Source organism: Dendropsophus ebraccatus, chromosome 9, assembly GCF_027789765.1.
Source record: "Dendropsophus ebraccatus isolate aDenEbr1 chromosome 9, aDenEbr1.pat, whole genome shotgun sequence".
NCBI classification, from domain to species: Eukaryota; Metazoa; Chordata; class Amphibia; order Anura; family Hylidae; genus Dendropsophus; species Dendropsophus ebraccatus.
The window spans coordinates 97,565,701-97,854,058 of NC_091462.1; the positions used below are offsets into that span (position 1 = coordinate 97,565,701).

At 44.8% G+C, this 288,358-nt stretch overlaps 2 protein-coding genes across 12 annotated transcripts; one reads left to right on the forward strand and one right to left on the reverse strand.

The window, feature by feature from the left end:
- Window positions 1-44,097: 44,097 nt before the first annotated feature.
- LOC138801300 (ankyrin repeat and fibronectin type-III domain-containing protein 1-like) lies at window positions 44,098-239,415 on the forward strand. Of its 11 annotated transcripts, none has more exons than XM_069983959.1 (23): window positions 44,098-44,931; window positions 59,760-59,932; window positions 62,940-63,154; window positions 113,277-113,317; window positions 174,843-174,971; window positions 196,170-196,371; window positions 199,930-200,137; window positions 201,063-201,257; window positions 201,473-201,586; window positions 202,302-202,399; window positions 205,184-205,274; window positions 206,114-206,221; window positions 206,463-206,562; window positions 206,963-207,095; window positions 207,486-207,605; window positions 209,001-209,216; window positions 211,535-211,701; window positions 227,470-227,620; window positions 227,806-227,974; window positions 231,376-231,542; window positions 233,873-234,086; window positions 235,141-235,871; window positions 238,052-238,132. In XM_069983959.1, exons 1-22 carry the CDS (start codon window positions 44,810-44,812, stop codon window positions 235,863-235,865), a joined length of 3,858 nt encoding a protein of 1,285 aa, XP_069840060.1. In that variant the 5' UTR covers window positions 44,098-44,809; the 3' UTR covers window positions 235,866-235,871; window positions 238,052-238,132. The 11 variants fall into 11 exon arrangements, with proteins under 11 accessions (XP_069840060.1, XP_069840056.1, XP_069840057.1 ...); XM_069983955.1 differs by having other exon boundaries at window positions 44,099-44,931; window positions 235,141-235,856; window positions 238,052-239,415; XM_069983956.1 differs by having other exon boundaries at window positions 44,099-44,931; window positions 235,216-235,856; window positions 238,052-239,415.
- LOC138800409 (serine/arginine repetitive matrix protein 1-like) lies at window positions 47,505-53,115 on the reverse strand. The gene is made up of 3 exons (XM_069982066.1): window positions 51,980-53,115; window positions 49,523-49,654; window positions 47,505-48,666 (listed from the first exon to the last, which is right to left on the reverse strand). Exons 1-3 carry the CDS (start codon window positions 53,109-53,111, stop codon window positions 48,071-48,073), a joined length of 1,860 nt encoding a protein of 619 aa, XP_069838167.1. The 5' UTR covers window positions 53,112-53,115; the 3' UTR covers window positions 47,505-48,070.
- Window positions 239,416-288,358: the final 48,943 nt, after the last annotated feature.

Below are 288,358 nucleotides of genomic sequence, written 5' to 3' on the forward strand. Positions count from 1 at the left end.
AAAGCTTATATCTTAGCACTGGAGCGATGGATTAAAATGAGAAGCCATATTATACAAGGCCTTTACTTTATACAGCAAAAGGCTGCTGACAGGTCCACTTTAAGAGGTTGACCAGAACTATAAGTACATGGCTGTTTTTTTTTCTAAAAACAGCACCACTACTGTCCACAGGTTGTGTGTGGTATTGTAGGACTTTAACCCCTTAAGGTCAAAGCCTATTTTCGTTTTTGCGCTTTTGCTTATTCCATTTTAAGTTTAAAAGTCCATAGCGCTTGCATTTTTAACCTAGAGACGTATATGAGCGCTTATTTTTTGCGAAACCAATTGTACTTTGCAATGACAGGCATTATTTTTCCATAACATATGCTGCAAAACCGGAAAAAAATCATTTGCGCTGTCAAATTGAAAAAAAAAACGAATTTGTTTTGATTTCGGGGAGTTTTGCATTTACGCCGTCCGTCCTATGGTAAAACTGACTTGTTATGCATGTTCCTCAAGTTGTTACGATTACTATGATATATAACATGTATAACTTATATTGTATCTGATGGCCTGTAAAAAAATTCAAATCATTGTTAACAAATATACGTTCCTTAAAATCGCTCCATTCCCAGGCTTATAGCGCTTTTATCCTTTGGTCTATGGGGCTGTGTGAGGTGCCAGTTTTTGCGCCATGATGTGTTCTTTCTATCGGTACCTTGATTGCGCATATACGACTTTTTGATCGTTTTTTATTACATTTTTTCTGGATTTGATGCGACCAAAAATGCGCAATTTTGCACTTTGGAATTTTTTTGCGCTGACGCCGTTTACCGTGCGAGATCAGGAATGTGATTAATTAATAGTTCGGGCGATTACGCGCGCGGCGATACTAAATATGTTTATTTATTTATTTATTAATTTATATTTATAAAATGGGAAAAGGGGGGTGATTTGGACTTTTATTAGGGGAGGGGATTTTTTATTAATAAAAACACTTTTTTACTTTTTTTTTTACATGGACTAGAAGCCCCCCTGGGGGGCTTGTATATACATAGCACTGATCTCTCATAGAGATCAATGCTGTGTATATACACAGCAAAGATCCATGAGATCGGTCATAGATTGCTATGGCCTGCTGCAGGCCATAGCAATCTACTGCCGAGCCGGGATCAGCGTCATTCTGATGCTGAGGCCCGGCACGGCCAGAAGAACGGATCTCCCCCCCGCGATGCGATCCGACCCACTAGACACCAGGGATGTTGTGCATAAAGCACTTCAATGCAGCTGTCAGGTTTGACAGCTGCATTGAAGTGCTTAATTAGCCGGCGCGGCAACGGGACCCGCGCCGGCTAACAGAGGCACTGCCCGGCTGCACGTGTCAGCCGGGATCAGCGCCGTTCAGAGCACCCCCCGTGGCGCCATGACGTATCAGATACGTCATGGGTCGCTAAGGGGTTAACAGAGCTGAGCTGCAATAACAAACACGAACAATGGACAGGTATGGTGCTGTTTCTGGAAGACAGCATCCAGGTCTTCCTAATTCTGGTCACTACGTTTAAAGAGTAACTTTGGTTATAACTTTCAAAATCTAAATCAACAGTAGATGTGATATAAAGCAAGTTTGCAATTTACATTCAGTATTTTATTCGTTGTTATCATGCTGTAAAACAAAGCTGAACTTACCAGAAATCCCGGTCCAGTCTCCTGAAGGCAGCTATATAACAGCTATACTTACCTGTATCCAGGCTCAGTCTCCTGAAGGCAGATTTTCTGACTTGTGCTGGTCGAAAAAAAGAGACTAAACACAGGAATTCCGGCCAGTACAGAGAGTCACGGCTCAATGTGTCCATCAGTCACATGACAGCCTTCTCTCTGTGAGCGCTCAGATGGCCTGGGAAGCACAGGATTTCCTGTTTTCTGACTGTTTCCTGTTTTTGGAGAAAAAAGCAGTCAGAAAACAGAAAGTGCCGTGTTTTCCATGATAACGACAAAAAAAATAATGAATGTAAATTGCAAGCTTGCTTTATATCACATCTACTGTTGATTTAGAGTTTGAAAGTTATAATGACAGGTGCACTTTTAAGAAATTTTCCTGAAATTTTTATTCATGGTCATTGATGGAATGAAGGGGCCACTTAGCATAGCATATATAGTTGATGTTGTATATGATTGCTGGTGCTATAATTGTTGACATACTAACAATACAATGCAGAGAATGATATATACACAGATAACTGCATCCTTATAATACAGCATTGGTATCATACTAGTAGCTGCTAGAAGAGAAGCTCATTGTCATGTCACCAAACATCTTGTAGTTATGCTTGTCCTCTCGTGGGGTGGTCTTGTCTTCTGGCCATGAAACGTTCATTCTGGTGGGACGATAGGAACTGGACATGTTGTGTAAACATCTGGTCCGGATACATGAGATCCCAAAAGATGTGCGGCGGACTTCTCTGTGTAACCTCTTAGCTGCATCCATGGAAGAACATGGACACTACAATACAATGTATGCTGTGTGCTTCCTTTAACCAAGTACAGATAATCTCTGTGGTGTAGCTATAAGATGGGGAACCGTCAACCTTCCAGATACTGCAAAACTACCATTCCCACCATGCCTGGACAGCCATAGTCAAAGATCTGACTATTCAGGCATGATGGGAATGGTACTTTTGCAAGAGCTTGCAGGTTGAAGGTTTCCCATCCCTGTTATAGGGGGGCAGAGGTAACAGCTGAGGGGGCGCCTCTCTTCTTCATAGGAATTAACTGTTCACAGCAAATAATCATATTATGCCTATGGCTGAGGTGGATGTACAGTAAACGGAAGATAGGCCCTATAGCAAAAGCAAAGGGTTCTCATCACTTACAGAACAAAAGCAAATGCTTTCCCCTTCCCTTCTTTGCTGAATATTTAAAGGGACAGAGCCTTCACTATTAGGCTCTCTTCTTTTTCATCGGCCTTCTTGTAACTGCCTTTGCTATGTATGTAAACCTTTGGTGTATGTATAGCATAACAGTCTTAAAGAGAGACTATCAGCAGGTTAGACCAATCTAACCTACTGATACATCCTTATAGCACAGGAGATGCCGAGGATGAAGATTTGTCTCTTACCTTCATCCTCGGCACCATTCCTGTGTAGTTAGTCATTTACTCCTCGGCTGTAAGACTGTTAGAAGCATAGTCTCAGACGACTAGCAACGACAAGCCCCTCGGCAAGCCTGCCCCTTCTAATGATAATCAATGGAGTGGATGGGCCGGATCGGTGCTATGGGGGCAGACTGGTGCTCCTAATGGTCCTAATTACTCCTAAAGGAGTAAAAGACTAACTGCACGGAAATGGTGCTGAGAATGAAGGTAAGAGACTTGCCTTCCTACTCAGCACCTATGCTATGAGCAAGTCAGATTTATCTAACCTGCTGATAGTTCCTCTTTAAAGTGTCCCTTTCACATGTCAAAAGTTTTGATTGGTCGGACCCCTACTGATATCTAAAACAAAGCAAGAGAAGCTTACGGCAATTTCCATCTCACTGCATGAGACAAGCTTTTTTGAGCTCGTCTTGTCCACGGAGGCAAAAAAAATCAGCATGTTGGGGAGTGAAGTGCATAACCAATGCTTCTCCTGTTTTGTTTTTTTTTATTGATATTGTGGTGTCCCACAACAGGTGTCCCTCGTCTGACACCTGTATCTAAAAGCCTTATACTCCAAAGTAAGGTGGTGACGAAGATGTTTGTAAGTTTTGCCACCAGATGTCAGTGTTTTATGTGTAAACTTGTATATATGTATTGCACAGCTGTTGTCACTGTAGGGTTACTGTTTCTTTGTATCTTGTGATTCTCTGGACCAGTGGAGATACTTCTTTCTTCTCTACCTATCCCTATACTTCTTTCTTTTGCACACTCTCTTCTCCACCACTCACAGGGACGCTTACATACCCTGTAGGAAGTGGTCACTTGGGGGAGAGGAAGTGTAGTTTCAGTTTCCCTCTGATTGTCTGAGGAGTAGGATACACACAGAACAGGCATCCCTGCTGAACTTAGCCAGGGCTTGGCTCTGCCAGGTTCCCTGTCCGGGACAGACCAGCTGTCTTAGTAGTCAGAGACACATGTGTTTGGAGAGTTCAGAGAGTTTCACTTCCAAGATTACCACTACAGACACTATGCAGTGTTAGACGCCAACTGGAAGTTAGAGATCACCCCAGCCCACGCAGTGAACCTCTCTGAAAAGTACAGGGCAGTGTCCTACTACAGAGGAACTGACCCAAATAGAACAAAGCTACCGCAATGAAGGTCTACGTACTCTATTTCGCAGCGCAGGTGACACCAGATTACTTCAGACACTTAGCCAATCTCAGGTAACCAAGACTGGGGATTGTGTCACCCTGATAGGACGGGTACCCCGACACTGCAGGGCAGAAGGTGGTTTAGTGAAACAGGGGCACAAGTATTCTTCTCTTAAGTATTCTTCTCACAAGTATCTCTCTCTCAAGTTCCGCCAGAGCACACTACTACCCTGGGTTGGGGCTCTCAAAACAAACTCCTCTCCTCTTCTCTTCACTGCTCAACACTAAGCTCTGCTACTCTACCTTAGCACTTAAAGTATCTCCCAGCACAGATCCAGTGAACACAAGTCAGTACCTAAGAAGTTATCTGTTACCCGCATATCCTGTATTGCAAGAGAGTATTAGTAAAGCTGTTCTATTTATTCTACTGGGATTCAGTGATCATTGCACCAGCACCTACACATACCGGCTACATACTCCTTGGGAAAATTTCCCCTTTCCGTGGGTGGCGGTACCGACAGTCCGGGTGAGTCATCTCCCCACTCTGGAGCACTGTGACAAGAGCCCAAGGGACCCATCACAATCCGGCAGGTCACCGACCATTGGGGAACAGTATAACCAGCCACAACTAAAAGCAGGTGTAACACCCAACCTGTGTGCTAAACCAGCACTGGCATCACGACAATACCATCACTGGCAAAGCTGTATTGTAACCACCAGCATAACATCATCCAGTGGCACACCACAATATGAACACTCGGACTCCAACAGATCAAAACCTTTAATCTTTTTGCAACAGCAGTCAAAAGTTTCATCTAAGGACAGGGATGCCTTAAAGGGGTATTCCCATCTGATAGAAGTGGGTCCTACCTCTGGCCTTGCAACTATGTGGAGATGAAAGGATCTTGGGCCCCCTCCCACCTAATTGCAGCTACTGGAAATGTCAGGAAGCTGAAAATAGCCGAGATGGATGTTTTACACAATTTGCGTAACTCCCACTGACATTAATGGGAGCTGCATAAAGGGCACAGCACTGCGAGCCATCATAACTCACAGGCGCCACGTTGTTTACTCAACTCCCCCGTAATCCCATGAGTGTTATGTAAACTACATAAAACAATCAGTTTGACTGTTTTTCAGCCTCCTGACCACATCTGACAGCCGCAAGAAGGTCGGAGGGGTGTGGATTATGACAGCTCTGATCCACACCTATCATACATTTATAAATGTCCAGAATACCCAGGAGCATACTTATATATCTTTTATATAGGTTAGCGGTATCAGGGAAGTAGAAGGATTAGGGTTTTGGAGTCTGGGTAGTGGTAGGAGTAGGGTACTGGTATTAGGGTAATGGTATGAGTAGGGTAGTGGTGTCTGGGTAGTGGTATCAGGGTAGTGTTATCAGGGACGTAGGAGGAGTAGGGTAGTGGTATCAGGGTAGTAGGAGGGGTAGGGTAGTGGTATCAGGGTAGTAGGAGGGGTAGGCTAGTGGTATCAGGGTAGTAGAAGGGGTAGGGTAGTGGTATCAGGGTAGTAGAAGGGGTAGTGGTATCAGGGTAGAAGGAGGAGTACGGTAGTGGTGTAAGGATAGTAGGAGGAGTAGGGTAGTGGTGTCTGGGTAGGGAAAGGAGTAGGGTAGTGGAATCTGGGTAGTAGTAAGTGTAGGGTAGTGGTATCTGGGTAGTGGTAAGAGTAGGGTAGTGGTAGGGTATTGGTATCAAGGTAGTGGTATCAGGGTAGGAATAAGAGTAGGGTAATGGTATCTGGGTAGGGGTAGGGTAGTGGTATCAGGGTAGTAGGAGGTGTAGGTGCGGTGTCCCTTCGCAAATGTCTGTACTTTTTGTGGTCTTATTATTGTGAAAGTAGTATTGACCACTAGTTGACCACTAGATGTTGCTGTATTATGTATTAGAGTATGGAAGCTGCTCAGCTGAAGGATCCCAAAGGGTTATTGTATTTATGTGTACCAGATTCTGTAGACCAGTAGGATTTCTGCTTTCTTCTTTCCTATCACCTCTCCTCTCTGTTCTTCTATTGCACTCTTTTCACCCAATCACAGAGCACCCTACACGCTGTAGAGGAAGTTAGACCCATGGGTGGGGGAGGAAGAAGAGCTTTCTGTTCAAGACAGTGTGGAGAAAGGACACAAGTTAGAGAGCTCTCCCCAGCGGTCCTGCCTTGGCCCTGGCCCTCTAACAGGTCTGCAAGTAGTCAGTTTTAGCCAGTACCCCGCATTGGTAGGACGCAAGACAGCACACTGTTACCAACATTCTTACAAGTACCCACACAAAGCACTATGCAGTGTTAAACCTTTCAGGAGAGGACTAGCCAAAAGATAACCTCAACCGATGCCGTGGACAAGGAGAAGTCACAGTGCAGGACAGTATCCACTATAGAGCCAAAGAGCTAGGAACTGATCAGAGTGGAGCAAAGTTGCAGTAAGCCTATGAACTCCATCTCGCAGCACGGGTCTCAGCAGGGAACCCTCAGCATTCCGCTCAACCCAAGTAACAAGGTCTGGGACCTGTGTCACCCATTAGTACCTTTGGCCAACGCTAGTGGGCATAAGGTGGTGTGAAGACTAAAGCAAATGTCAATACACAGGCACAGGTGTTCTTCTTCTTCTACAAGTACTCTATTATATCCTCCAACATCCCGGCAGAGCACACTGCTACATGGGCCGAGACTCTCACGGCATTCTCCTCTCTGCTACTCTACCTCAACACAACTTTATCGACACAACTATCTCCTACACTGCACTCATTCTACAGATCTGGTTGTCCTATGTTCAAGTCTTTTATTGGAACTTTATCAAGTGTATATCAAAGGTCTTCCGTATTACCTGCTGCACATTTACAAGTAGTAAACCAACTCAACGTTATATCTGTGGTCATTAATCACCACCTACACAGCATATACACCGCAATCTTGGGACAATTCCCCTTTCTGTGGGTGGTGGGTCCTACTATCAGAGAGGGTCATTACACTGCTTTGGCCATCCGTGACTACAACCTCTGTGACACTATACCAAGGGACCCGGTAGCAACGCGGCAGGACACTAACCACAGGGGAAAAGGGTACGGCCTTACACCTTAAAAGCAGGCGTGCCATCACACCTGTATGCCCACCAGGCACTGGCGTCACGTGACAATCCATTAAGGGCCGGCTGTATCTCGGCCAACCATCTCGGGGGTGGTGTCACACTACAACACCTAGCAAGTGACCAGCCTTCCCTCCAATATAACACCTTTGGGGGGCTCACAACATAAGGTAGTGGTATCGGTAGTGGTACTCCCAAGAAATACAAGCTGCGCTACATATCCCATGTCCTACCCCCTATATCCGAGGTGTCAACCCTGAGCAGTCCACCATCATCATAGTTCTTCCTCAGTGTTTGATCTCTTTCTGTGGCCTATACTGGTGCATATTTAGAATTCTATGCTTTGTAGACATTAGAATTTCTTCTTGCAGACGGTATATTATAATCTACTCTTTGTCAGTGGTGCAGTGGATCTGGACTTTCTAGAACAAGCCGTCTGTGTTGCATTCTAAGGATCAGCATTGTAAGGGAGGTATATTTCTCCTTTTATCTCTGCCTTCGAGCAGGAGGACTTCTCTCTCCGCTAAATATCCCCTCCAGCTCTTGCACATCATAGAGCAGATTTTATTTATGAGCGGAATCAATTAGTGCTCCGACTGTGCCGGAGGAAATGAAGAGGCTTTTGTCTAGATTCGGCTGTATACTCCGTCATATGTGGCGCTCAGGGGTTGTATAATCACTTATTATCATTAGCAGCCCAGTGATTTACTTAGTAGTCTAGATCTCTTCGGCATTCAGTACACTCACAATATTGCAAACCGTATTCAGTGCCCCATAACAATCCAGTGCACATATTATATTACCAGCCATATTTAATATCCCGATACTCACTATTCACGTTCAGTTCAGCCACAGTTAATACCCCATAACAATTTGCATTCAGTACACTTAAAATATTGTCTGCCATAGTCAATGCCGCCATAATAATGCCATTCACATTCAGTAAATTCCTAATACTCCTAGTCATGTTTGCCAGCCATAATCAGTACCAGTTTTTCAGTTGCCTGCCAATCGGGACTTTCATAGTTTCGCGATGGTAACCACAATGCACAGCTCTTTCTACCTTGGCTAGTAATGCCCTATCCACAGTATACAAAGGATAGGGCATAACTAAGAGATTGTGGGGGTCCGACTGCTAGAACCCCTGGCAATCTAGAGAACTGGGACCCGGAAATCCCTGTAGAATGGGGCTCCAGGCTGCGTTCCATTTCTTCTTTATACACTTTATCCATCTTGAGGAATGTAAAGGCCCTATTACACCAAACGATTATCGTCCGCATTCGGCCAATTATTGGTCATTGCGGCTCATTATTGTTGGTTTAATAGTTACTGTTAAAAGGCAACAATCAGCTGCCATGCACAATGTCAGCTGATCCTTGTCTTTCAACAAGATAAAAGTATTTTTCACGATAGCGACGGTCTGATGATGGTCACTCAGGAGCAATAGGAGCAATAGGAGCGATCACAGCAGACCACCACTATCTCCTATGGCCTCCCTCCCTTAGCTTCCCACAGCCCCGCCCAACTCTGTCGGTGCGTGTAATTGCGCCGGCAGCCAGCTGGCAACGAGGAGCAAGCCAGCACTGATCTGACAGGTCGGTGCTTGTTTGCTCCTCACCATTGGCCTGTGTAATAGGGCCTTGACTTTCCAGCTTTGTGTTTTAACAGAAATTTCCACTTTGTGCAGACTCTATTGAAAAAATGCTACAAGGTTCCACAGGGGTGATCTACTGGGTCAGCCATTGCCCAAAGGACTACAAGCTGCTCTGAGTACTCCACCTATCTTCATTTTGGTGACCACAGCAGAGCCAGGTAGAGAACCCCCATTGAGTGACAAACTCTGTTCTCACATTACCATCCAAAGAGATGGAAAAAAAAGAATGACTGCAGGATCAGACTACACTGTTTGTAGTCTGTAGCCATGGAGACACACAGAGAGCTGCTTAGGAGCAGTAGACACAAACTTGTATGTTCTTTTTTATTTTGTATTTTTTTTCTAACATTTTAAATGCGTCAGAAGAAAATATATTGAAAAAGTGGGCACGTTTTAGGTTGACTAGGTTAGATAAATGACATAAAGGAAACATAACCTAATGTGCACTGAGATAGAGAGAAGCCTAATGTAACCACTCATCAAAGCTTATTTACTCCAGCATTAACATTGCACTCAGTATTGTGCTGCTGGATTGTGGCCCCGAGTATTACGCTCCGCTATTTCAATGAATTCAGTTGGTAACTATATTAAGAGAACTGATAATACAATTTTCCCTGCAATGTTTAGGCTGAGAATATTACTGGAGCCGGAGCCTCATTGTACTGCAGAGACAAATTCCCCGGAGGACTCAGCTATGTAAGTAAAGTGACTCACAAGACAAGAGTTTCATGTATACTTCATGTATACTTATCTCTATGGCTTATCGTTCTAGTTTTCTCTTCCTTCCCTTCCCCCATATTTCTACCTCTCCACATCTCCCTTCCCTTTTCTCCTTCTTTCTCTCCACATCTCCCTTCCCTTTCCTCCTTCTTTCTCTCCACATCTCCCTTCCCTTTCCTTCTTCTTTCTCTCCACATCTCCCTTTTCTCCTTCTTTCTCTCCACATCTCCCTTTCCTCCTTCTTTCTCTCCACATCTCCCTTTTCTCCTTCTTTCTCTCCACATCTCCCTTTCCTCCTTCTTTCTCTCCACATCTCCCTTTTCTCCTTCTTTCTCTCCACATCTCCCTTCCCTTTCCTCCTTCTTTCTCTCCACATCTCCCTTTCCTCCTTCTTTCCTCTTTTTCTTTTCTTTTTTCATTATTTACTTCCTTCTCCTTACTTCTTTCCTTTCTTCCTCTCTTTCTCTTGCTCTCTCTCTCCTAATTACACCTCCCACAGCCCTTCCATCCTTTCTCTCTTTTGCATCTCTTCCTCCCTCCCTTCTTCTCTTCTCATACACTTCCATCTTTTCTTCCATCTTTCTCTCCACGTCTCTGCCCTTCCCCCCTTACTTTCTCTTCCTTTCTTGCTTCCTTCATTTCTCTATATCTACCTTATTCCTTCCTTCCCTCCTTCCTTCTCTCTCTCTTCACCCACTTCCTTTCCTACACACACACACACACACACACTTATCACCCGTAGGTTTTCAGTAAATACAATGATGAAAGTGTTTATTCCATCATATGATATACAGCGCGATGTTTCTACTGCCTCGTGCAGTCGTTTTCAAGTCTATATTTCCTTTGGCCCTTGATCAAGAACCCTCCTGTCTGCAATGTTTGTATTATTTCAATGGTGCTGCCCCTGTCTTTTCACATCTCTCTCTCTCTTTATCTATCTCCTATCTATCTATCTATCTATCTATCTATCTATCTATCTATCTATCTATCTATCTCCTATCTATCTATCTATCTATCTATCTATCTATCTATCTCTCTATCTATCTTTTATCTATCTATCTATCTATCTATCTATCTATCTATCTGTCTCTCTATCTATCTTCTATCTATCTATCTATCTATCTATCTATCTATCTATCTATCTACACTAAAAAAGAAGACGCTGCACTCAGAGTGTCGGGTGCCAGCAGTGTGCTGGGGATCTCCAGTACACAAATATCCAATAGAAAGTACTGCAGCACACCATTGCAAAAATGAAAAAAATAAAGTGATTTATTCAATCCATATAGCAGGTGATGCATCACCTGCTGTATGGATTAAATAAATCACTTTATTTTTTTCACTTTTACAATGGCGTGCTGCAGTACTTTCTATTGGATATCTATCTACCTATCTATCTTCTATCTATCTAACTATCTATCTGTTGTGTCCCACCACAGGTGTTGCTATTGGTTACACCCTTCGTAATGTAGTGTTAAAGTTTCGCCACAAGATGTCGCTATTATAAGTATGTGCATACCGTATTGCACGGCTGTAGTATTGAGGGGGTTATTGTTTATTTATTTGTCATGTGGATCTGTAGACCAATGAGAGTACTTTCTTCTTCTATCCTATCATTTCCCTCTTTACTTCTCAAATATGCACTTTATACCCATTCACAGCACACCTTACAAGGGCTGTAGATAGGAAGTCACATGGGTAGAGGAAGTGTAGAGGTTTTTTGTCGCTAAGCTCTGTAGAGGAAGGACACAAGTGAGAACGCTCTCTACAGTGGTCCAGTTGGGCCCTGGCCCTCTGCCAGGTCCCCAGTCTCAGTGTGCAGTCTAGATGCAGACCCAGGCACATGCAACCTACAGTTTCTTCTCAAGTAATTCCACTCAACACTATGCAGTGGTAAACCCTTCACTAGAGAGGACAAGTCAGAGATCATCTCAACCCACTCTGTGGACAAGGATAGACACAGGGCAGGACTGTATCCATAGAGAAAGTAAAGGAACTGATCCGGATAGAGCAAAGTTGCTAGAAGCCTATGATCTTGCAGTGTGGGTGTGGCTAGGGGACCCTAAGCATTACACTCATCCCAGGTAACAAGGTCTGGGGCTTGTGTCACCCACTAGGACGGGTCCCCCAACACTGGTATGGCAATAAGTGGTGCAAAGACCAAGGAGTCAAAACACAGGCACAAGTATTCTCTCTCTTCTCAAGTATTCTTCTATTTCTACCTCAGACATCCAGGCAGAGCACAGTACTACTTGGGGTGGGACTCTGACGACATCCTCCTCTCTACTCTTCTGACTCTTCTATATACCTCTCAGCACGCAACCCAGTCAGCACGACTGTACCACTCTCTATACTCTCACTGAAGATCTGGATCCTAAACTGACAAGTGTCTTATCAATTGAAACGTGTTATATCAATGCAAAGCTGTATGATCTGCTGCATACAAGTATTTTCAGAGTAAACCAGCTTTTATTTATAAGAGACTCTGTGATTCCTCATCCAGCACCAACACAGTACACACGCACTCCTTGGGTCATCTCCCCTTTCTGTGGGTGACAGTGACAATAGTCTGGGTGGGTCACTATTCCACTCCAGACCACCGTGACAACAGCCCAAGAAACTCCACAACAACCCGGCAGGTCACTGTTCACAGGGGAACAAGGTATACCGGTCCTTTAAAATAAAAGCAGGTGTGCCACCATACCTGTGTGCCCAACTGGCACTGTCACAACATAACATCACTGGACCCAGCTATGTCTCGATATTCACTCTCGGATTATCTGAGTGCAGCATCCTCTCTACTTTTATCTCTATCTATCTATCTATCTATCTATCTCATCTCTCTCCAACACACGTCAGGGCTCTGGTTGACTTTGTGAGATGTCATTTAGAGAGACTTACAAAATGTAACCCTATACACATATTGTCAATAAGATCTAATAGGTACTTTGCGATCATCCTATTAGAAATAGACCCTTGTGACCCCAAATAGCATCATCTTCAGCAGAACCTATGGGGGGCCATTATGGCATCGGAGACTGGAGCCCTGGGGGATGCTGTGGTAAGACCGACCTCTATACAGGAGGGATATCTATATTTTCATGGAGCGGTGCCATGTTAGTGTCCATACCCCCCTTCTGAGGAGAATCTGTATTCCTGTGAGGCCGTTCCACCTCTGGTAACATTTAATTAATGTTGAGGAACGTGTTCACACATCTCAGCCTTTTATGCTGGAAATGCTAATTAAAAATGTATAAAGCACAAATTACGGCCACCGGAGCATTGGCTTGTGGTGAGATTAGATGCAATCTGTAGCGGGCAACAACGCAGATTGTAACCAGTGGATGAGCCCCCACCCAATACTCCCAGTGAGGCTGTGCTGGGGGGGTCTACTGACTTACTGTATAACCCCTCGAGAACTGCGGGTAACATGACTTGCAGCATGGCTGCCTCCATTGATTTCCCTGCAGCAAACAACGCCATGACCAGTCTTACTTATTACAAGGGCACCTGCCCCCCCCCCCCCCCAGTCTGTGCACGTCACCCCTAAACTAATCTGGCTGTATGATGCTGGGAAGGAACATTGGTGTTCCAGTCTGTCGGCTTATAAAAGGGCTTTAGAGAGTAGAATTTAATCACATAATTTCTCTTACAGCAACGATAAGCGGACATAAGGGAGATGAAATATTCTTTCTCCTTATGATACTGGGGTCTTTTGTTCTGGGCCCCGCTGTGCAGTGACATTAGATATTAAATAAGAAGTGCTGTAAAGCTCGGCAGCGACGGCTTCTTACAATGGTAGCATTTTAGTCAATCGTCCGGGGGACCTGGCAACAAGAGCTTTAATATATATATTATTCACTAGTGGTATATAGGGCACTGGAGCTTCTATGCCGAGCCCCATAGAGGGAGGGGGTCCTAAGGAGGGAGAATCTAGTGCAGTGCTAGGGTCATTGTAAAGCAAAGCAAATAGGCAATCTACGGATTTTTCTCTCGGTAGGTTTCTGTACACTTGTTCTCTGCCTGCTTGCTGAGTGTGTAAAGTGTAGGTGGTGTAATGGTGCGAGAAATAATGGCGAGCGCCAGATACAAGATGGAAAATCATTAAACACTTTACTGCACACCAACAATACACACTTGCTGAATCCACAACTATCTACAGTCCGTTAATCCCAAGGAGTCCATCATAGCTACTATTAGGACTTAAAGGGGAAGTCTGGCATCAGGGGACCGGGAACCAGAGTGTGGGACAGCGCTGCTGGAGCCGGGGAGGAGGTGGCTGAACCTAACAACATGCAACTACCGCTCGGCTCCAGCAGCGCTGTCCCCCATTCCAGTTCCTTTAAAGGGAACCAATCACTGCCAAAATGGCGAGAAGCTATACGTACAGTGTAATAAAGCTTCCTGCACTGTTTCCACATATGTAACTGACACCTATGAGCTTTTCATATACCCCCCAAAAATGAAGTTTGTAAATGTCCTGCATTGTATACAAATAACCCTCAACTAGTCAGGAGGGCGTTCCCCAGCACTGACTAGTCACCCATGGTGTGGAGTTGGCTGTAATTCTTCCTCTCTTTGTGCCTGCTGAACGTTACAGAGGGACCATCCCTGAGCGCCGACACGAGAGGGGGGATTACAGCCAATTCGAGTAACCCATGGGTGACTAGTTCAGTGTTGAGGAATGCCCTCCTGACTAGTTGAAGGTTATTTGCATATGGCGCAGGACATTTACAAACGTTATTTGGGGGGGGGGGGGTATATGGAAAGATCATAGGTGTCGGTTACATATTTAGGGGGCTTCTTTACACCCTATGTATAGCTTGACAGGCATTTTAGCAGTGGTTGGTTCCCTTTAATTGCCTGCGGCTCAGGGTCTCTTGCAGCTCCTCCCACTACTCTCTTGAGGCATTATCCAGGGGTTATCCAGCGTTACAAAAACATGGCCACTTTTCTCCCTCTCCTGTCTTCAGTTCAGGTGTGGTTTGCAATTAAGCTCTATTTACTTCAATGGAACTGAGTTAAAAACCTGCACCCAATCTGGAGACAAGAGAGGGAGAAAAGTGGCCATATTTTTGTAGCGCTGGATAACCCCTTTATCCCTTGGGTACGGGGCTGTAAGTTTAAAAGTTGTTTTTTAAGACAGTAACTGCATCACCTGCAGAACGGACCCCAGGACAGATCTTGGATTAAAAGCAGCTATCTGAAGATCAATTGGGCGAATTATCGCTTTGTGTAAACGGACCATAAGTTTATGCTGCATTCGGTCAATGATCATGAATTACTTCCTATTCATACATGGCTACTTGAGATGCATAAGGTACTATATTAAGACGCAAATATTTACATGGCCTGCTGTATATTTTCCATGCACAAAGATGATTTGGCCCTGTGTAATATAAAGGGCACCACATACTAACATTAAACATGTGTAATGATATACAATATCCATAAGATGGCAGCATTGCTACATAGATTGTTGATGTTCCTGAGCTGATAACAATGAACGTCTCACTGATTTCATTCAAGATAAAAATGATTGGATATTTAGACGTCGTGTATTGGATTTTCTTTGGTGACAGTAACCTAAATCTCCTTCTTATTTTATAAAAATTAATCTATACCTAATGATATAAATGATGATATTACTCTGTCTGACAGGCAAGCATTGAGCATTGTGTAATTAGCTGTGAGTCTTTAATAGTAGAGGTGTAGCAAGGGGAATGGTAGCTGCCCCCGGGCACTGGGCTAGGGGGGCGCAGATACACAGCGCCTCTGTTACCTTAAACTGTGTGTGTGCCAGTGTAGCAGGCCAGATTAACCCCCGTCCAGATTATACCCAGGTATAAAATGGCCTAGGCCAGAGTATACCCTAGGCCAAACTATACCCCTCTAGGCCAGAATATACCTCTGGGTATAAAATGGCCTAGGCCAGAGTATACCCCGGGGTATAAAATAGCCTAGGCCAGAATATACCCCGGGGTATAAAATAACCTAGGCCAGAGTATACCCCGGGGTATAAAATAGCCTAGGCCAAACTCTTCCCGGTGTGTAAAATAACCTAGACCAAACTATACCCTGGGTGTAACATAGCCTAGACCAGAGTATACCCATCCAGGCCAGAATATATCCATCTAATGTCAAACCAGGCCACAGTATACCCCGGGGGATAAACTATATACCTGGGGGTGTAAAACAGCCTAGGCCATGCTATATCTCTCCGGGCCATAATGTTATTACTTCACTGGTTTTCTCACCCCTGGCCCAGGCAACAGTATACACCAGGGCATATATTTTCATACCCAGGGGTGTAATATAGCCTAGGCTATACTATAAACCTGTGGGCAGTCTAGCCCAGGCCACAATATACCCAGCCAGACTATATCCCTCCAAGTTATCATGTCACTGTTTTTCTCAGTTCTGACCCAGGCTACAGTATATCCCAGGGGATATATTCTATACCAGGGGGTATAAAATAGCCTAGGCCAGAATATATCCCTCCAGGTCATAACGTTATCACTTCACAGTTTTTTTCTAACTTCTCTAATTTGTTGAAAAGTGCGCATATTTTTTTTTTTTATCATACTCGGACACACTGCTGCTTCCTCTTGTTGAGAAATACAGTACAGTGCTTACATTGAGCTGACAGTAGGTGGCACTGTCCCATCACTGCATCATCTGCACTATTTAAAGTGACACTGTCACCCCCTTTTGCATTCTGACATCTCTACACAGGTGTAAAGGGTAAATTTAGCGTTTTTCATACCTTATATTATATCATACATCATGGTGCTTGTTCAAGTAAAAAGTGATCTTTTATCAACTGCAGATTGTGTTAAGTGGGCGGGGCCTCGCGGCATTAGTGCCATTTAGCCCCGCCCATAACAACACAGTTGGCCCCGCCCCCTCGCCGGCCATTGGAACTGGCTGGCCGAAAGGTCTAGACCCCACCCCCTTTACGGTGACCAATGGGCGGGGCTAAGTGGCGCTAATGCCGCGAGACCACGCCCACTTAATAAAAGGACACTTTTTACTGGAACAAGCACCATGACGTATGATATAAAATAAGGTATGAAAACCGCTAAATTTACCCTTTACACCTGTGTAGAGATGTCAGAATGCAAAAAGGGGGGGACAGTGTCACTTAAAGCAGGTGGAGATTTTTATGGGCTGTGCAAAATTTTACGCAAAATTGCAAAATTTATTGCACAATTTATGCGTTCTTTGCAGTCTGTTTTTTTCTATCCTTTTTGTAACAAAAAAAAAAAAATGGATTGAAAAACGGATCAAAACGCATCTTTTTTAGGGCCCTTTTCCACCGGACGATTATCGTTCGCATAATCGTTAAGGATTAACAATCTCAAACGACCGCTATTGTGAAAGACCTCAAAACGTTCACTCATTTCCATGAAACGATAATAGTTGCTTATGATCGTATTTGCGATCGTTTTTTCTCCGCTATTTCTTCGCTATTGCGTTCGTATCTACTACGAATGACCGAACGATGTCTTATTTAATGCGAACGATTTGCAAACGTTTTGCAAACGAGCAACGATAAAAATAGGTCCAGGTCTTATAAAGCGATCAACGATTTCTCGTTCGGTCGTTAATCGTTAACTGCATTTCAACCAAACGATTATTGTTTAGATTCGAACGATTTAACAATAATCTGAACGATAATCGTCCGGTGGAATAGGGCCCTTAGTGTACACAAAAATGTGGTCAATGGTATTTGCGTACGCTAAAAAGGATGCATTTTTATCCATTTTTTATTATGGAATGGAAAAACTGAATAATGGAAAAGCTGATCAAAATAGTGGCACACAAACGCTTCCTTTTTTCTCATCCATTTTGCAAAAAACTAATGGGAAAAAAATGGACTGCAATAAGAGTGTGAACCCAGTCTAAAACAGCTTGGCTACAAAGCTATGCTAGGGTAGGATTATGCGCAAAAAAAAATGAAAATTTGCACTTGACAAATCTAATGAAAACTAGTTAATAGAACAACCCCCCTCCCCCTTGCATACATTGAAAAAAAGTGCAGGCAATGAAAACTGATGTAAAATAGCGCAAAACCCTTAATAAGTCTTGGACAGGTATTTATGAAGTCCACAAAATCTCCTTATTAGCCTAAAAAAAACCCCATAATGATAAATGTCTCCTATGGCCCCGTTCACACTGAGCAAGAATGTCGGAATTCCGTGGTGTGGCGTTCCGCCGCGGAATCCTGCCGTGCTCAGTGTGCTGCTTAGAGGGAAGGAGAGGGCGCTCCGCTCAAAGAAATGACACGTCAGGACAATGACAGGAGGAAGCGGGCGCCTTCACTCCTTCACTCACAGTGAGACGTTGAGCACGGTGGGATTTGCTCAGTGTGAACGGGGCTTATGGGGGAGGCAACCAATCAGATTCCACCTTTCATTCCTCACAGACTCTTTGGAAAATGAAAGGTGAATTGGTTGCTAGGGGCAACTGAGCCAGTTTCACTTAACACCATGGGGGAGATTTATCAAACATGGTGTAAAGTGAAACTTGCTCAGTTGCCCCTAGCAACCAATCAGATTCCACCTTTCATTTTCCAAAGAGTCTGTGAGGAATGAAAGGTGGAATCTGATTGGTTGCTAGGGGCGACTGAGACAGTTTCACTTTACACCATGTTTGATAAATCTCCTCCTATGTGTTTAGATTTTTAAGATTTACATCAGTCAGCTTCTCACTTAACTCAGCAAAGTCGAATTCCCTCCAAAAATGTTGAAAAATTAAGTATTTCTTGTGCATATCACCCAATGCTACTGATTTCATGGGGGTATAAAATGGCCTGAAGGGGTATGAGTTGGCTTGGCCGAAATATACCCCGGGGTATAATCTAGCCTAGGCCATTTTAACCCTGGGTATAGTCTGGGCTGGGGGTATACTCGGGCCTGTTACACTGGGGAGCCTGCACCGCCACTCTCTGTTCCAAGCAGTGTCAGACTGGTCCACCCTCCCGTCTGCTCTCAGCGCTGTGCCCCTGGCTAAGAGCACTTTTCAAATATGTGTGCGCCTTAATTAAGACGTACACACAATTGAGTCAGTGCTGACAGGCCGCAACTTCCGGCACAGGCAGCATCTAACACACTGTCTGTGCCGGAAGGGAGAAGGGCAGCACCTGGAGAGCTGCAGCAACGGGGAAACATGTTGTAGGCAAGTTTGTTTTTTTCTGCACTGTACTATACTACTATACACTGTACTGTAGCGGTCAGTGAGGGGGAAGGGGGGTGCTCTACCATAAAGAACTGCACAGGGGGGAGGGTCTGTACAATAGAGCACTGCACAGAGGGGGCTCTAATATATGGGACTACACAAAGGGCAGCTTTAGTATAGAGGTCTACACAGATGGAGCCACCTACTATAGGGGACTGCACAGAGGGGGGCTTTACTATTGGGAGGACTACAAAAAGGGGGGGGGCTGTTATAGGGGGACTGCACAGAGAGGGGCTTTATATTAGGGGTCTGCACAGAGAGGAGGATCTAATATATGGGACAAAGGTAGGCTCTAGGGGTACACAAAGGAGGTTACCTACCATAGGGTACTGCACATGGGGGTGGGGCTCTACTATAGGGGACTGCACAGAGGGGGACCCTCTACTATAGGGAACTACACAGAGGGGGACGCTATACTATAGGGGACTGCACAGAGGGGGACCCTCTACTATAGGGGACTGCACAGTGGGAGACCCTCTACTATAGGGAACTGCATAGAGGGGGACTTTCTACCATAGGGGACTGCACATGGGGGGCTCTGCTATAGGGAACTACACAGAGGGGGACCCTCTACTATAGGGAACTGCACAGAGGGAGACCTCTAATATACGGGACTGCACAGAGGGGAAAACCTTCCTCAGGTTACTGCTCAGAGCAAAGGGGCTCTACTATAAGGTACAGCACAAAGGGGGCACCAAACTAAATCTCTGCACTGGATGCAGGAAAGGCTAGCTACTTCTCCAGGTAAAGGAATCATCAATGCTGCTTTCTTCCAAACCAAAAAACAAACAAACAAACAAACTAAAAAAAGGTCCCTGATCTGGATGTGATATTATAACTCAGCTCTATTCACTTCAGTGGAAATGAGCTGCAATACCACACACAAACTGAGGACAAGGGTGGCACTGTTTGTGGAACTTGTGTTTCTAAAGCTGGAGAACCAATTTATGCTGACCATACACATAAGATAGCTGTTGGCCGACAGCTGTCTTTCCTAATGCTTCCATAGTAGGTGTGCTAAATCGGGAGAGGTGGAGTATATGTCTAAGGAATGGACACAACTTATGCTGTGTTTACATGTAACGATTATCGTGTGTATTTGCACGATAACGGTCGAATTCGAACGATAATCTACGTGTAAACGCAGTGAACGATCAAACGACGAGCGAGAAATTGTTCATTTTGATCTTTGAACAAGTTCTCAAATCATTGTTGGTCGTTTGCTAAAATTTCGCTGATCGCTTCGTGTAAATGGTCGTTGCAAAAGCCCGCTCGCCTGCAGCCCGGCCCCCGCTCCTCCGCAGCCCGGCCACGCATCCTTCAGCCCCCTGCGCCAGCTTGATCGCCCCCCCCCCCCGCTGGTTTGATCACCAGCCTGATCACCACCCCCGCCGGCCCGATCGCCAGCCCGATCGCCACCCCCGCCGCCCCGGCCACGAGCATACCTTACCTGCTTGGCGTAGCGGGTGTTCGAAATTCCCGGCTCCCCTCTTCAGTGCATTGATTGGCTGCCGTACATTGATTGGCTGAAGAGGGGAGCCGGGAATTTCAAAAAGCTCCTCTTCAGCCAATCAGTGCTGAAGAGGAGCACTGATTGGCTGAAGAGGAGCTGTTAGAAATTCCTGGCTCCCCTCTTCAGCCAATCAATACACTGAAGAGGGGAGCCGGGAATTTCGAACACCCGCTACGCCGAGCAGGTAAGGTATGCTCGTGGCCGGGGCGGCGGGGGTGGCGGCAGGGGTGCTGATTGGTCGGCAGGGGGGGGGTTGATCAAGCCAGTGCAGGGGGCTGTAGGATGCGGGGCCGGGCTGCAAGCGGGGGGACTGGCTGCGGGCGGGCCGGGCTGCGGGCGGGCAGGGGGCAGGGCTGCGGGCGGTCTTTCGGACGGCTTAAGCGATCTTAAAACGATTGCAAAACGAATTTCCGTACGATATATCGTACCGTCTTAACGCTGATCGTTATGAAAAAAAAAAGGTTACTCCGACATCATTAATCGTACGATCGGGCGAATTATCGTTCCGTGTAAACGTAGCATTAGCCACCTTAGGGGAGATTTATCCAACATGGTGTAAAGTGAAACTGAATCAGTTGCCCCTAGCAACAATCAGATTCCACTTTTCATTTTCCAGAGAACCTGTGAGGAATGAAAAGTGGAATCTGATTGGATGCTAGTTTCACTGAGCTATTTTCTTCTTATTCAGGTCGATGGGAACTGACAGCAACATGCTGGACTATACGTCTGCATCCCTTTCTGACAGGTTGCCTACATATTTACAGGTTGCCCCATTCACTTAAATAAGGTGCAGCACTTGTTTGTGGAGAAAAGCAGCTCCATTCAGTAGAAGTGTTCTGAATGAGGAGCTGTGGGTGGGTAAACCGCTGCCAGACTCCTCTAGTGGGGACATATCTCTCTGAGAACAAAAGGATCAGGTAGTTGAAATCCAACATGTCCGATCCTTCTTACCCCCAATATCATCTGTTAGGGGAGAGTTAGGAGGCCCCTATACTTCTTAGGCTATGTTCACACTACGTAATAGTACGGCCGTTGGTGCTCCGGCCGGGATCCCGTACGGGGCCGCAAATAACTGACATGTCAGTTTTCTGCGGCCGTAATTCAATGAATTGCGGCCGTAGGAAACCCTGTCAGTTCACACAATGAAGCGAGTGGCTCCGGCCGCTTGCTTCATTGTGTGCTGTGTGAAGTTCTGATGCGGACTGCGCAGTGACCGGCGGCCGGGTCACGGAACAGCCGGTCTCTTTACGTTGTGTGAACACAGCCTTAGATGGTCAACCAGTCCTGTCAAATTATCACAAGTCTAATGTGTGCACTACTGCAGGATCAGATTATACACATAGATCTGCATAGGAGCTGTATACACAAAACGGCAAATGTTTTGTTTAAAAAGAACAATTTGCAATGTTGTTTCATTTTTGGATATCAAAATCTATAAACATGATATTGGTGCTCATACCCCCTTGATCAACTGGTGTCAGAAAGTTATACAGATTTGTAAATGACTTCTATTTAAAAAATCCAGTACTTATCAGCTGCTGGATGTCCTGCAGGAAGTGATGGATTCTTTCCAGTCTGACACAGCACTCTCTACTATCATCTTTGTCCATGCTAGGAGCTGTCCAGAGCAGGAGAGTATTTCTATGGGGATTTTGCTACTGTTCTATGTTTTAAAGAAGTTATCCAGCTTCAGAAACACATGGCCAATTTCTTCCATAAACAACACCGCTCCTGTCTTCAGTTTGGGTGCAGGTTTTGAAGTCCCATTGAAGTGCATGGAGCTTAACTGCAAACCACACCAGAACTGGAGACAAGAGTGGTGCTGTCTCTGGAAGAAAGTGGCCATGTTTTTCTAACACTGGATAACCCCTTTAAGCATTCTCTGCAGTTAACATGACAAGGGGGTGTGGTATAAAGGAAAAGAGGTGTGGCTTTAAATAGAGGGTGTGTGTACCAAGCATGCCAGAATTTCAGTATAGCCCTTTAAGCCAACATCAAGTTGCTATAAAAGTTACAAAAAGCCTGAAGATGTGACACGTTTATCAAACAGCATGAGCAGCCGTGATGGATCTGCAATGTCTATAGACTGTCTAGTTTATGCTTACACTGTCTAAGCATTGATAAATCTGGCCGGTTGTTCTGACACTTTTCCTTACAGATCATGAATCATGGTTCTCCTTCTTATACAATTCCGGAATCGTTTTTTGCCTTTCCCCATCACAAAAAAACCCCATAATTTCCCTTTTAATTCTCGCCCCTAAAATCACAGGATTATACAAGTTAAACCCACGGATTAAGGCGGTAACCACAGCCCCATAATACAAAAAATCCTGCGTGTTCTATTACAGGTGTGAACGCTGCCTTACTGCCCTAGAGCAGTGATAATATCTATGGTAATGTATGACATTGGTTATATAGCGTGTGAGCCCTGCTGGGGACAGGCACGGATGCATTGTGTATACAGCGGCCTATGATACATTTACTTACTGTATATTGCTTTCTAACCCCCATCAAAATGTATGAGCCAAAAATAGAAGGGAAAAAAATCCAGGTTACACACCAGCACAGAGGCAATAAGCGAATCCCTGCTCCAGACAGAGGGGGAAGGTATCCAGGCAATGCGTTTCTATAGGATTGGGCAGTAGATAAGCAGTTCAAGACCAGATAAGAAGGCGGTATATCAATACTGTCATCGGGATGGCACAATGTAATCACTGTCCTCAGGTTTAGTAATATGTCATACGCTTGCTTAGACTGGCTATACATAGCTATATTAGATAGCTCTGACAGCTATGTCATTTAATTGCCCCATACACATGAATGCTTGGCTCAGCCGAACGTGCATGTGTTTTCAATGAAGTGAAGGGAAAGAAGTTGCTAGCGGCAGAGGGGTATCTAGCTTTTCCTGCACCCGGGGCAAAGATTCAGTTCCATCTATGTCTCGTCTCTGCAGAGCTTGAAGCCTAGACATTTTACTGCTTCTGACTTTTGCAGCAGATCTTCATTCTAAACTAAGAAAAGTTCCTCTGAGCGTCACACAATGTACCATGTGACTATATTACAGCCACAAACTACAGCCCCTGAATATTATACTGCCACATACTGCATTAACTGAATATTATACTGCCACATACTGCACCCTCTGAATATTATACTGCCACATATTGCACCCTCTGAATAATATAATGCCCCATGCTGTACCATCTGAATATAATACTGCCACATTCTGTACCCTCTGAATATTATATTGCCACATACTGCACCTTCTAAATATTATATTGCCACATACTGCAGCCTCTAAATATTATAGTGCCACATATTGCACCCTCTGAATAATATAATGCCCCATGCTGTACCATCTGAATATAATACTGCCACATTCTGTACCCTCTGAATATTATATTGCCACATACTGCACCTTCTAAATATTATACTGCCACATACTGCACCCTCTAAATATAATACTGCTACATAATGTACCCTCTTTATAGATTACTTCAAAATGCTGCACCCTCTAAATATAATACTCCAACATACTGCCCCCTCTGATTATAATACTGCCACATACTGCACCCTCTGAATATAATACTGCCACATACTGCACCCTCTGAATATAATACTGCCACATACTGTACCCTCTGAATATAATACTGCAACATAATGCACCCTCTAAATATAATACTGCCACCTCCTCTACCCTTTGAATACTATACAGGGTTTAATAATGCAATATAGTTTGTCCTGTGAGAGGCGGGGCTAAATAGTCATCTACATATCAGCCTAGAGCTTCTTGGTTGCTGTGGACAATAAGAAGCTTTTCTGTGTATGTTGTGCTGGATGTAAATGATGTATCAAGCAGCCTTACTTTGTTGCCCATAGCAACATAGCGGGGTCTACAGCCCTGTACCCTGACCCAGGAATTCTCCCTCACCTTCCGAATCATAGCAGATCCACTTCAGGCTGGGGCTTGCCTTAGGAGACAGGAGTGTGGTAGTAATCTCTTCATATAATAATGTATAGTATAATGTATAGTATACGTGGAGTATAAAGTATAGTAAGTGCATAAACCTGAAAACACAGCAGCATTTTGCATATACAGGATGGAGCTGCAGGTCCCCACAATGCAGTAGCAACAGGCTAGAATAGAGAAGCAGGACTGCTGTCAGAGGTCTGTGTGGTCACATGACAGCAATGGGGAAGGGGTGTGTGTTCAGCATTGACCAATCAGGAAGTGAGAATCACAGTGACAGAAACCTCTCTATAGAGCAGTGAGAATGGCTGAGTGTAAGTGCTGGCACATTATAGCAGCAGTGTGTATAGCTGAGTGTGAGTGCAGGCACATTATAGCAGCAGTGTGTATAGCTGAGTGTGAGTGCAGGCACATTATAGCAACAGTGTGTATAGCTGAGAGTGAGTGCAGGCACATTATAGCAGTGTGTATAGATGAGTGTGAGTGCAGGCACATTATAGCTGTGTGTATAGATGAGTGTGAGTGCAGGCACATTATAACAGTGTGAATTACTGAGTGTGAAGGAATTAGCAGTGCATAGGGTGAGCACAGTATAGCAATACTCTTTGTCCAGGGAGAGAGGGGTTACAGCTATGAAGAGATTACCTCCACAGTCCTGTCCCCTGATGCAATCCCCAGCCTGAAGTGGATATGCCATGATTTGGAAGGTGAGGGAGACGTCCTGGGTCAGAGTACAGTGCTGTAGACCACCCAGTACAGGGAGCTCTTAAACCAAAGCAATGCTCTTAATCCAAGTTTCAATTTTGGAAAACTGTGAGCTCTTCTTGCAAAATGCTCCTAATCCAAGTTACTCTTAAACCAAGGTACCACTGTACACACATACATATATATATATATATATATATATATATATATATATATATATATATATATATTATCAGCCGGACCATTGCTTTTAGAGCAGAGTGGTGGTTGGTAACCTAGACAACAACCTGTCAACAATGGGGAGTAAAGAGCAGAATATCAGGAGGAGACACGTTTGGTAATAAATGTATTTGCAAAAATATTCAGCTTGAGTCCTACAAGTCTAACTATATTAGTTGGGAATACCCCCTTTAAGGGTGGTATTACACGAAGCGATTTTTCTTCAATTAACGATTAACGATAAACGATCTCCAACGATCGCAATAGCGCTTGCCTAATAATCGTTCGTTTTACTACACGGAAAGATTATCGGTTATATTGGAGCAACAAAATTCAAGAACACTCCCCTTTCAATTTGCGAATGAACAGGGAACGGCTAACGACATCTTATTCAAACGAACGATGTGCGAACGATGTGTAAAAGACAAACGATAAAAATAGATCCAAAACCTATTAAACGACCAACGACCAATCGTTCGTCGTTTAATTGTTGTCTACTATTACACTTAAAGATAATCGTTCAAATACGACCGATTGAACGATTATTCGAACGATAATCGCTTCGTGTAATACCACCCTAAGTCTCACAGCTGTGGCTCATACTACCTGCTATAGGACTCCTGATATAGCTTGATCATTCCAAGGGTTAAAATGCTCTACATAGAAGGGCAGCTCTTGAAGGCTTCCTCCTTTGCCTCGTCTCCTCTAAACGCTTCCCCTCCGCACAGCGAGGATGGAAGTGATTTGTGCTGGGCCTCTCCATTCATATTTCATGTTTTCCCTGCAGCTCTGCTGTTTACTGAGCTCAGCGGCAGCTTTGATGGAAATTGGCAGAGACAGCAACCAGCTAAGAGTAAATCAGAGGCTGCTTGGTATCTCCTCCTGCTTGCTGTATGTGTCAGTATGCAGTCTATATTGGCTAGTGGGAGCCAGCACAGTGTGTCTGTACATTGTCATGGACAATAAGCACGCCCACTGTGTATTGTGTGCAGGCATGCCCTGTATATATTGGCAGTAAGCAGGCAGTTAGTATATATTTTTTCACGGGGAACCTTAGGCAGTCGGTGATCTTTGACATAATCCTCATGGGTTGGATTGATAGGAGTTATAGCATGGGTTCCTGATGCAGATTCAGTAACAGCGACCCTAACCTGCCATACGCTTACTATAACACTGACTTCTTATAGGGCAGAGGGGCCTTTGGGCCCCCTCAGGCAATAGGACCTGGGTGCAACCTCTCCACCTGCAATCCCCATAGCTATGCCCTAAAATAAAATCTTCTTGGCTGGTGGCCTGCATTACTGTGACTATAGATAAACAAAATAGGTAGTAGCACAGCCTTAGTGGGTATGCTGAAACTTGTAGTTCCATGCCACCAGTGCAGGGGCAGAACGGCTGCTGTGATCAGTAGTTCCTTCTGGAAATAAACATGTTAAACCAGCCTTGTGATGATGCTATTGAACCCAGCGGCGGCTCGGTAGCAGCTGTACCTGTCGGCAGGATCTGGAATTCTTAAGTCCTGTCAATACTGAATAGTACAGCTGGGTCCTGTGCCGTCTCATGTGTGACTGGATCCACATACTGGTTGTGTGGCAGATTTTATTGCTGATTCATTACAGGTTTTACAATGCTGAATCAATGCTGAAGACCTGCAACATTTTATAATCTGCACTGCAGGTCCGGTCTCATGCAGGAAAAGTCTTTGTAAAATCTGGTCCTGTCATCTGCTGCAGACTGTACCTGTGCAAATGGATAGGGAAAAACCTGCAGAAATTTCTAGGTGTGAACTTGGGTATGTTCACACGTGAAGATTTTGTGCCATTCTCAATCAGGTACATTCGCTTTAAAGAGTCACTGTCGTTACTTTTTTTTTTTCAGAAATCAATAGTTCAGGCGATTTTAAGAAACTTTGTAATTGGGTTTATTAAACAAATATGCCATTATGTGCCTGTAAGAAGCCTTTTCCCAGGTCCCCCCCCCCTCCTCTCCTTTCTTTCATCCACTGCTCAGAATCAGGAAATGTCGACTGTTTTTTCATCAGTCGGATCTGTCTGTTCTATGAAGAGGGGAGGCGGAGGGGGAAGGAGCGAGATTAGCTGGCAGCTGAGAGCCGAGAACAAAGGATTGCTCAGCAGTGGAGCTATTCAGAGCAGTATTCAGAGGTCAGATAGCTCCATGGTGCCTGTCAGAAGAGAGAGCCCTTGATGTGAATGTAAATTAACTCTTCGTTGTCCTGTTTTGCTGTCTCTACTTTCTCTCTCCATAGGAAAACCATAAAGACAGGGGGGAGAGCTTCAAACTGCTTTTTCATGATAAAAAAATCATTTTTCGGCTAATAAAACCAATTACAAAGTTTCTTAAAATTGCCTGTACTTTTGATTTTTGCAATAAAATTTTTTACGACAGTGACACTTTAACCCTTTAAGGACATGGCCTATTTTCGTTTTTACGTTTTCGGTTTTTCCTCCTTGTGTTTAAAAGGTCATAGCACTTGCATTTTTCCACCTAGAAACCCACATGACCCCTTATTTCTTGCGTCACTAATTGTACTTTGCAATTACAGGCTGAATTTTTGCATAAAGTACACTGCGAAACCAGAAAAAAATTCAAAGTGTGGTGAAATTGAAAAAAAAAAACGCATTTCTTTTATTTGGGGGAAATGTGTTTTTACGCCATTCGCCCTGGGGTAAAACTGACTTGTTATGCATGTTCCTCAAGTCGTTACGATTAAAACGATATATAACATGTATAACTTATATTGTATCTGATGGCCTGTAAAAAATTCAAACCGTTGTTAACCAATATACATTCCTTAAAATCGCTCCATTCCCAGGCTTATAGCGCTTTTATCCTTTGGTCTATGGGGCTGTGCGAGGTGTCATTTTTTGCGCCATGATGTGATCTTTCTATCGGTACCTTGATTGCGCATATACGACTTTTTGATCGCTTTTTATTACATTTTTTCTGGATTTGATGCGACCAAAAATGCGCAATTTTGCACTTTGGGATTTTTTTGCGCTGACGCCGTTTACCGTACGAGATCAGGAATGTGATTAATTAATAGTTCGGGCGATTACGCACGCGGCGATACCAAACATGTTTATTTATTTATTTATTTGTTTACTTTTATTTAAAACCTGGGAAAAGGGGGGTGATTCAGACTTTTATTAGGGGAGGGGGCTTTTTACTATTAACAACACGTTTTTTTTTTTTTTTACACATATACTAGAAGCCCCCCTGGGGGACTTCTAGTATATACACTTTGATCTCTCATAGAGATCTCTGCAGCATAGATATGCTGCAGAGATCCATGAGATCGGCACTCGTTTGCTTTCGGCTGCTGCAGCCGGAAACAAACGAGTGCCGAGCCGAGGACGGCGCCATCTTGGACGCGTCCCCGGCCGGCATCAGTAACGGAGATCGCTCCTCCGGGACAAGGTCCCGGAGGAGCGATCTCCCCCACTAGACACCAGGGAAACGTTGCCTCCGGTAATCGGAGGCAGCTGTCAACTTTGACAGCTGCCTCCGATTAGCTAATTAGCGGGCACGGCGATCGGACCGTGCCCGCTAATAGCAGCGGTCCCGGGCTACTCGCGGCACCCGGGATCGCGGCACTTCAAAGCGGGGCCGCCGCGCGGCCCCGCTTTGAAGTGCTAATGAGGACATAGGACGTACCGGTACGTCCTATGTCCTTAAGAGGTTAAGTGTTGCACATGAACTGCGTCCCGGTTCTCGCACGCGGTGACGGTCTATTACCGAGCACCGGACAGGGGTGGAGCACTGAAGGCAGGCCAGCCCGCCCCCAATGTGACAAAACCCCCTCCCCTCCATGACGTGGCTCCATTAGAATCTATTCCCTCCCACTGGCAGCGGGCTGACCTGCCTTCAGTGCTCCAGCCCGTGCCAGTGCTCAGTAATAGACCAATGCTGGGCTTGGGAACTGGGCCACGGTTCAAAAAAAGGACCACGGCATCGGCTTCCCCACACTGGCGCCGTTCTATTCATGTCCAGCACTTGAAGTGAATGTATCTGATGGTACTTTCGCTTTAAAGAGGTTATCCAGCGCTACAAACACATGGCCACTTTATTCCAGAGACAACACGACTCTTGTCTCCAGTTCAGGTGCGGTTTGTAATTAAGCTCCATACACTTCAATTGATACTGAGCAGCAAAACCCCGCCCAAGCTGGATACAAGAGTGGGGCTGTCTCTGGAGCAAACTGGCCATGTTTTTGTAGCGCTGGATAACCCCTTTAAGTTCCTTTCACTTCAATGGAACTGAGTTACAAAACCTACATCCAAACTGGAGACAAGAGTGGTGTTGTCTCTGGAAGAAATTAGCCATGCATTTGTCTATTTGGCCATGTTTATGCCTGGTCAGTTAAAGCTTTGGCTGTACAGGCATGATGGGAATTGTAGTTTTCCACACCTGTCTTCTGTGGGTGGACGGGTAACTTGGCTCCATTTACTTTAATGTAGCTATCAGCAATAACACATACCAACTGAGGAAAAGGGTGGCGCTGTTACTTGAAGAAAGCAACTATGTATTCCTGGTATACCCCTTTAAAACATTGAAATTGTGCATCACCCAATCGTTGTTTCTTCCAGTTTCATGTGTTGCTACACCCCTATACATACTGTATAATGGGCTGGTCCTATTAAGATGCAGCTATAAGTTACTTTGCTCGTAGCGTATGGGCGTCTCAAGTCCTTCAGTTTATTGTCCTGTTGCATTTGAAATGGAGAGAAAAACAAACCTAGGAAATAGTTTTGTGCATACAGCCCCCATGCAAATCTATATGTAGGGCCAGCGTCAGCACCCGGCTTACCTGGGCAAGTGACGGGGCCCAGAGAGGGAGAGGGGCCCAGTGTTTTAATGTTCAGCCCCCTCACTGTAGTGCAGGGTGTGTGGCGTGAGCATCAGAAGACAGAGAAGGAGCAGGACCAGCATCCTGCAGAAAAAAAGAGAAAGACCTGATCACATGATCAGAAGGTCCTTAATACTACAGTGTGGAGATTGGCGGGGTAGAGAGGAAGAAGGAGAAGACTGAGCTGTAAGTCTGGTGTGTATATCAGTCAGTAATTTAGGTGTGTGTTTGTTAGTCAGTTAGTCAGTAATGTGTGTGTGTGTGCGTGGGTCAGTCAGTCAGTAATGTGTGTGTGTGTCAGTCAGTAATGTCTGTTTTAGCCAGTAATGTGTGTGTGTCAGGGCCAGTTCACATGGAGCAAAAGCGGCGGAATTCCGCTGCGGAATCCCGTTTGCCCCAGTTTCAAACAGGGTCTCTATGGGTGGGCTTGTGCGCCTTCGCTTCCGTCGCTCTTTGTCAATTCTTTGGGCGGAGAGTGAGTAATGTGTGTGTCAGTCAGTAATGTGTGCGTGTGTGTGTCAGTCATTAATGTGTGCGTGTGTGTGTGTGTGTGTGTACGCCAGTCAGTAATCCGTGTGTCCTCTTGGATTTAGCATTTTTACACTGAATAAGCTTCTAAGTGAGTGAATGGACAAGGTACGTAGATTCGCTTGGATTTAGACACAGCCCATAGGCTGTAGACCCTCTTTTCCTATGACTTCAGCATATTAAGAGAGAGACATAGAGTGCCCTCACACAGCACTTTTGTTTGTGTCAGTCAGTAATGTGTGTGTGTGTCTGTCAGTCAGAAATGTGTGTGTGTGCGTTTGTCTGTAATGTGTTTGCGTCAGTCAGTAATGAGGGGCCTGCTGAGGCTCTGTCGCCCAAGGGCCCGCAAAAACCTGGAGCTGGCCCTGACTATACGTCTCCATGGTTACAGACTACAACTAAACTGTGTAGTCTGATACTGCAGTTGTATTCCCTTGCATACATCTTTTTCATACAAATATACATACACAATTTGTAGGGTAAGAATATGTATGGTACAGATGGAGGAATGGAGAAGAGTACACACAGGACTCTTTTTTTATTTGTACCTTGTTACCATGGTGACAATAGATCTGTATAGGAGTTGTGGGCACAAAGCAATGGAAAAACTGCAACCAAAAACTAAGTTTATATTATATTTTCAATGCTTTAGAGTAGTGTTCTCCAACCTGTGACTCGCCAGCTGTTGCCAAACTACAAACTACATTTCTGAACACTTATCGTCTTTCTGTGCATGCTGGGAGTTGTAGTTTTGCAACAGTTTTGAAACCATAGCATTGGGGGAATTAAAAAATAGTAGCAAAGATGGATATACCCTTTAAGTCAGGGATGGGAAACCTTCAGCCGTCTAGCTGTTGCAAAAATACGATTCTGATAATACCTGAACAGGAAAAGCAAGGCTTTTGCTGTACAGGCATGATGGGAATTGCAGTTTTTCAACAGCTGGAGATTGTTAGGGTTGTGGTAATGTTAACCAGCACTAGAAGGCAATGATCCCTCATTTCTGAGCAGAATGCAGATGAGGCCATGTGTGACCCTCTGTTCTGGGGGGACGACATGGGTACCTGTCTCTCCCAGTGGTGAGGAGCTGGGCCACTGCCAGAGGTGTCATGCAGCAGCACCCCCCCTCCCTCACAATACGCGCACCCTCGGCCAAGCTGAGTGTGCATGTATTTGTGTGAATTGAGTCTTTAGCCGACAATTATCTAAAACGTATGGTTAGGGCTTAGACAAATGTTATACCGAAGTTTTCTTAGACAAACTATGGCAAGTCCTTTAGAGATATTGGGAGACATGTATGAAAAGGCGTAAATGACTTTTTTAAGCGCTGATGAGGCAAGTCGGCGTAAAAATATTCGCAAACAGTATTTTTGCCAATATTTTTTTCACATCTGCCCCATCTGCGCCACGTTATGGGGGGGGGGGGGGGGGCGGCAGCATGCAGAGGGGGCGTGGCCTCTGTGTGCGCCGCATTTATAATTTTTTCCATGAACAAATTATACTGAAACCTACGCCAGCTTAGGTTTCAAAATTTTCGCACGGACTTGCTCCGTGCGATCGGGATTTATGTAGAGGCGCCTCTACATAAATCCCCTGAGCTACGGAGCTGTGGGGACATTTGTAAGCCTGGCGTAAAAAATGCCGGACTTCATAAATGTCCCCCATTGAGTTGTGAGTCACCAGGGGAAATTTGTCACTGGCCCTTTAGTACACATTAAAAATGTGAAAATTATTATTTTTTTTTTATATTTTACGTCTACGCTGCCAAAGCCTGAGGCTGCACTACTGAGATACGGCGATGACAGCATTTCCTGTTTTCATTTTTTCTCCAGGACACTGTCGTCATGGAGACCTTGTGAGGATATAATCCCTGTCTACGGCGGTATCCACACATATCACCACGTTATTGGCACTGTTCCAGCCAGCTAGGTTGTGGATAGTGACTTTACATGCAGCACCACATCTCCGCTCTCCACTGAGGTCATATACATGTTATTTCTATCATGTGGCGTCTTCATGTCATCATCTTGGGGCCCGATACAAAAGCTTTACCTGAGCCGCCAAGTAAACAGATGTAGTCCATGATATATAAATATATATATATATATATATATATATATATATGTAATCCCATTTTTGGTATGTACCAGAATTATACTATGGTGTATGTGGGTCCTTGGTGAGCAGAGCTATAACTAGACCTTGACCAATGCATATATGCATATATACCCTTCTATTGGTATGGGCCAACTCGGGGCTCTCCTAATGTAAAACTACAACTCCCATCATGCCCTGACACTCTTTTACATGGGCTGACAGGCACCTAATATTGATCACCAATCTCCTTTACAAAGAATAGTCTATCTTCACATGTGGCGTTTCTTGGGTATTAACTGAGTGACCGGGCCGAACAAACTCTTGCTTGATCATTTTAAATTCATCATTATTGTCTGCACACCCCGTTTACCCAGAGCAGCACAAAAGATGCAATAAGCCGCCGAATGACCACTAATGCATTCGTCCTACGATCACTGGCCCTTTAAGGCTGCTTAGGACTGCAGGGGTACGCGTCAATTCAGTGAAAATGCAAACAGCAGTGTGTGTGAACACAGCCTTACTGTGGCCAATAACTGTAGGGAGACACAAATACACTAAAATGGAATCCTGAAGGCCCCAATTGAAGTCAATGGGATGACCTGGATCTGGATCCCTTATACTGCGTTTACACGGAACGAATATCGTTCGAATTTTCGCATAAACAATCGCATTTGAGCGATAATCGTACCGTATAAACACAGCAAACCATCAAACGACAAGCAAGAAATCGTTCATTTTGATCTTTCATGTTCTTAAATCGTCGTTCGCTGAAAATTCACAGATCGCTTCGTGTAAACAGTCTTTCACCGATTTACCCTATGTAAAAGATGGGCTTAAGCGATCTTAAAAATTATCGCAATAACGCTTTTTCTTACAAATTTTCAAACGATTTTTCTAATGACTTATTTGTCTAAACACTGATTGTTATAAAAACCAAATTGTTGCTTCAAAATCGTTAAATGATCGATTGGGCAAATTATCGCTCCGTGTAAACGTAGCATTAGTGTCCGTTCTCAAACGCAAGTGTGCACCTTGCCTAAGCTTTGAGCTGAGCAGGTTCATCCAAAAGGAGACTGTCAGCAGGACAAAACATCAACCACAAGGGGACTGTCAGCAGGACAAAACATCAACCACAAGGGTTGTATAGTCATGGATTGGATTAAGGAACATAACAGCTAGTTTCCTTGCTTCCCCCATCCTGTACAGTCTCCAGATCTTAGGGTATGTGCACACTATGGAATTTGGGGGTGGAAATTTCAAGTGGAGTCCGCGTAGTGGTCTCGCCTGTCCCATAGGCTGAATAATATTCTGAAGCTCAATCCTCTGTCCGCCAAAAAATTGACATAGAAATTCTTTAGGTGGACGGCACATTGAGCTTTAGGGTGCCTTCACACATACCGACTCGCAGCAAAAAACTCGCTGTGAGTTTCTGCTACGAGCCGAGGTCCTGGAAGGCCCCTATCACTACATACAAGCAGTGGTCTAAAAGACCGATGCGTGTATGTAATGCAGCCGCCCCCTTAACCCCTTCGGCTCCCGCACCGCTGTCTCCATACATTACCGGGCTCTGGCTGCACGGGGTCCCGGGGTCCTGCTCTGCCGCCCAGCCAATCAGTGGCTGCGGCTGGGCAACACACTGATTGGCTGGGCGGCAGAGCAGGACCCCGGGACCCCGTGCAGCCAGAGCCAGGTAATTTATGGAGAGGGCTCGTTCCCACTGAGGAAAGGTAGCGGAATTCCGCGACGGAATTGTCCGCCGCGGAATGCCGTTAGCCTCCCGCTCATAATGGGAGTCTATGGGAGGCGCGCGCTCCTGCCCTGTCCGCGCTGAAGAATGAACATGTTCAGGGCAGGAGCGCGCGCCTCCCATAGACTCCCATTATGAGCGGGAGGCTAACGGCATTCCGCGGCGGACAATTCCGTCGCGGAATTCTGCTACCTTTCCTCAGTGGGAACGAGCCCAGACAGTGGTGCGGGAGCCGAAGGGGTTAAGGGGGCGGCTGCATTACATACACGTATCGGTCTTTCAGACCACTGCTTGTATGTAGTGATAGGGGCCTTCCAGGACCTCGGCTCGTAGCAGAAACTCGCAGCGAGTTTTTTGCTGCGAGTCGGTATGTGTGAAGGCACCCTTAGGGTACAAACACACACACCGTATACGCAGCTTATTTACTGCTGCGATACACAGCAGATACGCAGCAGATTAGATCTAAATAGCTGAACAGAGCATCAAATCTGAACCACCAAGTCTGCTGCAGATCTGCTGCGTATATGCTGCGTATACGGTGTGTGTGTTTATACCCTTAGAATATCATTGAGTCTATGGGACAGGCAGAACTTCCGCCGCGTGGACTCCGCTTGAAGTTTTCTCTCAATTTCCTTTGTGTAAAAATACCCTTAAAGGGGTGCTCCAGCGTGGCGAGCGGGGAGGAGGTGGCTGAAATAAAAGACGTCCACTTACCTCCCTGATTCCAGCGGCAGGTCCCGCATCACGGCGCTCCGGTTCCCGGTCACTTCCGGGTGCCTGACGCCGCCCGAGACACTACGTCTCAGGTCCGCTCAGCCACTCAGTGAAAGAGGCGGGATCCGTTTGAAGTCCGCTCGGATCCCGCCTCCTTCACTGAGTGGCTGAGCGGCCCTGAGACGTAGCGTCTCGGGCGGCGTTAGGCACCCGGAAGCGGACGGGAACCAGGGACCGGAGCGCCGTGATGCGGGACCCACCGCTGGAACCGGGGAGGTAAGTGGACGTCTTTTATTTCAGCCACCTCCTCCCCGGTCCCCCCAAAAAAGTGCCCCCACGCTGGAGCACACCTTTAACTAATGATGAGCGAACCTGGGTTTGGTTTTGGCAACGTTCTCTGAACCTGAACACTCGAAGTCTGATTCCCTGTGGCTGCAGAAGTTGGATGCCACACAAAGGAGTCCCTAAAAAAAAACATGTCTCCCTGGCAGCCCTAGGTCTGCATCCAACCTCTGCAGCTTCAAATGGCGAGCGTGCGGAGAACGTTGCTGAATCTTAATCCTTTATCTACAATGGGAACATAGGAGGCTGCTCAGAACCTGGCAATATCTCTGTGTGCAACAAGTGCGAAATGCAGTCCTGTCCACAGGGGCCAATATTCCTGCCTTTTCATCTCCTATTGGGATCTGCGGTTCTGATGGCTAAAAGGTGGTCCATTGGGGTTTCTAATAAACTGCTTACTCACTCTACCTAATACACTTGTATAAGATTATAGAAGACAGTGACTTGCGGAGTCCATTCCTCCACTATTAGCATTAGCAGCTGGTGATGTGGTCCGGATAGATCTGTAATAAGACGTGTAAATTGTCTCATCTAATTTCTGAGGAGTGAAAAATCAATCCCCTAAACTCGGAAACCCTCAACGGCCACATCTGACGCTTCTCCTCACAGCAGGATACGGACTCTTCACTGAAGTCTCTTCACTACCCGACTATTTAATCCCCGGTCCTGCAAAGTGGCCAGAGTTGGCCGCCAGTGGCAAGCCCAAAATGCGGAGAAGCGTGCCGCTGGTATAATGATGGTGGAGGAGGGGGGGGATGATACATGCATCTCTTGATATAGGATGTTATTTGTCATTTTGCGGCGGTGAGAGAACTGTAGTGTTTGGGGGAAGGCGGGGGGATTAAGTGAAAGATGTGAAGAATCACTGAGGAAAAAGGGAAGGGGGGGCAGGAGAAAGGTTTTGAAAAGGGAAGGAGGGGCGAGGATGGAGAGGGAGAGACAAGCGAAAAGGCGAAGATTGTCTATAAAAGAAGGGGGAACCTTGCTGGCAGTGACTGACAGGGAGGTGATTCAGGAGCTCCTCTCTCATTAACCATTCCTGAGAGAATCAGTCTGAGCAACAGAGACGGAGGATACGGCTGCGGGGACCAGACTGCGGATACGATGCTGCTGCTGCGGCTGCTGCCTCCTCTATGGTATCCTTTATACACAGCATGAGGGCTGGAGGAGATACGGCACCCATTGTAGGTGATATAGGGGGGGGGGGGGGACACCCTGAGTTTAAGGTAAAGGTGATGTCAGGGAGTTGACAGCCACACTAGACAGGTTGCCTTGGAAGATGTGGCTCCCACTGGATTAGCAGTAAGTCATTACAGCTGCAGTCTCTTCTACTATGTTAACTCTTGCTCTGCCGAAATGGACGACCATAGTTTACGTCTAGATGGCAAAAAATTGGCATTGTGGCAAAAACTTTGGCTGCTTGAGAGGTTACCATCATACAGCCCACCTCTCTGCACCGTGCCCCCCCGGCTTTGCTGGAGTGGATTACTCATACGCTCCGCATCTGCTGGACACATCTGCAGATATCTGTGCACAACCAGTCGAGATGGGAACAAACACCACTGTCTGTTTGTCTAGAGGAGATATTATTTCCACCCTAACAGCCCCCTCCCCCCCAATATCCAGACTAACCTCCCCGCTAGAGCGCAGACGTTTCCAGGGGCAATGACATGCATTGTGCCATCAGTGTGATGAGAGTGGCATCGGTGTGATGATAGCGCCATCAATGTGATGATAGTGCCATCAGTGTGATGATAGTGCCCCTGGTGTGATGATAGTGCCATCAGTGTGATGAGAGTGGCATCGGTGTGATGATAGCGCCATCAATGTGATGATAGTGCCATCAGTGTGATGATAGTGCCCCTGGTGTGATGATATTGCCATCTGTGTGATGATAGTGACCCTGGTGTGATGATAGTGCCATCAGTATAATGGTAGTGCCCCTGGTGTGATGGTAGTGCCATCGGTGTGATGATAGTGCCATCAGTGTGATGATAGTGCCATCAGTGTGATGAGAGTGGCATCGGTGTGATGATAGTGCTCCTGGTGTGATGATAGTGCCATCAGTGTTATGATAGTGGCATCGGTGTGATGATAGTGCCATCAGTGTGATGGTAGTGCCCCAGGTGTGATGATATTGCCATCAGTGTGATGATAGTGCCCCTGGTGTGATGATAGTGCCATCAGTGTGATGATAGTGCCCCTGGTGTGATGATAGTGCCATCAGTGTGATGATAGTGGCATCGGTGTGATGATAGTGCCATCAGTGTGATGATAGTGCCCCTGGTGTGATGATAGTGCCATCAGTGTGATGATAGTGCCATCAATGTGATGATAATGCCATCAGTGTGATAAGAGTGGCATTGGTGTGATGATAGTGCCATCAGTGTGATGATAGTCCCCCTGGTGTGATGGTAGTGCCCCTGGTGTGATGATATTGCCATCAGTGTTATGATAGTGCCCCAGGTGTGACGATAGTGCTCCTGGTGTGATGATAGTGCCCCTGGTGTGATGATATTGCCATCGGTGTGATGGTAGTGCCATCAGTGTGATGGTAATGTCATCAGTGTTATGATAGTGCCCCAGGTGTGATGATAGTGCCCCAGGTGTGATGATAGTGCTCCTGGTGTGATGATAGCGCCATCAGTGTGATGGTAGTGCCATCAGTGTGATGGTAGTGCCCCTGGTGTGATCATATTGCCATCGGTGTGATGGTAGTGCCATCAGTGTGATGATAGTGCCCCTTGTGTGATGATAGTGGCATAGGTGTGATGGTAGTGCCATCGGTGTGATGATAGTGCCCCTTGTGTGATGATAGTGGCATAGGTGTGATGGTAGTGCCATCGGTGTGATGATAGTGCCCCTTGTGTGATGATAGTGGCATAGGTGTGATGGTAGTGCCATCGGTGTGATGATAGCGCCCCTGGTGTGATGATAGTGGCATCAGTGTGATCATTGGGGCATCAGTGTGATGATAGTGGCACTGGTGTAATGATAGTGTCCTTGTTGCGATAATTGTGTCCCTGGTGTGATGATAGTGCCATCAGTGTTAAAATAGTGCTATAGGTGTGATGATCCTGCCCCTGATGTGATGATAGTGACCCTGGTGTGATGATAGTGACCCTGGTGTGATGATAGTGACCCTGGTGTGATGATATTGCCACCAGTGTGATGATCCTGCCCCTGATGTGATGATCCTGCCCCTGGTGTGATGATAGTGACCCTGGTGTGATGATAGTGACCCTGGTGTGATGATAGTGACCCTGGTGTGATTATAGTTACCCTGGTGTGATGATAGTTACCCTGGTGTGATGATAGTGACCCTGGTGTGATGATAGTGACCCTGGTGTGATGATAGTGCCATCAGTCAGCGGCTGGAATGTCTGTATGACTTCATGTCTGCTGGATACGTCCCAGGAATATGTGCTGTCAGTGACTGGTGTCATGCATATGGATGTCAGAGGCGCTATGGTATCTGACCTGTCTAGGATTATAGGACATATTTGCCACAAAGTTTCAAATGGCGCTAAATATTGTTTATGTGACTAGATGTCTCTGTATGAGGTATAGTGTTCTAATATGTGACGGTATTTATCAATCACTGTCTGTGTATGCAGTTATGTTTGATTGTTTGTTTGTGTGTGTGTATGCAGTTATGTGTGTGTGTGTGTGTGTGTGTGTGTGTGTATGCAGTTATGTGTGTGTGCAGTTATGTGTGTGTGTGTGTGTATTAAGGTATTTGTGATCTAATCTCTAAATTGATAGTCCTGATGCTCCTGTATGAAGGACTGTGTATACCCTATGAAGGAATGTGTGTCCTCAAGCTTATGTATGAAGGAATTTGTATCCCTTACTAGTATAAGAAGAGATTAGTGTTCTGATGTCAGTATATTATATTGTTGTTATGTTTGTGTGTGAACATATTTATGACCTGATGTCTGTGTATAAAGGTATTAATAACCTTATATCTGTGTATGACTGCACTGTTTTCATCATGTCTGTGTATGAACATACCTGTTATGTCTGTGTCTGAACATACCTGTGATGTCTGTGTATGAACATACCTGTGATGTCTGTGTATGAAAATACCTGTGATGTCTGTGTATGAACATACCTGTGATGTCTGTGTATGAACATACCTGTGATGTCTGTGTATGAACATACCTGTGATGTCTGTGTATGAATATACCTGTGATGTTTGTGTATGACTGCATTGTTTTCCTCATGTCTGTGTATGAACGTACCTGTGATGTCTGTGTATGACTGTGTTGTTTTCATTATGTCTGTGTATGAACATACCTGTGATGTCTGTGTATGACTGCGTTGTTTTCATGATGTCTGTGTATGAACATACCTGTGATGTCTGTGTATGACTGCATTGTTTTCATGATGTCTGTGTATGAACATACCTGTGATGTGTGTGTATGACTGCATTGTTTTCATGATGTCTGTGTATGAACATACCTGTGATGTGTGTGTATGACTGCATTGTTTTCATGATGTCTGTGTATGAACATACCTGTGATGTCTGTGTATGACTGCATTGTTTTTATTATGATTGTGTATGAACATACCTGAGATGTCTGTGTATGACAGTATTGGTGTCATGACATCTGAGTAGGGACATATTTGTCTCCTGATGTTCCTGCATGAACATACTGGTATCATAATGTCTGTGTATGATCACATTCTTGTCTTGATACTTGTGTATGATCATATGTTTGTACTTATGTTTTGCATATGAATGTATTTTTGTCCTGATGTCTGTTTATGAACCTATTTTTGTCCTGAAGTCTATGTATTAACATAGTGGCGTTATGATGTCTGTGTATGATCACATTCTTACCCGGATCTCTGCGTGTATTAACACTGGTGTCAGTGTATGAACATATTTTTGTCCTGATTTCAGTGTATTAACGTATAAGTATCATGATGTCTGTTTTATCACACTTTTGACATGATGTCTGCATATGATTGGGATTTTGTCCTGATGTATGCGTATGAATGTATTTGTGACTTGATGTCTGTGTATGAACCTATTTTTGTCCTTAAGGGTGCCTTCACACACCGGATCCGCAGCGGATTTCACGCTGCAAATTCACAGCGAAATCCATTGCGGATTGAGTGCCCGTTAATCCTAATGTATGTAATGTATGTATGTATGTATGTATGTAATGTATGTAAGTTAACCCCCCGCCGGCCGGAGCATACATTACCTGCTCCGCGATCCGGCCTGCTTCGGGGGTTCCGGGCGTCTGTTCAGCCCGCTCAGCCAATCAGTGCACTTCCTCGCCAAAGACGCTATCCGCCAAAAGAATTGACGTGACAATTCCTTTGGCAGAATGCGGAATCAGCTGGCCCATAGAATGGTGTCTATGAAGCCGGCGGAAAGGCGCGCGGCCGCGAGCACGTAAAGGCCACGGAATTCCGCAGAATTTATCCGCGAGAATTCCATAGTCTGAACCCACCCGTATAGAGTAATTGGTTGTATCCTGATGGTTATGAATAGCCAGGGATTGGGCAGAGCAGACAAAAAGTGGGGCAGCTGCCCATGAAGGGGTATACCAGGGATAGGAAAACCATAGCTGCTTTCTTCCATCTTTCTTCCATAAACAGTGCCACTCTTGTCCTCAGTTTGTGTCTGGTATTGCAGCTTAGTTTTATTGAAGTGACAGAGTATTTGCCCCTGGACATGTCATGCGTCATTATCACTGAGGACGGCTTCCAAATGGAAGTAATTGGTAAAGAGTAATTGTAGTGAATATACGTGTATGTCCTGATGTCTGTTTGGCAGAGAATTGTGTGGAATCGTTGTATTAGGATGTGGGAACTGTTTTTATGTTTTTATGTTTCTATCATCTGTTTGTTTGTTCTTCCTGAGGCCTGAATGGATGATTATATCCTGCCGTGGGAGTTTGTGGCTTGATACTTGTTTATTATGAGGATTGAACTCCGATCTTCTTATAGGAGGAAACATTTTTTCATTGAATATTTAGATCATGTTTGTGTTAGACAGCAGTCTGGGTGTATGTAAGTGTGTATTAGGAGGAGGAGGAGGGGTCTGTGTATTAGGAGGAGGACGGGTCTGTGTCCTGATGTCTGTGTATTAGGAGGAGGAGGGGTCTGTGTCCGGATGTCTGTGTATTAGGAGGAGGAGGAGGGGTCTGTGTATTAGGAGGAGGACGGGTCTGTGTCCTGATGTCTGTGTATTAGGAGGAGGAGGGGTCTGTGTCCGGATGTCTGTGTATTAGGAGGAGGGGAGGTCTGTGTATTAGGAGGAGGATGGGTCTGTGTCCTGATGCTGTGTATTAGGAGGAGGGGAGGTCTGTGTATTAGGAGGAGGAGGGGTCTGTGTCCTGATGTCTGTGTATTAGGAGGAGGAGGGGTCTGTGTATTAGGAGGAGGAGGGGTCTGTGTCCTGATGTCTGTGTATTAGGAGGAGGAGGGGTCTGTGTATTAGGAGGAGGAGGGGTCTGTGTCCGGATGTCTGTGTATTAGGAGGAGGAGGGGTCTGTGTCCGGATGTCTGTTTATTAGGAGGAGAAGGGGTCTGTGTCCTCATGTCTGTGTATTAGGAGGAGGAGGGGTCTGTGTCCTGATGTCTGTGTATTAGGAGGAGGAGGGGTCTGTGTCCTGATGTCTGTGTATTAGGAGGAGGAGGGGTCTGTGTATTAGGAGGAGGAGGGGTCTGTGTCCGGATGTCTGTGTATTAGGAGGAGGAGGGGTCTGTGTCCTGATGTCTGTGTATTAGGAGGAGAAGGGGTCTGTGCCCTGATATCTGTGTATTAGGAGGAGGAGGGGTCTGTGTATTAGGAGGAGGAGGAGGGGTCTGTGTCCTTATGTCTGTGTATTAGGAGGAGGAGGGGTCTGTGTCCTGATGTCTGTGTATTAGGAGGAGGAGGGGTCTGTGTCCTGATGTCTGTGTATTAGGAGGAGGAGGGGTCTGTGTCCTGATGTCTGTGTATTAGGAGGAGGAGGAGGAGGGGTTGTGTCCTTATGTCTGTGTATTAGGAGGAGGAGGAGGGGTCTGTGTCCTGATGTCTGTGTATTAGGAGGAGGAGGAGGAGGGGTCTGTGTCCGGATGTCTGTGTATTAGGAGGAGGAGGGGTCTGTGTCCTGATGTCTGTGTATTAGGAGGAGGAGGGGTCTGTGCCCTGATATCTGTGTATTAGGAGGAGGAGGGGTCTGTGTATTAGGAGGAGGAGGGGTCTGTGTATTAGGAGGAGGAGGGGTCTGTGTCCTGATATCTGTGTATTAGGAGGAGGAGGGGTTTGTGTCCTGAAGTCTGTGTATTAGGAGGAGGGGTCTGTGTATTAGGAGGAGGAGGGGTCTGTGTATTAGAAGGAGGGGTCTGTGTATTAGAAGGAGGAGGAGGGGTCTGTGTATTAGGAGGAGGAGGGGTCTGTGTATTAGGAGGAGGAGGGGTCTGTGTCCTGATGTCTGTGTATTAGGAGGAGGATGGGTCTGTGTCCTGATGTCTGTGTATTAGAAGGAGGAGGAGGGGTCTGTGTATTAGAAGGAGGAGGGGTCTGTGTCCTGATGTCTGTGTATTAGGAGGAGGAGGGGTCCGTGTTCTGATGTCTGTGTATTAGGAGGAGGAGGAGGGGTCTGTGTCCTGATGTCTGTGTATAATGAGGAGGATGGGTCTGTGTCCTGATGTCTGTGTATTAGAAGGAGGAGGAGGGGTCTGTGTATTAGAAGGAGGAGGAGGGGTCCGTGTTCTGATGTCTGTGTATTAGGACGAGGAGGGGGGGGTCTGTGTCCTGAGGTCTGTGTATTAGGAGGAGGGGTCTGTGTCCTGATGTCTGTGTATTAGGAGGAGGAGGAGGGGTCTGTGTATTAGAAGGAGGAGGGGTCTGTGTATTAGAAGGAGGAGGGGTCTGTGTATTAGGAGGAGGAGGGGTCTGTGTATTAAAAGGAGGAGGGGTCTGTGTATAAGAAGGAGGAGGGGTCTGTGTATTAGAAGGAGGAGGGGTCTGTGTATTAGAAGGAGGAGGGGTCTGTGTATTAGGAGGAGGAGGAGGGGTCTGTGTATTAGAAGGAGGAGGAGGGGTCCGTGTTCTGATGTCTGTGTATTAGGAGGAGGAAGAGGAGGGGGGGGGTCTGTGTCCTGATGTCTGTGTATTAGGAGGAGGAGGGGTCTGTGTCCTGATGTCTGTGTATTAGAAGGAGGAGGGGTCTGTGTATTAGGAGGAGGAGGGGTGTGTGTATTAGAAGGAGGAGGAGGGGTCTGTGTAAATGTATCAGCTGTTGTATTTATTTGCTTAGTTGCCAGTATCTCAGTGGTCTTCCTTCCCATAGTTTCCCTTGTCCTTTCTTAGGCCTATAGTGTTTATCGCTCTATTATCAGAGCCATAGCATGCCAGGATGAGTCTCATCCATGACATTTAAGATGCTTTTCACACATCAGCTTTTGATTTTCTTCTGCCCCATATGTTACATCCTCCATATTTTCTCCTGAGATCTGTATATTTTTTGCTGTTGTTAAAAAGGCCTCAAAACCTGTGGTTGGGTGTTGACATGGCAACCGCCATTCCTCCCTGCACAACTTTCATGAGGTAGCATAGCGCTGTATGTTATTGTAGCCTCCCTAACACCCATTAGAATTCTATGAGAAATGTATAGAAAGCACAGTCAACAAACATACATCATGACAAATGTTGCTTTGTTTCCTGATTTGGCCTCCAATAGATTGTTACATTGCCACCATCTGTGAGGTCAGCCTATTTGCATAGTCTGGTCTAGTCTACAAGCATGCTGTCTGCTGCCCTATGGCTTCCTATACTGTAGCTCTGCTTGTTCAGGTTCGCTCCTGCGTATAATCACAAGCCCTGCACAAATCTTCCAGGAAGTGACTGCACATATAGACGACTTCCCTTACTTTCTGCTTGTGATGTCTATAAGAAATACACCTGTAACCTTGTTCACAATTGCGATTATCCTCTTTAACTTGAAGCCCATAGTATTGGCTGCGGCTCCGGTCCTGAGATGGTGGTCACCTGAGACACTGGGGTTACCGAAGAGCCACTCTCTGCTCCCTCAGGGGATGCTGCCAGGAATAACACTATACCTGCCCAGGTTTTGTGGGCACAGGGTCAGGCCCTCATCACATGAGACACTAACGTGGCAGTATGTCCTCATTTGGGAAGCTGACGGAGTATTTCAGCTTGAGGAAATCGAGAGAGGACATCCGGCCTGGACGCAGCACTGGAAGGAGGAGCGGGAGCTATTGTTGCACTATCACCCAGTCCAGGTAGACACCCTATCATGTACTGTCATTGACCTATAGACGTCAGAATGTTGAATGAATCTTTTCGCGAACGATGATGCTGTGTGAACATAGCCTTAAAGGGGTTTTCTGTAAAATTTTATTAAAAAAATGCAAAATGTTTGAAATGATCTATCCATGTGAGACCTATGTGAGTACAGTTTCCGCTTCTGGATGTATATGAGCTTGTTTCCATTCACAAGCAGAGATTTTTTAAAATGGAGAATCAAAAGGCACAAAGTTTATAACTTTTTCCTACTAAGGGTATAAACCCACACACCGTATAAGCAGCGTATTTACTGCTGCGATACGCAGCAAATACGCAGCAAACACGCAGCAAAAACGCAGCAGATTATATCTAAATAACTGAACACAGCATCAAATCTGTACCAACAAATCTGCTGCGTATTTGTTGCGTATCTGCTGTGTATACGGTGTGTGGGTTTGTACCCTCACGGAGTGTTTTGTCATTTGTATTGAATGGGGGGGTGGTCTCTCCCGTAGCGCCCCCTACTGTCAGCAGAGGGAATTGCTGCTTGCTTTATTAGGTACTAACGCTCTGCCATGTTTGCTTTAACCTATGAAGACCCAAGTGCACAATGAGCCCATTGTAATGGGTGCAAGCCAGTAAAGATTTATAGCTGTAAGAATCCATAGGTCGTGACCCTAGGGAAGCCAAGATGGTTACTAGGTAGTAAATGCGTTCCTTAGTAGAGATTGTTGTTGTTGCTCATTTGCAAAAACTAATTTATTCGGCATATTGTACTCCATCTAATCCCTTCCCCAGTGGAGCGTCCCTACCACAGGCAGCGATTACCATGAAGCCTACTCTCTTATATCGCTTACTGGGGGAACAAAAGCTTCTGAAAAAGCAATGGCTAACCTGTGTGCATGCATGTGGAGACATGACGGCTGCGGCTCTTTAGGTAATATAGATAGAATGTCCTATATGTAATGCTACGTTTACACGGAACGATAATTCGCCCGATCGTACGATTAACTATGTCGAAGTAACAATGTGTTTTTCATAACAATCAACGTTTAGACGGTACGATATATCGTACGGAAAATTCGTTTTGAGATCGCTTAAGCCGATCTCACACATAGGGTAAATTGGTGAACGACTGTTTACACGGAATGATCTGCAAATTTTTTGCGAACGATCAACGACGATTTGAGAACTTGTTGAAAGATCAAAATGAACGATTTATCGCTCGTCGCTTCATCGTTCGCAGCGTTTACACGTACGATTATCGTTCGAATCTGATCGTTATCATGCGAATTCGCCTGATAATCGTTCCGTGTAAACGCAGCATAAGGGTACAAACACACACAACGTATACGCAGTGTATATACGCAGAGCAGAAGCTTATATACTTTAATGAGATATATGCAATGGGTTATCTTGATAAAATACAATTATAACTCACAGCTCTGGATGAGGTTATCCTCTTGTTTCCTCATCCTATTTAGCCATTCCCTAACTTTAATGGTTCTTAAGGGAATCTGTCAGATGTAATTCATGGTCCTAACTGCTGACACTGTTAGGACAAGGAGACACATGGTACCTTTCATATATCCAGCTGTATCACCAGAATGTAGAGACATCATTTTATTCTCAAAGAGGCTTTTCCAAGCTCCTGAATAGCTGCAATGTCTCCCCTCTCTCCCCCTCTCTGCTTGATTGACACCTGGAAGCTAAGTCCCCAGGTATGGGAGGGGGAGAGAGGAGACATTCCAGCTTGCAGCATTTAGGAGCCTGGAAAAGCCTCTTTGGACTCTTCTTCATTATCATCATCATCATCATACTGTAGGCATTCTTCTAAGTTTTGAAAGCACAGACAGATATATGAGAGGTACCAAGTGTCTCTCTGATGTAACAGATATGGAACAGTAGCAGTTTGGAATAACAAATGATCGGTAACTTTCAGAAATGTTTGACAAGTCTGAAGTTTTGATGGGTGGGGGTCCCAGTGCTGAGACCCCACTGATTGCCAAAACAAGCAGCAGATGCGCCTCATTGACTGTGCAGTGTAAGTGGTGTACAGACCTATAGAGAGTAAAGGAGACTTTCTATAAATCCAGACTGCATTGACCTCCATGAACTCTTAAACAAGGCCCATACCCCTTACCGCCAGGAATAAAGACACACACAACTTCTTCCTTTTGCTGGGTGGAGATCGGCCACAGCTTTTATTAACTTTCCTCAAACTTTAAAACCTTAGTAACCCGGCACTCTCCAGTGCCAACCAACCGATGCAACAGCCGTGGTATGCCACCGGCGGACTCCCGCCGTACATGTCTGGCTGCTCCGAATCATCCTCCATATAAACTTCAGGCCAAGCTGTGACTTGCAATAAAACTTTAGAAAAACAATCATGGAAAAGAAATCTCCATTTTCTTCCTTTTTTTTTTTTTTTTTTTTTTATATATATATATATATATATATATATATATATATATATATATATATATATATATGTCTCTCTTTACTATATTTTTCTTTTTTTTTTTTTTTTTTAAAAGAAAATTTGACAAAAGGGAGGGAGGGAGGGAAACACGGCAAGTGGCGGAAAGGGTTGAGGTAAGGGAGCCCCATGTATATATACTGTGCCCGCCTCTTCACCACCCCCCGAGCATCTCCATAGGCCAAAAGACCCGCGGCAGCACAGGATTGGAGGAGGGGGCGAGCACAAGCATGGAGAGGGAGGGAATAGAGACACACACACAGGACAGGCAAACTTTAACTCATTCCTGGCGGCACCAGCATGCGGCAGCAGTATCTGACTATGGAGAGTGGCACATGCAGTCCGCCTGCACCCTCCTTAATTAGTCGGGCTCAATACAGACTGCATTGACCTCCATGAACTCTTAAACAAGGCCCATACCCCTTACCGCCAGGAATAAAGACACACACAACTTCTTCCTTTTGCTGGGTGGAGATCGGCCACAGCTTTTATTAACTTTCCTCAAACTTTAAAACCTTAGTAACCCGGCACTCTCCAGTGCCAACCAACCGATGCAACAGCCGTGGTATGCCACCGGCGGACTCCCGCCGTACATGTCTGGCTGCTCCGAATCATCCTCCATATAAACTTCAGGCCACGAAGGAGCCCTGTGACCCCTACACAGGGCTACGACCTCCACCCAAAAGGAAGAGGGCTTGCTCTATCCCGTCCTGCAAGCCAGACAGAAAAATATCATGCCCAATTTCGCTCAAATGCACACCATCAAAGGACATGAGGCCCCGATTGTCGCCCTCCAGTTGGCGGTGACGGACTACCACACCTGAACGAGAGCGTACAAAACGAGACATTCTCGCGTTAAGCGTTTGCCTAGAACGTTCGATCGCCAGGGGATCCCTGGCATACTGCCACACCACTCTAGGAACGACCTCTGACCACACCAAGACGAATTCCGAGAACAACGGACCGAACCTCAAAATATCGGCACGCATAAGTGCCATAAGCTCGTTAATCTTGGCGTGACAGAGGTCATTCCCACCCGCGTGCACCACCAAAATAACAGGGCCCGAGGTCACCCCGGCAATCGACATGACCTCAGAAAGAACCTGGGGCCAACGTAGCCCCCGAATGCCTCTCCAATACACTTCAATGTGGCGAAAGCCCAGACTCCTGCCGCCAGGCCGAACATCCGCGCGCTGGCCCGCACGAAAGATATAGGAATGACCCAGTATCCACACAGTCGGGGGAACCACATCTAAAAGGAAAAAACAATCAATAAACTCATAACAGCAAATCCGGCCTGACATAACGAGCGTAGCACGCCGAGCGCCAGCGACCTATGCGCATTACCGCCGACTCCGGCAAACCCGCCCTCGACGCCTCCGTCGCCGCGCCAATGCGAAAAGAGTGCGTGCCAAACTCCTTCGGGGGTAAGCCCAGCGCTACCAGCAACTTACGCAACATGGCTCTAAATTGAAAAACCGTGAGAGGCGTGGCATCCTGGTGCACCAAAAATAAATCGGAACGGACTCTCACTTTATCGTAATCCTTTATCAAGCGCACCGGGCATACTGCACCATCCACCGACCATAGCGGTAACCACGCACCCCGACCGTATTGGTCCATCTTCGACCGCCGAATCCTGAGCCGGACCGACCCGTCCCCCACTAACACATCGTCGCTGCGCAAACCCCCCGGTTTAAACTTAGACGGAGGTAATAGCTCTCCTATGCGAAACGCCCCAAAAAATGCGAGGCCAAAAGCCACGGCAAACAAAAAACTCTCGTAGGGGGAACTGCACGCCGCCGGGCACGACTGAACCATGCGAACCAATAACTGATAAGATACCGGGCGACGCTGGTCACATTGAACCCTCTCCTTCTTCCAACCCTTCAAGGCCTGCCTGATAAAGAAGGCCCTGGTGACATCACCCCAACCCAACAACTTAAAATAAAACGAAACCCCCGCAAGCTTACGCTGCGCTACGGAGCCAGACGCTCCAGCCGCCCTAATGCCCAACACAAATTCAACAGTGATTTCTAAACGTACAGACTCATCACCTGCAGCATCTCGACCCCTGACCAGCGAGCACCACTCATCCCACGCCTTACCATGCAATCTCCAAGTAGCAGGTGTCACTGATGACGCGATCATCTCCATCATCATAGGTCCACGAGATTCCATAGACGCGCCGGGCAGGGGTATCCCACTTCCTTGGCTCCAGGCAGGAGCGCCCTGAAATCCTGCCAACGAAAGCGCGACAAAGCATCAGCGATGGAGTTGTGAACCCCCGGTACATGACGAGAACGGAAGTAAATATTGTACTCCAAGCAACGCAAAACCAAGTGACGAAGGAGACCAATGACCGGAGGAGAGGAAGAAGAAAGGCTATTAATACAACGCACAACCCCCAAGTTGTCGGACCAAAAGCAAATATGCTTGTTGGCGAGACATGGGCCCCAAATCTCAACAGCCACTATAATGGGAAAGAGTTCAAGCAGCGTGAGATTCCTACATAGCCCCAACTCGGTCCACTCCACCGGCCAGGCCTCCGCACACCAATCATCACCTAGGATCGCCCCAAAACCGGTTGAACCAGCGGCATCTGTAAAAAGCGCCAACTCATCATTAGTCATCCTGGTACCCATTAAACAGGTGCGACCATTGTACGAAAGAAGGAATTCCTTCCACACTCTCAGGTCAGCTTTCAAAATGCCCGTGAGGCGTATGCGGTGTTCGGGAAGGCGAATGCCCCTGGTAGCCAGGGACAGCCTTCTACAAAACACACGCCCCATAGGCATAACCCTGCATGCAAAGACGAGCAGACCCAACAAAGACTGCACCTGTTTAAGGGTGACCTTGGCAACGGCCAAAAACCCGTCAATCAACTCCCCCAATTTGACCAGTTTATCCTGAGGAAGGCGGAAAACCATGGCCACGGTGTCTATTTCAATACCCAAAAAGGTAAGCACCGTGGCAGGGCCCTCCGTCTTGTCCCCCGATAAAGGGACCCCAAAACGCTGCATGAAAAACTGAAATGTGGACAAAAGAAACTGACAGGACGAATCCTGCGGGGAACCCACGAACAAAAAGTCGTCCAAATAATGTATAACAGAACCGGAACCAGTTTCATAACGCACCACCCACTCCAGAAAGGAGCTGAAAATCTCAAAGAAGTGGCATGAAATGGAACATCCCATAGGCAGACACATGTCGTAGTAGAAACTCCCACCCCACTGAAACCCAAGCAAGTGGTGACACTCCGGATGAACAGGGAGCAGCCGAAAAGCTGATTCAATGTCAGACTTTGCCAACAGCGCCCCTTTTCCCTCTTTCCTAACCAGCATCACAGCCTTGTCAAACGAAACATAAGAGACTGATGCATCATCTGCCGAAATGCCGTCATTAACGGACGAACCCTTGGGGTAAGACAGATGATGAATGAGTCTAAACTTTCCCGGTTCCTTCTTCGGAACTACCCCCAGAGGGGAGATCCGAAGATTAGAAAAGGGGGGGGCATTAAAAGGACCCGCTACCCTGCCAAGCTCGACTTCCTTGGCAATCTTCTGATCAGTGACCACCGAATGCTCACGAGCAGACTTCAAATTATCAGAAAACTGGGGTAGCCCCGAATAGTTAAACGGGATAAAGAAACCGAACTGAAAACCCTCTAACAGAACAGAGGCATCGAAACTATTGGGGTAACTGTCTAGCCAGGGGCGCATCGCGGCTACGCTCACTGGCGTCCTTGACCTCGGCAGGAGCCGCTTTGTTGAGTTGTCGCACCGAGGGCCTGGGACAACGCAAGGCTGTGTGGGCTCCGCCGCAGGCGGAACACTCATGTTTGTACTTACACAGGCCTGCGAAGCGACAACTGCCCTCATTAAAGAGCCAACAGGAACCTGGTCTGCGCACGGCCACCGAGCCCGAGGCTGAAGCTCCCCCGGAACCGGTGGCCGCGGGCTGAAAGGGCAGTGCTTTTGGTGCCATCATTAAACGAAGCCATACGTCCGTGGCCCTGACGCCCCAGCCGATCTCCGGCTGCAACGCCAGGCGCCGCCGGAAGTCCTCATCATAGCGCCACCAGGCGGATCCCCCATGTGACTTATATGCACTATAAATACTATCAAAATAGACAAACAACTCCGAACAACGCTCCGGGTGCTTCTGACCCATGACACAACCCAAAACAGAGAAGGCCTGAATCCAATTGTTCATGGACCGTGCCACCCGGGGCTTCCTAAATTCCCCGACTCTAACATTGTCAGTGAAAGCACGCCGTTCCTTATCCACCGTAAACTGATCCGCTGAAATAAGGGACCAAATGTCCACATACTGATTGGACCAAATCTTCTCCTTGGTTTCCGCGTCCAAATGAGCACCCAGCGGGCTGATACCACAGAAGAAAGCCTCCTTGTAGATACCAGCCTGGGGTGGGGGAGGCTTAGAAACCGCTGGAGCAGTTACGGCGGGTGAGGAAAGTTTACATAAAATAGATTGCAAAGCAGCTAAAACTTCGTTATTACCTGATTCACCCGAACCCCAGGCCCCCGTGAAGTCAAACTCACCACTCCTTGCAGAAGTCGATCCCGGCCCTTGAATAGGCGGAGGAACCACCGCACCCGGGTCAGGCGCGGGAATTGTCGCAGGAACGACAGCCGGCTGTGAGGACCTCCTAGATGAGAGGGAGAAATCCCGCCTTTGACGGTGACCCCTCGGGCTCCGACCAGAGACCTCCGAGGCGCTCGTTGAACCGCCAGAAGTCGACGGCGAACGCCAGCGGGAGGACCTGGAACGCCTGCGGCTGCCGGATACCTGGGATCGTCGTCTGGAATTACGATGATGGTGTCCAGACGCCCTGCGGCGAAGGTCATGCCGCGGGCTCTGAGAAGCTGACGAGGAGCGGGATCTGCGCCGACTAGAAAAACTCCCGCGGGACACTGCCCTAGTAGGTTGGCACTGCAGCTGGACCTGGCTAGGAGGTACTAGGCTGCAACTGGCAGGCTCAGGGGCAGCCACCATGTTCACAGCCGGGAGAACTACCGGTGGCAGCATACTAATATTAGGAAGGGGCTGCACCTGGGCAGAGGTAGCAAGCTCCCCTAGCACCATGGTGCCCGTAGGGGCAGCCTCAGTATGACTGGTGCAGGCCGGCTGCTCAGAGGGCAGAGGGGCATCATCAGAGGAAACGCTGGCAGCGCCTCCCATCCTCAACCAGGGGGAGGCAGAAGCCCGACTGGAGAAGAGGTCAGAGGCAGGGGAGAGCTGTGCAGCAGCCCGAGCAGTCCCACCGGGATAGGAGGGGTTAATGGGCAGCCGACACTCCGGGGGGATGGGGGAAGGCACAGGCCGGGATAGCAGAGGTCCCAGGGGAGCGCTGGCAGCAGTAGGGGCCGCGGACCGAGCAGGGGAAGGAGAATGCCGGCGGGGGGGGGAGCGGGAGCTGACCTGAGGGGGAGGCAAAGCAGCGGTGGAAACAGCAGCAGTGCAGGCTCGGCGGGACCTGCCACGCGCTCCACCGGAAACCGGAAATGACGGGCTGGGGCTAAGCCGGTCGGGAGCACGTGACCGCCGAGCGGAGCGCCTGCCAGCGCCAGAGAGCGGAGGAGGATGGGGAACCGGAGGGGGGCTGAGCCCAGACAGGAACCTGCTGAGCCAGCCCTCACCCTCCGTGGAGGCACGCGCCTGTAGCGCGGCCATCAGAAGCTCATCAGCCGCAGCCATGGGACGTACCACTTCAAACACGGCAAGTGGCGGAAAGGGTTGAGGTAAGGGAGCCCCATGTATATATACTGTGCCCGCCTCTTCACCACCCCCCGAGCATCTCCATAGGCCAAAAGACCCGCGGCAGCACAGGATTGGAGGAGGGGGCGAGCACAAGCATGGAGAGGGAGGGAATAGAGACACACACACAGGACAGGCAAACTTTAACTCATTCCTGGCGGCACCAGCATGCGGCAGCAGTATCTGACTATGGAGAGTGGCACATGCAGTCCGCCTGCACCCTCCTTAATTAGTCGGGCTCAATACATACATACTGTACATGCTTGGCTTTTGAGGAGTGCTAAGCCCAATCTTCCAGGCACAACTCACCTCAGCCCCTTTGGTTTAGTTCTCATTGCCCTGGACCCCTCAATGATCAAAACCTGCAAAGTATCACTATGACTTGTCCAAAGTTTCTGATACTATTAGATCCCCTATATATGATGACTTTCCATGGCAGCTCCCATAGGGGTTGTCACTCATCTGTACCAGGTTCTGGAATGGAAAAGCTTCCTAGGTATACAGTGATATGGTAGCAGAGATATACTGCAGCATAAAGGTATGTTCACACTGCAGTGTACATTTGGTGAAACTCCCAGCATATACACCATGTGTATCCATAGGCCTCCAATTACCTGACAGAAGCCAAAATAGTCTCTTTGTGGCCTCCTCAGGGCTAGTATATCTCTGTATACCTTTATTGTTTCTGTGGTATAGAAAAGCTCAGTCAGTAGTAGGCATGACAATTCTGTACCTACGCTGCATGGCATTTGGCAGTGTATGCCACTATATGCCCAGAGTGGCAGCTGAGGTATATCTTCCCATATACCACGGAGAAATTCTGCCAGAGCAGTGTGAATATGATGTAACTAAGCAGATTCAGGAGTCTAGAAAAGCTGGGTGCACCAGAACATTAGTTGGCGGTGTATATACCAGCTTGGTGTGCGGAGTTGATCATTACCCTGTCACTTTCTAATGACTGCAATGCGCTCTTCCTATACGGCTGGTGACTGGGATCTTGCCAGCATTGCTACAGAAAACATTCATCATTTACATTGAGAGGCTGCAAACTGGTATAGATCTAATACTGGTCACAGCTGAGGAGCTGCCACAGTGTATCCGCTCTGTACAGGTAGCCATACACAACACACCTTCAGCTGACTGCTATCTCTCCGGGTCTCCGCATACACCTGAGTGCTTGAAGTGAAGAGAAAGCCATTGCCGCTTCTCTCTTGTAGCGACTTACCTCCCTAATGGCAAAATCATTGTGCGGTCAAAATTGGGAGGCCGGGCATGATGGAAATTGTAGTTTTGCAACAGCTGGAGAGCCTGAGTTTGACACCCCTAGTATAGGCCATAAGTGACCTCCGCTGGTGATGAAAGCAAGGGATCTTGTGAATGGAGCAGCAGTCAAGCTTGAGTGTCTCTGCCCCGTTCACTCGCTATGGGAATGCTGCAGATGGCTGTCTCTTAGGAAGTTGAATAGAGCAGCAGCACACATGCTTGGCCACCACTCCACTTACACAGAGGGTCAAGTAACTCCTATTGTCATGACCAGTGGGCCGCGATGAGATACTATCCCATTACCAGGCCCAGAGCAGTCATTGATGCATGTGCAGGGTGTATGATGCATGTTACTGTTATACATCTCTGGATGGTGTTCTTTTGCTTTTAAAGAGTACTTGTTAAAGTGACTGTACCACCAAGCTGAAGCACTGAAGGCGGACCGACCCACCCCCAGTGAGAAGAAACCACAGCCCCTCCATGACGTGACACTAAGGGTACAAACACACACACCATATACGTAGCAGATATGCAGCAGATTTCATGGTGCAGATTTGATGCTGTGATCAGTTATTTAGATCTAAACTGCTGCGTATTTGTTGCGTATTTGCTGCGTATCGCCCAATCGGCATTCAGTCACTCCTGCCACTGGAAGTTTGGCTAACTATGGCTATGACCACGCTGGGCCGGTACACGTAACCTACCCAGCATGGTCGTTTCCAAAGTTATCAAAACTTCTGGTTGCAGGTGCAACTGCTTGCCGATTCGTATGGGGGAACATTATGATTGGTACCCTTAAAGAAGAAATCCGGTAGAAACTTTTATTAAAGTATTGTATTGCCCCCCCAAAGTCATACAAATGCCCAATATACACTTATTACGGGAAATGCTTATAAAATGCCTTTTCCCTGCACTTACTACTGCATCAAAGCTTCACTTCCTGGATAACATAGTGATGTCCCTTCCTGGATAACATGGTGATGTCACTTCCTGGATAACATGGTGATGTCCCTTCCTGGTTAACATGGTGATGTCACAACCCGACTCCCAGAGCTGTGGCTGCTGGAGAGGATGATGGCAGGAGGACACTGAGGGACACAAGCCAATCGAGGGACACTGAGCATCCCTCTGCCATCCTCCTCTCCAGCAGCCACAGCCCGCACAGCTCTGGGAGTCGGGTCGTGACATCACCATGTTATCCAGGAAGTGACATCACCAATTTAATCCAGGAAGTGAAGCCTTGATGCATTAGTAAGTGCAGAGAAAAAAAGCACTTTATAAGCATTTCCCGTAACTTTTGGGGAAAAAAAAATTTCCGTACTTCTCCTTTAAGCTACATGTGATTACTCCTTTAAGGTGCCCATACACATTAGATGAACATTGGCCAGACCTACCAAACTGTCTATTTAGCATGTATGGAAATTTCCAGACCTTTCCCTGATGACAAATGTCAAGAGACAAAAGGATTTGGTTAACTTGATTTTGGTTTCCACAGTGTATAAATGCTACCAGAAATGTCTGAAAGTGGCTAATTCTGAGTGTGCATGTGTCCTGGGGTCCGAGAGTAAAGCTGTTGGCTGAACAAGTTCTAGGTTATATAGACACAACAAGCTAAACAGATAACTACGCTATGCATGGTGCAGGACCTGAGGGGCGGAGCCAGAGGGGATTGAAAGATACAAAAGAGCAGTTGTTTCATGCCCCGCCCCCGCAGAACCTCCCTGGGATAACCCTGTCAATCTGTTTTGCCAAGAAGGTTGCTATAATTTGTACAAGCAGCGTTACACAGGGGAAAGAGTGTGTCAGCTGTTTTGGTGGCGGGGTGGCTTGTAAGTTATTACCTTCCCCTGTAAATAAATACTGAATGTGCTGGCGCTCTATAAATAAAGAGGAAGAAGCAGATAATCCAAGACAGAATAAAATATTGGCATCTTGCAGAACTGCTGGAAGCTTCAATTTAATTACTGCATTATCCGAGCCATTTGGAGGGTTACGTCTTGCCGCCGTCCATTGAGAGCCAACTAAATCTGAACTTCCAGCTTGTCGGCCAATTTTCAGTGTCTTCTAAATTCGCTTGCGTCTGTATGAAGGGCAAAGCTAGACAGAAGTTTTACTAGTATCTGCATGAATGGGCTCGGCTGTGATCCGTGAGCAGCCTCGCTCCGTGTTGTCTCATTGTGTTCCTGTCATTTCTGCCCTGATGGGAAATGAAATTTTTGGACGATACTATCTTAATTAATGCAAACCTAGGACAATCTATTACTCCTCATTATGGAGGATAACTGAGAATATTATGGGTATTAAACATCTTGGGGCCCTTACATGTGACTTGCAATTGCTTTATCTTCTGCAGTTTAAACTCTCTTAAAGGTGTTGTCCAGGATTAGGGAAAGGTCTGTTTTTTTTTTCCAAGACACAGCGCCACTCTTGTCCCTGGGTTGTGTCCAGTATTGCAGCTCAGCTTCATTCACTTGAATGGGGTTGAGTTGCAATATCAGACACAGTTCTTAGACAGTAGTGGTTCAGTCTTTATTCTATACACAGCACTGTGTATATAAGATGACACAGCGTCTGTCTTCTTATCAAGGTCCCAGGCATTCGAGATGCTGAACACTTGACATTCAGCTGCCCAACTGCTGAGAACCAGTATACACCAGCACAGAGAATTTACACTGGTGTGAGCTTAACAACCTGGACTACCCAGTGTAAATTTATAGTAGGTAGTCCTTAAAGGAGTTATCCAGCATTCGACAACTTTTAATATATAGCCGCTGTTATGTAGAAAACTATAAAGAGCTTATGCTTCCCTGTCTGTGCTCTTTGGTGTTTACCGCTGGCTGCGACACCTCCACTTCCGAGACAGACCTGTCTCTGGAGCAGCAGCCCACTCAGGCAATCAATAGGTAAGGTGGGACAGCACTGCAGCCTGTGATTGGATAAGCGGGCTGTCACTCCCAAGAGGAGTAAAGGCCCCATTACACAAAGCGATTATCGGCCGTTACGACCGATAATCGCCTTGTGTAATAGAAGGCAACGATCAGCCGACATGAATGATATTGGCTGATTTTTGCTGTCATTTGTCTCTCAACTAATATAACAGCGATCTGCTGTTATTGCTCCGTGGCAGCAGACCACTGCTTTGGGCTGCCCGGACGTTCAAGCGGGCAAACCCCCCGCAGCTCCCCACAGCGCTTGTTTGCTCCTCTAAAATTCTTTTGATATAAATGCCGCACTTTAAAGCAAAGGCTGTGCAGACATCGCTAAATATACAGCCCTTGCTGCATGATTATCGAGTTGTGTATTATGAGATAATAATCGGTGCTCACTTGTCCGGAATATCGGGCTGTGTAATATGAGATAATAATCGGTGCTCGCTTATCCAGAATATCGGGTTGTGTAATATGAGATGATAATCGTTGCTCGCTTATCCGGAATATCTGGTTGTGTAATATGAGATAATAATCGTTGCTCACTTATCCAGAATATCGGGCTGTGTAATATGAGATAATAATCGTTGCTCGCTTATCCAGAATATCTGGTTGTGTAATATGAGATAATAATCGGTGCTCACTTGTCCGGAATATCGGGCTGTGTAATATGAGATAATAATCGGTGCACGCTTATCCAGAATATCTGGTTGTGTAATATGAGATAATAATCGGTACACGCTTATCCGGAATATCTGGTTGTGTAATATGAGATAATAATCGTTGCTCGCTTATCCAGAATATCGGGCTGTGTAATATGAGATAATAATCGTTGCTCGCTTATCCGGAATATCGGGCTGTGTAATATGAGATAATAATCAGTGCTCGCTTGTCTGGACTATCATGCTGTGTAATATGAGATAATAATCGTTGCTCGCTTACCCAGAATATCTGGTTGTGTAATATGAGATAATAATCGGTGCATGCTTATCAGGAATATTGGGCTGTGTAATATGAGATAATAATCGGTGCTTGCTTGTCCGGAATATCATGCTGTGTAATATGAGATAATAATCGTTGCTCGCTTACCCAGAATATCTGGTTGTGTAATATGAGATAATAATCGGTGCATGCTTATCCGGAATATTGGGCTGTGTAATATGAGATAATAATCGTTGCTCGCTTATCCAGAATATCGGGCTGTGTAATATAATAATATAATAATATAATAATAATAATAATAATAATAATAATAATAATAATTTTTATTTATATAGTGCCAACAGATTCCGCAGCACTTTACAATTCTGGGGGTACATACATGCATGCACAGGTCTAAGTGCTTAAATGCTTGGTGTGTGTGTGCGCGTGTATGTATGTGTCTGTGTGTGTGTGTGTGTGGTGGAGGTGTCTGTGTGTGTGGAGGGGGGGTTGAGGGTTGAGTCAAAATTAGGGAACCTGGTAAGCCTGTTTGAACAGATGTGTTTTGAGGGCACGTTTGAAGCTTTGGGTATTGGTGGTGAGTCTGACAGTCTTGGGTAATGCATTCCATAGAACTGGTGCAGCTCGGGTGAAGTCCTGGAGACGGGAGTGAGAGGTGCGGATCAAGGTGGATGTTAATCGTAAGTCATTAGAAGAGCGTAGGGCACGGGTAGGGCGGTAGACAGAGATGAGGGAGGAGATGTATGGAGGTGCAGCACTGTGGAGAGCCTTGTGGGTGAGCAGGAGGACTTTATATTGTATCCTGTGTTTAACAGGGAGCCAGTGTAGTGACTGGCACAGGGGGGAAGCATCAGTATAGTAATATGAGATAATAATCGGTGCTCGCTTGTCTGGAATATCATGCTGTGTAATATGAGATAATGATCGTTGCTCGCTTATCCGGAATATCAGGTGTGTAATATGAGATAATAATCGTTGCACGCTTATCCGGAATATCGGGCTGTGTAATATGAGATAATAATCGGTGCTCGCTTATCTGGAATATCAGCTGTGTAATATGGCCCTAAGTGTCTAGGGCAGCACCAGCCGTAACTACAGCCCTGCAACTCCAGGAGACACAGGTGAGTATCTCGCAGATCGGGCTCACTTACCCCACATATCAGGCCATTTAATACAGCCTTTAAAGACCTGAATGAACCTGTATGTTCCATGAAAACTAGACTTTTGTATAATAGTATAAAGTTGTAAAAATAAAATAATATGTATATATATCTATAATATATATGTGTGTGTATGTATATATATATATATATATATATATATATATATATATATATATATACAGTCTTGTATGTGTAATTAATGTCAATTTATCAATTTCATTGGAGCAATGTAGAGATGTGATACAAATGCTGTGCTTTCTCTTCATCAGGTCCCTGGATAGAAAGTTGCAGAGACCTGTTCTTGGGAAGTCCCTGACTCTTCCCAGCATCCCCCAGTCTCCAGTACTGACCAGGGTCCCGCAGCTTCAGGAATCAGTCACTCGGCTTCCTTCAACATGTTCAGCAACTACAGATACCCTAACTTCATGCAAATTACCACCTGGTATGTTCTATGGCAGTGAACTATAAGGGACTCTCTGGGGAAAACGGCTACACTCCATATTGCCAGGCCTGGAGGGGCGGAGCATGACACATAATTCTCTGTGTGATGTTCTGAATCCCTGTATCATGCTCCGCCCCCTTAGGACCTGCTTTAGTCATAACATGATAGTGTTTCTTTATATATTGCCTCCTTATGCCCCGTTCACACTACGGAATCAGCGCTAAGATTCCAGATGAAACTCCTCCATGCAGACTCGGCGCCGAATCTTGCCTTCTATCAGTTACAATGGAAGGGCAGGCGCACCTCCGCTCTCCGCTCAAAGAATTGACTTGTCAATTCATTGAGCAAACCCTCCCACAGAGAAATAGTTTTGCACCTTTTGCACCGAGGCAGGCGGAGAGTTCCACAGCAGAATTCTGCAGATTTTATTCCGTGTGAAATGGCCCTTAGGCTGACAGCTTAAAGGGGTTATTCAGCATAAAAGAAAACATGGCTTCTTTCTTCCAGAGACAGCACCACTCTTGTCTCCAGTTTGGTTTGGGGGGGGGGGGGGGGGGGGTTGCATCTCCGTTCCATTAAAGTGAATGGAGCTTAATTGCAAACCACACCTGAACTGGAGACAAGAGTCGTGCTGTCTCTGGAAGAAAGCGGTCATGTTTTTTGCTTCATAACCCCTTTAAGGTGTCCCAGTTTTAGAGAGATTTTTCCTTAAATTCACTGTACAGTTCATCTGATTTAGAAAAGGAAAAACTTGTCACAAAAGCGAGATACAGAGGATGATGTCACTAAATGGATTAATAAAAAGTAGACATATGGATGGACCCTCGGGGGACAATGAACTCCAGTTCTGCTGGAGCAGATTCACTCAGAGCTGACCCTTGTTCTACAAGTAAGAGTCTCAGGCTGGCTGCGTTCCCCGTGCTCCTTGACATCACATCTGTGACTGGAGGAAGACGTGTGCTGAAAGCTGCCAGAGCTGCTTCTGTTCTCAGCTGAAACAGGCAAATGTTTTGTCAAGTAAGGCTTTGTCACAGACGCCGAGATCACTGTGCGCCGCCCTGTGATCCGCGCTCATCTGTTTGTATTACTTTTATTCTTTACACTGACTGACTGCATTGCTTGCTTTTCTACTGTCTTAAAGGGGTTGTCTTGTGAAGAAGACTCCTGTCCATGTTACAGAATATGGACATTATAATAGGGAATGCTTTGATTGGGACTCCTGTATGAGCCAGAACGTGCTCTAGAGTTCCAGCATTCTTATGATACACAGACTGCTATTCGTCTAAATGGGTGCCATATAGTTTTATTTGTGCTGCAATGGAAATTCCTGACTGGCATCGGTTTATTAAGCTGATAGTAGGGGGTTTGACTGCTGGGACCTCCACCGATCACGAGAACGGAGGAACGGAGGAAAAAATGGAATGTGTTGTTCTCTATCCATTCTCTATGGAGGTTTTAAAGTGTCACTGTCATATTTTTTTTCTTTCCAGAAATCAATAGTACAGGCGATTTTAAGAAACTTTGTAATTGGGTTTATTAGGCAAATATGCCATTATCTGCATTTAAAAAGACTTTCCCCAGGGTCCCCCCCTCCCTGCTCTCTCTCATCCACTGCTCATTATCAGGAAATCTTGACTCTTTTACATCAGTCGAGCCCTGTGTAACCTATGGAGGGGGGAGGAGGGAGATTAGTCGCCATCAGAGAGCAGAGAACAAAGGATTACACAGTGGGAGCTGTGTGAAAGCCGGTATTTAGAGGTCAGGGAGGTCAGTGCTGACTTCAGAGGACGTATCCCAGTGATGTTGCTGTAAATCAACTCTTTGTTGTCCTGTTTTGATGCCTCATCTCCCTCAACCCCTCCCCTCTCCTCTCCCCAAAACCATGAAGACAGGGGGGAGAGCTTTAAACTGCTTTTTCATGATAAAAATGCATTTTTCGGCCAATAAACCCAATTACAAAGTTTCTTAAAATCACCTGATTTCTGCAGAAAAAAATTAAACGACAGTGACACTTTAAAGTGACTCTGTGCCCACAATCTGACTCCCCCAAACCACTTGTACCTTCGGATAGCTGCTTTTACTCCAAGATCAGTCCTGGGGTCCGTTCGGCAGGTGATGCAGTTATTGTCCTAAAAAACTACTTTTAACCTTACAGCCCCGTGCCCAACGGGAGTATCTGTGCCCTAACTTTGCACCACCCCTCCGTCCCTCCTCCCCACCCTCTTCAGCATTAAAAAAGACTCTGGAATATTTTCTCCGTGCTGAACATTGCACAGCTGTTTAACGATCCAGCCCATGTGCCAGGCTGACACAGCTGAGGAATAGGAGACAATCTGCCTGGAGCATTCCTAATGATGATGAGGGTGGGGAGGAGGGACAGAGAGGTTGTGCAAGCTTAGTGCATCAGCAATGTAAGCCCCGACCGTTGGGCACGGGGCTGCCAGTTTAAAAGTATTTTTTTAGGACAATGACTGCATCACCTGCCGAGCGGACCCCAGGACAGATCTTGGATTAAAAGCAGCTATCCGAAGGTACAAGGGGTTTGGGGGGGTCAGATTGTGGGTACAGAGTCGCTTTTAGTATTGCCAAGCTCAGTGCTTGTGACCATGGCAAATGTTGGGAGAAGAGAATGGTCAGGCATATTGCATTGGATTTCAACATGCCTGATCCTGTTGTTTTCTTTGAGATACGCTACCAGTCTAGCAAGCAAAATATGAGGGTATCAGGAGAGAAAGCTGTCAAGTGAACTGACATTTGGCTGACAGCCATCTAAATGTATGGCTAGCTTTATACCATCAAGATCAGCTGTTGATTGGGTTGTGGGTGCAGTATCTGTAGCGATCAGCTGATCTTTCTAGCAATTGCATTATTCAGTAGCATTTTGCTGTGGCTTTGTATTGTACAGTCCTTTAAGGTCCTTGTAGTAGAGGTAAAACATTTTGTTACACTGAAGCTATTATTAGTATTGTATTGTTAGACTGTCATTATATATTTTATTTCTTTCCAGTGAATCCATGGCGGACTGGAGAAAATCTGATGAACGCCAGCAGCTTAGGCCCCAAGCTCCTCTCCTCCCCCGAGGAAAAGCGCCTAAATCTCCAGCGCTCCTTTCATATGCGGAAAAGCATCTCTGTAGACAACCACCTTAGCTCTTGTCACTACCCCCTGCACCCACCGGACCCCCAGGGACCAAAGGTGAAGAGCAAGCTGAGGAGGCAGTTTGTAAGTAACGCATCTCTTGTATTGTGGATTGTATGTAACATAAGCTCTTCATCTTTCTATTTTCTAATAGACTTGGTGTTTGAACTCGTCACTGTGTTTAAGATCTCTGCTTGCTTTCAGAGAAGCAATCCTGTATAGACCTTGTCATGCTTACTGCTAAGAATTCGATAAAGTTTTATATAACCCTTTATAAGCCACAGAGGCTAATAAAATGTATAGCTTTGGAGTCCACGCTGATACATTTTACATCTCAGCTTTGTCCAGTCATACCCACCTCTCAACTGCAAGGAGACTGTGTCTGTACCTGTATTCAGTACTTTTTAACAAACTTTGCATAAATGAGTAACACAGATGAAGATAAGTAAAATGCCACTTTCTATACCTATCAGGCTTCTTTCCTACTTTCCCCAGCTATCATTCTCTATGCAATCATGGATGAATGAGCTCACTAAGGGATCCGGTTACAGGTGGGAAAAGGAGTGAGCTGCTGGAGAGGGACAAACAAAAATACATGGAGGCTGCAGCAGCTTGCAGAGGGTGTTATATCTTTTACAGCTTATACTACTTAGTACTGCTTTATAGTGTCCTCCATGCTGCTGCTGCTTCTATGTGTGTGCACACTGTTTGGGAGACATCACAGCAGCTTGTCTGTCCCCCTAGCTCAGGAGCAACTAAACATTAGAGCTGAAGTCTGCAGAGAGGAAAAGTGATGAAAAAGTGATATACAGGTTATGTATTGGCCAGAAATAGCGCTACTCTTCATATACACACACTTAATGTGAAATGTGTTTCAAAACATTATATGAATATTCCTTTATAGTGGTTGGCTGCTGCAGTAATGATTTTTGCTTTAGTTATGATTCGTGATGAGCGTACTTTCCAAACGCTCTGGTTCGGCTGCAACCAACACTCAGCGTTTGATCCTGGGGAACGGAGAAGTTGGATGCAGCCCTTGGGAATCCAAAAAAACATGGATACAATCATAGGCTGTAGCCATGTTTTCCTGGCAGCCCTAGGGCTGCATCCACCTTCTCCAGCCACCTTTTCCATTAAATGTTGAGTGTTTGGGGTCGACCAAACCTGAATGTTCGGCAAGTTTGCTCATCACTAGTTATGGACACATATCATCTCTTCTGAGCCAGTGGGTTCAAACCAATGTAGAGCAAAACTATTGACCTCCAGTAGTTGAGCGTTCCTAAATGAGTAAGCAATAAAACATCAATTTAGAGGATAATAGTGCAAAGTTGCTTGTTTTTTTTTTTTAAGCATAGTTTTACAGCTAAAGCCCCTGTTATACAGGGCGATTAGGAGGTGCAAACAAACTCCGACCTGTCAGGTCAGCACTCGCTTGCTCCTCGTTCCCCGCTTGCTGCCGGCGCGATTACACGTGTCAGCAGCAAACGGGTAAGAGCAGGAGGGGTCGCGGGAGTTGCAGGGGGCTGCTCGGGTGATCACTAGATCGTCCAGGCAGCCCATAGAAGATAGAAGCGGTCTGCTGCCTCTGCTCCTATTACACAGATTGCATATCGCTGCTATCGGGATCGTTGTTGTTTCAACATGGTGCATGTCAGCTGATCGTTGTCTTCTATTACACTAAGCGATTATCTGCCGTAACGCTCGTAATGCGGCCGATAATTGCTTTATGTAATAGGGCCTTAAAGGGGTACTCTGGGCGAGGGTTATTTTTATTGTATGGCTGGGGAAGGGGTGGAAATAGAGGCCGCCGGTCACTTATCTCCCCAGTTCCAACGCCGGTTCCCGGATAGTGCTGCATCGTTCTCCCGTCCTGCTGCCGCTGCTGTGGGACTGGAGAATGGGGCGGCGCGATCCAGGACCCGACTCTGGAACCGGGGAGATAAGTGACCGGCAGCCTCTATTTCCACCCCTTCCCCAGCCATACAATAAAAATAACCCCAGCCCGAAGTACCTTTTTAACTTTGACCGTCTACATCCTTTGATAGATACCTTACACGCTATAAACCTTTGACGTTCCACAAGAGTGGCCCTCCATCTTTCGCCTCATAATCTTTCTACAATGCTATATGTCTCCTAATCTGGGTAAAGGACATGTTCCATGATAGGGTTGGTGACAGCTGATTTTTTTGACAGGGAGTTCTTTAAAGTTTAATGCCCGCACCTTGTGTCCCGTAGTTTAGCAGTAACCTAATCCGGTCATTGATAGGCCTTTATTACCCTCCTATCCTCGCTCATTACCAGCTCCGGGGCTGTAATGAGCTTCTCCCATTACATTTCTATGAAACCAAAAACCACTGTGCATCTACAAAGGATGTTCTGAAAGCCTCGTATCCTCCTCCAGCTTTGGAGAAACATCTCGCTTCAAGTTGGACCATCAAACACCTTCACCCAAATCCGCAGGATTTCGTCTAGAGATGACGTCCGTATGGGATGATCGCTAGGGCTCCTGAAGACTTCCGCCTTCTATTCTTCTAGGAGGCCGAGAAGAATCATTGTACAACCCTGTACTTATCCCTAAGTCAATCCACATAATCTACTTGACTGAAACACTCCTTTATGTTGTAAGGTGTGCGGAATATCATTTACTTCGGGTTTTATGAGGCAGCGCTGGAGAATTTAGAGGCAGAGAGAACACCCACAGCTTTGATCTTGTCCCATAATAATTGATGAACAATTCTCTTCTCTCCTGGGAAGCCATCATTTCCCTGACCTCGCCAAGTGGCTGCAAGGAGATGTCTTAGGACTCTTCAGACTAAAGTAATTGCTGCAGAGGAATGTTCAGAAGGGGAAAGCTGTGTTTTGGGGTAAGGACGGCGTGTACCTTCCCCCTTTATTGTGGACAAATATTCTATATGGAATGTGAAAGGAACTATTAAATCTATTGTATTCACATCTATCTATCTATCTATCTATCTATCTATCTATCTATCTATCTATCTATCTATCTCCTATCTATCTATCTGTATCTATGTATTGCAGTATTCAGCCATATGCAGTTGTGTGTATTTCTGTATACAAGGGATCTGTGAGCCGAGGCTGATGACATTTGTCCCTGTGCAGGAGCCGTGTATAGAAAATGCTCAATATTCTGAGCGTCTCTTATTTCGTCCTCACGCGGTGCGCTGTTTCCCATGGTAACATACTGCAATATTATGGGAATGGTTTCACAAATAGCTTCACCTGAAAGCCGTGCACCCAATGACTGTGCCGTGTGACGTCATCTAATGCTCCATTATACCTGCTGATCCACTTACCTAGCTGTCTGATATTCTTACTCGCTATGGTATATTTAATTAAGGGACATTTAAAGGAGCATTAACCTAAAGTCCACTAGAGATGATAGTACAAGGTGCTGATATAACTTACAGATAAGTACAGAGATGTTTCTTGAGGTTCATAGGGAGAAACATAAGACTGCGATGACACGGATGTCAATCCGGTCTGCTATTTGATAAATCTATAGTTTTCTTTTTTTTTTTTTTTATAGTTTTATATCTGTTATCATTGCATTTCTTCTACACCTACATCTGCAGCATGCATGCTCCATTGAACCCAAAATCGCTGTCCATTTAAGCCCCACCCCAGGATTAAGACCAATCCTATATGATGCTTTCCATCATTTGACCCACTTCCATCCCTTTACAGAGTATATAGCAGTAAGCAGGTTGTTAACAGAGCTGGCTGTCATTTATAACCATCATGTTATAATGACTGGAACATCCCATTGTAACAGCTTGGATGGGAGAGAAGAAAGTCCATGGCCTCAAAGAAATTTACAGGGGTTATGCAGGATCCGCGGAAAAGCACAGCTACTTTCTTGAAAAAATAGCAACACCCCTGTTCTCAGGTTGTGTGTGGTATTAGAATTTAGAATCATTCACTTCATCAGAACTGAGCTGCAATACCACATCCACACTGTGGACAAGAGTGGTGCTGTTTTTGGAAGAAAGTGGCCATGTTTTTTTTTTAAAGCCTGGACAACACCTTTTATCAGATGGAGGGGGCTTTCTCTCTTACCTCATTGGTACTATGTGATTGCAGGGTGCTGTTGAACTGTCAGGCACATTGCAGCGTATACAGAGAGAGCTGCCTTTGCTATTAGCCTGTAAGGATTACATCTCTCCTGCCTCCGCTAGGATTGCTGCTCTGCCATCAGTTATAAGATTGCTATTCTGCTGCCTCTGCTATCAGCCATAGGATTGTTGCTCTTCTGCCTCTGCTATCAGCCATACGATTGTTGCCCTCCTGCCTCTGCTATCAGCCATAGGATTGTTGCCCTCCTGCCTCTATTGTAGGCTATATTATATGATTTTCTGCTACCCAGCATTTATCTTGGTTTATTATTACACTTCTGTATACTGGATTGATGTTGATCACTGTGGCATTTCTTATGGTATAGTCGTCTTCACTCTAAAATCATCTCTAAGATACATATGGCTACAAAATGTAGAAGAAGGATACTGGGGTAAAGGATATGGTGGCTTGTCCATATAAAATAAAGTCTAGTTGTAGCCTATTCGTGTATGTTGTATGTGTATGGGGGACCTGACTCTCCTCAACAGATGACATCAGGAAGAGAGAAAGATTAGGCATGTAGAATTTCAACTGTGTGATCCTTTTTCTTGGGCAGATAAGCTGCCAGAGGAGTCTGAGAGTGGCTTACCATCCGAATATGTCAGTGCTTGGCCAAGCTGAACATTCATTTGTATGGGCAGCTCCTTGCCGACTGATTGACGTTAGGCTGATAGCTAATAAAGGTGTACATCCACCTCAGTGGTCACCTGGACATCCCCCTTAATGGTCACCTGTAAACCATTTCAGAGTTGGAAAAAAATCCCTTTATGGTGGGGGAAATTAAGGCGCCATCCAGTTTGGAAGAATTAGCAAGGACCGGAAAAGACAGGTGGTCATACGGGCACAAGCCCTGTTTGGTCTCCCTGCATCTCAGACTGGTCAAGATGAGGATGGGGCAGATGGGCCCAGTGAGTCTGTTGCCCAGGGGCCCAAATACATCTGGTTCTGGGATTTTATGGCCTTACTAGAAAAAGTATGAGGTAAAACATGTTGCCATAACCACCTACAGTTACTTCATACTAGTAATTCTGCCCGGAGAACATCTTTAGAATGGCTCACTGGATACCAAGAAGACTTCTCACCATGAGCCCAGTTCATACCAATGACCCACTGGTGGTGAGTGACTTATTTACTGGCAACAATGGTTACGAGTAGCTCCCTGATAGATGACGGATCCCGTGTTAGCACCCGTGCCCCTGGACTTGTTGCCAGGTTGCATATTTGTTGTCATGGCAACTGGTATTTGTCCTGCCTCCATTTACAGAGTAAAAGCTTACCTTAAATACGGAATCATTGCTTTCCACGTCTCTGATCCGGAACGTCCCTGGTTTTCAGCTTATAATTTAGGATAATTTATTCCTTATCTGCTAATTAATACGGTTAATTACACGAGTGATAATGGGAGAGATGGAAAGCGATTATATGATTGGTAGATACATTAAAAGCCATTCCCTTAGGACAACAAGCGATTGCGACGACACGCATTCTTACTGCAAATTGGCGCTGTTTGGGCCTAGTTTTTTTTCTCAAAAATTTTGGATTTTTTGAGTCATGACTGAACAACATTATGCATTATATCACCTTGAGGCGGTGGCTTATGATGAGATTGTTTACAAATGTTAAAACTTCATCCACTTGGCTGCAATTATTTCAGTGCAAATTTAACCTGCACAAAAGTCCACAGCAGTATTTTCATCCTGCGTGGACCTTCCCATGGTCACAGTCGTTTACTTGTCTCCATGTGATTCCTAACATATTTATAAATCACTTCATTTACCAAAAATGACTCCTCACCTTAGAAATACAGCTCTAGTCTTAGCCACTATGTGTTTTACTTGCAATAGGCATCAAGACACCAAATTTCCTGCAATCTGCTGTTCACTGTGTGTTGTCAGGGCAAATCTGTCTTTAGCAACAAAGCAATATAGGAAGTGGGAACAAGGATTAGCTTTCTGTGTGCAGGAAAGATGGACTGTAATACGTACTAGCAGTTTGCTGAAGATGATCCACACTGTTCCTCAAAGGTAAATCAAGGCTTTCTTCTCATCTTTCCCCACCATAAAGCTCTGTGCAGCTGTGTATATACTGCTGTATATCCACATTGCAGTGTAGTCCCCCCCTCTCTTTAGATTCTCAATCACCGCCGTTCAGTGCTTTGTATAACCCTTTCTATTATGTGTCTTTCTGCATATATCACATTGTAACATAGTGCATCAGTAATACCTTCTCCGCCCTACATTTTCTCTACTACAGTACTGTGTACATCATCAACTTGACCCAGTGTGAGCCTGTACAGTGCATTTTTTCCAGCATTACGTCATGGCTAGAGATGAGCAAACTGGGTTGGGGTTCGAGTCGATCCGAACCCGAACGTTCGGTATTTGATTAGCGGGGGCTGCTGAACTTGGATAAAGCTCTAAGGTTGTCTGGAAAACATGGATACAGCCAATGACTATATCCATGATTTCCGCATAGCCTTAGGGCTTTGTCCAACTTCAGCAGCCACCGCTAATCAAATGCCGAAAGTTCGGGTTCGGATGGACTCTAGCATGCTCCAGGTTCGCTCATCTCTAGTCATGGCATAGCAGAGAAGAGTATGTGTGTGAAATGCTTTCAGTTTGGACCATTGCACAGGGAAGTGGGCTGGGCCTTCAACTGTACCGCAGACATGGAAATGCTTTAGTGAAACCCTGAGGGGTCAGATGGAGAACGTTGTTCTTTGTCAGCAATTTGTTTTATTGGTGGAATGTTTTAAGGTAGTGCCCACTGTTACCTCCAGAGGGCAGTATAGCAAACCTTTAAAATAACGTTCCTTGAAGAGACAAGTTGGAGTTCAGTAGTCACTCAGTCATCTCTACATATGTTTGGGTTTTTTTCTACACTTGTCTATGGAGCTGCATTCTTAGCCAGTGGATGCTTCAAAAATACAGTGTCTAGTGCCCAGACAGCACCACTCAGTTTAGGTGTAGGTTTTGCAGCTTAGTTCTATTGAAGTGTATGGAGCTGAATTGTAATACCACCCACATCCTTAGGACAGGGGTGGTGCTGTCTCTGGACAGTAACTGTGGTTTTTCTAACAGTAGCTGTGCTTTTTCTAACCCTGGATAACCTCTTTTAATTCTTGGTGCTATTTCTTACACTGTCCAGTGTAGTGGCTGGAACTCACAAGAATGAATGAGGTAAGTATGCAGACAGGGATGTATTTGTGTAGGGTAGTTTTTTTTTTAATATATATTCTATCATAGGGGGCGCTGTATAAATCAGCAGAATGCTTTTCCTAGCAGTTGCATGAAGCCATCATAACAGTGTCATGATAGGCAGTGCAAGCAGTTTAGGGTCAGCCCTCTCCCACCATGGCCCCTATAGCAGTTTTATACCAGGGCACAGGCAGGAAGTGTTGTCATGTGGATTATAGTATCTGCAGACATTCAGTTTGAGAAAATTGATGTGATGGGTTCTGTTACATAGTTCAGGTGATGTCCTGAGTCCATAAATAGCATCCAGACTAGAACTAAATCTGCGTAACCCTAGACGTACGAGAGGCTGAGCCCTGAGGAAGGTCGCTTTTATCACATTATACATAGAAGCACTTTCATTTTTTTATTCTAGTCCATGCAGTAGGAGCATTTTGTCTCTCCATGTATTCATGAGATTGGAGCAGTCACCTTCAGTCTCGTCCTCCCGTACCCGTTTCCATGGCACAGACTTGTGACCCAGCATCCGAGGAGGCGAACGATCCGCAGCATCTTAAGAATCCACTTTAGGGTAAATGAAGGTTAATGGAACCTTCTAATATCATTTGTACATTGAGAAAAAAATAAAGTAACGCACCAAGAAAGCTTTGGAATCTACTGAAACTTTCTTCTATGTGTGACTGTAACAATAATAGATGTGATTACAATATAAGAAGTATTTAGAGGAACTGGACAATGGAGAAAGGAGGCACTAGTGCCATAGGAGGCCTCTAGCCTGGATAAAAGATGAGATACAGTTGGGCACCTCTAGCCTGGATAAAAGATGAGATACAGTTGGGCACATCTAGCCTGGATACAAGATGAGATACGGTTGGGCACCTCTAGCCTGGATACAAGATGAGATACGGTTGGGCACCTCTAGCCTGAATACAAGATGAGATACAGTTGGGCATAGAAGATACAGGTTCGGTATGGCGTCCTGCATCCTACAGATGTTACAGCTGGGCCTGTAGATCCTGCACACTAGTGGGTTGTGATGTCCCAGCTGGTTCTATAAATACTGGATCAGTGATAAATCTGGTGACCGGACAGACATGGAAGTGTTACAATCTGGAGGAAACATTGCTGGGACGTGTGTGTGTGGCGACCATTATCCTGCAGCTGGAAGCCAAGAGAGACACGTGGCTGCAGGATGTCCTCTACATATCACTGAGCTGTTAGTGTCCCTTATATCACTACTGGGGGTGACTGACTGTCATATGTGATAGCTTCCCACGTCATCACACCAGCAGGGGGCAGGGTGTCCCTCCCACATCATCACACTAGCAGGGGGCAGCATGTCCTTTTGTACATCATCCTACCAGCAGGGGGCAGCATGTCCTTCCCACATCATCACACCAACAGGGGGCAGCGTGTCCTTCCCACATCATCACACCAACAGGGGGCAGCATGTCCTTCCCACATCATCACACCAACAGGGGGCAGCATGTCCTTCCCACATCATCACACCAACAGGGGGCAGCGTGTCCTTCCCACATCATCACACCAACAGGGGGCAGTGTGTGACAGGACTCACAAGGAGGCCTCCATACTCTAATGTGACCGTCATCAGAACCCAGACCATGTTTATTCTTCCAACACCACCGCTAACAAATGCTGTCAATGGGTGATCTGTCTGGTCCATCCTGAGCCTGTTCATTATATGTGTGCCCCTTGAGTAACCACTGCTCCCAACACCTCCTAACAGCTCAGTCACAATAACCTAGATGGCAGGCAGTTCATAGTAACCACCACCCGGTTTTCTGTCTGATGATGGTCTCCCTCTCTGTCAAAATATCCAGCAGTCGCCAATCTCTCACCAAGAAGTACACTACCCAAAAGTGGCTCCTGATAGCCTTTTATAGGGCAGTGGGGGTGAGCATTTTTATACCATCTTGTGGTCATATTTTATTCTTTAGGACCACAAAAAAGCCCCTTTTAGTCATCACTTTATGATTGGTGGGGTCTACCCTCTGGTCCCCCACAGATCCTGAGAATGAAAGGATTGCAGCCAATATTCAGCACTGTGACCCCTGCAACCATAAAGTGATGGTCTATAGATAAATGTCATTTCTTTTTGATGTGGAAATATCTCTTTACTATTTCCAGCACTGCCTTTGCCAGTATTTCATAGTGCTGGTTCTAAATAAGTGCTTCTAGGTGTAATGTATAGCAGTCAGTTTGCTTCTCATCTATGTTATGTACCTTTGACTTAGGATCTTCCCATAGGTAATCCATCATCATTGTAATAATAGTCCAAAGCTGAATATAGAGAATAACCAGCCTTGTCTTCTCGTTGAAATACTGAGTGCGGTCCTCATGTGAAGATGCGGCTCTTGTGGACATTATTCTACATGGCTGAACAAGTGCTGATAGGCGGTGGAAATATATGCCAGAAATTAATTGAAGTATAGTAGGTTTCTCCATTGCCTCCTGCAATCAGAAGTGTGAAGTGCGCAGAAATGATAAGATTTTATGGTAATTTTTATTAAGTGTTTGTTCAGCTTAACTACTTTTAGCATGTATTTATCTACACACGTAAACTGCAGAAGGCGACTTTGAGACATGATATTAACCCGTTTCATTACTCCTCATTTGCAAGTCCTGCCAGAATGTCCATCTCATATACCTAATGAAAGTCTGGGCAGGACTTTCCTCTTCAGCACTGAGCAGACGAGGCACAGGCCACTGACGCGGTATCCTCGAGCTAAGAGCCCGGTCAGTGCTTCTGTGCCTCTTCTGCTTATAGTGGATTTCACAGCACTGAAGAGAAAAAGGCCTGCCTGGGGGCATCACTATAGAGGAGGAGGGTGGGATGGAAGACTTGAGAGGTGTTGCAGCCTTAGGGCACGGGCGCGCTAAGCCCCGCCTATTTGACGCTTCTCCTCTGGATTAAAGGGGAACTTCAGGTAGAGTGGGGAAAAAAATGAAACTTCTGCAGAAGCATATAGCATTACTTACCTATCTATCCCAGTATGGCTCGAGCCATACGCTTTAGCCCGCATGCTATGAAAGACCCTGAGGTCCACGTGAGTTAGCGTCTCTGAGCACTCTCAGGACGCCTTATTCTAAGTACCGCCGCAATATCTGTGTGTGGTCAGCGTTACAATATATACTTGTTCCCTACCCCATTAAGATGTTATACTCCCCTGATGATTATCTGTATGAAACACGGTGTCGGGAGCGTAGGTAGGGGTAGTGTAGGGATAGTGGTATAGATTAGTACGGGGCAGGGGCCGCCCTTTCTAGGGCGATGACTCCGATAGTCCCTGAGCGAGCAGGGTTAGTTGTGGTGCACCGAATAGGGACCCCTAGGGTCAGGTGCTCCCAAGTGTATACGGTTAATCAATTGTACTGTGATTATCGGCCCTGCATGGTGGTACATGTTTTATTGGACATTGTTTACATCTAGAGTGTGTACTTATTTATATATGGCATGCAATACTTTTTGGGGCTATTATATGCCAGTTTTTAGATGGTGGAGATTTTTTCTCACGAGGTTTGAGTTTTGTTATTTGTGCTTTTAGCATATTATGAAAAGTTAAATTTTAGAGTTATTAGGGACCTATCTGTGCTTTATGTGTTCATACATTGCAGTCCAATATAAACACAATTAGCTGCACTTGAGTGTCTCATACGAATGTGTATTACGAAGGGCTTGTGAACCTCCAGACAATCCAATATGAAAGTAGATACACACAACCGATATGTTTTAATTTTCTTTATCCCAAAAAGTTTAAGGATACAAATGCACAATGGTATATTCGCCCAACACACATGCTGAAAGTTCAGATGCTGTATGAGAGAACAAAGTCCTTTTTGAAGCTCAATCAGAGCGCTGCCATCTCCATGAAGGTGAACAGCGTTGCGGAAGCAGACGCCGAATTCGTGGATATACTCCTCTTTCTCCCGATCCACAAAACGTTGAAGAATTCAGCGTCTGCTTCCGCAGCGCCGTTCACCTTCATGGAGATGGCAGCGCTCTGATTGAGCTTCAAAAAGGACTTTGTCCTCTCAGTGGAGTGTCTCTCAGGGGAGAGACACTTAGAGGCTGCAGCAGCTTCTAGTAAGGGTATGTTCACATTGAGGACAATAGGTGGAATTCCACGGCGGAACTCTCCACTGCAGAATTCCGTCTATCTCAGTGTGTCATAGCATCTCTATGGGAGAGCGTGCTCTCCTCTGCTGCCATCATTTTCCGCTCAAAGAAGTGACATGTCACTTCTTTGAGTGGAGAGTGGCTGCAGCGGAGGAGCGCTCGCTCTCCCATAGATAATTCCGCCTATTTTACTCAGTGTGGATATACCCTTCGTGTTATATCTCACTGCTGGATTCACAGCTTGCACTACTTAGTACTGCTCTAAAAGGTTTTCCATACTGCTGTTGCTTCTGAGGGTGTGCTATAGAAATACAGGGGAGCCACAGTGTACAGGAGACATCATAGAGGCTAGTCTCCACCCACCAGCACAGGGACAACCAATAATAAGAGATGGAGCATACAGGGGGGAAATTGATGAAAAATGCCATATACAGGTTATATAATTGCCAGATTACCTGAAATAAACAGTACATTTATACAGTAATGACCCCAAATGCAGTAAGCCTCTAAGCTTACACACTTTTAGCATTCAGTGCTATATCTAGGAAAGGGATTTAGAGCTCTGTTTTAGAAAAATAAAGATATTCGTTGGCAGAATTAAATGAGAATATTTGTGTAGCCATGTACACAGATCTATGTGACAGCCTATGCAATATTGCATGGAGCTGTGCTACGCTCTACCATAGTTCTGCTCAATAGTAAATTCAGAATCAGATCCTAGTTCAGTATTATAGGCTTGTTTCCCCAGTGCTGCGGATTCAAGGTTATAGGGTACTATGCAGGGGGCTTATCTGCCTTCTCACCAGTCTGAACAGTATTGCAGCAGCTGCTGTTAATATCTCGACATCCATATAAATAGTCGTTCTACCAGTAAGTGAGGTGATTTTTAGACACATGAAGTTGCTTCTACGAACCAGCTCAAAATACCCTCCCAGTTGATTTTCTTTTACTGGAAAAAGGCTCTAGCTGATGACCGGGTAAATGCTGTGTCATGTTACTCACAGGAAAGGTGACTTTGTCTGGTGTTATTTAATATTCCTTATAGACTAAAATGGTCTCTTACCTTCCAATAAACTTTGCATCAATAGTACCAGCAATGAAACTTTGTAATATATCTTATCAGAGAAAAATGCCTCCTCCATCAGGCTCCTTCGCTTCTACTCAAAACTAAGTATTCGTGTTAAAAAGCTGCCAAAATCCATCTTGAGAAGAATCGGCTTGCTCTATGGAGAGGGGGTAGGGAGGATAGACCTTCAAAGTGGGGCAGATAGACACACAGAGAAGCTGCTGAAATATATAGTAAGTGTTATATCATACCCCAGTGCTAGACTAGTGTATACTAATCTATAATGTTCCCCATGCTACTGTTTTTGAGGGTATACTATAAAGATATAGGGGAGTAGGATGTATTCTTCTGTTTGTGTGCTCCATTTGAGAGACATTATGGCAGCTAGCATCCATCCACTAGCTCAAGGACAACTGAAAATAAGAGATGGAGTCTGCAGAAGTGAAAACAATTGTCAACAATAGGGCTACTCCTCATATACACATTACAGCTTATCCTGAAAAGTTACCTGAAAGCGACTCTGTACCCACAATCTGTCCCCCCCAAACCACTTGTACCTTCAGATAGCTGCTTTTAATCCAAGATCTGTCCTGGGGTCCGTTCGGCAGGGGATGAAGTTATTGTCATAAAAACAACTTTAAATCCGGCAGCACTGTGTCTAACGGCCGGGGCTTACATTTGTATATGCATTAGGCTGACACACCCTCTCTGTCCTTCCTTACCACCCTCCTCAACATTTACTGCTGTTTGAGCTTTGCACAGGTGTATTAACGATCCAGCCCATGTTCATTATACAAACAGGCGGGGAATAGGGAGCAATCTGCCTGGAGCATTCCTAATGATGAGGAGGGTGGGGAGAAAGGACAGAGAGGTTGTGCCAGCCTAATGCATATACAAATGTAAGCCCCGGCCATTAGACACAGCACTGCTGGATTAAAAGTTGTTTTTATGACAATATCTGCATCCCCTGCCGAATGGACCTCAGGACAGATCTTGGATTAAAAGCAGCTATCTGAAGGTACAAGTGGTTTGGGGGGGTCAGATTGTGGGTACAGAGTCTCTTGAAATAACAGGTATAATGACTCAGAATACAGTAAGCTGACATCATTTAAGTCTATGTCTAAGAAGTGAAAATGAAGAAGCAGAAAAAAGGCCCAGGCGCCTTGTGTGATACCTTAGGAAAAAAAAAATTACTATGAAAGATAAGATACTCCTCAACTACAAGCCCCTTTGTACTTTGTACAGCAGCTGAGGAGCAGCGACCCAGGGGGTAGATGTTGAGAGCACCACACAGGCACTTGTGGGACCAGCTAGGGCCACCCCTGGATACACTGAAGCGGCGCTGGCAAAACTACCAGGAGTTGTAGTTGCTGCAGTTGAATAGAATAGTGAGTGTTGAAGGTTGTGCAGGATTGAAGAACACTCCGGTTCTTAACCAGTTAAAACATTAACTGAAGAGCTAGGTAAAATAGTACAACTTATGTGGTTCTTGCACAGTAGTGTGAACAGTACAGTAGGCAGGTTGATCTGTAGGAGGTTTGAATAGGTAGTTAAGTTTTAGCAGAACACTGTTAATGGTATAGGTGAATAAGACTTTAGCTTGGTGTAGGGTGGTTACTCAAGGCAAGGGGCTTATCCAGACCTAAAGGTTCTCATCCTGACCACTTTGGGGGTGGCGATAGAAAAATACCTGCTTCACCTAGGATGAACATCAGCCTTGGCTATCTTGCTGGCATGAAGTGACACAAGATCAGGGATGCAGGCCCCAAACCCGAGTGAGCTAGTTATCTGGGCGACCCTCTAGGAAAACTAGCAACTTGCAGCAGAGTCTCTGCTTGAATAGTGCACTTAGCTAACTGCTGGCTTGACTCTATTTGACTGTAGACAAAACCTCTATCTTTACTCCTCTATTAGTCATTCTATGTGGATAAGTTGTCCCTATTGCTTTCACTCCCCTTAAGGTATTTTAGCCAACCATGGCTAGCTCTGGAACTCTTTTGTAATTACTAGATAACTCACTCTTCACTATTCTCACACTAATTCCTCTCCAACAATACTACCTGAAACTTCCTTCTTCACTTACATCCCCAGGGAGCTCTAGGATTGGGGGGTAAACCCACCTTTTGAGACAGGATCTAAGGCCTCTGATAGGCTGTGTGAGAGGGGAGCGTGTTGTGTGAGGTACCCTCAACATGGATTGAATTCGGGATAGCTTACACAGAACACTCTGTGATATAAATATAAAATACTGAATCAATCCAAAACCACTGACTCATTATGTAGCCTATAACTTCAGCTGGACCTGAGTAGTGTACTGAACAGCAGTGACACCAAGTGGCGGGAGTTTCGTACTATGGTTATCTATCAAAGTGCACAGACATATACAGACATATACAGGATACCGACCTTTACTTGTTAGAAAAAAGAACAGTGGATCACCCCTTATATTCTGGATGTCCCAATCCAAGGTGGGTCTGTGGCTCTGTGATGATGATAGAACATAGACAGAAGTGCCAGGCTAACGATACCAAAAAGGATCGGATTCTCCCAACAGGGGCCATATGGACAATATGCAAATAAAAAAGGAGAAAAAGTTATAGTACTCACAAGGTCAGTGCTGTCCCAGACATATGCCCAAGGACAATAATGGTAAAACAGAAAATAATGTATTCAGTACGGCACAGTAATGGCGGGTTTCGGGAGTGCAACTCTCTTCATCAGAAAAAACATGCATAACAGACAGAAGCTTGAGACAAGTTAAATAAGCTCAAAAAGACTGCCAAACACCCCCCCAGAATGGGGGGAAGGGGCTACTACTCTGTCCTGGCACTATAGCGAGAGCCAAGGGGCGGAGCTACACCTCCAATGTACTGTTTGTTTTTTTATTACTCTGTCCTGGCACTATGGTGCTCTTGCAAGCTGAATGTTGAATTGCTTTCTCATAATACACAGATCACTACTGTTAAGTGTTAATGGTGGACTCTTCATATTATATTGAACAGATTGCAACATTTGTAATTTTAGTAGTAACCCCTCCCCCCGTTCTTGGGGTGAATTTGGTGGTCTTTTTGTGATTATTTAACTCGTCTTTATGTTATGGATGTTTTTCTGATGAAGAGAGTTGCACTCCCGAAACGCGTCATCCCTGTGCTCTAGTGAATAAATGATTTTTTTATTTTCCCATTTTTGTCTTTGGGCATATGTCTGGGACAGTGCTGACCTTGTGCGTACCTTAGCTTTTTCTTTCTTTTTTATTTGCGTATGTCTGAGAATGGGATTTGGAGCTCTGTATCAAAAAAAGTACTGCTCTGTAATGTCCTCCATGCTGCTTCTTCTTCTGAGGGTCTGCTATTTAGCTATAGAGAGCAGAACCTCCTCTTCTGTGTGTATTAAGTATATGGTAGACAACATAGCAGCTAGTCTCCACTCACAACTCAAAATTAGATATTGAGAAAACTGGTGAAAAATTTAAATGCGAGTTAGGTAATGGCAAGATTTAGTACTACTCCTCAAGTGCACACACCTTCCCATTTAAATTATCATATGCTTCTTATTTAATACATGTTATTGTGGCCCCACCAGATGTTATATTACATCGAAATTCCAGGAGTATTTCTTCTGTATGAGAATATATTTATAGCACAGTCATGTATGGTGCCACTATATGAGGGTGCTCAGCATGCCTATAACCACTTTGCCCAAAAATGTTGTGGCTTTTACTTTTAAGTGTCACTTATGGGCAATGAAAGATGCATCAAATTTATAAAGAGGCTTAGGCTTCTTAATAGGTTTTGTACATCCTAATCCGGGACCCTTTTCCTCATTGTCAGCATATGAAGGCTTGATAAATTCCCCCCACAGTTCACATTTAGGCCAGGCTCACACGTGTTTTGACCCATATATGTAGCATAATATATTCTTGTAAATCTAGGCTGCTAACCATGTTTGACATCAATTCACGTCCGAAGAAATGAATGGGAGCCAGTATGCAGTACTATGTTCTTAGTGAATTAGCTGCTATTTTGTTACTTGCCACTAGATGGAACCCTTTAATTAAAAGTCTTCATAGTCAAAAATGTATTTTCGATGAAACGTTTTCTCTTCTGTCTCCCGTGATGTGTAAGATCGACAGAAACATTATCTGTAGAGATGAGTGAACCTCTGGTTTGTCTGAACGTCTGAACCCGAATGCTCTACGTTTGATTCTCAGCATCTTGAGAAGTTGGATGCAGCCCTAGGGAGCCCTGGAAAACATTGATATGGCCTATGGCTGTATCCATGTTTTCTAGGCAGCCTTAGGGTTACATCCAACTACTTCAGCCACCGGTTATCAAATGCTGAGTGTTCGGGCTCAAACTAATCTGATTGTGCTTGAGGCTTGCTCTAATAACCTGTCAGGTATATTTTATATAGGAGCATGTAGCCAGACTCCAATCTCTCGACGGGACACATAGTACACCGATCACTTGTTAAAGATTACCTGTCATGTAAAATAACTTTTGACATGTCAACACCCACTGTGATCAGGAGATATACCCTGAGAGAGAGCATGGCAGCAGCGCTGTCCACTGCCCATCCATATCTCTGTAATTGCCAATTCCGATGCTATAAGGCTACATTGTCAGACTTAGTGGCCAGCAGGGGAGTGGATGGTGCTTCTATAGCTCCTGATCAAAGTAGGTCTCTACAGGGAGTCCTGCTGTGAGCAATAACTTTTGACATGCCTGATGATATGTACAAGTGCCAGGACTGTATATATCATGACATTACCTCTATAAGAAGTGAGCTGTATAGACTACACCGTCCACCCACTACCACTTGCTGGGTTGAGTATACTTCGCCTGGCCCAGGAAGGAAGGGGTTAAGTGGGGATGCATAGCATCGCCACTTAACCACCTGCTTACTGCAGAAGAGCAGAACACCTTTGAAAATGATGGGTGTCCTGCTCCTCAGCAGGGAAGCACTTACCCCTCCTGGCTCCAGCCTGTGTTCTTACACTCCGTGGGTCAGGTGCAAAGTGCTTGGTCCACAGAACTGTTTAGAGGGTGCAATCACTTTTGCTTGCTGCATCCCAACACATTTAGTAGTGTCAACCCCTCAAACACAGGATTAAAAAGAAGAGATCAAAAGTGAGGAACGAGTTTGTTTGCCTGATCACACAGGGTGATACTGCCTTGTTCAACAGCACATCTTGGCCCTAAAGCCAGCCATACATACATTTGAACATTTTCTCCTAGCCATCATTGCCTTTTTTGTTTTTTTTTGTTAACAAATGAGCGTGATGGTGATCCGATGGCAGATATCTGTCGAAAAGGTTTGTTATTTTGACTTATGGCATTGTTGTTCTAGACGACAACCTTCGCAGGCCAACCATGAAGAAGTCATTCAGAAGGTGACCATCTGAAATCCCCATTGTGCGGCCAGCTTTACTGGCTGTCAGCATAACATCTTCCAGTGTATGTTGGATTTAATGGACTTTTCCTGGGATGACAGCTGTGGATAGGTGACAAGTGTCCGACTGGTGTGCAATGCTACCCCATTCATACTCTATGGGACTGCTGGAGATAGCCGAATACAGAGGTTAGATCAGAGAGGCGTGACTACTAATCTGGGACTGTGTTGGGCCATGGACTTCAGTGCCCATGTTAGTGACTCTCCTCAGTTGCTCATGTAGAATGTTTATCCAGAGGAAGCAATATGAGTCTCGGCTAAGGCCTAGCCTGGCGGCCAATAGTGAGCTACTGTGCTGCGCTAGGAAAGGTAACATCTGGACTTAAACAGCTTTCGACTTGCAATGGGAAGTCTGGTCCTCAGTAATGGAAAATAAGCACAGTAAAATTGTGATTGTTCCTTTAAGTTATTGTTCTAAGGCCTCTGAGAATTTGGTGGTGGGGGGACGGCTATAAAGCCCCCACTCTTCCCCTGCCAAGGCTGTCTGCATGTGCTAATTCCCCCTGTAGCTCTCTAAAGCTTCAGGTTTTAGAGATATATTTATATGAGGAGCAGCTGCTGGAGGTTTTATATTCAGGGTTTCTCTCATTCATGGAGTCTCTTTGATGCTTTGCTGTAGGAAAAAGGTTATTATCTCCAGTAATCATGGCCCTCCAGTCCTCCACACCCCCCTGTAAGGCCCTGTTCACATCATATATGTGACTGATGTGCGAGTAGCATGCATACTAAGAGAGTAAGTCAGTCCTTTGGGCACCATTCACCTGCTGGAGGCAGATTTAATAATCCTCTCTAGTTTTTGGTACACAGCTCCTATACAGATCTGTCTCCATGGTAACAGACTACAAACAAACCAAGATGTCCTACAGTGGCAGCGGTGAAGGAATGGAGTAACCCTGTAGAATAAGGCCATGTAACCATGGATACACATCCATTTGCATGTGACCTGTACTGAATATTTTTCTCCACAATTCAGAATGTATTCCTTCATATCTGTCCATTCAAAACCAGGCATTGTGTGTCCACCTTAATATCTAATAGGAGCACAGTTAGCTCTCCTGGTCCCTGGTCAGTCATTGCATTAGCATAGGCCCAAAGCTTTCCACCTTACAGTTACCACTCTATTATATCTCTCCTCTCTATTCTATAGTCCAATGATTCCCCCCACTTTAAAGTCTGTCATTGGGGAGAGAGGGACACAGTCAGACTGAGCCTGGCGCTGGCTTATTTCTCCTAGAACAAAGGGGTTGGGAGTAATGTTGAGGGGACTTGAGGAAACTGTCCAGGTTTGCTACCCAAGGGAGTCCTGGAAAATATAGATAGTCTATGCTCAACACTAGTTAGGAGACAAACATCCATTACACCCAGTCCCTATCACCACCAACATGAAGTTACTATATGGTTCAAAGACGACCATTGTATGTATAATATAATATATCCAAAATTCTATGGAAATCTCGAAATTGGTTCTGAAGTCCCCATAATATCACCCCAAAATAAGATAATATGAAGATTTAAAGTAATATAAGTGGATTTACTGGAGACTGTAAATTACTTTCTATGTAGAGGACTGGAGCATTTTCAGGGTCCTGTACATATCATACAGGGTCCCAGAAAAATTAAATGAAGCCGCCATCGCCTGGTGCCCAAAGGCACAATTCATCCTGGCCCAGGTAAAGAGCAGTACAGGACATGTAGTATCACACTGTACTGTAGAGAGGAGATACTAGACACACACACAGCAGTACATGACATGTAGTATATACACTATACTGTAGAGGGAAGATACTATACACTCAGCAGTACAGGACATGTAGTATCACACTGTACTGTAGAGAGGAGATATTAGACACACAGCAATACAGGACATGTAGTATCACACTGTACTATAGAAAGGAGATACTAGACACACACAGCAGTACAGGACATGTAGTATCACACTATACTGTAGAGAGGAGATACTAGACACACACACAGTAGTACAGGACATGTAGTATCACACTATACTGTAGAGAGGAGATACTAGACACACAGTAGTACTGGACATGTAGTATCACACTGTACTGTAGAGAGAAGATACTAAACACACACAGCAGTACAGGACATGTAGTATCACAATGTACTGTAGAGAGGAGATACTAGACACACAGCAGTACAGGACATGTAGTATCACACTATACTGTAGAGAGGAGGTACTAGACACAAAGCAGTACAGGACATGTAGTATCACACTGTACTGTAGAGAGGAGATACTAGACACACAGCAGTACATGACATGTAGTATCACACTGTACTGTAGAGAGGAGATACTAGACACACAGCAGTACAGGACATGTAGTATCACACTATACTGTAGAGAGGAGGTACTAGACACAAAGCAGTACAGGACATGTAGTATCACACTGTACTGTAGAGAGGAGATATTAGACACACAGCAATACAGGACATGTAGTATCACACTGTACTATAGAAAGGAGATACTAGACACACACAGCAGTACAGGACATGTAGTATCACACTATACTGTAGAGAGAAGATACTAGACACACACACAGTAGTACAGGACATGTAGTATCACACTATACTGTAGAGAGGAGATACTAGACACACAGTAGTACTGGACATGTAGTATCACACTGTACTGTAGAGAGAAGATACTAAACACACACAGCAGTACAGGACATGTAGTATCACAATGTACTGTAGAGAGGAGATACTAGACACACAGCAGTACAGGACATGTAGTATCACACTATACTGTAGAGAGGAGGTACTAGACACAAAGCAGTACAGGACATGTAATATCACACTGTACTGTTGAGAGGAGATATTAGACACAGCAGTACAGGACATGTAGTATCACACTGTACTGTAGAGAGGAGATACTAGACACACAGCAGTACAGGACATGTAGTATCACACTATACTGTAGAGAGGAGGTACTAGACACAAAGCAGTACAGGACATGTAGTATCACACTGTACTGTAGAGAGGAGATACTAGACACACAGCAGTACAGGACATGTAGTATCACACTGTACTGTAGAGAGGAGATACTAGACACACAGCAGTACAGGACATGTAGTATCACACTGTACTGTAGAGAGGAGATACTAGACACACAGCAGTACAGGACATGTAGTATCACACTATAATGTAGAGGAGATACTAGATACACACAGCAGTACATTACATGTAGTATATGCGCTATACTGTAGAGAGCCAATCACTGGATACACTTTGCTAATACTGGAGTTTTACCAGTAAAATTGCCACTCTTATTGGTCTATCAGAGAGCCTGCTCTCAGGTTACGATGATCCAGAAAGGAACACTGTATGTTGAAAATATTGTAACCTGAGGCCATTGTAAGTAGAGGGATCATTGTACTGTTGTCTGCCAGTGGAGATAGGTTCAGCTGATATTTTAGTATAAGCAGTATGAAACTAATGGATGGCTTTGAACCTAACTAATGCCCCTATTACACGGGTCGTTAGAGGAGCAATCGAGCGCTCTCAGCGCTCGTTTGCTCCTCGTTTCCCGCTCGCTGCCGCCGCTGTTCAGCGCGGCTGCAGCGGGTGGGGGCGGCAGGGAGGTGCGGGGGGGCTGCCCAGGTGATCGCTAGATCGTCCGGGCAGCCCATAGGATATAGCAGCGTCTGCTGCCGATGCTCCTATTCAACGGAGCAACGGCAGAAGATCGCTGCTATATCAGACGCTTGTTTTTCAACATGTTGAAAAACAAGCGACTGCAACGATCAGCCGACATGAACGATGTCGGCTGATCGTTACACTCTATTCCACGGGACGATTATCGTCCGTAGCAGCCGATATCAGCCGAATACGGACGATAATCGTTCCATGGAATAGGGCCTTAAGATAGAAGTAAGGAAATCCATTATTGCTGTGCATCGTTCCTCTTAGTATCATTGGGGTACAAAAATCTTGATCTTTCCTAGAGTTTGGGCGCCACATAGAGCAGATTAGAGGAATCCCAAGATATGGAAGGGTGCTGAGCAAAGCGGGTATAGAGGCACATGTCATATTTGGGATGGAAGGAAGTAAAAGTAAGAGGGGTGCTTCCATAATACTTCCCAAATAACTACCTTGTCCTGCCTAGAAAATGGTGACACATAGTGCTAAAACACAGTGCTCACATAGTAGTGCCTATATAATATCATACAAAGCCTAAATACCCCAACCATCAGATTCGTGTAGACCTGTCAGCGAAAGAACAGCAGAAGTTGGAATGGGATGGTGGAATCCATGTTTCTTTATGTTGCCCGCACAAATGGGTTCTATATAAACAGGAGAGCTTTATACAGAACTGTGTATCGGTAGTATTATAGAGCATTATGGTGTGAGACTAGAACGGTTGTCTGCTGCAGTCAATGAATGGCCTATAATGTTGTGTAGTGTCCACTCGGACTGGGCAGGGATGGGCGCGGCGTGTTTGCACAGCGATGGGGGGGGGGGGGGGGGGGGGGGTGATCAGCAGTGGGCAGCGGGTGATGTCATTCTGATTTCCCAGGCTAGGGGGAGGGTAGTTATAATCACCATGACGATATCCCATAGTTTCCTCGTCACAACAGGGCATTCCAGAGGCATCGTTTCACCCATTCCCGGGCAACAGATGTTTCACACGTGCTAAGAATCCAAGTCAACAAAGAAGCCAGAAATAGAGTTGTGTGAGCTCATGGGGCGGGAGCCAGCGCAGCTCTTGGGGCCCCCCTTGTAAGAGGCTCTTGCACAAATCCATTGGCCACATGGATCAGATAGCCGTAGGGGTGACATCATCCTGTCTCTGGCCAACACAGGATTTTCGCTCTCACTGTGAATACCAGGGTACGGGGTGTCCATTTCCGAAAGCAACCCTCAGCCATTTCACTCTTCTCTGGATGATATGTTAATGACTAGTACTTGGAGAGGAGCTCTACAGAACACAAAATGTTGTAAATCTGTGGCCCCTGGATGTCACATTAGACATATTGCATCCTTATATATAATGAAATACAACCTTAGTAGGATACGGTGCTCCTTTAAGGAAAGTGCTACGGGCTCTGTGGTAATAAGCAGTATGGTAGGGCATGCTTGTAGCAGGTGGCAGATGCACTTGCAGTCATAAGATGAGATTTTTTTTTTTTTTTTTTAAGAACAGCACCACTCATGTCTATGTTTGGTATTGCAGCTCAGATAAATTAAACTGACTACTGCAATACCTGACACATCCCATAGACCAGGGATGGGGAACCTTCGGCCCTCTAGCTGTTGCAAAACTACAACTCCCATCATGCCTGGACAGCCGAAGCTTTAGCTTCGGCTGTCCAGGCATGATGGGAATTGTAGTTTTGCAACAGCTGGAGAGCCGAAGGTTCCCCATCCCTGCCATAGACAGATGTGGTGCTGTTCCTGGAGCATAGCAAACAATAATGCATCCGTATTAATGCTATAGTGAGGTCATCATTAGAATTGTGCTCCATTGGGTGCATATATTGGAGAAGATTTTTATAGGAATATGTAAGTATAGTCCTCATGCACATCTATGGGTGTCCTATTACAGATTGGAACCGTATGTGTCCTTGATACAGTAAAGTGTGTGAGACTATACGCTGTAAAGTACAGCTAAGCATTCAGCCTACATATATTGGTTTGGATTTAAATAGATACTACAGAATTGTACACAGCCGTGGGTTAAAGGGGCTATCCCAAGAAAGTAACTGATTGGAGGCGGTCTAGCCACTCGGACCCCCATCGATCACAAGAACAGGGGTCCTTTGTCCCCCAGAGGAAATAGAGCAGCAGTGTGCATGTTGGTCACTGTTCTGTTCACTCTCTATGGGACTTCAGGTAACAGGTGAGCCCCGCACTCCCCGTACATGGAGCTATGGCTGAGCTGGCACACTGTCACTCTATTTACTCTGGCAACAAGGGGCCCTGGTCTCCTTCACTGGCCCCCTCTTGCCACTGTTCTCCTGGGGCTGATCCTGTTGCACAGCGCCTCTAGTGTTCGGGGGTGGTATTACCTGCTCAGTCAGTCAAGGTCTTTTTTTATGTTTTCCGCAAGGCTGAGGAAATTAAATAAAAACCTACTGGATACCCATTTAATTCTAACAGATAAAGGCTTGCCTCAGTGTGTCTAACCATGCCAGCAGCAGAATTTAATTGTAGCAAACACTTGTGTGAAACCCATTATGCCTGCCATTTACTGACAGCAAGCTGAGATCTTACAGACAGTGGGAAATTGAAATGCAAATTCTATTTGAAACCTTATGTTATATTATATATATAATAAAATTATATTTAGTAAATAACATCTGTTTGAAAAAAAAAAAAAAAAAAAAAGACTCTTAAGGCTCTGATCACATTGCCATTGGAGCCACTGTCTGCTGTCTAGGGAAGAATAGCACTGCATACATCACAGAAGTCAATGGCTGTCCATCAGGGGCCAGTGCTACCATTGTACGAAACAGAAGTCGTTGGTGTAAACAGGGCCTAATAATATATGTATGCGCTGTTTTTATTTTATTATAGTATTTTATATTTTATAATGATATTCCATCTGTGGCCGCCCCATACAACTACTTTTTTATCGCATTCAATACAAGAATGACTGCAAAGAGTGTCTCTCCCTCCAGAGGACCCAGCTTGTCCATTCATTCTAGGGAGAGTCTATTGATTCCAATATACACTGTGTAATCCTTTATTTCCCCTGGGGCCGTGCTGGCGAGGTATCGTACACCTGCCGCCAGGTTCCTTCATAGGTTACACTTGACAGGAACCTTATAACAAACAAGGGATTGAAAAAGATAAAAAAGATGAGATTTTTTTTTCCTCCATGACACAATAGACCCATAAACTGAGCTTTCACAGATTCACTTATCTTACTGAGTATTCACTTACTTGTAGTGTTTGGATGTAGTACCCATAATCCAACACAAGGTGGCCCTGAAGCTCCTTCTATGATTCACGTGGCTGTGTAAAATACACAACTAGAGTTATATGGTTGTCTTACACATAGGTAAAGGAATAATGAGACCAGGGGCGTAACTACCACTATAGCAGCCATAGCGGCTGCTATTGGGGCCCGCCGCATCAGGGGGCCCCATGGCCTGCTCCTGCAATACACTGGGCTCCCTGAGCCGTCATCATTTGCAGCACCGGGTGGCCCTGCTGGTCTCCTGGGTTTTGCAAATGTCCCTTTAACTGCAAGCACTCCTGACCAGAGCTAGCAGTTATGTAGTTATGACTTCACTTGACCGTTTAGTGGTCAGTCGGGGGGGGGCAATCAAAAGTTTGCTATGGGGCCCAGCCATTTCTAGTTACGCCCCTGAATGAGACTTTTCTTTAAGAATGACTAGGAACGTTCTAATTCTAATATGTTGTTGTGGTAATGATGCAGTACCTTAGTTTTATACCTAGAGGTCATGTGACCCAAAAATGATCGCCCTCATTGGTTTCCTTGTCCACAGGTTATAGCTCTCAATCTCCTTTCCTCATTTGGACTGTGAACCTGTCCTTGAATAGATGGGATATAAGGATGTAGGTATAGTCAGGGCCGGCTCCAGGTTTTTGTGGGCCCTTGGGCGACAGAGCCTCAGCAGGCTCCTCATCTACCTACTATGCACCCATTATCCGCACACTGTGCACAATCACTTGAGACACCACTAACATACATAGACACTTACTGACACTGACTGACTGACACTGACTGACACAGACTCTGACAGACTGACACTGATAAACTCCAACACTGACACACAGCACTTAAAGCTCGGTCTTCTCCCCCTTCCTCTCTGTCCGGCTGCTCTTCACACTGTAAGGTTGAGGACCTTCCGGTCATGTGATTGGTCCTTCACCCTTTTTTTCTCTCTGTGCAGGTCCTGCTTCTGTGTGTTCTGATGTTCACCACTCACTACAGTAAGCAGACTGAACATTAGAACACTGGGCCCCTCTCCCTCTCTGGGCCCCTAGAGGCGCTGTGGGCCCTGGCACGTGCCCAGGTAAGCCCTGTGCTGATACCAGCCCTGGGTATAGTTGGTGCAGAGATAGCCGTTCCATCAAGGCTTTGTTGACAGAGGCCGCAAGATCCCCTATACCTTATATAAAAACACCAATATTATAAATGCTACATGCTAGCTGGAGTCCAGGATATCTGCCGGGATATTAGATGGATGGGAACGATGGCGGCTGGTTGTAGTATGGCTGTTACAGAAGGCTGACGGCAGACAATGGATCACATCGAGTCATCGGCAGCACATTCAGCAGCTGCTTTAGCTTTTCTTCCAGGTTTGTAGGCACAACCAAAAGGGGTTAATCCCACTCTTAACCCCCCCCCCCTCTCCGTCTTCCCTCCAAACTATTTTCCCACGCCCTACTCTTTTTCCCTTCCTGATACTTCCTTTCATTAGAATGGAAGGGCCGAGATAGCTTCCATATCCCGTCACTTTAAGACCCGTCTAGTGCGTGATCCACCAGTGTGAATTTTTTTTTTTTCGGGGACTGGTGGTATATTTTTTTTTTTCTTTTTCGATGTTGGCGTCCCCAGGAGAGTCAGGGGAAAAACAAGATTTAGCAGCGAGCAGACAAGTGCGCACGACCCCTCCCCTCTCCCATTGAGATGAGACACTATTTGAATATGATCTGTGTGTTGTGGATCGGGCTTAGCTGTTGTGTTGTGAGTAACATGGCAACAGGCCGGGTCATCCAGCGCATAAATCAGCTGCTCATGTTTGCAGCCCTCTTGCTCTCTTCAAGTAACCAACGTACAAAATTAACAACGGCAGGGCATGGCCGGTGCAGATCTCTGATAGAGCAACATGTGACCTTGCTTCAACTTATGTCTTCAGGAAAGGCTTAGATGGTGCACCTGCTAAGGGCTGCGAGAAGCCCAGATCACGTCTATGATGCAGATAGCACCGAGCCAGGAGCTGATCTTCACTGCATTTGGTCATAAATAATTGAACCTAATATCGAGGGCACCATATATGTCCACCTGTGCTCTTATAAAGGGGTTGTCTGGTTAATAAAGCCCACTTTTAATAGTGGGGGGTCTCCTATGTAGGACCCTTAGTTAAAGTTAGTTTAATCATTTTCTTTAAAATCAGCTGGTTTTGCACGTTATATAGATTTTTAATTTTACTTCTATTTAAAAATCTTCAGTCTTCCAATACTTAACAGCTGCTGTATGTTCTGCAGGAAGTGGTGTATTCTTTCCAGACTGACATGGTGGTCTCTGTTGCCACCTCTGTCCATTTCAGGGACTGTCCAGAGCAGAAGAGGTTTTCTGGTTCAATGTTTTTATTAGGTTTTTTAAGAACAAATTACAAAAGAGAAAATCTATAAGCACTGAATTTAGTGCCAACTGCTGCTCTGGACAGTTCCTGTCTCGGACAGAGGTGGCAGCAGAGAGCACTGTGTGAGACTGAGAAGAATACACCACTTCCTGCCGGACATACAGCAGCTGAGAAGTATGGAAAGATTTGAGAATTTTAAATAGAAGTAAATCACAAATCTATATAACTCTCCGAAAACAGTTCATTTGAAAGAAAAAAGATTTCCGCTGGATAACCCCTTTAAAGCAAAGAGTGTCTCTCACTGGAGGACCTGAAATGTCTATACAATACATTCAGAGCCCATTGATTTTAATGAAAACTGTTGAATGCTTCATTTCCCCCTTGGTGGCGCTGTAGGAAACTTAGTACCTGCTCGAGAACATCCTGGGATCTAAATAAAAAAAGGGATTCTTCTTACAATAAGGGATTCTTTAAAATTGGGGGTTATCTAGGACTAAAAACACAGCTACTTTATTGCAAAAACAGCACCACTCCTTTTCTCAGGTTGTGTGTGGTATTACAATTCAGCTCCATTCACATCAATGGAACTAGGCCTCAATACCGCACCCATACTGAGGACAAGAGTGGTGCTGTTTCTGGAAAAAAAGCGTCCATGTTTTCCTAAGTCTGAATAACCCCCCCTAACTATGTTAGGTACGTTTGGGAATACCCCTTTTACGTGTTAAACAACACATTGTCCATACTACTCTGTTTCCCTAAAAATAATACCTAGTAGAGGTCTTGCTGAATTGCTAACTATAAGACCTCCCTCAAAAGTAAGACCTAGCAAAGTTTTTAGTTTGGAAGCATGCCTGTCAAACAGAACACCAGGGCATGCAGCTGTGATTCTTTTTAGCCCGCCGCTGTTGTCCCTTACCTTCACTGTTCGTTGCAGAGCAGCTGAAATCGGGCACATGAAGACAGTCACCTGCCGCCAACCCTGATGTTCCCTTCTGTTGCCGTCACTTGTAAATGTGTAGGCAAGGCATCAAGAGGCCTATCGCCTGCTGCCATGAACCTTGTCCTTTACTGTCAGATGATGTAGAGCTACACACAGTCTGCAGTTATCCTGTCTCCTCCTGTCATACTATACACTGTCCCTGCTGTGCTGTACAAGTGTGCTGTGGCGAGTTCCCCCTGGTGTCCGGAAGCCGCCATACTGTATGCTGTCCCTGCTGTGCTGTACAAGTGTGCCGTGGTGAGTTCCCCCTGGTGGCTGATGCCGCCATACCGTATGCAGTCCCTGCTGTGCTGTATAAGTGTGCTCTGGTGAGTTCCCCCTGGTGGCCGGAAGCCACCATACTGTATGCTGTCCCTGCTGTGCTGTACAAGTGTTCTGTGATCAGAAGCCGCCGACATGTGAATAATTCTTCATGGAAAAATAAGACATGCCCTGAAAACGCAGTATAAATCAGTGCTGTCTAATTTACATAACTAATTTTTATACTCCAGTTGGAAATTCAGGGTCTTCATCTTTTGACCAGGGTGGAGATGACTGATTACTGATTTCAAATGGACATTGCAATGCTTCATTTCACCTGTGGTGGCACTGCAGGGAAACTAAACTCCGCATTCCTACAAATCACTACTGATTGGTGAAGGACAATAAGGGTCATACATTTGACATTTGGTGATTTTTCTGTAGCCAGACCCTACTCTAAGGGTCCTATTACACGGAGCGATTCAGATCTAAATCAACGTTCAACGACATACAAACGATTTTTTGAACGTTGCCTGCAATTCCACAGAACGATTATCGTTTAAATTCGAACGATATTACGATTTTTTGCGCGATAATCGTCCTGTGTAATAGGGCCCTAAGACGCTGTATTGATACCTGTGAGTGTTCGCCCAATTTGTGGCGCCCAAGCTGTTGCAGAACCACAACCCCCAGCATGCCTTGACCGCTTTCGGCTTTACAATAGCTGGTGTGCAACAGGTTGAAAAACCCCATCCTACTCTTGGAAAACTAAAACATGGCAATGTCGCTGGTCCTTCACCGAGGGGGTTAAGAAAAAACTTTTTAATTTAAATTATTTTTTTTGAATTGCTGAAATTGAGCCCCACAAAAACGTGCAGTGAATTCCTGCAGGGTGGGATCATGGGAGGGAATTAGAGAGCTGTGAGATCAGGCTGGTAGAGGATGTATCCCTTCGGCATGGCTCTTTGCCCCCCTTACTCCCTTTCCCCCCCCGACCCCCACCCCTCCGAAGTTATTCAACAGTTGTCTTTTCCATGCATTCCTGGGTTAAAGAGACGATCAGGTTTCCTCAGTGATAAAGTAGAGTCATGGTATGGAGAAAGTAAGCAATATATTTCCCTTCTCACACCATGTGTTAGCGTATATCTATATAAAGCCGGATAAAATGCACTTACATGAATGAAAAACTAGAAGCTGAATTACGATCACGGTTAAATGACCGGAACCTATAAAATTCTTCTTTTATAGATTTCAGCGGTGATCAATGACTACTCTGGCGGGATCCAAAGAATAGCTTTTTTTAGTTCCCTTCAGAAGGATTCAGACATATATGCACTACTGAATGTATATCCCTGAGAACATACTTGAAGTAATCTCCCTCACTATTCTCTACGCAGTCTAGTATTATTTTCAGAATACTGTAAAAATAGGGATTGGTAAATGTATAGCGGTCGGAGTTCTATTTTTCGGATGGAGAGCTCCGGATCCTGCATAGACAGATGTTTAAAGGGGTTATCTAGCATCAGCATAGGCCATCAATATAAGGGGGCCAAATCCCAGCACCCCCTTCCCTCAATTGCTGCAGTCTCTGCAATGCTTACATTGAAAAGACTGCTGTTGGAGTACATTTTATAGGTGTACATTTTTCTGGAACTTTCAAATTGGAAAAGTTTAAAAAATTTTAAGTGTAACTGTCGTTACAGAAATCAATAGTCCAGGCGATTTTAAGAAAATTTGTAATTGAGTTTATTAGCTGAAAAATGCATTTTTATCATGAAAAAGCAGTTTGAAGCTCTCCCCCCTGTCTTCATGGTTCTCTTATGGAGAGGGGAGGGGTGGAAGAAGATGAGGCACCAAAACAGGACAACAAAGAGTTAATTTACAGCTACATCACCGAGCTATCTCTTCTGAAGTCAGCACTGAGCTCTCTGACCTCTGAATATCGGCTTTCACACAGGTCTCACTGTGTAATCCTTTGTTCTCTGCTCTCTGCTGCCGACTAATCTCTCTGTTCCCTACTCCCCCTCCCCTCTCCATAGAACCGACAGGGCCTGACTGATGTAAAAGAGTCGTGATTTCCTGATAATGAGCAGTGGATGAGAGAGATGAGGGAGGGGGGACCTGGGGAAAGGCTTTTTGAATGCAGATAATGGCATATTTGCCTAAAAAACCCAATTACAAAGTTTCCTAAAATTGCCTGTACTATTGATTTTGACAGTGACACTTAAAGCAAAAAAAAAATTTGCCATGTACTGACACAGCTGCGTGGCTAAATCTTTGCGGTACTGTATTGATAGAGACTGATTCGGAGCTCCTGGCATCATAATTTTACATAGTCTTCGTGCACACGTTGTACTCATGGAACATGTAAATGCGGCTTTACTGTGGGGTCTGTCTTGTGCAACAACAGGCAAGATAGGGAGAGAAGCACTTAGCCACACTCTTCTCCCACCTCATTTTGACAATCAGTGGTGGTCTGAACATCCGTACCAAGACCAATCAATTCATATGTCTAAAGTTGTTTTTTTTAATGCAAACGCTATAATGCTCTCCTAAATTTATGTAGGGGATCGGGTGGATTTTTACTTTAAAGCAGTCATCCATACATCACTTAATAACATATAACCTAAGAGCATATGCATGTATGTGTGTGTATGTGTGTGTGTATGTATATATATATATATATATATATATATATATATATATATATATATATATATATTCACCCTCCTGATTCACCCTCAGTTGAGCTGAGTGTCTACAGAGAAGAAAGGATGGGTACGGTAATGGCAGACTTGTATGGAGACCGCCCATCTCCCCAAAAACAAGAGGATCGGGCAGTTGATAAACAACATGCCTGATCCTTTTCTACTCTGACATGATCTGTTTGGGTAGAATCTGGAAAACCCCATACACATTAGTTGGTTGGCCAACACACGTCTAAAGTGTATGGGAGCCTTTACTTGTACATACACCTCTGTATTCTCTTATGTTTTACCAATCCTGTGGATCCTTCTTTAAAGTCCCACCTCTGTGTCTTCTACAATACTACATTAAGACAGGAGCGACCGCCTGATGGTCCACATATACCTGGAGATAACAATCCAAGCAGCTATAAACCAAGGTATGAGATGGGCCGAGAGTTTGTCTTTGCCTACAGTGCACAGGTGATTAAAATGGAGCCATTTGGGTTTGCTAGGCGTGCCCTCTATCAGTGCCCCTGTGTCCCGCATACCTCCCACTGTGATTTATGTGCCTCCTGGCATTTACACTATGACCGCTTCAGGCCGTATAGACCACAAATGTTTAAACAGAGGCTGCAAATGTTTGAATAGTTGATAGCTGCTGAAGCGTGAGATGCAGAAGGGCGTCCATATTGAAGGAATAAGATTAGCTGGTATCATTTCCACATATGAAGCTAAAATTGGTGTTGAAATTCTAAATTCAAGGTACATCACTACAATGCACTAGTTAATGTATAGAATAAGGGGCTTATAGGGGAAACAAAAATTAAAATTTGATTGGTGGGGTTTGGGTGTTTAGACCATCACTAAAGAGAGACAGGAGAAGCATGTAGCTTAGCGCTTCTCTCTATACCTCCATCTCGGAGACGGTCTCCATAAACTACACCCAGACAGAGATCATAGCAAGCTGGGCAAAGAAATGCTCAGCCTTGTGCTGATATATAGGAGTCCAGTGGGCAGGCATAGAAGTAGGGCCACCTACTGGACTCCTTAACACGGAATAAGCATCAAGATTGAGTTTTTGGGCCCTGTTACACGGAGCAAGAATAGGCCCTATTTGGCAGATTATCACTTCGTGTAATAGAGACAACGATCAGCTAATGAAGTTATCATTGGCTGGTCCTTTCTTTAGGTCCAGACCTAAAATCATCGGGTGCCGACCGCACATTGCTACGTGTAAAAGCGATGCGCGGCCGGCGGCTGACGATTCAAGTTTCTTTACCTCTCCACGTTCCCGGTCTCCTCCTGTGCTCTGCTTCCTCCCCGGTCCCACGTGCTGCAGCTTCAGAGTGCCCTTTTTCGCCTGACAGGCCTTTCAGCCAATCACTGGCCGTGGTGGTCCTAGCCAGTGATTGGCTGAGCGGCCTGTCAGTTCTGATGGGCCGTTCTGAAGCTGCAGTGCGAGGGACCAGGCAAGAGGCAAAGTGCAGAAGACCGGGAACATGGAAAGGTAATGTAAAAACTGTTTAGGCAAAGGCTGCACTGACATCTCTAAGGATGTCCGTGCAGCCCTTGCTAAATGATTACCAGGCCGTATAATAGGCGCAGTAAACGAGCAGCAATCTAGCAGATCGGCGCATATTTACAGTATTGATTGGGCTGCCATCGGCCCGTGTAATAGGACCCTTAGACGAAGTGATCTTGTGAAACTATAGCAAAATCAGACATTTTGCTATAGACATGACAGCGGTGCACAGTTCAGAAGGGTCTTACACAATAACACAAGTGTAACCGGTGACGAGAAGTTATGCAAGGGCCTCATAGCTCTTGACTAGTCCAACCCCTACCCCTGGGCTACTCTAGCAGACCCAACCCCTAGGGGCCTTTTACACAGGCCGATTATCGGCCGTGTAAAAGTGACAGCAACCAGCTGAAGACTGGGCAAATGCATGATTATCGTGTGACCATCTGTTTAGAACCTGCTTTAAAGTTTATCTTTATCCATCGCAGATCTTCCTGTGTAAACAGGGGTTTGTACGGTCAATAACGATAAAGGGAAACTGACAGCACGGATATGCCAATATCCATGCTGTCCATTTCCAGATCACAAGCAGTGCATACTTACCAGCCATGCTGCTTGTGATTTAGCATCTGGTTCTCCGGCCGCTGCAACTTCAGGCCCCGCCTCAACCGGAATGATTGACTGCAAAGAGGTGCTCGCTTACTTCCAGAAACAGCACCTCTCCAGGTAACAGGTTGGGTGTGCTTTTGCAATTAAGCTCTATACTGTATACCTCCCTTCCCCCTGTGTAGTTTTCCCCCCATACTGTATACACCCCCCCTGTAGTTAGCCCACTTACCATCTGTCCCCCCATATTCAGTGTCCCCTACTGTGCATCTTCATCCCCTCTTGCCTCCCCTGCAGCTTGTGCTGAGCAAGTGGGGGGCGAAGCATTACAAGTCTGGCTCTGATTGGCTGATGCTTAGCACGCAGAGTCAGAGTCAGGGTGATGACACTTCCTGGATAACATGGTGATGTCACTTCCTGGATAACATAGTAATGTCACTTCCTGGATAAAATGGTGATGTCACGACTCGACTCCCAGAGCTGTGCGGGCTGTGGCTGCTGGAGAGGATGATGGCAGAGGGATGCTCAGTGTCCCTCCAGTGCCCTGTGTCCCTCAGTGTCCCCCTGCCATCATCCTCTCCAGCAGCCACAGCCGACACAGCTCTGGGAGTCGGGTCGTGACATCACCATTTTATCCAGGAAGTGACCTCACCATGTTATCCAGGAAATGACATCACCATTTTATCCAGGAAGTGAAGCCTTGATGCAGTAGTAAGTGCAGGAAAAAAAGCACTTTATAAGCATTTTCCGTAATAAGTGTATATTGGTGATTTGTATAACTTTTGGGGGGTAGTGCAATACTTTTAATACTAATAAAAATTTTCGCCAGACTTCTCCTTTAAGGGGTAGGGCTTATATTTCAAGCTTACTGCAAAATGACGCTAGGTTTTATTTTAAAGGAAAAATAATCAGGAAACCTAAATACAGGGAAATGTATGAATAAATCAGTACACACAAAACTATATACAGGTATACACATATACACAGTATATCACTGTTTTCACTATGACACGTCCCCCCTGATTGCAACTTTACGGTTTGCAGGGTCCTGAAAATCTGCTCTGTACAACTCATGGGAAATGTTGACGGTTTACAGGGAAAGTTATGCTGAAAATGTTGGGATTTCACATGGGTAACAATGGTAATACTGTGAGATATAGGGACAGCCAGTTTGCCTAAGTCAACGACACATTCCCAGGAGATGACATTATGGATTGATGTCATATATGGAGAGTACAGCAGCTGTATACAGTCAGGCTTGAGTGGGACAGGTGGACGGAGGCATATGTGTAGCTGGGGGAACACTACCGAGGGATATACGTCAAAGGCTTAGAGAGTCAATGGAAGATGCCGCTTCTTGTAGAGATGTGCCAAAATGTTATACTTTATTATATTATATTGAAGCTGGTGTCTGGCAGATGTTAGATGTTAGTTTTTTGTATGTAAGCTCTCTACCTGTAGTGAACAAAGGGTTACACTACATCTGTAGTGAGCACAAATGGTTACTGCTCTTACTATATTATGTATTTTATTGTCCAATAGAGATACTCTTTCTATTTAACCTATCACTTTCCTTCTCTTCTTGCTTGCATTCTTCTCCACCACTCACAGGGCTCCATACACACCCCTGTAGGAAGTAGTCACTTGGTGGGAGGAAGTGTGGAGCAGTCTTACACAGATTCTTGTGAGAGGAAGACACACAGAGTAGGCATCCCTGCTGTAGTTAAGCCAGGGCCTGGCTATGCCCCTATCCCTATCGTGCAGCGCAGGGGAAACTGGAAAACATCGGACACTTAGCTTCACCCAGGTAACCACGACTGGGGCTTGTGTCACCCTAATAGGACAGGTACCTCGGCAGAAGGTGGTCAGACATAGTCTAAACACAGGCACAAGTATTTCTCTCTCTAAAGTATCTCTTAAGTATTCTTCTCTCTAAAGTTCCTGCAAAGCACAGTAGGTTGGGACCCTCTCGACAAACTCCTCTTCTCTTCACTGCTCAACTCTCCAGTACTATACCAGTACCGCTACATCTATCTCTTACATCTCCATCTACCTCAGCATTTACAAGTATCTCTCAGCACAGATCCAGTGAAACGCTAAAGCCTGTATCCAGATAAGTTTTCCACTGCCAAAGTGTTCTGTAATTCCAAGAGACTGTTCACTAAAGCTGTTATATTTATACTACTAGGACTTCGTCATCTTTTCCACAGCACCAGCACCTACACACATCTGCTACACACCTTGGGTCATATTTCCCCTTTCTATGGGTGGCGGTACCGATAGTCCGGGTGGGTCGTTTTTCACTCAGGACTACAGTGACAGGAGCCCAAGAATCTCAGCCCGGCAGGTCACCGATCATTTTAGGGAGTACAGCCAGTCACAACTAAAATCAGGTATACCATCACACCTGTGTGCTGGACTAGCACTGGCGTCACAACATTACCATCACTGGCTGAGCTTTACCACTACACCGACCAACCACCACAGAAGTGGCATCACTAGTAACAACTTAGCACGTCACCGGTCGAGCAGTGGTGTACCACACTACTTCATTCACAAAGGGCACTTGGAGACCTGTTAGTCAGGGATCACTAATTTATCATATTATAATTCGTACCTGTTTAATAGATGAAGTTGTAATACGGTGCCCAAGTAGTTAAAAACAATATACTTTATATTGCAAAAACGAAAAACTATGTCCGACGTGTTTCGAACAGAGATGTGTTCTTATTCATGGCAGTAGCAGATATCAGGGGATAGCCTGCAGAAACCGCTGGAATCTCGCATCTATGGTCAGAAGGTTAAGAAGATTTATTCTAAGTACCCCATTTCCCATAGTTGCTATAGCTAGGCAGCCGGATTAGTCTGCGCTATTCCCCGAACCCCCTAAGTTTTATTTCGGCTTTAGCAGAAAGACCCATAAATTCACAGATCCAGTTTAAATTATGTACTATTTATGCTGTCAGGTCTGGAGGACACATAATAGGGAGTATTTTTAGGAATCATTTGAAACCCTAAGCCTTATGCGTAAATTCCCCTGCCTGCTGCGTAATCCTGATGTGTGTACGGATCTGGTTCCTAGGCTGAATGTGATCTTGGCTGCTGCACAGAGTATTTAGTAGCTGATACAGTCCTCCTGTGCCTCCTCTCATTCCTGAGCCCAAGTTCTGGACAGTGAACAGCAGCCTCATTGCAGAACGGGAAAGGAACAACCGCGCTGGGTGGTGGGGGGATTATTTAAATGATGTTTAGGCAAAGCTATTACTTTTCCAGCTTTTTGATATAGCAGCCGCTGCAAAACTGACAATAATAGGAATGGTAGTGGGCAATCGCTATTGAAGGAAATGGTGATAAAATGAGCGATGCTGATATGGTAAGGTCAGATGTTAGAGCAGGGGTAGGGAACCTTGGCTCTCCAGCTGTTGTAAGACTACAACTCCCATCATGCATGGACAGCCAAAGCTTTAGCTTTGGCTGTCCAGGCATGATGGGAGTTGTAGTCTTACAACAGCTGGATAGCCAAGGTTCCCTACCCCTTTGTTAGAGCATATGAATCCTTTTAAGTATATGCACTGTCCTGTATGGGAACAGCCAAGCCTCTAGGGGAGCCAGCTTCATATGTACTCAGTGCAAGCTGTATAAATTTGTATGCAGTGTGCTCCCCCTAGTGGCTGCAACTAATAGCTGCTATGGTGGTGCTGAATAGGAGGAAGTGTTTCAGTGCTTGTGTCCCATCTCTTTGATAGGTGGAGCACGGATTTTAATATCATAGATGGATGGTAGCATGCCCTCTCAGTGGGAATCGGATAAAGGGGTACTCTGGTGAACAAAATAAAGATTTTAAATCCACTGGTGTCAGAGCGTTATACACAATATCAGCTGCTGAATGTGCTGCAGGAAGTGGTGTATTCTTTCCAGCCTGACACAGTGCTCTTTGCTGCCACCTCTGTCCATGTCAGCAACTGTCCAGAGCAGGGGAGGTTTCCTATGGGGATTTGCTACTGCCCTGAACAGTTCCTTATATGGACAGAGGTGGCAGCAGAGAGCACTGTGTCAGACTGGGAAGAATACATCATTTCCTGCAGGATATACAGCAGCTGATAAATACTGGAAGATTGGCTTTTTTAATAGAAGTAATTAACAAATCTGTATAACTTTATGCCACCAGTGGATTTGAAAAAAAAACATCTCCAAAGTACCCCTTTAAAACAACATTTTAAGGGTGCTCTCACACATGCTTTATTGATGCTGTTTTTAAGCCAAAGCAAGGTGTGAATAGTTGAGGAAGGGGGAAATATATAGGAAAGATTTTTTTTGCTTTTTCTTATCTCTAATAAGATGGGCCATACACACATGATAGTTGTCAGCCAAAAACTCTTTCAGCTGATAGTTACCTTCCAATTCCTGTTTAGGGGGCATACACACGTCTGCAAATTTGCGGATGTTACAGACGGGAAGGGAAAGTATGCACTCGTTCCCCGCCCAGCATTATGTCACAATATAAGAGGGGAAACTCTTTGAATTGCTGCAGCTTTCCTGGTGGTAGATCATCAGCATATTTTAAGTGTCACTGTTGTTTAAAAATTATTTTCAATAGTCCAGGCAATTTTAAGAAACTTTGTAATTGGGTTTATTAGCCGAAAAATGCATTTTTATCATGAAAAAGCAGTTTGAAGCCCCCCCCCCCCTGTCTTCATGGTTCTCTTAAGGAGAGGGGAAGGGTTTAGGGAGATGGGGAACCAAAATGGGACAACAAAGAGTTAATTTACAGCTACATCTAGGGGCCATCTCCTCTGAAGTCAGCACTGACATCTCTGACCTCTGAATACCATCTTTCACACAAGTCCTACTATGTAATCATTTGTTCTCTGCTGGTGACTAATCTCCCTCCTCCCCCTCCCCTCTCCATAGGTCACACAGGACTCGACTGATGTAAAATAGTCGAGATTTCCTGATAATGAGCAGTGAGTGAGAGACAGGAGGGAGTGGGGGGACCTGGGAAAAGTCTTTTTGAATGCAGATAATGGCATATTTGCCTAATAAACCCAATTACAAAGTTTCTTAAAATCGCCTGGGCTATTGATTTCTGCAAAAAAAAGGACAGTGACACTTTAAAATCTAAGCCACAGTAATATAGGAATACATTGCATTCGATAATTGGGCGCACATGTGTGATTTGGATATTGGTCACGTTTGCACTGTATATTGGGGATCAGGTCAGATGATAGGAATTCACTGTATTCTCTGATATTAAAGTTGGCTCTAGATCTAGTTTTCCCAGAACTTCCCATTCTGGAGCCGTTCACCTGTACGGCCTTACATCTCTGCTCCTGTGGGGACAGTGGCGCCACCTAGCCCAGCAGGTAAGGAGGTCACACAATATAATCGATGCAAGCGGAATTAGATTGTGTGGGAGTCTTCAGGATTCTGAGAATAGCAGGCAGTGTGGGCTGATAGAAAGCTGACTCATTGCTGATGTAAACCATGCCGCCGATTTAACCTCCCAGCCTCCGTCAGGGACCATTACTATTGGACTAGCGGAGAGTTGTGTCATATATGTACGCTGTGACTATATAAATAGTCTGTGCTGGAGAGAGCACAGTGTGACGTCTGTTGCTACAGAGTGGCCTCTCGCACCCCAGAACACTTGTCTCCATTACCTTTGCCAGATATGACGGACGTTTAAAGGGATTTTCCTATTCTATGTTTGATGATGTGAGCATGGCTTTGAAGAAACACTCCAAATAAAACCTAATTACCTCTGTGTGTCCATTTCCAGGATTACAAAAACATTGCTGTCATTTGTGGTATTACTTGTCTCCATTTATTTCAGCGAAATGGAGATGCAATACCACACACAACCTCAGGATGGAAGTGGCGCTGCTTCTGAAAAATAGCTATGCTTTTTTAATCCCAGATAACCCCTTTAAGAGAAACACCACATGTGTAATAGTCATAATAATACAGGCCAGGGTTTACTGTCACTACTTCTCACTGCAGACCATTGCTCCAGGAGTTCCTCATTAATATGATATGCAAAACCTGAAGTTATTGCATCTGCTGATAACTGCAAAGTTTTTCTATAGATATTTCTATTTTAACCGCGCGCATAGAACTTTGCTCGGGGTATTACTATTATTAGTGGCATTGATAAGATGTTGCTTCAGGTGCTCTGTGACGGCTGGAGATCATTGGTCCAGGTACTTTGCTATTCTCCTTAGGCAGCTCTATCACTAGTGAACAGTATAATTACTGAACATTTCTACAAGTTACTGTTCGTATTTGGGGACAAAAAAGTTTTCATTGTTTTGAGGGGGAAGGTGTATGTGTTGGGGGTGGGGGGTTTGAACTTTTTTTCCCCCCTCCAGAAACAGCACTACCATTGTTAGTAGGTTGTGTCTGGTACTGCGGCTCAACCTCATTGAAATCAAATAGTGGCAATACCAGCTATGACCTATGAACAAGAGTGGTGCTGTTTCTGAAAAAATACATCACTGTCATGTCAAATCACTTCCCTCCATGTGATAACCTGTGATTTAACCTTGTAACCTATGTGTAAATTGGTTCATTTACCAAAAATATACAGTCTTAGCCACTAGGTGTCTTAAGTCTTCTTTCCATTGCATGCTGTTAAGGAGTTCAGATACAGTAAGACCAAGATACAACACAGGAAGTGGGGGCAGGGCCTGTCTGCCTCCTTCTGAGGAGCCACACTGTGCCTAAAAGGTAAATCAAGGCTTCCTTCTTATCTCTGATAAGCCATAAAGTTCTGGGCAACTGTCTCTTGTGGAATCACTAGTGTCCTTACTGCTTACACAGTGCTGCACCCTGAATGCAATCTCCCTTTCCTTATTATCTTTAGCTAGTTATTGTCACTATCAGCAGCAGTTCACTGCTTAGACCATACCTACTTTTGTGGGGTAACCCCTTCCTTGCTTTAATACTCCTTTCTACTATCATCATCATCATGAGCAGCAGGAGCAGTAGTTCACTGCTTAGACCATACCTACTTTTGTGGGGTAACCCCTTCCTTGCTGTGATACTCCTTTCTACTATCATCATCATGAGCAGCAGGAGCAGTAGTTGACTGCTTAGACCATGGCTGCTTTTGTGCCAACTTCTTCCTGCTTCTTATCCCCTTTAGTCATCATCATTATCAGCAGCAGTCTAGCACAGGGCTGGTTTCCTTTCTGCTCTCTAGTGTATCAATAAGCCCTCCCCCTCTGACAATGCAGCTATAGTACTATGCTATAAATCATCCCCTAATAGAGTGCCAACCTGCACAGTGCACTTTCTCCATCAGTATGTCATATCATGTCATGTCATAGGAGTGAGGAGTATCCTGTAATTGGTCAGAGAAGCAAGGAAAAGCAGGTCCAAGGGTGAGTACTGCTGGCAAACAGCCCAGCTTGGATCCTATCCCCTGAAATTAAGAGAAAAAGAAGCATCTAAAAGACGTAAATTTTCCTACCTGCAGCTACCACTAGGGGCAGTCATGTTACCACGTATGCAGGCATTAAAAACCCTTTCGGGCTATATCCATGCAGGGGATTTGGAGCTTTGTTTCAGAAAAGCAAAGCTCCAACCACAACACAGATATGTTCTAAGTAAGTCATCACGGATTGTTGGACCTAAAAACTACACAGCGTTAAAGGGCGGGCATTCCCTTTAAGGATTACATTTCACGGCAGACTGGGAAAAGAGCGGCGGTAGATGCAGCATGCCGGCCACATGTCATCTTTAATATGTCACTATATACACAGCTTATGTAACACACTGCATCCCCTTCACATAGGCTTTTACTGTCAGAGATAATGGAGGACTACTAAACACAAATTGAGCCAAATTGTCAGTCTGACAGAGGCCAGAAAGGAAGAAAGAAATCTCCAGAAATTGTAGGTTTTCATCTTACAGTCATTAAGAAATTTGTACAATTATAACCGGAGTTTTATAAGAAGAAAGGACTTTTTATAGAATAATGTTAGGAGATGATCTCCGAGTTATAATGCCTGCAATAAAGCACCAGGCCTAGGGCAGTCTAAGGCCTTGTTCACACTCTAGTGGTTATTACATGTGGATTCAATGGGTTTGAGGCTTTTTACTTATTACTCTTCTGTTATAAGTGTCCCAAGATTGTCAAGGGGGTGTGGTCTATGTTATTGCCTGCACCAAGTGGGTGTTTTTGAGAAGCAATCCTGAGCTGATTGGGGTGGAGCAAACAACGTCCTGCAAATAGAAAATAATAAAATATAATGATATAATAAATAATAAACTATGACTAAAAGGTATGATTCACATGGATGGTACAAAAGACCAGCAACCAGCCAACAGGGCCACAAGCATGTGGCGCCATTAACTCTGTAGTCGCGGGACCTAGTTACTGCAGCTCAGCTCCCATTCAATTGAAATTCAACTGAGCTGCAGTTACATGGCACCACCACCAATCAATTAACATCGTATTTCACTTTGAAGAACCCTGCACGTCCGTCCGTGATTGATTTAAAAAAAAAAAAAACACAATGCAATTCTTAATTCCTCCTGCAGAGGCGCTATGGGGAAGCTCAACACTTGCTGATCTCTCGCTGATTACACAAGGATGTTGAATAGAACGGAGTGCTTCCAGCCCTTTTCATTGTGTAACGCGGGTGCCACACCCCATGTTCAGCGATTTATGGCCTATTCTAATGCTACGTTTAGACGGAACGATTATCGTGCGAATTCGCGCAATAACTATCGAATTCGAACGATGATCGTACGTGTAAACGTTGCAAACGATGAAACGATGAGCGAGAAATCGTTCGTTTTGATCTTTCAACAACTTCTCAAATCGTCGTTAATCGTTGGCAAAAAATTCGCAGATCGTTCAGTGTGAACAGTCGTTCGCCGATTTAACCAATGTGTGAGAAAGGCTTAAGCTAACGCAATGCGATCGCAAAACGAATTTTCCGTACGATATAGCGTACCGTCTAAATGCTGATGGTTATGGAAAAAAAAAAACTGTTACTCCGACATCGTTAATCGTACGATCGGGCGAATTATCGTTTCGTGTAAACGTAGCATAAAGATAGACAATCAAACGAATAATCCTAGAAAGCCCCTTTCTCTGTGTTGCTCCTGGTGTTGTTTAAAAATACTGATCAAAGTAATATATGTGAACTCATCTACAGAATGCTTACATGGTGTCTCCAACATCCTTGTGTAATCTGTGGGAGAATCTTGCAGCAAGTGTTCAGTTTCCCTACAGCGCCTCCGCAGGAGGAATTAATAATTACATTGTGCTTTTTTTAAATGGGAACTATCAGCAGGTTAGGCGAATCTATCCTGCTGATAGCCCTCTATTGTGCACGCGGCGCCAAGGAGGAAGGTATGCCTCCTATATTCCTCCTCTGCGCTGTTCTAGTGCAGTTAGTAGTTTAATCCATGGCCCGGAGCACCGTTAGGAGCACTGCCTTACCACCATTGTGCCGATCTGACCCGCAGTTCCACTCGACGCTTTGGGGTTGGTGCTCTGGGTGCTCTGGGCCGTGGATTCAACTACTAACTGCATGGGAACGGTGCCAAGGATGAAGGTAAGAGACATACCTTTCTCCTCAGCATCCCATGCAATTTAGATTAGTCTAATTAGCTGATTAAGTTCTATATACCTGGGTAAGGTAACTCACTCAGGTTTACACAAAAGGAATTAAGAAGATTTTATTGTGTGTTTTTCTCCACTAGGTGTCACTGTACTGTTTGTCACATGTTATGTTTCCTCCTGTCACTGGTGCAGGCTTGTTTCCCTCGCTTTTCCTCCTATCCTGCCTCTTTTTTCTTCTTTCTTCACGCTCAGCCATTGCCCATGCCAGGGATACCTTCTGCAACACACAGGGCAGTCCTCTGGAGTTAGGTACTGACCCCAGTCGGACAAGTAGCGCCAAAGCTGACGTATCCTACCGAAACACATGGCTCTTCTGGCAAGTCTTGAAAAGTCTGCACAACCCAGCGCAGGGATCTGGGACCTTGTACTACCCTAGCAGGACGGGTAACTCAAAACTATATGGCAAAATGCAGTCAGATTAACAAATCTATAGGGCTACATTGGACTGGGCCCTCAAGGCATTCTTCTACTCTACCCTGCTGTCACAACCTTCTTATTACCACCTCCTGCTTGCACCTGCAGTTACCCAAGTGTACTTGACTTTTATTTCATTGAAGTTCCTACCAGTAAACCAAGTTATCCTGGTTAAGTCATTGGACTCTGCTCAGTCCTCTCTTGCGCCGGCACCTACACACCAGGTTACACTTTGGCTATCCAAACCTTGAGCGCAGTGCCTGTTTGTCCTGTGGTTGGGTACTAACACCACTCCTGGCCACCGTGACAAGTGCCCAAGTGACCCTACACCTACGCAACAGCCACAATACCGCATAGATACCCCGGCATACGGCATTCAGGTTCAGAGAACGTTGCCAAATCTGAACATTTTGACCCTGAACCAAATCCAAACAGGTCTGCTCAACGCTATAAGGGATGTTTCCATTCACTGACAGCAAGAAGAACATTTTTCAACAATTGTTGTTCGGCTCGGACGTTTACATGTCTACAGGGACCAGCCTAGCACTATGCCGAATAAAGGGTTGCAAAACTACAACTCCCATCATGCCCTGACAGCTGAAGGCATGATGGGAGTTGTAGAGTTGTAAGAGCAGAGTATCCACAGGATGGTGAACCCTGACAGGTGAGTACATTGACGTTCACACACAGACAATCTATGGATCCTGTAGGCTTTGGTGTCATCCCTGCTCACATCACATGACTCCAGGATGCCTTAGGCCATGGATAGTGATATCTGTGTGAACGCAGATCATTACAGGTTAACACAAAAGGTAATATAAAGCAGCGCCATCTTCTCCGGGCCAGCTCCTTCATGGTAATGCTCTGCTGAGTACCCCTGTAGATACAGGACAGGAAGCGTGATGGGTCTGGGCAGGGGGAGGAGGAGAAAGTAAACTTTTCTTTGCATTGATTAGCATTCGGCCCTGCGCTTTTCTCTGTTGTCGAGTTTGCCTTTAGCCCATTGCCAAGCAACCAGATTGTAAAAGTACAACAGGCAGCGAGAGGGAAGCATGCACCCAGCTCTCCCCAATCCTCACTGGTTACTCCACAGGAGCTGGCTGCAGGATCCCACATTCCTCTATGCTGCCCTCCTTGGCACAGGAGATCAGGGGGATGTGGTGGTCAACACCAATGGGGCACAGAGGGCACTGGCCAAGTTTTGGGTGCTAAACCGAAGGCGGAAGGAAGGAAAGTTCAAAAGAGGAAGAGGAGGAGTGCCCCCCTGCATTCACCCTGACCCTTCATTCAAGGTTTGCATTATGTTCCCTTTCCCTCAATAGACGCACCGTGCCTTTAAGAACTTTCCGTCCCTACTTGTACCCACATCCCCGTACTGCTTTCTCCATCCCATTCATTCAATGCTATAAGGAGAGCCTGTCGAATTTCTTCAGTAACATATTGCAACCAGTTCACGGCTTCAAATCTATGTAAATCACTCTAGAGTGAAGAGTTGTGCAGCAATCTAGTTTTTGTACAATTTTCAAGATCTCTGCTTGCTGTCAGTAACTGGCTTAAAGGGAGTTACACAGGATTACATAGCGGTCACAGGTCATGGAAAAAATCGTGGAAAAAAAGGCAATGCCATTTAATGTCCATAGCGGTACTCCAGCGAAATGTTTTTTTCTTTCAAATCAGCTGGTGTCAGAAAGTGCGAGAGATTTGTCATTTACTTCTGTTAAAAAATCTCCAGTCTTCTAGTACTTATCAGCTGCTGTATGTCATACACATAGACATAAATATGTAGGACATACAGCAGCTGATAAGTACTGGAATACTGGAGATTTTTTAATAGAAGCAATTGTGGTTTACTATGTGGTACTGGGTCAGGGATTTATGATATGATAAATGGCGCGTTTCAGATTTTGGTTCCCATTTAGGGGCAGTGTTTTCTCATGGTGATGGCTTTGGTTTTTGTTGATTTATATCATGTTGATGATAAACTCCACTACATGAGATGTTAATAAAGTGTCATTTGGAAAAACTTTTGACATGTCACAGTTTTCTGACCTCTATTGATCGGGAGTTAGAAAAAAAAAGAGTCGTGCTCCACAGAGCTCCATTAGAAGTCAGAGCGGGGAGCGGATGCGTCTTTTCCCGGTTCGTCCTCCCGATCGCTACGAGTCTGAACACTCACACCCAGACCGATCAAAACTTCTGACATGTCAAACGTTTTTTTCCAAACGACAAGTACACTTTAAGGGTCTGTTCAGATGTTGCAGACATGTCCTTGGTTTTTACGGCGATAATACAACAAAACTGTGACAAGTGTAATATAGGTCCCGGGCCGACCACAGGTCTAATGACAGCTCTGAAGGCATCAAAAATCAATGGGATCAGGATAGGTCACCAGTCGCACATGACTTTGCCAGCATTGTCCTGTTTGCAACTTATCTTCCATTTTTTATTTTTTACTATGAAATCGCAACAGTATTAAGGTGATGCAACAGCAAGTCACATAAAAATTTTGGTTGTGCAGCTTAGATGTGATTTGCTGTTGCACAATTCATCGCTGTGTAGCTCTAGCCTTAAAGTGGTTCTCCTGGATTGAAAAAAACATTGGCACTTTCTTCTGGAAACAGCACCACCCTTGTGCCCAGTTTGTGTATGCTAATGTAGTTAAGTTCTGTTGAAGTGAATAGAACAAGAGCTAAAATAGCACAAACTGAGGACAGGAGATGCACTGTTTTTGGCAGAAAGCAGACATAACCCCTTGAAAGTGTACCTGTTATTTTAAAAAAAAACTTTCGACATGTCATAGAGACATGTGAAAAGTTTTGATTGGTCCAGGTCTGAGTGTTCACACCCCTACCGATTGGGAGAACGAGCCGGGAGAAGACTGCAGCTGCAGCGTTTCCTCTGCCCACTCTGTGTTTGAAAAAAAGAGTCCGGCTTATATTGGAGCTCTATGAAGCCCGACTCCTTTCTCTTATACAGAGCGTTGCAGTGCGTCCTCTCCCGACTCATTTTCCTGATCAGTACAGGACTGAACACTCAGACCCGGAATGATGAAAAATTTTGATGTGTCTCTATGACATGTGAAAAGTTTTTTGAAAAGACAGGTACACTTTAAGGTGTCTTTACACCTTCCGTAACTCTCAGCTGAATGATAGTTATCTCTTCCATCTACCCCAAACACATGAACATTCGGCCAAATGTTCCTGATGATCTCTATAAAGAGTGTGAAACTGCTCCTATATTTTTCTGCTGGCAGTTTATCCCTCTGACAACAAAGGGGTCAGATAGTGAAAATCCATCACACCCAACCCTTCTATCCACCAACGTCAATTGTAAGTGGAGAGTTGGGAGGTCCCCGATACACCTTAGGGAATGGTCCTACTACGGTATATGCGCGGACATTCCCAGTTCCGCCTGTCCCATTGAACCAATGATATTCTCAAGCTCAATCTGCCGTCTGCTTAAAGAATTGACTTCTCATCCTTCTACTGAAGTGTATGGGGGGCCTTTAGGGTCCATTTACACAGAAAGTTTATCTGGCAGATTATCTGCCAAAGATTTGAAGCCAAAGCCAGGAATGGATTTGAAAAGATGACGAATCTCAGGCTTCTTTTATGACCTGATCTCTGTTTATAGTCTGTTTATAGTCTGGCTTTGGCTTCAAATCTCTGTCAGACAATCTTTCTGTGTAAATGGACCCTTAGGGTCCTATTCCACGGGCTGATGGGGGCCCGATCAATAATGTAAACGAGCGCCCATCTGTTAGATTGGCGCTCGTTTACTGGGCCTATTCCACGGTCCGATAATCATTTAGCGAGGGCTGCAGGGCTTCTCCTGCGCTCCTCTTCCTCCCGATCCCGTGCAGCAGCTGCTGCTGCGCGCGGGACCGGGAGGAAGAGGAGCGCAGGAGAAGCCCTGCAGCATGGTTAGGTAAAGCATGCTGTTTGTGGAATCGTTGGTCACACGCCGCTATTCCACGTAGCGATGCGCAGTCGGTGCCTGATGATTTTAGGTTTGCAAATAAACGATCAGCCGATAACACGATCATCGGCTGATCGTTGTCTCTATTCCACAGAGCGAAAATCGGCCGAATCGGGCTCCGTGGAATAGGCCCCTTAGTCTGGCTACACCCATTAGATTATTATTGGCTGACGCTGCTGATTCCAACTGAATTGGTCAATCGTGTAATGGAGGTGTATTGTTCTCCGGGGATATATGGTGTCTGGCAGCCGCTTTGGGGGTGTTGAGAGAGAGAGAGAGATGTCAGACATCTATGTAATACGTATGTCCAGCCTTAGATAACATGTATATAATATGTTTTAATACTTTAGCTTTATAACCAGTTATTATGCTGACTTTTCTCGTCTTGTTATAATCCACATAGTTTCACATAGATTACCATATGCTGGATTGTCAGCTCTGGCGTACTATAGTAATTGTACTGTATAAGCTAGAGTTGTGTCTCTGTAGCGTTCCAGTGATTTGTATCTCGGTGCTAGGCTTCCTATAATGAGTCAATCACTGAGGAAGTCATGGAAAGTCAGGCAGGAACCCCCCTCAGCCTCCTGCAGAGTCAGAGGTTAACTCCTCATCCACACCATGAATCCTGTGCTGCTGCGGACGGAGCTCAGCAATCTCCTCTCTGGCCTCTTTGTGCCCATAGCTGGAGGTGAGAAGAAGTAGTTGGTAATGAAGTGGTAACTAATGCCCAATTAGCTTCCCTTTGTCTGACAATGACTGGTAATCTGCTGAATTTCCTGGATCTCTGCAGGTGGATAATAGGGGCCTGCAGGGCTGGAATACCTCAGGGGCGGCATACCTTCCCCAGGGAGACTAATAACACCTTGTCAGACAGACTCTTGTTCTCGCTGACCTTTGACATTACAGACAGGAGTCAAGTCTCCGCATTAGAAGCCTATAGACTGTGAATCATGAAATTGACTCCCCAGCATGTTTACTCAAACTATACTGAGATATATATATATATATATATATATATATATATATATATATATATATATATATACTGTGTATATATATATATATATATATATATATATATATATATATATATATAAGAGATTTATCAAACATGGTATAAAGTGAAACTGTCTCAGTTGCCCCTAGCAACCAATCAGATGCCACCTTTCATTTTCCAAAGAATTAGTGAGGAATTAAAAGTGGAATCTGATTGGTTGTTAGGGGCAACTGAGCCAGTTCTACTTTACACCAGTTTGATAAATCTCCCCCCATAATGTATATCTGTCATATTCCTCCTCCTAAAGTATTGACAGAAATGGTCAGGCCATGTTTACGCATTCATAATACAGACACAAATCCCGGCCTGACCAGGGGTCTAGAGACCTGAATGGAAGGTATCATTGTTATACATGATGCTTTCAGTTTGGGTCACTAGACTTGTGGTTGTGCCAGGATTTGCATCTGTAACATAAACACTTGTCCGTATTATACGTGGGCTCTGTATGTCATTCTGTCAGTCTAGACGGGGAGGGAGGAGGCATGCATTCTGTGGCTCAGTAATGCCTCCTGGACACTTGTGCTCTGAGCATGATATAGAGCTGACAGTTTCCCCTTTAAAATTAATAAGGGGGATTTACCTCCTTTATTCCCTGCTTCTTTTCAAATGGTTCTTGGTCCCTGCTGATCTGCAACTCCCGATTGCATATTGATGCAAGTAATTGGCAGTTCAGCCAATGGGCAGCAGGGGTGGGCCACCACTGTGGGCAGTGATTGGCTGAGCCTTCATTTTCTGTGTGTCAAGATTGGGATCAAGAAGTGCTGATCAGGGGATGGGGCAATGTCAGAACAGCAGCAGCAGAGGACCAGGCACTGTCAGAACAGCAGCAGCAGGGGACCGAGCACTGTCAGAACAGCAGCAACAGGGGACCGGGCACTGTCAGAACAGCAGCAGCAGGGGACTGGGCACTGTCTGAACAGCAGCAGGGGACTAGGCACTGTCAGAACAGCAGCAGCAGGGAACTGGGCACTGTCAGAAGAGCAGCAGCAGGGGACCGGGCACTGTCAGAACAGCAGCAGCAGGGGACTAGGCACTGTCAGAACAGCAGCAGCAGGGAACTGGGCACTGTCAGAAGAGCAGCAGCAGGGGACCAGGCACTGTCAGAACAGCAGCAGCAGGGGACCAGGCACTGTCAGAACAGCAGCAGCAGGGGACCAGGCACTGTCAGAACAGCAGCAGCAGGGGACCAGGCACTGTCAGAACAGCAGCAGCAGGGGACAAGGCACTGTCAGAACAGCAGCAGGGGACCTCTTGACTCTATGACTGTAGAATAGAGAACTATATAAGGAAGATGTATCAAAAGTAATGTAAAAGAAAGTTGAAGGAGATGCACAGGACAGCCTATCAAATTTCACGTCTCATTTTACAGGGGACTTTTCTGAAGGAAAGCAGTGACCTGGTTGGCAGCCATGAATAACTACGTAGTCCACTCCCCCCATGTATTAGCACCAGATTTCTTCTCATAGATGTTGATGTTTTATGCTTGTGTTATGTGTCATTGTACACTGTCTAGCACTATGCTGAGTATTGGGGGGTGTTGTTGTTAATCCGTAGGAGTGGTAGGATACTTCTATTACCACTGTTCTGTGCCACCTCTGGTTATCAGGGGGCCCCAAGTAATGGCTAATACACGTCATGTTAGGGTGAGCAGGAGGAGGGGGGGGTAATGGGGTATAGTTTCGCTCTAATAATGTTGGGAACCATTAAGTTAATCCTTTCTCAAGTTAGGAATGTATGTGGAATTTCCTCCTCATCCTCCATGCAAACCATATCTAAAAGGATCTTTCTTGTCTTACAGAGTCTGGGGTCAGCGGACCGGAAAGAATTTCAAACACCAAGGTAAGAAGCCCCTTCCTCATCACTTGTTTATCTATTACTCCAGCCTATTGAATCCTGAATGGGAATTAATACTGCAGGAGAGCGTAAGTGCCTTGTACTAACAGCAGGGAGTCACTGCTCGTCTATACAGAAGAATACGCTGTATAAGGGTATGTGCACACTGAGTAATTATGACGAAAGTCTGTCACGAAATTCTCCGCAGTCTGCGAGCGCCCGTCTCTGCCCGTGTCATAGGCTCCATTCTATGCATGGGCGGATTCTTCCATCCGTCCAAAGAATGATCAAGTTCATTTTTTGGACGGAGGGCGGAATCCGCCCGTGTATAGAATGGAGCCTATGACACGGGCGGAGACGGGCGCTGAGAATTCTGCAACGGAGTTTCCGCCATAATTACTCAGTGTGCACATACCCTAATACGGTAATATACTATATAGACTATATTGGTATATGGTGGTCACAACAACGGCATCACCCAGTAACCAAATAATAAAACCATATTTTATTTATTTACTTATACCATATGTCTAATAATAATGTCATACAGTGCAGTAATAATACCGCCATACAGCCATAAATAATACTATGCCAAAGTAACAATGCCAGGTCCTAGGATAACAAGCTGCCCAGGTGATCGCTGATTGTCCTATTCCACGGAGCGACGGCAGCAGATCGTTGCTATATCAGTCGTTTGTCTTTCAACATGTTGAAAGACAAACGACTTCAACAATCAGCCGACATGAACGATGTCGGCTGATCATTGCCTCCTATTCAACGGGACGAATAATAAGCACATACCTATCCGATGGTAAACCTCAGACTGAAGTGGTGACAACCAGTAATCACTGCACAAGGGCCTGGATGGGCTGGCAAAGGGTTAAGTAGACATAACTGGTCTCTGATGCTGAGCCCTGATGTGCTTGCGCTCTCTATGTACATAATATTTAGCATACGTGGCAGAAAAGATCTATGTTGAACATAGCCCTAAGCCCCTTATTGCCCCAAAATAACCCCCTTTGTCCTCTATCAGGGTGGTATGTGCTGCAATACCTCTTCTTTTACTATATAGGTAAGCACCTCCATCTGTGGTGGTTCATCTGATGACATAGGCCTCTATATAAACCATATGCTTGTGTGCACAGTATATGCTCCTCAGTCTGTGGCTTTAGCCATGCAGGTCTTTGGTACCAGATTGTAGAAAGTTAGATGACTTATTTCAGTGCTATTTATGCGGATTTTTCTGGCTTCTAAATAGAATCCTATAAATTCAGTGAAGACTGACAGAATATCAGGAAAACAAGGACGGGGATTTACTTTACGACATTGATGGAATGTGGAGATCAGTCTACATCCCATATGAGCACTGCAGTGGTGACTATGTAGGGCTGTGTTCACACCATTATCAGAAGCTCTTGAGATGTGATAGAAAAGCACATCATGCAGTACTATTATCACCAATAGGTGGTAGCAGAGAGCTTCTAGAGATAAGCTACTTTGCATTCCCCCCCCCCCCCCCCCCCCCCCCGTGGAACATTGCATGGCCTATAAGACTCCATACTGTACCTAACAAACACCATTATAAGTCAGTGGGATCCATTGGACACCATTGTTATCCATCATTTGATGGTCTCTATTATAATGTGAACAGAGCCTTACTCAGCAGGTGACACCCATCGAAAAATCTAAAGCGGTCTTCAGCTTTTAGCACACCTGTACATGGAAATGACCGGAAATAATTGCGGTGACTTTCTGGATGGTATACGTGCACCCGTACCTATACCTGCTCCTAGATACTTGTTTCCTCATTCTTCCTTTGCTCTCATATTTCCCACCATCACAATACACTACAAAATGAATAATCCCTGTATCCTAGCAGCAGGAACACCAGTGTAACGTGTGCGATTATTGGTTTTACCAGCAATAATAAAGGACGGAGTGCTAGGATTTCACATGAGATCGTGATCATGCTGGCATCCCGCAGAATGAGTGACGTTTGGCTGCGGTAGTATTCTTGGTGCAGTACAGGTTGTTTTGTTGCGCGCGGTGCTTCAAGCACTACACACTATTGTAACCAGGGAAACCTGTGTATGAGCGTTCTCCAGAGCCGAACGTTAGATAACCTCACACATTTATGTATTTATAGCCGTGCAATGCCTGTTGTATAAGGCTGCGGTCTCGCTAAACAAAGGTGATGACTTGGACAACCCCAGGTCATGGGACTTGGGGGGGGGGGGGGGGGTCCTCAACTCACACACCCTAGAGGTGAATAGGGAAAAAGCTGTAATGCTGGTTTTAATCACTGTTAAAGGGGTTTTCCAGGAAAAAAGTAGGAGATCCTGGGAGATCCGACCTCCATACCCACCAGCTATCTCTGTATCGGGCTCCTGGCTTCTCTATTATAAATAAAGCTGCAGGTATGGCACATAACCCGCGTCTCTATTCATTCCTATGGAGTAACTGAAAGACCCAAGTACGCTGGAAGAGCTCTGCACTCGGCTCTTTCTATCGGCTCTATAGGAATGAATAGTGCCACAGGTCACATGCCATACCCGCGGCTCTATTCATAACAGGGAAGCCAGGGGTCAGATACGAAGACTGGCTAGGGGACAGAGGTCGGACCCTCCGCGATCTCCTACTTTTCCCCTATCCACAGGATAGAGGAAAAGTTGTTTTTTCCTTAAATTCCTCTTTAAGTTATGATGGAATGATGCAATACCATATGCAGCCACTGGATGAGAGTGGCGCTGTTTTTTTTGGGGAAAAAAAGCAGATGGCTTTAAGTAGACAGAAGTAAACTGTCGGCATGATGGGACTTGTAATTTTGCAACTTTATTAAGGGGGCTTATAGCTTCCTTAAGAACAATTTGAGCTTTTGAAAGGTAATTAAGAAATGAATTGTCAAATAGTCTGGGACTGTATGAGGTACAAACACAGACCAGCATGGCATGCTGGGAGATTGCAGCTTTGAGGATGGCGGAGATCCATTAGTGATTGTTGCTGATTGCAGTGTAATGGTGACTACATAACGTAGTATACAGCCACTCTTTATTTATATTCCAGATTGCACAGTTAAAGTAAGCTTGGCATTATCGACTCCTTTCTGGCTCCCTTATGAGCTATGAAAAGACTCTCATGAGTCACCCCACGCTCTTCGCTGCTATACAGACTGCTAATAGTTTGTGTTTAGTAATGACGCTTTCTTTATTGTATCCATGGCACATTCCTATGGATCATTTCCTGCTCACTGAATACATTGTTTGCTGACACAGTGTGTAGTATTGTAATCCCTCCTGTCCAAGCTCTCCGCAGGTGACTGAGCACCGCAATGGGGGGTGGGCGAGCCGAGGGAGCCGGGGACAGCTGTCTATCTACCTATGTATTATCTATCTTCTATCTATCTATCTATCTATCTATCTATCTATCTATCTATCTTCTATCTATCTATCTATCTATCTATCTATCTATCTATCTATCTATCTATCTATCTCCTATTATCTATCTATCTATCTATCTCCTATTATCTATCTATCTATCTATCTAGCAAAGGATATTGAGTGGCACAACAGAAGATACGTTCGGGTGCCAGTAGACGTAGTTCAGACCACGAACCTTCTGTGTAGATAGTAGTGATGATCCACGGCACTCCAATAAAGTGAAAAAAATGTTGGTTTATTCAATAAAATATTGCATAGTGCAACACAGCACTATGCAATCTTTTTTTGAATAAACCAACAGTTTTTTCACTTTATTGGAGTGCCGTGGATCATCACTACTATCTATCTATCTATCTATCTATCTATCTATCTATCTATCTATCTATCTATCTGTCTATCTCCTTTCTATCTATCTATCTATCTATCTATCTATCTATCTATCTATCTATCTATCTATCTTATATCTCTTCTATCCTCTTTCCTCAATCCAGTAATCTAAGCAATGTATCCAACATGCAATGTGACCTAACCGCAGCTCCCACTATCACTGAGATGGAAAATTCCCTATATTGTGGCTTCTTTCGCACATTAGGTCTCGCTGATGATCAGAGCGGCGCTTGCAGGGGGCAGGAGTGTTTTCTCCCACACAGCGAGCGCAGGGTCTGAAGTGTCTGTACTGAGCGCACAATGCTGCTATATCCCAGCCCTATTTCTTTTCCTTGATCTAACCACAGGAATGGAGCTTCATTCTGCTACAGTGACTCCCGTAGACCTCCCGCCTTCCCCCCAGCTTCAGTCTGTTCCCTTGCCCACCCTGTTGCTACCCTACAAAAACTGTCCCAACAACTGCAGGACTTGGAATGGCTCAGATTTCCTATTAACCCTGAAATGTTATAATATTTCAGTCACTGACAACATTCGGCATGTCTTTTTTTTTTTATGTTGTTGCCACAGCCGCGACCCATTGCTTGCCCAGCTACCAGTGGTATAGGTGGCAACATCACATGCCATGACTGGCGGATATGATCATGTGATGTGACTTTTCAGTCATTTTAAAAATCTCCACATTTGTCATAGCAAAGACGTTTTTGACAACTCGCCTCTGTGACTTCTGACATATTTGTATATCACTTCATTTACCAAAAGTGGCTCCTTACTAGATGTCTCACTTCTCTGCAATCTACTGTCCACTAGACGTTACCAGGGGAAATCTGTCTCTAGTAACAGTAAGATCAGGACAAATGACTGCCGGGATGGGGTTTAGTATGTTCTATGTGTCTAAGAAAGTCTGGTCTCTTAAATGCAGATAATCCATACCTTTCCTGAAAGGTAAATAATGGCTTCCTTTACAATTCTCACCACCCATATACCTCAAGGCAGCTGTCCCATGTGTAAATACCAGTATTCCTACTGTTTTATGTCCACAATTTTGCAGTATAATTTTCCTCCTTTCCCTTAGCTTCCTGGCAGCGGCATAAGTTCAAAGTTTCAGGTTTTTTTTTATTTCTGCTCACCCAGCACTTTGCAAAGCCAGTGCATCAGTAACCCATCCACCCATACACTATAGTAGTGTTCTGTGTAAATCATACCCAGCAAAATGCCACCTGTTCAGTGCACTTTCCCCAGCACTGTGTCATGGCATAGCAAGAGAAGTATGTGCTGTGCTATGATTGGCCAAGGATGTAAGGGAAAGGAAGTCCATATGTAGTGTCCCACTTTGTGTTTCTTTGTTCTTTACACACCCAGGTAAAAGTTTTTCTGTCAGGTGTCACAGTACAGTTAACTGCTGTGCCTTACTCCAACCACTAGGTTTCACACTCCCCTAGCCCACAGCTGCAGTTCAGAAGGAAGGTTTAGCCTGTAACACACACACACTCAGCACTTCCTACCTGAGCAGTCATTTTGTTGGTTGGTTGTGAGTTAGCTGAGGAAGAGAGACTTAGTCCCTGTGTGACCGGCAACAGCAGTTATGCACTACTAGACCCGACTTCAAGGTAACTTGATAAAGGAGCACCCCCCCTTGCCTGCGCCATGTATCCATTTGTCAGGACAGTCAAACCCCTAAAGAAGGAGAGGAAAGAAAGGATGATCTGCATTAGAACTTAGTGCAAGATAGCCGCTCTCTACTGAACTTTGCTTAAAGGGGTTGTCCAGCGGAAAAGAAACTTCTTTCAAATCAACTGGTGTCAGAAAGTTATATAGATTTGTAATTTACTTCTATTTAAAAATCTCAAGTCTTTCCATACTTATTAGCTACTATATGTCCTGCAGAAAATGTTGTTTTATTTACATTCAGAAACAGTGCTCTCTGCTGACATCTCTGGCTGAGACAGGAACTGTCCTGAGCAGGAGAGGTTTTCTATTGGGATTCAAATAGAAAGCCTCTCCTATTCTGGACAGTTCCTGTCTCGACCAGAGATGTCAGCAGAGAACACTGTGTCTGAATGTAAATAAAACAAAACTTCCTGCAGTACATACAGCAGCTAATAAGTATGGCATTGGTAAATTACCAATCTATATAACTTTCTGACACCAGTTCATTTGAAAGAAAAAGATTTTCGCTGGACAGCCCCTTTAACAAAGTTAAAAGGATACTACTAGTTAGCTACCCCCAGAGGCATGGGACTCGTACTACCAATCAGGACAGTAAATGACGAGAGGCAGAAGGCGGTCTGATAAGATAACTAGGACTTATCTATAAGTGAGTACAAGGAGTTCTTCAAGATATTACACACACTTCACATACATGCTGGCTGAATACTTACCAAATTAGGCAAGGCCCCTCCTATCTGGACCCTTTCTCCTGTTACAACTTCTTTTTCTCACTTATCTCTACTTCAAGCTACTACTGTTTTTTCAGATTTTGCAATAAGTACCTAAGGACTCTTATTATTTGTATTGCACTGAAGATAAGTTCCAGTAAAGTTGAGTATTGTTTAAAGTGGGACTCTGTCATCTCTACCGTCACACCTGCACCTGCACTCTGCACCTCACATTTGTTCTATTTTAAGGTCCGGTTTCCCATGTGCCCGGGTGTGGGTCTTACCACCCCTGGCCACTATGTCAAGAAGCCCCCAAAACACCAGAGCCCACCGGCTGGTTCAATAACAGTACCCACTGACCCCGGCCATGGCACCACTCCACCTGGCGTCACGAACAGGATTTTACCGTTTTAGAGAAACTGTCTCAAGTGTTTTTCTGTGGCACATATATATGTGTTAGGTATTGTGTGTCAGCGCAATTAATTTCAGTGGCGTTGCCGTGCAGGATTAGGCACAACCATGGACAGATATGGCACTAAGAGCAGCATTGCTTTTCTAAGGCTGTGGGGGAACTCTCATGGAATTCATATAGAAGTAATATAACAATAGATGGAATGCATATAGACATACATGGGACTTTTACATGGTGCTAGTAGCATATACCCCAGGCATGTCTCTGAAATAAATCTTTCCTCACATGTACCATGGCCATTTTCAGCCGCATAAACACTCTAGAAAAAGTTCTCTTAGCACATTAAACTTTTATTCCGTTGTCGTACAAAACCTATTTTTAATAATCCTCTCGATACTTAGACCTCTCTCTCTCTGGCCATTCATTTGCATGGCATTACCCAGAGTCCTTAGCTGCAGGGGAAACACGCTGTTGTGGAATTATGTGGTAAGTCAGTCTCTTGGAGCAGTGTGTGAATGTGCTCATAAGTGTTCTTTATCATTAATGTACAAGAGAATAGAGCCCTCTATTCATACACATACCGGCAAAGAAAGAGGGCACTTCTACTACTATTTACAGCCACCTTGTATAGAACAGACATTATACCATGCTGAGGGACGCGGGAGGTACACCAGCCCCCCAGGGCTGGATTCAGAGCCTGGGCTGATGGAAAAATAATATGTTAATTACTCGGGAAAGTGGCATTAAAAAAAAAAACCTGTCTTGGCATGGGCTGGTGATAAATGTCAGGATTCAGATGCCGGGGCAGGAAAATATTTCTCAGCAGTTTTCAGCTGGCCTTACACCGAGGGACTCTACTGAATAGGATTTAACCCTATTTATATACTCAGCCTTCACCATGAGGTCCGTGTGAACCCCTAAATCCCAGTCATCATCTTCCGAGCTTGTATACTGCAGATACTGAACGACCCACAAATATATCCTGCAACTTGTTTGAGAAGTAGTGAGTATGGTGTGCAGACCCAGACACTACAGCAGAGAGCAGAGCTTATGGCTTTCAGGGCTTATTATATATGGAATAGGATACTGAGAATACTGTAGCATGGAGTACTTAGCCATTTGGGCTGTCAGGGTATCTGCACCCTAACAAAGACACAGTTACAGGCATAGACTCCAAGAACAGCTGCTGGACCCCCAATAGTAGCAAGAACCGCAAACCCTTAGTAACACTGACAGCCTCAGGACCCCCAGTAACAGCTATAGACCCTTATAACCACCATAACCAGACCCCCCCCCCCCCCCCCCCGTAATGCTGACAGCCCAAGGACCCCCAGTAACAGTTATAGACCCTTATAACCACCATAACCAGACCCCCAGTAATGCTGACAGCCCAAGGACCCCAGTAACAGTTATAGACCCCAATAACTTCTATAACCACGACCCCTAATAGCAATGAAAGCCCAAGGACCCCAGTAACAGTTATAGACTCCAATAACTACCCTAATCACACACCCAATAGCAATGACAGTCACAGGACACTGCAAAACAGTTATAGACCCCAATAACTGCAGCAAGTGGCAGCAGGTATGCGCCAGCCCAAACCCTGCATGTGCCATGTGCTCTCCACCTCTGCCATGGAGGAAAATTTGGATGCCACATTATTTTGCCATAGCTTCAGTATGGTGAATGGTTACAAAGAGTGTCTCCTGCTCTGGAGGACCTGTCCTGCCTAACATTACACAGACACCATATTGATATAAATGGACACTATGTAATGCTTCATTTCTCCTGAAGTGGCGCCGCAGGGTAATCAAATGCTTACTGCCAGATTACAGCTGACTCTTGGGGGTTCCAGCAGGAGGACACTTTATGATCTGGGATCCTTTTAGCACAGGGATGGGGAACCTATAGCCCCCCAGCACAACTACAATTCCAATAATGCCTGGACAGCCAGGCATTTTAGCTGACCAGGTATGATGGGAATTGTAGTTTTGCAATAGCTGGAGGGCCCAAGGTTCCTCGTCCCTGATTAAACAAGTTAGGATTGTTCAAATCAGAATTAGGATAGGCTGTCAATATCAGATCTGTGATGGTCCAATTTCCGAGAGCCTTGCCAGTCAGCTGATTGAAGGGGTCCTGGCTTCCTCAATCCGTATCAAGCACAGCTCCGTACGTTCCATAGTGGTCGTACCTGGTGTTGCAATTTTTCCTATTCAAGTAAACTGGACAAGCTGCAGTACTAGATACAGCCAGTATTGGATGTACAGAGCTGTGTCCGGTCAGTCAAGACAGTTGGGGTGGGGAGAAGCCACAGTGGACTGCCCCAATGGTTCAGGCAGCATTAAAGTAATGACAAGTTACCTTTAAGACCTCTGCTAAGAAACATTAACAGAATGAATGCTTTATGACCCAGAGTATATTAGAAATGCCCCCCCCCCCCCATAAAACTGGAAGCCCCCTTTAAGAAATGTCAGTCCAATGACCTGGACAAATGTATAATGCCATGCAGACCAGTCCCAATTCCCATTCACCTGACAGAACAGACGTCTCTGGCAGCAGGATGGTGTGTATATATATGGGTCGGTGACATTAGCCGCAGGCAGGCGCCAGAGGCGAAAGAGATATCCAAGTCACCAGTGGTCTTTCCTCTCTCTTCTCCACTTTACACCAAGCCGAGTTGTCATTTTGGCTTCGTGCCGCAACGGTTTCCATGACGACGGTGTAATTCTTATTCTCTCTCCTCTCTTAATTGCTCTGACTGCAGTGTCATTAAAACTTTCTGTCTAAGTATCCAGATCTTACCTGTCATGCTGCTCGCTCCGCAGTGTGCAGATACATTGGCTGGTGAACCGACTCTGGATGTAATAGGTACAGTCATCTGAATCTAGAGCTCGCTGTGTGCCCCTACTTTAGGTGACATGACAGTCATGGCCGTGTCCCCAGTGTAAGGACATGGGTCCCCCCGCACTATGCTGCAGCTGGTTTAAGAATATATCTGATGTCAGCACATGACTCCATAGTCTGATTCCCGACCTGTGGCTATCAGGGTATGCTGGGAGTTGTAGTTATGCAATGGCTGGAGAGTGACAGGTTGGAAATCTTTACTCTGTGAGCAAACACTTAGATGAGGCTGAGCTGCAATACCAGATACAGCCTATCAAAAGGAGTGGCGCTGTTTTGGAAAGAGAGTAGACCCTATTTTCTAATGTTATTAAGCCCTTGTAATGCATATAGATATGGTTTACTTAGAACTGTATGTCCTTTGGTTGCTATTCTTTATGCATATATGTGTACATGTTCTGTTGCACATTTCCATTGATTGTACATGATTTGAATGTAGGGATCATAATATCCAAATGTAAATTGTCAATTACAAGTACATCTCTATCCATGTAATGTAAGGCTTTCAAGTCCTTATGCAATGTCCCAGAACAGGTGTGCCATTGCTGGTCTGTTCTTATATGTAGGTCAGTACTAACGAGTATGTATTCTGGGCTGGAGGTGTAGTATTGCACTCCCACCACTAGATGTCTCACAATGTGTTTTACTATTGCCAAGCACAGCTGAAGGAAAAGTGTGAAAAGTTAAATGTTTATGTTACTAAAGTCATGTACTGTATTTTGTTTTGCCACCAGTTGAGTGTCAGCAAAAATCCAGCTCCTATGGCGAGTACCTCACAGTAATACCTTCTCTATTTCAGCAAACCTATCATACTTCAGATTCAACGTTTCCCCGTGTCCTCTCCTTTATATATAGTGGGGGAAGCAGGCACTCTGCTCAGATGTGACTTAGTTGGAGATCAGTGTAGTAAAAGTTCCAGTGAATCAGTTACTGGCTGAGGATTTTCTTTTCACAAAGTGTTCCTGCCCTAGCTAAGCTGGGCTAGTAAACTTGCAGTGAGGCTACTATAGACGGGGACCAAGGCCTATCCACGCTGGGGGATTACCTTTTCTTCTATACAACAGGCCTGCACAATTCTACAGGAGATTCACAAGTCAGCAGTTAGGAAAGAGCAACTAAAGCCGAGTCACTCTGCTGCAAACCTGCTGGACTCTGTTCCTCTTCACTACACCTGCATCTGCACTGTTTATCATTGGCAGTGTGTTGGGATAAAACTCCAAGCTCCATGACAAGTGCCGCAGTGTTACCGCAACACCTGCTTTTGCAAACTATAGCAAGCACCCCCTTGGTTACCACGCTCATCTGCAGTAACAATGTTTTGGGAGTGGTAATTATACTTCCTGTCAGCCATGTTAGCTGCCACTTGGCTCAGTTGTCTGTCACTCTAGTCTCTCGAGTCAGTCACAGTGAGATCCTCGCTTACTCTTATGTACACAGACACGTCATGTTGACTCTTCAGATTTTGGCAGAGGTAGTTGTAAGAATTCTATTTCCTGTCAGCCATATTAGCTGTCACAGGGCTCGGCCATCTGTCACTCTCCTCCCTTCATTACACGGACAATCCTGGTTTATTCTATATTCTGTTTTTTTCTGGTATCTATGACTAGTTATTTTTCAGGTACATATTAGATAGAGCAATGCCTTTATCCTAATGCAAGAGCAAGGAATTCTGGGAAGTATAGTCAAACGATCCATGTGGAAGCAAGTAGCGAGCTTCTCCTCCTATTTTGGGTTCAATTCCTGTCATGTATCTGTGTAAGAGAAAGGTATACTAAACCTGTACAGAGGGCCAGGAACCCACCTACAGACTCCGACCATAATGTCTAGAACCTGTTACCTAGATAATTTGGTGTGGATGCCGGCTTTGCTGTAACATAGGGAAAAGTCAAGAATCGGATATACCTTGTAAATATATTTACGAAGAGAGAATGTAAGCCTTATCGTCTACGGGAAGGTGACATTATATATCGATGGATGGGGAAGAGCAAGCAATGCTGTCCACACTACGGAATTTTCGCCTGACAGCTTTCTTTGTCCGCCCAAAGAATGAACCGGTTCCTTCTTCGGGCGGATGGAGCAATCCACCTGTGCATAGAATGGAGTCTTTGGCACAGATGGAAATGCGCACGGCCTTAAGCAGGGGGGAGCTGCGGAATCGGCGGAGAGTTCCCAGTGAGAATTCCGTAGTGTGGACATACCCTGAGTGGGTAAATGACTCCTGCCTTTTATAGATCATCTTATTACAGACTGATATATTTATTTTAGGGTCCTATTCCTCGGGCCGATGGGGGCCTGCTAGATCGGTGCTCATTTACTGGGCCTATTCCACGGCCCGATAATCGTTTAGCGAGGGCTGCAGGGATATCGTTAACGATGTCCTTGCAGCCCTTGTTTAAACACCATACTTTAGCTAAACATGTTGCAGGGCTTCTCCTGCGCTCCTTCTTTCCCCTGGTCCCTCACGCAGCAGCAGCTTCGGTGCGGCCTGTCTGAGCTGACAGACCGCTCAGCCAATCACTGGCCGTGACGGTCTTGGGCAGTGTATGGCTGAGCGGTCTGTCAGCTAAGACAGGCCGCACCAAAGCTGCTGCTGCACGCGGGTCGGGAGGAAGAAGGAGCGCAGGAGAAGACCTGCAACATGCTTAGGTAAAGCATGGTGCTTGTGAAATCGACGGTCGCCTGCTGCGCATTGCTATTCCACGCAGTGATGTGCGGTCAGTGCCCGATGATTTTAGGTTTAAACCTATATAAACAATCAGCTAATGACACGATCATCGGCTGGTTGTTGTCTCTATTCTACAGAGCGATAATCGGTTGAATCGGGCCAGTTATCGCTCCGTAGAATAGGACCTCAGGAGCAGATCAGCTTACCTTCCCATATCCCACCACCTTTGTCAGTACCATGGACAGTAGTAATAAATGACATAATCTGGGTTTCCTCCAAAACTTGGCGGCAGGAGCAGCTTCATGTTGGCTATTCCCCATATAGTACATCCTCCTCCATATTGTCTATGTCGGGTTTAAGAAACCCAGTGCAGAAAGAGCTAGTTATTTTTGTATTCTTAGCATCCTGAACATGAGGGTATAAAGGGGTCTTCCTGACATTCCATAGTGCCGTGTTGCCCCAATACTCATTCCATCCCTGTTTGTGCCTAATAATATAGCAGAGACCTCTTTATTGATGTGCCCACTACTACAATTAGCACATCGCTTCTTGTGCGGTTTCTTCTTGACATTTCCAATCCATGATCCATCTATCTATTCTGTATGTGATGCTGTGTTCTCTATCCTGTGACTCTCCAGCTGTTGCAAAACTACAACTCCCAGCATGTCCTGACAGCTGTCATCATGGTACATAGCAGGGTTCTCCGACCTGTGGCTCTGCAGATTTCACATGATTACACCTCCCAGCATGGTCTTGACAGCTTTCTTTGTAGTTTTGCAACAGGTTATACATTATATCACACAGAGTAATAAAAAATACAATTGCTCCAATTATGGCAACTTTCCGCTTCTAGTTCCTGATGTGAGTTGATGAGTCACAGATAATACACTCTATTAGCCCAGCGGCTGGCACTGGATTACTCACCATACCATTATTTTCTATGTATAACATACAGGCGGCATCTCCTTACCGCGGACATCAATATCGGCTAGGTTCAGGATGAATATCTCTGTGTCATACTGACTGAGAATCCTATAAACCGTTTTCTTATTATGGCGTTCAGCACACAGGAATGCTATCAGTAATTCCCTTGACAGCCTCTCCAATTCTTTACCAGTACTCCTCCTAATCCCTAGACTTAAAGGGGTTACCCCACAAATAACAGATATCCATAGGATAGGCGATAATTAGCCGATCAGTGGGGGTCCAACCACTGGGACCCCTTCTGATCATGAGAACTAAGGTGCAATGTCCCCAGGAATGAAGCAGCACATTGCTCATCCACAGCTAGTGCTCCATTCCACATTATGGCCCGTTCACAATTCAATTCGTAGAGCGGAAAGGCACGGAGAGTGGAGGCACGCAAGGCCTCCCTTAGAAAGAGACAGCATAGTGTGAATTGGTCCTTAATATGAGGGCTGCCATCTTGCCTGAGAACGTTTTCTAGGCATGCTCTGTAACCTGTGCAGAGGTCATAGAGCAGGAAGGGGTGATGGAGAGGTGTAACAATCACCTATTGTGAATGGCCTGATCCTGTCTTACCTATCTATGATTGTCACTCTTTCTGTGATAAGGAGGGCACCACTGGACCATTTTTGCTGCAGAATAGGAAATGTTAGCTTATTCTTAGGCTCAGTGGCCAGAAAACAAAGGGTTAAGTATTATTTTTTAACATGGAAAGAAAAATGAAAATTAAGGGGGGGGGAGGGGAATCCCCAAAAATTCTATAAGAAATATGTTTTACACAGAAACTTGATTGCAGCAATGGGTGCTTTACTGATGAGCCATTGCCTTTAATATATCAATGGCCTGCCTATTTGTCCTCTCTGATGCAGGTATACATAGCGGTGACTGCGGGGGAGGCAGAACAGCCCCGGTCCTGTGCGCTCTTCGCCCCAAGCTAGGACCGTTCTGTATAAAATTAGCTCTCCAGAAAAAGAAGTCTAAATTAAAAGCATAAATATTTGTGAGCAGCGTCCTCGCTAAAGCCCCAGCATCCCCCAGCCAAACATTGGAGGTGTCACATGTGATTACAGTAGGACAGAGAGAGGCCTTTTCAGCCGCAGACACTGCTCCTTTAATGCCAGAAGACGCGGCAGGCGGCTCAGACCCACAGCCGATCGCGCTCTCATCAATCAGCTCTCGCTATGGCTCTGAAAGGGCCAGTTTGTTAAACAAACACACTTAGTGTAAAAAGTTTATTCCAGGTAATTAGGGCTTCACTGCAATGGAAACAAATTATTCTGGCTACCGGTGCCAAGCCAAACAGCGGCGGGGGGGAGCGGCTGGGGAGAGGGGAGAGCCACATACAGAGCAGGCCAGAATTATTATCAGGAAAAGTGACAAGTACAGATCACGGCAACGGCTGACGTCTTAGGAGAACGGCCCAGGAACTTTCTAGGTAATAATCTTTCCTAATTCAGATCATAAAGTCAAGTACGTAAAAGAACAAGTAGCATCCACACTCAACGGTTAGCGTCTCTTAGGTTTCGGGACTTGGCTAAAGTGAACAGCAATGTTACTGTCAACCAAGAACCCCCAGAAGGTCACATCTTTTCGTAAATGTTTGGCATGACCCAATGGCGTCCATAGAGAACAGGGACCTCCTGCTAGGAAATCTCATTTCGCACTCCCTGGATGGAAAGGCCGGGTGTTTACTTGCCCTTGCTTTCCATGACCCTTGGACTAATAAAAAAATCCTGATCCGTTGGCTGTGTGTGTCCCCGTGTAACATGCGACTGATGATGATGAAGGTAAAGAGCCTCATGGACAATCCAGAGATCAATCGCTCAGCCCTGTCTACAGGATATTCAAGATAGGTAATAGGCTTGTTAAACAATCACCGATCTACTAGATTGGTGCTTACATAGCGCTCTGATCTGCCCTGGTAGTACTACCCTTACATGGAGCGAAAGGGGGACAGCCAGGACTTGCTCTCCTCTCTTTAGAGGCCAAATAGTCGTCATATGGTCTGCCATATGGTCATATCAAATTCTTCCATAATGTAAAGAAAAAAAGAGGATATGAATATGAGAGCTGTGGTCAGTGACTGGCTGAGCAGCAGTGTCTTGTGCCAACCTCAGTGCCAGTCGGTGGGGCGAAGCAGACACCAGGCATCGGGATGATGGAGGCACATTTTTACTGGATGACCCCTTTAAGGCCCCTCAAACGACCATTTTTACCCATCTAATACACATAGGGGTCCCCCGACTGAACAAATGATGGTAGAGAGAAGGATCAGGCATGTCGAATTTCAACTGCCTAACTCTTTTGTTCTAGGAGAAATAGGCTGCTGCCTAAGGAGTGTTCATATGTATGGAGGATTGGGAGTAGTCCTTTAAGGCATCCTTCTGAACACTTGGATGGGATCTCTCTTGACGGTATCATTTTCTATGTACGATATGTAAAAAAGGAAACACCACCCAAAATACAGCAATCTCCGATTACTGACATCTATGAGAGATTCTGACCGCTTCTACTTTATCATCTATTAGTCATTTCCACCGCCCTTCATTAATAAAAGTGAGTGGGAAATCACAACAGCCCTGCCCGACATTGGCACATTGGCCTCATTGAATAGAAACAGGATATGGTTCAAGGTCCTATGAGTAACATTATTTCTGCTTTTTTCCTAACCGAGGACCTGGCTTCTGTTTCCTCCTCATAGTCAGATTTCATGCTCAGAACTTCCTCCGCTTCAGCCTCCTTGTTTCCATTTGGATTATTCATTCTGGCCATTAACAGTGATAGTACCATGCAGGTGCACAACGTGATGTCACAGTGTTAATTACCTCTGTTCTGTGACATCATGGTAATCGTTCCTGTACTATGATGTCATTGTGTTAATTACCTCTGTACTGTGACATCACTGTTTCTTGTCCCTGTATTATGATGTCATTGTGTAATTACCCCCATACTTTGACTTTACTGTCTGTTATACATTATATTGTACTGTGTTTACTGTCGCAGTAAGATGACATTGCTGTATTTATTACCTGTGAACTATGACATCCCCAGGTTTATTACCTCTGAATTGTATCCAGGCTCTGTGACATCACTGTACCAATTAATCCTGCACAGTGACATCACAATGTTGAGGAATGCAAGCATACCCTAGAGATGTTGCAGTCATATCTGGGAAGTAGTGGCCCAGTGCATCATCTGAGTAGTCCATGAGTAGAGATGAGCGAACTTCAGGGCCATTTTAGTACACTTGTGGGCCCAGTGCAAAGACCTCAAGAGTGGGCCCCCCTACCCACACACACAGACTACCCCACCTTTGTAGCAATAGGGCTGGGAGTAGCAGTAGTGATAGGTGTAGTAGCAGCTGTAGGGCTGGGAGTAATAGTTTCAGTTACAGGCAGGCATGGTGGGGGAGAGACGGGTTGCCATGTTGGGTCCATACCTGCTTTTAGGTGGCTCTCTGTATTTCTCCTGCTCCTCCTGCCGATCTTAGTCCTCCGGGCTGGCTACTATTGCACCTGGGCCTGATCACAACCGTGAATGTTGTAGCTATGCCTGAAACAATTGGGCCCAATGTAAATGCACCATTTGTCCTCTGGTTAAAGCGGCCCTGGTGAACTTACCCAACATTTGCGTACGTCCGAACCTGAACACTTGACGTTTAACTCCTGGGGCCAGGAGAAGTCGGATACAGCCCTTGGGAGTCCTGAAAAAACATGGATGGACGAACCTGAACATTCCAAAAGTTTGCTTATCACTATCCCCGAGTTCTTTATCGTTAGATTAGAACCTTTCGGGTATAAACGGTGGCTCCTCATAATCAAAATCTAAGGAAATCTCTAACTTGGCCCTTATCCTTCTGGTTCGTACAATTATGGCTCACGATAGCGAAAGTAAATCTGCATGAAATATCACATTCCAGACGTTAGATTGCGGTAAATGTGTGACTGTGATGAATAGGCTCCATCCAGTCTTCAGCGGCAGACGTGGATTCTGGGTAAGGACACACAAATAATCAGCTGGCACTCACTTTTTGTTACTTTGACATATCAGAACTGTTACGTGGGTTTGTTTCCTTAGGCTTCAGCGCGTTTCATAGTCAATCTTTAAGACAGATGTTTATCCCCGTCAAGTTTATTTAGTTTTTTTCGGACCCTACCCCTGAGTTTTTTGGCTCTTGGGTCGACGTAGGCCACAAGAATGTAGCTGAGAGATATTACGGCCTTTCCGCTGAAGGAGAAAACTGGTAATTATTTTTTTTTAAGAGCCGGCTGTAGATCGGAGCTCAAGTCTGAGGAAGAAAATTGAAATTTGGAAGCATGGAGAAGCGTTCTATAGGTGGCTGTGTTTATCCAAACCTTTGCCGGCTCATTCCTTCAGGGTGCCTGAGGTCAGAGCCTCTAGATCTCGTTTCCAGGCTGGATATCGGGTATTCCCCTCGGTGTTTTGCTGTGAGGTGGGCTGTGTGTTTGTGTTTTGTGGTGAGGAGGGCTGCGTGTGTTTTGTGGCCAGGTTGCATGTGTGCAGTTATAAGGGTTGGGAAGGTGTAAATAGGATGGAATGCACACACATTCCGAGGGAACACATACTAGACCTTCCAGGGAACCGGCCTTTATTGTTGTGGCCTTCTGTTCTTATACAGGGAGCACGTAGGACTATGTAAATACAAGGGATGGAAATTTCTCCGTCGTAGTTTTGCAACAGCAGGGCGGCCACAGATTGGAGAATAGTAATACAAACGTAGGAATATAGGGGGAGATTTATCAAACATGGTGTAAAGTGAAACTGGCTCAGTTGCCCCTAGCAACCAATCAGATTCCACCTTTCATTTTCCAAAGAGTCTGTGAGGAATGAAAGGTGGAATCTGATTTGTTGCTAGGGGCAACTGAGCCAGTTTTACTTTACACCATGTTTGATAAATATCCCTAATAGTGATATAACCAATGCATACCCAAGGCGGCATCTCTACCAGGGGACTGCATCTACTATGTACCATTTATAACAGGCGTATCATCTTATATGGTGCATTTGGGTGCTCTTAGGTCTGTCTGTTTCTATCATTTTAACAAAAGAAAAAAATTATAAAAACTGTGGAATATATCCACATTCTAAACTTGGAACCCAACACAGAGATGAGCAGCGCTGCCCAGGCACCGCTCATCTCTTCTTGTATAAGCTGCCTGTTACAGGTAACTTTTGCTACATGTTCTTTTGTGCCAACCATTGACTGACATGTAGTGCCCACTTTCTAAATAAAAAATGAGGTTCTGCAGCAGCTTCAGCGTGTCTTATATAATACTGTAATACACACTTTAACTAAAGCGGAGCATAATACTTCAGATTCTGCAGATAATACCCTACACCAGCTTCTGCAGACCATCATAATACACACTTCAGATACCGCAGAGCATCATAATATACATTTTAGGTGCTGTAGAACAACATAATACACCTCAGCTGCTGCAGAACATCACAATACACACCCCAGCTGCTGCAGAAAATCCTAATATACATCCGATGCTGCAGAACTTTATAATACACACCTCAACTGCTGCAGAACCTTATAATACACCTCAGCTGCTTGCAGAACACCATAATACACACCTCAGGTTCTGCAGAACATTACAATACATACCCCAGCTGCTGCAGAACACCACAGTACACATCAGATGTTGCACACAGTCTTCATAAAAAAGGATGAAGTTGTTTCATATCAAGTAATTCATGTTCTGCAGCAGTTGTGGTGTGTATTATAGAGAATAACACCCCTTTCTATATATTATAAGTAGATTAGAAGTCGCACCTTGATGATTTGTTATATATATATATATTTATATTACAGTAGACATTCTACCATATCTTGTGAATAGCTGTGTGACTTCTGCCTCGGTAAACATGTTATTTGTGCTATAAGAGATGTGTTATTATCACTAGCAGCGTTTAGTGAGACCAAGTGGAATGTTTGCTTGTTGTTTGTGCGGCTTTTCAGTAGCGCTCTGTGCGCGGCCCCAGACAAGAGATGGTATGTCAGGAGATCTGCCCACTGGAGCCTCTGCATTAAGTGAGACTGCTGACTCCACCGGTAACAAGGACTCACTTTGATTTCTCTCTTTTTGCTACTCAGCACCAAATGTTTTGATTCCTAATTTAGATTATCCATCCTGACAAGTTCCAAAACGTGCTGTCTCCTGAAACCAGTGCTGATGGGGCTGCAGGCTCCGCTGAAACCGTACCCCCACCGCTGGAGGCCAGTGAAACAAGCAGAGGGCTGCTCCGGCAGCACGGTATATTAAGCTCTTATTAAGAGCATATTGTGTCGTTAAAAAGGCTATCTGACGCATTTCGGGTAAGATTTCAGCAGAACACATGGGGAGATTCCTATCCACATGCATATAACCTGAGTGAGTTATGCTTGGGTTACATTCCTGATATATTAAGTGATAACAATCTACATATAATACTGTCAACAACTGGACGTCATGACCCTAAAAAAGTTCTCTTAAAAGGATCTGTGTGCCTAAGTAAATACTAAGCGCAGCATTGGATTTGATGAAAGGCAGGGCCTCGTCCTGTTGGTATCACTGTGTACCGCAATGGACGCAAATTCTCACTCTCATACCGCATGTCACATGAATTGGGGCTTACTTGGTTATACTATTCCTAGCAGGGGGTGTTTGGGCCACTCAGGTGGTAAAGTCCAGGATACAGTAATTGACTTTACTGGTAGAGTTACTGAAGAGTTACAATCGGCAGTGTTCATAGACGCACAGTCTTATAAATGGTTACTACAACAAACCGGTCTAGTGACTGATGGTTTCCACATCTAGACTTTACTCCTGACTTGCTGGCTTGGGTTGAATAACCAACTAGTGTTGCTGGTCTCATATGTAGCATGACACCAAAATATGACAGTGTCTTATACTAATTTTTGTTACCAAAGCTGCGCTAGGTCCTATTTTCAGGGAATGTCTGAAGAATTCACATGTCACATGTGCAGTAAGGATAAATACTACGGGATGATGGCTTCCAGCCACCAGGAAGCTCACCACAGCACAATGGCACAGCACAGCAGGGACAGCGTACAGTATGGCGGCTTCTGGCCACCAGGGGAAGCTCACCACAGCACTCTTCTACAGCACAGCAGGGACAGTGTACAGTATGGCAGCAGGCGTCAGGATAACGGCAGACTGTGTGCAGCTCTAGGTCTTGCCTTAGGGGACAACATGGCTGGCAGCAGGCAACGGCCTCATCATGCCTTGTCTGTACGTTTACAAATGATGGCCGAGGAAGAGAACATCAGGGTGCATGTAGCTGCTCTGCAACGGACTGTGGCGGTAGGGGACAACGGCGGCCGGCTGAAAAGAATCACAGCTGCATACCCTGGTGTTCTGTTGGGCGGGCATGCTTACAAACACAAACTTTGCTAGGTCTTACTTTTGGTGGAGGCCTTATATTTAGCAATTCAGCCAAACCACTACAAGGTTTTATTTTCAGGGGATGTCTTATTTTCTGGGAAACAGGGTATCTGTTTCCCTTTTATGGGTGGGATCAATATCTGTAGGCAGACAGCAATTCTGATCCACATAGAGAAGAGATGAATGCAACTTGACAATGCTCAAGTCAGAACGCTCGGCATTTGAATACCGGTGGCTGAGAAAGTTGGATGTGGCCCTTGGGAGTCCAGCCTAGGCTGTATCCATGTTTTCTTAGGGCTGCATCCAACCTCTTGAGCCACTGATAATCAAATACCGAGTGGTCTGACTTAGGCATGCTCAATGTAGAGCTGTCCTTCCACTTTCACAGCTTTCTATTCTCTAGGTAGCCAGCAGCAGTGAGTCTTCATCCTCTGCCCCTCGGTTATGAGTAGTGGTGGTGCACCCACTGGACAGGCTGTCCCGACAGTCTGATTCACTCTACACTCCAGTCCTGTATATAGCCTAAGCTACACTCGTATCTGTAGTAAGCCCCAACCCTCTATAGACATTGTACCCTACTACATGTGCTTCTGTCTACAAAACCGTATATTGGGAGGCCACCCCCCACCATTATCAGTTGTAGTCTTCTGGTCACACTCCTCTTTTTGCAGGACTATTTCCCATGAAATAGCATTGCCGAGGCTTCTGTCTTTAGAACTCTGTGCTTGGCATTTCTGTGTTATTCCTCCTGGGAATCTATGACGAAATTCACAACTAGGTGTTACCATTCCGCTACCAAGGGGGGTATGTCCCTACAATCTCTGACACTGTCCATTCCTTATTGACAATGTCTGTGTATAGGGTCACACCCTATTGAGAAGGGGAGAGGTAATACCAAGTCGTCATTCTATTCTATTTCCAAGAGGAATAATAGCAATGGCGAGTGCAGAGTACTAGGAAAAGATTAATGGGGAGACGTACCAGGAAACGATTGCAAACGAGATTTTGTTTATCGTTAACCTGAAATCGTTCACCATATCACACGATATTCGTTAGTTACGATTGTTTACTCCACCTGATCCCAGCAAATGAAGGAAAGATGTGGAATTACACAGAAAATTATCATTTAAATTTGAACTATATAACGATTTTCCACACGATAATAGTCCCGTGCAGTATGGCCCCTAAGACAGTCTATTAGATGCGTTCTGATGCATCTGGTTAAAGGGAACCCGTCACCATGAAGATGCTACCTAAGCTACCAGCAGCATGTTATACAGCAGGAGGAGCTGAGCAGATTGATATATATCTTTTATGGGAACAGATTCTGTATAATTTGAAATGTATTGATTGAAATGTTGATGTTTCCAGGTTAAAGAGTCCAGCTCAGTGAGTGACCCCGCCCACTGGACTCCTTACCACAGAATGATCAAGGATTTCACTCAACATGTTATAATTTGTACTGTTTCTTTTCCCACAAAGATATAAATCAACCTGCTCAGTTCTTCCTACTCTATAACATGATGGTGATAGAATGAATAGTATTGTCTAGAGGACAGGTTCCCTTTAAAGGATTTACTCTGCAAGCTATATATGAACGTGTCTTCTCTGTTTTTGAGTCTATGAGAGGCACCACATGTTTACAGTCACAATATTTCACAGTCACAAAGCAACTAAAAAAAGTTGCGGCATTGATCACATGGCACCTCTAAGAAGTATTGGCCTATTCTCTTCTAGTGCACTCCCGGAATGGGAATTTGGGGCAATGTGACAAGTGTCAGCCTCCCTCTCCACCACTTCTATGTAGGTCAGGGATCCCACTTTGTCAGCCCAGACTCTATGGGGACTTGTGTAACTATAGGGCTGCCGCTGTGATGGACAGAGATCCACTCTCATTCTTGTTATGTTCAGTGTCTTTACAAAGACCCGAGACTCGGGACACAAAGGTCTGCTTGATACCAGAGACATAAGACTAAAGCATTAAGGGTAACCATGGAAGTAGCCAACAGATTGGAAGTATGCAAAGTATGCTTCCTATAAAAGATTAAGAAGCCTCCATATTGGACGTCGGTAAACTCGTTATTGTATAGGACGTCTCTCTGTGCTATTCACAAGACTGAATGTGTGGATTATAAAGGAAGATTAGAGGCGTAAAAAATGCCAAGGTTTACATATAGCCAGATCTCCTGTTTATACAAGCCACCAGAGGCCTGGTTTACATATTAGTCACCTGATCACCTGACTGCCAGGGGTCACCTGACTGCAAGGGGTCACCTGGTTACCTGACTGCGAGGGGTCACCTGACTGCGAGGGGGTCATCTGGTTACCTGACTGCGAGGGGGTCATCTGGCAGCAGATCCTGTGAGTTGTGCGGCCTCCATGGATCGGACTTGTTGCTCCTGCACATCCCATAGATCAGGAATGGGGAGTCTTTGGCTCTTCAGCAGTTGCAAAACTACAGTTCCCCTCATGCCTGAACAGCTAAAGCTTTGGCTGTCCAGGCATGATGGGAATTGTACTTTTGTAACAGGTGGAGGGCTGAATGTTCTCCGTCCCTGATATAGATTATCGATTGAGATCTGGAAAATCTGAAGGCCGAGTCACCACCTTGACTCTTTGTCATGTTCCTCTTTCCTAAACAATATTTGTAAGGCCGGAACATGATCCAGCACCTGACATGCTATTGTCCCTATATAATGCGTATTATTTGCTTCACTGGTTGGTGGTTTTATTGTTATGGGTTGATTGATGTATATACAGTGTAACATATGTGGCTGTATATTTGCCACATCCGTGGTTGTCTTTGTACTTTATGATCACATTGACTTTACATTCCTTGAGAAGCCATACATTGTCGCCACCAGCAGCAGAAGGTGTCACAGGAGGTGTCGTACCTGCTATCTGCTTTGTATTAGTTGTATTAGAAAGCAGACTCCACAGCCTTTTAATGCCAGAATAGATGGGGGTTATGTTAAGAATATCTGACTGATCCCTGGCGATCAACTCTGGGGAACGCTGGTAGTAAGTGATTAATTTCCCTGCAGTGCCTCTACAGGAGACATGAAGCATTACATTGTACCGTATGTAAATCCATGTGGATGGTCTTCAGAGAGTGAGACATACTTTGTAGCCACAGTTTTGCTCTGTCAGGTGATTGGGGGGGCTCCTTCATTACAGGGGTATTCCATTCAAACATAACTTTTCTTATGTTGCTGCCCATGGGAGACTAATAAGTCATCCCATACTTGTTGTCTTTTCAGTCTCCTTCTCCCAACTTGACCTCAGATTAACCCTCCCAGCATTACAAAGAAGCTACAATGTTGCAGATAAAGCCTTCCAGGGACTTGTTTACATTCGCTGTCTCAGAAGGGAGGGGGGAGGAGGGGGACAGAGAGAGAGGCTCACACACAGATTTTTGTGCCTTCAGCAGAAAGTAGCAGCTCAGAACTGGGGGAAGGAGACTGAATAGATAATAACAAGTATGGAAGCAATTGTTTGTCTCACCATGGGCAGCAACATATCAAAAGTTATGTTTGAGTGGAATACCCCTGTAATGAAGGAGCCCCCTCTATTAAGAAAGTCAAAATAGGGTATCTGGAGAGGAGTTTTTATTCGCAGTATAATGGAAGGTTCTGCAATATTCTAATATGCTAACAAGCAGCTCACTAAGGAAGTAGTGTGTTGTGAGCCGGCTTGGTGGGCTTATAGACTGTCTGCACACAAGAGGTGATCATCAGCTATGAAGGTGTGGGAACTGGGACCGACGCGCTACAGCATCTAGGACCACAGATCAGCTAACATTTGGGGCTGTGAAGTAGACTGGTGGTCACTGCACCTCTGCTAACGGAGTTGCTTCGGCTTAAATTCTGACAACATTATCAGAATAGGATTTCCGCTGGTTGGTAAAGTTTTGTCTTCTCTGATGACTCACATGCTTCATAGTATGGATAGACATTGGCATGGCAGGCAGCAAATATTAGAGAACAAACACCCTGCAGCCATTGCTGGAAGAACACAAGCTGGTGCTGAAGCACTATGGTCTAGGGGATGTTCTCATGGTGTTCTCTGGGCCACTCACCCAGGTGGATATGAATCCATCCTTGCAGATCACGTTCACCCATACCTGCTGACTGTCTCCCTGGGGAGGATGGGATCTTGCAGAAAGATGATGCAACATGTGACACGGCTAAAAATGTCTATCACTGGTTGGAAGAGCATGACCAAGACACGTAAAGGGGTAGTACAGTCGATTTTAAGAAACTTTGTAATTGGGTTTATTAGCTGAAAATTGCATTTTTATCATGAAAAAGCAGTTTGAAGCTCTGCCCCCTGTGTAATCCTTTGTTCTCTGCTGGGGACTAATCTCCCTCCTCCCCTCTCCATAGGTTACACAGGGCTCGACTGATGTAAAAGAGTCGAGATTTTTTGATAATGAGCAGTGAACGAGAGAGAGGAGGGGGGAAAGGGCGCGGGACCTGGGGAAAGTCTTTTTGAATGCAGATAATGGCATATTTGCCTAATAAACCCAATTACAAAGTTTCTTAAAATCACCTGTACTATTGGTTTCTGCAAAAAAACAAAACAAATGACAGTGACACTTTAAGATCAACTGGTGCCAGAAAGTGCCAGAGATTTGTCATTTACTTCTATAAAAAAAAAATCTCTAGTCTTCCAGTGCTTACCAGCTGCTGTATGTTCTGCAGGAAGTGCTGTTATCTCTGACACAGTGCTCCCTGCTGCCACCTCTGTCCATGTCAGTAACTGTCCAGATCAGTAGCAAATACCCATAGAAAACCTCTCCTGCTCTCCACACTGGAAAGAATACAACACTTTCTGCAGGACATACAGGAGCTGATAAGTACTGGAAGACTTGAGATTTATATATATATATATATATATATATATATATATATATATATATATATATATATATACATTTATTTTATTTTATTTATTTTATTTTTTTGCTGAACTACCCCTTTAAGTACTATCTTACCCTCTACTTCCCCAGTCTTGATGGATTTGTTTTATCTATGGATCCTCCAGCATTCAGCATGGCGGTGACGCTTACCAAGACCTTATTGAATTCGCCCCCAGCCTGTCTAGCTTCTGGCCATGCTAGCACTAGAAATTAGCTGGTGGTCATAATAATATGACTCAAATGTGTACTATATCAGATTTCTTCTACACCCTTTTCAATACCTCTGTTTGCTGTCAATGAATGGAGTCTGTGTTATTCTCCTCTAGTCTAGACAGGAGCCCAGGAGTGTTTGCACGTGTAGTGGCCCCGGGCTGTAGTAATGCAGCGAGTCTCTCCTACCAGGTCCCACTTCACAGCCGCGCTCACCTCTCCCTCTCTCTCTCTGCCCTGTGCTCCTTTCATGCTGTGTGGTCGGTATCAAGGGAGGTTTACGTTGCTCCATAAAAAATAAAATTCATCAAGGCAGTAGTTGCCAAGCCTGTGTAACCGCATCTCGGCATGGCTTCCCCCGTCATCACTGTCTGGGCTCCTTCAGAAAATCAGCTTTCCAAGCCTGAGAAAAAGCTTGCTTTCAATCCTGGCACCACTTAAATTGTTAATATATATAAGGTTGTATTATGTTTGGGTGGCGTATTAAAAATCAGCTAAGCGTTGCCTTGAGATTAGCATTCAGCAATGTGCATGGGGTTTTGGTGAAGTTATTAGGTTATTTGATGCTCGGCTGACACCCTCGCTGTTTGCCACTTGAAAAGTGTTGTTTTAGTTAAGGGGGCACTAAACTTGAAATGCGAGTCGGTCCAATAAAAAAATAGCATCTGTTCCAATAATACGTGGAGTTCATGGGGCATCCCTCATAGCCTGACAACAGGCACGCCATTGTCCTGCACTGCCATGGGAGTTTTATAAAGACAACCTCTGTCTATATGTAGATTTACAAACCCACTGGGGACCCCCTGCTATGAGCCAGGGCAGACAGCCGCTAAGAAAGTGTGGCTCCTACCCTGGAGGACTCCGCCATGTATTACATTTGAATGGACAGTGTTGTAATGCTACCTTTCTCCAGCAGAGGCCACTGCAGAAGAACTGTTTGGCCCATTGCATCTTCCCTAAGCCGATCACTGAGATGCCTTCTCCAAAAGGCTTGTCATACTTCACCCTTAGATTAAAAGATTCCCAGTAAAGTCAAATTACTACATATTATATTTAGCTATTTATAAGTTATATTGGTTTATAGGCAAGCTGGGAAACCATCAGCATGGCTGCCAGTACAGGTTTCCGATGGTTGTTGTTGTTAGTCAGGCCAAGCTTAGGGTTGGTGGAGACCCCTGGGCAAAGAATATGGTTGGGGTCAGTGTCTACTCTTATCTACGCATTCAAGACCTCCAATTCAAGATGATAGGTGTCTACCATTTTGTCTGGCAATAAATTTGGAAAGAGCTAGATTGGACTGGGGTGTGAATGTGTCTACATGTTTGAAGCCCAAGGCCAGTCCTATAATCTATATAATATAATGCGTAAACAAATAGAAACTATTGGGTAGCAGTAAAATGTCCTAGACTCATGTGGTGCCAGGATCACTGTATTCTCAACCCAGATCTGGCTTAAGTGATGGTAGCAATGTGAACAGGATGTTGAGCGTGTTAAAGGAGAAGTCTGGCAAAAGTTTTTATTAAAGTATTGTATTCCCCCCCCCCCCCCCCCCAAAAGTTATACCAATCACCAATATAGACTTATTACAGGAAATGCACATAAAGTGCTTTTTTCCCTGCACTTACTACTGCATCAAGGCTTCACTTCCTGGATAACATAGTGATGTCACTTCCTGGATAACATGGTGATGTCACTTCCTGGATAACATGGTGATGTCACTTCCTGGATAACGTGGTGATGTCACGACCCGACTCCGAGAGCTGTGCGGGCTGTGGCTGCTGGAGAGGATGATGGCAGAGAGATGCTCAGTGTCCCTCCAGTGCCCTGTGTCCCTCAGTGTCCCCCTGCCATTATCCTTTTCAGCAGCCACAGCCCGCACAGCTCGGGGAGTTGGGTTGTGACATCACCATGTTATCCAGGAAGTGACATCACCATGTTATCCAGGAAGTGAAGCCTTGAAGCAGTAGTAAGTGCAGGGAAAAAAGCACTTTATAACCATTTCCCGTAATAAGTGTATATTGGGGGTTTGTATACCTTTTAGGGGGCAATATAATACTTTAATAAAACATTTTGATGGACTTCTCCTTTAACTTGCAAGTTTTTTTTTTTATTACGTGCTTATATTAGGTGTTACTAGGAATTGTGAACTAAGCGTAAGGCAGTGTGTAGGACCCAGTAAAGAGCAGACAGGCCATGTCCGCACACCAGCTTAAGTTAGCCCACTCTGACTGGAAGGTCTCAGTCGTCTTTGGAGAGTGGGTTGAATTAGGTTGGCAGTGATTTTGGTTATGATCAGGAAAGGGGTTAAGCTTGGGAGACTCCTACCTCAGAGCACACTTCAAATTTAAGAGAGAAGGTCATGTGACCAAGTTCTTTACATCCTTACAGAGACTACCTGTGAAAGAAGAGCTGAATAGAATGATGTACCACTTACAGCTGATTCATAGAGATCCTCCTAAATAACACAGACATAGTCCTCTCCATTATGCCTGTCCACTCACTAGTCCTGGATATTCATAAGCACCAGCACACCCTAACCACCGAATGCTGATATGCTGTGTATAGGCAGTCAACTGTCAATCAGCAGATGGAGGGCGGGGGGAGGAGTGTGGCATGAAGCCTATTCTCCTGCATATTAGGGGAACTGCTGAACGGAATGATAGAAGTAATACATTGTTCTGTTGAACATTTTTCTCACTAGTTTATGCTGCCCTCATTTAAGGCGTTTAGTTTCCTGCAGCACCCCCAGAGGTAAAATGAAGCATTACACAGTGGTCATTTACATCAGTAGGTTGTCTGGGTAATGCAGGGCAGGACTAGGTCTTGGTCTTGTCCTCTTTGTAACTGCTCTCCATTCTAGGCAAGAGATGAGACTTCCCTCCGTTAAAGGGGTACTCCCATCTCAGCTAACATATTTAAACCTGTAGGAATCATCAAGTTTATATAATTTTGTGAATACATTCACTTACCAAACTTGTCTCCTTCTCCTGATATGCTGCTCTTACCTTCCAATTAGCGTGTAGGTGACCGACCACCACTCTGCTCTAAAAGCAGGAGATAGACTCTTATTTTCCTGGATTTATGCGACCCATATAGACATCAGCGTAGGTATTTTTACACTTCTTTCCACGTCACCTCTGTAACTCAGTGGTCTGGTGGGGGTAAGACGTGTTGAAAGGTTTCCTATGAGAGGCATCCTCTGCGGCTGCTCTTTTCCATGAAGCCTAGACTTTGATGCAGGAGGACTTTTTATTGAAAACAAGCTTTGTGTTACTGAGATGTAAGAGAGAATAGTAAGAAAGCATCTGCTGTAAAGCTGATCTGTCAGGACTGATTAAGAACAGGATCTATAAGGGAACATCAAACATTTCCTGCATATCTTATCAGTTATAATTCAAAAGTATATGTGTGTATGTATTTCCTGGAGGAATTGTATGAGATTAGAAAAACATGGCTGCTAGCTTCCAGTAACAGCGCCACTCGTGTCTAGAGGCTGTATCTGGTATTGCAGCTCAGCCCCACTGTAGTAACAAACACAACCCCTGGACAAGAGAGGCGCTATTTCTGCAGGGGAGCAGCCATGTTTTTCTAATCTCACACAGGTTCTTTAATTTTTTCTTGTACATAAGGCTGAGGAATAAACTGTAACGTGTGTCACACAACAGCAGATGTGCAGTCAAAATGACACTTGTCTGTGACTTCATAACAGGTGCGATTTTGGTGGTAATTGCAGAAAAGCCGCATGCAAGTTCCATTGAGGTCAGTGGTGGCAAAGTAGATGGATTTTTTCATGACTGTTTTATAGAAACATAAAAGGTTGTTGGCAGAAAAAGACCACTGGGTCCATCTAGTCGGCCCTTTCAGTATTTCCTTTCTTATTATCTTAGGATAGATATAGGTTTATCCCAGGGAGGTTTACATTCTATTATTGTAGATTTACCAACCACATCTGCTGGAAGTTTGTTCCAAGCATCTACTACTCTTTCAGTAAAGTAATATTTGTGTCGCCCTGGCCTAAGACAGCCTATACAACAGTATGATTCAAAGTTCTCGCTATATTAAAGTTTAATCATCTAACATCTAAGTCCACAGGGTGCTGAAGATGAAAGCAAGTTTCTTACCTTCATCCTCTGCGCCTATTCCTTCCTTTTAGGAGTTTAATCTTTATGCTAATTAGGCTTTTAATGTACTGGGACAATCCCGCCCCCAGTGCACCAATCTGGCCCGCCCACGGTTGGTTGGCTCTGCTGATATTCATTAAATTGGTACACTTGGGGCGATAGCCCTGCCCCCAGTGCACCAAAAAGTCTAAATAGCATAAATATTAAACTTCTTAAATGACAGAAACAGCACAGAGGATGAAGGTTAAGAAACGCACTTTCATCCTCAGCACCCCATGTGCTATAGGGACATTTCAGCAGGTTAGATTCTTCTGCAGATAGTTTACCTTTTAAGGGTAAGTGCATTCCGGATTCCGCCGCTCGTCCCCGCTTGACTTTCCACCCTTTTCATAGACTACATTCTATACTTATGTGGATTTTGCCATACGCCCAGGTATCTGGTGCATGTGGCCAGGTTGTGTATGCACTTGGTGCCATTGACTGGTTTTCACGTTGCCCAGACCTTAATCCATTTGGGTATCTGTTTAGTGTATCCGACACCGCCAGTCGGTAGCTGTTCAGTGTATCCGACACCGTCAAGTAGTGTAACAGACTCGCTGATGCCCGGAACCTGGTCTAGGGCAAGACCTCCAGAGCACCTTGGCTCAATCTTATCAGGAACATGCCTATACAGTATGTTGCCAGGAATGCATACAGCACATGGGGGGCATGCACGCTTCTGACTCTCTTAAAGCGTTTCTGCTATAAAAATTTACGTAGAGTCGATCTTTCTGCGAATAGTTTTCAGTGACCGTCGAAACCTTATTTTCCGTCAGTTAATTACATAATTTACATCTGATAAGTTTAACTTTTGTTTTGTCTGACTTTATAAAGCCAGACACACTCCCCAGGATAGGATGGTTCCTAATGAGAGTTAGCAGCTGCAGTTCTGCTTACAACTTAAAATCCCAGACACAGACAGCTAATGTACGTATCAGTAACATAAGTTGGGCAAGTGCCCCCTTTATTGATTTGTGTTAACTTTTATAGACAAAATATGGGGCGGTACTACTCATGCGCAGTGTTTTCAAGTATTGTAAACTTAAAGGAGTAGTCTGGCGAAAATTCTTATTAAAGTATTGTATTGCCCCCCAAAAGTTATACAAATCCCCAATATATACTTATTACTTATAAAGTACTTTTTCCCCTGCACTTACTACTGCATCAGAGCTTCACTTCCTGGATAAAATGGTGATGTCACATCCTGGATAAAATGGTGATGTCACAACCCAACTCCCAGAGCTGTGTGGGCTGTGGCTGCTGGAGAGGATGATGGCAGGGGGACACTGGGGGACACAGGGCACTGGAGGGACACTAAGCATCCCTCTGCCATCATCCTCTCCAGCAGCCACAGCCCGCACAGCTCTGGGAGTGGGGTTGTGACATCACCATGTTATCCAGGAAGTGACATCACCATGTTATCCAGGAAGTGAAGCCTTGATGCAGTAGTAAGTGCAGGGAAAAAAACACTTTGCATTTCCCATAATAAGTGTATATTGGTGATTTGTATAACATTGGGGGGGGGGGGGGCAATACAATACTTTAATAAAGATTTTCGCTGGAGTTCTCCTTTAACATATGCGTCAGAGTTCCTGGAAAGTATCATTGTGAGCGATAGTTCACAATCCTTTCTTCCTTCCAGACCGTCTTTCTGTCACACTCTGATCACGTTCTGATCATCTGCTAATCCAGAGAGCTGGCTATTCAAATCCGGCCTGTGGTATGAGCATTCCCTTCATTTTTTGCGCAGTGTGTGATGTGAAGCCGCTCTCCCTCTTCTGCAGCCGCACTGTGACAGCTCGCTATCCGTGTTACATGTTCCTGTTTATTACACGTTCTGCTAATTGGCACAACCGTAGGAAAGTGACAACTTCCTTGTTTTCCCCGAACGCTGCGATTGCTCCGGGCAGAGTTGAAGCTTCTTCCTCTGCCGCTCCTCGTGTTTGCCCCGAAACAACGGAATCATCCAAGTGTTTTTACAACAGACCGTGTTATTGTTCTACAATCCACTGCCTGAGGCCTAAACCTCCTGAGAAGTGCCGTCCCTCACAACTCGGCACCACACACAGCTCCACACAACCACCTCATCCCCAGAGTTCCCTCTGTTCACTGGTAATGAAATGATGAATTGGTGGGAGTTTTGAGGTTTGTGAGGTGGTTTTATATAGAACAGGGCTGTTGGGGTTGTACAAGATTAGAAAAACAGCGCCACACCTGTACACAGGTGGCATTACAGCTTAGCACCATTCTCTTTAAAGGAGCTGAGCAGCAGTACCTGACGGAGCATGAACATTGGTAGTGGCCCTGTTTCTGGAAGAAAGCAGCCATGTTTTTCTAGTGTGATACAATTCTTTTCATGACTGTTTTCTTCCAGGAACAGCCCCACCCTTAAAGGGGAACTTTGGCAATTTTTTTGCAGAGCAGGAAAGGTTTTCTATGGGGATTTGCTACTACTCTGGGCAGTTCCTGACATGGACAGAGGTGGCAGCAGAGAGCACTGTGTCAGACTGGAAAGAATACACCACTTCCTACAGAACATACAGCAGCTAAGTACTGTATAACTTTCTGATACCAGTCGATCTAAAAAAAAAAAAAAATACTTAGCTGGAGTTCTCCTTTTAAAGGAGAAGTCCGGCCAAAATTAATTTTTGATATGTTGTTACTTATGAAAAGTTATACAAATTTCTAATGTACATCAATTATGGGAAATGCACATATAGGGCTATTTCCCTTAATTTAGTAGATCAGGAAGTGTTAGAATTCTCTCAGATCCAGTGACGTCACAACGAAAGGTGTAATTCCTATGGAGTGTCCAGTAGGGGACTTTAATTGTTTCTATGGATTTCTATGTAATGTAATGTGGTGTAGTGTACAGTGCTTTATTGAATGAATACATCTATGGAATACTTTGGGGAGCAAGTGTTCCTGCTCCCAAAGTATTGCATAAATGTATTCATTCAATACATTAGGATATCACAGTAAGCCCGCCGATCCGCCGCATTCCCTTCGCACTCCCGCCGATCCGCCGCATTCCATCCGAACCATATACACTGAACTACAGCTCCCATCATCTGCTTATAGTATGAACAGGTGATGGGAGCTGTAGCTGGGTAATGGATATCACTTGCCTGCGATGCCACTGCTTAGGGTAGGTTCACACTGCGTTTTCAGCATCCGTTTAACGGATCCGTTTTTTTAGCGGTCAAAAAAGTAGTGTCAACAGTATTTTATTGTGCGTCAAAAAAAATGCATCCGTTTTAATCCGTTTTTTATAATGGAAGTCAATGGAAAAACGGATCAAAAACGGATGCACACAAATGCATCCGTTTTTTGCAAAAAACTGATCCGTTAAACGGATGCTAAAAACGCAGTGTGAACCTAGCCTTATGCCGCCGGGCGCAGGGGGGAGCCGCTCAGTACACAGGAGCGCTCCCCCCTCCTCCTCCTTCCTAGATACCTTCCCCCCTATAGCACTGCTGACTCCCTGCCTGGCCGCCGCTCTCATATACCGGCTCCCGATGCTTCCTGGTGTCCGCGCTGATGCATCGGGAGCCGGTATATGAGAGTGGAGAGCGGCGGCCAGGCGGGGAGTCAGCAGTGGTATAGGGGGGAAGGTATCCCGGAGGGGGGAGCGCTCCTGTGTACTGAGCGGCTCCCCCCTGCGCCCGGCGGCATAAGCAGTGGCATCGCAGGCAAGTAATATCCATTACCAAGCTACCATCACCTGTTCATACTGTAAGCAGATGATGGGAGCTGTAGTTCAGTGTATATGGTCCGGATCGGTGGGAATGCGGCGGATCGGCGTGCGGCGGATCGGCGGGCTTACTGTGATATCCTAATGTATTGAATGAATACATTTATGCAATACTTTGGGGAGCAGGAACACTTGCTCCCCAAAGTATTCCATAGATGTATTCATTCAATAAAACACTGTACACTACACTACATTACATTACATAGAAATCCATAGAAACAATTAAAGTCCCATAGACTTCTATATAGAGAGCGCCCCCTGCTGGACACTCCATAGGAATTACACCTTTCGTCGTGACGTCACTTGATCTGAGAGAATACTAACACTTCCTGATCTACTAAATTAAGGGAAATAACCCTATATGTGCATTTCCCATAATTAATGTACATTAGAAATTTGTATAACTTTTTCATAAGTAACAACATATCAAAAATTAATTTTGGCCGGACTTCTCCTTTAAGTGTGTGTCTGGTATCGCAGCTCATTTCCATTTAAGTAAATGGAGAGGAGTTGTAATACTGCACAAAACTTGAAGACAGGTGTGGTGCTTTATTTTGTAAGAAAGCAGCCATACTTATCTCATCCTGAATAACCCCTTGAAATGAGAGTCCAGCACTGAGATTAACTGATAATTTTCCCTGCAGTGGCCACTGCAGGTGAAATGTAGTATTACATGCAGGGGCGGATTAACTTTACCATAGGCCCGAGGCTGTTCACCAAGCCTGGGCCCCCCTACCCCACTGTAACTATATGTTTAGTATTGCTCCTCCATAGTGCAGACTGTACAGGACCTGTGGTGACATCATAGTCACATGATAAGGTCCTTCAGTATGTTCTGAAATGTTACTGCATTGTCTTCTGGCTGCAGTTTTGAGCTGATTTATGAAAAACTGAGGTAAAAAAGCACAATTTTTTTTGCAAATCATGGCAGAACTGTAGCCAGGAGACAATACACCACTGAAAGTATAAGTCTGTTTGGGCGGCCATGGGCCCCGGGCTACCGCTCAAAACGGACCTATTATAATCCTCTACTGATTACATGTACCCATGAAATTCATGGAATTGGCCCCATCTATGAAATATTGGCCCCCAGCAGCACAGAGATCTGGGTCATAAAGGGCACCAACAACCAAGAGTAGTTTTACAGCAAACCAGAAAGCAATTTCTACACCCCTGCTTGTGAGGAATGACAGCCCTGTGTATACCACAGGGTGGTGGCTAATGGAGGTCGGCACTCTTCTGTCTACCTCTAACTCTTATCTGTTGGAGGTAAAAACCTGGCAAATAAAATATTCAAAGTAATTTTGTCAAGGTCCCTAGTACCGAATGTCTGAAATACTAGAAGTGTTGTCATGGGACTGAGGCAATACAACGGCTTTTATGAAAATCTGTAATATTAACCACTGATATAAGAATGACATACTATTTAGTTTTATTAAAGCTCCTAATGCTGTATTCTGTACCGGGATCCTGATTGCCCTGTTTGCTTATCAAACCTCTGAGCCGTCAGAGCACAATGGCAGGAAGTGTTGTCATGGGGACAATGGCATAGATTCATGTTTTCATTAGAGATCTGTAGTTTCAACCTCTGATACTTCATCATCACATAAAGCAATATCATCTTCCACCACCGCCACGATTTCTGCTCACCTCCCTGATATATAATTACATTTTTAAAGGATGAGACAGTCAGTGACTAACATTTCCCCTAGATGTTATTACAGCCCATGGGAGGCAGCTAGCCAGCTCCACACTCTCTATGGGCTGAAAGGGATCCTCCAGGTTTTCTCCTGTTTGTATTTACTTTACATTATGGACCACCATGGCGGAGGAGTGTGACACATTAGCTGGCACCATCAGTGACACTGCCCCCATATCACTGAGCACCACTTACCTCCTATACCACTGCTCTTCTCTTCTCTACTTCTTATAAGTTGCTGTCTCAGCATTGCTACTCGAGATACTCGCTCTCTCACAGTCACCATGCTATTAAAGGGGTGGTTTAGAAAACCCATTTTCGAGTACCCTAGAAAAGAGCGTCTCTCACTTTGGAGGACCCAGCACGACCATGCTTATGCAGACAGTCCATTGATTTTAATAAGAATCTGTGTAATGCTTCTTTTCTCCTGTGGTGGTGCTGCTGGGACTTTGGAAACTCACTGCTGAGTGAGGATTCTGTGAGCAAAACACTATGGGGTGGAGTTATCAAAGGTGTGTCAGGCCAAATCAGGGATGGTGGCGATGCAAAGAGAGCTCACATGCATCAGCACCTCTACATTAAAGGGGTAGTTATTTCAAATTTCTGGTGCCAGAGATTTGTAGTTTACTTCTATTAAAAAATATCTAGTCTTCCAGTACTGATCAGCTGCTGTATGTCCTGCAGGAAGTGGTGTATTCTTTCCAGTCTGGAGAGCAGAAGAGGTTTTATATGCTCTGGACAGTTCCTGACATGGACAGAGGTGGCAGCAGAGAGCACTGTGTCAGACTGGAGAGAATACACCACTTCCTTGAGGACATACAGCAGCTGATAAGCTTTTTTAATAGACATAAATAACAAATCTCTGCCACTTTCTGGCACCAGTTGATTTCAACTAATTATTATTATTTATTTTTTTTGCTGAACTCCGCCTTTAAGCCAGCATGCCTGTGAACTGGAAGGGAAATAGGACAGCATGTGAGATGGTGATCAATAAATCCCCTCCATGCAGTCAGCTTAGTGTTGGGAGAACATCTAACCAAAAGGCATATCCAAAAAGGGGAACTTTTTTTTTTATAAGGTTTTTTTTAAGGCTGGGGAGACACTGGGGTAATACAGATGCATATTACATCTGCAGGCTCCTACCCAACCAGAACAAACAGCAGGGTTGTCAGACCTGACCTGACCTGGATTGTCAGACCTTACCAATATAATAGAGATGCAAAAATGGTAGTGTGAATGCAGCCTTAGGCCTTGTCCATGGGTTGCTTTGGTTTTACGGTCTGCAATTCATGGGCTGCCCATGCTGTGTCCTCATAGGGCTGGCCGCAGTCATGGACCCCGAGGCCAATAGAAGTCTATGGAGCCTTGACCATGGTACGGATGCAACAATGCATTGACCCATAGACTATAATGGGTCAGAAACTGTAGAAATTGCATGTCTACAGAGGAGCCGGCGCACCCCTGTATAGTCAGTTCCCGATTACTCCTGTATATAAGGGGGTTCTCTATGTGCAGTTGTTTGCAGCATCCCAATATATTACTGCACCTTCCCCAGTATACAATATTCTATAATGTAATATACTGGATGGCCTTCCTGGCTGCGGATATTTGTTCTATAACTCTTCACGTAAAACAGCATGGAGCTGTGTGTGATGTAGGCGACAGGGGTTAAGTGGTGACGCTTACACCGTGAACGCTGACAAATGGCATTATACTTCATACAGTGAAATGGACCCCTAAGGCGTGCTCTGGGGAGCGGGGAAAATGTTGCCTGGATTTCTTGTCAGCAGATTTACAGTACAAGAAGCAGCATACATGTGTGATGGGGAAAGTGGATCACAAGCCATAATATACAGCAAGACCGATCTCTATGTAGATTGTCCCTGACATGTGAGGGGTAGCTGGAGGCTCCTGGGTCCTAGTGCAAGGGCTCCTGAAATGTCACTCCTCTAGCTGCAGAGTCATAGATGGAGTCTAGTATTTATATGGCAGTATTGTATATAGTATAGTATGATACATCTTATCTCATGAAAAGTTTTTATATTTTGTGTTCGTTCATTTGTTTCAGTCGCGCCGCTTTCTATCTGTGAATGCAGACATTCTGGTTTAGGCTGGGGCTCTATGGTAACACAGCGATGCCCACTATCCATGTTAAAATTGCAGAATTACACAAGGAAAAAAATGGAAACCCCTTGTTACTGCAGTGGTCAGGGTATGCTGGGAGTTGTAGGTGCACATGTTGAAGAACAGCCTTGCACAGCACAATTAATAGAATTCAGTGTAATTTTCTCGGTATTGCGGTGTCTGGGTCCTATTCTCTTCCATGGGTGGCGAGCAGCCGCTCTGATTATAGAGGTGAGGATAGGACTTGTATGTAACATGGAAGAAACTGGATATATTATATATTACATGAGTGCCAGATATGTATCATCATCATCATCATCATCATCATGGAGAGCCATGTTGAAGCAGTTGCTGGCATCACACATACAACCCCCCTTCCGTGAACTGAATGAGGATGTATATGTTTTACTATGCGGAGAGCTGGTGCTGTATACTGCAGCTGTCTGTCACTATCTCATCTTACTGTCCCTGACCGAGCAGTGCTGAAGAGTAGGATGAGCCTTCAGTCACTGCAGCAGTGATTATTATATACCGTATTATACCATGTATTTGTAAGATCACGTATATGTATAATGGCGCACCTGGTTATGTATGTGTATAATGGAGCCCCTGGTTATGCATGTGTATAATGGGGCACCTGCTTATGTATATGTATAATGGAGCACCTGGTTATGTATGTGTATAATGGAGCCCCGGATCATGTGTGTGTGTGTATATATATATATATATATATATATATATATATATATATATATATATATATATATATATATATATAATGGAGCCCCTTATTGTGTATATATATAATGGGGCAGCTGGTCATGTATGTGTATAATGGAGCCCCTGGTCATGTATGTGTATAATGGAGCCCCGGATCATGTATGTGTATAATGGAGCCCCTGATCATGTATGTGTATAATGGGGCACCTGGTCATGTATGTGTATAATGGAGCCCCTGGTCATGTATGTGTATAATGGAGCCCCTGATCATGTACAGTGGTACCTTGGTTTAAGAGTAACTTGGTTTAAGAGCGTTTTGGTTTAAGAGCTCACAGTTTTTCAAAATTGTGACTTGGTTTAAGAGCATTGCTTTGGTTTAAGAGCTCTCTGTACTGGGTGGGAGGAGGAGTGGAGGAAGGGCATGGTCTGCATAGTGTGGTCTACAGCCCTGTACTCTGACCCAGGAAGTCTCCCTCACCTTCCAAATCATAGCAGATCCACTTCAGGCTGGGGCTTGCATCAGAGGACAGGACTGTGGAGGTAATCTCTCCATAGCTGTAACCCCTCTCTCCCCGGACAGAGAGTGCTGCATGTATGTGCCCACATCTGCCCTGCTCATTCCTTCATGCTCCCTGCAGTCTCTGTCAGCCCTTGTGTTTCCCATCCTCGCCATTACTGTACAAAAACTTATAATCTATATCATAAAAATCAAAGTCTGTCTGTCTGTCTGTCCTCTATAGACTTCCAAACGCCTGAACCATTTGACCCCAAATTTGGCCCACAGATACATTGGGTGCCCGGGAAGGTTATTGCGAAGGTCCCGTCCCCGCCAGATGTACAGGAGGGGAGGGGGAGGGGAAAGAGATGCGCCCCATAGAGATCAATGGGAAAATCTCCTCACTGCAAACACAGGTGATATAATTAGCTGCAGCAGACACGGCAGTTGGAGCCTTAGCAACCAATAGGATTACTGCTTTCATTTTCACAGGGAGCAATGGTTGCTAGGGAAGCTGCCTCACAACATCCACAGTAATAACTGGTAGACCCCCTACTCCATCTATACAGTACATGTATATACAGGACCCCCTACTCCATCTATACAGTACATGTATATACAGGACCCCCTACTCCATCTATACAGTACATGTATATACAGGACCCCCTACTCCATCTATACAGTACATGTATACAGGACCCCCTACTCCATCTATACAGTACATGTATATACAGGACCCCCTACTCCATCTATACAGTACATGTATATACAGGACCCCCTACTCCATCTATACAGTACATGTATACAGGACCCCCTACTCCATCTATACAGTACATGTATATACAGGACCCCCTACTCCAACTATACAGTACATGTATATACAGGACCCCCTACTCCATCCATACAGTACATGTATATACAGGACCCCCTACTCCAACTATACAGTACATGTATATACAGGACCCCCTACTCCATCTATACAGTACATATATAATCAGGACCCCCTACTACATCTATACAGGACATGTATACAGGGCCCCCTACTCCATCTATACAGTACATGTATATACAGGACCCCCTACTCCATCTATACAGTACATGTATATACAGGACCCTACTCCATCTATACAGTACATGTATATACAGGACCCCCTACTCCATCTATACAGGACATGTATATACAGGGCCCCCTACTCCATCTATACAGTACATGTATATACAGGGCCCCCTACTCCATCTATACAGAACATGTATATACAGGACCCCCTACTCCATCTATACAGTACATGTATATACAGGACCCCCTACTCCATCCATACAGTACATGTATATACAGGGCACAACAGATATACCAAACTGTGACTGGGTAACACTGCTACACCAGACCTGACCAATACCGCCATACTGTGCTGGATAACACTGCCATACCAGACCTGACCAATACCGCCATACTGTGACTGGATAACACTGCCAGACCTGACCAATACCGCCATACTGTGACTGGATAACACCGCCACACCAGACCTGACCAATACCGCCATACTGTGACTGGATAACACTGCCACACCAGACCTGACCAATACCGCCATACTGTGACTGGATAACACTGCCATACCAGACCTGACCAATACCGCCATACTGTGCTGGATAACACTGTCATACCAGACCTGACCAATACCGCCATACTGTGACTGGATAACACTGCCATACCAGACCTGACCAATACCGGCAAACTGTGACTGGGTAACACCGCCACACCAGTCCTGACCAATACCACCATACTGTGACTGGATAACACCATCATATCAGACCTGACCGATACTGCCATACTGTGACTGGATAACACTGCTATACCGGACCTGACCAATACCACCATACCGTGACTGGATAACACCGCCACACCAGACCTGACCAATACCGCCATACTGTGACTGGATAACACCCCCATACCAGACATGACCAATACCGACACTCTGTGACTGAATAACACTGCCATACGGGTAAATACAACCCTGCAGGTATACAGGACACTACAGGTATACAGGACCCCAAAACTATACACTACAAGTCAGGGCCGATTCAAGGGTTTCTGCCGCCTGAGGCAAACCTCAGGCGGCCGCCCCGAGTGATAGCCGGCATCCCCCCGGACCACCCCGTCCCCCCCGTCGCAGCAGCAGCCATCTACTCACCTGTCCCACACCGTAGCCGGCCCGCGATCTCTGCTGTCTCCACATCCCGTCAGGTCCCGCGATGTCACCCTGCAGCTGTCACGGACCTCCAGGCTGTGGTGAGTGAGTGGGGTGATCGGGTCGCGCGGGGCGGTCCCGCACGACCCGATCACCCCAGCGCGTCCCCCACCGACCCCGGGCACTCACCACAGCCTGGAGGTCCGTGACAGCTGCAGGGTGACATCGCGGGACCTGACGGGATGTGGAGAGCGCGGGCGACGGGACAGGTGAGCGGCCGCTGTCATTTTTGTTAAGTGATACTTAACAAAAATGACAGCAGGGGGGACATAATGCCGCCCCCTGCCGGACCGCAAATTCTGCCGCCTGAGGCGGAAGGCTCATTCCGCCTCATGGCAGAAGCGGGCCTGCTACAAGTGCACGGGACCTCCACAAAACTATATACTACAGGTATACAGGACCCCAAACTTTACACTACAGGTATACAGGACCCCAAAACTATATACTACAGGTATACAGGACCTCCACCAACTATATACTTCAGGTATACAGGACCTCCACCAACTATATACTACAGGTATACGGGACCCCAAACTATACACTACAGGTATACAGGACCCCAAAACTATACACTACAGGTATACAGGAACTCCACCAACTATATACTACACGTATATAGGACCCCAAACTATACACTACAGGTATACAGGACCTCAAAACCATACACTACAGGTATACAGGACCTACACCAACTCTATAATACAGGTATACAGCACCTTCACCAACTCTATACTACAAGTATACAGGACCCCAAATATACTATAGGTATACAGGAACTCCACCAGCTATATACTACAGGTATATCGGACCCCAAACTATACACTACAGGTATACAGGACCTCCACCAACTCTATACTATAGTTATACAGGACCCTCAAACTATTTACTACAGGTATACAGGACCCCCGAACTATATACTACAGGTATACAAGACCTCCACCAATTATACACTACAGGTATCCAGGACCCTCAAACTATAAACTACAGGTATACAAGACCTCCACCAACTATACATTACAGGTATACAGCACCAACTATATACTACAGGTATACAGCACCCCCGAACTATACAGTATAGGTATACAGGACCTTCACCAACTGTACACTGCAGGTATACAGGACCTCCCTCAACTATACACTATAGGTATATAGCCCCCCCAACTATGCACTACAGATATGCGAGACCCCTAAAAACTATACATTGTGGGTATACAGAACCCCTCCAACTATGCACTACAGGTATACACTAATTCCACTGATTAACTCAGATGAAACAATACCTTTAGCTTGGCCTCCTGGGCACCTTAGAACAAATCTAATTAACACACTGACACTTTATACCCGGGCAGCGCCGGGTACATTTTCTAGTCTATATCATAAAAATCAAAGTCTGTCTGTCTGTCCTTCTGTCTGTCTGTCTGTCTGTCCTCTATAGACTTCCAAACGCCTGAACCGTTTGACCCCAAATTTGGCACACAGATACATTGGGTGTCCGGGAAGGTTATTGCGAAGGTCCCGTCCCTGCCAGATGTACAGGAGGGGAGGGGGAGGGGAAAGAGATGCGCCCCATAGAGATCAATGGGAAAATCTCCTCACTGCACACACAGGTGATATAATTAGCTGCAGCAGACACGGCAGTTGGAGCCTTAGCAACCAATAGGATTACTGCTTTCATTTTCACAGGCAGTTTTGGTTGCTAGGGAAGCTGCCTCACAACATCCACAGTAATAACTGGTAGACCCCCTACTCCATCTATACAGTACATGTATATACAGGACCCCCTACTCCATCTATACAGTACATGTATACACAGGACCCCCTACTCCATCTATACAGTACATATATATATACAGGGCCCCCTACTCCATCTATACAGTACATGTATATACAGGACCCCCTACTCCATCTATACAGGACATGTACATACAGGGCACTACAGGTATACCAAACTGTGACTGGATAACACTGCCACACCAGACCTGAGCAATACCGCCATACTGTGACTGGATAACACCGCTACACCAGACCTGACCAATACCGCCATACTGTGACTGGATAACACTGCCATACCAGACCTGACCAATACCGCCATACTGTGACTGGATAACACTGCCATACCAGACCTGACCAATACCGCCATACTGTGACTGGATAACACCTCAATACCAGACCTGACCAATACCGCCATACTGTGACTGGATAACACTGCCACACCAGACCTGACCAATACCGCCATACTGTGACTGGATAACACTGTCATAACAGACCTGACCAATACCACCATACTGTGACTGGATAACACTGCCATACCAGACCTGACCAATACCGGCAAACTGTGACTGGGTAATACCGCCACACCAGACCTGACCAATACCGCCATACTGTGACTGGATAACACCATCATATCAGACCTGACCAATACCGCCATACTGTGACTGGATAACACCGCTATACCAGACCTGACCAATACCACCATACCGTGACTGGATAACACCGCCACACCAGACCTGACCAATACCGCCATACTGTGACTGGATAACACCGCCATACCAGACATGACCAATACCAACACACTGTGACTGAATAACACTGCCATACGGGTAAATACAACCCTGCAGGTATACAGGACACTACAGGTATACAGGACCCCAAAACTATACACTACAGGTGCACAGGACCTCCACAAAACTATATACTACAGGTATACAGGACCCCAAAACTATATACTACAGGTATACAGGACCTCCACCAACTATATACTTCAGGTATACAGGACCTCCACCAACTATATACTACAGGTACACAGGACCCCAAACTATACACTACAGGTATACAGGACCCCAAAACTATACACTACAGGTATACAGGAACTCCACCAACTATATACTACAGGTATATAGGACCCCAAACTATACAATACAGGTATACAGGACCTCCACCAACTCTGTACTATAGTTATACAGGACCCTCAAACTATTTACTACAGGTATACAGGACCCCCGAACTATATACTACAGGTATACAAGACCTCCACCAATTATACACTACAGGTATCCAGGACCCTCAAACTATAAACTACAGGTATACAAGACCTCCACCAACTATACATTACAGGTATACAGCACCAACTATTTACTACAGGTATACAGGACCCCCGAACTATACAGTACAGGTATACAGGACCTTCACCAACTGTACGCTGCATGTATACAGGACCTCCCTCAAATATACACTACAGGTATACAGCCCCCCCAAATACACACTACAGGTATACAGGACCCCCCCCAACTATACACTATAGGTATACAGCCCCCCCAACTATGCACTACAGATATGCGAGACCCCTAAAAACTATACATTGTGGGTATACAGAACCCCTCCAACTATGCACTACAGGTATACACTAATTCCACTGATAAAACTCAGATGAAACAATACCTTTAGCTTGGCCTCCTGGGCACCTTAGAACAAATCTAATTAACACACTGACACTTTATACCCGGGCAGCGCCGGGTACATTTTCTAGTATCACATATTCTGCTGTTTCTGAATGTTTGTTTCATCTGTTTTACATGTTATTCAGAATAATCATTATTTTCGGGGTGTGGAACCAATTGTCTGCATTTCTATGATTTCTTATGGGAAAATTTGCTTTGGTTTAAGAGTGGATTTGAATTACAAGCGCGGTCCCGGAACGAATTATGCTCGTAATCCAAGGCACCACTGTATGTGTATAATGGAGCCCCTGGTTATGTATGTGTATAATGGAGCCCCTGGTTATGTATATAATGAAGAACCTGGTCATGTATGTGTATAATGGAGCACCTGGTCATGTATATATAATGGAGCCCTTGATCATGTATGTGTATAATGGAGAACCTGGTCATGTATGTGTATAATGGAGCACCTGGTTATGTATGTGTATAATGGAGCCCCTGATCGTGTATATGTATAATGAAGTTCCTGATCATGTGTATATATATAATGGAGCCCCTTATTGTGTATATATATAAAGGGGCACCTGGTCATGTATGTGTATAATGGAGCACCTGGTCATGTATGTGTATAATGGAGCCCCTGGGTATTGTGTGTATAATGGAGCCCCTGGGTATTGTGTGTATAATGGAGCCCCTGGGTATTGTGTGTATATATATAATGGAGCCCCTGATCATTTATGTGTATAATGGAGCCCCTGGTTATGTATGTGTATAATGGAGCACCTGGTTATGTATCTGTATAATGGGGAACCTGGTCATGTATGTGTATAATGGAGCACCTGGTTATGTATGTGTATAATGGGGAACCTGGTCATGTATGTGTATAATGGAGCACCTGGTTATGTATGTGTATAATGGAGCCCCTGGTTATGTATATGTATAATGGAGCACCTGGTTATGTATGTGTATAATGGAGCCCCTGGTTATGTATGTGTATAATGGAGCCCCTGGTTATGTATGTGTATAATGGAGCCCTTGATCATGTATGTGTATAATGGAGCCCCTGGTTATGTATGTGTATAATGGAGCCCTTGATCATGTATGTGTATAATGGAGCCCCTGGTCATGTATGTGTATAATGGAGCACCTGATAATGTATGTGTATAATGGAGCACCTGGTTATGTACATATAATGGAGCCCCTGGTCATGTATGTGTATAATGGAGCCCCGGATCATGTATGTGTATAATGGAGCCCAGGATCATGTATGTGTATAATAGAGCACCTGGTCATGCATGTGTATAATGGAGCACCTGGTCATGTATATATATAATGGGGCACCTGGTCAAGAAAAGGCCGGACGCAACGGAGTTAAGGGAGGCCAGCATGACAGGGGAGCTGGCACGGGAAGGGTTAACTTGTGATCTGGCTGGGAAGAGCGGGAGTTGCTAAGGGGAGGGGTATGGGAGTCAGGGGAGGGTATATAGGTTACTGCCTCTTCCTGGATCTGGTCAGCACATGCGGAGCAGCAGTGAAGAGTGCAGTGCTGTGTGCTGGCCAGACCGCGTGTGAGGAGAGCTGTTCCGACGAGCTGACCTGATGGCTCTCCCCCTGAATGAGATCCTGCGGCAACTGCAGGAAGCGGTGGCCGGAGCGGACGACAGGGCCTGGCTGGACAGTCAGCTACAGGCCATTATGGCGACCCCTCCTGCGGCTCCCTGGGCGGTGAGTTCCCCTACGCTTGCCGCCCCCGGTCCCCCCTCGGGGGCCTCCGCTGTTGCGGGACCTTCCTCCAGCCCCTGGGATGCTTCCCCGCTATGCCTGACCGGTCCGGCCGAATCTCCGCCCCCTCCGCGGCAACGGAGCTCCCGGCGGACTCGGCCTCCCGCCCGCCTCAGCCCCGATTCTCCCCCCAGGACCCGGCGCCGACGCAGGAGCCCCTCCGGGGACCCTCCAGGTCGGGGGACTCACCTCACCTCCCGGGGTCGGGCCTCCCGGCCTGCGAGGAATCCGAGAGCGCGGCCGGGCCTTGCGGAGCAGGAGAGGTCTCCACCCCCTCCTCTGGGTGCTCTCTCCTCCTCCTGTCTGCAGCTGTCTCCCGGGGATGCGGCGGGCTCTTCTGGTGAGGTGCGGGCCAGGGAGCCTGCCAGAAATGCCACCAGCGGGGGAACTTCCGGTAGCGGAGCGCGCCGGTCGCAGTCGGCGGCCGGGCGCGGTGAGTGTGACGTCATTGCCGGCGGCCGCCCCCAGGCTCCTTTGCGGTCCTTGGTGGTCCTGCCTCCCAGCGGCCTCCCTGCGGGTGGGGGGCCACCTGCCCCTGCCTCAGTCTCCTCCTCGGTGGCCTTCCCTTTCGGTGCGGGAGAGGACTCCTTGCTGCCCAGTCTGGACCGGCGTGATCCTCAGCGGCAGTTGGATCCGGATATCCCGGCTGGCGGGCCCACAGCACCCGGGCAGCCTGGTGAGTGTTCAGTACTGATGTCTGTTGGGGGGGGAGGGTCTGGGGTGGCTGGCAGGCTGGGAGTGGGGCAGGGGGTGGGGGGTACTGTGGTGAATTTGGGGGCAGAGTTCCAGGAGTTGCTGGCGGGCCTGCGGCGGCTGGTCTCCGGGGGCGGTGGGGGGTCAGGGGTTGCGCATGAATTAAGTGTCAGCAGCTGCGCGCAAGCGCCGGCGGGGGGGGCGGTCCCGGTTGCAGCGTGGGTGGGTGCGCCTCAGGCCCCTGCGGTTGCGCCGGCGTGTGTGGGGGGAGTGATGGCTGGCGCTGCGGGTGTGGCTGTATCTGTGCAGACGGACAAGGAGAAGGAGGTGGATTGGGTGCGGTTGGATGACAGAGCGCGTGGGGAGGTCTATGTGTGTTTTGAGGGGCCTCTGGGAGCTCACTTGAAGTTAGAGGTTAGGGAAAAAATCTGGCGGGACGAATACGTGGAGATTTTCTCCCTTCTCCCGTTGGACAAATTTAATTTAGACAAGACGAAGCGGTTTGAATTGAAGAAAGAGGAGGAGGAAAAACGCCGGTGGCGTCTGATCCCTCAGACGTTCTCCAATTGGCTCCAGGCATTTGCCATTCTGGCAAGTGTGATTGGAGAGAAGGCGCCCGATAATTGTTCGGGTCTTTTCTGCTACCTGGATTCAATTGGAGAAGCGTATCGGGTGTACGGGGGGCAGGCCTGGCTCCGTTATGACGAGCAGTTTCGTCAGCGGAAAGCGGTGCGGCCAAGTATACGATGGGACCAGAAGGATATTGGTCTGTGGTTGCGGGTCATGGGGCCGGCCCGTCAGGGGCCGCCCTTTCCTGGGGGGGGCGGCTTTGCCGCCCAATCTTCGCAGTTTGGGGGGACCGGGGGTTCGCAGGGGCAGTCGTCCCAGTCCGTGGGAGGGAAGGCCGGTTTGTGCTGGCAGTTTAATGACGGCCAGTGCAAATACGGGTCGGCCTGTAAGTTTAGGCATGTCTGTGGTGCGTGTGGCGGATCTTCCCATGGCTCCGCCCGGTGTTACAGAAAAGGTAAAGGGCGGGGTGCTGGCCATGGGGGTGACTCCGGTGAGGGTGGACGTGATGCGCCCCTTCCTCGACAGATTTCCGGACAGGGCCAAGGCGGCTCTGCTCACTGATGGTTTTACTGACGGCTTTGTCATTCCTTCCCCTTCTCACGCGGTCCCCGCTTCACGGCGAAACTTGAAGTCGGCCTATCAATACGCCTCCGTGGTGTCCCAGAAATTGGCTAAGGAAGTGTCCTTGGGGAGGATGGGTGGCCCCTTTGAGTCTCCCCCGTGGGAGGATTTGGTAGTGTCTCCCTTGGGTGTAGTCCCCAAGAAGGAGCCGAACAAGTTTCGGCTAATTCACCATCTCTCTCACCCGCGCGGGCGGTCGGTGAACGCTGGGATTGATCCCGAACTGTGTTCGGTGGTCTACACCTCGTTCGACTCGGCGGTGGCGTGGGTGAGGGAGTATGGTCCAGGGGCTTTGATGGCGAAGACCGACATCGAGTCGGCTTTTCGTCTTCTCCCCGTGCATCCGGTAAGCATGCGACTGCTGGGCTGCTTTTGGGAGGGCGCCTTCTTCGTGGATAGGTGTCTTCCCATGGGTTGCTCCCTTTCGTGCGCTTATTTTGAGGCGTTCAGTTCCTTCCTCGAGTGGGTGATTCGGGATATGGCTGGTGTGCGGTCGGTCATTCATTATTTGGATGACTTCCTGTTCATAGGTCCCCCCGGGTCTCTCACTTGTGGGAACTTGCTGGGCACCATGGAGTGGGTGGCGGGCCGTTTTGGGGTGCCGCTTGCACGGGACAAGACGGAGGGCCCGTCGTCAGTGCTTAAATTCTTGGGAATCACCATTGATTCCGTGCGGATGGAATGCCGGTTGCCCGCCGACAAGCTGGAGGCTCTGAAGGAAGACATACAACGAGCTCTGGCTTGGCGGAAGGTAACCTTGCGGGACTTGCAGTCCCTGCTTGGCAAGTTGAACTTTGCCTGCCGGATAATGCCCATGGGGAGGGTTTTTTGTCGACGGCTGGCGGGGGCGACGGCGGGGGTGCGGTCTCCTCATCATTTCATCAGGGTGACTAGGGAGCTGCGGGATGACTTGGGGGTTTGGGCGACGTTCTTGGACAAGTATAACGGTCGGTCGCTGTTCATAGCTCCGGTGGTGGACAGTTTTGATTGGGAACTGTTTACGGACGCTGCAGGGGGCGTCGGCTTTGGGGCATACTGTCAGGGCCAGTGGTGTGCGGAGAGGTGGCCCAGCGCATGGAGCGACGGGGGGTTGGTGCGGAACCTTGCCCTCCTGGAACTTTTCCCCATAGTGGTTGCGGTGGAGATTTGGGGAGAGAAGTTCCGGGACAGGAAGGTCCGTTTCCACTGCGACAATATGGCGGTTGTCTCGGCGGTTAACTCGGGGTCGGCGTCTTCGCCCCCGGTGGTGCGCTTGCTGCGTCATCTGGTCCTTTGTTGTTTGTCTCTTAATGCGTGGGTGGTGGCAGTGCACGTACCGGGTGTCGAGAATTCAGTGGCTGACTCTTTGTCTCGTCAGGAGTGGGAGCGGTTCCGGGAGTTGGTGCCGGAGGCGGCAGAAGATGGCATCCCATGCCCCTTGCATCTGTGGCTGCTTGTCTGAGGACGGCGGGGGAACTCGTGAGGAGTTCGCTGGCTGGTAGCACTTGGAGGGCGTATTCGGTGGCATGGGAGGAATGGGTGGCATGGGAGCATGAATGGGGTGGTGTGCAGTCTGATGAGGATCGGGTGTTGGCTGTGCTTGGGTGGCTGGGTACTGTGGCAGCGGCGGGCTGGTCTGTGGCTAAGGTCAATCGTTTTGTGGCGGCTCTGGCCTTTGGCCTTAAGGTGAGGGGGCTCAGGGACGTCACAAAGAATTTCCTAGTGGGCCAGGCCCTGAGGGGTTTTCGGAGGGGGAGGTCACAGCCTGATGGGCGGAGGCCGGTGTCTTTTGCTCTGTTGGAACGGCTGGGTGAGTGTTTGGGTTCGGTGTGTAGTTCGGAGTCGGAAGTGGTTCTGTTTCGTTTGGCTTTCTCTTGGGCATTTTTTGGGGCATTAAGGGTGGGGGAGCTTGTGTCCCCGTCAGTTAGGAAAGCTGGTGGTTTGATGAGGGAGGATGTTTGGCTGGAACAGGACAGGGTGGTTTTTCGGATACGGCGGTCAAAAACCGATCAGCGGGGTAAGGGGCGCGACGTGGTGTTGCAGGCGGTGGGGGGGTCGAGGATGTGCCCGGTGCAGTGTGTTAAGGAGTTGTTTGCATTGGGGGGTGGGGGGAGCGGGCCGGTGTTGCGGCATGGGGATGGGTCGTTCTTATCCCGTTACCAATTTACGGCCGTTTTTAGGAGGTGCTTGGAAGAGTTGGGGTTGGAGGGGAGGTTGTTTGCCCCTCATTCCTTCCGAATAGGGGCGGCTACGGAGGCCGCGAGTTGGGGTTTGAGTGCTGAGGTGGTGCGGCGTATAGGGAGATGGGAGTCCGGTCGGTTTAGATCTTATGTTCGGCCCCAGCTGGTGCAAGTTTAGTGGCGGGGGTGGGTGTTGATCTGTGGTAGGGGTCGTTTTTTCTTTGGTGTTTTTTGTTTGTTCCGAGCTTTGGGCCTGTTTATTTCTCTCTGCTTTGTTTGTGTGTTGCAGGTGGCGGCCCGGCTCTGGTCTGGATCATGGGGCATTCGTACGTCGCGAGGGGTGCACAGCGGGCGGACATTCGCCCGGAGGGGCGGCAGCTCGGTCTGTCCAGGGCGGCGGCGATTGTGCGGTGGCTGGGAGTTGGGGGTATGGTGTGGAACAAAGTACTGCCGGAGTTTCACCGTTTTGCACGGCTGGACAGGCCCCCGGATATCTTGGTGTTGCATATTGGAGGTAATGACCTGGGGGTCCGCCCATTCCGTGAATTGATTAGGGATGTCCGGTACGATCTCCTGCGCCTCTGGAGGATTTTTCCGGGGGTTCGGGTGGTCTGGTCGGACATTGTGCCCAGGAGGACTTGGAAGGTCGCCAGGTCGGTAGTGAAGCTCAATAAGGCTCGGGTGAAAGTCAACAGAGCAGTAGGCGCGTTTGTTGCGCGTAATGGAGGGGTGTTGGTTCGGCACAGGGATTTGGAGGATTGTTCTTGCAACTATTGGCTGGGGGACGGGGTTCATCTGAACGCGGTGGGAACAGATCTGTGGGCGCTTGGCATTCAGGAAGGTGTGGAAAGAGCCCTGTGTTTGTGGGGGAGCTCGCACGTGTGAGGTTTTCCCAAGTGCTCGCGTGGCGGGTTAGGGGGTCCTTGGGGTTGGAAAAATGGAGTATAAGGGGGGGTACACGAGGTGAGGTGCACCCCCATTCCCCCTCATTTTATTAAGGATTATCGGGGGGGCCTTGGAGGAGGCTGGGCTCCTGACTGGGTGGTGTCCCGGGGAGTAATGGTTTGTGGACAATCGGCCAGTGCCTTTGGACTTGTGATAGGGCTCCTGAGCCTGGGGGAACCGGCTGGGGGTCGGATATGAGGGGTAATAGCCTGATATTTTGTGGCACAGTTATGGGTGGCCGGTTGTAGTTTTAGCCTCAAGGACCTCCTTCCCGTTCTAGGTCATTGTTGCATAATGTTTTTATGTTTTGTACGTTTATTAATAAAATTTGGCTGCTGTGGCCAAAACTTTCCAAAGAACCAGGTCTCTGTCTTCTTTGTGGGAGGGATGGAAGGGGGGTGGTATGTGGGAAGAGGGGAGGGGGTAAGGGTAATGGAGGGATCAGCTTCCCCATGTCAAGAAAAGGCCGGACGCAACGGAGTTAAGGGAGGCCAGCATGACAGGGGAGCTGGCACGGGAAGGGTTAACTTGTGATCTGGCTGGGAAGAGCGGGAGTTGCTAAGGGGAGGGGTATGGGAGTCAGGGGAGGGTATATAGGTTACTGCCTCTTCCTGGATCTGGTCAGCACATGCGGAGCAGCAGTGAAGAGTCCCGCCCTCCCTCCCTTAGTTGGGGATAGCTGGATTGTTCGGGTCGTCGTTGGGTAGTTCGGGGTGGGGGTTGGGTTGTCATTTTGTCATAGCAGCGGCTGGCGGGTTAGGGGGTCCTTGGGGTTGGAAAAATGGAGTATAAGGGGGGGTACACGAGGTGAGGTGCACCCCCATTCCCCCTCATTTTATTAAGGATTATCGGGGGGGCCTTGGAGGAGGCTGGGCTCCTGACTGGGTGGTGTCCCGGGGAGTAATGGTTTGTGGACAATCGGCCAGTGCCTTTGGACTTGTGGTAGGGCTCCTGAGCCTGGGGGAACCGGCTGGGGGTCGGATATGAGGGGTAATAGCCTGATATTTTGTGGCACAGTTATGGGTGGCCGGTTGTAGTTTTAGCCTCAAGGACCTCCTTCCCGTTCTAGGTCATTGTTGCATAATGTTTTTATGTTTTGTACGTTTATTAATAAAATTTGGCTGCTGTGGCCAAAACTTTCCAAAGAACCAGGTCTCTGTCTTCTTTGTGGGAGGGATGGAAGGGGGGTGGTATGTGGGAAGAGGGGAGGGGGTAAGGGTAATGGAGGGATCAGCTTCCCCATGTCATGTATGTGTATAATGGAGCACATGGTTATGTATATGTATAATGGAGCCCCTGGTTATGTATGTGTATAAGTGTATAATGGAGCACCTGGTCATGTATGTGAATAATGGGGCACCTGGTCATGTGTGTGTATATATATAATGGAGCCCCTGCCCATATATATATATAATGAAGAGCCTGATATTGTATGTGTATAATGGAGCACCTGATCATGTGTATATATATAATGGAGCCCCTGCCCATATATATATATATATATATAATGGAGAGCCTGATACTGTATATGTATAATGGAGCACCTGGTCATGTGTATATAATGGGGCACCTGGTCATGTATGTGTATAATGGAGCACCTGGTTATGTATATATATAATGGAGCACCTGGTCATGTATGTGTATAATGGGGCACCTGGCCATGTATATATATAATGGAGCACCTGGTCATGTATGTGTATAATGGAGCACCTGGTCATGTATATATATAATGGAGCACCTGGCCATGTATGTGTATAATGGAGCCCTTGATCATGTATGTGTATAATGGAGCCCCGGATCATGTATGTGTATAATGGAGCACCTGGTCATGTATGTGTATAATGGAGCACCTGGTTATGTATATGTATAATGGAGCACCTGGTTATGTATGTGTATAATGGAGCCCCTTATTGTGTGTATATTTATAATGGAGCCCCTGATAATGTATGTGTATAATGGAGCCCCTGGTTATGTATATGTATAATGGAGCCCCTGGTTATGTATGTGTATAAGTGTATAATGGAGCACCTGGTCATGTATGTGTATAATGGGGCACCTGGTCATGTGTGTATATATATAATGGAGCCCCTGCCCATATATATATAATGAAGAGCCTGATATTGTATGTGTATAATGGAGCACCTGATCATGTGTGTATATATATATAATGGAGCCCCTGCCCATATACATTATATATATATGTGTATAATGGAGCACCTGATCATGTGTATATATATATAATGGAGCCCCTGCCCATATATATATAAAATGGAGAGCCTGATACTGTATGTGTATAATGGAGCACCTGGTCATGTGTATATAATGGGGCACCTGGTCATGTATGTGTATAATGGAGCACCTGGTTATGTATATATATAATGGGGCACCTGGTCATGTATGTGTATAATGGAGCACCTGGTTATGTATATATATAATGGAGCACCTGGTCATGTATGTGTATAATGGGGCACCTGGCCATGTATATATATAATGGAGCACCTGGTCATGTATGTGTATAATGGAGCACCTGGTCATGTGTATATATATAATGGGGCACCTGGTCATGTATGTGTATAATGGAGCCCTTGATCATGTATGTGTATAATGGAGCCCCGGATCATGTATGTGTATAATGGAGCACCTGGTCATGTATGTGTATAATGGAGCACCTGGTTATGTATGTGTATAATGGAGCACCTGGTTATGTATATGTATAATGGAGCACCTGGTTATGTATATGTATAATGGAGCACCTGGTCATGTATATATATAATGGGGCACCTGGTCATGTGTGTATATATATAATGGAGCACCTGGTTATGTATATGTATAATGGAGCACCTGGTCATGTATATATATAATGGGGCACCTGGTCATGTGTGTATATATATAATGGGGCACCTGGTCATGTGTGTATATATATAATGGAGCCCCTGGTCATGTATGTGTATAATGGAGCCCCTGGTCATGTATGTATATAATGGAGCACCTGGTCATGTGTATATATATATATATATATATATATATATATATATATATATATATAATGGGGCACTTGGTCATGTGTATATATATAATGGAGAACCTGGTCATGTATGTGTATAATAGAGCCCCATATCATGTATGTGTATAATGGAGCACCTGGTTATGTATTACACTGTATATCTGTATGTATTATTCATACTGTATGACACTGTGACACGTTCAGGCATCAGCTACAACTTCCAGCACCCGGGATGACAGGCTGTTGCTCTGCGGATACATGTAGGTATCTGCGGGAAGTTTCGGCTCCCAGACCTCTTCTGGTGGCCCCATCTCATTGTCCCAGAAGGCGAGCCGTCTTCCCATCAGCCCGCTCACACTTCTTGGGTACCAGTAACAATGGCTTGTTGTTATGTAAAGAAGCCTGTATCCAGAAAAAAAATGCGAAGAGATTCTTCAGTGTTGGAATCTTAGTCACATGGGGCCGTTACAGTCCACCCCCCCTCCCCCAGCTAATCTAGTTTCTATAGAAACAAGATTGGGAAAAAAGACAGACGGAGAGGGGCAGAAAAGAGTGAGAACCAGAGAAAGCGGGATAGAGAGGTGAGCAGCCATAGGTACGAGGGGAGCCCGCGGGGCGTCAATGGCCACTGAGCCATATGCTGATGGACAGGACCATGGCTGACGCATCAACTCCCTCTACATGACTGATGTGCAGGGATGCTGGTGACGGATCCTACATTCTTCCCGAGGTGGACGATGAGTGAGGCTAGAGTCCCAGCAGGTAAGTGTTAATGCAAATCAGCGGGGATGGAGAAGACTATGGGTGCCCATCGTATGCATGGCATGTTAGAATAGGATAGAGTTGCAGAAAAGAGATTCATTGCTTCTATTAAACCCAGTGCAAAGTTCTTACAAGATGGAGCGGCAGAAATAGATACGGTGGAGGCTGAAAAATCAAGACATTGCTTCATAGATTAACCCCCAACAGGTGGCGGGCAGATCCTGCTCGGAACAGGAACACAGGACACCCGGGTCAAGAGACTCCTATCCCTTCTCCATCTGTTGTTCTCATTTGCTACAAACACCCGCCTGTCATTTTCATGTGGCTTTTTTTCCCTATTATTTGATTCGGGTCCAGAAGACGTCCACGGGATGGAGTTACAGCCCGGCTTATGTTATCCTGCAATAACTCTTCTCCGCTCTTCGGGGAAGGTAACTCTCATTCCCTTTCTTGGCCCTTGCGCTTATCTCTCTATTAATAAGAACTTGTGACGTGTACAGGGCGCTGGATGTGAGGGTAGCCCAGCCAGGCTGGCATGGCGGCCGTCAGTCTTATGTTATATCCTATGGCCAGCTTCAGGAGTGATTACAGTGGGTTGCTTTCCAACAAGTTAATAAAATTACTTTTAAGTAGATAATATGAAATAATACATTGTAGCCGCCAGGCCAATGTCTATACTAGCTATTATCGATACCCTGTATACCGGCCACAGGGGGGATTTGTAGCATCACTTCCCATGTACCAACAACTTATAAAGATACGGACTCCAAGTTTTATGGCTCTCCTCTCTTGTAGTCATTAGCAGAGCAGATCTCACTGCCGGGACCCTTATCTACTGGCAGAATAGACCCCTATTTACTGAAACAATACGGCTATCATCCTACCATCCATACATGAGATGTCTCCCTCCCTCTACATCGAAAGGACCTACAGATGACATTTGAATCACTATATTCGGACATTTAAGCCCCACCCCAGGAACACCCCCAAAATACATGAACGCCACCCCTTTCTAGTTTGAGGAATTGTCCTGTCAAAATGTGGACAAGGACAATCCAGTGTAATCAATGCAACAGGTCAATGGCAGGGAAGAGGTTACAGAGATGGGACCCCCCAGCTATCAGGCATTTATGACATATCTGCTACAGATCCCTTCAATGTCTAAAATGGGGCTACCCCCTTTAAGACTGTTCTGCTATAAAAGTTTTGCATTTCAAGTTTGCTTTGGCATAATCTGTTATATACCATCTACTATCTGTCTATCTATCTCGTATCTATCTATCTCCTATCTATCTATCTGTCTGTCTGTCTGTCTGTCTGTCTGTCTGTCTATCTATCTATCTATCTATCTTTCTGTGTGTCTCTCTATCTAGCTATGTGTCTCTTTCATATCTATCTATGTGTAGAGAAGTCACTTGCCTGTGGTAGGGGGAGGACTGGAGAATACATGACATTTATAGGGTTAATGGGTAGATATCAGGCTGGCTGCCTATGATCGGAGGGGGTCTTGGCTGGGCTTTGTTTTTTACATTTAAAATATTTTATTCAGAAATGTAATCCCACAACCTAATACGGGTGAGTGATCCGTGGTGATGAAGTGGCTGCGTGCTGCCCCTCGTACACCTGTTCTGCAGCCGATGACAGGTGCAATAATTGCGTCTGCTCGCCTGCGCTATTCTTAAACCTCATTAACATATTTTTACTCCCATTCCTTATAGCAGATGGAAATAGGGGGGCAATAGGAGAGATGGTCTTACAGCTAGAGCCTGTGCCACTAAGCGGAGTACCAGACCCTGTGGTCTGCACAAGGGTCACATGGAGGGAAGATGAGCTGAAGAGGTCACTATCAGTAGCTGGAGCCCTCCACCTGCCTCTTACCTCCATTATCAGTAGCTGGAGCCCTGTACCTGCCTCTTACCTCCATTATCAGTAGCTGGAGCCCTCCACCTGCCTCTTACCTCCATTGTCAGTAGCTGGAGCCCTGTACCTGCCTCTTACCTCCATTGTCAGTAGCTGGAGCCCTCCACCTGCCTCTTACCTCCATTGTCAGTAGCTGGAGCCCTCCACCTGCCTCTTACCTCCATTATCAGTAGCTGGAACCCTCCACCTGCCTCTTACCTCCATTATCAGTAGCTGGAGCCCTGTACCTGCCTCTTACCTCCATTATCAGTAGCTGGAACCCTCCACCTGCACCCTACCTCCATTATCAGTAGCTGGAACCCTCCACCTGCACCCTACCTCCATTATCAGTAGCTGGAACCCTCCACCTGCACCCTACCTCCATTATCAGTAGCTGGAACCCTCCACCTGCCTCTTACTCCATTATCAGTAGCTGGAGCCCTGTACCTGCCTCTTACTCCATTATCAGTAGCTGGAGCCCTGTACCTGCCTCTTACCTCCATTGTCAGTAGCTGGAACCCTCCATCTTCCTCTTACCTCCATTATCAGTAGCTTTTCTTTAGATATTTTGCATAATGACATCTTGTGACTATTATGTGTTGCTCATAGTGATAGCTGGGGTGTCCCCCTTTTTCTTTTGCTTTAAAGGGGCTCTCCACTTTTTTGAAGGTTCCAATAACAATAGGCTGGTCACAAATTCATCCCTAGATGTGGGAAAACCAGACTGTAAGTGTTCAGTTTCCCTGCAGCGCCACCACAGGGAGAATTAAGTATTACAAGTCATATGATCACATAGTCTGCATAATTCAGGAAAGGACGGGTCCTAAAGAGCAAGAGACACTCTTTATAACCATACTCCACCCAGGCTAACAGATGAGAATCCTGAACAGCACCCCCTGATGTTAACTTAGAATTCTCTAATAGGGTAAAAGGAAATAGTTTTTTGTAAAAAAAGAACAACGTATTCAATGTTCTCCAGAAGTTTATTGAACAAGCATTGTGTGCTTATATCTTATATAACGTAGGCCCCACTGCTATGTCGAGTCCCTGGGGTGTAGGATCTTATAGACTGGGGCTCCTCATATACAGTGGAGCTTATTGAGCCTTAGAATAATGATCAGGCGCTGTGTTACATGACCGTTGAACATGTATTACAGGGTTAATAGCAGCTTCAGTAATAATAGACAGCTGTAGCGTCTTACATTGTATTATATAATATACGGTTAGGCAGAGGATAGTATCGGTTTTATGAGTACAACCCCGGACCCCTTCACTTCTAGTGAACCAGCTTCAGGCATATCAGGATATCACTTTATCTGCCCTGTGCCACGTTAGTTAGGCCTAGTTCACACTATGCAGATTAGTAGTAGTTCATTTTAGGCTGGGTTCACACTGCGCTTGTGCAGTCTATTTAACTTATAGGTTTTATGGGGGAAAATGAATGCAAAAATAGAAGCAATTGGGTGCATCCGTTTGGATCCGTTTTTCAATTGAATGGAAGTGGATCAGGTTCTTTCTCTTTTAAGCATACACAAAAACGTGGTTGACCACATTTTTCTGTACGTTTGTGGTTAAATGTTAAAATTTATGACTAGTTATGACTATTTCTAGTTATTCCCCTACCACTGTAAATGTTAGAAGTAAGGGTGGAGGATACCTATCCCTATGTGTCCTTACTGCTATGCTCACCTGTAGCCACCTCTTCCTGTGTCCGCTTCTCCGGCTGTAACTACGCTCTGGAGAACCCTCTCTCTATCAAAGTGGACTGGTCAGCTCCCCTGACACGTTTTAGTTAACTTAGTCACCATAACACAACAATTCCAGTGTCTTCTCTTAGATATCTTCAATGTGCTACTCCTCTGTTCTTCCTCCTGGAAATGTATAAATACATTAACAATAGGGCGTTACCATTCCCCATGTCAATAGGGTGTATCTCCGAATAGTCTGACAGTGCATATGAACATGCCCCATGCCAAATGGAATGGTACCACCCAACTGGCAATGTATTCATGTACAGTTAAGAGGGGAGTGATGGCACAACTCAGAGTTCTAAGTAAAGATGTTCTAGATTTTCCTTTGTTCGGATAAATGGAAGACTTTATTAAAAAGGACACGTTAGAAGGGCTGACTGGGTATGGAACTAGTTTTTTTGTTTTTTTTTAAACCAGACGCCCATAAATTGCATGGAATGGAAGAACCAGGAGACTATAACTTCTCAACTTCCAGCAATCGTAGCTGTATTCATATGGGGGCAGACTATGCGCTCATGAATTCTAATGCTACGTTCCCATGAATATTGCTTCAGCCCAGATAATGTCTCGGTCCTCAGTGAATAAGTGGAAAATATGTTAATACTTCCAGAATCAGCTTTTCCAAACAGGCGACATATAATTATGGATTTTTAGCCTTTCAACGCAGCGCTGTAAAGCAAGACTGCAGTCCTGGAGGAGGAGATGATCATCTACATTAACCCATCTGACATTCTTTTCTCCATTAAACATGGCAAGGGTTGAAAATATTGGGGGAGATTTATCAAACATGGTGTACAGTGAAACTGGCTCAGTTGCCCCTAGCAACCAATCAGATTCCATCTTTCATTCCTTACAGACTCTTTGGAAAATGAAAGGTGGAATCTGATTGGTTGCTAGGGGCAACTGAGCCAGGTTCACTTTACACCATGTTTGATAAATCTCCCCCATTGTCCCTGATGGGGTAATGCTAACCAATGTAATAGAAGCCCAGCCTGTACTCCTGTCTTCATGGACCCCAGTCTGTAATATTCTAAACTAGTCTGTATGTACTAGATTCCTCTGCACCCATCATTGACTCCTGGTGGTGCCCCAGTTTTTCGGCTTCGCCTCCCCCTCAGCTGATGAGGGAAATGCTATAATAGTCTATATAGAGCAACCTTCAGCTCAGTGATACATGGCCGCCCCAGTCAGGGTGCGTGTGCCGCACAGCCCCATTTATATTGTGACAACCAGCTGACATCACAGATCCTACATCATCATTAAGGCCGACGACTCCACATGAAATGTGAACTTTACCAATAAAATAACCACATAGGAGCGAGTTCACACATGTCAGACGGGGCAAAAACTACGCTATAACATAATCATCAGACACCCCGTGTTTCCCCCACAGCAAGGGGGTTGTGGGTAAAAACCATTAGATTCTTTCCTTTTCTGCTAATGAATGCATTCCCGGTCTAATCCCCGCTCCAAGCTCCATTACTCATTGATTTCATGTCAGTAAGATGTTAGTAAGGCGACTGGTGACAGCCAGCGAGAACGGCCGGGGATGGGAAGAAGGACAAATCCCACAGGGAACAAATAGATCCCTGTGTGACAAATAAGACGTAGACTGATACAAAGACCGTATGAGACTCAGGGCACCAGCCTTTATCTGCAGAGCAAAATAATGGCCATGTCTGTGTGAGAAAGATCAGCTGATCCTATGGAGTCCATTGACACATTTAGTTCTAATCTTTTGCCCAAATCGTAGGGACCACATTATATCTGACCCAGGTGACTGATCTATCTATCTATCTATCTATCTATCTATCTATCTATCTATCTATGGGTCCATTTACACAAAAAGATTATCTGACAGATTATCTGCCAAACATTTGAAGCCAAAGCCAGGAACACAGATTAGGTCACAAAGGAAAGCCTGAGATTTCTCCTCTTTTCAAATCCATTCTTGGCTTTGGCTTCAAATCGGCAGATAATATGTCAGATAATCTTTCTGTGTAAATAGACCCTATCTATCTATCTATCTATCTATCTATCTATCTATCTATCTATCTATCTAGCTATCATTCCCAAAGACCACCTTCTAATTCACACTATTATGCCGCCAACCCTTCAGCCCATTTCTTCCGCTATATTTCTCCCATAAAGCCGACTCCTTTTTCTCTCTCTCTTACGGAGCTGATATCGACTGAGTCAAAGAGGTTATAATTATGGGTTAAGTATCTGCGGATTGACAGGCGGATCAAATGAGGGCGCGAGTCAGTTCTCGGGAAAGCGGCAGGAAAAGAACCCAGGGCATCAGTGAACATAAACCATTCATTGCGCTTGTAGACATAATGGGGCTTCCCAGCGAGAGTCGCTCCTCATCAGATGGCGGTGCATTTACACATGAAGCGGGGTTATTGAATTCCTCCATTTGGTTGTGTAGCGCTCGCAGCTGTAGCTATATGCGGCTCCGCACTTCTACAGCAGAGAAACACAAGCACTAAGTTCATGCCCAAAGGATGCTACCATCTTATTGAGATAACATAATGTGATTTCTCCAGGGTTACTTCAGGCAACAATTGTTTTCAATCAAGGCTTTGATCATCCTGAAAGCCTGGACCTTCCCCGGGGGGCGCGCTGAGGTTGCAGCCCATCGGAGCGCTGGTTGTTTGTGTGTGTCGGTAGGGGTTGTCCATGTATCTGTCAGTGGTATTTGTTACATATGCCTGCACAGACACTGCATATCTGCCATGATTCATCTCTGCTGCAGTACAGTTTGTGCACAGTCTCTATAAATAGCCTCTGATACAATGCGGTACAGTATCATCCTCCAACCTTTCTATTATTTAAGGATAACCATCATGGCTTAGGATATCATCACTAGGAGAAAGTATGTGGGTTGTTTTTTTTTTTATTTTTTTTTTTAACTTTCCGAGAAGACCCACAGAAGCTCTGTCCTTGGTCCTGAGAGCAGTGAAGAATGAGACTTGTCCGGGAGGCTCCAGTAACAACTACTCTTTTTATCCAACCCGCAGGTCCATTGGAGGACTCTCAAAGCTAACCCATAGGTTGTCACTGAAGGAGAGGTCAGAGAAGAAGAATGATGCTGAGCCTGCGCCGCTGGAGGAGCCTGCTTTCCGGCCAAGATCTCTGAGCATTGAATGGTGAGAATAGTGATAAGGTCTCGTCATGGTGGACGTGGAGTAGACCGTTCTGCTCTGGTGCCATGTGGGAGGGTCTTAGGAGAATTTACAGGGTTTGTCTGGGGTTGAAGTATTGCGTAAGGCTGAGACATAGATTCGGCTATGCTCAGAGTGACTGCTTAGTTGTGACAATTCTAGGACAGGGTGATGGGATGAAGAGTGGTCCTCCCAACGTAGGATGTTTTCTGTATGGAATAAGTAGAGGGATGGGAACCCATTGCCCCACTTGGAATAGGGCACCTACTCTACCATGTCCTGTGTGTTGACGACATGTTAGGTCTTCACTCCCCCTAGTTTTTTCTGTAGGAAGATGTACCCTGGGACCCCCATAGTGACTGGCATGCCTCCTACCCTGGTGGTTCCAGCCTGGTACCGAGAGCAGGGATGGGCAGCCCTCCAAATGTTCCAAAACTACAATTCCCATTATGCCTGGACTGGAAAGGCTTTGGCTTTGATGGGATTTGTAGTTGTGCAACAGCTGGGAGGGGGGGGGGGGGGTCCCCATCCCTGTGGGCGATGTTCTTCTCACCTTTGCTGCAGGTCATGGTGTTGCTTGAAACTGGTCAACTCCATAAAACATACTGTATAGTAAACCAGGCAGTTCAAACTAGGGGGGCCTGGAGCTTTTAACTCTTTTTCTGTCTCCAAAATCTACTGGTCTATATGTAGAGATGTTTTGGGAACCTGTCACCATGTAATACCATCCAATCTGCAGGCAGCGTGTTATAGACCAGGAGGAGCTGAGAAGAATGATGTATATATTTGTGGGAAAATATTTAATAAAACTAGTAATTTGAAACTCTAATCATTCTGGACTTGGAGTCCAGTGGGCGGTCCTAACTGTCACTAATAAGGACCGCCCACGAGAACATAGAGGTTTAAATAAATAATTACTAGTTATACATTTTATTTTCTCCCACACACATGTATATCAAAGTGTTTAGCCCCTCTTGGTCTATAAAATGACTCCCACAGATTAAACTGCATTTACAATATGAAAGATCCTTAAAGAAAAAGTCCAGCGAAAATTTGTATTAAAGTATTGTATTGCCCCCCAAAACTTATACAAATCACCAATTTACACTTATTACAGGAAATGCTTATAAAGTGCTTTTCTTTCTGCACTTACTACTGCATCAAGGCTTCACTTCCTGCATAACATGGCAATGTCACTTCCTGGATAACATGGTGATGTCACTTCCTGGATAAAATGGTGACGTTACGACCCAACTCCCAGAGCTGTGCGGGCTGTGGCTGCTGGAGAGTATGATGGCAGGGGGACACTGAGGGACACAGGGCACTGGAGGGACACTGAGCACCCCCCTGCCATCATCCTCTCCAGCAGCCACAGCCCGCACAGCTCTGGGAGTTGGGTTGTGACATCACCATTTTATCCAGGAAGTGACATCACCATTTTATCCAGGAAGTGACATCACCATGTTATCCAGGAAGTGAAGCCTTGATGCAGTAGTAAGTGCAGGGAAAAAAAAAAACTTTACAAGCATTTCCTGTAATAAGTGTATATTGGTGATTTGATTAACTTTTGGGGGGCGATATAATACTTTAATAAAAATATTCGCCGGACTTCTCCTTTAAGGCAAACCTCCCCTTTAAATCGGTGACTACATATGTAATCAAAGGTGGTGTGTATCTATGGAAATGAATAGTAATCCTGATCCTTCAAGTCCTGATGTAACTTACAGGAGAGACCGGTTCTCTGTCTCCTCTGCTATGAGTTGTGTGATTTCACAACTTGGCTTGTGTCGGCAATATACAATGTGCATGACGAGAGACAGTGTGTGCTTTGTAATTATGGCCCGGCCTGACATTCTCTCTATAACTAACATCATTGTCATATCTGCCAAATGTTTCTGAACCAGGTAATGTGCCCCGAGGAAGCAAAAAACTGGCATTCTGGTCCCATCCATGGAAAATCCTGTCATTCATGCTATGTTGGCAGCAGTCACAGAGACATGTACAATGTACAACTGGTGACGGCTGTCATTAGGTGTGTATACATCTGTTGTATACAGGGGTGATGGGCTTCATTCATTTCCGGGTCAAAATAATATGTTTAGTAAATAATTTTCCCAGTTTTCAAGATCTCTGCTTGCTGTCAGGAAATGAAAACTCCCAATGATTGCCTCATATACCTGCAAGGTTTATTACAATAGGGAGAGCTGTGATTCACTGTAACAGGTTTTGCAATGGACAATGAATGAAAACTACAATTCCCATCATACCTGGACAGCCAAAGTAAAGGGTTCCCCATCCCTGCCATAGTACAATTACCAGTCCTGAACTGTAGCTGTATTGCAGCTGCAGTTACACTTCTGGTGGTTGCTGGAAACAGTCAACATGTTTGTTCACTGACACACTACTATAATACAGTATATTAATATAATATGGGAATAACACAGTAAGGAACTTTATTTTCACTACAGCAAAGTGCTTGATATAAAGACAGAACGTCCCTGAAGACAAGACAAGAGACTGCAAAGAATGCTGAGAGATTTCTGCTCTGAAGGCTGCAGAATTGAGAATGCAGCTCTGCAGCATAATTAAAGGATGTAGGGCAAGATCGGTATAGGTTAAATATTTTATGTACACAGTGACTCTGCCAGCAGAATAGTGAGTGCAGCTCTGGAGTAGACTGCCGGCATCCCATTGCACCTTGGCTATCTTGCCTCTGAAATGGAGTAATCCCAACTTATGCTACTTAATTACACACTGACAACTGTTTGTTCTTTATAAATGCGTGGGGGTAGGCCACAGCTTTTTTAATTTTCTTAAAACTATTTTAAACTTTAAAACATATATTTGTGTAATGGACCGCCTTCTAGGTGCTTGCTACACCCCTGTACCCATCAGTCACAGTCACTGGCTGCTTAGCCAGCACCAGTGACCCATAATACAGGATGTAACTCGGGATCAGTACAGGACAAGTAACATATGTACATGGTAACCCCACCAGCAGAATAGTGAGTGTTGCTCTGGGGTATAATACAGGATGTAACTCAGGATCAGTACAGAATAAGTAATGTAATGTATGTACACAGTGACCCTACCAGCAGAATAGTGAGTACAGCTCTGGAGTATAATACAAGATGTAACTCAGGATCAGTACAGAATAAGTAATGTAATGTATGTACACAGTGACCCTACCAGCAGAATAGTGAGTGCAGCTCTGGAGTTGACGGTACCGCTGGATAGATATCAATAAAAACATTCAGTATATATCTTTGTTGCCTGTATTTGGCTATTTGGCCCTTATTCAGGCAGTGAAAAGTGTCAAGGAGGCGGGCCTATCATTGCCTCTGCCCTAGTACTGCTATGTATGCACAGTGCTCAGCCGTAATTATGCTAAACGCAGGCATACAGAAGTGAGGCATAGCAGTACTAGGGTCCAGAGAACTATAGGCTCCGCCTCCTTTACTCTATACACAGCCTGAATAAAATCCTTTTGTTATGAAACTACAAACACAGAGACAGACAACAAAGTTATATTCTGATATTCTGAATGCTTTTAATAATATGTATTCTGCAGTGTCACCAGCTTGGTAGGTGGTCAGGGGGTGACAGTCACTTTAAAGAGGACCTGTCACCCCCCGTGCCGGGGTGACAGGCTCCCGACCCCCTGTTAGATCCCCCTATACTCACGTGATCCCGCTGGGTCCCGCTTCCTGAGCCGGTCGGGTCACGGAGATTTCAGCGCCCGAAGCCTTGGGCGCGCGCTTAGAGATGAGTCCGATGCCCATAGAGAATGACGGAGCATCGGACTCCCCATTCCTTCTCTATGGGGATCTGACTCTGCTGTCAGCGTGCGCGCCGGGCTTCGGGCGCTGGAATCTCCGTGACCCGACCGGCTCAGGAAGCGGGACCCGGTGGATTCACGTGAGATTAGGGGGATCTAACAGGGGGTCCGCAGCCTGTCACCCCGGCACGGGGGTGACAGGTGTCCTTTAAGTAAAAGAATTTTGACCATATATAATATGGGGTGGGGGCACAGATAATGAAGAATATAAAAATACAAGAAAATGAATGTTTTGCGTTCAGTTTGGTGTGATGTCGGAACATTTTATATAACATTGTAGCCGGATAATGCTTCATGTTGTGGACATAATATATTGCAGATATAGGGGGAGATTTATCAAACATGGTGTAAAGTGAAACTGGCTCAGTCGCCCCTAGCAACCAATCAGATTCCACCTTTCATTCCTCACAGACTCTTTGGAAAATGAAAGGTGGAATCTGATTGGTTGCTAGGGGCAACAGAGCCAGTTTCACTTTACACCATGTTTGATAAATCTCCCCCTATGATAGTGCCTTTGCTTATGTAGTGTATTCGGACAGTGGCCATGTGATCCCATTCTCCATGTGATAAGATGCCAGTGTGTGCCAGGCTGGCTTCCCTCGCCCTCCACTCTCCAATCTCTTACTAATAACCCTGGAGTCTCTCTGCTTGCACAAGTAATGCTATCTGGGAGTTGTTGTACAAGCGGCTCGGGTTCTTGGACGGAGCCCATGTTCTTGTGGACTGCGGTGTGTGTGTGAAAGTACTTCGTGGTGGGCTCACAAGCCAAGAGGCGAACGCAGAGACTTGGCTGGGATCACACAGAGGGTGGATGGAATCAGATAAACAGTAGGGCTTTTCCCACCCATTCTGGGAAACCTATGTGGGCCTGTGGTGGGGGGAAATAAATGAAGTCTGTCAAGTCGGTGGTTTCTGTTCCTGGTGCCTTGTTAATATCTTATTGAGATTCTGTCTCACAAAATAGAAATCATGTTTATTAGAGTTATTAGATGTGCTCTTAGAGGCAGGATACCAACGTGAACTCCTTACTCTGGGTTTCCTGTGTTAGGTTTCATGGCGTGCTGCGGAGCTGAGTATACCGCCATGTTAGGATGTTGTTGTTATCCACACGCTGAGTGTATTCTCAGATTTCTATCAATACAGAAGAACTGGCCTTGTTCCCTATAGCAGCCAATCAGAGATCAGCTTTCATTCACTTAAATGCTTTAAAGGGGTACTCGAGCTAAATTATCTTTCTTTCACATAAACTGGTTTCAGAAAGATATATAGATTTGTAATTTACTACTATTTAAAAATCAAAAGTTTTCCTATACTCATCAGTTGCTGTATGTCCTGCAGGAATTTTTTTTTTTCTTTCCAGTCTGACACAGTGCTCTCTGCTGACATCTCTGGCCGAGACAGGAACTGTCCAGAGAAGCAGCAAATCTCCATAGAAAACCTCTCCTGCTCTGGACAGTTCCTGTCTCGGACAGAGGTGGCAGCAGAGAGCATTGTGTCAAAATGAAAAGAAAACATTTCCTGCACAACATACAGCAGCTGATAAGTAAGGGAAGACTTTAGATTTTTAAATAGAAGTAAATTACAAATCTATATACCTTTCTGAAACCAGCTGATTTGAAAGAAAAAGATTTTCACTGGATTTTATTCTTAAAAATTACTCTGGTAGCAGCCATATTGTCTGAGCTTATGTTCTGTTAACAGCATTTAAAGATCTGCTTTTTGGCAGTTGCAAGGACAGAGCTACAATCTCACTAAGGCAGATTCCTTAACTTCTAGGAAAACTTCTAGGCATGCTCTGTGACCAATGCAGAGGTCAGTATGTGGGAGGGGGGAAGGAGAACTGTGGCCATCACTTATTGTGAATGGCCTGATTCTATCTTATCTATATACTGGTGTTACCTTTTATTGTAACCCTGTCTGTAATGATAAGGAGGAGACTGCTGACACGTTTTCTCTACAGTAAAGAAGGTGTCTGTCTAATATTAAAGGCAGTGGACCTGTCACTCACCGATGGATGCTTGAAGGGGTTCCTTAGCTGAGGAAGAGTTTTGTCAAAGCCAAAATGCGTTCTGTGTTGTTTTGCAATTTCCTGTTAATGCGATTCTACAAATAAACCCTCCAAGCATCTATCAGTGAGTGCCGGGTCTATTGCCTTTCATATATGTGGGGTCTCTCCACCACGAGCAGCACTGGGTATACCGAGTGCCGTCCATCCTCATACCTCTGCCTACTATTAGGCCTATTGGTGAGAATGAAAAGTGAAGGGGGTTAGGGTGATATTATAATATAGATGCCCATAAACATGTAGCTCAAAAACAACTCAAAAACCTGATAAAAAGTGAGAAGAGAGCTGAAGTTTTTTCCGGCAGGCTTCCAGTAGCAGAGCATTCATCTAGCATCGACCCATTCTAAAACAGTCCATATGGTCCATTGTGCTCATAGCCTAAGAACGTTCCTCCACCCATGTTAGGGTTGTAGTTCCCATCATCAGGGCATTGGCTTTTTCTGAATGAACGCTGAACTTCATGTAGATTTTTTCATAGATCCCAACACTGGTTAAACCAGCTGTTCCCACAACATGCCCTAAGCACAAAGCGAAGGCTTCACACACAAGAGTTCTTCATAGCTGCCGAGGCCCATGGCCGTACGTGTCTTCACAAGTCTACTGTGTACGTTTGGTGGTTTTATGGTGGAGCGCATGTATTCAGCAGGTCTTCACCGAGGAAGATGCAGAGCTGGATGTGCTGCGGCTGGGGGAAAACCAGGTAGTGTGGCCATTGGGATGTTCCACAAGGGTATCATGTATAGTTGGTTTATGGACCTAGAGGTATGTAGATGATATACGGCAATACGGCCCCAGGTAATGGCTGCTTCTCCTGTCAGATACAGCACTATGCACCACTATGTATAACCTAGCAATCGATAACTACTGAGTATTACATTGTGCAAGGATTCTCCGCTTTCTATGGGGCGGACTAAATGGGCACCATATCTTTGCATGCCGACCAGGCTGAATACGAAAGGTAAGAAATAGATCTCCTAAAGCCTTGGTACTCCAATTCCCTAATCTGTTGTTCCGAATTGTCTAATGTCTTCATTTTGCCAAATGCATCTATAATAGAGATGAGCGAACCTCAAGCATGCTAAAGTCCATCCGAACCCGATCGTTCGGCATTTGATTAGCGGTGGCTGCTGAAGTTGGATAAAGCTCTAAGGTTTTCTGGAAAACATGGATAGAGCCAATGACTATATCCATGTTTCCCACATAGCCTTAGGGCTTTATCCAACTTCAGCAGCCACCGCTAATCAAATGCCGAACGTTCGGGTTCAGATGGACTCCAGCATGCTCGGGATTCGCTCATCTCTAATCTATAACTTTTGAAAAGTAGCTGTTCCATGTATAGAGATCAGCGCAACTCGAGCATACTGAAGTCTGATATGGCTTTGGCTGCCCAGGTATGATGGGAATTGTAGTTTTGCAACAGCTGGAGTGTCAAGGTTAGCCATCACTGCCTTAGGGCCTTATTACACCGTATGATTGTCGTTCGAAAAATCGTTAGAGCGTTCGGATTTATCGTTTAGTGTAATAGCAGACAACGAGAAATCGTTAGTCGTTTGATAGAGTTTGGACCTATTTTTTTTTTTTTTTTTTAAAACATTCTCAATTTAAGGATTTATATTTTGTAAAAATGAAAAAGACAACAAGTATTTTCTAGTAATAAACAATTGAAGTATCATAGGGATACCTGTAAACAAAGTAGACTGGAGAAACAAAGATCCGTAACAACAGTATATGAACTAGTGGTATAGCCTAACATTTGGTAAGGAAAAATTAGGGGGGGGGGTTGAAAAAGTTCCAAGCTATGTATGTTCCAGTTCCATAGAGTAAAGGACCGAAAAATGTAATGGTCTGGGAGGCCAGTCTGGTTCACGTCTGTAATTGGTCGGCTTATGTGAATTGCGACCAAGGTGACCAAGTCTTTACGAACTCAGTGTGCGTCCTCATTGTCCAGCTTACCAACTCCTCCATAGTACATATGTGTTCCACTTTGGCGTACCATTCAGTTTTGGGTGGCGGCACATTTTGTTTCCAATATGTTGGTATGAGTAGTTTGGTGGCGGGGAGGAGATGAACAAGAAGGTTCTGTTTGGACAGCTGAGTGCGTGTGGAAGGTAACCATAACGATACCAATTGTGGGGTATGTCAATAGACTGACACACATCTCTTGGATGTCTTTGGTTACCCGTTCCCAGAAAGAAGCAAGAGAGGGGCATGTCCAAAAGATGTGTTAATGTTCCCCCAAATTTGGACCTATTTTTATCTTTGATCGTTGGAATAAGATGCCGTTCGCAGTAGCGACGAACGCAATAGCGACCGCAAGAACGATCATAAGTTCCATGTGATCATCGTTCCGTGTAATTTGGTGAATGATTTCAGGTCGTTCGCCATAGCAGTCGTTTGAGATTGTTTATCGTTAAAAAATCGCTTTGTGTAATAGTATCCTTAGGGTTGCATCCAAGTTTTATTCAAATGCTGAACAATCAGATTTGCGCACGCTCTAGTTGCGCTTATCTCTAGTATCGAACGTTCCCATCCATCACAATGGAGAAAGACGGTGTTAACTTGTCCTGCCCCGAAGAGAGGCCAAAAGGTGGGCTACTATGCCAGTTCAGACTCTAAATGGGAACACCCCCTTTGCTTATAAAACCTTGGAGAGCCCCTTTAAATGTTACAATGGTACATACTGTAGTATAGAGGCTGTTGCTGAGCTTTCCATCCTCATGCCCTGCCCCTCCATACAGACCTGCAATACTTATAGAACCTGAAAAGAGAATCACAAACAAATGGTGAATAAGTCGACCAAATATCTATATCGTATTTCTAGTGGATGTGCAACCTTTCATTAAATCTAGGTTATGTGCACATTAGCGCTGTCTGTTCCCTGTGCTGTCATCCGTACCTCAGTGTATCCGGCCGCTGTCATCTCATTATACATCTCCCGGCTCTTTGTAGCTCGGTAAATAAACATAATCATCCAGAATCCCATTCTGCCAAGTGTATGAAAAAGAATGAGAGGCGCTCTCTCTATTAGAGTAACATGGACCATATATAGCAAGCAATGGACTCTCTCTATTAAAGTAACATGGACCATATATAGCAAGCAATAGGCTCTCTCTATTAGAGTAACATGGACCATATATAGCAAGCAATAGGCTCTCTCTATTAGAGTAACATGGACCATATATAGCAAGCAATGGGCTCTCTCTATAAGAGTAACATGGACCATATATAGCAAGCAATGGGCTCTCTCTATTAGAGTAACATGGACCATATATAGCAAGCAATGGACTCTCTCTATTAAAGTAACATGCACCATATATAGCAAGCAATGGGCTCTCTCTATTAGAGTAACATGGACCATATATAGCAAGCAATGGACTCTCTCTATTAGAGTAACATGGACCATATATAGCAAGCAATGGACTCTCTCTATTAAAGTAACATGGACCATATATAGCAAGCAATGGGCTCTCTATTAGAGTAACATGCACCATATATAGCAAGCAATGGGCTCTCTCTATTAGAGTAACATGGACCATATATAGCAAGCAATGGGCTCTCTATTAGAGTAACATGGACCATATATAGCAAGCAATAGGCTCTCTCTATTAGAGTAACATGGACCATATATAGCAAGCAATGGGCTCTCTCTATTAGAGTAACATGGACCATATATAGCAAGCAATGGACTCTCTCTATTAAAGTAACATGCACCATATATAGCAAGCAATGGGCTCTCTCTATTAGAGTAACATGGACCATATATAGCAAGCAATGGACTCTCTCTATTAGAGTAACATGGACCATATATAGCAAGCAATGGACTCTCTCTATTAAAGTAACATGGACCATATATAGCAAGCAATGGGCTCTCTATTAGAGTAACATGCACCATATATAGCAAGCAATGGGCTCTCTCTATTAGAGTAACATGGACCATATATAGCAAGCAATGGGCTCTCTATTAGAGTAACATGGACCATATATAGCAAGCAATAGGCTCTCTCTATTAGAGTAACATGGACCATATATAGCAAGCAATGGGCTCTCTATTAGAGTAACATGCACCATATATAGCAAGCAATGGACTCTCTCTATTAGAGTAACATGGACCATATATAGCAAGCAATGGGCTCTCTATTAGAGTAACATGGACCATATATAGCAAGCAATGGACTCTCTCTATAAGAGTAACATGGACCATATATAGCAAGCAATGGGCTCTCTCTATTAGAGTAACATGGACCATATATAGCAAGCAATGGGCTCTCTCTATTAGAGTAACATGGACCATATATAGCAAGCAATGGGCTCTCTCTATTAGAGTAACATGGACCATATATAGCAAGCAATGGACTCTCTCTATTAGAGTAACATGGACCATATATAGCAAGCAATAGGCTCTCTCTATTAGAGTAACATGGACCATATATAGCAAGCAATGGGCTTTCTCTATTAGAGTAACATGGACCATATATAGCAAGCAATGGGCTCTCTCTATTAGAGTAACATGGACCATATATAGCAAGCAATGGACTCTCTCTATTAAAGTAACATGCACCATATACAGCAAGCAATGGGCTCTCTCTATTAGAGTAGCATGGACCATATATAGCAAGCAATGGACTCTCTCTTCCCGGAGATACCTGATCATTGTCATAGGTCCATATCATACACTCATGTGCTATTGTATAGTGTCTATGGGAGCAGGACAGCTATAACCTTTGGGCAAATGGTGCAGCTGCAATGGGCCACCTGCAGAACATCACATGACCCAACGTTTGGGGCAGTTAAAGGGGGTTTCTAGGAGGTAGAGATTGACAAGCTGTCCTCAGGATAGGCAGCTGATATGCAGGGATGCCAGGTGCCTGATACTTGCATGCCTGTCAGTCAGCTGTGCGCCCACATGTGTACATAGTACATAGCCAGCTCTGTTCACTGTGTATATCCAGACACAGCTGATCAGCAGGGGTGCCGAGTGTCAGGCCCCACCAATCAGATGTTGAGGAGGATGAGCATGGCCACTACACAATGAACATGGCCAAGGCTTCCAGCTCTGTTCACTGTGTACGCCTGGATGCAGAGACGCTACTAAGCAGCTGATGGGAGGCGTCACATATTGACTGTCTGTACTGAGGATAGAAAGTCCCCGAAGAAAAGCCCTTTAATGTGACCACTTCTTGCCCCTTGTCATGAGCTATCAGCCCAGAACCACTGGGGTATACTGAGCTGAAGGTGGTCAGGGCATCATTGAAATTGTAGTTTTGCAACAGGTGGAAAACTCCAGATTGGGTAACACTGGTCTAGTGTATTCCTGCCTATATAACACCCCCCAATGAATGCCCCTAGCACTGCCAGTACGATCAGTAGGGATTCTCATCTGCCCCCTAGGGATGAGGAGGTAAGCTGCCATTGGTTGTCAGATCACAGGTGTCAAACTCAGGCCCTCCGGCTGTTGCAAAACTACAATTCCCATCATGCCTGGACAGCCAAAGCTGGAAATTGTAGTTTTGCCACAGTTTGATGCCCCTGGTATAAATTATTTAGTGTAATAATCATGCATGGAGCAATCCATGGTCTACGTGTTGAGCAATCTGCATTGCTCATATGAAATGTTCAGGAAGGTGACATTTTGCACTAGGTTCACTTATGTGTTAAAACAGCCGTGTCTGTGATCATTGCTTCTGTAAAATAGAGATGATGTAACGCCTTTATAACACAGATGTCCAACCTGTTGCAAAACTACAATTTCCATCATGCCCGGACTGCCTTTGGCTGCTTTTCTATATAAAATCAGAGACACTTAGGGCCCTATTACATGGGACAATTATCGTGTGAAAAATCATTATATTATTCTAATTTTAACCATAATCGTTCAGTGTAATTGCACGTTGATTGTTGATTTAGATCTGACCCTAAAATCATTGTTAATCGTTCGCTGTAATTCCACATTTGTTCCCTCAAGTTCCGCGTTTTTTCACTAATCGTTCAGTGTAATAGCACATTGTCCATTGTTTTGCTGGGATCAGAAGGAATAAACTATTATAGCAACGATCGTAATAACGATTGTAGTAATGATCGTAACTAATGACTATGGTTCTGTGTAATATGGTGAACGATTTCAGGCTAATGCTAAACAATCTCATTTGCCATTGTTTATCGTTAAAAGTTAAAAATCTCTCAGTGTAATCGGACGCTTACATAGAGCAGACCCCGGTGATCACACTACACCCGTACACACGAGTACCACACATTACATGACATTTCTCACCTTCTGTAGAAGCAATGAGAGACGTTCTACAACACGGCTGTCAAACTTCAGCCCTCCAGCTGTTGCAGAATTACAATTCCCATCATGCCTGGACAGCCAAAGCTTTGCCCTCAGCTGTCCCAGCCTGACAGAAATTGTAGTTTTGCAACAACTAGAGGGCCACAAGTTTGACCCCCCTGACCTACAAGAACTGCCCCAATGCTTTGTTTCCATTGACATATAGGACATACACACTGAAAGACGCAAATTACAATGGCAAGGTCTATTATATATACTCAGTAGCATCATCCCTTCACTAAATATAACTGCAGAGCAGTAGGGGGCGCTCACAGCCTGTCTTCTTGGCTGCATGTCATAAACCATGTAATTTTTCATGCTAATACATTGCCTAGAACGTCGGGTTTTCTCCGTTCTGTGGAAAACAGCCCAGAGGCCCGTTCCCTGGTCATACGTAAACTTACTCTCCATAGTACCACCCTCGCCATTGCACAACGACAAGTGACCACACACTCCGCAGTGATGAATGGGAGAGCCTGTAAACAACTGTGTATAAAGACGAATAATAGAGGAATGGCTCCAGCATATACAACATAGCCTAAAGCTGCTCTGGTTGTGGGACTACAACTCCCAGCATGTCCCGCTCTGAAGCATTGCCTCTTCTGCTTGTGTCGCCCTGTGTTTTCTCGTATAACCCCCCTTCTCTTTTCGTCTATATACCCTTTGTATGACATTCCGCTAAATACAGACAGGATAAAGCCGATTGTATATTATATCCAGACTGGCTCCAGCCATAGACAAGGTAAACATTTGCCTGCTGTAGGTAGGGACCTAGCGGAGAATGGCATTCTGGGAATGTAGCAAGATAATCTATGGTATGATTGGCTGATGTCTAGTTAATATTAGGAGCTTTTAGGGGGCACATATTTGGGCTGTGAGGGGTTTAATATTGCGGCTGATTATCCTTCATCTACAGGAATAGTGTATATAGTTATTTTTACCGCATTGCTAATGACTGCAGAATGGAAAAGCGGCTTTGTATAGAAAGACCTTAGAGCATAGGACACACTGGAGGAATGCTCTATCCAAGGCTCTGATGGTCCGGGGGGGACATACTTTTTTATTTTATTTTTTCTAAAGGGGAACACTAGAAGCATTAGTATCTATCCCGCTGCGAGTTTGTCTGCCTATAGAATGTACTGGGCAGGGATCCGCAGCGAGAAAACGTGTGAATGCACCCTTACCGTAAGTTCAGGTTCGTAAGCTCCTGAACTATCTGCATTTGACTCCTGCTGTCTGGAGAAGATGGATGCAGCCATAGGCTGTATATTATAGCCCTATTTCACGGAACGATTATCGTTCATAGACTTGCTCCAACGACCACTCGTTAACGAGCACTTAACGATTTTTTTAAGCGAACGATAACACATAATACGTGTGGGAACGTGAACGATATCTGTAGTGTAACGATTTATTTGCGGTTGTTAAATCGTTACATGGTCGTTTAAAACGTGGGGAAATGTAGGTAGACATTTCAAGAACGACTGAAAGATTTTTTATTCAACGAAAAGATTAGCGAATTATTGTTGAAAGACCAACAACTTTTTTTTCGACATGTTGAAAAAAAATAGTGAACGACTCAACGACGATTTCGCTGTTGTCGTTCGCTTGTTTACAGCTATTCCACAGAACGAATATCGTTAACGAGCGGTCGTTTGAACGATTTTATGAAAGATAATCGTTCGAAAAAGTTCAGTGGAATAGGGCCTGTAGGGTTTTCCAGGCAGTCTTCAGGCTGTATCCATCTTCTCCAGGCAGCAGGTGTCAAATGCCAATTGTTTGCTCATCTTTAGCCACAAGCAAAAGCATAGTAGAACATATCTATACTGACAGGTAAGAAAAACAGCGACTCGCCAATAAATAGCAGGAGTTGAAGGGAGTGATGATGGCATAAATGAAAAATGATGGCGATAGATAGGAATGAACCATGACAAAACAAATACAGGAATGGGCCCTATCCGATGATTTCTAACCTTTCTCTGGATCTTTCCCTAAACTAACACCAGACAACTAAACCTGACTGTCCCTTCACTATCCCTGTGATCCTCCAAGGAAACAAAGCAGACCAGAGCACACTTTTCCTACAAAAGAACTAGAAACAAGGACAAGAACATGGAACTTGAGAGATACTAGAAACCTTTGGAAAACCTAGGCCTTATATATGCTATAATTCACAGCACAGCTGCACAGGATCTGGATCTTTTACAGACTAATGAATCAGTCCAGATTGCCTGGTCTATTGCTCTGGAATCAGGCTTCCAGTCGTATAGAAACTGCCTCAAACAGACAGGAGAGGAGGGAATAGCTGGGAGACCATTGCCATTTGGAACAGTGAATCCCCTAACGTTGTTTTTATGTTAGTCTTGGCATCACAGAATATATTTCAACTTTCGAAACCAGGGATAGGGATCCTTTGGCCCTCCACCTGTTGCAAAGCTACAATTCCCATCGTGCCTTGACTGCCAAAGCTAAAGCTTTGGCTGTCCTGGCATGATGGGAGTTGTAGTTTTGCAACAGCTGGAGGGCCAAAGGTTCCCCATCCCTGTTCTAAACCCACCATATGAAGAAACAATATCACTATTTTGTGGCTTTCCATTTCGAGCACACTTGGACACCATTGCACATTTAGGCTTTGTTCACACAACGTAAAGAGACCGGCCATTCCGTGACCCAGCCGGGTCACGGAACGGCCAGTCTCTGCCCAGATCATCCCAGCCAGATAATCTTTCCGGCCGCAGTGTTCTGATGCGGGCGCATCAGCGCGCGCCTGCATCAGAACTTCACATAGCACACAATGAAGCGAGCGGCTCCGGCCGCTCGCTTCATTGTGTGAACTGGCAGGTTTTTCTGCGGCCGCAATTCATTAAATTGCGGCCGCAGAAAACTGACATGTCAGTTATTTGCAGGTCTGCATGGGATCCCGTCCGGAGCGTGTACGATGTGTATACGCTCCGGCCGGGATCCCATAGAACAAGGGGCAATGTTCACAGGAGCATAAAGTACGGCCGTTGTTTTACGTAGTGTGAACATAGCCTTATAGTGGACACGGTTTGCATAGTAGTTACAGTTCTATCAGATATGCAGCATGGACATGCCCTCAATCCCAGACCTGACTCTGCATCAGACGATTCTGTGTCCTTTATAACATGCAAAAACTAGTAGGATGTTTGTTTTGTAATGATACATGGAGTATATCAGCTGTATACCCCCTTCTAAGTGATTTGTCTTTTTTTTATGTCCCTACTTTATTGCAGCTCTTTGTATTACTATAGTGGTGTTTACAGTTAGTGCTGTTTGGGGCCCAGTTCTGACTGTAGGGGCCCCCCAAGAATTCTAGTTGTGCTCCTCCATTGTTGTGTCCAGTGTCAATATTTGTCTTACTTGTCGGTGATAAATCTTGTCTTCATACATAAATTTCAGCAGGCTGTCCATCCTACGTCTTGGAATAGCAGCAAAGATTATCAGTAGAAATGTGTTGCCTGAGTGGTCGGCAGCGAAGGAACAGATTGTGTCGCTGCGGTACAAGCTGCCTCATAGTCTGACCTGACTGATGATTAGGGACATGTGGGACAGACCGGGGAAGCATCTGACACAGCTACAATACTTACAAAAATATAAACATTACCCTTATGTATCGCCTCCGTCAAGTCTTCCGTGAAAATTATTTAAAGGGGTTATCCAGGATTTAAAAAATAGCAGAAAAAACATCCAACAGCAGCGCCACCCCTGTCTTCAGGTTGAATGTGGTATTACAACTGGCTTTATTTACACCAGTGGAACTGAGTTGCAAAACTGACACCCAAACTGAGCCTAAGAGTGGTGCTGTTTCTGGAACAAAGCTGTTATGTTTTCTCTAGTCCTGGAAAACCCCTTTAAGATTTAGAGCACCAGCATGTGCTAACTGTGGTGATCACAAAGTGAAAATTCGCCAGCAAATATCATTGAGTCTATGGAACAGGTGGAACTTCAAGCGGAGCCCGCCTGGCGGAATCCACTTGAAGTCTCTGCGGAAATTCCGTAGTGTGCACGTACCCTTACTGTATATTTAGTGAAAATTATTTTAAAGATGGAATTTAGAAATCCAGTCCAATCTGCAGGCATCATGTTATAGAGAAGGAGAGACAAGCAGATGAATATAAAGTATTATTATATAATATATATATATATATATATATATATAGTTTAGTGGGTAAAGTTTTAGGATGACTGCTCATTCTGGGCTAAGTAGTCAAGTGGGCGGTCCTAATCATTGATTGGCAACTATCTATGTATTAAATAGAGTTGTCAACCACATGACTAATTAGCCAAAATAAATGGAGATTTGCGTGAATGGATGACAAGTGATCCCAAAACTACAGTACATTTATGTTAATATTAGACTTTTGTATGATCCCCAGAGTCCTGGTGTATGGTCCCTTGTATTCTCATCATGCACCACAAACTATTGGCTTAAAAGGAGTTAAAGTGAAGGATTACTACACTATCAGAGAGAACCTATATTTGTCATCATATTCTCTTCCCCTAAATAGGTTTTCCGTCCTTGAGGCAGATAGGAGAGAAGATGCTAATGAGGGATATTTACCATTTCATATGGGTCAGCCTGCGGCCCCCCTAACGTTCTTCCATGTATGCCCCCAGCAGCCTCCTCATTTGAAAATCAGCTGCTCCGGCAGCTCCCATCACCATAGAAACACCTATACCAGCGCCTTCATCCCATCACTACCCCAAGAGCTGAGATCTTCTCTTCTGCTTCCTAAACTGTCTCTAAAAATTCTATATTTTGGGAAATAATTACTTGCCGCTTATTATTTTCAGATGGATCCTAGCCCAGATTTGTCCTCGCACATTTTAAGGGGCTCTGTAGTCCATGTTACTATAACAATGTACCATGTGGGACATGGACTCTATCTAATATTCTTGGGGCCTAGGGACTTCAATGATGCCTGGTGATCTAGGACAGGGAAGGGGTTAATGTAAGCATCCCTGGTTGTCTAGGGCTGTAGAAGGTTAATGTAAGCACCTCTGATGGTCTAGGGCACTTGAGGGATGATATATACAATCCTGGTGGTCTAGAACAGTAGATTAATAATGTGAGCAACCCTGGTGGCCTAGGGCAGTAGAGCATTAATGTAAGCTCTCCTGGTAGTCTAGGGCAGAGAACTGCTCTACTATCCTAGACCACTAGGGATACTTACATTATCCCTCTACTACCCCTATTATCCCTCTAGTATCCCTGATGGTCTAGGGTAATAGAGGAATAATGTAAGTATCCCTGGTTATCTAGGGTAGTAGATGAATAATGTAAGTATCCCTGGTGGTCTAGGGTAGTAGAGGAATAATGTAAGTATCCCTGGTGGTCTAGGGTAGTAGAAGAATAATGTAAGTATCCCTGGTGGTCTAGGGTAGTATCCCTGATGGCCTAGGGTAGTAGATGAATAATGTAAGTATCCCTGATGGTCTAGGGTAGTAGAAGAATAATGTAAGTATCCCTGGTGGTCTAGGGTAGTATCCCTGATGGCCTAGGGTAGTAGAGGAATAATGTAAGTATCCCTGGTGGTCTAGGGTAATAGAGGAATAATGTAAGTATCCCTGGTTATCTAGGGTAGTAGATGAATAATGTAAGTATCCCTGATGGTCTAGGGTAGTAGAAGAATAATGTAAGTATCCCTGGTGGTCTAGGGCAGTAGAGATAAATGCAAGCATGCCTGGTGGTCTAGGGCACTAGAGTTTTGGAGGGGATTGCTGCTGATCTAATGTCTACAGTATAGGGTCCTCCGACTCTCTCCTGACAGCAGATGGTAAGCCAGAGAAGATTCGGGCATGTTGGACCCTTTAGTTCTTGGACGGATAAGCCATCACCAGAAGAATCTGCCAATGGCTTCCCCATCCTCTCAGTTCAAAACACCTCTATGCTTGGTTGGGCTGAATGTTCATGTTCAGGGGAACCTGTGCCATAGAAATGCGTCAGACAGGATGAAAGGGGATTTGTGTTTTGATTGGCTGATACTGAATGTTTCTATTCACTGACAGCAAGCGGAGAGCTTGAAAATTGCAAAAAAAAAAAAAAACTAAACTGAATCCTATAGTACATTTTTATTGTACAGTGCTAAAGTTTTAGTTATAGTTATAAATCCAGTGAGCAGTGCTACCTGTCTCCTAGTGGTATGGGGCTGTGTATTGATGACCATTATCTGCTATGTGCTGCTAGGCCCTGGATCATGCACTGGATACAAAACCATATATAATATAATATATATATATATATATATATATATATATATATATATACTCCTATGTGATGGAAAGCAGTGCTACGGGCCCACAGTGCTACGGGCCGGGCCAGGGGAGTGCATACACTGGGAATGTGTGGTCCTCGTCACCCCGACCCGGGCCAATTCCAGTCAGCCTGGTGCCGGGGTTCAAGTTTCACCCTGGAGAATGAAAGTAGCCATATTTAGCCTGAACTTGTAGCGGGCACGAGGGAAGAGAAGGGAGGGGTGTAGGGAATAGCCAGGCTATAGAAGAAGACAGCAGCCAATGTCTGAGAGGGAGAATTATCTCTACTGCATAGAAAGGCAATCTGAGCCCGAAAATATACAGCAATTAGTCAGATTATTGGCCACCTGTTCCCCAGACTGGGTATGGCTTCTACAATTAGCAGAGTCGATGTAAACCTGCATTATTGGGTGCTTTATATAGTGCCACCGGGGTGATGGCTCCTCAGCGGCAGTCCCCCTAGGCCGCCACATTATAGGCCCGTTTTCCATGGAGACAGTCGGTGGAATTCTCACACGTCTCCACCAGTGCCGTATTTAAATGGTTTGAAGTGGCACCGTCTCCAGAACACATTCTTGCAGGGGGACACAAGTTCTTATTGGGATATGTTTGAGTTATAACACCCCCCCCCCCTCTCCTCCAGAGTCTTATCCGAGCGAGACAGTCTGACAGAGCGCTCCGCACCTAGTCTAACAAATGAAAAAAAACCTGTTATCCCCTCTGCTACTGTAAATCACATCCCAGGGGTCTCAGATTAGGGGGTGCCAGCCTTACCATAACACGTCCAGGGAGAATAAGAGGTGTTGTGACACTGCCGTGTAATAAATGTCTTCATGAGGTCATCTCCCCGCGCCACATGAAGAAAGAATTTCCTTACTTTGTATACATCTGTCTCAGGTCGGCGACACAAACGCTATGGAAGGCCGCTCTCCAGACACCGCTCCTATTATACAAAGATTAAAGCTAAGCCGCACGGATTCAGGTATAAATGATGGCAAAAAGGCTGACGCATGGGCGGCTCTCTTGTAGCTTGTAGTTCATCATCATACTGTACCCAGAGGGCAGCTCTCTATGCACGGACTTTAGTGCAGGGCTTGTGCTCATACACAGAAGCCAGGCAGAAAAGACAGATCTATAGACAGGGATATACAGGATCCTTTTATAGATAATAGATGTCTCCAAGACTAAAAATGAGGGGTTCGCCTATGTCATCAGGGGGAAAAAACAAGCCTAATTGGGCCTGTCGTTAATGAAAGCCTTAAAGGGTTAATAATTTTTGCTTTCTGTTAGGATGTCAGATTAGGACCTTTATCAGGTATCACAAGATGATGTTAAAATGGTCTGTGCCATGTCATGTACATACTGTACATATTATAGCTCCAATGCAGTAATTGGGAAACTTTGAAGAATCACTTGTAACCCTTTAATTCTGACGATCAGTGGGGGGGTCAGTTCTTACAGATGAGCAACCTTCAAGCATGCTCAGGCTTGTCCAAACCCAAACGCTCTGATTTTGACTACCAGTGGCTGAAAAAATTGGATGCAGCCCTAAGGCTTCCTGGAATAGATAGATTTAGTCATAGGCCATAGGCTGTATCCAACTACTTCAGCCACCGGTAATCAAATGCAAAGCGTTCAGGCTGGGATGAGCCCGAGCATGCTCATCTCTATCACTTACCTTTGACCTTACCTTTTGTGCAGGCTTTAAAGTGTCACTGTTGGGTTTTTTTTGTGTTTTTTTTCAGACATCAATAGTACAGGCGATTTTAAGAAACTTTGTAATTGGGTTTATTAGACAAATATGTCATTATCTGCATTCAAAAAGCCTTTTCCCAGGTCCCCCCCCCCTCCCTTCTCTCTCATCCACTGCTCATTATCAGGAAATCTCGACTCTTTTACATCAGTTGGGCCCTATGTAACTTATGGAGGGGGGAGATTAGTCACCAGCAGAGAGCAGAGAACAAAGGATTACACAGTGGGGCCTGTGTGAAAGGCGGTATTCAGAGGTCAGAGAGGTCTGTGCTGACTTCAGAGGAGATAGCCCGGTGATGTAGCTGTAAATTAACTCTTTGTTGTCCTGATTTGGTGCCTCATCTCCCTCAACCCCTCCCCTCTCCATAGAGAACAAAAAAGACGGGGGGAGAGCTTCAAACTGCTTTTTCATGCTAAAAATGCATTTTTCGGCTAATAAACCCAAGTACAAAGTTTCTTAAAATCGCCTGTACTATTGATTTTTCTTTTTTAAAAAATTTAAACGACAGTGACACTTTAAAGGGAACCTTTAGAATGCTATCTAACCTATCAGCATCATGTTATAGAGTTAGAGGAGCGGAGCAGATTGATATATATCTTTATGGGAAAAGATTCAGTATAACATGTAACTTACTGCTAGAAGTCCCTGTTCTTTCTAAGGAGTCCATTGGACTGTGTCACTCAGTTCTAGAAGCTCCCACTAACCTGAGTATGGAAACATCAGCTATATCAATCAATGATAAGTTATATTGAATCTTTGTGCTCAGCTCTATAACAAGATGTTGATAGATTAGATAGCATTTTCCTGATCACAGGTTCCCTTTAAGGCTTCACTGACCAGCTTTTGGCTCTACTGATTTAAAGCAAAGGTTCACCCTTAAAGGATCAGGTCTTAAATGCCATTATATTTCTCTCTCTCTCACTTAGGTCGTCTTCACCAAAAATGACGCAGCAGATGAGGGATCTCCAGATGGGACAGAACAAGAAGCCTTCAGGGCCCTCATCGCCCAATGCCGCCAAGAGACTGTACCGAAACCTGTCTGGGAAGTTCAGAGTCAATTACACGTCTTTTGATGAGAGCAGCTTGGCAGCACGGAATGAGAAGGAGAGGCTGCGGAAATCATGTCTTGTAAGTCCACAGTGTGTGACCCATCGCTGCCAGAGAATAAAGTTAAAGGGCTTGTTCACCTTTTTTTTTTTTTTTTCTTTCAAACCTACCGATGCCAGAGATTTGTATTTTACGTCTATTTAAACATTTCAAGTCTCCCAGTACTTTTATATGCTGTATGTCCTGCAGAAAGTGGTTTATTCTATCCAGTCTGGAGAGCAGGGCTGTATTAACTGCTGCTGCCCTAGGTACTAAATCTGAAGACGCCCCATCCTGGAGAGAATGGTTTCGGCCACTTGCATTTCTCTACATGTAGAAACATTATCTGAATCGTTTTTCATGATTTGTAACTGCTGAAAACATAAACAAATTTCCACATTGAATCACTGAATAGAGCCGTCCGCATATTGTCTGAGGGAATTCTCATCACAGGATTGGTAGATTGGTAGGTAATAGCTCCAGGCGTCACATTTACCACCATACAAGGCCTGACCAATACCACCATACTGTGACTGGATAACACCGCCACACCAGGCCTGACCAATACCCCCATACTGTGACTGGATAACACCGCCACACCAGGCCTGACCAATACCCCCATACTGTGACTGGATAACACTGCCACACCAGACCTGACCAATACCACCATACTGTGACTGGGTAACACTGCCATACCAGACCTGACCAATACCACCATATTGTGACTGGATAACACCGCCATACCAGACCTGACCAATACCACCATACTGTGACTGGATAACACCGCCATACCAGAACTGACCAATACCACCATACTGTGACTGGATAACACTGCCATCCCAGACCTGACCAATACCACCATACTGTAACTAGGCAACATCGCCACACAAAGACCTGACCAATACCGCCATACTGTGACTGGATAATACCACCATACCAGACCTGACCAATACCACCATAATGTGACTGGGTAACACCATCATACCAGACCTGACCAATACCACCATACTGTGACTGGGTAACACCATCATACCAGACCTGACCTGACCAATACCACCATACTGTGACTGGATAACACCTCCACACCAGAACTGACCAATACAGCCATACTGTGACTGGATAACACTGCCATACCAGACCTGACCAATACCACCATACTGTGACTGGGTAACACCATCATACAGACCTGACCAATACTGCTATACTGTGACTGGATAACACTGCCATACCAGACCTGACCAATACAGCCATACTGTGACTGGATAACACCGCCACACCAGACCTGACCAATACCACCATACTGTGACTGGGTAACACTGCCATACCAGACCTGATCAATACCACCATACTGTGACTGGATAATACCGCCATACCAGACCTGACCAATACCACCATAATGTGACTGGGTAACACCATCATACCAGACCTGACCAATACCGCCACACTGTGACTGGATAACACCTCCACACCCGACCTGACCAATACCACCATACTGTGACTGGATAACACTGCCATACCAGACCTGACCAATACCACCATACTGTGACTAGATAAAACAACCACACCAGACCTGACCAATACCACCATACTGTGACTAGATAACACCATCACACCAGACCTTACCAATACCACCATAATGTGACTGGATAACACCATCACACCAGACCTAACCAATACCACCATACTGTCACTGGGTAACACCGCCATACCAGACCTGACCAATACCACCATACTGTGACTGGATAACACAGCCATACCAGACTTGATCAATACCACTGACTGGAGAGAATACACCACTTCCTGCAGGACATACGCAGGGCTCCAGACTAAAAAATTTACCTAGGAGCCATTGGCTCCTAACCTGAAAAATTTAGGCGCCAAATAGAATATTTGGTCGCCAACATTTTAAAACATGTAAAATTAATGTTATGTTAAATGGGACTTACTGTGTGCAGAGGCCACGGCAGCATCCTCCTCCTTTAGATCCTTTCTTTTCTTAGTTTGAAAACGTTCAACATGGAAACTTGCAACTTGACAACCATATACCCCCCTGCTGCCGGTGTGTTCCCTCAGCCAGCTGCCATCTTACCGGCAATGATCTACTATATATATAGCCCCCGGCAGCCGATGACATATGGCCCCTGTGGCAATGTATATGGGAAGTGGTACTGTGCAGTGTATATACATACAGACACTGAGGGAAGTGGTACTGTGCAGTCTATATATACAGACACTGAGGGAAGTGGTACTGTGCAGTCTATATATACAGACACTGAGGGAAGTGGTACTGTGCAGTGTATATACATACAGACACTGAGGGAAGTGGTACTGTGCAGTCTATATATACAGACACTGAGGGAAGTGGTACTGTGCAGTCTATATATACAGACACTGAGGGAAGTGGTACTGTGCAGTCTATACATACACACTGAGGGAAGTGGTACTGTGCAGTCTATATATACAGACACTGAGGGAAGTGGTACTGTGCAGTCTATACATACACACTGAGGGAAGTGGTACTGTGCAGTCTATATATACAGACACTGAGGGAAGTGGTACTGTGCAGTCTATACATACACACTGAGGGAGGTGGTACTGTGCAGTCTATATATACAGACACTGAGGGAAGTGGTACTGTGCAGTCTATACATACCCCCCCCCCCCCTCGCACCCCACACGCACTGACTACCGCACCTGGCCACCATCACAACAGACACACTACCAATCCCCCGCCCAGGCCGCGGTCCCCCCACACACATTACTGGCCGGCCGCCACCCCTGCCGTCCCTCCGGTTGTACTCACCCACAATCTAAGCTTGGTGCCGCTGGGGTGAACTTGAAGATCCGCCGGGTGAGGAGAGGCGGGAGAGAGGCGCTGGAGGAGTGTGGCGCCTCTGCGGCCGTCCGTCCAATGAATGACGGACGTGCTGGATGACGTCACTGGAGAAGCGTGTCCCCAGTGTGCGGGGACACGCTTTGGTGCAGCGTGCGGAAGGCGGTCATTGTCCTTAAAGAGACAGCGCGCCACCGCCGAGGCCAGTCGCAAATGGCTCCCAGATTAATAAATCTGGGCGCCATTTGCAAGATGTCAGTCGCATTGGCGACCATTTTGGTCGCCATCTGGAGCCCTTAAAGACTTCTGATAGAGGTAGATTACAAATCTCTGGCACTATGGCAGCAGTTGATCTGAAAGAAAAAAAATTGGGGTGAACAACCTCTTTAACGTGTCATTTAAATTGCATCGTAAACCCTGCCAAAAAACCTGTTTCAATTACATCCTACAAATATATATATTTTTAATTTTAATACAGCATAAGGTAAAATAATACCATAAAAAGAGGAAAAAACAATCCCTCGTACATCTCTGTTGACAAAAGAAGTAGTAAATGATGGCCCCTGCAATGACAGGGACACTTTAAGGGGTTAATCAAGATTTTTGGCAAAGCTATATAACTTTGATTGATTTTAGATGCAATAAAACATTGCAAAAAACGGATAACGGATGAGTTTTCTAAAGAACATGAGGCCATAATCCAGGTCTCCTGAGTGATAAACTCCAGGTGAATGATGGGAATGTGCTCTCACTGGTCTCCGCTGCAGTTTCAGGGGAACGCTGCTCTCTTTGAGGCAGTTGAAATGCAAGATCTTGACCGGGTTCAAGAACTACTGAAGCAATACAGTGTGGAGGAGCTGGACCTCAACACCCCCAACAGCGAGGGGCTCCTACCGCTGGATATCGCGATCATGACCAACAACGCTCCGATTGCTAAGACGCTGCTGCAGGCTGGAGCAAAGGAAAGTCCACACTGTAAGTATACAGAGATCTGCTGTGCGCTCATATCCTCTACTTACACTGACCAGATACGTTTTATTTTAATTTATCCTTATTCAAGTTAAAGGAGAAATCAGGCGAAAATTTTTATTAAAGTATTGTATTGCCCCCCCAAAAGTTATACAAATCACCAATATACAGTTGTTACAGGAAATGCACATGAAGTGCTTTTTTCCCTGCACTTACTACTGCATCAAGGATAACTGCATCCTGGATAACATAGTGATGTCACTTCCTGGATAACATAGTGATGTCACTTCCTGGATAACATGGTGATGTCACTTCCTGGATAACATGGTGATGTCACAACCTGACTCTCAGAGCTGTGCGGGCTGTGGCTGCTGGAGAGGATGATGGCAGAGGGATGCTCAGTGTCCCTCCAGTGCCATGTGTCTCTGTGTCCCTCTGCCATCATCCTCTCCGGCAGCCACAGCCTGCACAGCTTTGGGAGTCGGGTCGTGACATCACCATTTTATCCAAGAATTGACATCACCATTTTATCCAGGAAGTAACATCACCATGTTATCCAGGAGGTGACATCACCATTTTATCCAAGAAGTGACATCACCATGTTATCCAGGAAGTGACATCACCATGTTATCCAGGAAGTGACATCACCATGTTATCCAGGAAGTGACATCACCATGTTATCCAGGAAGTGAAGACTTGATGTAGTAGTAAGTGCAGGGAAAAAAGCACTTTATAAGCATTTCCCGAGTGTATATTGGTGATTTGTATAACTTTTGGGAGGCAATGCAATACTTTAATAAAAATTTTTGCCGGAGCTGCAATACCAGACACATCCTGTGGACAAGAGTGGTGCTATTTATGAAGAAAAAAAGCAGATTTTTGTTTGTAACCAATATTCATTATTTACTGTAGTTATTTCATCCTCCTTTAGTTATGAGCTTGGAAAGCAGATCACTCCACCTGTCCACGTTGGTCCGAGAGGCGGAGCAAAGGGTAAATGACCTCACCGCTCAGGTGGTCAATGAGGCCCCGAATGCAGATTGTTCCGAAAAAGAAAAGCAGCTGAAATCGTGGGAATGGAGATATCGGCTCTACAAGCGCATGAAAGCTGGATTTGAGCATGCGCGTAAGTTCACCTAATACTCCGTACTGTGATTATACTGCTATATACCTAGTGTCAGGCCCAAGAGGGTGGAGTGTGACCAATCTCCGTCCCTGTGTCATGCTCTGCCCCCTTAGGCCTTTTTGTGTACTTACTAGCCAGTAATATATTAGATCTGTACAGAGGAAGGTTATATAGAGAAATACAATAGTAACCAATTCTTCTGTGCTGTATACCAGGTGTGCCGGATCCTCCCACCAATGTACGCCTAGCCGTCACCAGTAGCACTATCCTCCAGGTTACATTCCAGGAGCCACTGAGCGTCAACTCTGCGGTTGTCACAAAATACAAAGGTACCTGTTCTAATAGACAATACTAAAAAAATATTTGATGAAAAAAGAACAATTAAAGCTGCAATACCAAACACAATCCATGTAAACTCCACATATATATATATATATATATATATATATATATATATATATATATATATATATATATATAATTATGAAGAGAGATGTGCAGCTGGCGTCTGCCGTGCCAGGCAGGAGGGGGGTCGGGGACCCTATTCTCCACACAGGTGTAGTCCTACAGGATGTGGTGTATTATTTCCAGTCTGACACAGTGCTCTCTGCTGCCACATCTGTCTGTGTCAAGTGGACAGTTCCTGACATGGAGAGAGATGGCAGCAGAGAGCACTGTGTCAGACTGGAAAGAATACACCACTTCCAGCAGGACATAAAGCAGCTGATAAGTACTGGAAGACTTGAGATTTTAAAATCTGTATACATTTTTAACACCAGTTTAATATTTTTTTTCCTCCGGAGTATCCCTTTAGGTTGCAGGTCTCCCCCTGTTGTAAAAACTACAACTCTCATCATGCCCATGATAGAAGATATAGTTTTGTTAAGCCACAGGTTGGGGAACACTGGTCTACAGAGCGATTACTGGCAAACACCTAATGTTCATGTATGTGCAGAGGTTAATGGTGCTGGTCTCGGGCAGAAGAAAGCACCTGTAATAAATACACTGTATACCTGTGTAACGTTTCTCTGTGTTTCTCTATAGTGGAATGGAGTTTGTCACCTTCGTTTTCTCCAAACGTGGGAGAAGTCGTCATCGAGAAGCTAAGAAACTTGCAGTTCAACATCCGGGGTCTTGTTTCAGTAAGTCAGATTCTTATTGTACGGCTTCATAAATCTCAGGACAGAATGTGTGTCAGATCGGCAGTAGTGTGAGCGGACCTGTCGCACTGTTCGGGTTCGGCCACGTTCTCCAAACTGGAACGCTCAGCATTTGATTCCCCGCCAGCTGGAGAAGTTTGATGCCGCTCCTAGGGAGTCCTGGAAAGCATGCATACATGTAGTATCCTTGTTTGCCTGGTAGCTCTAGGGCAGCATCAAAGTTCTGGGATTCAAATGCTGATCGTTCGGGTTTGGAGAACATAACCGAACAGTTTGACAGGTCCGCTCAACACTGATCGCCAACCTTTCCTTTCCATGCAAATGGAGAATCTGACACATCCATGCATTACACCAGGGATGGGGAACCTTCGGCCCTCCAGCTGTTGCAAAACTACAATTCCCATCAGGCATGGACAGCCAAAGCTTCGCTTTAACTGTCCATGCCTGATGGGAATTGTAGTTTTGCAACAACTGGAGGGTCGAAGGTTCCCCATCCCTGCATTATATGGACAGCCTGTTTACAGTGTAATGCTTCATGTCGCCTATGGTGGCGCTGAACACTTACTGCAGAATTGAGTTGATGGCTTGTGGTCCCAGCAGAGGGACACCGTATGATCGGCTCATTTTGGGGGCGCCTTTCTAGTAAAGGGAGTTGATGTATTGCCCCCTTCCTTATAATAATCCAGATGCATACGGTAAGTTACATTGTATGCGTATCATGTAAACCAGTGGTCTCCATCTGGCGGATCTTCATATTCTAAAAAAACTACAACTCTCAGGATGATATCAGGGCATGCTGAGAGTTGTAGTTTTTCAACAGTGGTATATCCTGTTAATGAAAGCCAATCTTTTCCCCTACATGGATCCTAATATTGAAGATGCATTTGGCGGTTGGGGGATAACAGTCATCCAGTAAGCCCTCTCCATTATACTGGTTATAATAAACAGCTCTGGCATAGTCTCAGCAGAGCCGCCTTGTCTGCTAGCGCAGGGCGAGACAGTGTTGGAGCAGATGGGCTGGAGACAATGCAGCAGGTGAATGGAGATTTAAAAGGCAATGTTCTCGGCCTGGGAAATAATCACCAAATTCCTAATTAGGTCTCTTAGAAAACCCCATAAATTCCCCATACCCGTCCATGTACAGATAATATCAGGCACTTGCTTCAGGCGTCTGGTACAAGTGTCTGTCATTACTGCCACCCCCACCCTTCATCTCCACTCTCATAATAAATCAGGACTTGGCCATCCGCCACCTACTCAGATCAAAACCCTCTCACCAGCCCCATAGCTAATTGTAGAACAGGAGCTCTGACTCCACTCAGTCACCTTCTCTATCTCTGCGGCTCAACCCCTACAGCTACAGGGTCACAGGCTGGTCGGGGGTGGTGAGCCGAGCTGTTTTATCTCTCTGAGAACTGCATGACAGCTGTATGTGCCTCCCCAGGATACCCCAAACCACCGCCATAGCATTGTGTCTGTACTGGTTGTATGATGGACGATCTACTGACAAAGTGACCTGCACTACACCAGCAAAGACATAAGCATGTACGTCGTACAGTATCCCAGCCTTCAGTGCACAGCTTAGCACTGAAACCTTTCTCAGCTGCGATAAGGCAGGTGTGACATTCTGGATGTTGGCATGTGTTACACGACACAGTTCTGTCGTTTCCTGACTCGCGTTATAAAGGAGCTTGCAAAAGATCTGTGTCTTCAGCATGTGATTCCTGTGCCGTTCCTTTGTTACTCCTCTTGGAAATATAAAAATGAATTGTCATTTGGTGCTGCCATTACCCCCGGACATGAGATAGGAAGAGTAGAATTAAAGGAGAAGTCCGGTGACATTTTTCATTAAAGTATTGTATTGCTCCTCAAAAGTTATACAAATCACCAACATACACTTATTATGGGAAATGCTTATAAAGTGCTTTTTTCCCTGCACTACTGCATCAAGGCTTCACTTCCTGGATAATATGGTGATGTCACTTCCTGGATAACATGTGATGTCACTTCCTGGATAACATAGTGATGTCACTTCCTGGATAACATGGTGATTTATTTTCCTGGATAACATGGTGATGTCACTTCCTGGATAAAATGGTGATGTCACTTCCTGGATAAAATGGTGATGTCACGACCCGACTCCCAGGGCTGTGCGGGCTGTGGCTGCTGGAGAGGATGATGGCAGGGGGACACTGAGGGACACAGGACACTGGAGGGACACTCAGCATTCTCTGCCATCATCCTCTCCAGCAGCCACAATCCGCACAGCTTCGGGAGTCGGGCGTGACATCACCATGTTATCCAGGAAGTGACATCACCATGTTATCCAGGAAGTGACATCACCATTTTATCCAGGAAGTGAAGCCTTGATGCAGTAGTAAGTGCAGGGAAAAAAAAGCACTTCATGTGCATTTCCCATAATAAGTGTATATTGGTAATTTGTATAACTTTTGGGGGGCAATACAATACTTTAATAAAATTTTTTTGCTGCACTTCTCCTTTAAGTAGAAGTGTAGATATCATGAGATGAATCCCTAGTTGGCAATAGAGAGAGTACTGTCACAAGGTAAATCAATAAGGTACATGGGAGCAAGGACTAGCAAAGGGGCATCTCATCCTAATAGTAAATCCATATAGCTGCTGCTGAGTTTGCTTGGACTAGACAGTATATAGCTGGGCATGCACCATACACGGTATTTGACAGTGTATATGTGTATGTAGATGTAACCATTCATGTTCTTTTCAATTATATGTGATCTTTTACAGGGCACAAGATATTATGTTCAAGTGTCTGCATATAATATGAAAGGCTGGGGACCTCCGCAGACATCCCTTCCAGCTTTCGCCATTCCATCTAGTAAGTGGAATGGGCACTTTTGCTTCTTTTAGGGTTCCCTGTGAAGCCTTTGTATCCATCTCCTCCATGGTACCTCTATTAGGCTATGTTCACGCACAATATTTTGGTCCATTTTGTGAACCATTAAATGGTTCACGGATTTGTGGCTCAGAAAATGGATTTTAAAAAAACAGCCCTTTTATTAATCTACTGTTGTAGTTAGTACATTTTACAGCTGTAAAATTAAAGGGGAACTCTGGCAACATTTCTTTTTCCAGATCAACTGGTGTCAGAAAGTTATAAAGATATCTAATTACTTTTATTTAAAAATCTCCAGTCTTCCAGTACTTGTTAGCTGCTGTATGTCCTGCAGGAAGTGGTGTATTCTCTCCAGTCTGACACAGTGCTCTCTGCTGCCACCTCTGTCCAGGTCAGGAACTGTCCAGGGTAGTAGCAAATCCCTATAGAAATCATCTCCTACTCCTATCACAAAACAAAAAATTGCCAGAGTTCCCCTTTAAGTGCAGGGTCCATTTACATCTGTCGGGGATATGTGATATGCTTTGTCTGCTGTGCTCAGGAACAGGTAGTAACTCATAACTGCAGGATCAGACTACATTGTTTTTTTGGCTGTAGTCTGGGAACATGGAGACACCGTGGTCTCCATAGTAATATAGGAGTAATAAATATATTTTGCTAAATAATTTTAGATTTTATCTCAGATGCATTAATGTGAAATTAGAAAAATTGTTACAAAAGCGCACATACCCTGTAAGAGAATGTATACATGACAGCCTGGCATGCCAGTAGGGTATGGTTACCCGTCAATGCATCGTTAATTTCCCGTCACTGTTCCCTAGACTGGCGTGAGTATGACGGTCGGCCGCCAAGAAGAAGAGGCCAGGCAGAAGCCCTAGATCTTCTACTCAGTCAGGTGAAGACAAGTCACCAGCACTGTGTGTGCCATGGTAAGATGTTATTGCCATTGTACAGGCAGAGAAATACCATACAGCTCCCCCCATAGCTGCATATAAGCAATGCTCTGCTCATTCTTCTCTACCGACTGGTGCCTGACCTTCCAGGATCCTATGTACTACCAGGCAGCATGTATTTGTTTCTATGGGCATGCATAGTTTCATGCTATAGTCAGACATCTAACTGTATATAGGTGGAATATTCCATGAGGCATAGGTGTCATTTCTGTTTCAGAGCCGTTCAAGAATCAGCCGCAGAGCAGAAAGCATTCGGTGTCTAAGAGCTTGAAGCATCTCTTTCATCCGAGCAGCAAGTTTCTAAAAGGCCTCAAGAGGTATTGTACAAGGGGGAATGACAGCCGGGCCTGTCCTCTATAGCCACATTATCATGACTGATCTCCTCTATCACTTTGGTGCAGAAAAACAATTAATATGGCGTCCCTGTATCCATCCTAAAATATTAGTAACAATGAATTGTTCCATGCCCAGGGCCATCATGGCTAGTACAGTTAGTGAGGAACCTTAAAATGCCTATCAATGGTTGTTCCCAAATGTTTGACAGAACAAGACATGGTTGTTCTTTGTTGGTGCCTAACAACAGTATTGAAAGAAACATTGGTTGCTAAGCAGAACGACCCCTAGCAACCAGACTACAGAAGATGAATTGGCACCGAATTGACTGGGTAGAATGGGGAGATTTCTTCTATTTCAGATGTCACATTCATCTATTTGCAGAGGACTCTATCTGGCGTCCATATTTTATAAGGATGACAATGTGCTAGTGACTCACGAAGACCAGATACCGGTGGTGGAGATTGATGACTCCTACTCCTGCCTCCTCATGCAGGACTTCCTGTGGTTCACTAAGGTAAGATCTCCTGCCTACAGGAGGCTGGTTCCATCCTAAGACGTCTACTCCACAAGACCATACACACATAACAATAAGTTTGTTGACCCAACGATTCTGTCTGGACCAGCTGACTTATGTGTTTGGGGGTGATTGACCTGACTCCACCCAACAAATGATATTGGAAAAGAGTAGGGTTGGGAATCATAAATTTCAACACCTAATCTCAACACACCTTGAGAACACATGCATGCTCAGCCAAACAAGTGGCTGATGGCTATTGATGCAGCATGGCCATATTAAGTCTATAGAGAGTGTGTACAAGGCTAACTGGTGTTTGAATCCTATAAATGACAGAATACAACTTTCTTGAACACAACTAAAGACCCTTTTTTTCCTTCTTTCTTCTAGGTATCCTGCATGTGGGATGACATCTTGTGGCTGCGGCAGTGTGTTACCGTGTCACAGTCCTCCTGCTCTTGCATTCTGCAAACTCGCTTTAAAATGCTGCTAGCTGTGTCACAGATGCAGGTACGAATCCCAGAGATAACCTGTGCCCTTCCATCAATGAATTACTGGGGCCTGATCTCCATCTAGGCCACAACTCCACAGCAACAGTCACGCTGTACTACCTCAGTATTACTGACAAACTTTATGGTTTTCTATTGGATAAAAAGCTGCGAATGTCAAAATTGCAAACATTGGGTAAGGGGCCTATTCCACGAAGCGATAATCGGCTGAATCGGCCGATTGTCCCTCCGTGGAATAGAGACAACGATCAGCCGATGATCATGTCATCGGCTGATCGTTTATTTAGGTGCAAACCAAAAATCATCGGGCACCGGCCACGCATCGCTGTGTGGAATAGCGGTATGCAACCGACGATCTCATAAACACCATTCATTACCTATACATGTTGCAGGGCGTCTCCTGTGCTCCTTCTCTCCCGGTCCCGGTGCGGCCTGTCTGAGCTGACAGACTGCTCAGCCAATCATTGGCCAGGTCCGCCGCGGCCAATGATTGGCTGAGCGGTCTGTCAGCTCAGACAGGCCGCTCCGAAGCTGCTGCTGCTGCGCACGGGATCAGGAGTGAAGGAGCGCAGGAGAAGACCTGTAGCATGGCTAGGTAATGTATGGTGTTTAAACAAGGGCTGCAAGGACATGGGTAATGTTGTCCCTGCAGCCTTCGCTAAACGATTATCGGGCCGTGGAATAGACCCAGTAAACAAACGCACATCGGTGCTCGTTTACATTATTGATCGAGCCCCGATCGGCCCGTGAAATAGGATCCTAAGACTATAGTCATCTAATACAGACCTAATACAGTTGTATACAGAGTGCACACCTGCACTGGAGATTCTGTTGGGTGTCTCCATTGCAGGTTCCATCCAAAATACTGGATAAAATGGCAGAGTATGCTGCTCTACTGTGTCCAGTAAAATGCTGGACACCATGTTGGAAGCAAAAGTCAGTGTGGTCCATCAGGGTGTTGGTGTTCAGCATGCCATTGTTTCCACGGACTGTGCAGAACAACTGAACAACATCTAGCTATATTCATCCACTTGTACTAATGCTTTGTATATAGCTACAGACCATTGCTTACACTGAATAGGATTGCAGAAAATGCTAGCTGTAAGGTGTATAAGGTCTGTATGGTTTTGGCAGCATTACTTTTAGCAGATATCTTGAAACTGTGAAACATAAAGTATGTTACAAAGTAGCAGAACTTTTCATTCTACATATAAAAGTTGATATAATGGCCTTCCCATGTGCAGCAGTGACAGGACGGCAATGAATCAGCTCACAGTCATAACCTGATCTTCTCTTTCCGTGTCATGAGCTGCCGCATATCTTAAAGATCAAGTGTTGCCATTGCAAGGTGTCATTGTGAACCTTTGCTTCGCTCAATGTTCTTTTCCATTGCCAGGGTCTATTAGGATTCCAGGACCTGGGACAAGTATTCTTCGAGCCCATTAAAGATAAACAGGGAAACATTTTGATTGTGACTCTGAAGGAGGTGAAGCTGAGCCAAACGTTGGAGAACGTACGCTGGATGCCCGTGTTCAAACTGCAGACTCACAGGAAGTCTGTCTCATCACCGGACGAGCCCAGCGCTCTGGACGTCCTGCTGATGACACTGCATGTGAGTTGACCTTCTCGGCTTACAGTAGTTGGAGGAAGGAAGTGAGCGAGGTGTGTTATCTCCAGGAATGTGTAAGCAGCTCTTGTGTTCTGATCTGACCTGTCACTCCAAAGATTACACACATCTCACAAAGCCGAAATGGATCCATTCAGGAGATGAGGCCAGCTCTGCCTACTGGAGAGGAAGTCCATGTCTATAATAAATGGCCATGGGAAAATTCGGATTGGGAATTGTACAAAAATAACCATTATACGTTATCGCTAGAGTTGAGAAAACTTTAAGCACAATTTAGTTTGGATGCAGCAGAGCGTGCTCGGAGTTTGCTCAACAATAGTTGTCACCAAAGTATCGAAAAGAATAAAGCAAGAGTTTGATACAATGAATCTCCATCTACCTTATGTATACGGCCAGTATGAGGCTGATGTATACAGGCTAAGACCATGTTCTCACTGCGTAAGTTCCGTAGTAATCACGGCCGTTGTAACAACTGCCATGATTCCTGCAGTAATTACGTAGTGCTGAAGGCTGAGGGAATCCCGGACGGAGTGTATGCACATAGTATACACTCCAGCCGGGATCCCTAGTGGCACCGCAAGAAACTGACATGTCAATGAATAGCGACCACAGAAAACCCTGTCAGTTTACACAATGGAGGGTGCAGTTCGGGCCCCACGCTCCATTGTGTGCTGTCGGGAATTCTGATCATCTGAATTCAGCGGCGGCGGATGATCTTTTCTGACATCGGCCGTGGTCGGGTCACTGAATGGCCGGTGTCATACTAAGTAAGAACATAGCCTAACCTGTGAAACTGAGTTCTGTTGCATATTAGAAAGAACCAGAGAAGTTTTGCACACAGAAGACAGGGGGCATCATGGTCAATGTGAAACAGGGCTGTGTACACTGTGCCAGGTTTTGCCACCCAGGGGCCTTGTGTTTGTTTACTCCGTTATGTTATTCAAGTGGGCCAAGGCACTATATCCTTGTTAGCTAACAATACAATTCCTCTGGAGAGAGTGGTCCAGCACAGGTACTCCCCATCTAATAGCACTGGGGATGCAGGGTCAAGTTCATACTTGCCAATGGTCTCATTATAAGGTGAACAGGCAGTCACATGTGCTGTTTCTATGGTCTGCATGACTGCAGGATGAGACTACACACACGGTTTGCTTTTAGGCCTTATTGCCACATTCCATGCACAGTCTGTATATACGGACAGAACGGTTTATCGTAACTCCTGGCATTATGTATCATTATACAAGATGAGCTCCAAGACAGTTTAAATTTTCACAGTACTATACTGACACAGCCACAAAGTAACACGAAGATTGAAGTGTCACTTGTTTGTTTTTTTTTGTTTGTTTTTTTTTTAAGAAAATTTGTAATTGGGTTTATTAGGCAAATATGCCATTATCTGCATTCAAAAAGACTTTCCCCAGGTCCCCCCCTCTCTCATTCACTGGTCATTATCAGGAAATCTCGACTAGTCGAGCCCTGTGTATCCTATGGAGAGGGGAGGGGGGAGTAGGGAGATTAGTCACCAACAGAGAGCAGAGAACAAAGGATTACACAGCAGGACCTGTGTGAAAGCTGAATTCAGAGGTCAGAGAGGTCAGTGCTGACTTCAGAGGAGATAGCCCAGTGATGTAGCTGTAAATTAACTGTATGTTGTCCTGTTTTGGTGCCTCATCTCCCTCCACCCCTCCCCTCTCCATAGAAAACAATGAAGACAGGGGGGAGCGCTTCAAACTGCTTTTTCATGATAAAAATGCATTTTTTGGCTAATAAACCTAATAACAAAGTTTCTTAAAATCGCCTGTACTATGCCTGTATTTCTGCAAAAAAAATTAAACAACACTTTAAACTGTTTCGGAGCTCCCACCAACATGTATCATTATAATATATTCTGTTGTACACGGTCCGTCTTTATGGACTGTTCACAAATTGAGGGTATAAGGCCATACTCTGTAAGGGGACACATACAGCTACATTGAAGCTATATAGACAAAACACATTTTGTTCATCTAAACATTTCAGTAAAAGTCACTTTTTTTTCTTCATTTTTAACGCACTGGAGCTATAAAAAAAAAAAAGCCTATATAGGAAGAGATGTAAGGATTGTTTTATTTCACTCAACCTTCAATATTCCGACATGTCTGCAGTGGCGCAATACTTTTCTTGAACCTGTATGGACTGATATTAGACTGATGTTATATGGGTATGGACCTAAATGGTCCTAATATAGAATAAGAATATAGAATAACATAAAAACATATATATATATATATCTATATATATATCTGCTTTATTATACATTCCAGGACAAATTAGCCTATCACAGAAGAAGCAGCCAAGCCCTGCCGCCTGGTCTGTACCTGGGATACCTGAAGCTGTGCAGTGCCGTAGACCAGATCCGGGTGCTGGTGCCTGAAAGATTACCAAATATCCTCTGCCATGTGAAAATCCGAGCCAATGCGAATGTGTCCAGGTGTGTACAGAGGACGTATGTATGCTCTGTGTATAAGCAGGGCTTCTTTATTCACTCTAATAGATGGTTATTATGTCCATGGTATTATTACCAGGTAACACCAGGTAAATCCATGAGATCCGGGATAAGTATTCTGGACCTTATTTCCTCTGGTGCCAAGTCGAAGTGGGCCTCTTGTCTAACCCATAAGCTTAGAGCATTTTTACCTAGATTGCCATGGGCACCTTATATTATATTAGCATTTACGGATCATTTACAGAACTTATTACAAGGCTTCACAATCGTGCTGAATCATTCATGTGGCACTTTGCGTTTCTCGTTCCTCAGCTATACATGCCCTATTACATGTACGGCCAACAAACAATGGTTTTTTTAACCTGTCACCTTGACCGAGTTGATGTCTGAAGCTCCCCCCCCCCCCTTCACGCGTTTCCGCCACTTCACTGTTTTTGGTGAGAACGGACAGCCATCTAATGTGTATGGTCGCTCCCGATAGTAGATGTCAGGGAGGATGAAGATCAGGCCCCTCAGTGTATTTTCTTGCATGGCGCCATGTTCTTGGTTGCATGCACTACGTACTTGCCAGGAGTATCTGGACTTTTTAGCTCTGTGAACTTTAACGGGAACCTTGAAGTTTGTGTTTTTTTCATGGAAGTGGAAGTGAATCTTAGAAGAAATATTTGTGGTCGGAGTTGTGCAGCATTTACACAGAGCCCATGCAGCGGTGCCAACAATAAGAGAAGTGTCCTAACATTTCAATACATTTCAAAATATTTAGCTTCATATTATTGGCGTTCAGATCCAGCTTCCTGCATGCGGTGGACGTATGTAAACATTTATTGGAAGAGTCATTGTAAACCTTCAGAGAGAAAATGATGGTCCGCAGAACATTCTGGTCACTAAGGGGAAGGTGGTGTCTTCTCCAAAATAGATAAAATACTTCAGCTCTTCTGGGGGATACACTGGAGCCTTGTTACTGTAACCAGAGACGCTTCTTATTTTTGCTCATGTAAACAGACTAAGTGGTCATCAGCTATTCTGTACATCCATTTTGGTTTTCTAGCTACAAACCAAACCATCTATTTCCATATTCAGAGGAGGTGTTATCATGTCAGTGCCCGGAATGTAGTTTTCCTGCAGCGCGCCTTTGGTGTTCAGTTTATGTTCATTTGTAACCTTGTTTCTTATTATCGGAGTTACCATTTGATACATGGAGCGACATTTCTTTAAATGGACACTGTCACTTTAAAAAATGTTGACGTCTCTAAGGGCCCTATTCCACCGGACGATTATCGTTCGCATAATCGTTAACAATTAACGATCTCAAACAACCGCTATTGCGAAAGACCTGAAAACGTTCACTCATTTCCATGGAACGATAATCGTTACTTATGATCGTATTTGCGATCGTTGTTTCTTCGCTATTTCTTCGCTATTGCGTTCTTATCCACTGTGAACGACCGAACGACGTCTTATTCAATGCGAACTATTTGCGAACGTTTTGTGAACGAGCAACGATAAAAATAGGTCCAGGTCTTATAAAGCGATCAACGATTTCTTGTTCGGTCGTTAATCTTTAAGTGCATTTCAACCGAACGATTATCGTTTAGATTCGAACGATTTAACGATAATTTGAACGATAATCGTCCGGTGGAATAGGGCCCTAAGACCAGACCAGAGGTCTTGGTGTTCAGACTCCTGCAATCATTAGATAGAGCTGGAAGAAGCACTCGGCTAAGCGTTTCACTCCCTGGCCTGCTGCCTTTTCCATCTTTGTCTATGTCTCCTGCAGTAAGCGGAGGAGTGAAATGCTTAGCTGAGAGCATCTCTCCGCTATCTACTGATTGGTGGGGGTCTAAACACCCAGACATTAACCCATCAAAACCCTTCACATGTTTTTTAAAGTGACAGAGGAGTTCTCTGCTTTGGACAACCCCTACTTGTTAGAAGAATTCCTTGACAATAGGCAGCTCACAAGTTCTGCAAGGGATCAGCTGTAATCTATAGGAAAACCTGGCTGTGTATTTTTCCTGCAGCGCCACTACATGGATCATTACACCATGATGAAGCATTACACCATATCTTTTCAAAATTAGCTAGAGATCCCCTTTAAGGGCTTATACAAACAGCAAAATGGTGTGCCTGGACCTCTGTGTTTCTATAGTTGTGTGCCAAGGAGCTGTAGAGGCTTCCTAACCCACCTTATAATGTTTTGGTGAGGCACCATGTTTTAGGCTGAACACATGCAATAAAATGGAGACAGTGTGTATGAGCAAGAATGATATTAAATGGGTTGTTTGATGAAGAATTAATATAGCCCCTGTTCTACCCTAGATGTAATTCTCAGGAGGACTGCTCTGCTCAGCCCTCAGAAAGGATAGCAACTTTGCATGAACATTTCCTGTTCCAGAGGTCTCAAGTTGTCTTTGAATTAAAGGACAGACATTTAACTAAATGGCACCATGTATACTGTATTTCCCTGCAGTGGCAGTTGCATTGAAAATGAATGGCTGACTACAGCACTCCCTGGCAAAATCAACTTTTTGAAGAGGGTACAGGGGAGGAAGACCCATGGTGATCTGCTAATTCTAAAAGTACAGGGGAGCAAGAGGGTACAGGGGAGGAAGACCCATGGTGATCAGCTAATTCTAAGAGTACAGGGGAGCAAGAGGGTACAGGGGAGGAAGACCCATGGTGATCAGCTAATTCTAAGGGTACAGGGGAGGAAGACCCATGGTGGTCAGCCAATTCTAAGAGTACAGGGGAGGAAGACCCATGGTGATCAGCTAATTCTAAGGGTACAGGGGAGGAAGACCGATGGTGATCAGCCAATTCTAAGAGTACAGGGGAGGAAGACCCACGGTGATCAGCTAATTCTAAGGGTACAGGGGGAGCAAGAGGGTACAGGGGAGCAAGACCCATGGTGATCAGCTAATTCTAAGAGTACAGGGGAGCAAGAGGGTACAGGGGAGGAAGACCCATGGTGATCAGCTAATTCTAAGGGTACAGGGGAGGAAGACTCATGGTGATCAGCCAATTCTAAGAGTACAGGGGAGGAAGACTGTTAAGGTTAAATTTATATGTTGACCTCTCTCTATGGAGAGAAGCCAAAAACCCAGGTAAAGGATGGTTTTTTAATTATATCTAGAGTTGGAATCCTGCAGTATTACCAGCTCGTTACTTATACGTCACTGACACAGATAAGACAATGTATCATGATTATAAGCCTGGAGAAAATGGCCCAAGTTTTATTATGGTCATCACATTTTATAGACAGATAAAATATAGGGTGGTAACAAATGCTAATAAGGCATAGATGAGGCGGTGCTAGTGATTTAGATATTCAGTCATGCGCAATGGCATCTATATTAGTATTCATTATTATTATTCAAAAAGGTTAGAACAATACATTCTGTGCAATGATACTTTCACATTATTCCCACTGTAACAGACAGGCAGCTTTCCTCTGAGAACGGCCTTGAACGCTGATAAACATGTCTCTGAGGGAAATAGTTCTTGAGACAAAACATTCTTTCTAGTGTCCATATCAGAAGTTTTCCAAGGTAAGAAATGGTCCAACTATAAGTTAACCCTATCAGGGACTCTCTAATGTGCTGGAGCTTCTGAGCAAGAGGCCTATATATATGTGTAGTCATATAGGTACGGTGCAGGTAGGTAAAATCGTATGGCTGGCCTTATCATTCCCCCATTTGACATCCGTGGAGCATGGATATGGTTCATCACTGGTGGTTGGGTCGTAGCCGGAGGTTTTAAGGACTCTACCCTCAGCCGCAGGTTGATCAAGGGACCACAGGTGAAAACATCCTCCAAGTACTAGTACAGCATCCAACCTCCAGAAATGTCCAGGCGGCACAGATTCAAGAGAACCGATAAGAGAAAGAAAGCATAGTAACGTTAGTCTCTTATATGAGGGTGAAGCTTCTTCCTGTTTGTCGAGGTTTTATACGAGAGAAAATACACATGAACACTTTTACTGAAAAACAGATCAGTATTATGCATAAGACCACTTGGAAGAGACCCTGAAGGACTCCCATTAGTTTATGGGCATCACCATAGGATAGACAAAAATAGTACCATACGTTTTATTGAAAGTTATAGATGGCGGAACAAACTTACAGCAGATGTGGTAGTAAGATCTGCAATAACCGAAAGAAAATACTAAACAATGGGTGAGTCTGTACAGTATACATCAATATACAGCTTAGTTACAACAAAACAAATAAAAGCTTATTATCAATACTCAAACAATCATATATATATGACAAATACCTCTCCGGATTTTATCAAAATAACCAAACCTTATTGTCTCATCACTCCTGTCCCTAAGATTTGTCCCTAATCTTGACTACAGATGTAGCCCCCTTCTCTAGGTCCCTTTACCGTAGGACTGCTTTAAAGGTAAGACAATCCTCCGTCCCGAACCTAACTAGTCTCCTGTCACTCCTACGTCTCCCTGTGACACTGAGTGATCAGACAATAAGTTCTTCACTGTATATAACAGATGTGACTCTATCACAAAAACTCTACCACTTAGGCATCATGTGGATATTGGAAAATCACAACAACTAACTTTAAAAAATTTCTGAAAAAGAAAAGTTAAGATGTGAACAAATCTTATCTCATGGCAAAAGCAAAAAATAAAAATTCATTGATACATAAACCAAAAACAGCATAACAGGTAAATGCAATAAAATCTCCACAATGTGACCTACTATGTAACCACTAGATTCACTTATAATAACCAATTAGTGAATTCACAATCTTTAGTACCGGATTCTCAAAATTTCCACTTCTTTTTTAGTCTTTTTACTTTATTTTGTACCTAGAAAACGTCTTTATGATTAGATCACACAGGACTAATGACTGGTCGCATGGTCACATCTCTTCCTGTACATAATCATATAGTATAATACATACACCAATAATATGAAGTAACTGGGCGCTTAATACCGATATAATATTTGGATCCTACTGAATTGTCTCTTGTCTGACTGAGATCATCATATATTACACATAAGATAACCACCATAGAAATAACAGCAAAGTGTAAACGATACATCACCTAAGGTTTCAAAGCCTTTTTATGAGAATAATATATATCATATGATCCTTTTTGTAATAGTAGCATTGGTATGGATCCTTTATCCTTAAACCCATCTTTTGACTGACAGGCCTCTTTACAGACACTTGGACTCTTGGCCTCAGTTATATCGCTTCTTTTAAGGCCACTCGTATCACCTCAGACATTGGCTTTGTCGTCTCCCATAGTTTTGGCTTGACCTGTAAAGAAGACACCAGTACAGACAAGGACATACCTGTATAGGCCACCTGTGGCAGGTGGATGACGTCCACTTACATTCCCTGAAACAGGCAGGAAGATGACAGACTATGCAGACAGGCACTTTACGGTGTTACTTACAGTAGGTTATGACAGGTGTAGATAATACAGCCGTACACAACCCTCTCTGCTATATTTGTTGTCCCCTGGGCCGCCCAATGTGAGGATACTACATCACATTACACATGGCTTCCTTCTGCTGGTTTTGTCAGATAACTTACAGTGGGATACAAGGCTGTCGGCAAATAGTTATTGGATGCCATCTTTACCCTGTACCTCTTCTCCATCCGCTGGTCTCACAGCTTGTTGCTGATTGTCTCTGGAAAAGACTTAAAAACAAACAGATCCACATCTCCCCTCCACCTGTACACTATGTACGGTTACCTCAGGAAGAGACTGGAAACATCTCCCCATTCCCTTGTACGCTTTGTACGCTGTTACCTTGGGAAGAGCACAGAAACCACCGCATCACCAGCTTTATCCATCATCCATCACCCTTTTTGGCATCAGGGTTTGTCAGCGTGAACGTTGTGTCAGCCGCTCTATGGCAGCTTTTCTTCTTCTTTGAACAGTTTTTTTTTTCTACAAGTGTTTTTGGTAAGCCCAGGGACCAAACAAATCTCTAATTTGCCAATTAACCCATAATGGTGGGCTTCATATAGACATCTGCACAGTTACCTTCAACCATCCTACATGTCTCAGTGATTGTCCTCACCTCCAGCTTATAGCAGGAGCGGTTTCTGCAGTGGAACGTCACACTGCATGGCGGTCACCATATATCCTTGCGTCTTGTGTCATCCATCTTTGAAAAGTCTGGGATAATCTACAATGAAAACTTTTAAACTTTCATTAATATTTGGGCTTTCAATTACATTTTCATCTTTCACAATTTAAAATATCAAACACAATAAGTAACAAAAACATCCTTATTCAAAAATAAAAAATTTGTACGGTGTTTAAAAAAATTTAAAACATCAAAATTGGCTACTCCATCAAAATGGGCTGCTCCCATTTCCATTCACCTCTATCCCCTCCCCCATTTGAATCTACATCAAGAGGCAACAGAGATGCTAGATTCAATGCACTTAACACAAAATATATATATATTGGGGGGGCATAAGGAGTGCAGACTGGAGCCATGGACATGGGTTTGGTTTTTACTAGGGATAAAAATACATATATATTCATGAGCTAAGTTTGCTATAATCATCACAAAACTGTTACCCCTAAAAATAAAAACATTAAAAAAATTAAATGAATTCGCTGAAATGAATATTCCTTCAATACGCTGCTCTTATCAGTAAGCAGAACGCTCTGAGCTTCACTTCTAACCTTGAGCAGTGAGCAGTAAAATCATAGATACAAGAGTTAAAATTTCTTGGAAGTTTTTATTTTATTTTTTTTCTAACATCCTTGAAGTTACAGAAGATATCAGCGCTGTGCTCTTATGCACCAGACTGTAACCTTGGACAGTGGCACACATACTTATAACTTAGTAGGAAAAAAAACAATTTGCGTAGAACTTATTAGGATAGATGTGTACACATATATACACACACATATATAAACACTTGTTAAATAAAGTTACATAGAAATATATATATTTTACTGTAGTAAACTACTTCTTCTTTGAAATATCATACGTTGGGGACACACACTTAAAGAAAATCTGCTTACAATATATATTGGGATACATATATATACCTACAAAATACTTTTTAAATACAAATGTGTAAGTTACAGTAATAAGTTACTACAGGCTCCTTATACCATTGGGTTCTTAATAAGTGCACAAAATTCTGCGTTTGATCTTTACCAATTATCACTTTTCTCTTGACATTCCTAATAAAACGTACTTTTTCTCTCTGACTCCTCCTACTGACACTTCCGTATAACAATCTTATACACTAACAGGTCTACTAGACCCAGCTCCTTCAAACAGTCTCATTGCTTTTCCCTCCAACAAACCTTTGTCTAACTTTCTTCACCATCAGGTAATAATATTCATTAATAAATGTGCAAAACAGTTGTTAGACTCTATCGGAAAGTCCTGTGCCCGCCCCCTCAGTGACACTAAGCAGTATGGGCGGAGGACAGAAATGCCAGGAGTTAAAATGGCCACCGGACTAGATAACCGGATATAAGGGTGTTGGCTTAGGGCATGGTTTTGAGACGTCACAATTATAATGGAGACGTGGATGATATGGGGAGTGGTTGGCTTTCAGTCGCCATCTTTGAGGGCTGATTACAGAAAAGTGGTGTACACAAATAAGCAAATGTTCCACGGTCGGGACAACAGAAAATGATCAACATTTTTTTTAACACGTAACATACTTCTAAAGGGGAACACCAGCTTAGTAAAACTGGCTGAAATACAGTATAATGTAGGAGCGTACATTACATTACACTAACAGCTCTGATTCTTTTTCCTAATGCTGCTTGCATGTGATCTGCAGCCCTCAGAGCTGGTTGATGGCCTTGTACAAAACATAACAAATAACACACATTATGTACTTTGTATGCTGCTTCACTACGCAGCATTAATTAACCTCTTCAGCTCTCTCAGTACTGTATCTAGCAATGAGCTGGACTGTTCTCCTTGTCTGAGTACGTGGCTTTGTACTCAGACACTTACATGGCAATATACACTATTTGAGGTTAGGCTGCCCACCTCCACAAAGGCATTGGTCTTACTATCAGGTAAGGGGCACTTTAAATCAAAGTAACTACTTCAACAGCCGACCAAGGGGAAGATTCCTGCAGAACAGAGGGTCTATACGCCACCATTGGACGTAGGTTGGCTTTTCGCAGGATCTGGGGTTTGTATACAGATATAAACTGGGTACAATGATGTAACATAATGATGTGGCTTGGGTCGGCCACACACACTACAATATTCTGTCTTATCTAGATATTGTTGGTCACCGGCACATGACATGTCCACCCAGCTGGACCTGTGCTTCCCACCCATTATCCTAAATGTTTTCCTTCTGTCTGACCCTCTGGCTCTCATCTATCTACTCCACACCCTCCCCTCTTAGAACTCTAATCCTTGATTCCCCCTTAGGGATAGTACTTCGATTAACCCCCAAGGTTCCTGGAAATTCCAAGGACCCATTTGCCCTGCATGTTACATGTAGGTCTGGTTACCTACCCACAAGGCAAAAATAAGTGTGCACAGGAGTGTGAGTGGTTTCCCAAGTGTTGGTCAGAGAGCCAGAGGCTGGTGGGGCTAAGGCATGTATCTGCCTTCATATCAAACCTCCTAAAGATCTGTTCTAGATCTTGCACTGCATCTTTACATGCCCATCGCTATCTTCCTTAGCTTCACATCAGCTTCACATAAACTTCTTGTGGAGACTGGGGATCCCTTCTTTTAGAGAATAACTGTCTCATCCTTGCTCAGCTAATCCCTAGGTAGCGTATTGGGGAACGAAACCTAAACCTTAGGTTTTAACAAGCACAGCCGCTATAGGCCCAGCCGTCACAGTGACACACTATGGCGACGCACTACAGCAACCTACTGTCCCTCGTTGCTAATTCCTCCTAGGGGGCAAGGGGGTAAGTCACAGATCTTCTGACCTGCTCTCTACCACAGTACAAGCACAAGTAATGGGATCAATACAAGTATTGTTCCCGCTGCTCGAGACAGATATCACTTATCAGGAACCCGTTCACTCCAAAAGTTATATGCCTACTGTCTGTGACCTCGCAGGTGTTCTCGATGCCATGCTGTATTACAAGGGTTAAGCATTAATCACAGCCTCCCCGTAAGGACGCAGAAGTGAATAAGTTCGGCAATCCCTTTCCTTAATTCAGCATAAATACAGCAACAGCTTATCTCAATCACACAACAGTTTGCGACGGCAATGCAGCACTTTAACCTTGTCCTATCCTGGGTTACAGAGTTCTTTGTCTAACAATTAGACTCAGCTTTACAAACATATAGAGAACACAGGTGACGGGAATCTCATTAGATCCGTTCCCCTGAGGCACAGATAGTACGTAAGAAAGGAAAGTCTTTCTTACCTGGCCAGTTATATCTGCGCGTCCGATGACGGATAAATCACCACATCCCGTCTGTCTGCGTTCTAGTTTGCAAGAGGCTGAGTCCCTGTTCGGGCGCCAAATGTTAAGGTTAAATTTATATGTTGACCTCTCTCTATGGAGAGAAGCCAAAAACCCAGGTAAAGGATGGTTTTTTAATTATATCTAGAGTTGGAATCCTGCAGTATTACCAGCTCGTTACTTATACGTCACTGACACAGATAAGACAATGTATCATGATTATAAGCCTGGAGAAAATGGCCCAAGTTTTATTATGGTCATCACATTTTATAGACAGATAAAATATAGGGTGGTAACAAATGCTAATAAGACATAGATGAGGCGGTGCTAGTGATTTAGATATTCAGTCATGCGCAATGGCATCTATATTAGTATTCATTATTATTATTCAAAAAGGTTAGAACAATACATTCTGTGCAATGATACTTTCACATTATTCCCACTGTAACAGACAGGCAGCTTTCCTCTGAGAACGGCCTTGAACGCTGATAAACATGTCTCTGAGGGAAATAGTTCTTGAGACAAAACATTCTTTCTAGTGTCCATATCAGAAGTTTTCCAAGGTAAGAAATGGTCCAACTATAAGTTAACCCTATCAGGGACTCTCTAATGTGCTGGAGCTTCTGAGCAAGAGGCCTATATATATGTGTAGTCATATAGGTACGGTGCAGGTAGGTAAAATCGTATGGCTGGCCTTATCAAAGACCCATAGTGATCAGCTAATTCTAAGGGTACAGGGGAGGAAGACCCATGGTGATCAGCCAATTCTAAGAGTACAGGGTAGGAAGACCCATGGTGATCAGCTAATTCTAAGGGTACAGGGGAGCAAGAGGGTACAGGGGAGCAAGACCCATGGTGATCATCTAATTCTAAGGGTACAGGGGAGGAAGACCCATGGTGATCAGCCAATTCTAAGAGTACAAGGGAGGAAGACCCATGGTGATCAGCTAATTCTAAGGGTACAGGGGAGCAAGACTCATGGTGATCAGCTAATTCTAAGGGTACAGGGGAGCAAGAGGGTAAAGGGAAGGAAGACCCATGGTGATCAGCTAATTCTAAGGGTACTAGGGGCAGAATCCAGGGTGATCAACAGCGAGGCTGTACTAGATAGAGAAAAAATTATTTACATGTATTTTTATTCAAAGGGTTTTTTGAGAACAATGGCCTGCTCTTATTCTTCCAGACCTGGCACCATGTTTGTCCATGGGCTGTGTGTGGTACTGAAGCCTCATTCACTTATAAAAAGGCTGATTATGTAATACCAGAAACAACCTATGGACCAAAGTGGTGCTGTTTCAGGGAGAATAAAAAGTAGACCTGTTTTTTTTTTTTTTACCTCTGCTTTCTCTCAGCATTGAAATAAGGTAAAATAGACATTTGGGGTTTACGTCTATTTTTTGCAGATTGTATAGATGTCTGAATGGTTCATGTGTGCCCCTATTTATATCTCTATGTGACTGTAATGTAATAAGAGCCCTCGGTTACAGTGATTTATGAAAGCTGCGCATTGCTGTCTATCAATATTTACTTTAGCGCTGCCCTGGCTTTGAATCCTGCCGGCTCCTGGACCAGACTAATCGCGGACTGATGTGCGCTCAGTAGGTGGCACTGATATCTTAAGATAGCCGACTATTCTTAGTCATTTGTAAGAAAAATTACTGCTAAATCCACAAAGGGATAGAATACCAGGAGACTTCCTATAGTTAGCCCCATTCTGGGCATTGATAGATCCACATTAACTCACCAGCCTGGCTCTATTTAAAGCTCCATATGATCGGAGCGGCTTAGGAAGGTCCTGGAAAGCTCAGGTTCTTGCTAGTGATGGCTTTCTCCAGCCTGGGATACATTTCATCGTGCATTCAGCTGTCTTCTGCATTCAGCTCTAGCTGAGGACACAGGCGGCTTGGATACAAGTCCAGGACGTTGCTTATATAGGGTTGTCCTCTGCTCACGCCATTAGAAAATGGCAAAAATGAACAAGATAAATCAGGTTTGCAAACAGGATGTCTAGATGGTAACCACCAGATTAGTAGCATTGTTCTTCCTGCACAGAATCATCCATGGTCCCTCTCGGGGAGATACACTCAGGTCACAGTGAATAGAGGCCTGTCTCATCCCATAGAGAATGAAGGAACATGGTTTTAAATAGGAGCGTGGAAGTACAGGAAATGGTGAGAGTGTTAAAGGATCATTTGCTGGCTGAACAAACAGGCTCTAGTTAGGGCTTAGCACGGATGAGCACAAGAACCTTTCCTCCAACATCTGCTATTACATAAATTGTAAGGGGACTAGGGCAGAAGTCAATGCTTGACGTCCTTTTTATCACATATCTGTCTCCCATCTCTCTCTATCTGCTTTTAGTGCCTCTATAGATACTTGTGTAACCCATGTGAAGCTCCATTGTGGTCAGTAGCCTAAACAAGGACACTTACTAATGTTCCTATTATATAACTTCTAGAAATGGAGAATGGAGGTTGCACATTGGCCTGGTATCCAGCTTAAGGCTATGTTCACACTGCGTATGATTCCGTCCGTAGTGCGAACCGCGAATATACGCACGTAGTTTTGAGGTTGATGCGTTCGCTTGAAAGTATACGATGTACGCCCGCACAGTGCACACTATGTATGAGCTTACGGCCGGATCGTATACGGCGCCGTGAAAAATGAACAAGACCATTGTTTGAGGACGAAAATGTTGAAACTCACGGCCGTGGATTTCCATGCGGTCCCGTACAAAGTACTTATTTCAGCCAAATTGAACTTGATTTTTCGATCCAAAAGGTTCTGTGTGGTTTACGGGGCTGGGCGAAGATTTCCAAGTAAATGACCTGCTTCAGATCGCTTCGAATCAAGCTAGGGAAGCATAACTATACTACGGGCGTATGTTCGCGGTTCGTACGCATCCGGACGCATGTCTATTTTTCCCACGCCCGTAGTTTCAGCTCCACATGTACGGCGGCGTACGATCTATGGACGGAATCATACGCAGTGTGAACATAGCCTTAAAAGACATGAGTATTGAGGACTGTGGTCCGCTAATCAGTATCACCGGGAGTGTTACATCAATGATGATTGGCCGAGAACAGTTGAGAGATCGGACTCTACTCATAGTAAACTTATCAAATGTCTCCTGTATCATAATAAATGGCAATTTAACTTGACCATTAAGAATAACACCAGACACAGACTATAAAATCAATGGTCTTGTCTTAGTCAGCTGACAGTGATCTTTCCCAATTTGCCCATATGCATGAAAACTTAGTTTCACTGAGTGATCATGTGTTCTGAATTCGGGAAGTGGAGAGGCTAGACTCCTCTGCCAGCAGTAAAGGATTAGGCACTTCATATTCAACATGTCCGATTCTTTCTCCCCATACACATTATCCATTGGCTGTCAAATCAAAATCGGCAAGTCAACATGCCCAATTCTCCCACAGATACACAAAAGACCATTGACTGTCACATCGAAATCAGAGGTTCAACATACCAAATTTCCTCCATCCCACACACATTAGACTGTCGAAGACAGCTTACATTTTTATATAGGAGCCTTGAGCCATTGGAATTGCTGACAACTAGTTGACTGTATATTATTTATTATCCAAACTGCGGCCCTCCAGCTGTTGAGAAACCACAACTTCCATCATGCCTGGACAGCTAAAGCTTTGGATTTGGCTGTCCAGGCATGATGGGAAATGTAGTTTTACAACAGCTGGAGGGCCGCAGTTTAGAGACCCATGATGTAATCAATAGTAGTCAGCAGTATTGGACTTAGCTCCTTGGTCTCACTAAAAGAAACCCTCCATTTATACAGATAATGGTCCCATCCACTTGTATTGCCATGGTAATCCTTGTTATCATTGTATGCATTGTCTGTTATATATTATTATATGCGCACAGGACATATCTCCTGACTCCAGAGTCGCTTACAAATAGGGTTGTCTTCTGCCAGACCTTTAGCACACCTGGCGTCCTTTGGTACTCTAGTGAGCCAATCTGGCCCGGCTGGTGAGGTAAGGAGAGTACCTGCTATAAGTCTACACCAGGCATAGAAGCATGGACTTTTATTTCTCCTACTTGGTCTTCCATACCAATGGAGGTCATAAGCTTTCTAGCAAGTCATGTGCATATTGATGTTCATTGTGCACCTCTACCCATTTGTAATTGGATTTTTGCATATTTTTAACTAGTAGGCTATATAAGAGTCATGCCATAAGACTTGGGCCATAGTTGCAGGGGACTGACTACGATGGACTCCTCTGCAGGACCTGAACCTTGGCCCACCATGCTTCTCTCCACAAGACCCTTATAATAGGAGCTGATTTTTTTGCACAAGCTCAACTCCCATTTGATGCAGAATATTTTGTTAGCATAGTTAGAAGTAGTATCATTGGCTTTAGAATTTTGCAAGATGTATAGACAGGCATCACCCTAGACTGGGAATGGATGGAGACACCTTACACTACGCTGCGTAGCATACTCAGTTTACCTTCACCATGCCAAAGTCATTTCAGTGAGGCACGTACCCGGCCACTGTGCTCTATTTAGGTCTCCAGCTAGCTTTCACCTTCCCCCATCCTCCAGAGCAGAGAGCGCACACACGTGCACACGTTGCACATTTGAAATTAACTCATGTTTCAGGATTTTAATCCCACCATCATCAGTTGCCTGGATGGACAGAATTGAAATATCTGCCTGTAGTATCACCTGTCGCTGCTTTTCCTGATGGTCACTAATCCATGTGCACAGGGTTAAGCCATGAGAACTGAGGCTGCAAATTTTTTCTGATCTGTCTGTATCTGGGGATTTAACCCAGTCAATCCCCGAAGCCCCTTAACAGCTCCTGAGGCGCCATTCATTCGGCTGCGTCTGAGCACATGTTTCGGCATAGGGTTTAGAACAGCAGGAGAGGCAGACACACTTACTATACACGGCTTTCATTGGCTGGAGTCTTATCTAACCCTAATAAGCAACAAGCTACCAATTCTTAGTAAATATCTTGGAGGGATACCGAGAAGGAAATCCACAATGGTTCAAGACAAGGTCAAGTCAATGAAAGTGTTGATATTGGATAAAGGGCTTATCTTGTTTCTGGAACTCTTCCGCATTAAGTTCAATCAGAATTGAAGCTGTTATTGCGTTTTGTGTGTACATTTACACTTCTATAATCTATTAGGGTATAACGGTGAATCAGGATTTAAATGATTGTATACAGCAATGAGTTATAACATTGTGCAGATCTCCAAAACAGCTGTGACCCATTGAGGCCTGGACTCCTTAGAAGCTGTCCTGCGATATCTGCGCCAAGATGTCAGCAACAGATTCTAAAAGTCCTAAAATGTGTGAGGTGCGGCCTCAATGGATCAGATTTTCCAGCATATCCCACAGATGATCGATCAGATTTAGATCTGGTGAATTTGGAGGCCGACCACCTTAAAGCGAAATGAGATTGAGTTAAAATAAGAACCTGATCAACACTGCCACGCACATTGCAACAGTGCTGACCGTTCATACTGCCACATACTTCCTGATATCCTCTTGTTTGTATATCTGCAAATGTGCTAGTTGGTGCAGTGAAGGCGGACCCAGCACCCCCAGAGCATGATATCTCCTCCCTTCAATGACGTGCCACCTTCAGAGTGAAGTCTGTCCCTGGCCTGGCACGTCATTGGGATGGGGGGATATTGGTGCTCTGGAGCTTCTGGGCCTACTGTCAGTGCACCAACTAGCACATTTGCAGATATACAAACCAGAGGAGATCTCAGGGATCAGGCGGCACTAAGAGTAATAGACGGCACCGTTACAGTGTGCACGGTGGTGTCAATCAGGTTTGTATTAAAGGCTTTGTCTTGTTCATTTCTCAAGAAATTTTTGCAGGAGCCAAGGTTTTCAGCAAAACATTTCCAAGCATTACACTTCTTCAGCCAACTTTTTATAGTGTCCGAGGCTCAGCCCGTTGTATAAAAAGAGCAAGCCACCTTCTTCCATTGCCCATTATTCCTGCTTCAAAGACAAAATGTTGTTGAGGTTGTCATTCTGAACAATAACTGTGGTCAGGTCGTTCAACTAGGAAACCACTTAGGAACTTCTCTGCAATGTCTCCACAGGGTGAATGAAGTGTAACCTAGTTGCTATTGAAATCAGTAGGCTGTCCATGTAATGCGAAATTGTTGGGAGATGCTCTTTGCTGTCATCTTCAAGATCTTTTACATTTCTGAGAGACCATCATTATAAAAGCACATCTAAAAAGTGTCTGTCGCTATGACCTGTATATGATCCATGTAGCTTTTTATTACTTTGTTTGGCTGTAAAGTGTAATCATTTTGCCATGTTCTACTTAGGGAAGAATGGGAATGGCTCCAGACTATGGCCAATGTGGATGAACCAATGGGCAATGAGCAGGACTCGGACTGCAGCCAGAGCCTATTGCTAAAAGAACTTCAGACGGCCGTGAAGGAACTGATGAGTCAAGTCAACATTCCCCTTCAAGAGGTAGCCTCCCCTTCAAAGCCGATTACTGTGTGTGCTAGAAGAAGAGGGCAATATAATCTTACCCTTCTTAGTGCCACCTCTGCAACGTGGTCACGCTTAATGTCAGCACTGAGAACGGCAAAACTTATTGACAGGTCACTACTGCTAAGAAATCCGCTTCACTGCTCTTTCTACTTGTCTTATAGGCTAAAGATTTCCGGTTATACAGTCAAGAAGTGCTAGAGTTCGGAGGTCAGGTCTCTCTGCTGTTGTTGCTTCCTCCCTCTGATGATGTTTGCACAGCCCCCGGCCAGAACAACCCTTACACCCCTTACTCAGGATTCCTCACACTGCCCCTGCAAATATTTGAGCTGGGTAACAGTCTTATCCTTGTTGCTAGTGCCTTTTATTGATTATTTATATATATGTTTGTGTTTATTTTTTTCAAGTAATTTTCACAAGTTAAAAATCAAAAATTTAGGGGAAATTTATCAACTGGTGTTAGGCATCAGAAAGTGAGAGTTTTTTTGTGCAAAGCCTATTTCATGCAAAAATACAGTAGTGATGTTAACACATCAGGTTAGGGTCTTCTAGATCAGCGCTCGCTTACTAAGTCTATTACGCAGCTCGATAGTCGTGTAGCAAGAGCTGTATGTGTATATGTATGTATGTATATGTATGTATGTATATATATATATATATATACCATTAGTGATGTCTGTGCAGCCCTTGCCTTAAGTGTAAAGGCCCTTTTACACCAAATGATTATAGGCAGTACTTGGCCGATTACCGGCCATTCGGGACAATAATTGTTTGGTGTAACAGCGCATGGTAAAAGACCATGATCAGCCAACATGCACAATGTCAGCTGATCGTAGTCTTTTAACATGTTGAAACAGCCTGATCATGACAGGGGCGGTCTGCTGCACATCGCTTCATGTAATAGGCATGGCGGAAGCAGACTAGTATTCTCCTAACTTCCGCCCACAGCTGCTGCTGGCACTTCAGAGCCGGTCTCTGAAATGACAGGCCGCTCAGCCAATCACTGGCTGAGATGGGACAGCGCCATGGCTAATGATTGGCTGAGCAGCAGGTCACTTTAAATACCGGTGTGGAAGCTTCAGCGCTGGTGGTGAGTGGGCAGTATCGAGAAGAACACTGGGGAGCGTGCACAGTTATGTATTACGTTTATTTATCAGCTGATGATTTTAAGGCAGGGCCAAAAGACCTGATCAGCCAATAATCGTTTTTCTCAGCTGATCACTGTCTTTATCACATGGAGTAATGATCTTATCGTTACGTGTAATAGGACCCTTAGTCTATGATAGCCCACCATTGGCTTGGAAGCCACTGGAAATAACATTGACTCCAGATATGATAGTACTTGGCTCCAAATGACTGGTAGTTGGTACAAGGTTAATAACCATCTAGGGTCAGGATGATATAACAAGCACTTGGCTCAGTAGTGAGCACTATATAATGGCTGCTTGGTCTTCAATTCACTGAAATGTTCTGATTTTAAGAAAGCTTAAAAAAGCTATACTAAAATGCCCATTCTAGTACCATCTAGAAAGCCTGCCATATTTGTCCCCATGTGAGCCACCATTAGCCCCATACAGTATGTCCCCATGTAAGCCACCATGCTTCCAGCTGTATTGTACTATTGTTAGCCACACATATCCTCAGGCTAACTACTACAACATGCTCAGGTGTCACACAGCCTGCACTTTACCTCCTGTTAATGCCCCACTGGATTAAAGGGCCAGGAGGTTAGAAGACCAGCAATACACTGTAATGCAACTATACATCCCCAAACTTGACCTCTCTTGATGTGTGCCAGTTGGAGTCTTAAGGGCATGGAGCACTACATAGCAGGGGAGCCCCTTTATTTAAGGCAGGGATGGGCAACCTTTGGGAATTGTAGTTTCGCAACAGCTGGAGGGATGAAGGTTCCCCATCCCTGATTTAAGGTATTAGAGGGGGTCTTCATACGCAGTAATGAGAACTATTTTATAACCTTTCACCACAATGCATGGTGTGTTACATGATGCCTGTCTAATCCCTGCATTGTGACTATTACAAGTGCTTTACCAATTTTAGTTTTTATGTACTTTTCTGTTTACTTCGCTATTTGCCAGTGTTTTATACCAGTAAACATCACATGAGCTCTTTGTATCAGGTACTTGTGTACATGCTGGGATAAGAGCTGGCGGCAGAATTAGCTGCTAATGCGCCAATCCCCGGTGTCTTCCCGGGAAATGTGGGATAACAACAAAAACATTCATAAAACCCACAATCCCCATCGGGGGGGCTCCACAACGCGGCTCACTTCATTAAAAAAACCAATGAACACAATCAGCCAAGTACAATTCTTTTCTTCCTTTTAATCACTTGTGTTTTTTAGAAAAAAATATCCTACGGTATGACAGCAACCTACAACGTTAATGTCATAGTAGAAAATACAGAACAAATCATCAGATTAGAGGAGAACGCCAATGTACAGCCTCCTCCCATGTATTCAGCTCCATAGCACAGTAGTATACACATGATATTAACAGAACAAGTCAGACCTTATATACCAGTCTTCAGGGATACTAGTAGCCGTATCCTAGACCCAACAGTCTAAGAACCTGATGCCAAACATTGACAATCAATCCACATCCGCCGCTGATTTTTGGATTTGATCATTGTTTCCATTACAATAGTTGCGCTTATAGAGCTATAACTTTTGCAGCTCCAGATAGCCGTACCTGTAACCAGTGTTGGCGATCATTTTCCGAGTATTGTTCGTTATTTTATAATATCCCTCACATAGCCCTCTGTGGGCACCAAATGTCACATACCCAATGGATTAGATGATCTCTCCAGGCTCCTAATAAAGTGATATACCGGTCTACTGCATAGCTGATCACTGGTAAATCGGTGGGATCCCCTCTGATGGCAGTCATACATCTGAAAGGCTTTGGACGGTGAAATACATCCCTTGGCTCTTTATCAGTCCTGTACACCAGTGATTTTCAACCTTCTCTCCCCTCTGCTTCTCTCCACCATACTTCTCCCCCCTTCTTCTCTCCTGTGCTTCTCTCCACCATACTTCTCCCCCCTGCTTCTCTCCTGTGCTTCTCTCCCCCTGCTTCTCTCCTGTGCTTCTCTCCCCCTGCTTCTCTCCTGTGCTTCTCTCCCCCATGCTTCTCTCCTGTGCTTCTCTCCACCAAACTTCTCTCCACCAAACTTCTCTCCCCCCTGCTTCTCTCCCCTGTTTCTCCCCCATCCCCAGGTTTCTCTCCCCCATTGTTTTCTCCTGTTTCACAGGGGCACCATAGTTTGGGGAACTTTCCCCGTGGCACACCCGACCACGGCACACTGGTTGAAAATCACTGCTGTACACCAAGAATGGAACAGCAACACTTATGCTCGTCTATGGCTCCATTCAAGCAACAGACATGGGGCAGCTGTTATAATGATCATTGGGGTCTTAAGGTGCCTATACACCTTCATTAACTGTGGTCCGACAGTTATCTTCCCTCTACTCCTTATACATGTGTTCCCTATGGCACCAGCTTATCTCTCTGAGAACAAAGGGGTTGCTTTCCACTGAACAGTCAGATGGGCAAAATGGGTGTAAATGGGGTAAGGGGGTGTGATTAGGAGCTTCATAACATGATTCACACCCCTCAGCTTCCTAATCACACACCCTTGTGTTCCATCCACATCTATGGCTGCTCTACTTTTACTCTACATTGTAATAAACTGGGTTGCACTTTTTCTTTTTGCAGTTCACTTTTTCACTTATGATCGGGAGTTCATCAGTCAGTATTGTCAGCTATCTGCCCTGCTGGAATTGGAGTCTCTCCTGTCTCAGCAGAGTCTCAGGGAAGCCTTCTCCGACACTGAACTTACCACAGCAAAGCAGCGACATCAGCAAGTTCAGGATTACATCCAGGTAATAAATAAAAAACAACTATACCTGCAGTAACAGACCATAACCAGTACATAATAAACATGTTATGCTTATCTCCCTGCGCTCCCCCAGGTGTCCTGTTATGGCATCTCTGGTGTCCCCCGCTGTCTGCAGCCACCGCCACTTCGTCTTGGTAGTAACAGCCCGCTTAGCCAATCACTGGCTGCTGCACTGTTCCGTCTCAGTCAGTGATTTGCTGAGCGGGCTGTCACTCCCAAGACGAGTTTGTCTCAGAGGTGGCGGTAACCTACAGTCAGCGGGGGCAGCATTATAGAAAAAAATCCTAATGCTGGATAAACCCTTAAAGTAAGGAGACAAAAAACACTAAATACATAGTAACATAGTCTGTAAGGGCAAAAATCTACATCCATCCATTCAGGTCAGCCTATTGTCCTGTGTTCTTTTCTAGGTGTGTATATTTATTATTATTTATTTTTTTTTGGTTTATTTTTTTGTATTATTATGCATTGTTTTTATTTTTTTATGTAGCAATACAGATATGATAGTTTTTTTTTCCTTTTAAGTAATTTTGCTCTATTTTAATAGCCTCATATAATGTAGCATGGTTATCTTACCCTTTATTCCTTCATCTGTCATTACGAGAAGACAGACTGTGGAGTAAGTAATACCACACTTCATTATGAAGCTACCTACTAATGGACATGAGGTCACTCAGTAGGAACAATGTCTACTTCAACTTGTGGTAGAAAACATTTCATCTCGTCTGGCAGGAACGTATGTAAAGTACAGGTATGAATTAAGCCAAGGGCAGCTCTAAATCAACAGGCCTATTGACAAGAACACATAAAGTGTAATTGTAGGGAAGGGCTGCCTGATAAATCTGAGATCTCGTTCCTACTTGGCTTCCAAACAGCATCCCGCCAGTTCCTCCCGTGACCAGTTATGAAGCTTTTCTGTAAACACTTTCATTATACGCTGTGTAATGGAGGATCAGACGGAGCTATTGGCATTCCTATAGATTCCATATTGTTCTGGAGTCTGGGTCAGGCAGTAATAGCCGTCCACCAACAGGCTGCCCACAGGTGCCATGGGTTCTAAGATTATCATTTTACAAGCCACATAGGACACTGGTGGTATTACTAACGTCTTCTGTGTTTTCGATAATGATTATTACTTAGTAGGAGCCAGCAGTGTTTTGCCCACGCTTCCAAATAGCACTTCTGTGGCCCTGCTGGAAAGGAATAGCAGGCAGTCCCCCTATGAGTAAGACAAGTTTGCTGGCATAGGCCGGGTATGCGGGAGGAGATTTAATACATGCTTTGATAACTGTATAAGTGTATGGCTGCACCAGCCAACAGGATAAAGACTGGGAGACCTTTTCACCACTAATACAGACTTGACCTTGCCAAGTCCCACAGAGGAAGTCAGGGAGATACGCTGTGTATGAAGGCGTGTGTACTGATTCTGCCTGGAGCAGACGTCTCCATGCCATTTATTTATCATGGCAGTCTGTTCTTTGGCTAATGGGGCTATTGGTTGGGAGGCAATTGAAGGAGTCGTCTGGTCTGACCAGGCCGTGCTCCTGCGGAGTTGAGTCTGCAATTTTTATTCTTATGCTTTTTTTTTTTTTCATTTGATATCTTGGGTTACAGAAAAGCTTTTTTCCTCCTTTTAGGTTTGGAAGCGGAAACATTTAGCATTTGTTTTGTTTTGCAGAATACTCTGAAAATATAGTGAGCAGGGCTACAATTAATGTCTGGGCGGGTGCCAAGTGTCAGCCTGGGGTCCTCCTCTGTAGCACAACCCTGCTGAAATCTTTATAGTATGATGATAGGAGGTAGAAGAACAATATTATGGGCATCCCTACACTTCCCATCATGCCCAAGGAATCATGGTAGTTGTAATTTTGTAACAGCTACAGAGCTAAAGGTTGGGGAACACTGCTACAGAGCCACAGGGACAATTCATAGAATCTCTAGCCATGTGTTTCAGTACCTTCTCTATTTCTTGCTCATTTTTTAATAGGGCAAAAATTTCAGTTATACGGGCCCGTTCACACTACGGAATCGGGGTGGAGATTCCGCTTGGAACCCCCGCCTGCGGACTCTGTGCCGAATCCCGCCTGCTATCTCTTTCAATGGGAGGCGTTGCGTGCCTCCCCTCTCCGCTCAAAGAATTGACATTCTGTAGTGAAAATGGGCCCTAAGAATCCAGGTAATGAGCTGTTGACGGGAAGTGTCCCACTGCAGGAACCTTCCAAGATCTGCAAGAACCTGGCATCAAGTGTTTGATTAATAACTTAGCATTTCACGTTATTATGATACCTCTCTTTTTTTTTTTTAACCATGCAGCAAATGGAAGAGATCTGGAGGGAGATGCGGTGGATGATGGATGCCCTACAACATGCTAGGTACAAACAACCATCATGTGCTGTACCCCTCACCTGGTTCCTCAACGGTTCTGGAGAAATATTTCTCAAGGAGAAAGCTCAGTCCACCTCATCTCACCTGGACTACTTTCCATCGCCAACCCCCTCTCCTGAAACCAACAGAAAGCTCAACACAGGTCAGTAAGAAAAGTGGCCATCACTGGTGAGTAGAATGCCACTTGGCCAATAGTTGGATGACCAGCCATATTTGAATTATTTAATAGATCAGCATTTACAAGTGATATGGTTAATCTTACCACTTAGGATAATTTTAGACCTGATGATTTCTGGGCCGCTGGCATCCGCAAATGAGCACAAGAATGGCAATATTGGTGCTCGTTTGCAGTGCCTTTACAAGGCATGAGGAATCGAGGGCCCGGGCTGCACGAATGATCACTGTATCGTTTGTGCAGCCCTGTAAACTGATAGCATGTATATAACTGTGCTGTCAGTTTCCAGATCACAAACAGTCTATACTTACCATCCTGCTTGTGATCCAGTATCTGGCTTCTCCAGTCCTTGGGCTGCTGACTGAATCTTTAGGCCCTGCCTCCTGCAGAAGCCAGATGGCAGATCACAAGTAACTTGGTAATTACAAACTGCCTGTGATCTGGAAATTATATACAATCTTTGCAGTCAATTTCCCTTTATTTTAAAGCCTGCTCTAAACAGATGATCAGCCGAGGATCAAGGATTTTCCTGGTCCTCAGCTGATCGTGGTCACTTTTACACAGGCCGATTATTGATCACAGTGTGAACAGAGTGTTTCTAACAACGCTCCTGGCTGATAATTGGCCCATGTAAAAGGCCTTTTAGTCTATGTATGGGAAAAGCTGGCCATTCACTGATAGCTGTCTGTCCAACAATCCTGCTCACACATTCACTTGCATGTGCCTCAGCATTCGTTTCCAGTAGAAATATTGAAAGGATCGGACATATTGGATCCATCTGTTAGATCGTCCTGCTGTCGGGGTAGGTTCAAGTAACCCCTTTAACACTCCTTTTATCTACTCAACTCAAAAATGTATCAACTATTCAAAAATTGTCAGGTGAGGCTGACAATATTGCAGTGTGTTTGTCCAGCTTACAACCGCAGGGTTTTATACACGTTTCATACACTGTAATGATCTGATGTTTTTGTAAGAAGGTTGTTATAACCTACTTACCTCCTTTTGATATTTGCACCTGTAGATCTGCTATCTGCTCCCTACTCCGATAATGAACTCTTGGATGTGAAGTTCACGAACCAGTCTTCCCCTCTTCTAGATTCCCATGGTGTATCCGATGAAGAGGGCTCCTCAGAAGTCTTCCTTGCCACCGATAGTGATTATGACTCTAGCAGAGCCCAAAGTCCGAAGGAGCTGGACCTGGTTTACTCCTCTGGACAGGAATGTGGCAGGAGGACCATTCGTAGCTTCAGAGATGGTACACCCGATGTACTGCAGACACATGAGCCCAAAGTATTGACTCAGGAAGATGATCGTCCACAGCAGCTTTATGACAGTGACTTTGTGCTTCCCAGCCGCCAGATTGAACTTTTGCGTATTACTGAAAAGCGGCAAGCTTACTGTGTCCGTACCAGCAGCCTGGACTTTCCTAAGCAACCTTACAAGGCCTCTCGAAAGTCCTGTCCAGGTTCTGTAGACAGCTCTCCAACGGAGTCCAAACCTACAAGTCACCGTACTATGCGGGGCCTGAGGACAAGCACTTCTTTTACCCCGGACAATGATCAGCCGTGTGAAAACTCACGGAGAATCTACCGCACTCACTCTGTTGAGTGGACACATGACTTCCAAGAGCCTTTGGAGCCGAAAATTTTATCAGGCCAAGGAAAAAAGAATAACTCAGTAACTTTACGGATATATCCACAATACGAGACGGGTCTGTCTAAAGAGATGAGTGTTAAGGTACTGTAGCAGAAGGTCTGTATGTATTCTGTCACCTCATTATGAAATCTTTAATCTTTAAAACTTGCTAAGAAAGTGTCACCATCTTTCTGTAGGTTGAAACTCGATTATGATCATCATAAGCATTACTTAGGCTGGTTTCATGGAATTCCCAGATAAACATCATGTTTATAGGTACTATAGTAAAAGGACATATCCCGCACAGTATACGCCCTATTGCTGCAGCTGTTTCATTGGTATTGCGCAGAGGAACACCACTATTCCATCTAGCATACCCAACTGCATATATACTGAATAGAAGCCAAAATCACAAACTTTTGGCCCCATCATGCATATAGGCATATATATCGGGACCTTGCATTAAGCAGATCTTGCTGTACACTGCATAACAGTTTGCAACTAGCCTGAGCCACAAGGGTATTTACGATGAGATAGATGCATTTAATTGAAACAGAAAAACGTAAAGTGAAACCAGCCACAGGAAACTCAAAAATGCAGTTTTGGATTTTCCTAAGTAACCTTTTTGTAGTGGAGCCTTACAAGTGGCCAAAGTTAAAGGAGAAGTCTGGGCAGACCTCTTTTTTTTCCCCAAGTGCCGGGGATGGGGAGGACCCCACTACGGCCGCTGACTGGCTGAGCGGAAGCTGACACATCATGATCTGGCACTTGTGAAAAAAAGAGGTCTGTTCGGACTTCCCCTTTAAAGAAGCACTCTCCCCCCTAATTTGTTTTATTGGCTCTCCAGCTGCAGGCTAACAAGTATACTCACCAGTAATATTGCTTTCCTGTTGTGCGGCTATTCTGATGCTCTGATGCCATTTACATACCTGGCACTGACCTCACTGCTCTTCTTGATTCTCCTGTGCTTTTGATGACCCTAAATCAGTGTCTTTAATGCATCTTTATGAATGCAAGATGCATATAGAACACTGACTTCCGGCCTTTGAAGATGCAGCACAAGTGGAGCGCCAGCATGATTTCAATGGTGTCAGAGACCGGAATAACGCTGCACCGTGGGAAAGTGATCATCACTGCTGGGTATAGTTATCAGCCTGCAGCCGGAAAGCCAATAAAACAGGTTGTGGGGAGTGCTTCTTAAGTGTCCCAAAATTTTTCACATTCCATAGAGACGTCAAAAGTTTTGATCAGTTTGGGTCTGGGCCTGCTAAGCGCAGTCTCTCCCGGCTCTTGACATGTCTCTATGACATGTCAAAAGTTTTATGAAACAACAGTAACACTTTAGGCCAAAATTAAAAGTATTTTTCACTATATTTTTCATTTTTCTCCTAAGCAAAGTGTGACATAAAACAAATCAAAAGTGAAGCCGCCTACAAAATGTGAGAAGTACTTGTCTAGACAAATTCTTAAATGGGTTCTCCAATGACTGACGCTCATGACCTAAGTGTCTGATCGGTCCCAGTCTGAGGGGGATCCCCACAACCATAGAAGCAGATGGGCCTATGGGCCTAAAAAGGGTAGCTGAGTACTGAAGTGGCAGTGTGTTCAACTGCCCCCACTACCCATACAGTCAGGGCTACACAAGACCCTCATACTAATGGTCTGTGGGGGTCTGAGAGGTAAAACCCTTTTATGTGTTGTCAATAGAGATGACGCTCTGCATTTGATAACTGGTGGTTTAAAAAGTTGGGTGCAGCCCTATGGAGTTCTGGAAAACATGGATACAGCCATAGACCATAGGCTAGATCTATGTTTTCTAGACAGCCTTAGGGCTGTATCCAACTTCTTCATTCACTGGTAATCAAATGCAGAGAGTTTGGGTTTGGAGAGTCTGCTCAAGGTTCGCTCATGTCTAGTTGTCATCGAAAATTCTGTGGCAAAAGAGCAGTCTGTATGTGAAAACCTAAAGCTTTGAGAGAAGAGCGAAGTCCAAGACTCAAATAGGGATTTGGTGGCCTGTTTGCTACAAGGTGGTAATTACTTTTCCCTACAGTTAATATGGGTGTTGAACTAATCCAAAAACTTCTGCGATTACTCCCGTTCCTGTCCTATTATAATTTTTTCGTAAAGGTCAGAAACCATTCACCGTGACACGTATGTAATAAAAGGGAACACCTGAAAGGGGAACAATACTTTTGCAAAGAGCTGTAAAGTATCGGAAACTTTTATGCCTCCAGAAATACGCTATTCAGCCATTTAAAATATTTTTTTTCTTTTTTTTTTTTTTCTGTGACCAGTTACATATAACGAGTAAAACAGCAGCTCGGGAAGTTGTCAAGCTGGTGGTCCTCCAGATGAACGAGATCTCCAGGAGCATGCTGGGAACGCCAGAAGGATACTGTTACGCTGAAGACCAACTGGACCATTTTGCACTGGTGTTTACTTCTGAAAACAATAAAGAACAATGGCTGGACGATGACTTTCTGCCTTTCTCGCTTCAGAGTTTGTGGAACAAAGGCCACTTCTCTGTCCGCATTCGAGAGACCTCTCCTTTGCATTTTCAGTACGGTCCAGCGACAACGGTATGAGAGTGTTCCTCAGGCTTTGACGGACGGTCAGCTCAACTTTAATGCTTCCTTCACTTAATAAAGTATTACTCCTTGTGCGCTCCAGTTGAGAGTAAAAGGTTTAAGATTCTTTTTTTTTCTCCTTTCTTGTCAACCAAAGACTTTATTTTCCTGACCATGAAAGAGAAATTTGACTGGCACATGAGAATGTATCTTTTACCACAACGTCTTCACTGGAAAGGAATTTGGAAAGAGTATTTTTAGACGAACATAGAACACACCACTCACACCAAAAGAAGCAATACATATTTCTCCTCCCCCTCCCCCCATCCAGCCTTTTCTCAAAAACATTTGGGTTTTATTGATGTATAAACCACAGAGACATAATGGGACTTTGGATGACGGTTCTCCCGTACGTATCCAGAGAATAGAACAAACAAATAATAACCACAAGATTTTTTTTTTCTAATGAAAAATATTGTTTATTGTGCTTGTTTTACTGTATCCTGAAAAATAATATTTTGTTGCACAATAATATAAAAAAATTTCTTTAAAAAAAAAAAGGTTCAAGAAATATATATAAGCAGCCGGCGCTGTCTGTCAACTTCTCCCATCCTTGTATGCTTTCGTTTTAAGGTACCTGCATCTCACCGATAGATTTCCCTTCATTGCCATAAAGTCTGTGCCACGGCAGATTTCTCCCTTTGTTGCAGTGCTGTGAATTGGCTTGCATACGTCCAACCGCATGATGTTCTCAAGTACGCCTCTGTTAGTCAATGGGTATATTGAATTCTTTTGTGCTTCACAATACAGATTGGTGGTGCTTCTGCGAGAATCTCAATGAACTCACCCCTCATGGCAGCACCAGTCCAAGCTCACAGATGAGCAGGTTGGCTTTTGGATTCTATTTGTTTAATGATGTTTGAAGACGTGTTCTATACTGATGCATATATCTTTGTTACTCTTTGTTCCTACCTCTGATGCCCATCCTCTGCCATCCTGATCTTCTCTCTTCTTCTCCTTCTTTCTTTTGTCTTCTAATGAGCCAGACGAGAAGAAACATATCATTGATTGTTTTTTTTCTGTAATAATAAAGACATCACGTGGTGATGAAAAAAACAAACTTTAAAGCACTGGTGCTATGAGTGTACAAACATTAAATTGGTTTTCCATTACACTTGTCACTATTATAAGCAATTGTGTACTGTGTATGTGAGCGGTTCAGAATAATCATGGTGTAGGTGTAACAAAACCCCACACTTTTATTTCTACTTTTTCATCTTTATGGCAGTCACTAGCAGACCTTTTTTTTAACCTGATGCCCCTTTTTACAAGGCTGCAGAATAAAACAAGAGTAGGTATTCTGGGTGTAGTGGATGCCCATTGTCTGACAGCCAGGCTCATGTTTAACATCAGTATCGCAGGACTAAAACAATCACAGAAATTACTACTGTGAGATCCCCAGCTCTCTGACATCCAGCACGTAACCAGACAGCAATAAACATTATGGCACTTTCTGACCTGCCATTCTAGCAGAGCCAGGACACTTTAAGGGCACCAATGACCCTACTAAAGATCCTCATTCCTGTGCTTAACCATCGTGCCTGTCCCTAGAAAATGTTACAATTGCCATTAGAATTAATAATGTACAGAAAAAGGCTAAGCCGCAGCCAGACTCCTCTAGAGGAGGCCGCTTATTTACCTAAGAGCAATAGAATTAGGCACCTGAAATTCAATGTTCCTGATCCTTCTCTTCCTGATATCAGTGAGAGTCTAGAAGCCTCCATAAATCAGTTGTTAGGACCTGCCGAAATCACCATTGTTATATACAGTATGTACCCCAATATGGTGCCAATAAATGTACCACTAATCCCACAAAAAAAAGTGGCAGCATCGATGGAAAATTAAAAATGTATTTTTTACATACTGTACAATGGTGTTTTCTGGACCATTGCAGCATCAAAACCATACTATGCCACAGATGGCCTGATCCGCGGCTCACGTGAAAATCTGGATGATCTGACCAGAGTAGGCATCTCGCTGGGAAACATTGGCTTTCTCATTGTAAAGAGTATAGACTCTCAATTTTGCGCAAAACACAGCAAATTTTGCTTCACTCTTGATAAATTCCCCCTTATGAGGGCAGCTGAATTTTATTTTTCTGGGGCACTGTGTATTCATTACAAAATCAAACTTTTTGAGGGAGACATCTTGGGGGAAAACTACTAGTTTTCCATATAATTTTCGTCACAATAAAATATTTTTAGCTTTCAAGCCTACTTGAGCGAGCACTGTATAACATTGTCTTTCTGTTGCCACCACTAGGGGGAGCTGAGGCAATTACTGCATACTGTGTTATTATTGAGTTGATGCATACACTGTTTATATACAATGACTAAATAGCAGGCTGTGCCCATGCACTGTTTGCTTCTGCCTCATTTGGACGATAATCTTTCAGTGTAATAAGGCTGTAAGACCAGTTATGGTATCAATCTCTGCAAACATCCTAAAGGAAGATGTTCTGTTCTAGACCTCTGTCTGCTTTGAATTGCGTTTTTTTGTGCAGAAAAAAATGCCCTAGCCCTGGCAGTTTTTTTTTGTGTTTTCTCATTTTAGTTTGCATTACCATAGGCATTTTTATGTATGACAAGGGAAAAAAACAAAACACCCATATGCATATAGACATGATGTTTTTTTTCTGGCATTTTTACCCCCCTACCTCTGTAGAATCCAAGATGAAAAAGCATCAATGTTTAAAAAAACACAAAAAAAAATTCAAACATATGACATATGACAAAAATCAACAATGATGCAAACAACCCGAAAAGCGTCCTTTGGGTGTTGTATCTAATTTTTTTCCCCATTTACACTTAAAGAGTCACTGTCGTATTTTTTTTTTTTGCAGAAATCAATAGTCCAGGCGATTTTAAGAAACTTTGTAATTGGGTTTATTAGCCAAATCTGCCATTATCTGCATGTAAAAAGCCTTTTCCCAGGTCCCCCCCTCCTTCCTCTTTTTCATCCACTCTGAAAAATCTGAAAATTGTGACTTGTTGCAGGAGACGTACCCTGTCTGCTCTAGGGAGAGGGGAGGGAGGAGGAGGAAGGAGGGAGTTAGCCGGCAGCAGAAAGCAGATAACAGAGGATTACAGGCACGGAGCTGGGTGACAGCTGTAATCCGAGCTCAGACAGGTCACTGGTGATGGTCAGAACAGATAACGGGTGAGGGATTTGTAGATTAACTCTTTGTTGTCCTGTTTTGGTCTTTTCTTTAGCTCTCTCCATAGGAGAACAATGAAGACAGGGGGGAGAGCTTCAAACTGCTTTTTCATGATAAAAATGCATTTTTCGGATAATAAACCCAATTACAAAGTTTCTTAAAATCGCCTGGACTATTGATTTCTGCAAAAAAAAATTTCATGACAGTGACACTTTAAGGAGTCGGTGTGGACTGCAGCAGGGAAATCCCAGGTCCAAATCTGCAGCTGCTGTGACTATAGCGTGGTACAAAGAAATGTAGCAGAGGTATAGTCATTCAGGCAGTACACCAGGGATGGCAGAGTTTATAAAGACAAGGCAGATGGTCACCTGTCAGGGCTGGCAGAATTCACTCAGAGTCAGGACACAGGTCCGGGCAGGCAGGGGACAGAAGAATGGTCAGGCACAGGTGGGAAGGAGTCCCTTTATAAAGGGGGGACAAGAGAAGTATGGCACCCAGTGGGCAGGGACTGATACTCCTCTATTACTAAGAAGCAGGGCATTAAATGAGAGGGAATAACACATGACTACAGTATCTGACTACAAATAGTTTGTTCGTAGTCTGTAACCAAGGAAACAAATATCTCCTTAGATTTTTCAGCCATAACAATTACAAAGCTGTCTCATAATTATTTTTTTTCTTCAATCTATTAGCATGGTTGCAAATGGGCACACGCCTTTTACATCAGAAAGCCACCAAGTGTGTCAGGTATCAGATTTACATTTTTTCTACAAGCCCATGTCAGCGCAGAACCATAGATGAAGCCTGATATGGCCAGCTATTTGTCTGTTTCCTCAGCAACTTGTACTCTTGGGCTGATGTAACAAAGCTATTTCTATGCTTCAGCGAGTACATTACACATTTCATCCAGCATCTGCCTTACTGGAATAATACAGCAGAGATCTCAATCACTTTAATTGTCACTTAGTAACTAATCCTTTATGTACTTTCATCTGAGTTTATTTCCAAACAATGACATGTAAGCCGTCATAAACTCAGTTGTCTTATTGCTTTTATTAGACTCCACATAAGAGTCCATTAGCCACCTCCAATACATAAATAACCCAGTATTAATAGCACCATCCACCAGCAGTCTATTATTACTGCTCAGCTTGATCTGAGCACTTCTGCCAGGAGCCCAGGGAGATCCTTGGTAACTAGGCACTGGGCTAGGTATATGCTGGTAAGGTCCTATGGCACCCGGGTTGGTTCTATAGAAACTTGACTTTTTTATAAATTCTATATAGTTTCACCCATGTCTCCTCCTAAAATGCATGGACATGCCAAGTTCTCAAGAAAGTTGCCCAGTTATTAAAGGGAACCACGTTAAAATGGCTATTAAGCTCAGGAAATGTGCTGATAAACCACTCCGCACACTTCCCATACATGTTGTTATATCCTCGTCCCTGCAAAGGAAACTTATAAACTAACTTTTACAGATTGGCGCACTGTATGGTAATAACCCCCAAGTAGTCATCTGGGCGGTGGGCAGTGGGCAGGTAGTCACGGTCCCCTGGGCAGTTTGGCAAAGTAATCACGGCCATCTGGGCATGAGGGATGTGATTCAAACTCTAGTGAAGCTGTGACGTCCTCCAAAGGTGTGCCGTAGCGTCCGGCGGCACGGCGACGTTGTCATCACACCGCCTACAGCACAGAATGGGACTTGCTCTTATGCGCATGTGCATGATGACAACGTAGGCGCACCGCCGGACGCTATGACACGCCTCTAGAGGACGTCACAGCTTCACTGGTGTTTGAATCACACCCTTCACGCCTCGACGGGCGTGATTATATCGCTGAACCGCCCCGGGACCATGACTACCTGCCCACAGCCCAGATGACTACTTGAGGTTATTATTACCATACAGCACGCCAATCTGTAAAAGTAAGTTTATAAGTTTTCCTTTGCAGGGATGAGGATATAGGGACATGTATGGGAAGTGTGCTGGGTGATGTATGTGATTGGTTCCATTTAAATCGTAATTTTTTTTTTTTGTAGTTAACAGAAGAAGTCCTCTAATTTATGATCCTGGAGAGTCATTACAATAGAGCGTCTCTTATAGAGATGATCGAACATCAGGATTTTACAGGTTCGATCGAACTCGAACCTTGTCGAACCTTCCGCACTTGATTCCCGCTGCCTTTCCGTTCCGTGGGGAAGATGGAGACAGCCCGAGTACTGCCTGGAAAACAGGCATAGGTTATAGGCTGTATCCCAGAATTCCAGGCGGTACCCAGGCTGTCTCCTCCTTCCCCATGGAACGGGAAGGCATCGGGAATCAAATGCGGAAGGTTCCAGTTCGATCGACCCTGCAAAATCCCGATGTTCGATCATCTCTAGTCTCTTACTTGGGAGTACTTGCCCTGTCCCAAGTCCATTAAACAGCGCATTAATCTGAGGGAACACTCTTATGCTAAAGCTGTCTGAACCCGCCACTTTTGGTGGGTTCGGCAGACAGTATGAGGTGTATGGGATCAGTACAGGATAAGTAATGTAATGTATGTACACAATGACCCTACCAGCAGAATAGTGAGTGCAGCTCTGGAGTATAAGGGTATGTGCACACTAAGGAATTCTAATGGATAACGCACTCTCCCGCTTGACCCTCCGCCCATGCCAAAGACTCCATTCTATGCTCTGGCAGATTCTGCCATCTGCACAAAGAGGGGCGGCCAAATTCCTCAGTGCGCACATACCCTAATACAGGATGTAACAGGATCAGAACAGGATAATAAATAATGTATGTACACAGTAACTCCTCCAGCAGAATGCTGATTGCTGCTCTGCAGTATAATACAGGATGTAGGGTCAGTACAGGAAAAATAATATAATGTATGTACACAGTGACCCCACCAGCAAGAATAAGGAGTGCAGCTCTGGAGTATAATAACATTCTAAGTGCCCTTTCACAAATGCTGATTAACAGTAATGAGCATTCCTAGGAACGCTGACTGACAATGGTATGTTTAGTTCCATTGTAACCCACATAGCCGCTTATTTTGTCCCCATTTCTGGACCGAATAAGCACCCATTTATTTCTAATGCTCCATACACACACCCATATGTGTTACAGGTCTGTGTTGGGGTCGGGGTGTTGTAGATCACGCTTTATGGGTGTCGGTAAAAGCTGGATCCAGCTCTGGGAAACTGGGAGAAGCTTCCCAGGTCTGGATCCAGCTTTTCCAGGCATCATCCAGGTAGGAAAATGTATTTCCAAATTTGTAAGTAGGCTTGATTGAACATCGGAAAATCTTAGGTTCGATTGAACTCGAACATTCCCGTACTTTCTGCATTAGATTGCTGATGCCTTCACGGTCCGTGCGGAAGGAGGAGCGTGCCCAGGATTCCAGGTGGTCCCCGGGCACGCTCTGGGAAGGCATCAGCAATCTAATATGGAAGGTTCGGGAATGTTCGAACCTAAGATTTTCTGATGTTTGATCATCTCTATTTGTAAGTAGATTTATTGTATCTGTAAATTGTGATATGGTGCACCCTCCCTTTAAGTACTATACAGCTTTAGGCTATGTTCACACTACGTATATTTGAGGCTGTATGTTTGAGGCTGTATAGCAACCATTGAAATAATGGCAGATATTTACCGTTATATGGCGGCCATCCACTCAATTTCAACATTGTGTGGACAGAGCCTTTCTGTGTTTTCAATCCACTCCTGGTTTTGGTTGCTATGAGGACCTGACATGAGGACCAAATACAGCCTCAAATATACATAGTGTGAACCCATCCATAAATTGTACCTAAGTGTCCTCTGTAGATAACAGTATTTCACAGAACTGCCGGCCACACTAATAGATGTAAGTAATTCGATTCTGGAAAGAAAAAAAGAAAAGTAAAACCCTTGTACACACAAGTGAGCTGGATCGGTGTATTAGCCAGGCTGTCTGTCCTGTAGCTGTGACCTCACTGTTGAAATTAAATGCTAACACTTACTAAACCAGAAAGCAAATCTAATTTTAGGCCTGTATATCTATAAAGAAAACATTCCTCGAGAGGCTGTAATCGATTCCGATAATTCAGACTGTGCACTTAAGAGTGAGCCTATCTCCTCCGCAACCCTGAGATACTCGCACCGCGCGGCTGGAGCTGGGCTGCTGCAAACCGCTCTTTGTTAAGTAGCACATTATTATGCGCAATATAATGGTATTACCCCGTCTGGCATGTGTTAACGTGATATTCCCAACATGCCAGAAGAAGCTGTCTGCATTAACAATGCATCAGGCTTGTGTGAAAAACTACAAGTATTTCTCACAGTGCACTGGGCCGGCGGGATAAGAGCAGCCTCCTATCTCTACACATACCCACATGGCTTCCTGGGAGATAGCTAGTAATTGCAGAATTAGCGGTAGCCGAGTTGTTAGCATTTTGTCTGAAACATGTTAATGAGGTGCTAGATGTACGCAGTTGGCTGTGGATAAATGTTCAGTCACTTGTTACTTATGACTAAGCTGGCCCATGTTAGCCTGTGACCTCATCCTGATACTGCTCATTACTAGATGGTGAGAAGCCCAGAGCATCGCCCCCCAGTCATGGGAGACTATAAGCACCAGCATGGCATGTCACACAGTAGTATTGAAAGTAGGCCGTGTATAGAGTCCAGACATGACATCGTGGCCATATCTATCAGGGTGGCAGAGTTGAGGATTTCCAGCCAACCTGAGGCCGGTGTCACAAAGCTGTCAGTTTGGGTCATAAATTGAAAAAATTCAATAGGGGTCACAATTGAGACGGGCCCCTATTCTGGGGGGGGGGGGGGGGGCAACTGGAATTCCACAACAGATGAAAACAAAATAATGAATATTTTTATACTCTGATTTCAGTTGTTGGTGGAAATGGTGATGGCAGAGCAGAGCTCAATTCCAGGTTTCACGATGGGTCACATGGTTACATGTGCCCTTTTAGGCCTTATTCACGCGTCCGTAGTTTTGTCTGCAGTTGCGGTTGTGGACAGAACATAGGACCGATGTATTTCAATGGCCCCGTCTGTATGTGTGTACGGGACTGCGATCTGTGGCGCCAAGAAAAAGAAAGTGCAGGTTGTAGTGCGGACCGGCATTTGCGGTATGGATTGATATCTTCATGCAGTGCTCTGTGATGTACGGAGCACTACTGATGCACATTCGTAGTGTAGTCCATGGTAACAGGCCACACTACAGATGTATGAAGGTAGCCTTAGTCCTTAAAACCAATATATACATAGCTGCTTCAGTCAACTCCTTTCCAGTCAACAATTGCCTGACGTCCTGTGGGGTCAGCGCACACAACAGATGAATAAGCAAATGAATGCCTCCTATTTCTGCTGCAGATCCGCGACTGTGCTATTTGTTCTGCCAGGTCCAGTTTCCCTTCCAGGATGTTCCTCATTCTCTGTGTGCTTATTGCTCATGGTCTAATCCTTAAGGAATGCACAATGGAATCTGGAAGTTTTCAGAGCCTTGTACTATACATCGATGGTGCACCTCCATGTCCTCTTTTTTCTTGATTCCTCAAACTTTATTATACAGAGTCCAGATGATAATGTTGGTGCACAAAGGCTACTTATGAAGAATTACAGGAGGATGTCCCATTAGGTCAGTATCTTTTCAGGTGCAGGTGTATAGTAATGTATGGCACCCATTGAAATTAGTGGGAAACCAGAATTATCATGGTCACACTGAGTCCTCCAGAGTGAGAGACGCTCTTTGCAGCACTTCCTAACTAATAGTCCCATTCCCCCTATTAAAGGTCATGTATAACTGATTTTTTACTGATCAGAGCCAGGTACTGAAACCATTCTTTTTTTTCCTAATCTGTTTCTATTTTCTGATTGTAATTATTGGGTTTTATTGATTTTTTCGTACATTATTATGGAGGCAGTCATGTTGCTTGAGCTATTTTTACAGCATTTAGAGATATGCTTTACAGCAAGCCCCATGGACCATAGGGCACAATAGACAGGACCTGTCCCATGATGATTAAAGAGAAAGGCTTCTGGGCATGCTCAGTGACCTTTAATGAGACTCTTCTACAAGGAGGGGGATGTTGAGTTGTGAACAGCAGCTTTTGTGTATACCTTTATATACTGGAGTCACCTCCACTGTAGAGTCCTATTACACGGAGTGATTTTTAACGATAAACGATAGCAAACGAGATTGTTTATCGTTACCTGAAATCGTTCACCATATTACACAGAACAATGGTCATTAGATACAATCGCTATTGCGATTGTTACTACGATCGTTTGTTCCTTCTGATCCCAGCAAAACAATGAACAATGCGCAATTACACTGAACAATTAGTGACAAAATGTGGAACTTGAGCAAACGAATGTGGAATTACAGCGAACGATTAACGATAATTTTAGGTTCAGATCCAGATCAACGACACACAAACGATTTTTCGATCATTGCCTGCAATTACACAGAACGATTATTCTTTAAATTCGACCGATATAACGATTTTTTGCACGATAATAGGGCGCTTACTGTAGTCCTGTCTGTGTTGATATGGAGGACGCTGTCGGGAAATGATCAGGACAGGAAGTCTCAGCCTAGGTTTAGTCATGTTAGGCCTAGTGGCCAGAATGGAAAATAAAATATAGATAGTAAAATGAAAATTAAAAAAAAACTCACCAAAAATTCTTTAAGAAATGTTTTAAAGTAAAAAAAAAACTTGAATTAAACAACAGATCATTTTCTAACTATACATTCCCTTTAAGCCATTATATAGTAGACCCTCAGACCTTTCTGTTCCCTGATCATCAAGCCTTTCATAGTAATAGAGAAACTGAGATCCTGTGCTCACACAAGGCACTATAAGATCTGCTGCGTCTCTTTGCTGATCATATGGTAAAGCCTATGGAGCAGAGCAGATATCTCCGCAATAAAGGCGCTGTTCATGAAAATATACCATTTCTATTTGATCGTGCACTAGAGCATAAACATTTCGCTGCGAGCACTTTAAGCGCTGCTTATACATTTAGCAACCTATAACACGAGTATGGAACATCCATTCCTTCTATGTCTCGTCAGCTTCTCCGACCGTAGAGGGCAAAAGTCTCACCCCGCTTAAAACAGATGTCACCCTGACTAGCCAACCCAAGCACATGCCCAGGAAAATGAGCACAAACATACAAAAATAGGTGAATGACATCATAAGAAAAAGAAGAATTAGTGTTTGCTCTGGACCACCATATTTTCCTGAGCTTTTAAATGATTCTTTAGAGGTATTTATGGAAAGTATACAGTTTTATGCCAGACCTCAGAAGAACAAACAATATTAGTCTGAAACAGTGATAGATATATAGATCATGGATTGTATATGACAAAAAGAAGCCGGAGAATAGACAGAATAGAAGGCGCCTGGCTGAGATGGTGCCTAAAAACGGGCTCATTGTACATTGAAGAATTTATTGTAACAGTACAACGTGAGAGCAGATGGTCCCTATGGTAGTCAGAGCTTGGGGTTTCAGAGTAAGCCATTCTCCCTTTAAATCTAAAGAGCTCCTGTTTGCCTATATGTGACCATTGGCAACATGTTGGCTCTGGCATGTGTTTCTTAAGGGCCTTTTACATGGGCAGATCATCAACAATGATTGTTCCTAGAAATGTTTATTCGGCTCATAATTGGCCCAAGTGACAGTGATCAGTTAAGGTGCAGGAAAATGCAGATAAACATATATCCATGTTGCCAGTTTCCAGATGCCATTGCATCAGCACTGCATACTTACCATCAGCGCTGCTGTGATCTGGCATCTTCACCTTCTTTCTGACAGTGTTGGAGATGTATACCGCTACTGACTTGCTCTCAGGTCGCTGCATGTTCCTTGCTCAGTTGTTCACAGTGATTGACAGTCAGAGGAGCAGGGGCAGGAGAATCAGTGGCCGAAGAGTCGAGATGAGCAAACTTGACGGATTTCTGGTTCGTATGAACCAGAAATCTCGGCCTGTGATTCCCGCTGTCTGCTCGCTCCGTGCAGCGGATGGATACAGCATAAGGAACGCCTAGAAAACTAGGATACAGCCATTGGCATTGGCTGTATCCCAGTTTTCTAGGCGTTCCTTACGCTGTATCCACCCGCTGCACGGAGCGAGCAGACAGCGGGAATCAGACGCCGAGATTTCTGGTTCATACGAACCAGAAATCCAGCAAGTTTGCTCATCTCTACCGAAGAGCAGAACACATCTGTGACACTAAGGAAGGAAGTGAATATGCTGGATCACAGCAGCACTGAAGGTAAGTATACACTGCTGATGTGATGCCATCTGGAAACTTGCAAGACAGATATATGCACATCCGTGCTGTCAGTTTTCCTTCTTTAAAAGTCCACATAGGCATAGTTTGTGCGTTCTGGCTGCTCATTAAACTGTGCCGTGTAAAGCCACTGCTAATTGGTGCTCGTTCATGTCTTTGCACGGCCCCATGTTGGGCTGTGTAAAAGCAACCTAAAGGCCCTATTGCACCAACAGATTATCTGACAGATTTTTTTGAGCCAAAGCCAGGAATGGACTATAAAAAGAGAACAGTTAATAAAGGAAAGACTGAGATTTCTCCTATTTTCAAATCCATTCCTGGCTTTGGCTTAAAAAAATCTGTCAGATAATCTGTTGGTGTAATAGGGCCCTAAGGCATATTGGGGGGAGGGCATTTGGGGCAGGGACAAAAATGGCAGGCACTTTGCAATCACCAGCGGGGGCTCCTTTACTGACAGTGGCTAACAATCAGGATTTAGGAGGAAAAAGAGGAGGGTGCATGTGCAGTCAGTGTGTACCCTTCATAGCCAGTCAGGTGCCTTCCAGATAAACGGCCCAATTCAGGTAATACAAACCTATTACAAACAAGCTTAGATTATAGGTGGGGATTGAACAGGTTAAATCTTTCTAAACTGGTGTTCCCCTTTTACCATATAACATACCAGAAAGCAACCTCTAGTGAATAATTACAATGGAAGCTTCGTATTGGGGAATTCTGAATTACAGAGCAGGGTCAGGACCTTCATCTATTAAAGGTTTCTGCATATCCATGCATTACATAGGTAGTACACTGATATCAATTAGAATGGTGTAATACCTCTTTTACCCTGTGGAGGTGCTGCAGGAAAAGAAAACTGCTAGATTCCCACACAGCCGAGGTACCTGCACCACATGATCACCAATATGGACTAAACCCTTGAACTTTATGTATGCACCATTTCCATTTTATAACCGCCTGGCATCACATCTATACACGTGACTTTACTCAAAGCTTCTGAATCGGTGGTTCACACATTGAGCACCGTGATGACCCAGGATTTTATTACACAACGGTATTAGGCCGACGCCAATCATATTTCTCAGTAAATAAAATAAAAACATCTGAACATGGTTACATACGATCTGCAGCCTAGAATATTACAGCCTATACTGCAGGTCAACCTCTGTGATGTGGCCACAAGTGACCCCATGAGAGATACCAAGTGCGTCTACATCTGTGAATCATTTCTCTCCTTGTTCTATAAACGTTATTAGAGCCGGCAAAGAATCCAGGGAGAAATAAATGTCATTTTTACTATTTCATCTTGTATGAGTTTGGAATACCTGGAGATGGTCTTGGCAAACAATTAAAGAGTCTTTTTGGCAACCAGAGACGTAATATGTCTTTGGATCTGTGTTTTGGGCTGTTGGTGCAGTACATAGTATATAAAATGGGAAATGATTAAAATGTGCACTGCAGGCTGACAGCTCACTTGTTACACCGAGGAACATGTTACTACGGAGAGATAAAGTGGTTTAGTCTGGTGACGGGCGCTGGAGACGCAGCGGGAAGCGCTCTCAAGTGGAGAGTACAAAGCAGCGTTACATATGGAGAAAATATACAGAGGTCCCTTTACAAATGTATTAATTCAAGATATGAAATATTTACACGGTGACTTCTCTTATGCCTTTCCCCTCTAAAACAGTCTAAGAATGAAAGTTACACAAGCAGATCCCATGACTTTCAATGGTTGGGTACTGGGGGAGAGGTGGCTCTTCAGGTGTATGTACCTTACACAGTCACCTAAAGGGGTACTCCAGTGAAAAAAAAATAGTTTTCATATCAACTGGTCTCAGAAAGTTAGACAAATTTGTGAATTATTTCTATTTAAAAATCTCAAGTCTTCCAGTACTTCAGCTGCTGTATGTCCTGTGGGAAGTGGTGTATTCTTTCCAGTTTGACACAGTGTCACGGACAGATGTGGCAGCAGAGAGCACTGTGTCAGACTGGAAAGAATACACCACTTCCCACAGGACATACAGCAGCTGATAAATACTGGAAGACTTCAGATTTTTAAATAGAAGTAAATTAAAAATCTGTATAACTTTCTGCCACCAGTTGATTTGAAAACAATTATTTTTCACCAGAGTACCCCTTTAAAGCTGTATTAGACGTCCGAAATGCTTAGTAAATGAGCGCCAATCTTGTTCATTACATGGCTCAGTAATCGTGTGGACAGGGCTGCACATTTGCTAAACCATTTATGCAGCCCTTTGCTTTAATCAGCCATGGCCACATATCCCCTATTACACAGGGAGATGTATGGCCAACAACTGATGATTTTTATGCATGTCAGAACTGAGCAATCAGCTGATCGCTGGCACTATTACCTGGGGCGATATGTAATAGGGTCTTTAGGGCTCTAAGGGCTCGTTCCCACTGAGGAAAGGTAGCGGAATTCCGCGACGGAATTGTCCGCCGCGGAATGCCGTTAGCCTCCCGCTCATAATGGGAGTCTATGGGAGGCGCGCGCTCCTGCCCTGTCCGCGCTGAAGAATGAACATGTTCATTCTTCAGCGCGGACAGCGCAGGAGCGCGCGCCTCCCATAGACTCCCATTATGAGCGGGAGGCTAACGGCATTCCGCGGCGGACAATTCCGTCGCGGAATTCCGCTACCTTTCCTCAGTGGGAACGAGCCCTAAGTCCTATTTTTTATGGGAGTATACTGCATGCGCATAAAAAAAGAAAAGAAAAACATTGTATAGAATATTTGTTTGGACTATGGTCTCACTGCCTCTCAACATCAACAAGGGATATGGTGCATTAAGAGATGAGCGAATTTACAGTACTAGTACTAGCAAAGTGCTTTGCTAGGCTCAGTCGTCAGTTTGTCACTCCGTGCCACTCTATGCCTCTCTACTCCAGGTGCCGGGAAAAGCTGGATCCAGCCCTGGGAAACTTCTTCCAATTTCCCGCGACTGGATGCAGCATTTCCAGGCACCCAGAGAGGAGCGGCACAGAGTTTAAAGGCAGCCGGCTGACAAGTCAATGGCCGAGCCTATCGAAGCTCTTCACTAGTACTGTAAATTCACTCACCTGTAATCTCAACCTTTAGGATCAGGTAGTATTCAATATTTTTGGGTGATAAGTGCTTGTGATAAGTGCCCCCATTTCATTATAAAATGGCAAAATTAACATTTTTCAATTTTGCATTTTTATGGGTCACCGTGCAGGTTTTATTATGTTATAATAATATTACCATTGTCATTACACATGTGGTGACAACAAATATGTCTACTTTTTCTTTCTAAATATCTTATAAGTAGGGAGGTCTCCAGTTATCATAGCTGCCATCAGGGTTGTGCAATCATTTTACATGGTGAATAGAGGGAGAATTCTCCCTCTGTTCAGCTCTACAGATGCTGCAATCACAGCATCTATAGGGTTTACTGCTGGGATCCCAGCAATGGCTTCCCCGCTATTACTGACAGCCAGGCCCTGCCACGGATGGCATGAGCACAGCTTCTGCGCCCATTTTAACCGCAGCCATGACTGTACGTACATGAGTGGGTACACAACGCAAAGATACACAGCGTTTTCACACTCCAAACATAACTCTTCTTATTTATATTAAAAAGTTCTATTTTGGTCTAATATGTCTACAAAATATTGTTCTAATAGCCTTCTCACTTATCCAGGTGTTCTTTAGCAAACTGCAAACAGGCAGCAATGTTCTTTTTATAGAGCATCACTTTCTCCACACAGTCCTGCCATGCACACCATTGTGGTTAGTGTCCTCCAGATGGTGAACATGAATAGAGATGATTTAACCTCGAGCACAATTGAGTTTGTCCGAACCCGAACGCTCTTCATTTGATTACCGGTGGCTGAAAAAATTGGATGCAGCCCTAAAGAGTCCTGGAGACCATGGATACAGTCTATGACCTATGGCTGTATCCATGTTTTCCAGGCAGCCTTGGGCAGCCTTGCATCCAACTTCTTTAGCCTCCAGTAATCAAATGCAGAGCGTTCGGTTCTTTGCTCATGAGCATTAGCTAATATAAGAAGGGCTTTCAGTTGCTTAGAGGTTACCTTAGGTTACTTGGTGACCTTGTGGACTGGCAAGCTGTGGGATGTACACAACAGGGTTTTAGCAGGAGAAACACCCCCTGGGCTTTTGGAGCTCAAAAAGATTGCACTGGAGGGATCAACCTGTAAGCATGAAATCATACAGGTTTGCTTAAATTTTTTTTCAGTTTTTCCTAATTTTCGATCTATATTATAAAATAATTCTTCAGTAATAAATCTAGCAGTTGTAAGTCTCACCACTAGGTCTAACTCTAAGCTGAGGCTTCCTGTTCTGTCTGTAGTAATAAGAGGAGGCTGCTGTAAAGTAACCTGTACAGCATTACAGCAGTCAGGTCACACCAGTAGATAGATACCGTGTTTCCCCCAAAATAAGTTGTCTTATATTTAAGTTTTGTTCCCAAAGATGCGCTAGGTCTTATTTTCAGGGGATGTCTTATTTTTCTATAAAGAAGAATTCATGTGTCACATGCACAGCAAAAACAGAGTGTACAGTATGGCGACTTCCGGCCACCAGGGGGAGCTCACCACAGCACACTCGTACAGCACAGGAGGGACAGTGTATGGTATGGCGGCAGGAAATAGGTCTCTTGATGCCTTGCCTGCACATTTACATGTGATGGTTGCGGAAGGGAACATTGGGGTTGGTGGCAGGTGACGGTTTTCATGTCCTAAATGCAGCTGCTCTGCAACGGACGTTGAAGGTAGGGGGACAGCGGTGGCGGGCTAGAAAGAATCACAGCTGCATGCTCTGGTGTTCTGTTTGGCAGGCATGCTTCCAAGCAAAAAGGTATTACTTTTGGGGGTGGCCTTTTTAGCAATTCAGCAAAACCTCTACTAGGTCTTATTTTCAGGGGATGTCTTCTTTTCGGGGGAACAGGGTAGCACCAGTATAAGACAACAGCAACTACCTGTTGAATGACCTCTTAAAAGGTCACAGACTTTGCTTAGTTATTTCCCGTTTATTTTCATGAGACTCTGTCTATTATCATCGATGTCTATTGAGCTCGCTGTAAATGCGGTTAAAAACAGCTCAGGCAAGATGGCAGCCCCCATAGAAGCAGATTAGGAAAAAAACAACACGTTATCTGGCTATAATCAGTAAAAGAAAATTTATCATTGGTTTGATCTGGTTTTGGGAAAATCTGGGTAAAGTTTATGCAGAAATATATAAGATTCTACAGGGATACAGACTTTCTCTGCAGATTGCAGCGTGCAGAAGTGTCTGGACAAGGGGGTAAGTGTTCAGTAGAGAAGCTATCTGGATGATTACGTAATTGCTCATTATGGGATGTTTACATCCACTGTGTATATAGTAACCTCTGGACTGGAGGGATATGACATGATTGATCTGTGGCAGCATTGTAATAAATGCTTTCTGTCTCCTTGGCCGCATCATTGGCTTCAGCACGACCAATCCTCCCCTGCCGCTTTATTTATGTGTCACGTCACAGGCACCATTAGCTAATCTCAGTCCCAGACACAGCTTGTAAAATCCCAGAGAGGAGGCCGCGGCGTGACCGCCATTTCTGGGGAAGGCTGGCGCTGCAGTGACATTTTGTTTAAATGTGAGGAGGATGTGCTGACAACCTGCAGATAAAAGGTCAATGGCTGCCATGTCCTCACAAGTGCAGGACTGGGTGGTGTTCTCCGAGTGATAAAAAGCAGGAATTCTGTCTGCGCACCTAACACGGGCTATCAGTTTATTAATGGAAGTACAACATGTCCCGCGTATCTCGGTTATGTTGTGGCTTCAGATAGGAGAACAGGAACTGTTAAATTATTAAGAAAAGTATGGCCAGCCAGGACAGAAGGAGTCACCTGCACAAAAACACTTTGGGGGATAGTACCATAACCGCTCCAACCAATCAGATTCCTGCTCTCATTTTTCCCTTGTGCCAGTTTTGATTTAAGTTTTTATTTAAGTTTCCCCTTAAAGGGGTTATCCAGCATTAGAAAAACATGGCTACTCACTTCTAGAAACAACACGACTCCTGTCTCCAGGTCAGGTGTCATTAAAGGGGTACTCCGGTGAAAAAATTTTTTCTTTCAGACTAACTAGTTTCAGAAAGTTATATAGATTTATAATTTACATCTATTCGAAAATCTTGAGTATTGCCATACTTATCAGCTGCTGTATGTCCTGCAGGAAGTGGTGTTTTCTCTCCAGTCTGACACAGTGCTTTCTGCTGCCACATCTGTCCATGTCAGGAACTGTCTAGAGCAGGAGAAAATTCCTATAGAAATCCTCTCTTGCTCTGGACAGTTCCTGTCTCGGACAGCAGCAGAGAACACTGTGTCAGACTGGAAAGAATACACCACTTCCTGCAGGGCATATGTGGTACTTGACCAGTGACGTACCTGGATGTTACTGGTAACGCCACTTCTGTGGTGGTTGGTTTTGTTGCACAGCTCAGCCAGTGATGGTATTGTCTTGACACCAGTGAAAGTCCAGAACACAGGTATGATGGTGGTACCTGCTTTGTAATGTGGCTGGCTGTAATGCCCAAAATGTCAGTGACCTGCTGGGTTGTGATGGGTCCCTTGGGCTCTTGTCACGGTAGTCCTGACCCACAATTGACCCACTCGGACTAACGTTATCGCCATCCACAGAAAGGGGAAAAATAACTCAAGGTGTGCGGCTAGTGTGTATGGGTGCTGGTGCGTATAAAGGATGACGGAGTCACAGTGATATAAAAAATAGAACAGCTTTACTGTACAGTCTTTCAATAGTTCAACACACTTTGGTAAAATAGATAAATCTTCACATAGACTTTAGTGCTTAACTCGGTTGTGCTTGAGTAGGTGCTTGCAGAAGTAGAAGAGAGGTAGTTGTAGCGGTGCTTGGAAAGTTAAGAGTAGAGAAAAGCAGAGGAGAAGAGTTCGTTGAGGGAGTCCCAACGCAATGTAGCAATTTACTCTGCGTGAACATTAGAGACTACTTGTCGAGTGAGAAGTTACTTGTGTTTAGACTGTGTCTGACCACCTTGTGCCCTACAGTGTTGAGTGACCCGTCCTAACAGGGTGATACAAGCCCCAGCCATGGTTATCTGGGTGGAGCTAAGTTTACAGGGGCGTCCCAGTTACCTGTACTGCAAGATAGGATACGTAGACCTTCCTTGGTAGCTTTTTCCTATCCAGGCTAGTTTGTCTTGTGTTTTAGGATACTGCCCTACACGTTTTAGACTGGTTCACGCCATGGGTCAAGATGTTCCTAGGCTCTTCTGCCTTTTTAGTGTTTAGCACTGCATAGTAGATATAGTAGGAATACTGGAAGAACTGGTTGTTTCTAGCTGCATCTGTACACATGTGTCTCAGACTAGACTCAACTGAGCTGAACTGACTTCCTCCCACACAGAGCCAACCAACTCCACCTACTGGGTCTAGTGTGTGTGAAGAGCAGGGATAGGCAGAAGAAGAGAAAGCACCTCCTATAGGTTAGCATCGAATACATGGTATAACAATAACAGTAACCCTTTCCTAACTTCAGCTGTGCAAACAAGAACAGAGGCATACAAAGAATACTGACATCTAGTGGCAAAACTATAAAAATACCTTTATCACAACTTAACCTGGAGTGAGAACAGTGGGACACCACACATACAGCAGCTGAAAAGTATGGGAAGACTTAAGATTTTAAACAGAAGTAAGTATATACAAGAAGTTTACATACCGCAGCACTTCACCTTAAAAGCTTCATCTTTATTGTATCCAAAAACATAACAAAACGTAGAGGAACGCACACTACCTGCTAAATAGAAGTAAACCTTTCTGAAATAATTTGAAAGAAAAAGATCTTCACCGAAGTACACTGTTAAGCTCCCTTCACTGAAATTCAACAGAGTTGCAAAACCACCAATCAAACCGGAGACAAGAGTGGTGCTGTCTCTGGAAGAAAGTGGCCATGTTTTTCCAACACTGGATAACCCCTTTAATCTTAATCTTACATATCTAACATCCTTGGAAGATTTCTTGCATTTTTTAATTGGAAACAGTCTTTGGTATTATCGAGACGAGACTTTTGTTTATAATAAATATGACAGGCGCCCCATAAAGAATTCATCAAGGAGTTATCTGCTTTGTAGGAGTAACTAGCCAAGGAGGCAGAGGAGGCCCAAAAGGTGTCTGTGCCCTGCGTGAGCTATACATAACACATGATAGTTATGGAGCTCTGTTACACATGTTCCATTTTCCTTACTAACAATAGCAGATGAGAAAAGGAGCTGTGGACACCTAAAGGCTGTATTACACGGCACGATAATGAGGGTGAATTGAGCACCGACCTGTCAGTTCAGCACTCGCTTCCCCCTCGTTCCTGGCTCGCTGCCTGTGCTACTACATGCACAGATAGGGGGATAGTGGGAAGGGCTGCCTGAACAATCCTTGGATCGTTCACGCTGTCCACTGAAGTCATTCTTCCTATTACAGGGAGTGACAAGAAGCAGACCATCGCTGACATGATCAGGATTTTTCACCATGTTGAAGGACAGCAATCAGCCGACATTGTGCATGTTGGCCGATCGAGGCCTTTTAGCATGTACTATTACACAACGTTTATCGGCCTGAAGTGAGGCTGATAATCGTTTTGAGTAATAGAGCCTTTAGGGTAGGAGACATATAATCAAGATTATCTGCAAAATTAATTATCACAATATGCATCAGTCCCCCCCAATGTCTCGGAAAGTAAACTTTAAGACATGGTAAGAGAAACATACAGAAAGTGAGCGCTAGGGAGCAGAAGGCTTGAGCCATCTTCTGCTCCCTGGACAAATCCTTTACAGTACATTGAATGCGACGGTGTACATTTTTTGGCTCTGAAAAGGTATCCAAGAGATTTTGCACATGCACCATGGCTCCTTCAAGCTGAGGAATTTTAAGGATTAGTGCAAATCGAGCATACTTGAGTCCGATCATTTAGAATTCGATTACTGATGGCTGAAGAAGTTAGATGCAGCCCTAGAGAGTCCTGGAAAACATAAAAACAGAATATTGCCCATGGCAGTATCCATGTTTTCCAGGCAGCCAACTTCTCAGAGACAAGTGCTCAGCTGAGTGCGTCTTCCTGAGCATTCTAGCAATCAGTGGGGGCTCAGACCCTGACCAATGAAACTTTTTTTTATGACAGTGGCACTTTAAAGGGTTTATCCGAGTAACAAAAATAATATTCTAAAAGATCCCCCTTCCCAATACCACCCTATGTCTAACATACATGAACAACCTAGCTTGCATCCTTTCCCTGTTTTTTCTTATATTTACCCACTCTGCATGTCTAAAATCATCTTCTCTGTGTCCTCTCTGACAACACTCTGCTCCTTTTCCCTCATCACTTTGAAGACACACAACATGTAATCTCCTCTCTGGGGGCCAATTAGCTGTCTATTGACTTGGTAACCCGGCCCCCAGGAGACATCATCTGCATCATCTTCATGCACCTGTTTACTAGTGAAAGTGCTGCTTCCATAGACTTAGATGTGTTCCTAAACCTAGGTGTCTGTAATGTGAAACGTTATAGTGCTATCTCTGTATGCAGGCATATGTATATGTCTTTGAGTCACAGCTATGTATATTGTAAGTGTTGTGGATGTTCTTAGAGTCTGGATGGAACTAGAATGTTTTCATTCACAATCAGCAAGCAGAGATCTAAACCTACACTACACCCCTTGGTAAACAGATGCCTGTTATGCAACACTAGCTACACCATGCGCGTGTCAGCTCTGCTACATCATCAGCTAGTATGGAATACATACTGGTGTGGTGACCCCTGGATGGTGTTATAGCGGTGGGATGGCCGGTCACTTGCTAGATGGAAGTGTGACGCCACTAATGGTGGTGGATGGCTGAGATACAGCCGGACCTTAAGGCTTTTAAGGTGTAAGGCCGTTTGTACCATTTTCCCCTGTGGTCGGTGTCCTGTCAGGTTGCTACCGGGTCCCTTGGGATAGTGTAGTCACGGCCAGAGCGGTGTAATGACCCTCCTGGATAGTAGGACCCGCCACTCACAGAAAGGGGAAGTGTCCCAAGGTTGCGGTGTAAAAGCTGTGCAGGTGGTAGTGAATAATCACAGACTCCGTAGATAACGATGACTTGATTTACTATTGCCAAATGTGCGACAGGTGATACAGATGAGCTTGGATATACACTCGACAGAGTTCCAATAAATACTGAGACGTAAAACCACCAGATCTGCTTGATAAGTGCGGAGTAGGATGGAGTTGGTAGAGTTGTACTGAGGTAGCGTAGTAGAGAGGAGCGTGCCGTGAGAGTCTCAACCCAAGTAGTAATGTTGGAGTGTGTAGAATAATACTTGTAGAAAAAGAAGACAACCTATGTCTGTGTATTAACCTTTCTATAGTCTTCACACCACCTTATGCCCACTAGCTTTGGCTGAACCGCACTAATGGGTGACACAGGCCCCAGACCTTGTTACCTGGGATGAGCAGAGTGTTGAGGGTTTCCTGGCTGACACTCGCGTTGCGAGATGGAGTTCCTAGACTTTTCAGTAACTTTGCTCCACCCGGATCAGTTCCTAGCTCTTTGGCTCTTTAGTGGATACAGTTGATAGGATAGAAGAAAGTAAAGATCTTACTGGTTCACAGAATCTGGTACATACAAACACAATAACCCTTTGAGAAACTTCAGCTGTGAAGCTTCGATACTTCAACATACAAAACAGCCACATCTAGTGGTCATCTTAAGTAATACTTTGGCTGCAATAAGACTACAAAAAATACAGACTTTTACGAAGGGTGTGAATAATAGTAACACCCCTAGTGGGATACCACACTGGGGTGATGTGATGCAAAATCAGTGGAAAAAAAAACAGTCCTGTGTTTACTGTGCAATAGTAATGACAGCAGTGGGTGTGAAATAAAGCTAAGGGGGCGAGTACGCAAAAGGGAGATGCATGATGGGAAATGTAATTTCCCGGTCGGCCCCATCTTGGATATAGATCGGCTTTAGGGTGCGTTCACAAGTACAAGATCTGCAACAGATTTATAGCTGCAGATTCAAAGCAATCAATTATGGGCCATCAAATCTGCTGCAGATCCTGTAGGTGTGAACGCACCCTTAAGAAATACTTGGCAGCAGCTAGAAAGACAGAAGAAGGCTCAAAATACTCAGGGGGACTCGGTGAGTAAGACCAGCTAGCACTTCATTTTTTAGCTCTTAGGTGGATATTCCCTTTAAAGGGTGTTGTTCCAAAGTTGACCACTACCATATCTCCTAATTTATCTGTTTCTATAGAAGCTGTGTATAAATCCCATGCAGCAATGGTTTACAACCTGTGGTTCTATAGGTATTATACAGCTACAACTTCTAGCATTACTTCAAAGCCATGTTGGAAGATGCTGTTGTGGAACATTTGCAGAGTCACATAGTTTGGTCCACTGCCATATGGTGTGATATCATCGTATACAATGAAGGATGATGTCATCAGTACTTAGGTTCTGGAGACAGTTTTTGCTTTGAGGCGCCTCATCTTCCAGCTTAGCCTGGGCTACTGTTCTAATGTATGTTAGTGTGGTTAAGATAACATTTGGCACAGCTTACTGTTTAAGGTATTGTGGAAACATTAAACATCTGACAGTGAAGAAACTTACTGTAAAAACTTCTGGAAAATGAGAATACTGTCATTTTAAGTAGAAACATATCCAGTGGTTAGGAAGCAGCACCACATCTTTCAACATGATATATAACGGGGAAAAGAGATCAAGAGGATTAGTGAAATTGTGGTTTTGTTTGTATGATATATACCATAAGGGCAGCCACTCTCCAGGGAAGAGAAATGGGAATTCCAACACCCACTCACCTAAACAAAGCAGACCGAAATATGGGGGGGACATACATCCTCATTAGGATCATGGGACAAGCAATGGTTGGCCCATTCATCCAAGTATGTGCCTAGTATGCCCATAGTGCCCTTAGTACATCTGGGAAAATTACAGCTATACAATGTGTTCACAGGTCTCTGATTCAATACAACACAATGATTTGATGACTGTTAGGGTACAAACACACACAGCAGATACGCAGCAGATGTGATGCTGTGTTCAGTTATTTAGATCTAATCTGCTGCGTATCTGCTGCGTATCTGCTGCGTATCGCAGCAGTAAATACGCAGCGTATATGCCATGTGTGTTTGTACCCTTAAAGTGTTTCTGTCATTTAAAAAAAACTTTGGATATGTCCAAAACCTTTCATCGGTCAGGGTCTTGGTCTGTAGATATGGCTGGGAGAAGCGTGCCTGTGATAAGGCTAGGTGATTTTTCCTGCTCACACCTGCTGTTACCTGCTTGTGGGACTACACCTATATATACAGGTCTCTGAATCAGAAGATAATCAGAGCGTGATGAGAGCATGACAGAAAGATGGTCTGGAAGAAGGAAAGGAATGCTGGCAGCACGACAAAGAGCACAGCACCTTCAACTAACATCGTAGCCACAATACAGACGCAAGAAATAGACACTGTTATATAAACAATATATAACAAACAACACGTTGTACCAGCTTGACTGCGCAGGACAGGAAACTGCTGACCATCTATGAATTGATCTACCAGAGTGTGATATGTATGTGTCTTGTGACTTGAAACCCCGTCTGTATTGAAAGTTTATGTATTTCATGTGAAAACATTGCGCATGAGTAGTAACGCCCCATATTCTGTCTATAAAAGTTAACACAAAACAATAAAGGGGGCGCTTCCCAAACTTATGTTACTGATACGTACATCAGTTGTCTGTGTCTGTGATTATAAGTTGTAAACAGCTGCTAACTCTGATCTGGAACCATCCTATCCTGGGAAGTGTTTGGCTTCATAAAGTCAAGCAAATTAAAAAGTAACCTTATCACTAGAGATGAGCGAACCGTCGGACTTTTGGTCCGACGGCATCTTCGCTCCATTACTATGCCTGCAATCCCGGGTGCATAGTTGCGCTCCCGGGAATCTGCGGTCAGGATTTTCCAGGGAATTCAAGATACATTCCCTGGATTTCCCGGGATCGCAGGCATAGTAATGGAGTGAGCGGCTTTCGGACTGAAAAGTTCCACTCATCTCTACTTATCAGCTGTGTCCTCCACTCCCCATCTCAGCACTCACTCTATCTCCATAGGCATATAATGAAGCCTGTCTCCAGCACTTCTCCCAAGTATACCTAGAGATCATTACTAATACCCAGAGTGATTGAAACTTTTGACATGTCTATGTGACCTGTCAATTTTTTTTTTTAAATGACAGTATCCTATATTGTGTGAAGTGTCAGTAAAATTAGATATTTTCCACTTAAAAGGATGTACTACCCTTTTAGAAGGGTCTTGTAATGATAATCTGATCACACGGTGCCCTGCTGCTGAAATCCTCAGTGATCAAATCCAGCTAGAGGTGTTCACTTTCCCTACAGCACCTCCAGAGGTTTAATGAGGCATTACATGAAGTGATTGTGCTGCACATGTAATAGATAGAGCCTTTTAGGACAGCAGGTATCCTTTGTAGCCAAAGGTCCTGGAAAGTTGACCCACTTCTATTATCTGACAGTTTTCTAATGTGTCTAGTAAACCAGACGTCTCCATTAACATTTTTTTAACTTATCATTTAATTTATTGAAAGAACAGAACAGAAAGTCATCCTTTTTTTCCCTCTCACCAGTACAAATGTCTAAAGCTCTGGATTCATTTAAAATGATCCTTCATCTATGTGAGATTCTGGAGTAGACCTGAAGGTAAAATCATGGTCAGCGGTATGAAGTGGAGCCAGGCATGCTATAGCTGACACACACTGCATAGCAATCCAAATAGGTGAGATGTAATATCACACAACCCTTACAATTTGTTACAGTTTATTGATGTGTTTATGCACACACATAAATCAAGAAGAGCCTTTCTGACAGTTCCCCTTTAAGTAACCCAAGATGGTAACACTGCCCAAGACCATTTTTTCCAAGTTGATAAATCCAATAGAAACACATAGTAAATGTGGAGTATAAATTCTTTATGTATGCCTGCCAAGCCGGAGATGAAAGAATCATTAGAGAGACAGATCTGGGCGGCTGCCCACCCTTTCTTCTTCAAAAGGTTATGAAGATCGTAAATGAACGTCAATTATTAAATGAGACATTCATAGGTCTCTCCATTACTACAGAGTCAAGTTTGCTCAGTTAGTGCAGCACTGTGGGGTGGGGCGCTGGCCCATTAGAGTGCCAGAGAATCCCCCAATTGGTCAGGGCTCTGACACAGTATTGGATCCCAAAGGTCCCAAAAAAAGGCGACTTGATGTCCTTCTACATCATCTTCGATTCCCTATCTGAAGATCTTGCTTTCACTTTTGAGACAGACTTGTCTTGGCAACAGCCTGCTCAGCCAATTACTAACTGAGACAGGACTGCACCCTGGCCAGTGATTGGCTGAGCAGGCTGTCACTGCCAAGATAAGTCTGTCTCCGAAGTGGAGGCAGGATCTTCAGCTGGGGACCCAAAGATAATGTAGGAGGACACCAGGGGAGAGCAGAAAGGTAAATGTAATAGCCTGCTTGTTATGTTCTACAAAAGGGCAACAACATATTAAAAGTTTAAAATAAATGGAATACTAATTTCACTCTTTAAGGGGTTAAGATCGAAATTGCATTAAGGTCCTATTAGAAGAAGTGATGTAGAGGAGGAAGTGAGCACCGACCTGTCAGATCAGCACTCGCTTCCTCCTCGTTCCCTGTTCGCTGTGTGTGCTATTACATGCACAGACATTAAACGGAGAGAAGTGGTAAGTGCCGCGTGGATCCAAGGGTCATCCAGGTTGGCCAGCAGACCGCCGCTATTGTTATCGTGATTTTAGAACATGCAGTAAGATAACGATCAGTCAACAAGGTGCATGTCAGCTTATCACTGCCTTTCAATATGAGCTATTACACAAAATAATTATCGTCCAAAACGGATGGTAATCAGCCATTGGAGAGAGGAGGGGAATACTTAGTGGTATAGTTTCAACAGCATAAAAGATGTAGATGGGTGAAAGATTGGGTATGTTGCATTTGAACATGTTTGTTTATACAGGAGGTGTCAAATAAGAGGTGTTAAATTAAAAAAAAAAATTGTAAAAAAAAAAAATTCTACATTGCTTTAATAAGGTTATATTACTTTGTACTATAACTTTATAAAAGGAAATAAATGTATTTTTTATGTACTATTAGACATTGCGTGGCAGCAGTAGAGGGCGACACCGGCTTCTCTGCTTCACCCAACGCTCATGTTGGGAACTGCCCAAGCCCAGGTATTTTCTGCTCCGACAGTACTACTAATACAGAGATATGCCCTCCCCCCCGTACTGTATGTTCTTATGTATCACAATATACAGTACACTATGGAAGGGGATCAAACCCTTTTTGTCACTGCTCAGAGATTTCCATACAGAGAAACTGACCCTAAGCAAAAGTCCATTCATGTCAATCTGTGGAATTAGTGCACTGTGTCAGGTTTTAGTCAAAGGGGTTTATTTGAGCCCCTTTGTTCTGGAAATCAGTGGTGGTCCAGATCCTTAACCTACATGATCCTTTCTCTTTAAATACTCCTCATAAAACTCTGCTTTTGGTTAAAGCCACCCCATTATTTATTTTAGCTATAGTTCTTAACTTCTTTTCCAAAGGAAACTGTGTGCACAAATAGGAATAGATCTGGCATATCCTTCAGTTATTGTAGATTATCTCTCATCCTAATCTGCCAATCGACCTGCTAGTAGCTGGGTGGCCTGGAATAGTGGAAATGTGTGTCATGATGACACATACCTTACAGATACTTGCCCTGCATTCTTTGACATTGAGACTATAGGTATCAATGAGCTCAGCTTCCCACAACTTGCTCCAACCCCCCGCCGGCTGGTCCTCATTCCCGGCCTGACTGGCACTCCACTTGGTCTAGCCTCAGTTTTTTTTCTTCTCTCGCTTGTCACCACCACTGGTGACATCATTCTCCTGCTCCGTGTCATCCTATTGGACTCCATCTGTGGTCAGCTTTGATCTCTTTTCAGCTTTAATGAGACGTTAATTAATAACACCTGCGAGGATAAGACACGACGTCTCCGGACCCCGCTCCTTCACGGCTCGAATTTGTCATCCACTTCCAAAAAATAACAAAGCAAATAAATTAAATAAGGAGAAAACAAAATATTTATGGTAACTTTCATTTTTGTGGTGTGCGGCCCCGCAGGACTCGCGGCGTGGTGCTGTCACAAGAAGATGGATCTTCAAACCTAATTGCTATAAATAGGGGAAAAAATAATACAAATATAAAAGGCATCAATTAGTGTTTTTCTATTACTCATGACCTTTCCTGGCCTTTCACACATTGTTTTTATTACGCCAGTCACTCTTTTATGGGAAGACCTTTTAATTCATGGAAATACACAGTCACTAATAGAAGCCTTGTACCGTCCATTAAAGTAATATTGGCAAAGCCAAATTTCTGTAGCCAGGGACCAAAAAAACTGCAAAAGTATAAATCCCCCCCCCACACATTACAGAAATTTCGTCAGAACCCATTCATTTCAGCAGGAGAGGTTGAATATCTTATGTTGTGCTGGATAGTTGAGAGGCCCACCATAATTTGTGATGGTCCTTTCTTCAATTCCCAATGGATGATGCTGGGAGCAAAAAGGATGTAACACTGATATTTGAATGCCATATCTGTATGTTATGTCTGGATGTATTTAGTTTATTCCCTGTTTCTTACTGAAACCAAGCATCAAACTGCACAGATCTGAAGTTTCATGATGTGAAAGCCACAGTGCATTAGGCCTACCCCGAAGTCCTTAAAGGGAACCAATCACACTAAAATTGGGCATAAAGCTAAGGAAACGTGCTGGTACATCAGCCAGCACGCTTCCTAACCATCCCCCTGTCCCCCCCGTCCCATGAACATTCAGCCCGCAAAGTTAGTTTAATCGTGTCCCGCGCTCTATGCAAATTACCATACAAGTAGTCACGGTGGGCGGGACGGCTGTTCGAGTAGCCACGGTGGGCGGGGTCTTCGTCAAGTAGTCACTGGGTCCTGGGCTGGCTCCTGCGCTGTGATCACGCCCCTCCGGGCGTGTTGTAAAGCGGCGCCTGGTGACGTCACTTGGGGGGGCGGCATTGCACGTCGACCACGCCGACGTCTTTACTAAGCTGCGCATGCGCAGTGCAGCCTGAGAAGACGCTGCTGTACTGCACTTGCGTGGCGTAGTACAGCAGCAGCGTCACCCACTGTACTGCGCATGCGCAGCTTAGTAAAGACGTCGGCGTGGCCGACGTGCAATGCCGACCCCCGAGTGACGTCACCAGGTGCCGCTTTACAACACGCCCGGAGGGGCGTGATCACAGCGCAGGAGCCGGCCCAGGACCCAGTGACTACTTGACGAAGACCCCGCCCACCGTGGCTACTCGAACAGCCGTCCCGCCCACCGTGACTACTTGTATGGTAATTTGCATAGAGGGCGGGACACGATTAAACTAACTTTGCGGGCTGAATATTCATGGGACGGGGGGATGGTTAGGAAGCGTGCTGGCTGATGTACCAGCACGTTTCCTTACCTTTATGCCCAATTTTAGTGTGATTGGTTCCCTTTAAAGGGGTTATCCAGCACTAGAAAAAAACAAGACCACTTTCACCAGAGACAGCACCACTCTTGTCTTTAGTTCAGGTGCGGTCTGCAGTTAAGCTCTATTCACTTCAATGGAACTCAGTCACAAAACCTACATCCAAACTGGAGACAAGAGTGGGGTCACATTGTTGTGTTGAAAGCGCCCATCATTAAACCTAAATCATGTACCAATAGTTATTTAGGACTCAAAACAACGGATGTTATTTTGCGTATCAAATAACAGGCGTGGAAAATCATTGTGTGAACATAGCCTAAATGGAAGGTCCTAAGTGAAACTCTATCCTGGCCTGCGACCTGTTAAGTATATGACCTATACAAAGTGTATAGGCCTAAGTCTGTGAGTGATGTGTGTGTTAAGGCCCTATTACACTAAATGATTATTTGCCGTATTTGGCCGATATCAGCCGTTAATCGTCTGGTGTAATAGCAAGCAACGATCAGACTTGAACTATGTCGGCTGATCGATGCTTTTGCTTGTCTTTCAACATGTTAAAAGACAAACGACCAGGATAGCAATGATCTGCTGCCTTTGCTTCGTGGAACAGGAGCGGCGGTAACAGACCGCCGCTATCCTCTATGGGCTGCTTGGATGATCTAGTGATCACCCGGGCAGCCCCCCCCCCCCGCAACTCTCAGCAGCCCCCCCTGTACTCACCTGCCCGCTGGCGACACGTGGAATAGCGGCAGTAGCGAGCAAGGAACGAGGAGCAAATGAGCGCTGACAGTGCCCTGTGTAATAGGGGCTTTAAAGGGAACCTATCACCCCCGTGCCGGGGTGAAGGCCGCCCGACCCCCTGCTAGAGCCCCAGATACTTACCTCATCTCGCCAAGTCCCACTCCTGGAACCGGTCCTGGGACGCAGATATCCTTGTCGGAAGCCCTTCGCGCGCGGAATTTGGTAGAAACCAGATAACAGCAAGTATAATTCAAAAGAAAGAAAAACCGATAAAAGATCAAGGTAAAAGTAGAGATTCAGAGTAAAGCACCGGGTGCAAGTCCAAATAATCTATGTATAAAATGATACCTAAACAACAAGTGTGAACACATGGTGTGAGACTATGCACTGCATTCATTTGTAGTGACTGTTACACTGCAGAAACAGCTTACACTGCTCAGTACTGCCCCCTAATGTCTTTCAAGCTGCTGCTGCTTTCCAGGGTCTATAAAGATATAGGGGGATAAGTATCCCCTCTTCTTTGTGTGTAGTGCATGGAGACATCTTAGAAGCCAGTGTAAACTAGGAGAATGCAGAGATTAAAACTAAGGAAACAACGCCAAATACATTTTATATAATGGGCAGAAATGCTGCTACTCCTCATGTACACACACAACAGCTTAAAAAGGTAAAATGAAAGTGCAGATACTTTTTAAGGCACCATGTTATTTAGATGACCCTGTAAATATGTCTGACTAGATCATATTAACTTAACAAAGTGTTGCCTGCCGAATCCCCCTCCTCAAAGCTGGAGGCCATGTATTAGTAATCTTTTAAGATTCGTAGGATCCCCCTGAATTACAGACAGCCCATTGACTTCAACTGAAAATGTGTAATACCTTATTTACTCTGTAGGGGCGCTGCACTGGAATTTAACACTAGCCAGTTTCCTCACAGATTACATGCCTAGCAAAGTCTTTACCAAAACCCAGCAGCAAGTGTTTAATTATTCTACAGCGCCACCACAGGGACAATGAAGCACTACACTGTCATTATTTAAAGGACTCCGACCATTTTTGGCAGCTGGCAGGGGGGAATGTGATCAGGAATAGGAACTTCCCGTGCCAGCAGTGAGTCACGGGATCCCCGCCAGGCTCCGGGATCTACGGCGCTGACATGTCACAACCCAGCTGATGGACTGACAGCTCAGCCAGTCAGTGACTGGGGCGGGACTCCACTCCAGTCACCGATTGGCTGAGCTACCAGTTCATCAGCAGGAACAGGCATTTTCCCTCAAGTCGTAACTTCATCCCAACTTCGGGGAAAATGCCTTCTGGTGGGGGGTCCCGAGGCCGGTCCCGACGCTCACCACAGGCACGGGGAGAGGTAAGTTCCTACTCCTCATCAGATTCCTCCCGGCTGCCTGGCAGATTTTAGAAATGGCTGGGCTTCTCCTTTAAACCAATGGCTTGGTCCTCCACAGCATAAGGTGCTCCTTGTAGCCATTGTTCTCTAAACAGTGTGAAATAGTAACATGTGATGCAAAGATATATATATATATCACACCAGACAGTGTTAAATAGTAACATGTGATGCAAGCTCTGCAAGATATTCATCTGAAGCATTTCTGTTTTTCTTGCCATCTTCATCTGTAAGAAAAAGAATGACAAAAAAATTCCCCCCCAGAATTCCTGGAGTCCCCATCTGTTAGATATAGAGCGTTTCCTCGCCTCTGATCCAGGTGCCTTAGGAGTGACTGATGGAGGATGAAGATGGGGTCACAATAATCTAGCACCAGGGCCAGGCCTTCTTTTGTAACCTTCATTTTTATCCCCTAAATCTGTTTTGACAACTTCAAAGCAGAATGGCTTTACAGGGCAATGATTACCATACAGAAGATTAGACGCTCCCGTCCTGGAAGCCGATTGGACGGTTTCTTAGAAGTTCTAGAACCCACCAAGCCATTATAAGCTATAAGGCACCCATAGAGGGTGCTTAATACAGTGCACCATACCAATTGGGGGCTCCTAATAGAACGGCCAGGCTCATCCTTCCCCCCACTCCAGGCCTATCCTAAAAAGGCCCACCTCTCGGGAAACTTCAAAGGCCGGCGGCTTGTCTTTGTGTGCGAGCGTGTGTTAGCATTTTGTGCCTACCCAGAAAGATATGACATCATCTAGAGACAAACCGGGCCCAACTATTGTGCTGCAACAGTGTGAAGCCATGTCCGTCTCCTAGGATTCCTGGCTGGCAGCATCCAGGCATGCTTTCATGTGCTTGCTCTGCTCAGTTGGAGACTAGAGATTCTTCTCAGGCACTAAGCAGGAAAGATGTCACTGCCACAGAGCATAAGGAATATGGGGACGGAGAGGAGACTCAGCACGGATGGAGCCACTGTAATAACAAGACTTGTGTGTAGCATTGCCAAGCCTGGCAGCACATCAACAATATTCTTGTGTCTCCTTGTAATAAATGTTTTTTTTTTATAAGCTGCAGATGAAAATAATTGCAAGTCCTTAATCAATGGAGATGACATCTTAGTAGGAGACGCCGTAAATGCGTACAAAACAAACTGTAAAGCCCTTACGTCGCTGCTGTCCCTTACCTTTAATGTTAGGCGGCAGTCTCTGTGCCGGCTGTGGCTGCTGAATCATTGACCAAACATGAAGGGATCACGTGCATCCCAATGGCTCCCTGGAGGAGAGTGACTGCTTTATACCCGGCGAGGCTCTGTGCTAATAACATTTAGGACACAGTATAAAGACCTGTTCCTGTAGGTTACACATGTGCCGTACTGAATACACAATATGGATGAGTAACACAATACATTATAGGAGGAGATGTTCTAGAATAGTTAAAAACAATGGGTGAGATTTGGAAAACAAGGCTACATCCTTCCAAAAACAATGCTACTCTCGTCTATTGGTTGTGTGTGGGATTGGAGGGTAGTACCATGTAAGTGAATACTGTAATAGCCAATGCAGTCTTTGGTAAGAATGGTTCGGTGATATTAAACAACCACTACTTCTATGTCTTACTGTCTACAAGTGATTTGACACCCTTCTGTTCAAAATAGATATCCAAGTGAAGTCTTAAAGTGGTTTTCCAGGACTTAAAGGGGTATTCCTATGCACTAGATAGTGGATTAATGCTAGATAGGGGGTTGCTCGACTACCATTCATTAGAATGGGGGACCATGATCACCCATTGCCCCTATTCATAAGATCTTAGTAGAGCCTGAATGCAAAAACTCTGCAAATTCTTGACTACCGCTTTATTTGAACTCTTACTACCTAGGCTCTTGAGACTAGAGAAATAGGGGTCCCCAGTTCTGGAGATCAATAGGTTTCAAACCAGTTAGGGCCCTATTAGGGTGCATGCACACTACGGAATACGCGTGTAAAGGCCGCTGCGGATTCCGTCGCTGACCCCTGCTCACGGCAGCACACATCTCCGCCCGTGCCATAAACACCATTTTATTGCCAGGCTGATTGACATCTGAATTGACATGTCAATTCTTTCGACGGATGGCAGAATCCATTTGTGCCTAGAATGGAGTCTATGGCACAGGCAGAGATGCGCGCGTCCGCGAGCAGGGGTTAGTGACGGAATCCACAGCGGCCTTTACATGCGTATTCCGTAGTGTGCATGCACACTTACACTGGACGACCTTCGTGCAGAAAATTGTTATATCGTTTGAAATCAAACGATAATCGTTCTGTGTAATTGCAGGCAACGATGGAAAATTCCTTTTTGTGTTGTTGATCGTTGTTTTAAATCTGACCCTAAAATCGTTCGCTAATCGTTCGTTGTAATTCCACATTCATTCACTATATGTTCAGTGTAATTCCAAATGGTTCCTACTTTTCTTGGGATGAGATGTAGTAAACGATCGTAGTAATGATTGTAGTAAAGATCGTAGTAACAATCGCAACTAACGACTATCGTTCTGTGTAATATGGTGAATGATTTCAGGTTTACAATAAACAATCTTGTTTGCCATCGTTTATCGTTAGTTGTTAAAAATCGCTTCGTCTAATAGGACCTTTAGACATCCGCTCATCGACCATTTATCACCTATATAAAAGGCTAGGTGAAAAATACTCTAGAACCGAATACCCCTTGAAACATTGATGGTCTTCAGGCAGCTCAGTCCCATTTACTTCAATGAACAATGGTGGCGCCATTTTTTTTTTTTTTTTTTTAGGAAAAAACAGTACCTCTTATTCTGATCTGAAACGAGCAGCATTGTATTTAGAGGTCGGTAACGTTCTTTCTAGCCAGTAACAATTCCTATAACACAATGTATAGGGCTTAGATATAAGCCGCGGGACCACAGGGTTTTCTCTGAATCACTTTCCTCTCACTTGGACCTTAGCAAATCTCCTTGGAAGATTCTTAGAAATTGTAGCATTTTCATTAAATTATAGTACATTCCACCATGGAGACTCTTTAAAGTGGGCTTGCAGCTGTATGTGATGTTATGGTGGGAACTGTCTGCAGTTTTTATCTACAATCTGTGCTTTTATTAATAAAGCAAAGTTTTCACAATAACACGAGAAGTATGTTGTTTGAAGTCGGCCTGCAACATACTGTTCTGAGTAAAATTCAATTAGACTGTGCAACAAATGAAACCGTTCAAAAATATTTTTAAACCCATTACTCCCTTTAAGACTTGTTATAGTCGAATCAGACATCGATCTGAGGTTAAGCCTCACCACTGCACGGAGGTGGCCGCGTTGTGGGCTCAGACGGTATTTATGATCGCGCGGCTTACCAAAGAAGTAGATGTAGCTGAGCTGAGTTAGTTATTTTTAACCATTTCCCTTGAGCGCAGCAAGTGACTGAAGAAGATAACAGCACAGAGCGCTGTGACTAATTACAACCGGAAAGTTCTACCAAATTGGCCCCTTTTAACAGTGTCAGAATGTCCTCCTTAACAGTGTCACTAAAGTTCTAGATTGTCTCCATAACAGTGCCACTAGAGTGCTAGGTTGTCTCCATAACAGTGCCACTAGAGTGCTAGGTTGTCTCCATAACAGTGCCACTAGAGTGCTAGGTTGTCTCCTTAATAGTGCCACTAGAGTGCTAGGTTGTCTCCTTAATAGTGCCACTAGAGTGCTAGGTTGTCTCCATAACAGTGTCACTAGAGTGCTAGATTGTCTCCATAACAGTGTCACTAAGACAGAGTGCTAGGTTGTCTCCATAACAGTGCCACTAGAGTGCTAGATTGTCTCCATAACAGTGTCACTAGAGTGCTAGATTGTCTCCATAACAGTGCCACTAGAGTGCTAGATTGTCTCCATAACAGTGTCACTAGAGTGCTAGATTGTCTCCATAACAGTGTCACTAGAGTGCTAGATTATCTCCATAACTGCCACTAGAGTGCTAGATTGTCTCCATAACAGTGCCACTAGAGTGCTTCCCTTTATCAGTGCTAGTTTGCCTTCTTAACAGGGCCACTAGAGCGCCAGATTGTTCCCCTTAACAGTGCTACTAGAGTGCTTTCCTTTATCAGTGCCAGGCTGTATTCCCTAACAGTGCCATTAGATCACCTCCCTTTAACAGTGCCAAATTGTATCCCCTAACAGTGCCATTAGATCACCTCCCTTTAACAGTGCTAGATTGCCCCCTTTGACAGTGCTACTAGAGTGCTTCCCTTTAACTGTACCAGATTGTCCCCCTTAACAGTGCCACTAGTTATTCCATTTAATTGTGCCAGTTTGACCCCCTTGACAGCGCTACTAGAGTTCTTCCATTTAACAGTGCCAGATTGCCCCCCTTAAGAGTGCCAGTAGATCACCTCCCTTTAACTGTGCCAGATTTTCCCCCTTAACAGTGCCACTGAGTGCTTCGCTTTAACTGTGCCAGATTTACCCCCTTTACAGTGCCTTTGGATCACCTCCCTCTAACAGTGCCGGATTGCCTCCTTTAAGAGTGCCACTACAGTGCAGTCCTTTAACTGTGCCAGATTGTTACCAATGTCATCAGATCACCTGCCTTTAGCAATGCTAAACAGGCTGGTGCCCATTGGCACACTATCCTACTCCTCTCAGCAGCAGCAGCAGTTTGCCTGGTCAGTGTAGAAGGTTACTTTCCCTTGCTGGCCGCTGCATGGTGTTTGTAGCCAGGTCCCATTAGTATTACTGCACTTGTCTATGATCTTTTGGCACATTTACTGTTACAGGATGGTTTCTACGTTGTAGTAGCTTGTATCTGGTATGCACATTTTTCACATGCTGGGCAATGTGTGGTCCATATGTTAACTACTTTCCCCTACACACGGTCAACCAATATAAATTGTGTAATATTATATTTTAGGAACATCTTCTGCCGACTACTTTTTTTTTAAAACTAAAAGTAACAAACCTAGCTGTACTATACTGACCAGTGTATCTCTGCCTTATACATCTTAAAGTGTCACTGTTGTTTCACTTTTTTTTGCAGAAATCAATAGTACAAGCGATTTTAAGAAACTTTGGGTCTATTAGGCAAATATGCCATTATCTGCATTCAAAAAGACTTTTCCCAGGCCCCCCCCCCTCTTTTATCCACTGCTTATTATCAGCAAATCTCGACTCTTTTACATCAGTCGGGCCCGTCTATTCTATGGAGAGGGGGGGAGGGAGATTAGTTGGCAGCAGAGAGCAGAGAACAAAGGATTACACAGCGGGAACTGTGTGAAATCCGGTATTCAGAGGTCAGAGAGGTAAGTGCTGACCTCAGAGGAGATAGCCCAGTTATGTAGCTGTAAATTAACTCTTTGTTGTCCTCTTTTGGTGCCTCATCTCCACCCCTCCCCTCTCCATAGAGAACAATGAATACAGAGGGGAGAGCTTCAAACTGCTTTTTTGTGATAAAAATGTATTTTTCGGCTAATAAACCCATATACAAATTTTCTTAAAATCGCCTGTACTATTTATTTCTGCAAAAAAAAATTAAACGACAGTGACACTTTAACCCCTAGACGACTTAGGACGTATCGGTACGTCCTGAGCTATGAAGCTCAGGAGCGGAGTGCGCTTCATAGCAGGTGGGGGCCGGCTGCAATCAGCAGTCGGCACCTCACCGGTAATGACAGGCTGCAGCGATCGCGCTGCACGTGCCATTAACTCCTTAAACGCCGCGATCACTTACCAATCGGGACCCCCGCAGTCACAGATTGCAGATCGTTAAAACAGACCGCCGGAGGTCTCTTACCTCTCTCCGTGCGGTCTGATTGGCGCTCTGGTCACTGAGCCTGCACAGGCAGGTAACACTGATCAATGCTATGCCTATGGCATAGCAATGATCAGTGTAAAAATCAAAGTACTGTATGTACAAGTCCCCCAAAGGGACTTAAAATGTATAAAAAAAAAAGTTAAAAACACCAATACACTACCTCAAATCCCCTCCCCCAATAAATGTTGAAATCACCCCCCTTTCCCATTATATAAATAAAACATATAAAAATAAATAAACATATAATATATTGTAGCATGCGCTGAAAAAATGACACTACATACAGCCCCGTAGGTGAAAAAATAAAACTGTTATAAGTGTCACAATAGGCCCATTTTATTAATATTTAATTGCCAAAAAAAAGGATTTCATTAAAAAAAAAATCTATAACATTAGAGAATCTGTGTAACCTGCATATGGTTGTGTTCGGACTGACCTATAGAGTAATGGTATCATGTCGCTGTTACCATATAGTGCATTACGTAGACACAGGAACCCCCCAAACGTTACCATATTGCATTTTTTTTTACAATTTCACCTATTTATATCTTCATAAATAATATATTTGGGTTCCGTCATACATGTTATGGTAAAATGAATGCCGCCATTACACAGTACAACTATTCCTGTAACAAACAAGCCCTTACATGGCCTTGTAGATAGAAAACTGAGAGTGCTAGAGCTCTTAGAAGGGGAGGAAAGAAAAACGAAAACACTAAGATCAAAATTTGCGCTGTCCACTGGGTCATTTTGGGCCTGGTCCTCAAAGGGTTAATATTTGGATTTGTAGACCATGTCAGAAACGTGGTAGGGAGGACTGTATTTGTATATTACATGAACATTGATTTCTATGAATACCGTGTAATACTTCATTTCTCCTGTGGTGGCGCTGCAGGGTAAATAAACGCTTACTGCCAGGTTCCGCTCCCAGATCGTAGCTGATCTTAGAGGGTCCCAGCATCTGAATATTCTAAAGAGTGTATAGTCCAAAGCAAATAAAATGATTAGGTCTGAGACAATGGTTCAGAAACCCTTAGCGTAGGAGACAGAGGTCTTAAACACTCCTCTTACAAGCTATAAACCCACTTCCAATCTCAGTCACCACTTGTCTACACCACCCATGTTTTACGGGGTCTACAAGACAACAATTGTGTCTTCGCGTCTTCTTGCATTTATGTATCCGCTCTTTATGTATCTTCACCTTCGCTCTCCATAAACTTAACAGAGCCTGAGGACAGGCCAGACCTTTATATATCATAGAGGACACGCACAATCCCCTGCAGTTATTCCTGCAATAAACACCTCCAGCCCATGTCTCTGCCGGCTCCACTTTACTGTCTTCTTGTCTTCTTTGCTGCGAATCTAGATAAACTCAAGTACATTTAACGCTTTGGCTGCTGAATTACTTTACATAGGCCCTCAAATTATTTTCAGAGGAATAAATCCCTTGTGACCATATTAAAGGGGAACTCCAGCAAAAAAAATCTTTCAAATCAACTGGTGTCAGAAAGTTACATAGATCTGTAATTTACTTCTATTTAAAAAAAAAATCTCAAGACTTCCAGTACTTATCAGCTGCTGTATGCCCCGCAGAAAGTGGTGTATTCTTTCCAGTCTGACATGGCGCTCTCTGCTGCTTCCTATGTCAATGGCAGGAACTGTCCAAAGCAGGAGAGGTTTTCTCTGGTGATTTGCTTTTGTTCTGGACAGTTCCTGACATGGATAGAGGTGGCAGCAGAAAGCACTGTGTCAGACTGAAGAGAATAGACAACTTTATGCAGGACATACAGCAACTGATAAGTACTGGAAGACTGGAGATTTTTTAATAGAGTTTAATTTTTTATTTTATTTTTTAGCCAGAGCTCCCCTTTAACAGTTAAATATATAAGCGATTTGACATATACAGTTGTGAAGGCACAGTGTCCTTATATACAGTGCACCTCTAATACTAATATTCAACTTTTATTCTCATGTCAACAGGGAGGCATTGATCTGTATGCAGCCAATGGGCATACATCTTAGCTAATGTGAGGAATTTATACAATGGTTTCTATCAGTTTCAACCTTCCGGACCAATTCTTGATAGAGATTAGCGCAACTGGAGCATGCTTGAGTCCGATCAGTCAGCATTTCATTACTGGTGGCTGAAAAAGTTGAATGAAGCTGTATGGCCTATGGCTGTATCTATGTTTTACAGGGCTCCCTTGGGCTGCATCCAGCTTCTTCAGCCACCGGATTAAATGCTTATACCACGCTCATCTCTATGCTTATCAATTGTTTGTTTTTCTCTGGCATTTGTAGTTCAGGTACAGAATCCTGTGGGACACAGGTACAATGCAGTTCTGTAGGGTTCCAGGCCGTAAAAATTATGTTATGGGTATATTAGAACATACAGCAAATATAAAAATATGCTGCCTGAACAATATCTCCACCCATGCCAGGAAGACTCAGCTGTGGAGAAGAAAACCTGGGAAATTCAAAGTGTTCCTGTAAGAAATTAATGGAGAAGTCCAGCAAAATTTTTTATTTTTATTAAAGTATTGTATTGACCCCCAAAAGTTACACAAATCACCAATATACACTTATTACAGGAAATGCATATAAAGTGCTTTTTCCCTGCACTTACTACTGCATCAAGGCTTCACTTCCTGGATAACATGGTGATGTCACTTCCTGGATGAAATGGTGATGTCACTTCCTGGATAACATGGTGATGTCACAACCCGACTCCCAGAGCTGTGCGGGCTGTGGCTGCTGGAGAGGATGATGGCAGAGGGATGCTCAGTGTCCCTCCAGTGCCCTGTGTCCCTCAGTGTCCCTCTGCCATCATCCTCTCCAGCAGCCACAGCCCGCACAGCTCTGGAAGTCGGGTTGTGACATCACCATGTTATCCAGGAAGTGACATCACCGTTTTATCCAGGAAGTGACATCACCATGTTATCCAGGAAGTGACATCACCATGTTATCCAGGAAGTGACATAACCATGTTATCCAGGAAGTGACATCACCATGTTATCCAGGAAGTGACATCACCATGTTATCCAGGAAGTTACATCACCATGTTATTCAGGAAGTGACATCACCATGTTATCCAGGAAGTGAAGCCTTGATGCAGTAGTAAGTGCAGGGAAAAAATGCACCATGTTATCCAGGAAGTGACATCACCATTTTATCCAGGAAGTGACATCACCATGTTATCCAGGAAGTGACATCACCATGTTATCCAGGAAGTGACATTACCATGTTATCCAGGAAGTGACATCACCATGTTATCCAGGAAGTTACATCACCATGTTATCCAGGAAGTGACATCACCATGTTATTCAGGAAGTGAAGCCTTGATGCAGTAGTAAGTGCAGGGAAAAAAGCATTTCCCATAATAAGTGTATATTGAAGATTTGTATAACTTTTGGGGGGCAATGCAATACTTTAATAAAAATTTTTCGCCGGACTTGTCTCCAAAAGAAGACAAGCTTGGGGTAAAATCATACTAGGAGCCAACATTTTAGCAACTAAATTATAACTTAAAGAGGATGTACCACCAAAACTTTAATATAGAGAAATACCTATCATCCTGTTGGCGCTGCTGTGTAGAATGCAGTGATGTGGAGTGATTTCTCCATCCGTCGATTAATTCTCACTGAAATATAGATATGCTAATTACCCTCAGTGAAACACTGGAGGCCGGCCTGGCGCCTGGAATTCAAGTTCCTCTCCTCCCCCCTCTGTGACGCGCTTATGCCGGTACGCCTCCTATGCTAATCCTGAAACATCTCCTCTTCTATGCCGAGTCTGGCCTGCTGCACAGCCCCGCCTCCTGTCTTCCTCACAGCCACCCTACTATCCTACTGTAAAAAAATGCTTGGACCAGCGTGTGCAGGTGAATCAGAAGTATTTCTATTTTATAAAATTACTTCTGATTCACCTGCACACACTGGTCCAAGCATCTTTTTGGAGTATCTGAACACTGTCTTGAGTGTTAGACCGTGCGAGGCAGACAAGGCAAGACCGTGGTGAGCTGACTTTTCCTACATTGCATGAACGAGTCCTACTGTGCAGGCTCATACCCCGCTCTATGCTTCTCCACTGTACTGACAGTTCTCCAATGCCACAGCATAGAGCAGGGTATGAGCCTGCACAGTAGGACTCGTACCCCGCCCTGATAACGGCGACATGGAGAAGCATGTGACCATGCCCCACTCCCCTGTGTTCACCACTGAGACTGTACATGTCTATGGACGACACTGAAAGTGGGGCATGGTGACATGCTCTTTCATGTCGGCCATTTTATGGACAGAAACAAAACAGAGCAGGGCAGCACAGCCTGGAGGAGGGGAGTCTTATTTAAGCTCTATGGGGTACACAGGGAGCTGTTGTCAGTATATACATTGAATACAGTTACAAATACTGTACACTGACCTATTTTACTTTAAAATGGCCAACCCCTTTAAGCCTTTCGGTACTTATCAGCTGCTGTATGCCCAGCAGGAAGTGGTGTATTCTTCCGGTCTGACACAGTGCTCTCTGCTGCAGCAGAGAGCACTGTGTCAGACTGGAAAGAATACACCACTTCCTGCAGGACATACAGCAGCTGATAAGTACTGAAAGACTGGAATACCGCTTTAATGGTATTTAGAAGGATCCAGGGATTGGGTACCTGACACTTTTTCTTCGTCTGTATCCATTGAGATACAGCCTAAGTATCTGTTAGCTGCTATAAAGGTTTGAGCTGTTCAGAGTCTTGTAAAAATCTGTCGACATATGCTATAATTCCTCAGCTCTATGATCGGCTGAGCAGGGAGTGGGACATCATCAGAAAATCAGGATTGCAGCTGGGACTGAAATATCTGACAGCACGAGCAGCAGTGGATTGAGGGGGAGTAAGTATGCACTTGTTCTTGTATTAACAGAGAGGAGAGGGAGTGCACAGTGTTACTTTTGCCCAGAAAGCCACTTCAAGGTTTAAAAGGCCCCTTCTGCCACTCCAGCCGTAAATAAATGTTCAAGAACTTCTAATTGTAGCCTATGGGCCCTATAACACAGAGTGATAATTGCCTAAATAAGGCCAATTTGGCCGATTATCACTCCGTGTAATAGAGACAACAATCAGCCGACAATTGTGTCATCGGCTGATCGTGTCTTTAGGTTCGTACCTAAAATCATTGGCCGCTGACTGTGCATCGCTATGTGTAATAGTAATACGGGGCTGACGATTAAACGATTGAATAAACTGTTATACATTATCTCTCCACGCTCCCAGTCTTCTCCTGTTCTTTGCTCCCTCCCCAGTCCCGTGCGCTGCGGCTACAGAGCGGCCTGTCTGAGCTGACAGACGCTCAGCCAATCACTGGCGGTCCCGGCTATTGATTGGTTGAGCGGCCTCTCAGCTCTGACAAGCCGCAGCTGTGTTGCCGGTAGTAAAAGCTAAGGGCAGCGGAAGACTGGGAATGTGGAGAGGTAATGTATAACAGTTTAGGGCTGGGGCTGCAAGGACATCACTTACGATGAAGGCCTTGATAAACAATAATCAAGCCGCCTAATAGGAGTGCCGATTTATCAGATCTGTGCTCATTTCCATTGTAATAGGTCTAATAGGACCCTAAGGGCCCTAATCCACAGAGCGATAATCGGCCGAACCGGCCCAATCATAGCTCTGTGTAATAAACACAACGATCAGCCAATGACAACGATCATCTGCTGATCGTTGATATAGGTGTGGACCTATAATTGTCGGGCGACGACCGTGCATCGCTACGTGCAATAGCGGTGCACAGCTGTTCGCTGACTATTTCCAAACTGTATACATTACCTATCCAGGCTGCAGGGCTCCTCTTGCGGTCCTCTCCCTGGGTCCAGCACGCTCCAGCTGCAGAGCGGCCTGTGGACCGCCGCGGCCAGTGATTGGCTGACAGGCCTGGGGAGAAGCAGTGTGCAAGAGGAGCCCTGCAGCATGGATAGGTAATGTATACAGTTTAAGCAAGGGCTGCAAGGACATCGGTAACGATGTCCATGCAGCCCTTGTTAAACGATTATTGGGCCGTGTAATAGGCCCAGTAAACGCTAGATCGGCACTCGTTTACATTTATTATCGGGCCACCATCGGCCCGTGTTATAACACCCTAACTATAAAATTATTACCTGCGCACCTGGCGTACACCACAGAAGATCTTCGCCTTTTTTTTGTGGCATAAGTCCTGCTCGTCTGATGGGCAGGTGGGGAGGAGGCATGGCTCCTGAGCAGGTGTAGATTCCTGCACTCACCATGCGGCAAGTGCAGGCCTCTTCGTAAACCCCGCGCTCTGTGTGGGGCGGAGCTTTATTTAAGACTAGTCCTGATAAATCTGCCCCTATATGTCTATTCAGGGGGTCTTCTGTGAAGTCTGTATTGATTTTAGGTATATCTGTACTAGTCAAATGCCATGGTGGGTTCATTTCCTATATAAATGGAACACAAGGATAGAAATATGTATATATATATATATATATATATATATATATATATATATATACATGCATACTCACTACACTGGCATAGCTCACACTGGTCACATAGATGTCTCTTGAGGGGGTGCACAGCTGGTAGACTTGGAACATGTTTGCACAATTTGGGGGAAGGGTGGAAATTGTGATCTTTATCGGTGGAAATGGTTTGGTATTGGAGTTACCACTGGGACACCCGCAGTTTGTGGAGGGGGAACCCCACAGAGATCAAACACTGTGTCTCTCTGAACTCAGCAGAGGTAGTCACACCCCATCTGTCATTCTCTCCAGTGCGAGGAACCCACACAGCACTGACGTCTTCCACTTCGACATGACGTCTTCCCCGGTAAAAGAAACCATTCTAAAAGGGGAATAAATATTATCCCACCTAACGTCAATGTAAAACAATGGAACAAATGTCTCGGTTTACACACTTAATGCTCGTCCAAGATGGAGCGTTTTATGGGAGACGGAATGTAAACACGGTATTAAAGCAGCGCGCTGAGGAGACGGGAATAAACTCTGTCTCTCCGCTGCACAGTCACATTCAGATTTCACACAAAGGCGCCAGAGTCAGACGCTATATTGGAAAAATAAAGACATTTAATCTGAAGCAGTTGCTCCCCGTGAATCTATAGGAAGACTTCTGTCATAGGTGGAGAATGCGATCTACAGACATAATCACGGGCAGTATTTTACACCGAAACCATCGTGTCACATTCATGTAGACTACACAGGCTGAAAGAATGCGCCTCACGTCTTACTCAACTCCTTTTTTTTTTAAATAAACTTTAAAGGATTTATCCTGATGATTAAATGGGTTCTTCAGAAACAGTGCCACCCTTGTGCATAAGCTTCGGCTTTGTCTTATATAGCAGTAGTTTACACTTCAAAAAGGCCGAGCTGCAATACTGGGCACCGCCAATGGGCAAGGGTGGCACTGTTTTTGTAACTGAAGCAGATCTTTCTTCTAATCCTGAACAAACTTCTGTAAGGTTACATTCACACGTTCCGTAGTTTTGTCTGTGACTGCAAATTTAGGGCCCATTGATTTCAGCTGTCCGTATATTTTACGGATCTGCAATTTGCAGAAATTGCATCCACAAAAATTACTGACAAGCTCTAATATGGACCTTAGCTGTGGCACAAATTGTCCCATAAAAGTCTATGGGAGCGTCTGTAATGCAATGTTCGCAAATCCGTACAATTTTAAACTATTCCCACTTACTTAACTATGACCTTTCCCTTTCCGCTAAAGATATGGATTATAGATGCAATACGGATGGATTACAGAAAAAATATTTGTGGGATGCAGACAAAGATTGTGGACTTCATATATGGTCCTGAAAAACTGCGGAACGTGTGGAGTTATCCTTAGGGTCGGATTACACGGCCCGATTACTTAATGCTAAATTGGCACTCACTTACTGAGCCCATATACAGCACGATAATCGTGAAGCAAGGGCTATATATATCTGTATATATATATATATATATATATATATATATATATATCTTGTTAGCGATGTCCGTGCAGCCCTTGTAAGATAATAAATTTCTACATACCTGTCCACGCTGCCTAATGTCTTATTAACTTCGGCCCACTCCCCGCAGTGTATGAAGTGACAGGCCGCTCAGCCAATCACTGGGCCTGATTTGTCAGATTACCATTCTGTGTAATAGGGCTCTAAGACATCATTCACACGTCTGTAGTTCAGCCCACTACAACGTGGACTGCATTACGAATTTGCATCAGAAGTGCTTCACAGAGCCCTACATTGAAGATAGCATTCCATGCCACAAAGTCGAGTTCGCACTGGGACCTGTGCCTTCTTTTCTGCTGCATGGATCGCATCCCCGTACACACGTATGAATGTGTGAACAGGGCCAATGAAATCTATTGGCCCTATGTTCTGTCCCCAGTTGCATTTCCGCAACTACAGGCAGAACCATGAAGGTGTGAATTAGGCCTTATTAGATGGCCCAATATTTCAGAGTAAGTGAGCGCAAACATGTCAGGTCAGTGCTTGCTTGCTTCTCGTTCCCCACGCGCTGTGTGTGCTATTATTAGGGGGAGAACTGCAGAAGGGGCTAAGGGATCTAAAGATCGTCCGGGTGGCCCATAGGAGAGAGTGGTGGTCTGCTGCTGCCGCTCCTATCACAAGCAGCTAAGGCCAGCAGACTGTTGCTATCGTTTTTTTAGATTTTAGGTCATGCTTTAAATCAACGATGTCGGCTGATTTTTGATTTAAAGCAGCGCTTCTCAAATTTTTTCTACTGGAGCCTAAAGATTTTCTGTGTGGATTTGTGCACAATGGAATACCGTACCATCCACACAGCAGACTTTTCCGGAATAGAAATTGACGAAAACTTTCCAATATTTCTCACCTATCACAGGATAGGTGATACTCATGATTAGAGATGATCGAACAGCGGAAATTTTCCGGTTCGTTCGAACTCGAACCATCAGGAAGGCAGTGGGAATCTAAACCTGATGGTTCGAGTTCGAACAAACTGGAAAATTTCCGCTGTTCGATCATCTCTACTCATGATGACTGGGGATAAGACTGCTGGGACCCCCACAGATCACACAAATAGTAGTCAACAAGTCCCCTGAGTGAATGCCGCAATAGTGCATCTACATGAGCGCCATTCCATTCACTGTCTATGGGACTGGTAGTGATAGTGCATTACCACTCCAGTCAGGGAACTCAGGGTCTTAAAATCATGGTGGTCCCAGCAGTCAGACCATCAACACTCACATATGATTAGTGATGAACCTGCGGCAAAACCCTTTAAATGCGATGCAATCTATTTCTGTTGTGGGATTGAAGTGGATTTTTCTACCATGTGTGCAATTTACCAATCCAAGTATTCCCCCTCTATTCTATCCATTGCAACCACTTACTGTCCTGTCTAGGTGACTACTATTTAGTTACACATATACTGTGAAGTTTCAGAAAGGACTTGTATATCTGGGGGGGTCCATCTAGTCCGCTCTGCCAGTGATTCTGTCTCGCCACTGAAATGTCCTTTTTATCATATCCATACAACTGGTATCCCATCATCATCCTTCTATATGACTGCTGTGAGTATAAATGGTCTAGTATTGCCTTCCCTTAATCCAGCGCACAAGGAATCATTTTACACAGGCTTAGCAAAAGAGATCCGTTTATTTCATCCTTATAGATGAACTCTGAAATATCTTCCAGCAGAAGACGTCTCAGAAACACACAAAGAATGTGCGAGTGGAAAAAGCGCATTAACCTCTTGTCCACCAGTGGAGACTGCTCCAATTTACAAATGAATGTCTTACAGATGCCGGAGCGGAGAAGGCACTCCTGTAACGCCACTTGTTAAGTGATGTCTAGTCATCACGGATGGGAAGAGTTTAGACTTAAAATAGGAAGAAGAAAAAACTTTTTTCTTCCCTGAGGATTTTTCTTGCCTGGAAAGATCTAAAATAATCTGCACAATAAAGTCTACCTTCCAGCACCATGACGCTTTCTGTGCCGATTCATTTGACCATATATCATTATAGCGATCGTGTCTTAGATTATTACAACAAATTTTTGGTAGCCATAACTAACTAACTAACTGCCATCATGCCATGGCAGTCTTCAAGACAGACGTTGGGGAACAATGACCTAAACTTTTTCAGAATACTAAATACTGTATGTATCTGGTCAATGATGGTCTGACGACTAGGGACCGATAGCTGAGTACAGTGCTAGGATATCTCTATCAGAGCCATAAAGCAGAACTGGAGTGGCAGTATGCATGGTGGGGAAACAAGAGACCCTCATTCTCTTTTTTAGTGGGGGTCCCAGTTATCATAACTTCCCTAATTGGAGTCATCAGCTTGTGGATAGGTAGTAAGTTATACTCTTAAACTCGTACTTGGCTTTGGTATTACCTTTGTCATATCCTTAGACTCATAATTGAGACAGATATTGACTGAAAAGCCACTTAAAGGGGAACTCCAGAGGTAAGAGGTAGAGGTAAAAAAAAACTGCTACAGAAACATATAGCCTTGCTTACCTGTTTTTCCCAGTTTTGAAACTACCAAAAATCCATTTGTTTTGGGGGTCTTTGTTCTGTATTGTGTTGCTGTACTTTCTGGTTTATCAGTTGTACACAGTACTACAGGTTCCAGAATGCAATGCTTTCCCTTAGCTGTTCGTCACAGCCTTTCACCCTGCCAATTCCCCGCTCTAAACTGTTAAAAAACACCAAATTGCAGTTTCATTGTGTTACTGAATTATTTGCAGTACTTTATCATTTCATTGTGGTCCCACCCACACAGCTCTACCTGTAACACCACACAGCACTGTATTCTCTACCTGTAACACCACACAGAACACTGTATTCTCTACCTGTAACAGCACACAGCACGCTGTATTCTCTACCTGTAACACCACACAGCACACTGTATTCTCTACCTGTAACACCACACAGCACGCTGTATTCTCTACCTGTAACACCACACAGCACTGTATTCTCTACCTGTAACACCACACAGCACACTGTATTCTCTACCTGTAACACCACACAGCACGCTGTGTTCTCTACCTGTAACAGCACACAGCACGCTGTATTCTCTACCTGTAACACCACACAGCACGCTGTATTCTCTACCTGTAACACCACACAGCACACTGTATTCTCTACCTGTAAGACCACACAGCACGCTCTATTCTCTACCTGTAACACCACACAGCACACTGTATTCTCTACCTGTAACACCACACAGCACACTGTATTCTCTACCTGTAAGACCACACAGCACGCTCTATTCTCTACCTGTAACACCACACAGCACGCTGTATTCTCTACCTGTAACACCACACAGCACGCTGTATTCTCTACCTGTAACACCACACAGCGTGCTTTATTCTCTATCTGTAACAGCACACACTTACTACCTGTAACACCACACAGCACGCTGTATTCTCTACCTGTAACACCACACAGCACACTGTATTCTCTACCTGTAACACCACACAGCACGCTGTATTCTCTACCTGTAACACCACACAGCACGCTGTATTCTCTACCTGTAACACCACACAGCACACTGTATTCTCTACCTGTAACACCACACAGCACGCTGTATTCTCTACCTGTAACACCACACAGCACGCTGTATTCTCTACCTGTAACACCACACAGCGTGCTTTATTCTCTATCTGTAACAGCACACACTTACTACCTGTAACACCACACAGCACGCTGTATTCTCTACCTGTAACACCACACAGCACACTGTATTCTCTACCTGTAACACCACACAGCACGCTGTATTCTCTACCTGTAACACCACACAGCACACACTTACTACCTGTAACACCACACAGCACACTGTATTCTCTATCTGTAACACCACACAGCACGCTGTATTTTCTACCTGTAACACCACACAGCACGCTGTATTCTCTACCTGTAACACCACACAGCACTGTATTCTCTACCTGTAACACCCCACAGCATGCTGTATTCTCTACCTGTAACACCACACAGCACTGTATTCTGTACCTGTAACACCACACAGCACACTGTATTCTCTACCTGTAACACCACACAGCACGCTGTATTCTCTACCTGTAACACCACACAGCACGCTTTATTCTCTACCTGTAACAGCACACATTTACTACCTGTAACACCACACAGCACACTGTATTCTCTACCTGTAACACCACACAGCACGCTGTATTCTCTACCTGTAACACCACACAGCACACTGTATTCTCTACCTGTAACACCACACAGCACGCTGTGTTCTCTACCTGTAACACCACACAGCACGCTGTATTCTCTACCTGTAACACCACACAGCACGCTGTATTCTCTACCTGTAACACCACACAGCACGCTATATTCTCTACCTGTAACACCACACAGCACGCTGTGTTCTCTACTTGTAACACCACACATCACACTGTATCCTCTATCTGTAACACCACACAGCACGCTGTATTCTCTACCTGTAACACCACATAGCACACTGTATTCTCTACCTGTAACACCACACAGCACACTGTATTCTCTACCTGTAGCACCACATAGCACACTGTATTCTCTACCTGTAACACCACACAGCACGCTGTGTTCTCTACCTGTAACACCACACAACACACTGTATTCTCTACCTATAACGTCGATATAGTAATAAAGTAAAGAACTTTTTGTATCAGTGAAGTTGTAGCACCTGCTTCTGGCCGGTCAGAGATGGTGAATCACTTAGGAGATTGGGGGACCCAGCCAGTCCTGTGACATCACGCCCTGCCCCCTGTCTGCATCATCAGCCTGCACTCAGTAGACACACACAATGTGAGACAGAGGCATGGAATATTTGTCTTCTAAGGTGGGAGAGCAGCGGGAGCAGGAGACAATGTGAATTGGCACAGAGGCCATTTTTCTTCACTTCCTGGATTTCAATCAGCTACCAGTCTGGCAGAACCGCACAGATATGGTAATGCATTATA

Bases quoted from the DNA above. Each gene is read 5' to 3' on its own strand.
- LOC138800409 (XM_069982066.1), bottom strand. From the start codon at position 53,111: ATGGCCGCGCTACAGGCGCGTGCCTCCACGGAGGGTGAGGGCTGGCTC. The intron at 49,655-51,979 runs GTGAGTTTGACT...TTTCGTTGGCAG, and splicing joins ATCGACTTCTGCAAGGAGTG to GATTTCAGGGCGCTCCTGCC. The intron at 48,667-49,522 runs GTAAGGCGTGGG...TTTTCCTTTTAG, and splicing joins TGCTACTTGGAGATTGCATG to ATGTGGTTCCCCCGACTGTG.
- LOC138801300 (XM_069983955.1), top strand. From the start codon at position 44,810: ATGTCCTCATTTGGGAAGCTGACGGAGTATTTCAGCTTGAGGAAATCG. The intron at 59,933-62,939 runs GTATGTTCTATG...ATTTCTTTCCAG, and splicing joins TTCATGCAAATTACCACCTG to TGAATCCATGGCGGACTGGA. The intron at 206,222-206,462 runs GTAAGATGTTAT...TTTCTGTTTCAG, and splicing joins CCAGCACTGTGTGTGCCATG to AGCCGTTCAAGAATCAGCCG.